Source organism: Excalfactoria chinensis, chromosome 2 (genome assembly GCF_039878825.1).
Source record: "Excalfactoria chinensis isolate bCotChi1 chromosome 2, bCotChi1.hap2, whole genome shotgun sequence".
Classification (NCBI taxonomy): domain Eukaryota; kingdom Metazoa; phylum Chordata; class Aves; order Galliformes; family Phasianidae; genus Excalfactoria; species Excalfactoria chinensis.
In genome coordinates this window covers 116,426,162-116,660,279 of record NC_092826.1, presented here as the reverse complement: position 1 = coordinate 116,660,279, position 234,118 = coordinate 116,426,162, and the positions used below count along the sequence as shown (strand labels likewise).

Sequence of the window (234,118 nt, the reverse complement as noted above, 5' to 3'; positions counted from 1 at the left end):
GAGCCGAGCGCCGAGAGAAAATTCAGCTGTTAAATCTGGAGCAGACTCAGTGGAAACCATGGAAAATCACAGCAATGTTTTAGGCCTCTGAAGGCGTAGATCCAGCCTTAAAGACACGTCTGAGTTGACGCTTTAAAGGAAGCATTAGTTATGTGGCTGTGCCTGGATTTTCCAGCTTTATGCAGAACTGCAAAAACATGCTGCTGTGCAGAGTTTGTAGTCAGCTGCAAACGCGTTGCATTAGCTGATATGGCTGAGACCGTTGCAGTGCAATGTGTTGGAGCCATTAAAATAATAAATAAAGGACATTATTGCTGTTCTTTTCCTCTCAAATTCAGTGATCCTCAGTCCTTGAGCAGAGGACATTTGGCTGAAGAATGGCTCGCAGGCACAGACTAGCAGAAGTAATGTTTGCAAAGCAAGGACTTTATCCAGAACTCCTCGCTGCAGTGACAGGAACATAGAATCATAGAATCATAGAATCATAGAATTACCCAGGTTGGAAAAGACCTTGAAGATCATCAAGTCCAACCGCAGCCTAACCAGTACCCCATCTCTAAAAACACCTCTGCTAAATCATATCCCTGAGTACCACATCCAAACGGCTCTTAAACACATCCAGGGATGGCGATTCAACCACCTCCTTGGGGAGCCCATTCCAGTACCTAACTACCCTTTCTGTAAAGAAGTTCTTCCTAATATCCAACCTGAACTTGCCCTGGCGCAACTTGAGGCCATTTCCCCTCGTGCTGTCACTTGTCACTAGTGAGAAGAGACCTGCCCCACTCTCACTGTAAGAACCTTTCAGGTACTGGAAGACGGCAATAAGGTCTCCCCTCAGCCTCCTCTTCCTCAGACTAAACAGCCCCAGCTTCCTTAAACATGAACTCAGCAGACAGGTTCCTACTGCATGATACACCACTGACCTGTGCAACCAACCCATGGTAAGATGCAGTGTTCTGAGTGCCTCTGCTTGGGTACAGATCTGCTGGGAGGACTTTGTCTCTTTTCTCCCCCATGTTAGTGTGCAGTGCAGTGTGCTTGCCATGGAATACTGCCATGCCTGCGCATCTCTTGCCTCTGTCCCGTGGTTATGATGTTTCTTGCCAGGACACTATTCCCTGTGTACCACAATGCATTTTTTGTACACCAAGGAATGAAGCACGTTGCAGAAGTGCTGCAGTAGTCACTATTGCATGTGGAGAAGCTGCAGAAAGGGAAAACAAAGGGAATTGTGGGTGACGATGCAAAACCTGGGAAAGAGTTAGGAACAGCCTTCCACTCCCAGCCATTTCAGATATTGTCTTATCCTGACTTATCTGTACCTGGCTTATTTTATCTCCATCCTGTGAAATGAAGGTGAGAGCACCTCAAACTGCTTTGACATTTGCAGATCACAAGCAGAACATAAACTGCTTAAGATGCCTGCTTAAGGAAATTGGAGAGGGTGCCTTTAGGAAAGAGCAGCTGCCAAGCAGAGCAACTTGCAGAAGGGTCCTGGTTTAGTCACTGCCACAGCAAAGCTGGTTAACAACAACCCAAGGATCTGTGTCATTGCATCTCACGTACAGCTCTTTATGGCTATTTTCTATCATCACCGCTGCTCTTGATGGTTTCTCAGCTCAGATTTGGAAGAAAGTTTGATCACTGCTCTGAGGAGCCTACTTTCTGTAAGAGAAAAAAGGGGTTTGCCATCATTTCTCTGACAGTTTGACAGTCGTGTGCTGATTCCTCTTATTCGCTGGTGTGAATGGATCGAGTGTAGTGCATTTGCAGTGGATGTGGAACTGTCATTAAAAATGAAATAGTTCTGCTAGCTAATGTTTCAACTAAAAACTGAAATACCTTCAGCCTGTCGCAGATGCTGTATGCCATGTGCTCTTGCATATGCCATTTCTAAGTAGTCTTTGAGCCCACTTCATAAACCCTCTTATCTCTAAGTGTCTGTGTCGTGAAATCCTGATCCAACAGAGTGGATAAATAAAAAGATGTGACCTAGGCTGCAAATAAAGCTACTGTTGCTCTCCTTCACCTTCTGCTTTTGCAAAAGTTTAGTCTAGAGTCAAAAAGTATTTACCAAGTACTGTTGGGATGCTTGCATTAGTGCTCTTGCTAGCTTATGTATTGCAGAGTTAATTGCATCAAGATAATGTAACGGTTGAACTGCTTGGGCCTCATTTTATCTACATTTCACTCTAATGAGCTGCTGGTCTTGTAACACAGAGTACTTGCCACTTGTGCTGTTTGCATAGTGCAGGAATAGTCCAGTCTTAATGTATTTGTACTAACACCAAGAACTAGTTGACATGGTGGGAAGTAGAGGCACTGTGCTGCTAATGTAATGTAGTCCCCCTCAGCTAACACAAAAAATACTGAAAGAAAAAGTCAAACAGAAAAACTCTGATATTCTTTATTTTTATTATAATTTTAACAACATGAGTAAGCAAAGCAATTACATGAAGAGGGTCTAATAAAGTTGTTCAAGCTACAACCTACTTTGATTGTTGAATCAAACTGAATAAAGCAGGCTGCTTTGATGGGCATTTAGCTTCCAAGAACATACTTAGCGGTGACATCTTCTTTTGCTTTGAATGGCAATGATCTTCTATAGGATGGGAATTTCATGATCAACTGAAAGTTAAAGAAAGAAGACTGATCATTACTACAAACAAGACAATTACTGAACCAGGTGCTATCTTCAGTTCAGCTGGTGAGATCTCATCAGCTTTGTCATGACCTGACTATGCAGCAGAAAACAAATCTGATACACTTCTTGTTTTATTTCAGGGTGAGTAAAAATTTCTCCCTGAGCTGAGCAGAAGAGCAGATCAAAAGCTGGGATTCAGGACCCAGCTTTAAGAAAACAGAACTGCTCTAGTCACATTCTCTTCCCTGAGTGCCCGTGTGTGTTTCAGATGAATGTACCTGCTTTGTTCTCCATCCAGAAGGCAGTGATATGCAGCAATGTCTTTCTCTAGCTGCTGCTTGTTGGTCAGCAGATTCTCACGATCCCGCTGCTGCTGCTCAGTTTCTGCTTTGATTTCTGCCATCTCTGACTCCAGCTTGGAAATGACAGAGCCCAGGTTCTGCAGTTCGATCTCGTGCCAGTGCTTGGCATCATATAGGGAATTCTCCAGACCCCTCTTCTATAAGGCCAAGACAGCAGACATTAAAATAGTTTCAATATGCTTCCCAGTAATTTTTTTTCAGGTTTGGCCAATATCTTCATTGCCTATGCTCACATGGCAATCTAATGTTTTCAGAATTCCTTTTGTTAAACAGTCTGAAAAATGTGTATTATCATTACAAAAGTTGAACCAGTTTGGTTCCAAGGTGCTGGGCTCCTCTTGAAAACAGGCAGAGGAGGGCAACAAAGCTTGTGACCGGGTTGGGAAGCATGTCCTGTAAGGAGGGGCTAAGAGTACTTGGATTACATTGCCTGGAGAAGGCCAAGAGGTGGTGTCATTGCTTCCTGCAGCTCCATGAGGGGGGAAGCAGAGGGATGTGCTGGCTCTACTCCTGAGAACCATTAGCAGGATGGGGTGGCTCAGACTGGACATGAAAAAAAAATGATTTACTATGAGGGTGGTCAAATACTGGAACAGGCTTCCTAGCAGGGTGGCTGGTGCCTCACGCCTGTCAGTGCTCAAGAGGCATTTGGACAATGCCCTCAGTAACACACCTTAGCTTTTGGTTACACCTAAGGAGGTCATGCAGCTGGTCTAGATGATCACTGGAAGTCTCTTCGAGCTGAACTATTTTACGCTATAGAATACAACCTACTCAGCAATCTTAGTGAAACTTACTATTAAGGTGAGTGTGGAGACACTGAAGCCACAACATGGGCATGCTCTCTTCAGAAAGCATGATGAAATCACACAGATGATAACCATTCAAAACAGGTGTTACTTACCAAGGTTCTCAAGGACTCAGTTTCAGCTTGCAAGCTCTGTATTTTGCAGGCAGTTTCATGGAACTCGGTTCTCAGGCCCTCTACCAGTTCTTCCTCTTGGCTTCGCACTGCAGCTGTCGCTTCAGCCTGTTGCTGGTGCAAGATTATGACTTCTTGTCATGGCATACTCAAACTGTGTTTTAGTTGCCTTACGTTCCAACATAACAGTTAATATATATTTTTGTTCAGGTTGTGGCAATTCTGATTTTGATTTTGATTGCTATGTATTACATTCCTTCAAGTAATGGTTTGGATAGTTATTAGTGTCTAGGCACTTACTGTAAAATGCCCTATACATGTAAGCATACATACTTGGTCTAAGTCAACAAAAGCTATTCAACATTCCTACTAGCATGTTCAAAATCACCGATGAAAAGAAAGCATTTCTGTAATTATTCCTTTTCTTCTTCTTGTGGCTGTATATAATACATATATATAATATGTATAACAACTTTCAAGTAAGTGTTTTCACTTGGCCCATTTGATTCCAGATGTATTCACACCATCTTTTTTCACATAGGATTCTATGAATCAGAGAAGAATTTATATCACAAAAGGCAGAAAAACAATTTCTGTTAATTAAGTTATGCAATTTAATGCTCTTCTTGCTTGCCGTTTTTTATATATGTTAAGTTCAGGGGCCTTTAATATTGCTGAAGGAAAATAGACCTTAGCCAAAAAAAAAAAGTTATATACTTCTAATGATCTGTAAATGCCTCTTTTTAAAGGGAGACATAGGTCAAGAAGGATGCCATTTCACCTGTATTTAGCTTATTCACGTTGCGTGATGCCTTCCATCTCTCAGTCATGTTCACCTTACTGGTGGCCCATATACTACCTGTAAATCCACCTTCCCTCACCACATGTGATGCTGGGGCTCTTGAGGCAGTTGCCCTAAGCTTTTAAGGCTTCCTAACACAAGTGATGTGAATGACACAACAGGCAGATGGAAGCGGCCCATCAGACCTTAAATATTGAGGATGGCATAGGAAGTGATGCACTGGATGAGCTGCAAAGGTTTTGATGCACACAGAGTTTCCGTGTCCTCTTTCCAGGATTACCAATGGAGTCATCCCACAGATGTCCATATGGAAGGTATTGCTGGGCATGAAATTTGGCTTCAGCTTTGGGATTCCTTCTACAGAGAAGTGCAGATATAATGTTCATAACCTCTTCACTAGGCAGATGGTATCTTCTGGGGCCTCTGCCCATCCTCTTCCTGAGACACTCCATAAAGAAAGGCTATACTGAATTGTGGTGCCCACAAACAGCTGGATAATAAAAGCAGAGAATGAAACCATCCTCTGAAATCTTTAGCTCTTTAGTGCTTGAACTTCTTAGGAACGTATGGATTTCAAAAACATCTGTGCTATTCTGAGTCAGGCATTCTGCAAGACCGTAGAATCTCTCATTAATGCCTTTTTAATGGAATCAAGATAATTAAAGTATGATTAGGACACCAACATCCAGGGTCTGAGCAGCATGATGTCTGTAGAGGGGTGTGGGCGTTGTTAATGTCTTCACTGGTCAGGGAGCATGTTAGCAAAGCAGTGAAGGAGGGAGAAACAACTGACATAATCCATGAGATTTTCAAAACCTTTTACGAGAGATAATGTGGGGGATGGCAGGGAAAGCTGTGCAATTGTGTGCGCAGGGCAAAGTACTGCCATGGATCAACAGCTGGTCAAGAGACAGGAAACACAGAGGAAGATTAAGGTCTAGGTTCATTATGCTAGAATTTTAACAGCATGGTGCATTAAGCCGTACTGCCTCGTGGATAAATCATTAACTGGAAAGACTTATGGGTGACAGAAAACAATGCAGGTTAGTAATGAGCAGAGGAAAATCTGCGGAATCAAACTTGGTGAATGAACAGCACCATTTCACTAAGTGGAGATCAGTGTTGAGTAATAGAAAGTAAAGACCCTTTCAGGGGAAAAACAAAAACAGAAACAAAACAAAAAAAGCCAAACAACATTAAAAAGCTTTCATGCCTTACAAAGGTTTAAATTACTGTGTCAATTCAGGGAAAGAATCTGTGCATTATGTGCAGAGCTCAAAGCAAAAGACTGCAGTTTTAAGGTTATTTATTCAACTAAAACATCCCACGTAAAACACCATTAGGTATAAACTGTTATGTTGTGGTGCATAAATACCCATGAAAATCAGCCCAAAATTGCAAGTCCAGCCAAAAGAAAAAGTAAATGAGGCAAGGAATTGGTTAGAAATTAAGGAGTTCTCGTTCTCTTTCAACGCTGCGTAAGTGCAAAGACAAATTTGTCACCACTTGGATGACAAAATGGTGTGACCCAGCAGCATAGGAAGGCATGAGCTGGAAAAAAGAATGGATATAATTAGCGTAGCTCCTGTTACCTGTATAAATAGTAACAGCGTGTATTTATCTGAGATACAAAGTGCATCATCTGAGTTTAATTTGGGGACAAAAAGAACTCAGGCTAGAATGTTGTACCAGAACCTGTTCAAAACCAGAACTGTTCTTCCCAGAAATCTCAGAGATATTCTGGTTCTTTCTTCCATTAGAGAAGCAAATCAAAACAAGTATCTGCAACAAATCTCTAAGCAAGAAGAGATCTGACTAAGGTGGTGAAGGAGGGGCTGGGCTTTGTCTGCCTGTCAGTTTCTCTGCCACATCTGGTGTTGGCTTTGATTGAAATCACAGCTGTAGGATCAAATGGTCATTTTGAGCTGGCTGTTTTCTCTCCAAATCGCATCTGAGGGCAGATGAAAGGTTGGAGGTATGAAGGAAATGGAGAGAATGAAGTTGCGACTGACTGTTTGCACATACAGAGGTATAATTAGGACAGGAAAGTGGGGACACCGAAGAATGTGGGTCCTCCAGGATGAAATCCTAGTTGGCCTCTTGTACATTCCCTGGCATCTGAGGTACCATTGTTGTCACAGGATTTGTTTTCTTCATTTTCAATGTAGACACCCGCTCAGAACTTGCATATATCTTTGCAAACTTATTTCTTGCTTTTCTTCTTTCTCTTCTTCCACACCACTGCCCCCTATCCCTCCCATAGTAACTCTGTATCAGAGGACAGCTGAGACTGTGCCTTTGCTAAATATCTCTGTAGCACAGCTGTAGTTGTGATTTGATGTGTCAGCACCAACTCAGAATTGGACAGCTGTTAAAACACAGGATCATGAACTTAATGCTTCAGTTCTGCAAAAATTCTTCAGCCGGGCAGGAAAAAATGAGAGTGATCCTTTGTGACAGAGGAAAAGCTGAGTTAAAAGCCTGGTTTAGATTCAGCATCAAGAGAGGAGACAACTTTCAAAGGGAATGTCTATTATCATCACTTTTCCAATTTTCCCACTGCTGCCAAAGGAAACAATTTCAAGGAGAAATGCGCAAGGAATGCATAGCTGTATAATTAGCATACAGTGATGTATTTTGCCCTTTTGATTTATGGGTCTCTGTACATTCTCCAGGGAAGGAATGGCTCCAGTAAGTAGGGTAATGATTGGTGCATCCTCTACAGGAGGTATCAAGTGATTACGTTCATTTTTCTTAGCCAGCGCTGCAGAGCCTTTAGAAGTCTCCCACAAATACCTGTGATATCAGTGGCGCCGTTTCCAAACAAAAACACCAAAACCAAAAACCAGCCCTTAAATTTACTGCAGAACGCTGGACAGATTTGAGGTTTGTTTTGAATCTCTAGATGTTGGAGTAACTTATGGAGACCGGTAACAGTGCTTACCTTGGTACGGAGCAGGGCACCTGCCTCAACACGATTCTTTTCAATGTCTCTCTCCCAGTGGATTCGGATTTTTTCCAGTATGTTGTCCAGGCCACTTCCCAGGGGAACATCAAGCTCTTCCAGCTGAGATCCAGCGAGCTGTTTGTACAACACTTTCACATCCTTGAACAACAATAACAGACATAAGAAAAAGTGAAATGGACCATTGAATGGTAGCATCAGAGGGGGCGTTGAGGAAGAGCTATTCTGTTGCCAAAGAAAAATTAAACATAGTCCCCAGTGGTGCCTCCGTGTTAGTGATTTAGTGCACTGGAGGGTTTCTTTTTCTGTGGCACTGGCTAAATGCAGAGGGAGAGGAGCTGCTGGGAAGCTGTTGTTTTCTTTGTGCCACATGCACAGGCAGAGAAGAGCATCAACACCAACTTTCTTTGTTTCATTATAAACACTGCAATAATACTTGGAAGTTTAAAGGGGATTTTGCACGTGTCTTCCCATTTTCCATGTTTTCCCTCTTATCTGAAACAACTTCCATCTTTCTTATGGATTGCTGTGGTACTGAAGCCACTGGTCACTGCTCAGTTTTGGGAACCGGGCACTGAGCTCAGCCACATCCTGAGCCATATGGAGTTAGCATGCAGTGTCAGCACAGCAGGACTGAAGCCAATGCCCTGTACAGGCATTTTCTCTTTACATCCCTGTGGCTGTGAATCTGACCTCTTGCTGCTGGGATTTCCACATTCAGATGTCCAACCTTGTGAATATCTTGTCTATCCAGCAAGAAATGGGGTATGGGCATCTGTTCTGTGCCATATTTATCAGACAGGGAAGAGTTAGAACTCACATCCCTGTAACCTTATGATGTCTCAAAAATTAGTGCTCTAAATTAACAGAGAGGAGAACAACAGGAAGTTTCCCCCATCAGGAGATGACAGGTGCAGTGCTGCAGTGCTTGCTCTGCCCAGTGCACGATGCCAGCCACATGAAGCAGGCACACATTAGCTCTGCAGCGCCCCAAGCCTGGACTTACTTCTTCATGGGTCTTTGACAGCAAAGTTAGCTCTTCCTTCATGCTTTCTATCTGGCTCTCCAGATCCATTTTAGTTAAATTAGCATCATCAATCACTTTGTAAAGGGAATTAATTTCATCTTCCACTGCCTTTCTGAATGGCTGTTCATTTTCGTACCTGTAGAGGAAAATAAAGTAGGCACAGCTCAGCAAGAAAAATGGGCATTCTTTTAATGACGCCATTTTGTTAATTAGCTCTTGTGCCCCTGACAGAGGCACAGAAACACGTGAGATGTGCTCTGCCCTCACCTTTGTCTCGATGTACCTCGTCATTAACTCTGGGCCTAATGAAAGAGGCCGGGCCAGCCGGCTGTGGTGCAGCAGCGTCAAGCTGACAGCACTCCTGATAAGCATGGCAAGCTGTCTTCTGCTAGGTCTGATGTTTGTATACCGTATGAATACGTGTGGATTTTTCTGTTTCTCAGTGTGACTGCTGCCTGCTCCTCCCTGCCACACTCTGGAATCATCGGGACATACAGTAGAACAACAGTGTGGTGTTTTTAACTCTCTCCACTGCACACACACTTTATTTATTAAACCACTTAAAATATGTGTGTAGCCTAGTGGATGTAAAGCAACAAACAATACAAAGACAACCCTACGAACGTGACTGATGCACATTTTGATGTAATGAAATAAAATAATACCTGAGGGGAGAATCAGAATTTGGAGGGATAGCAAAACTCATAGGAAATGGCTATTTGTAAATGTGCGAGTCCATTAGGAGTAAAAACTAGAAGGATCAGGCCCTGTGAGTAATACAGAGCTTCACATGCTCATGTAGCTAAACATTAGGCTTTGCAGATAGAAAGACTTTTTAAAAGGTGGCTGATCAGTACTTAGGATCTTCTTTCACCATTTCTTTCTCTCAGTGAAGACAAGGAAAATAAGAAAGACACTGATGTCCATATATCAAAGAATAACACTACATATGATGAGATTAATAAATATTAATCTTCAGAATGTGTTCCAAAATAATGTTAGAATTGCAATTATTTTGCTGCGTTACAACAACCCTCCCACGTTAGGTGGGCTAATAGTCACTAAGCCTTACACCCTCATCAAGTAAGCATTTGCCAAGGCAGAGTGTCAGGGAAGAGGGCCGGCCAGGTGCAGCCTCAGGTCTACCTGTCCTTAAAGTCTTCAGCAGAGGCCTGAATGTTCTCGGTGTGCAGCATGAGACGGGCGTTCTCAAGGACTGCTTCACCCACCTGGAAGGGAGAGACAACACAGCTCAAGCAATTAGCATCTCGCACAGGCGTTACCTGCACGGCCCATCTGTCTTAAGCAGATGAACAGTTCTGATTCTGAAAATAATCTTTTAGCCTGGGGCTGTTCACATGACTCATTGCAGGTAATTAAATCAATGACTTTTGTACATATCAATTCACAAATTGTCTGCAAATAGGCTGTGATTTTTCACCGACGTGTTCATTGCTCCTAAGGATTCATCTTCTTGTAGAAACACATTCATCCCGACTGTCAGCTGGTCACGAGGGGCAAAATTCATTACTGCACACAAGGTATGTTCAGCATTTAAGTCCCACTTAGAGTTTCTAGATAGAGTTTAAGGAGCACTTATGCAGCTCCTATTCTACTTCCCATATCAGCAGTCCTCCTCAGGGTCATCTTCTTCCGTGAACCAAGGAATATTTGATGCTCGTGCCTTGAGTGAGTGGTCCTCAGCTCCCAGAGTGCTGTTTTTCTTCTCTGATGGGACTGCATACGCTCTTGCTGTAGATACGAGACCTGGGAAGCAGTCAGTCTTCAAATATTATTACTCTGAACTTGAAGTGCTTTGGAGAGACTGTGCAAATAAAACTGTGGTATCATTGTTAAGATTTTTTGGTGTAGCTTTAATCCCCAGGAGGCGTTTGAGGGGCAATCAAACCTGAAAGGCTTGTGACACAGCGCCCTGTTGGGATTCAAGAGGGTTATACAAAATCGGAAATGGTAAGAAAAGGCCACAGCCTGCCCTAGAGTGTCACATGCACTGGCCAAAGAAAGGTCCAATTTGCTTCTAGGGTGACAGCAAACACTTAGACCAAGGGCTCCACAGGCCCTGCCTCTTGAGGCCGCTGCTGCACTTTGGAGGAGCTGAACCAAGTTTGAAGCCATAATGATGGCTGGAACAGCCACCTAGGATCAGCAGCAAGCTGGAGTTGGGTACCTACCTGGACATGCACTCAGTACAGACCCAGTCCCACTATCTGCACCTCAGTTTCTTGTCTCAGGGAGTGCCTGCCATCTGACAGGGTTGGTAGTGAAGGACCAAGAGTGGGAGGCTGCATGGTGCTACAGGAGCCTGTAGGGCTGTGGTGGGCTGAGCAAACAAACATCTCTTTGATCTGTTCCAGGAGATACGAACAGAAATTTGCGGTGGAAACCAAATCACCACAGCAATAGGAGCAGATTCTTGAGTGGGCCAGGAAATCTCTATATCTTACTTTGGATAATTAAGTCTGCAACTTTATGGGATGGCAAATCCCTTGAAGTGTTCTGTTCTCCCAAGGTGAAACACACTGTGCAACATGGGGCATCCAGGCTGTGTCCAGACAAGTCATCCTAAGTACTGCCAGTAGGATCAGCGCTGTACTGTGGTCCTCCTACCTGCTTGTACGCCTTCTGCTCACTAAAGGGGTGGAGGGGGAAATGCAATGCTGAAGCCTTGGTACGTGTAATTAACACCAATCATTACAAAAAGTGGCTCACTGCCATAAATTCTTACAAACTCAAGGACGAGGAAGGAGCTGGAGGAATAACCCATGCCCCACATTGAGGCATTGAGGTGTCCATGGTGGAAGTTAGTACAGCACTATACAATTTATAACTCTGAGGAGGTACTAGAGTAGAAGTAATGACTTGCTTACTTCTCACCTGGTGTTCTGAGCAACAGGAAAAGGTGGCCATGGCTGGAGGACCATTCCTACCAGCTTTGGCTTAGCCTGGCTTCCAGAGGAAACAGAACTCATGCCATTGCATGTTGAGCTGACAGTTTTTCTTTTATAACTCTGGGATTTCTTGGCTAGTTCCAAATGATGCGATAGAGGACTGGACCATATACGACCATATAAAAGACTGCAAGTTCCTACATGTGTCATGAAAATAATACCTAGACAGAGGGGCTGAACTCCACAAATGTCACCAAGGGCCAAAAAAAGCCTCACTTTAGGTCTGAGAAACCTTCAAAGCACAGAAGTCAGAGATGTTACAAAAGCTACAGGTGTGGGCAGAGAACATGCCTTGTGGCACAGCAGCCAGACCAGCCACAAGACCTTTATGTGCTCTCCAGCACACAGAGATGGTTCATCTTCAGCACTCAGATTCTTATTTCCTCCTCCCTGCTCCGTTGCAGCCTCCCTGGACAAGCACTGAGCCCCAGGTACTCTCTTCTGGGGCTGTGGGGCCATGCTGCTGGGTCCCTTTTTCCCCTTGCAGGATGGAGAAAGGACCATGTGGCAGCAGTATGAAGGTAGGAGTACTTCTTTGACCCACTACTTCTTTCTTCTCCTCATGTCTAGAAAATCTGATCCTGGAATCTGCTTTTTTCCCTTTAGTTTCTGCAGAAATCATTGCATTTTGTCCTCCTGCTGCCACTCATACATGAATGGATGAAGCTGATATTTTTCCCCTCACTCTACTCAGCATAAATAAACGCTGCCCTGCGATTTGCCCTGACCTGCCAAAACAAGTCCGTTTGCCTCCAGCAGTGAGCCCACGTAGTTGCAGTATCTGACCAAATGTCTATGGAAAATGAAAGCCTTCGAGGAAACCAGGAACATCTTGCCAGCAAATACGTACAGCTCAGTTCAGAGGGATGTAAATCACTAAGCGGAGAAGTTGAGTTCAGTGCAGAATGGCTTATGGTCTGCAATGGGAGCAGGAGCAGGCAATGCAGCAGTTTAAGGAACACCCTTGTTTGTGTCCGCGGGACACAAGAGGGCCCTGCTGGCTCCATTTGCGAAGCCCAGAGCAGGGCTGCACTGCCTTGTGGGGCTGCTGCAGGCTTCACTCTCTGCCAGGATGGCAAGTGTTGGAGCACGAATACAGATATAAGAAGCTCCTTTAAGCCCCATGTCGTCCTTCTGCATTCGGATCTGTGATGCACACATGCCTTCTGAAAGCGTGTTTTTTTCAGCTCAAGTTAACGCTGAATATTTGCCACACGAAGCCATTAGAATGCCTCAGCAGTTTTCTTCCACTTTCACAACTTGAACTTTTAGCAAAGATATCAGATTTGAATAGAAGCTACTGATTCACCAGGCTGCACCAACAGCCACACTCACTCACTGGGTTAAGTCTGGCAGCAAAGAAAACCAGGTGCTTTGAGGAGCTTGCAGACTCCATCCCTGCTGAAGTGTGATGGCACTTACAGGCCAAACATAGCCCTGGTGGCTGGCAGCTTCTCATTTTAGCAGAGACCTGACCAAGATCGGGACTGCACAATTTACCACACCTCCCAAATTCTTAGCTATGCTTTACAGATAGCTTTGCATAGTTCTGCTGCTCTTACCAGTGCCTGATGCCTTTCTGGATGCTGCTGAGTCCATGGTCTCAGGTGTGATAACGAGTCTCATGTGTTGCTTATTCATAGAACAGAAAATCATTCGGGCTTTTAACTTTACACAAGATGCATTTACAGGAGAACTTCGGAAGCCCATGGCTTAATCTTTCCTTCCACATGCTGAAATAAATGGTTTCTATCAGACCACTGTCTTCAACACAGTCCTATAGGCCAGACTAATGCTTTTGGCCAGCCTCTCATGGCTGGGCCTTCTTTCAGAGCCCAAAGGAGAAAAGTATGAAGGTAGCAAGAGTGGCCTTTTGCTGCATCGCCTTGGGAAAAGCAGCACCTGGATTGAGGCTGGGGAGATTGATATGTACTCTGTAAAACCTGAAATATTGCCTGTGCATGAGGTTAAAAGCTAACAACCCCACCTCACAGCTGAATGTGAAGGTGGTAGAGGTTTAGGCTGTCATAGAATTGATTATCCCACTGCACAAAGGGTTCAGACGGCATCTGAGGCATTCTGGGTGCAGCCCTAAAAGTGCAGCACACTAACAACACACCCTCTTTCCTAAGCCAGAGGTATAAGTCTGGCCATTCCCCAGAAGGGGAATGTGAAGCTGCCTTTCAAGCTTCCTGAAGACAATCCATCAGGGTACTAAAGGAATTGTCCCCTCTAAGACTGGTGTAAAACATCAAGAGGTTACGAATGGCAAGACTATGGGCTGGAGAGCTGAGGAGATGCAAAGTTCAAGGCACACTGAGGCCTCAGGAAGCAGAGCCTCATTCTCCCTGCAGCAGGACACCGGCAAGCACAGCCCGACCGCTTCCAGCTCCTTCACCCCCAGCAAAAGGAACCAGGAGGATGTGGTCCTTTGGGGCTTGTTGATGGTCCACGGCATAAATGTGACCAGCACTTGGCACCCCCAGGCAGTGTTTCCCTTTAGAGCCTCCCAGGACTGCATAGCCTGTGACCCGCAGAGTGGGAAGCGAAGGGATGGAGTTGCTCATTTGCACTCATGTAATGATTATTTTTCTATAAACAGAGCTTTTGGAAAATGTCATCAAGAAACAAGGGAAGAAAGTAAAAATCTGAATTGCTAATTAAAACAAACCAAAACCACCAACAGAACTAACACGCTCGTAATGATATCATGATGGAGGATAAACTAATTCAGTCCTAGCAGTTTCCTGTTAATAATTTTGATTCTCGGCTTAATAACCACAGCTAAGGAAGAAAAATATTAGAGAAATGGCCCATTTCCATGGGAGCAGAGTGTGGCACCTTGGGGTGCATTTCAATCACTCCCATGCACAGGATGCCTCAGGCGATTCTCTTCCTTAATATAAGCATTTTCCTCGGCACGCTGTGAAGCGATACGGCTGTAATTATCACAAGGGCGGACTTAACACCCTCCGCATGGGCTGCACGCATCAGGTTATGCCGCGTTTCTCCCCACCCCGCCGCGCCCCGCCGCTCACCTGGTGGTACACGGCCTCCCAGCTCTCCCGCAGCGCTCCCCAGCTGCCCACGCTGGAGGACTTCTTGTCCAGGTAGACTCGGATGTGCTCCTCCAGCTCCTGGTTGACCTGCTCGAGGGCCCGTACCTTCTCGATGTACTCCACCAGGCAGCCGTTCAGGCTCTCGTAGGAGAGCCCCCTGCCCTTCTCCAGCCCCGCGGCCAAGGGCACGGCGGAGCAGGAGCTGCGCAGACCTTGCAGGAAGACGCTGCTGATGCCCAGCGCTCGGCGGGACACGCGGGTGCCCAAGCTGCTCACTCCTCCGGTGGGCACGGCACCCACGTAGACGCCGGGAGGCCTCGACAGGCTGCCTACGCTCACCCGGCGCCCCGGGCCCCCCACGCTCTCGGCGGTGGAGGAAGGGGCTTGCTGCCCCAGGAAGGACGACCGGCGCCTGGGCAAGGGCATGCTGCCGCTGCGGCCCGCTCAGCCCCGCCGCCAGCCCCGCACTGGCGGGAGGGATGTGCCGAGCCCAGCAGGTCGGGGCTCGGTGGGGCTTTCGGCTTTGTGCGACGGCTTTCTGGAAGGCGGGCTTTGTGCATTGTCCCGGCGGCAGCTGGGTCAGCAATCCATTTGAGGGGAAATCTCCCTGCTGCTGCTGCTGCAAATGTGGCAGATGAACAGCACAATGGTGTTTACGGGCACAGCGGGGCAGGAATTCATGACAACGTACGTGTGAAAATGCCAGCGGTGTTTTCTGCGCTGACGCCTGGATGATCTGCCCTCATCCATCCACCCATGAATTACAAACACACTAACTGCTCGCTGACTCCAGACAGGCCCTCCTGCAGCAAGACATTACTTAAAGTTAAGTAAAACCAACCTCTGAGGTGCCTGCAGAGCCGTAGTCGTGCCCAGTCCGTGTTTTGCTGCTGCAGGGACTTGAATCCCTCCTCATTCTATGGACAGCCCTGGCCCAGCAGTCTCAGGTCAGGGACACGCACCCTCCACATCTCCACTTGACTTTGAAGTCTGAGCACAGTGGGATCGCCGGTGGTCAGGTTGGCATTGCTCCTTTGTGTGAAGCCTGCGGGCACAACAGCATCTCGCAGCTTTGCATGTGGCTTTGAGTACTTACTGGGTGGAAACACCCAGTATCTCTAACGTTTCAATTGCATTGCTTCAGCACAGAAAAACTGCATGTGTGGGACAGGGAGAAAGGAGGGGCGAAGGTGCCTTTTATGGCCCCCAGCCCCCTGGTGGGGAGCTGCATCTTGGTGCAGTTCCAGCCGGTAGTCATTCTGTCAGTGTGCTCTGGGGATCCACAGTCATTGGGACTCTGCTGGCTGGCAGGCAGTACAGCTGGACCAGATGTGTCACTGCTAGAACTCCCTTTTCTGCTGCCAGCTGTGGCACGCTTGAGTAAGGCATGTGGTTATCAGCGCTGCTCTGACCTTGCCTTGCCAAGGTACCTTTTTACTGATAACCTTGTGCAGCTGGTGGTGCAAAGCAGCCAACCAGAGCATGCTCACTCATAGCCACTGTCAGGGAAGTCAGAAGTGAAGGAAGAAAATAATCTACAAGGACTGATGACCAAAGGTAGAGAGGGGAAGGCTGAGGCATCAAAGGACAGAAGCCACTCCACTTGCTGAGCAAAGTGAGAAAGGCAATCTGCAGAGCTAAACCCAAAACTGATCCCTTGGTAACTGTTCAGGTTCACTCAAAGAGAGAACTTCAATTTAGCAAAGTCATTCCACACTCCATGTTACCCTCTGCCTGTAACGGCCCATTTCTAACCCACCATTTAAGGTTCATTTGCTTTTCCTATTCCCACACTACTATTACAGCTTGCAATCTGGCGCTTAACTGGGTAGGACTGAAATGCCTATTTGCTTCAAAACACTGCAGATTTCTGTTCCTACGAAGGGGACACTCACCTTCTTTGGAGGCTGTTTGCTCTGTGTGAAGTAATTTGGGACTCATTGGGCTGGAGAAGAGCAGTTGCATGTCCAAAGGGTAATTGTTAGGGCATTTATGCGGGAAAAAAGGCTATTCTGGTTTCTGCTCTTGTAAAACACTTTCAAAGCTAAAATTGGTCACATAACTTCACATTGCTCCGAAGCCATTGCAGGATGCTGTAGCAAACACACAGCCTGCATCAGAACCGGCTCTACCCAGGCCATGTAGATTTAGCAAGAGGTTGTAAAGGACAGGGAAGAAAGCAGTCAATCCGGCAGGTGTTTTGCTTAGAAATACCTTTATTTTATAAAGCCACAGTCTGTTCTGTAAAGTTTTACCACACTTATAAAAAAGGGGCTGACAATTCTGAGGGGAAAAAAAGAAAAAAAAGAAAAGCTGAAAACATTTCTTGTAATCCAGGGTTACACAAAGGTTATATTTATAATATATATATTTATTTATAATTTGGAGACAGTAGAGATGAAACTGCAGGAGGAGGGCAGCCGCGGGGTCATATCTCAGAGACTTGCTCGTGGCCCACGAACAGCGTTTCCTGACAGAAGGGGTTCACGAGGACCATCCCGCTGTCGCGGTAGTCGCCGTTGGCAGGGGAGCGTGGCTCGGAGAGGTGGTCCTAGGAGAAGGGCAGAGAGCAGCATGAGCGTGTGGCACCATCACCCTCCAGAGCACACAGGGCAGCATGAGATAAGGGCTGTTCCTTCTTTCTTGGGAGCAGTCGGACCCATCCCACAGAAAATGCCTGAATTGCGGGGGACTCCAAAAAGAGACCTAACCTCAGAGAGCCAGTTCTGCAGGCAGCGGGAGCCGTGCGTGAAGATAATCACTCACTGCTCTGATAATCCTCTTTTCTCTGATAATCCTCAATTCTGCTGATAATCGGGCTGATTTTTTCTCACTGAGGGGAGCCAGAAATCAGATGCACCAAACCAGTGTTTGACCTTCCGCTTTTCTTTTTTTCCCCCCACTTTCATGACGTATTGCAACAGTTTCCCACCTGACAGCATGGCTTACCCCATGAAAGATGCAATTTCACTACTTTCTGAAGATAGATGGCTTGAAGCTACCAGTCCAGTAGCATTCCAATCAGTTTTAAATGACTCACATGGCAGCTTCTGGAGGCCATGTGAATAGCCCTATCATGTGAAAGCTGCTTGCTTGCTAAGTCTAGACTAGAATCCTGGTTTAGGGGGAGCTACATGACTGCCAGCAAAGTGGCAGTGATGAAGTGATCATGAGTGCTTATCACGTCGCATCTCAGAGGTTTCTTTCTGGACACTTTTTTATTTCAGTTAGTCAGTGTCATGGTTAGCCAGCTGACCTCTTGAAAATCACTTCAGCATAAGCTCAAACTCTTCACTGGTTCTAAGTTTTAAATACCTTTGAACTAAGCTAAATTGTTCTTTTCCATCTCTGAGGCCAGCTAGTATTTCCATCAGTAGGATCACCTGCCCATACAGGAATACTACCGGTGAACCAGAGAGAGCCCTTCAGGAAAGGCTGAGGAGGGTGTGCCAGCCCTATACGCTCCCATATGCTGATGTTTGGATCACTAACGTACTGGAGGACTCACTTTCTGAACTGGTGCTTAAAAAACTATAGGCTTATTTATCATTATTATTGCACCTTACGATAGACTTGTTGGAGAGAGGCTGAAGCTTTTTGAAAAGCTGTTGCCCTGAATATGCATAGGGATTTCATAGAATTATAGGATGGCCTGGGTTGAAAAGGTCCACAATGATCATCTGTTTTCAACCCCCCTGCTATGTGCAGGGTTGCAAACCATCAGACCAGGCTGCCCAGAGCCACATCCAGCCTGGCCTTGAATGCCTCCAGGGATGGGGCATCCACAGCCTCCTTGGGCAACCTGTTCCAGTACATCACCACCCTCTGGGTGAAAAACTTCCTCCTAATATCTCACCTAAACCTCCCCTGTCTCAGTTTAAAACCATTCCCCCTTGTCCTATCACTGTCCACCCTTGTAAGCAGTAATTTTCAAGACTTTATTAACATGACTTCCTCTCCTTGTCTCCCAGTATAGCTTCAGTTACAGTTTTCATGCTCCTTATGCAAGTGAGGTACCTCTGATGTTTCCAGGGACTGGATCTCTCTCGGTAACTCCACAGCATGCCTGTTGAAGTAGTCCATGGTAATAGCATTATTCCAATAGCTCAGATTGTTTTCCGGGTTGGATGTCTTTTTCTTCCTCCTCATGCAGCAGACTGTCAGCAGAACCGCTGTCAACAGAAACATGTCAAGAAGTTGGTTATTTCCTTTCAAGAAGGACTCATCAGTAGTGGAGATTTGGCTTAAAGCTACTTAAGGAGCTGGTAACCTTCATTCATACAGTTCACTCGCAGTAGGTCCAGCTGCTGTCTAACAGAAACCACACAGTTAAGTCAGGATCTGACCCAACAAGATGAGGCTTTGGACTTGGCAACGTACATAGTTTTCACTTTCTTCTTGACATGAGTTTATAAACCTTCTGATGTGGCTGCCTGGCTAATGAAGAGCTCTGGCATCTAAACACCTAGCCAGGCACTGACAGACCCTCCTGGACAGAGAACACCCCCCAGAGACTGCAAGTGATACTTCTGCATAGATGTCTTCTGTTTCTGGCATGTTCAGACCCTGCAGTTGTGAGCAGACACCGGCCCAAGGCTCAAAAACCAAATTCACAAATGTTATGTAGTTGTATGTCTTCAATATCCAAAGCCCCTGCAGCTGATCCCTGCCCCAATACGTCACATACATAACATGGAGCATGTGGTCATGCTCCAAAACAGAGACCACCACGGGATTAGAGGAGATCCTGTGCAGGATGAGACAGCAACTGAGGAGGGCTGGGGATCCTTTCTGGCACCTGCCTTGTGTAGCTGATATTTCCAGGGTAGCACTTGCCCGAGCCAACCAGAGCTGGGTTTTTCCTGCCTGTCTACATCAGGATGGCGGCAGTGGTGCCAGACTCTGCTTTCTGGAACGGCTCTCATTTTGATCACCTCTGTTACAATTCAGTTTTGTAATCTCAGCGATTTCATGAGAGCTGGGCAAACCCACTGTAACAAACTTACTGCTCCCACTGGCCCTTGCTCAGGCAGAATTTAGGTGCATACAAGGGTTTATTCAGAGGAGTAATGCAAAGCTTGGTGTGCTTATTTTACACCCGTGGAACAAACTGAACATTTGGGCTTATAATCTACCTGATTTATACAGACAGACAGGTAGCTGGGTGCATACTCACATTGATTTGTATCTGAGAAATAGGGAATGCCCTGCTGTAAATTCACTCCATAATTTCTAAACCCCTCGTGATAGAAAAGAAGAAAATATTCACAAAGCAGGAAAATATATTATTTTCTCAGCTACAGCTAAAATTATTTATTAGAATTATAGCCTGGGGAAGAAAAAGACTGCAGAGAGGTCAAAACTGCCTTGTATGTTTTGACAAACATTGCAGCTACCCATATGCCATGGATCTAATTTAGACTCCCATCTATTCACATAAAATGGCAACGCGAAAGTGCAAGGCTAGAGCTCTATTTAACACACAAGAATAAGCTGCTAAGAAAAAAATGGTAATAGGTTTGAGTCAGGCAGTTTATGTCTCATTCAAAGGGAAAGGTGAGCTTATGCTATAAATCATTTTACAAGACTAATGGAAAAAATCTCCTGCACAATTTAAAAAGAAGGTGGTTGTTATCAAACTTAACTATTATCCAGTTTGGGTAATAGTCAGCAACTGGTGCTGCTGAGCCCCCGTGCAGGCAGCCCCCTCCTTGCCAGCAGCGCTGCTCTCTGCTTGGGGAAATGCTTGACCTCCCCAAGGGCTGCGTCTTCGCCCTTTGCTTTGCTGGGGCTCAGGAGGCTGCTCCGAATCCCAGCCCAGCCTGAAGGCTTGTTAGGGTGAGAAAGTGAAGTGGGAGGTACATTTCGTCCTCCCAGTGCTCTCTGAGGCACACCGCCTTTCTGAAGCTGCCTGAGGAGAAGAGAGCCCCAGGAAAGCACTCTCTGTGCAAGTATTTTGAAAACTCCAAGTTTTACAGCTTACAAAATGTTGTGGCTGCTGACAGGGAAGGACTGGATTTAGGTTTTAGGAGCTGCAAAGCCAGTGATGTTAAGTCTAGGGAGATCTCTGCTCCTTCCAGCAGGAAATGGCCTTGCCGTGTGAAGATGTGTTTGCCACATAGCAACCGTGCTCTCTCCCTTAATTATGCCCTCGGCCTCCAACCTCAGCGCACAAACAAGCAAATGGATGAAAGACTGTGGAAAATGAGTTCCTGAGCTTCCTCAAGTCTCACATATTTTAGCAGAAGGCTGCCTGCCTGAGCTGCTTCAAAGCAGTGGAGATTTGGTTTAAGAGGGGGAGAGAGGACAGCAGAACAGCAGGGCTCGAAGGGGAGTATTCCTCCTTCCCTCAAATTAACTAACCTTCTTACGGCTGGCTTTTGTGAAACTAATGTAGCTCTTAGAACAAAAATAGGAGTGGGGTACAGTTCACCTATATTCTTGGGTATCGATTCAGTCCCATGATGAGTATTGCATCTACTGTAGAGAACCTCTTTCCAGGCGGGTAGCTGTGATGGCCAGTGAGGACATGCTAAATGGATGACACACAGAGATGGTTTGCAATGGAAAAATGGCAGTAACGACAGCCTCCTTTTGCCTGTTTTGTTTCATTAAAAGCCTCCACTGTGCCATCGGCAGTGTCTCAAACACGTGGGCAACATCTCAAACCTGTGGACTTACTTAAGCCTTTGCCTGGGCTGTGTAATTTCACAGGTGGCGTTATGTTGAATTTCTCAGCTCCTGAATCATTCACGTGGCTCCTCTCTACACTTCAATTTTATTTTATTTTTTAAATCTAAACTAGGATTGTACACTGCATTCAATACTGGCTTCATAAAGACATCGTGAGGAAATCATACTAAGCTGGTAGCCTTGTGTCTATTTTTTCAACTCACGTAAACATGTTGCCATTCCTATATAGCTAGATACCCCCTCCACATACTCTCTGGCTCCACATTAAACACACTTGAATGCTGAAAGTTAAACTCAGACTGTGGGATGTTAGGGCTTTTTTTCTCCCCGTGTCTGTAGATCACCAGATAAACACAGCTTGTAGAGAACCCTCACCTTGATAGCTAAAATAGCATTTCATCCAGACTTCCTTCCTTTTTCCTCATTTACTGTGACCGTATCTTAACTGACCATCATTAAGCACCTCTGTAAAAGTGTGCCTGTCCCTTGGGCTGTCTACAGCAGTACACCCTCAGCTGTGTTGCAGGTATCCCAATGGGTTTTGTTACTGATCACCTGGAGACAGGGGCTGCTCTCAGGCTGGGTCAGAGCTCACCCTCGAGGAGGAGACTCAGTGCTTGGAATCGTTCTCCCTTCAGGCTGGGAAAGCAAACATTTGCAGTTTTTGTGACGGAGAAAGAGGGTGAGATGATTTTGGAAAGTGTCACAGTGTGTGAAATGTGACTGTACGGGGTTAGGTCCAAGGCACTTCTTCATCTATTCTTTGAGTTCTGCTGACGTTTCTATTTGAAGCTCAGCCTTTCCCTCCTGTTTTCTCACGTCAGCAGAACTGACGGACTGAATTGACTTCTGTGCATCTGATTTACAGGTTTCAGTTCTTCAATGTTTGATCGTGCCAGTCTGTAATTACAGAGCTCTAAGTTCTGGGAGCCGCGCCAGTGAGTTTTAAAACAAGTTCATATGGAGCTTCATTCTGCATTGCAGCCACATGTGAGACAGGGGCACAAACACGTGCAGAAGAACTGCAAAACCAACTGCGACTGTGACATGCAGAAATCGTTATATACCACTTTGCTTTTCTGGGAACATCATGATACTCTATCCTTCAGTTTTGCAGCCCTCATCTGGAGCAGGCAACATTACTCTCATTCATGACACAGAACTGAGGTACTGAAAGGTGAGATGATTTCCCCAGATTCACACAGTAGACATGGCACGTGCATTCCTCCTATTCAAGCCATTACTTATCTGCCTAGAATGTGAAGGCTTTTCAGTGGGACTCAGAAACCTATGCATCTTTATGAGGACCTGGAGGCTGCCTTATGGAGGCTGTTCCTGCTTAATGCAGCTCAGATATGCAGCAGCGCAGGACTGGACCTCAATGCCCTTTATACCTCCTCTGGGCAGCATCCCAAGGCAGGAGGACAGTGTTTTCTCAGCCCATGATCACCACAGGTGTGAGAACCTCTCACTCAAAACACATCTGTTCCTTGAAGAAGACACGAAACCCAAAGGGCTGTGCTCTTATCTGTCTCTTAGCATCCAGACCAGAAGTGAGAAGTGATCGCTGTATGGGTCCTTCTTTGGCTGTGAGCTCTGTGCCCTGGAGGTGGCGGCAGTCCCCTTCGTTGTGTACTGCTGCACACCGTGTGCCGAACACTATGCACTGTATGCTGTGTGTGCACTGTAGGACACAGAAAATGTTTACATGCCTGTCTAACACGCATTGTAGCTCTGAGTATCCCCAGACTTTAAAAGGTGAGTCCCACTGAACTTAATAGTGGTGTAGATAACTGACAAAATACCAATTAACTGTTCTAAACTATAGCTTTCAAATATTAGAAGCAGGATAGATGCAGCCAGACAGACACAGTGTTTATGATACGTATGATATGAAGTTCTCACCATACAATGAGCACTAGGTTAGAAATCATGCCAACAGAATCTTTAACATACTATTAATACCTAGCATGAGTTATTTGCTTATATATGGCACAATACAAGAAGGGACATACACCAATGGACACACTGGACACATCAGTCATGCCTCCTCTGCTTGTGCTGCATGGCATTACAGGTTGCATTTTGCATACGGATGCACTCTACTCAGATCAGCTTTCTTTTTCAATACTGGCCTCAAACATAGTGAAGGGAAGAATTTATCTATCCTCTATCTCTAGTGACTGATACACAAAGCAATGTTCATTAGGTCATCAAATATAGCTTCTTCTTTTCACACTGTGCTTTCTATAACCCACTTTCTCTTTTCCATCTTTCACAGAAGTATACATGCACACCTGTGCTTTTGTTTTACTTTGTTTTGATTGTCAATCTTTTAGACTGAAGCCTTGTTTTGTCCAGTGGTTTTAACCGCATCGGCAATAGCACGACTGATGGCCCCAAGGACACAAGCCTAACAGATATGCTGAGTCAATCCAATAATTCTCAGTTGCCTGGTCCTGCTTCCTTCCCAGGTGTGCATCCCTGCAGCTCGTCTGCTCCAGATCTTGTGCTTACTGACCTGCAGGGAGCTGACTCAGCCCACTGTGTGCACAAAGAGCAAAGTGAATATTTTTGACCACTTTAGCAACCTCAAAGTGGCTCAGAGAGGTGCCAGGTGAGGATAGCAATACCTCTTTGGGAAGGAGTATGCTCTGAATAAGACTGACTCAGTCAACACATCCAACCATGTCCTTGGCACCACTCAGAGCTGTAAATAGCAGGATTAATACTCTGTATTGCTGGCAGCTACCCTTTTATTTTTCCACAAGCAGTGAAAGCTGGGAAATGCTTGGTTTTGCTTCTCTCCAAACAGATCAGTGTGACCACATCCCACAGCACAATGAATGGCTTTTCCTTGGCTCCAAAGAGTGAATTATCAGAGAATATATTGTCCTACATTGCTGAAACAACTTTGCTAAGTAGGAGGCACAACAGCGTCCACTCAAGCTTTCACTTTATTTAACAACCTTTTATTTTGCAACTGAGTCAAATGATGGAACTGTAAGTCAGCTCTGGAAACTAACTGGTGCTGGACCCTCAGGTGTCTGATTCCTGAGGTCTGGAAGCCAACACTTCAAACTCTTCCTGCTGCTGAGGCAGCTCCAGGTCAGACAGAATTAAAATGGAGGGAAATAACAAACTGGTTATCAGAATGATGTGACTTTAAAACTGATGGTTTACAAACTGCTTGCAATTAAGTATTTCATTGCACTGGTAAAGCTGTAGTTCCCTAAGGTCACCGTAATTATCATTAATCTTTTGGGTTAGCAGTGGGCTTTTAAAAACCAGTTCCTGGGCAGAATACAGCACTCAATAAATTAAACTGTTGCATGACTTTGGTAGCCATCTTAAACGTTTTGAAGTAAAGCTGCTTTGCCTCCTACAAGTTGTTCAGCCTTTGTCTTATACACTCAACCAGAGAGCCCCCAAAGACTGTGTGATTCCTAACAGCAACACAGAAAGTATGCTTTGAGTGTAAGCATTATACTCCTGAACTTGGAGCTACTCTCCACATGCACTTTGCTCAGTGAACAAGTTAGTTACAAGACTGGTGACTTCTTCTCATTTGTCTCAGTCTATCCTGACACTGTTGGCTCTTCAACTACACCATGAATGGGTCAAAACCTCAGTTCTAAGGAATGCGAGAAAGGAAGAGAAATAAAGCAGCAATTAACTTACAACATGAGGATATCGGTACGCTGATGGCCAGAATGATCCAGGCAATGTCCATCTTGCTGAGACAGATGGTAGCTCTGTGCTGGGGCTTGTCTCCCTCAGTGACATGGGAGATATTTCCTTGCACCCCAGGTTTCCAGGTCCCGGCAGGAACCAGCCTGTTGAGGAAGTTTCCAGTCGCGGTGGAACCAGCAGTGGACATGGAGCTGGACAACCCCGTGGCAGGCATGGTGGAGACAGCACTGCCCAGTGAGGTTGTGTTCATCACCAGGCCCTGCTGTGTTGGAGCAGCGCCCTCCAGGTCCCCCACTGATGGGGAGGAGATGTTGATATCAAAGCTGGGCTGGACCGAGTGACCGGCTGCTGCTGGTGCAGTTCCAGGGCCAGCAAACAAGGGGACATTTGTACTGAGATTCAAGGTTACCCAAGAGTTGTTTTTGCTCAGCATATCCCATACGCCATAGTGGGTGGGTTTAAAAGGCACCGACACTGCTTCGGGATCAGTTGACGGTCCAGCAGTTGTGGTGGCAAAATCTGCTTTCTGCACAACTTGCTCGGCCCCGTTCCCTTGCTCTGCTTCCCTAAGGCTTCCCGAGGTGCCGGGGTGGGGAGAAGGGTCTGAGGGTGTAGTTCTGGCCAACCCCGTGCCATTGGGGTCACTGGAGGTTGCAGTCTGGGGCTGAAAGGGATGGTCTGTGAAAGGGCTCCTCAGGGTAGGGAAGGGAGAGTGCAGGGTTGTCTTTAGGTAAGGCTCTGAAGACTCTGTGAAGTTGCCTTTGAAAATCTGGAATATTTTCCCTTTGGGGCGAGTCTGTCCCGAGTACAAAGCACTCTGGTTATACAAATGATATGTTTCCTTTTCGCCAACACGAGGGCTGCTCGCCTGAGTTTGAGCAGTGGAAGCATTGCTCCCCGCCGGGCTGACAGGATGGGGGACGGCGCGAGCAGAGGTGGGGACGGGCACTGCCGTATGGCGGTCCTTGTGGCGAGGCGTCGTTCCCATGGCTGTGACAGTGGTAGTGTCCATCAGGAGGCCCTGAGAGGAGGATACAGCAGGAGACAGTACCTGAACAGAAAACACCAGCTCTTCCGTCAGTGCCAAGATCAGTAGAACACCTGGAGGAAGAAACAGAAAGGGTGAGACACTGGAGGGACAAGTAGACAGAGAACAGCACGGCTGTGTGCTTGTGCTTTGCTCCTCCCAAACAACAGCCACGTTGGCAGGAAACCTTCCACGTGCCCTGGAAAAGAGGAGTTAGTGCCTCTGGGAATTGGAAGAGAAATAGGATCTGCACTGGCTGCTTGGTAGTAGTGAGGTGGGAAGGAGAAGGCTGCACAGAATATCTGTGGTGAAGGGAGAAAGGAGCTTGCCATGTGGATATTTTAAATCATCATACGTAGCTGTAGGCGACCCCATGTAGAAGATACAAGGCATCCTATTCCTCAGTGGTAGGAACAAAATATTTTCATTTTTGTTTTGGCCAAAGGCCTCCCGATGAATGGCTATATCATGATGGGGAACCTTAGTCTGCTCATTATTTTGGCTGCAAAATCCTAAATTTGGCTGCCTCTAGTCTTGGATGCCACTAAGCAATCTGATTTTGAGAGAGCAGCTGCTTAGCCCTTACTGAAAATTAGGTCAAGAAGGGATGTGTGATGAGGGGACTTCCTAGCTTATGATGCATCCTTTACTTAGCCGCTTGGGAAATCTCCTCTCTCGTCTCAGAATATGAGATGTGGAAAATCCACAAATGTCAAAAATGAACAAGAAAATGTAACTATCAAAGACGTTTTAAAAAGCCACGTGGTCACTGAGGATGTAATTCCATCTAACACAACTGCCCCCTCTCATATAGTCACACACAAATTTTTGTTTGGGGCCTGTTCTGTACTTATAAGCGCTGTGAGATTTGATTCTGTGAGATTTGTTTCCTGCATCTCTCGATAGGGCACACTGTTTCATGAGGTGCCAGATTCACACCACTGGAAACATCAATTCTTACATTTATTCAGAGCCCAGTTAATGGACACGGGCAGCTGCAATAGCATAAGACTCTCCAGGATGCAGGGCTAATGTGCCCTGAGTTAGTGCAACCTGCAAGGACCAAATCAATCACACGTCACCATTTCCATATGTGGAAGCTGCCAAGTGTAATGTGGACCTCTGCCCACTAGGAAGCACAAGGGATGAGTCTGTTTTGCACAGTCCACTGAGCATCATCAGATGGCACCATTAGCACACTGCTAGCGTGAATTTCAGCTCAGGATCTCAAGGGTTACAACGTTGTCGCTGTCTTAAAAAAGCAGGGAGATAAGTTCATCAAAACTGCAGGACCCCAAACAGGGTAATGAGAGTGTGGAGTGCCTCCCTGCACGTTCCCTATCCTCTGTGCCTCCAGGTTTGCCAGCTCTCTCTGTCAGTGTTGATGTGCCATTTACTTCTGCCCTACAAGGGAATATCTGCGGTGGGCATCAGTGGAAAACTGGAAACCGGAATGGGACAGTCTCTCTGATTAGGTGCCCATGGAGTCTGAAAGCTTAGCCAGAGCCAAATGCCATGAAACGTGTTTATTCTGACTCAATACATGTATCAGAAACTCACCAGAGGAGCAGTACTTATCCCTCTCATCCAGCTAAGAGCAATGCTTTGATCACCAACCATCATTTTTGAAGCAGAACAGCACAGAGCTCTGCAACCACCAAAACTCACCTCACCCAGATGCCTCCCGCTCCTTTGCAGGGCATCCTGAAGATCTGAATGCTTCAGAAAATACTGACCACTGACTCAGTAATACAGTGAGAGTCGCTTACAAGCAGTGCATTTTCCCAATACCCGATGCTAAAATTAGCTCATATTTTTTTTCTTATTTCTGAAATAAATGCCTGTGGAATAAGCGATCCTTGGGGACACTGCTTCAAAATTCCTAGCCTGACACAGACAATATGCTCTTAGAAGAACACCTAGTCAAGGAGAAAAACATATCCTGTACATCAAAGTGCAACCAGAAGATCAGATCACGGTGTATTCATGGAGCATCACTCTTGGAAATGAAAGGCAGAAGTCGTCTTCACATTTTTGGCAGCGTTCACTCTGAGGTCAAGGTCAAAGCAGATATTCCTGTGTCCATATGGCTCATATTGCATGCCAAGACAAGTTGCTGCTACAGAGCAAATACAAAGAGGAAAGGGTGAAAAATCATTTTGAGTTTGGGGTGTGGAGAGAGTGTTTCAGGAAACTTTAGGCCTGCTGCTCTGGGCACCCATGACAACGGGCACAGGCAGATCTCAGGACACACAAGATTGCAATGATTACAGCAGTCTTTGTGCAGCTACTTTCTTTCACACCTCACACACAGAAAAACCTCCTTATTGGATTAATGCCTTTTCTTTTCTTATATATATATATATATATATATATTTTCCCTGCAGGATATTCCTTAAGTAATAAGGAAACTGTCACCTTTTCTGCATGCTGTGCCCTGAGGTCAGCAACCCTCATCTTTGGCTAAAAGCCTCATATCCATCCCTACCACTTGAAATGCTGATAAATCAGCAGCTTGCAGCTGCAAGTATTTATAACCTCTCAGGGGCAGTCTGTTGTGGTAGCAGGCCTGGGAAGCCACATAAACTTAGCAAGTACCTTTACATGACTTGTAAAATGCTAGTAACTATTCAAAGGAAATACTACTCTGTCATAAGCCACTTATTTGACAATAAAAAATAACACTGATAACATTTGGCTCTCTCAGGCTGTGACAGTCAGGTTTTGCTTGTCTGCTGGCCTCCCTTTAACAGTCCCTGCAGGACCACCATGGCCCCATCAGCTGCAGCTCTGCAGGACATTTTTATTCCTGGATTAGCAGGCAGCAGTAACTCTCTCAGAGACAACCAGAGCTAATGTGTATCCGTAACTACTTAAAACGCATTTGGCTTGGTAGACCATTGTAAAAATAGCTGGTGCTGTATATTTATGGAAAACCAGCTGGTAGTAATGACTTCACAGTGGGCTTTGCTGGCCCTTTTATGCAGAATTAATTGGCTTTCTAATTGATAAACAGCCAATTGGAAAGCAAAAGTAAAGTTGGAATCCGTATGTTCAGCACCATCCGTGCAGGGATGTCTAAGCATGGACTGCCTGGATTTGCAGTTGCCTGGTGCCCAGAGCTCTGGCTTGTGTTACTTGAGGGTACAAAGTAACATGCAAAGTGGAACTATTATTATAGTACCTGATATCAAACTACCCTGTTTGGTAACTTTGGCCTGAGCCCAGGAAAATGATATACAGAATTTCTCTACCAAGGCATTCATCACAGTAAGGGGCTTAACCAACCCCTCCAGACTTCTTCCCTTCCCCACCTTGCTCTGCATCTCAAATGGCCCTGCACTGAGGAACGGGCCACCAGCTTAGCCACTAGCAGATTACCACAGAAATGAAACCTATTGGTTGCTATTAAGTTATCATGGCCAAAGTGATGACATTCCAGATGATACAGTACATAGGCAGATGGTCTTGGTCAGATCAAAGCCCAGATCTGCAGTCTTTGCCAAAGTCTGGAGACTCCTTGGTCTGACCTTACTTAGGACATAAGCTCTTTGGGATAAGAACTGGCAGTCCTTTCTGTGTCCTGCCATCATTGTAATACAGACTGATACAAGTACATTATAGCAAAAAATAATTAATAATTATATTCTCAGAGGTCAATTCACACCATTCGTAGCTATTTTATTTTTTTTTCTCATAAAGAGCCATTTCTAAGTCATGGGAGCTCATGCTCAAAAGGGGTCATAGTGGTTTGACTTTTAAATGCTGCATGTCAAATTCCCACTTTTGGAGTCCAAATTTATGACTGCATTAAAACCATTCAACCCTAATGAGAAGGTTCAATGACCTAATGTCTCAGCAGCCTGAACTGCGCCATCCCATGTTCTTGCATACTGTACCAACGATTGAATGTTAAGTACAAAATGAATTGACTCAAGGATGAAGCACAGCAGAGTGACAGTAGAGCATACAGAGAGAGGATTGGTGTGTGTTTAGCCATAAAAATCCTTACTGACAGCTTCCATAACAGCAATTTCTAAAGACTGAAGTTGATGTCCGCAACAATATCAAGTAAGCTGATTGTCAGGAACATTTTGCTTTCCAAGGTGATGAAGTCAGAAAGGCATCTCTACCCAAAGTCTCACCTTTGAGAACCATTTGGAACTTCCTCACTATCCTTTTGAGAGCTGGGTGTCTCCAAATCAGAAAAATGAAGCAACTTGGGCCCCAGCATCTCAAGTTCTTTCACTCAGGGCCCAACAGTCCCTGACAGGATGGGGTCCTGGTTTCAGATAGGAGTTACTACCTCTCAGTGTTGCACTGGGTGCTCTGTGGGCACTCTGTGTGCCATTGTTCTGCATGGGATGGCAGCCGTGTGTGCAGCTGCTGGGTCAGCTCTTGCATTCAGCCTCCCTGGGGCACCACCGCTAAACAACGCAAACTTACATAACTCGTGATCTAAGCCCCATGGAAAAGTTCCCAATGGCTTTAGCAAGCTTTGGACCAGGCTCTAATTGCTGAAGACACAGTGGAAACTTTTGAGCTGTACATTCGCATTTTCTACAGCCAATGAATATGCACAAAGGGCTCAATCTGGTGTTTGACCCCCTCTGGCCTCTGTTACCGCAGGCCTCGCAGCAAGACAGATAGAGCCACCCTGAGCTGCACTTGGCAAACATTCTTCCTCTAGGAAGTCAGGAAGAGCTTTCTGTGCAGATACGTACTGCTCGAGTCATTATTTCACACTGCCATGGGCAAAAGAGGCACAGGGAGCAGCTTTACAAAGGACCCGTTATACACAGCCCATGGGGCTGGGATGCACGTGGGCAGTGTGCACGATGCTGGAGCTCCCTGTGCTTCTGACCATCTCACCGTACTTAGTGATGGTGAGTGTCATGCAAAGCCTGCTCAGAGCACCAGCAATGTTATTGTTGCAAAGAAAGCTTTCTTCCCAGCACAGTCAACATATCACGCAGCTCTCAGCAAACCCAAAGCATTACAGGCAGCAAAATGGATCTTTAATAGGAGGAAACTGTATAGAAAGTGTATATATTATTTTTGCTATGGTCATTTTTCTTTGCAGCCTCTCAAAGCAATGTGATTTTCACACACAGTGAAGCAGCCTCTGTACAAACAAAGAGTTAAGCAAATGTCATCCCTATGACTGGTGGAGGAACTGAGGGAAGAAAAGTAGGTTACTCTGCATAGAAAATTTCTCTGCCTATCAGTGGCTGTCATGCCAGCACTCCCAGGTATTAACTTACAAGTTATTGTCTGTTTTCCCTTGTAAGCATAAGACGGTGCAATCAAGCCTAACTTCAGTACCCCAAGTATTTGACAAAATGTACAGAATGAGGCACGTGGAGTAACAGCTCTATTGAATGTAGCGCAGCATCAGCAGAAGCTCTGGAAATCACACATATAAACACAAATTCAGCAGTGCTCCCTGTGAAACAACATTAATGGTAGCTATGGTTTTCATGTAGCAAGTATGTCACGGTCCTTTAAGAACACAAAAACACTGCTGAACACCATTATTATTCCTAAGGTGCATTTCCATCAGAGATTTCAAGAGACTGACTCCACAAATAAAAACTCATTTCTGGTCCTCCAGGCATCTCCACAATGAGTGATACAAACACTAGAGTCTCATGCAGTTAGAGCAGGCATCTCCCCGTTCATTTCCCTCCTGCACTAACGACTCGCGGACACTACGAGTATCAGTGTTTTAGGAATGCTTTTGATCTCCTGTTTATCTAAATACATACAGACACCCCAGCTGTTGATCCTCCTAAAAAGGCTCACTGACAACCCGGGACAATGATCATTACAGAGGGGAGGGTAATAGAAAGAAAGAGCATGACTCCAGCTGCTCAAGGTAATCACTTACCTGAAAATATCATTTGGACTTGTCAGCAGACATCCTCACCTGCTCACATCACACAGATTTGGAAGCTTCATCGCTCAGTAGAGAAAGGAAAAATACATCTTCTCCCTAACGAGGCAGCTGCAGGCAGGAGTTGCTGTTATTGTTGGAACTGGTTTGGAGGAATGAGGACAGAGACAGCCCAGGCAGGCGTGTCTTGCAGGGCTGTGCAGTGAGAGAGCTCGCTCCTTTATGAGTACCTTTGGAACTGCAAAGATCACTTACGGAGCCAGTCCCCCTCTCTGCGAGCAGATCGAAGGGCTGCTTGGTATTCCAGCTTGGTTCCCCATCAAGTCCAGATACAGTTTGTCTGACACGGGTCTATTCAGATGCCAGAGGATTGCTGGCAGTTCCCGTTCTCTGGGAACAAAACAGCAACAAGCACCCCAGCTGCACGTCCTTGTGAGGCTGCTCCTTCCCTCTTTCGAGGCAGAGTGCCCTCCCTCCAGCTTTTTGTGTCTGCCTGCATTTTACAGATCCACCTCCTGCTTCTGTACCCCCACCAGATTTTCCACTTCGTTCAATTATCTTTAATGGTATTAATAATCCTGTCAGAGGAAAAGACGTAGAATGAAATAGGGATCCTCTTCCCTCTTTCTTTGCCATCAAAATACACGCTCTATATTTTATGACATTTCCATTCCTCAGTGATGAATGGGTAGTTTCTACTTTGTACCCACCAAGTAAGCCCACAAATCCTGTGATTCTTAAAGCCATCATCCTGCCCCCCTTCTTCTGTTCTGGCACATCTGGGTGTCTGGAAGAACATACAGCCCAAAGGGCACAGAAATCTGCCCCATTCATCCAAATGGGCATGGGCAAATTGCATGGGCAAATGCTGAGTGCAACAAGTTGGGGGCAACTGGAGGTCCCCCAACAATCCCTGCCCCTCGGTCTTTGATTCAAAGTCCCCATCACACCCAAATAGCCCAATTTGTTACATGGGTCCTCATAGAATTTGTCCTAATATTTTGCTACTGAGCAAAGTCAGTTCCTCCTTCTCTTTTATCATACAGGATCACAGAGGGGTGACACTGCGATGACAGGTTTAAGGCTTGGCAGCACCAACAGCAACTGGACCTCAGAGTGTGAATCCAGTGGTGATTTTAGGAGCACACAGTCCCTGTCAGTAAGTCCAGGCAGGTGCATATCCCATATCACGAGTGTATTTTTCCCCTATTTACACATAGTGTTTTCACAGTCACAATCGTTTCACAGAGGATGTGTAATGATGGAGTACAAACATTAATCTCAGATCTGCTTTGCATTTCTGTGCTCTTGTGCTGATGTTCCTTTTCTCCCTGCCATTTGCAGTTCACTTTTCATCCCTAATGCTGCCATTCTGAAGGTTCCTCTAAATAAAGATACTCAGTGCATTATAGAAAAAAATTGCTCTTTACAAATCTCAGCTTGTTTAGCAGTTTCTGGAACTCGGGGTTATTAAGAGCTTGCTGCTGAAACAATGATTGAGCATGAGGCTGCAGCTGGTGTAACAAGAGAGCCGTGCCACGTATTTTAACCTTTGCTGGAGGATTTGCCACATCTGTAAGCAGTAACTCAGCACAGACTTCTTCCCTGTGTGCTGTCATGGATGGAAACATATGGCTCAAAACTGCAGAGATTGTCATTTGGAATTTCACATGAAAACTACTCACAAGGACAGGCACCCTGTGCATTCCCTTGTCCCAAACCACATGGAACAAACAAAAAATAATGTTAAAAGCACACAGGTCTTCCCCACTCTGACAGCTTCTCCTTCACACAAAGCTTGTCCAGCCCCAGCTTTGCAAATGCACATCCCTTCCTTTGCAGCCTTTGCTTGGCAGCAGTTTTTGTTGGCAGGATGCTGTTGCCAAGGGAGACAGAAAGGATGTGCAGCTGGCTTCTCTTTCACCTGCACTTAGTGCTGCTGATCCTATTTATGTTGCTGCAGAACCTCTGGCTTCTGAGAGACCTATCATCAATGTCACCGGACCTTCTGAAGAGTTTTGACAATGACACAAATAGCCGAGGCCTCTGATGGAAAGCTTAAAATAGAATCTTGCCAAAGAGAGGATGTAGTTGATGTCATGGATGCTGACTCAAGCAAGGGTATCTATTTCACAACTAGAAATAAAAAGGGGTAAAAGAGGATTTAAAGCCATCTTAGCAATGGCTTCCGACAACCTCCCAAAGCAGTGAATAAGCTCTGCTATGCTGAAGTTAGATGCCTGAGGTAGCCATGGCTCCTGCAGGAAATTCACCTCATCCTGAAGTATCTCTGAGTTGCTACAGGTTGACTTACACCCTAGAGAGGCTCTCTCTTGCCCTGAGGAAAAGGGGTCCCACAGGAGATGATGAGCCTTAACTAGATATCCACCTGCCAGATGGTGAAAGTCAGGTGAGACTAATCCCACCCATATCCTTCTAACTATTTAGATGGCATCATCGCAAAGAAAAAAGAGGATTTGTTCAGAAAGATACAGGGATTAATAAAAGTGGTGTCTGAAAAGGTAAAACAGTCTATGTATGGTGAAACTTTCCAGCAAAGGAAGTCTCACCACTTTGGACAATCATAACCAGCTTCTTTTCTACACAGGACACAACTCTAGAGAGCAGCACCTCATCAGCATGAAGCAGGGGCTGGAGCCTTATCATGGTGATGCTTTAGGAAGCACTTTTTCCCCTACTAGAGGGTAAGTGGGCAATGACAATGATCTGCACCTGATCCTGAGTGCACAGTTGGTGTCTGCTGACCCGGAGAGCAGTGGTAGCATGGCAGAGCTTCTTGGTGCGTGCTCCTTTCCAAGCCCTTGCAGTTCTAAGTAACCAAGTCAAAGACTTCTGATTCCAGCACCAGGTGACACGTCTTTTCCAAACCTAATTTCTTCAGGACTGAGCCACCAGCTCTTACTAATTTACACCAGCTTACCTATCAATCAAGGACATTCATTCTGGATTCAAGATAGTCTTTCATTACAGCGCAGTCATTTTTAGCCTGTCTATCTGAAGGAAAAGTGGTTTATTACCAGGTTCTCTCTCCTTTTTGTCCCTTTTCCTCAGTAACTTTGCTCCGTGGCTGATTTCAAACACTCTAACACTGGCAAGGCAGCAGAACAGAGAGCCCTACTTGTAGATTCCCTTGCTCTGATGCTGCAGACATTTATTTTCCCACTTGCAAAAGCTGTGCTCCAATTCTCCTGTTGCAGTTACAAAAACACTGGTGCTGCAGCCAGACGGAATGTTACAGCTATGCACAGCCTGACTGACTTCTACAACCCCTTAAGGTATTTCAATCCTTTCATCTGTTTACTGAAAGTAACGCGGGTGATTTATTACTTACGCCCCCTTCAAACTCATTATTACCTCCAAGTGCCTGGTTATCCCTGGGTTCAGTCTCAAATGAGAGCTTGTAATGAGGAGCCTGCATTGATTTGTAACGGGAACATGTAACATACAATTAGAAAACAACCTGGGCATAAACTACTATATTTACAGGCAAAAAATCTTTGCTTTGATTTTTGGCCGTTGCTCAGTTTGAGGAAAAGGGACACTGTGCTTCGGAGAGAGTAAATGACCTGCTAAGGACTTGTGCTGTTACTCACTACCTCTGTGAAAGCCTTCACCCTTTGGGCAAGTGAGAACCAAACCAAGTCAGGGTCAAGGGAGTCAGCACTTTCATTATGGGAGATGGCTTCTGGCTTTGGGAAAAAAATGCAATTGTGACTAATTCCCAGGGCTGACCTGGGCTACAAGTTGTAGGGAGGGTTTCCATAGTCAGATTTTCTCTTGCAAGCACAGCCCAAGGATATGAGGTTATACCTAAAGCAGCCAGAAAGGCTGCAATGTGAAAGCCTTGCTATCTGCTGGGTTCTACAGGGCTGGGAAAGCCTCTGGAGTGGGTATATGTAAGGCTGCTGGGGAAAAAGTGAGTTGTGATGCTCAGTGCTGCCCAAACCACGAGAGTGGCAGGGCTGTGTGTAGTGTGAGGATGTACCATGAGAAAAGGGTGGGATCAAGTTCCTTTCTTGAAAATAACAGCTGCTCACTGCAGAGATCAGGACGGTTTGTTTTGTTCTACGAGGTGATTTGAAAGATTAGACGGGTATTGAGATATGGATTTTTTCTGCCAACCTTTGAAGCTAGGTATTGGCCAGGAAGGAATGATGGTTCAAGGTGCTGCAGTAAATCACAGGTTCTTATAAGTAAGGTCACAGCAGCTGCTGGATATAATTTCTGCTAACAAGAGCAGACTCTGCTGCTCATATTTCAGTATCATCGCTCCTGAATGAGATTCAATAGCTGGAGATATGCAGTATCATACACAAAGAACACCAGGGTGAGAAGGTGATACAGTGTACTCAATTAGTCAGAAGATTAGTAATTCTACTAGAAATACACATGACGTTATGATAAGGACCTCACCTCACTTCAAAAAATATGCTCTCTTAACTCATTTGTGCAATCCATACTCCCTGTTCAGCACAAATGCTGTTACACAACGCAGTGCAATGTTTCACCCTTCCACGTGGATGGCACTTTTTACATGCACACTGGCCTTAGTAAAGAATTCCACTACCAATATCTCTGTGTGTTGTTTTGAGAATGCTTTGGTCTTGCCTTTCCATCAGAACACACTGTGTGTCTAAAACACTATTTGCAGTCAATGAGGGTTACAAAGACTTTACAGATCAGAGACAAGTAAAATCACTAAATTTCCAGCGATTGTCTGTTCTTACAGGGGCACTTGCATGAAGTATGTACTGAAGACATAATACATATGGATAAAACTTTAAACATGAAAACCTTTCCTTGTACCCTTGTTTAAGTGTTCACAATGAACTCGGGTCATTGGAGTTTCATCCTGCCTCAGATAGGACAGGCTGCTGCTGTCACATCTTTCTTTGAGTCAATCACTGTTTAGACAACACTACGAATAAACATATGCTCTATAGCAGCACTATTCACACAGTACTTCACAAGTTACCTATTTTATTTGTCTTTTCCCTTCTTTTTGGCTAACCCTGCCTCTGTATACAGAACAGAATCTACTCCATCCACTCCTGAAATGCCGTCACCTCTGCACCTGGTTTTATTTTGGAAGGAAATTGGACTGACAACCCTAAAACCTTCTGATTATTCACACGCCAGCCCTTGTGAAGAGATTACAGGCATCAGCTTTGCTCTCTCATCCTGTCAGCACATGGTCCCTTGGGGATTCTTTGGGAGCTCAGCCTGGCTGTTCATCCAGCCCTGACTCCTGTTTCCCTAATACCTGTTGTGTTGTTGGTGACAGGATGCAGACACCTTATCTCCCCTTCCTCTGTGATAACTGAGAGCTTTCTGTCCCCATCCTTTGAGGCCAAGATGGATGGGGCCCTGGACATTCTGATCCAATGGGTGGCAGCCCTTCCCATGGGCATCCCTTCTAACTCAAACTATTCTGTGATTCTATGGTTCTCTGATTCTATGATTTGCTGGGGCTGCAGCCAGGGGCAGAGCAGTGCCTGATGTCCTGGTAGAAGTACAGAAATGCCATGCAATGAGAAGCTTCAATTTTGAGTGGTTTTAGTGTCTGTCTCAGCAGCAGCAGCTGGCCTCACTGCATTGCCCTTTGTATGTACAACTGATGTGCTCCAAGGGGGGACTGGAGGTTTCCTGACACATCAGGAACAAATTTTAAACCCAACTGCATGTGGTTTCTTCCAAAATGATGCAAGTGCAATCGCACCAAGTAATGCATTTACAAAGACAAATTCATCCCTGCCAGAGCTAATAACATGTTTCTGCTGCTTATCCCTCTCTGAAGCAGGCTTTCCTTTGGTCTGGACTTAATTTATTAATACACAAAACATAACCTTGAAGCTGGGGCACAGCAGAAGTGTGACAAGTTGTGAACTTTATGTTGGAGCATTGTGGATGAGCTACAATTAAACAGTGTTCTGGGTTTTCTGCAGACACACAGACACATGCTGGAGGAGCTGAATGGCAGTCAGATGTTACCATGCCATGAAATGTAATGGTAATGCTGACACAAGTGCCTTGTTGTCACACTTTGTACTTATTACATTTTCCCTTTTCTCCCTCTTGTTTTAATCATCCTCTGCTGTCACTGCACCGGAGCAGTAAAATGATTCCCACAGTAAAGGGAAACACAGGGAAGCGATCCTGTTTGGAAACAGGGCATTTAGTGTGGTATATCTGCATGGAAGCTGCAGGAGAACATCAGTCTTTGCACTAATATTAACTACCGTGGCTAAGAGAATATATTAGCAACAGCTTCACTAAAGGTCAGGACACAGAGAGTAAGGAATATCAAGAAGCATTATACAGAGGGCATAATTTTAAGGTAAAGTGCTGAGTTTCAGCCCCATTTGATCCAAGTTGAAAGGACTAGATGGAAATAAATAAAGGCAGGCATGCTTGAGGGACCAATTACAGGGCCATTGGTAGCAGCGTCAGGAAACCCCTGTGGGAAAAATGGTGGCTTCTGCTACACTGGTGTAAATCAGGACAACCACGCTGCAATTAGTCACATTATTCAACATGTAAATGACTCTGAGAGGAGAAGACAGGAAAACTAAAAGAAACGGCAAAGATAAAATATGACTGGCAGCTGAAGACCAATGTCTCCAAATGGGAAACAGGAAACTGCAGGGACTAACAGCAATTAATGACTGGAATGTGCAGACAGAGGAGCAGAGAGGCTCAGGTTTTGTTCTCTCCCAGCTAAAGTGCTGGTGGCCACAGGCAGCAGTCCCAGCCATCTCAACAGTTCCAACCAGGAAGCCATCAGCACCACCACCATCTGGCAGCTTCATTGCTTCCTTCACGTGGTTTGTTGGAAATCCATGTTTCAGTCAAGCAAGATATTTAAACAGAACTCCAGCACTTTTCATACAGAAAAATCCAGAAAGAAGTAGCTTGGTCCAGGAATGTTAAAAAACAAGTTATTATCTGGTATGCAGCAAGGTCATGACACAAAGCTCGGGTGAGGTGTTGATCTGCCTGAGGGTAGGAAGGCCATACATAGAGTGATGGACAGGCTGGATAAATGGCCTGAGGCTAATTGTGTGGGCCTCAACAAGACAAAGTCCTGGGTCCTGCACTTTGGCCACAGCAGCCCCATGCATTGCTACAGGCTTGGGGCAGAGTGGTTGGAAAGCCGCAATGAGGAAAAGGATTTGGGGATTCTGATTGACAGACAGCTTCACATGAGCCAGCAGTGTACCCAGGTGGCCAAGAAGGCCAACAGCATCCTGACTTACTTACCAGAAATAACACAGCCAGCAGGAGCAGGGAGGTGATCCCTCTGTGCTCAGCAGTGGTGAGGCTGCACCTCAAGTGCTGTGTTCAGTTTTGGGCTCCTCACTGCAAGAACACTGAGGCCCTGGAGCATGTCCAGAGAAGGGAAATGGAGCTGTGAGTTCCACCGCTTTGCTTCATATGCTCTTCCATGTCATACTGCCCCTCTGCTGCCATCTGTCACATGGCAACAACATGTAACAGAATATTAGTGGGAAGGTTTCCAACCTCTACTGCCATACTACCAATATTGGCCTCTGATGTTGCAGGCCAACATAATAAAATAGCAGGCTTTACTTTTGGAGCAGCCTTTGTAAAACATAAAATACAGAGCAACAAAACCGCAAGACTATCAGGATGTTTGACCTTGTTTTTGTGAAACTCATGTGCCAGTCCGATTTGATGGCAGTGGCTGCAATTCATAGCAAGTTCTCAAGATGCCCATCACTTTTTATGAAGTTTTACTCTTCCTATGCTTCATCCGTGACAACAGTTGTTCAATAACGTGCATACAGCCAAAAGAAATGACGTGAATAAGGCGTGACTGTGAAGTGAGGGGTATTTTTCTCTTTGAAGAGAGGTCACATTAAAGTCCAGTAAAGAGACGTGATCTAATTTGGATTCCACTTGAAAATGTGCAGGTAATGTTGACTGAAAATGGAGTCAAAATATAAACTGATCATTTTTTGGGCAAACCTGAAGCCTATTCTCACATTCCTGTATCAAAACGGAGAGCACAGCTTCATATTTTTAACTGTTCACAGGACTGTGTTTAGCCAAAGTACCAAACTGCACGCAATCATTTGCCATCACTTCAGTTAGCTCCTGTGCTGCTACAGGCATAGAGGACCAATAGTTGAGGGGCCATACAGCATGCAATTCTTTATGCAGATACATTGCTCTGCCATTCTGCAGGGCTTATTTACTGTATATTTATTCAAAAGTGTCCCTGCCGGGAGCTGTTCCTGCATGCTCATTCACTGTCAATTACATTGCCAGAAACACGGCAGCATCTACAGCAATGTTTCCATTGCATTACAGCTATTTCCTTAAGATGACCTTGGGTCTGAGATGTTTATCAGTGGGGAAATAAAACAAAAAGTGGGGGGAAAAAAAGAGACACAGCAGCAGTTTGCAATGATTTGTGAAGGTGGTATGATCCAAGCTTGCAAACTGCAGGCAAACACATCGTGCCCGCTAAGGCAGCATAACGGATCTCTTCCTGAGAGCTCTGTGTCAAGTTATGCCTCTGCCCAAATTAATGCTCCCAATTAGTCCTGTTTTACTGTGCATCCATCACAGGAGATGCACTGTTAGGGCTCTGAACAATACAGATCCATATACTGGTAATTATGAAAAAAATACATTTAGCGAGATGCAAACGTTTCATATTTATCAGCAGTGCCTTGGGCCCTCTACCATTTTTTTCCTGACATATTTTTAATTTCCTCAGCCAAATTAATCTTTGCTTTTAGTAAGTAAGTGCATTCAAATACTCTTTGCACTGGGCTCAAGCTTGACTCCTGTTTTTGTTTCTTTTTTTTCAGTGCATCTGTAGAAAGAAGCTCTAGCTATACCATGTGTGTGTCAAAGGCACAGGCTGAAATTGCAAGCTACGTGGCACATACCATGTAGAGGAAAAAGACAATTCAGACTTATTCCTTGAATCTGCATCATATTACCTAACTCACTCAGTGCTGCTTCCAAACTTTCTCTTTTTTTATGTGTAAAATCTTTGGCGTGTGTTAAAAATGCATGTGGAATAGCTTAGAAAGAACTGAAGTGATGGTACAAGGATTGAATGTACTTAAGGCACAGACCAAAATTACGTTTCCAGAATAAGCCTGTGGTTTTTAAGAGACACATAACTGCCACAGTAATTATTTAATGGGGCTAAATCTTTCCAGGTTTGGAGTCGGTCCAGCTGTGATGTTTCCAGAAGACAGGAGGAGAAGGAGCAGTGCAAGACTCGGCCCTACACTGAAGCAGTGTGCTCACTGGGAGGATGGGAGCAGCAGAGCAAGAAGAGCCCTTCTGCATCGATCAACCACTCTCTGTAGAGCAGGACTGAAGGCTGGATATGATGACAACAGTTCCTGGGGGCTATTCTTAAAATGATCCCCAGAAACAAAACAAACATACGTATTTTAAAAAATGAAATATTACAAGGAATTGTTGGAAAACAAAACAAGTGATGCTAAGCTTTAACTTGAGCAAGGGCTTTCTCTAGTTTCTTACTGCTCTACAGAGAGGCTCCCTCCCTGAGACCCCTCTGATCCAAAGGCAGCACTGAACTGCCCTAACATCTATCTCATCACCTATCCCAGCCCTTGATGCCAGTGTGGACAGAGACATGGATGAAGGAGAAAGGGCGTAGCTGGAAAGCCATACTTCTGGGTTCCTGGAATGGCTGCAAGAAAGACGTGCCCAAGGAGAGACTGAGTCACTGTGGAGACAGCTGCTCTGTTTCATTTCTGCATGAAAGGGAAATGTTTTAAATCCCACTCCCTTGATGGGTCCAGAACAGTAACAGCCTGGGCAGGAAAAGGGTAGCTCAAGCTTTGGGGTACACACAACACACACAGGTTTTTCCTACTTGCTGCCATGCAGCCCAAAGAGCAGCCCAAGAGAAGAACCACACTGAGATCCTAGCAGGGATGAAACCAGCACACTACTGTAGAAATTAGTCTTTAAAATTCTTCACATTTTAATAAAGGTCAGTATCTTCTACAACATGCTAAAATTTGTCCTGTGTGACTCAACGGAGGCTTTTAACTCCATAATGCAATAGCTTTTCCACTAAAGATTGAAGTAAAGAGTAAATGGATCACTGCTCTCCAGTCACACATGGATGAACAGACGGACAGAAGAGCTCAAGTAAGTCAATTGACCCTATGAAACCCAAAATCACAGACAACATGGAGCCATCCTGGGGCTGGCTCTGTACCTGGAAAGTTGCAAGGCCAAGAGCACTTCATTGTTGGATGATATTTTTACAATTCACTTACTTAAAGCCAGAAGAGCAGAGCAACCTCTCCAGAGCTCCAGCCTAACAACTGCAGTTCAGTTCATTAACAGGATCACGTTAGAACATACTTTGTCCTACACTTCCCTCCTCAGAGTGAGCTGTTGAGCTACCAGCCTTAAACAAACACACTGATTGCAAGGATAGAGAGGGAATGGAGGAGAGAGGGGAAGGGAGATGCTGAATAATATTTTTAGGTGGTGGAACAAAATAACCAATTGTAATCTCCATTAAAGAAAAAAAAATGAACCACCCTTTTGTTCTCAGGAATGAATATGATCAAACTCAACCTCCACAGAATAAGTGTTGCTGATGGCGATTATGCAAATACCATTCTTAACAAATGCCTGACGGTGTACATTTACATTTCTCTCAGTGAGGTGGATCTGATTATGCTGAAGAGTCTTCCTGTCCAAAGAAGAAATCCCTGGATTGATAATTCATCCCTCCTGTGTACTCACAGGCACGGGCAGGAGACAGGAGCAGTTGTGGGGGAAAAGGCTGGGCACATCTGTATTCTGTTTATTAACATACACATTATATGTGATGCTTAACTTTTGTTAATGACAAACAGACTGGAAAAAAATGTTAACTTTCATAGTTTAGATCCAAGCCCCTCTTCCAGGAAACACATTAAGATTTTTAAATTGTCAGAAGTCAGAAGAAACTACTGATGCTGTCTACCCAAGAAAGACAGTCCCATGAATCAGATGGAGCACGCTGAGATGGTCCGAGATGTCCAAGCAGTGTGTACTCTCCATTGGAACAGCAGATATAAATCTGGATTTGCAAAACTACGTGTTAAGACCCTGTAAAAGACCCCAGGCCAAACTGTCTCAGGATGCAGCATGATCCAGACCTACAGCAAAATCTCATATTGAGTGTGGATGGCATACAGCTTATGAAGACTGAAGACATTTAAAAGGATGACTGCTCATGCAAAATGAAGCCACAGTCAGATTTACTCACCTCACAATGACTGAGGCTCAGCTCAGTCAAGTGCTCTGACTGGTTAACAAGAAGCAAAATAATCTGGAACTGAATGGATGAGACTACGTTGATGCACCAACTTGAGCTAAACCCTGCTCCTAGCTGAGCAGAGCACCACTGCAACGGATGGCAGGGAACGGTTGTAGGATGTCTCGACTTCCTAAGTTCATCTGATAAAGCACATGATAACAAGCAGGGACTGGAAAAATCCACTCTCTGTAAATATGCTACAGACGTAAAACGTTTTAGCATGTTTACTCCTTTTAACCATTTACAGCTTACCATCTCAAGATGAAGGGGCAGTTTACCAAAGGGTTCCATTGGTGAAATTTTGTGGCGTTTCATTTGAGGCCTCAGCTTGGCAGAAACAACATTTCCCTAATGGAAACCCCATACCAAAGGCTGGCTCAAACCCTCTCAATGGATTTGTGGCTGATCTCACAACATTTTTATTTGATCAGATACAATCCATGCATGTGTTCTGCGTTGCTTAAAAAAGGAAGATTTTCCCAAGTACATCTTTCTCCATGTCACTAACATGTAACATCAGAACCCCAAACTGACACTTAAACAACAGCATTAACTCTTTAGTTACTGCTCACTGGAATGGGGAGGACCATTAGAGAGATCTCTGCAGACTGCAGGTGGAGAGCATTGCTGTGGGGAAGGAAAGGAAGAAGGAAGGACAGAGGAGATGTTCTAGAACAAGGAGGAGGGAGGAAGATGGAGATAGGAATAAGGGGAACAGAGAAAAATGAGATGGTAGAGCATATATGCTTTCTAACAGTAATACTGGATATGAGAAATATGCATGGAATAAATAATATCATTTGCAATTATTTGCAATTGCTCTGTTTCTGGTCATTGTGCAAACCTCCCATTGATATGGCTGAGATATTTACTCTGAGCTGAGAGCACATTATTTATATATACTTCAACTCACTGATTGGCATCAGAGCTGGAGTTGGGCCTTTCATGCAGAATAAATCTGACCTTCTTCCTCTCCGTCCCTGTTTAGCATTTGAGGAAAAAGACAAACTTTTTAACAAATATGTACAGGATGTGCCAAGATGAATCTGCCCTCGGAATGGCGTTTCGGTGGGGCTGCACTGCTGTAATTCAAAGCAGAATTTGGCCTTCGACTCTAATTGTTTCCAACTCTAAACGTACTGAATTGATTTTCTTCAGACATGAACTGTTTTCTCCTTCATCACCGAGGTCTATAAAACAAGCCGAGTTCAAATTTCCTAGCGTCAGCTGTTCTTGAGTTATGAGGGCAGAGAAGCTGCAACCGGAACAAATAGGAAGAGCTGGTTTCTCTTCATGCTCACATATCACAAAAACAGCCAAGCTGACTTCGCTGAGAGTTCTCAAAAATATTCACCTCTAGGCCGGAGCCAAGCCTGAAAAGTACCTTGCCCCACCTGAGGAACATGCTTGAGAAAATTCGGAGCAGATAAGAAATGGAGGGGAGCCTGGAAACAGAAACTGAGCTGAAGCTATAACAGTGGCTTACTTTCACAAGACTAATAAACAATTCTCAATTTTTGGCCATAAATTAGCTTTGTAAGGATGCAACATGTTCCTGAGAGGGCCTGTGGCTTTCTCCTTTCCTAGAAGAGACATTATTGCTCTGAGCATCAGATAATCATAGGCTGTTTAGGGTGATTTTAATCTGTTTCATATGTCTGGCAGACGGGAACTCTGCCACGATGACCACTGGGAACATCTGGATGGCTTCACCCAGCTCCTCACTCCCCGCCAGCTTCAGCAGAGCTCTCTTTCAGGTTCAGCCTCACAGCCAGAACCACATGAGCTGCTGCAAAGCCTGTCCTGTGGTTTTATTGATCCCACTGTTCTGTCTTGATCCCACTGTTCTGTCAGGCACTGCAGGGACACTTGTGTTGTCACGACTTGCTAACCCATTCATTTTTCAAGAAACACTTGAGCCCACACTCATCTTTTGCAGCTTTGGAAAGAGCAACATAGATGTATTAAAATTTGAGCCTGTGGAAGCAGAAGTCCCAGGTCTATCTTCTCATAACAAAGGATGCTGCTTCAAATAGGATTTTAAGCTTGATGCCTAAAAACTGACCTCCTTTGTTGCACATGATGCACAGGATATCAGCAAAGACTGTTTTAGTTCTAGATGTCCCTGTTTGGCTCAGAAATATTCACACTTAAAAATGTTCTGAGCAGCACGGCATGCACATCCTTAGCCAAAGGCACTGATTTCAGAACACCATGTATGTTATCCTGCTTCACGTGTCACTCCCAGGACAGGGAGTCTCCAGTAGAGCGTGCAGTCACTGAAGACATCACATGGGGCCACCATGTGAAAACGTCATTACTCAGCTGTCACGCTGTCAAACGCTGCAAGCACTCGCTGCTCTAGTGAGCCATGAATGACTCGGTTTGCTCTTGATCCAGCCCTTTTAGCAGATACAGAAATACTGAGGCAGAAGGGGCAATGCCAAAGGATGCCGAGGTGCTGAAGCCTGGTTTGGGGGCAATCAAGGGCAAGCACTGTGGGCAGCAAACAGGACTTCCTCAAGGACCCAGCTATCTGTCCTGCTGTTTTTACTTCGTGCTGCTGAGACAAAAAGCTGGCACAGTCCCCTGATGCTACCAGGAATCCCCACTGAGTTCATCCCCACACTAACTCTCATAATGAGATGCAGGGGAGCAGGACCTGTCCTTCCACAAGGCGCCTGCGATGCACTGACACTACAGAGATTACAGGAGCAGAGCTGAGGGCAGATTCTGACACATGGTATTCTGTCTAATTTCAGAAGTTAACTGCAATAATGAAGCGTTCCTGTTTGGAAATGGGTTACAGGCTATGCATATTTATGGGGCTGTACTACCCCAGGTGCACACATGCAACTCCCATTTAGCTGACGTGGGAATGCTGAGAGGCAGAGAAACAAATTAGGAGGATGTTTACCACTCAGCAAAAATACAGCATTCTTATTTAAAAATAATACGATGATGCTATTTCTAAAGCATCTGCAACACAAGGTTTTGCTGTCCTTCACACCAAATGAGTTACATGGAGGTGACAGGTGACCCTGTGCTTCTCTCTGGCTTCCCTCTGAGAGTGGAGTCTAGTACAGTCTCAGCTGGCTGGGGTCTGCACGTGGAGCAGCTCTCAACAGACCTGGGGGTGCTCCTGCTGCTCGTAGTGCAGAACAGCAGCGCAGGAATGAATGATGCCCGCGGTGTAGGGAGCGCTGATGCATCACTCAGGGATAATTTGTTTTATGGATCCACTTCCCAAACACGTAGTTAATGAGTTCAGGATCTATAAACACCAAACCACAAGCATGCCCTGCTGTGTCAAACAACAAGTGACTGTGATGAGGTAGGATATCACGTGGCAGCTTCTTTCTTCGTAAGGCAGCACAGAGTGACATGTGAAGGAACAGGTGGGATTTGACGTCAGGACAAAGAGACTACAAAAGAAGCACACTGAAGCCCATGCACCAGCCACGCTGCCCTGCCTGCCCCTGCCTTCCCAGGAGCTACTGAATGAGCCTCCAGCAGATTCTGAGCAGATTATTTGGAGGAGAGAAGCAGGCAGCTTGCAGCTCCCTGCAGATGCCCTCACACACAGCACAGCTGCAGCACAGGAGGGCACAGCAGCATGGCAAAGCCACCCCCGTGTCCCTTGTGCTATTTCTGTTCTGCTGAAGGGTAGAAGTCCCAGCTGACTGGCTTGCTGGTGGGATTTCTGGGATGCATATTCAGAAGAGGGAACATTTGCCTGCATGTACAGAGGGGGGCAAATGGGCAGGGAGGGGGAAACAGTTGATTCACAGCAGTCACTGCAGAGCAGCAAACATTTGCATTAATGTTGCTCATCCCAACAGTACATTCATTATGCCTTTCCATATACCAAATCCATAAGTGTGTATGTGCTGAGCCAGTGGACTGCCATAGCAAGCAGCAAATAATGAATGATGTATTGCCTCTCTTATAATGGATTGGTTATTCCAGCTACACTTGCCTTGATGCGACGAAATAAATGACAGCAATTTTGCTAATACATGGCTTTTCTGCTCTCCCCCTCCTTTCCAACAGGGCAGGAAGGTGTCCTTTAGCATTTAAAGCCATGCAGGAACACAATACATGTGATGGAAAGTAACTATAATGTAAGTATGCCATAACTGTAAGTAGCGTCTGGTTAGAAAAGAAGCTGATATGAGGTATAAAGAAGATATTTCACACATGATAGAGGTAATAAATCTGCACCTTGCCAGAGGATTTAGATCCAACTGGAGATAAATTCATTGTGGATGTTTTTAAAGTATGGTACAGCTCCATTAAGAAAGGACTCAGAGTTGGAAGTGTTCCTGGTTCAGCTGGTGATATCATAGCTGTGTCATGGATGGATCACAGCAATCAGTTTGCTGGTTCAGATGAGAAGTGCATTAAATGAGCAGTGTTGCTACATCCTCCATTAAAATGCAGCCCCTGATTCAATGGCAAAGAGTGACAGAACCATGGCTGACTGCAGAGCGGTCCCTCAGTGCCAGTGGGAAATGCAGAGGTAAGATACTACGGTGACATCTCCATAATAAGATTATTTCAGGAAGGAAACTGTCATGCAAAAGAAAGACAGAGAGCATGCCAGGGCTGGGAATGCTGGCAAATGTCTAGGATGACTTTGAGTTCAATAAGATTCAGATTTCTTTAAGCTGCAGAGACTTGGAGTCTGATCCTGAGGCCACCAGCATCAGTGGAAGGTTCTTCAGCAATCTAAAGCCTTAGCTTAGGTCTCATTTTATACAAACACCTGTGCCCTGTTCTGTCTCTGCAAAAGAGCAGTGGCTCAGGCTGCCCTAATCCTTGTCAAAGGGACTAAACTGTGCCCAGAAGTTGGTAGCCCCACGTTGTGAGGCTTCAGTAGAGCTGGATGCTGAGCCAGATGCTAAGTGCTGCCTGCAGCCAGCTGCACTTCCTTCAGCTGCTGTATCTCTCATCTTCCCTCAGAGCAGCAGCACCAGCCCTGATGAGATGACAGCTCCTCCTCCTGCTTTCACTTGGTTACTCATTTTCCAGCTCTCCCAATGCTTACTGGGGTTCTCAGTCCTCAGAGGTGTATCAGTCCCAACTGACAGCATCCCACGGTGAAGGTAATCGCTCCTGATGCTTATCGTAATCACTAGTAGTACTGTTTTTGGCTACAGATGTTTTTTCCCTGATGAATGCTGACTTGCCTCTTTCCCTTCTGCCACTTTGCTTAAGTCACATGTGCCCTCAGAGGAAAACGTGGCAGCATCATGAACAGGAGCGGAGAGCTCTGTCATATGGAGAGGCTGGGATGCAACGTGATTATCATGTTAACCGCCTCACTGCCCTTTGGATGCTTGGCTCACATCCAGCAAAGTGACATCAATATGGTGCTCAGGGCAAGTGCTGCTAGGCATCACATTCAACAGAAATGTCAAGAGGAGCCCTGGAGGCTGGGGGACCCCGGGGGCTGGTCAGCAAAGTGCTGCAGAAAGTACTGGGAGAGCTGAGAATTGCCTGGGCTGAGCGCTGTGCCAGCCAGGTCCACACTCACTCAGTGACACATGCAGCATATTGCATGGGGACAGCATCGTGTGATCTGAAAGAGGGGAGATTTAGACTGGATGTAAGGAAGAACTTTATTATAAAGGCAGTGACGCACTGGCACAGGTTGCCCACATATGTGGTGAATGCCCCATCCCTGGAGACAACAAAGGTCAGGCTGGATGGGGCTCTGAGCACCTGATATAGTTGTAGGTGTCCCTGTTCATTGCAGGGTAGTGGGACTAAGTGACCTTTAAAGATCCCTTTCATCTCAAATGATTCTACAATTATATGGTTCTGGGATGAACCCAGGGAGGCAAGCAAACCAAAGGACACCATTAACAACTTTCTACAGCAAACATTAGGCAAAGCCAAAATATTAAACAGACTTCTGGCCTGGCCTTGCTAATAGCCTTTTAGACAAGACTATATATTTAGATAGAGACTAGACATTAGGAATAAATTCAGTACTGTGAGGGTTGTGAGACACTGGAGCAGGTTGCCCAGTGAGGCTGTGAATTCTCCCTGCCTGGAGGGATTCAAGGCCAGGCTGTGTGGGACTTTGAGCAACCTGGTCTAGTGGGAGGTCTAGTGGGTATAGAGGCCTCTAGCAGGGGAGTTGGAGCTAGATATCTTAAAGGTTCCTTCCAACCCAAACAATTTTATGATTCTATGATTCCTTTCTCGTGTCTTTGGCTTGGTAAATGAAGGGCTAAATTTGTACCTTGAAGGCCATTTCAGAAACTGTGGCGTCTGTTTGCTAGTAACCAAGAGGCATGGATGGAAACCTCTGTTCCAGCTCTACCTGTGAGTTGTACTCATATCCCATGCTGGACCTTAGCCACAGCAGACCAGGACTTTGCTGGAAATGGCTTCTTCAGGCCTGATAGCAGTAGAGCCATGGCCAGAATCTTGTCCCTTTAGCAAGCAGAAGTTCATTCCCTACACAGTCTATCTTTTGTCTACTCCCTAATCCATCAGCGAAGTTACAAAGTCCAATTTCCATGGCAACAGACTGTGAGGTCAGGGAGAAAGTATTATTCAGGATCGAGGATCTTAAGTGGATGTGAGGAAGAGAAAGGATAAAATTACTTTTAAAATTAACAGTCATAGCAAAGGGAATAATGAGGGGGAAAAAAAGACAGGTTAAGTAACCTGTTCCTGGTGGGAAGACTCCTGGCATTTTTCAAGAAAGCCAGTGTCAACAAAACACCCCTCTGCAGGATCCCAGTTTGAGTTTTTGCTCCCTTTGAAGTCAATGGCAACTCTGATGGGGAGATGTGAGTGTCTCAGGAACTGCAGAGGAATTCCCAACAAACAGGAACGTTTCTCAGCACCTGTCTTGCTTTGCTGAGCAGGGAACCTACACGTTGGCCCCAGCCTTCAGTGAAAGAAACCCATCAGCTCCACAGATGGCAGCACACAGAGATTTTGGACATTTTTATTTCTAGGGAAAGTGCCGATGTGTTTTTCCCTTAAATATCTGCTCACAGCAACTGGGACCACAGCCCGCAGCCATGTCTAATTAGCAATTAGTTTTTCACACCTAGCACAGCCCTAAAGCCAGCACCCACCTGGGTGCTGCTGGGAGCTCTGTACAACAACCAAGGGGAGAGGTAGGAATAGGCCTTTTCCTTGACGACATTCCCATTCATTTGCCGAAGCCTCGGGTTGAACAAATTGTCACACCATTTCTTTCTTTTTCTGCAGAAAAGCTGGCAGTTATCTCACATTTTAATAGGGTCTCCCGCTGTGCCTGGGACACACTGCAGGAGCGGCTCCATGTGATGCCCTCGCCGTGCCATCACATCTGTCATGCCGCAGCATCGCCAAGGGACTGCAGCCCCTGCACGTCATACCACCTTTGTTACCACCTTCCCTTTCCAGGGGATGATCCAGTACCTACAGTTCTCTGGAGACATGTAATTAAGCGTGTTGCCCCTCGTCGGATGAAAGCTGCCTGTTCATTATGCTAAGGGCTTGCTGCTTGTACCCCAGGACATGTATTCCCCCCCAGTAAGGCTGCCTTCCTCCTTCCTGCCTGCTCAGCAGATGTTCTACATCAGAGACTGAAGCTTGGGGGTCTCTGCTTGCCCCCAGAGGAGCTTTCTCTGTTGCTCAGGCAAACAGGGGAGGCAGGCAGTGTCAGTCCTAAAAGAATGGTGGTGCTGGGACCGGGGCTGGGGGAGCAGGCATGAGGAGAAACTTCCAGTGCACATCTAGGATTTATAATTGTGACTTAAAGTTTTGCTTTTTCCACTGCTTGATCTGAGAGCACGTTTGAGTTGACCTGAATATCAAAGAAATTCAGAAAGACAGGGAAATAGAAAAGCAGGGGAGGAGGCACCAAGATGGTAGTGCAGATAGCCCAGGTTAAGGATGAATAGAGGGGACGTGCCTGGCCAGGAGGCACAGCTGCTCAGAGATGGCTACTTTTTCCTGCTTGATTTTCTCTAATAGACATCTTATGGTCTATTCATAGACTACATGTACTGTTTTTTGATGAAAATGTTTTCTGATGTGGGGTGACAGTGCAGCTATGATACAGCTTTGCCCTGAAGTACTATGAAGTACTCTCTGCTGTAAGACAGTTCCTCCAAACCTCAGCTCCAGAACAAATTCAGAGCTTTATCTGGCTCCCCATGGATGCATGCTTATCACACCGAGCCAGATAAAAGCACAGACAAAACCTGTGGGATGAAAAGACACTACAAGCCTGCAAAGAGGAATGCATGTGCATGGTGGGACACAGCAGAGCTGTTGTGGTGCTCCTCAGCCTCTTCACAGTGCATGGCTGCAGGAGGGTGAATGTGCTCAAGTCCTTAACAGACAGGAGACAATATGTTCATAGATGCCCTGTAGAAGGAACATACAGAAGAGCTAATTGTGCCATATGGTCTGACAGACCAGGCCATCACTTCTTTTATTGGATTTCCCTCTTCCAGCAAAATACTCCTCCTCTACAATGCCAGAAGAGCCTGGGAGGTATCAGGAGAGTGAATGCCAGTTCCACAGCATGTTCCCCATCACTCTGGCTCTACATAAATCCTTCACTGGGTCACATACATGAACAAAAACTACAGCCTGCCCTCAGTATTCAAGGTATCCAGTTATGGATGACAGTGTTGTCACCAACAGGATGACTGGATTGCCAATGGCTTAAAGGGAGATGCAGCTATAAAATCTTATTCATATATATTGTATCTGTGTGTATAAATATCTATGTGCACACTGATGAGTGTATGCACACAGATATGAATGCATACATACACAGAAACCTACAGTTTGTATTTTCACACTCACAGGTTCTTAGAATGCTCCTACGATGTAATTAGCATTATTATTTTATTAATTCCATTTTCCTGCTGTCTTGAATTTAAACATAACACATACGGTATTGAAATATACAATAATGAGTCTTTGTTTAATTCCGAGCTACGATTCCTCGCACTTTTCCCCATATGTTGTTTTGTGAGTTAGCTCTGGTGTGATTTCCTTCCCTCCCTTACTGATATTGAAATATTCTTGCTTCTGATTCTTTCATTGCTCCTATTGGTTTCGCACATTTCCTTCACATGGTCACGGATACTTACTGTTTTCATGATTTGCACATTTTCACCCATCTATGAATTGGCTCTCATACAAGTCAGTCAAAATCACAGTCTGATTAAAAAAAGTCATTAACAAAGCCATTTATTTTTTTTCCCATCCAGCTTTCAGATCAGTTTTGCAATGAGTTAACAAAATCTTGACTTGTTTATCTGCAGTTTCCAGGTTGGATTATAGTTGCATTTGGGGTTCATTTTTTAGGATCTACTCCAAGCTTGGCAGCTCCTTTAAAGTTGCGTGCTCTTCTCACAACTTGTCATCTTCCATCTTTACACTGGCATTGCAGTTGGCTACCTTTGGAGGCTTAAAATTAGCATGTTATTATTGTTTCTGAAGACCCTTCAGACTTTGACTCCTACCTATTGGAGAAATTTTGATTTCTGTTTATGTACTTGCTCATAATTTGGGTTCTGTTTCCAATCTGTCACTTGCTAAACCATCTGTGCCATCTGGAATGTGCCTGGCCCCAATTTGGGGGGATTCTCTTCCTTATGAAATTCATGAGATTCAGCCTGCAGATGCTTTCACTGCTTCTCTGACAAATTTAGTTAATTTGGCAGCTTTGAGGTTTGCATTTTTCTCAGTTTCTAGGGCTGCATTTTGTCATTATGCTATAGGTGCTGGGGGTCTATGGAACACGTATACACTAGAAACCTTCAAGTTCCAACAGCTTTGACATAGAAGTTAACACAAAGATTTGGATATTCAAGATCCTTATGAGCCATTTTTTTCTCTTGTGTGTCATAAAATCAAGGGAATTTGAGAGTGCAGGCATAACATAAATGAAATTGACTGCTGAACAGAAGGTCATCATCAAGTTTACATTTCATATCAAGTAGCACTGCTGACACAGCATCCAGGAAGAGCTGGAATTGCCAATACTCTGCCTCAAATATTCCAGAGGGGTAAAATCATAACTTACCTATCAGTAAATTAAACCCTTAGAGGTTTTAGTAGATAAGATCTGTTGCTGCTGAGTAACAAAAATATACTGGGGATCTAAGGATTTGACTTTGATGCTTTTCAACCAACTTGGTGAACCCAGTAGACTGATGAAGGCTGATGAAGCTGGCCAGGCTTTTGGTGGATCTGCTGAATGACCCCCTGCTAATCAAAATATACTGGACCAATCATGGATAAAATGGAGGTAATCAGAGTCTTTGTGTTTCTAAATCTGTCATTAGAGAGGTTACTCACTTATCATCATCTAGGCTGAAAGATCTTACAGCAACTTATTGTCTATTTTTTTATTTGATGTCTCAACCCTTTTCTGGCTTGTATTCAGCTCCTATAAATTAATGCTTTGGTGTACAATGATAGAAAACTTGTTCCAAAGAGCACAGTGGTAACATGAGACAAACAGCCTTCTATTAGATTTCACTGAAAGCAAAAGGAATTTTTCCATTCAATTTCCCCCACTTTCCCAGACAGAAACTAATAAATGTGAACATATGAAGTTAAATATATGAACATATGTTCTAGCACCTTACAAAAGTCATTCCATGACCAGAAAGGTAATCCCTTTCAGTTGAAGGGATTTGAAAAAAATGAGAAAGCCCAGATAATGAAAAAAACTTCTGAAGCCAAAAGGCACATAAGTTACAGAATCACAGAATCCTTAAGAGTTGGAAGGGACCTTTAAAGGTCATCTAGTCCAGCTCCCCTGCAATAAACAGAGAAATCCACAGAGATAATAAAGGGGCTGGAGCATCTCCCCTGTGAGGAAAGGCTGAGTAACCTGTGTCTGTACAGCAAGGGGAAAAAAAGACTTGAGGAGGGATCTGATTAACATAAGTATCTAAAGGGAGATGGGAAGCAAATGGATGAGGTCTGGATCTTCTTGGTCATGTGCAGGGATGGCCTAAAATTTGAACACAAGAAGTTCCATACAAATGTGGAAGAACTTCTTTACAGTACAGATGTATAGTACATTGTGGAACATCCTTCTATGGAGATATTCGAGACCTGTCTGGATGCCTGCCTGTGCAACCTACTGTAGGAAACCTGCTTCAGCAGGGGGTTGGACTCGATGACCTCTTGTGGTTCCTTCCAACCCCTGCATTTCTGTGACTCTGTGATACGATGGCATTAAAAAAAAGGTTCTGATTATTGGCACTGCTGTCAGCCAGGTCACCACCAGAAAAAGTTCAAAGTGATCAGAAGGTCAGGAAGAAGCCACACTGAATCAAAAAGGTTTTCTTCTGCAGTGAGAGAGTACACAACTGACACCAACCTCCACTCAGTTGCTTCCTTACCATTGGAAACAACGCCTCTTGCTTTGGGTGGCAGTCATTTTGGAACAGACGATAGTAGGACCAAAGCAAACAGGGAAGGGGAAAATAAACAGGCATGGATGGCTATGTTTTCTTCTCCAGCATAGGGAGTCTTGGAGCTGTATTTTGCATTATTAACAGCAAAGTAACTGTCACAGCTTGAAGTTCTCACTAAGGTGGTTGAACCTGACACCAATCTGTGGATGTATACTGTATTTCTGTGTCCTATCATTTCCATCTCCTTCAGATATCTTAGCTGTTCTGGTGATTACAGTTGTGTTTAGTAATACTAAAACACACAAAGAAGCCATCTGAAGTTAAAAGGTTCTATCTGAATTTATATTTGTTGATGTCATTAATGTTAAAGTCTCCTTTGGAAGATGCAAAGTGCTGTGGCTTGAGTTGATGCCAATGGGAAGCATCCCAGCAGGAAGACTGATGTGTGCTTCATCACAATGCTGGAAGGAGTCTGTCTGCTGGCCAAAATCTCTCTCCTACTGTTTATAAAACACTATCTCACCCAGCTAGCCCCCTTTTTACAGTTCATTACTGCACAGTCTTTTAAAAGAGTTGGCTGCTATTCAACCTCATGGATTCAGAGTTGCAGAAAAGCACCTTTCAAGCCATGTAAGCTTCCCTCCGACCTCCTAGCTAGACGAAGCACTAGGTAATATTTCACTAGGTCTTGTGCTTAGACGTGCCCTGTTCTTTTCTCCCATGATAATCCCAAGTGAAGGGTAAATCCATCGATCCTGTGTATCATAAGTAATTAGAACTGGGGCTGCATATCATTCTGGTGAAGGAGTATGGGTCAGGATTTTAAACATGAAATGATTTTCAGTGGATTCAGCACCCTGTCTCAGGACAATGCAGCCTATAAATTGAAAGTGCCTTTAAAAGGTGGAGTTTTTATTCTTCATTGTCTTCAGTTAATGCTACTATGATTTAAAAGCCAAGCTGATATTTCTTCTGTTTGTTGGAAGCCAGAATTATGGTGAGAGATATCACCATTGTATGTGCAGTTACTTTTAACTCTCCGAACGATTTTTATGATTCCCTTCAAATAATTTGTCTCTCTTGTGTATTCATATTTTCACTTTTCATTGCAGGCATTTAATTTTTATTACCACGAGAAAGCATTCTGAAACCCTTTTATGATGAGTTTGTTTAATTTATCTAGTCATTAGCCTGTGATGAAAGTGATGCCACCAACAAATCAGTAAAAAACCTTCTACTGGCAATACATACAGATCTGTTGCGAGGGGTTAATCTTTTATTAGATTATGGTTACTCTAAAAGCTCGTATTCAGTAGTTTAATAGCTTTTCTTAATTCTAATCTTCTGCACTCTAAGAAATAGCTAGAAGTACATGCTAAAAGGTCTTTGAGCTTCAATGCAGTTGCATGGTTTCCTTTGGTAGTTATTTATATTTTTATAAATTAAAAATCCTTTTTTTTTTTTTTTCCCTTTCCAGCCAACTTTATCAACATTTTAATGAAATATTTAGGAGTAACTGAGAGATACAAACTGTTTCTTGTCCTTATGAGACAGAAATGTAAATTTCCTTTCAGAGCACACACGTCTCTTGGCAATGTGCAATGGTTTTGGTCTTGGAGGTCTCTGGTTGGGACCAGGAGTGTCTGAACCAAAACCCTTTGCTGGGGACTATTAGGAGTGTGCTTAAAGCTGCTGTGGCCTTGGTAGAGTTGTTGCAATAATAAATGTTTTTGCTTAGTGACATGATTACGAATTTTGATTAACAGTTTCATGTACAGCAGGAGGAACCTGCAATGAAACCAGCTTTGCAACTGTGAGAACCACACTAAAGAAAACCAAGGAAAACAGATTATATTTTCACGTAATTGGAATATGCTAAGGAGTGAAGAAATTGCTGATTCCTGAGGAATTTGCCAATTTTCTTTTCAAGCTTCTTTCTAATGCACTTACAAACGCATAAATTGTTCTAATGCTCTTTTGGTCGTGAAAAGCGAATCTGTAGGGAAGAACTGTTTTTCCTTGTCAAGTTGGGCACCCTGCCTCGTTACAGAAATGAAGACAGTCTGCTTCCTTCTCACCATGCCACCGTGATCAAAGGAGCAGGATGCAAAAAATTTCCTCGCTGGAACATGTTGTTATTCAGAGCCCTTTGTAGGCACCTCACAGCAAAACACAAGTGTGTGGTATAAGATAAAAAGGGCGTGCATGTACTTATTTATTCAGAATAGCATTTTGCATTCCAAAAAGAAACACACCTATGTATCTGTACATGTGTGCCTGTGTATGTGGTCACTAAAACTCTGCCTGTGGGGCCTTCTCCTTCCCCTGGGCCAAAGCTGAGCTCTGATGAAGAACTGCACTGGCTGCGCTGGCTGCTGGCAGGGCTCTGCCATCCCTTCTCTGTCACCAAGCAACGCTATCAGCCATGCTGCACATGTGCGCTGGACATTCATCACCACTTTGTATTTTCAGTTCTGTGTTTTACTTTAGAAATGTAAGGTATTCTTGAGCAAACAAGGTTTTCGCTGGATGCCAGTATGCATGAGCAGCCTGCACACTCCAGCCCTGCACCAGCCTCACTGGATACGCATCAGCCATTTGTTGCAGTGCACAATTAAACCCTGACTCCCCCAGATGAGAACTGCAATGGGATCTACGGCAATGTCTCCTGAACTGGGGACTTCACTACATGAATACACTGCCGTCCAGTTAGTTGCAGTGTAACCCTAACTGGTTTTGATGTCAGGATTTGGATGTGTGAAAAGGCAGGAGGTTGTTATAAGGTAACTTGGTGCATGTCAAGGTCAACATGTGGTGATCCATCTGTAGGGATGGACATGTTAACCGAGTTGAAAGTGTTCCAGAAGGGACAAGACATGATTTCAGAAAGGGAGAATTATTTATCTGTCATTCCCCTGCCTATGGCTTCACTTTATTACACAACACTTCCAGTCTCATACAAGAATCTCCAAGAAAGAATGTAGGGTATATGGCTCTTCTAATCCTCATAAATCTGGAATTAACCCAATTACAGAGAAGGGCCATCATTAAAAAGGAATGACTATGCAACCACCTTTTCAACGTCACTGTCACTACACTGACGCTTTAATTTAAACCGCAGTGCATTTAGTTATATGAGTTCCTACCGATACAGAAGATATAGAGGTTTTTTTAAATCACACAGTGTACTTTAGCACTGTTGTGTAAGGATTACACTAACAGATTTTATCAGTCCTAAAGATACATGACTACCTCAACATAAAATCCTCATCCTTGTACGAGATTTTCATGCCAGCATGTAAATGGAAATGACTGGGAACAATCACCTTAACCACAGAAACATGACTCTGAGTGTATGAAGATCATGTTCTTTATATCATATTCGACACTTCTGTCCCGTATTCTGCTGGCTGACAAAGGGAAAGAAAAAGAGTAAAGGAAAAAGGAAGAATGAAAGGAAAAAGGGAAAGGAAAAAGGAATGTGAGGGAATTACAAGGTAAGCAAATGAAAGATTAATTTTAAATCGATTGTACTTTTTTCTTTATTTTTTTGTCAGTGGAACTCCACTGTGATTCTCGTCTCGCACACTCAGGTGTAAACCCAGAGCAGCTATCTTGGTTCCTGTGGAGGAAGGAGGTACAGATGCACATCCAGTGAAAGCTGGTAGAGCTCTCCTTCAAGACTGAAAGTTCTCCTAAGTTTTTCAGTGATTCCTGACATCTTCTGTGGCTTTCTTTAAACACAGACGCAGCGAAGAGAAAAATCCTCTCTGAATTCAAGAAGAAACACTGAAGGGGCAGAGGTTGTCTTTGACTTCCAGCTCTTTTCTGATGTACCAGTCTCTCTGAAACATGAAATTCAGATTTGACCTCTGTCTTTTTTCCTGCCATGAACATGACTTGCAGTTCTTATCAGACAGAAGGAAGCAGCAGAGTAAGGCAGATTGAGTAGTTTGCATGCAATTAGCATAAAGAAACAGGTAATGCTTTATGTGTCAGCAGGTTGTGTTTGCTGGAGCAAAACCCAGCTCTCATGAACTACTGTCATGACACCTGAAAAAGAGCACATGCAACTTAAAAGCTGAATGTTGCACAAAAAGCCAGTGTTGGCTGGGAGGAGGATCTGGGAAAGAAAGCTGACTAGAAGGTTAAGCTGTTATCTGCCAGTGTAACCAGTGCCTTGTGCTTTAAATGATTATTGTTGTGCATGCAGAGCATGGCTGGGAGGTCCTGGCCACAGCCCCAAGCTGATGGATGCTGCTGCCTCAAAGCTATTGGACTACTATGAGTTGAACTTGATGATCCTTGTGGTCACCTTCCATCTCAGAATATTCTGATTCTATACTAGTGTTGCCTCTACTGCCAAAGGCAATGTGAAGATAAGGTGGATCTGGCACCACCAGATGGGATGACCTGCTATTCCAGATTAAAAGCCTTCTGTGTATCCAGACAGGGACACTTCAAGCAGCCGAAATACCAGATGAGTACGATCACCTTATGATGCAGAAACAACAAAGTTGCTTAGCTTCAAGAGCCAGATGAACAGCACAGGCAGAATAATTTGATTCGTACACCCTCTCAGTGCATCATTCCTCCCTTAATCATCTGGATTTTCGTTTAAATGCTATCTGATTAACTGCACACATCATCTGCAAGGTCACCCATTTGTTTCACATATGTAACTGAATGTCCCTTTCCGACCTTCCTCTCCCCAGTTCCCTCTCTGTTCCCTAGGTAAACAAGCAGAGCCCAAATCCAGTCGTGTTGGATGCATTTTGATCTCAGCTGGATATCCCACTGTGCACAGCCACACTGACTTGTTGCAGATTGGCGTTTATTATATTCATTCAGTCTTAGGAAAGTAAGTAAATAAACTATTCCACCCAGAATGTAACTCAACATCTCAAAACAATTATGGATTAATTATAAACTGATTCTGCATGTAGGACAATTGAATGCTTAGTGAAAGGGCAGTTACCACCCTGGAAATTACCACTCCGCATTTCTTATTAGCACCACAAACGAGATATCAGGCATGGTGAAAACATGCTGCTTTGCCAAAGACTGAGAAACACGCTTGGCTGCAGAAAGCTTGTGCAAGGCTGAACCTCTGGGGTACAGAGCTGGCACCAGGGCTCCTACACTACCTCGGATCTGTTTCATGAAAACAAGATGATCTTAATACAAGGTTACGCTGTGATGACTGCAGTTGGTGACAGAAAGACGGATAATCTTCTCTGGCTTTGGGGAGAGCATTGGTGAAACCTTCTGTCTGCAGGAAGATGGTTGGCAGCCCAGTGTGGATGGAGCGTGCTGATGAGTAGGAGCTGCAGGAGCCCCCGGAGCAACCTGCATAAGCCAGCACTAGCAGGAGCTCCATCTGCAACACCTTAATCCTGAACTGCCCAAGACGTACTCCTGGTTAGAACTTGGTAAATATTTGCTAAAAGATATGGGGGACCAGATTTTAACTGTCTTTGCATAACTTCTTTTTTCCTTTCCAATTTTGAAAAGGAGAGAAAGCAGCTAAGTTTTAAGAATAATGGAATATTAAATAATAATAATAATAATAAAGAAATGTCCCTTAGGCTTCTCTCTTGCTTCAAAACCTCAAGAAACTTCCATGTTTTCGGTTTTAAACAGGCTAGTACAAAATAATACTGACAAAATCAAAATTTTCACTGAAAAATGTGTTCCAAAAACTCGCTGTTATGAAAAATAGTATCTGAAAAATAGGTCCTTGCTTGAAAAGAACAGATTCTGCCTGGACATTCCATCATCCTGTGCTTGGGGAGAAAAAGAAATACTGTTTGAGTTTCTGGCCATTTAGAGTAACCAGCTCTCTAAGAGTTCTTATATGAACATTAGAGCTTCATTCAGACATACGTGCATGGCTCCCAGCAGTGGTGGTGAGTCACCCTGCTGCTCCGCTCTGGAAGGAGGACCAGGGAACACAAAGGAAGGTGGCACAGCTGCAGGCATTCAGACCAATCCTGGTCAGAGCTCTACTTGGCAGCATGACTGCATCTCTGAGCTGAGGAGGTCTGCTTTTGCTCTGTCTCCTCCACAGTTCACTAGCATTGCCAAGCCTTAAGAGGCAAAGTTCTTCCCTCTCTTTCACTGCAAAAAACCCAAATCAGTCTCCAGAATAGCTCCTGGGGTCTCCAGTGAGGTTAAGTCATGACATATAAATCACTGGTCACTATCGCAACTAAACTCAGTAATGGCAGTGAGCATAAAGTAGGTCATCCCATATTATTATTTTCTCTAGCTCAGTGCAAGCTCCTCAGCCATCACCCCTTCTCCCACTACTGATGTCCCCGCTTATGTTTTTGCCTTTTTCCAGTATCTCCTCAATACACACCGGCGGGCCTGTGAATCATGTAAGGCACAGGGTGGATCTACTTCGGCTTAATCAAGAGTCTTGGCAGTACAGGTTTTTTCATGTAAAGCATCTTTTCTCCTTCCTGCACTAATTCCTTAGGGCTGTGGAGGAGAGGTGTTCAGCATGCTTGGTTAATTTTTATTAATGTGATCTCTCCCTTTCCCCATACTGGCTACACGTGGGCGTGAAGTTGATCAGCGAAGGGAAAAGTCAAGTTACACTTCATTCGTCTTCTCTCACATTTCCATTGATCAATCCATACAACGTTATCCGTTTTCCATTCATTTTCTATTTGTAGCACACCTTATTTTTAGAGACACAGTTAGCATATTGATTTGCTGCTCTTAAGCAGCAGTTTCCATTTGCAGCCTGAGAAGCGGGATTAACACAGCGTACTTTGCCGTTTTGTCTCTGTCAGTGATACCTCACACAAAACAATTTTTCTCTTCAGTATGTTTGCTGATTGAGTTTTCCTTCTGGAAGAACAAGTGGTATGAGCATGCAGCCTACTCCTTGGGCTCGAGGCCAAGTCTACAGTGTAGGCACAGATTACAGCCTTTTCCAGCAGCACTGATAGGGTGCATAAAAACCTGAGGAAGCCAAAACATCTCCATTCAAATTCAAAGTGATGGTTACAACATTGTCTTCACTGCTGTCACCCTTGCTCCTCTACCAGGTTATAAACAGAACTCCATCAGAGACTCCGGGTGTCTGATGCTATCACTTGGTGTCATGAAGGCAGGAATTTTGTCAAAGCATCACAGAAGAGTGTTTCAATATATTAGAAGATAACCTGTTAATCCATTGGATTGTTCAGGCATAATGCGCACAAATGATAGTCAGCATAAGAAACGTTGCTGTTTTTCTATTAATGCTTTCACATAATGCTCTCTTCCCTCCCGAGAGTTGATTAAAATGTAATTTAAATTGCTCCTGTCTTAGAGCTTCATTGTCTATTATCTTGAATGGAGTCAGAGACTCCCTGTTGTGAGGATGTTTAACAGCAGAATATTAACTGATCTCACTTCTGGTTCATTGCAGCCAAATTCTTTATCTTTCTCATCTACCTGATCATGTTCATTGTCAGCAGACGATGAGCACAGGTGATAGCATCCAAAAGAGAGGAGCCAATAACCAACCGGCATTTTTGTTTTAGTCAGCAAAAACCAGAACCAGCTACTGTTACCATCTTTTTCAGTGGAACAGCACCGCAACACAACAGAACTGACTGCTGTTGCAATTCTTTTGCCCAAGTTAAATACATCTCAGTTGATGTATATTAACTTCAAACACGCTTTACTACAATACATCTTTGCAAAATATTAAGTCAGAACTTTCTGGTTCACTGCATATGTTTAATTACTGGAAACTATTCTAAAAATGCACTGTGTTAAAATAATTGGTTTGAAAGGGAGGAGAATTCAGAGTTATATTTAAAGATTTCTTTTCATTCCTTATTGAAAATAAGAAACATTTGACAACTAAACACCTTCATTAAGAAGGCTGCAAAGTAAGGCTTACACTTTCTTGGTTATCTCAGTGCAAACTCTCCATCCATGAGACAATACCTTTTGCACTGAGCTCTCTTCTTATATACTAATAATTTAATATCAAAGTAGATTGTAACACTGCAGTAGATAAACTGCAGTAAACAAAACTTTGTAACAGAAAGCAGTGAGATTTGCTATACGGCTGTTTTCTTTCCCCTTTCATTCTGGTACAAAGCCAGAAATCTTTCTCCATTTTTCACGCTAGGTCTCAACACAGTGCATTTCCACATCAATTTGGCACTGTAGCTTAGCTAGAAAAAAGTAAATCCACAGTCTTTCAACACCACACCTGCACCGATGCTGATCTCCGCAATTGAAGTATCCAGTTTTGGCCAGTGTTCGTGCTCCACAGAGCATCCATGCGAAATCTCATCTCACTTCTATGTACTTTACACCCCTATTGCTCTTGCTGCACGTCCACACAGCATGAAAAAATGATGTGAAATCTTACCAGCTCTGAGAAACGTAACGCTTGCATCACCAATTTGAGTTAGGGCCTTGTATTTATGTTCCTTGGAAAATATCCCACAGATGAGGAATAAAGCTACCTCTATCTCAGTCAATTAAGCAGTACCTGGGAAGATCCCCAGGTCATGGGTTACAGTCATTCATATTTTCCAGAAGCAAAAGCATTCTCAGGTGTGGGGCTGGCACTGCTTCAAAGGGCTGCTACACCAGCATGATAGGTTCCAGCCACACTGCAGCTTGGATGCAGCCCCTGCTCTGCCAAAGGGAAACTACCAAGCCCAGAGGTGTTAGAAAGGTCCACAGCCATTGCTCAAGATTGCTCCCAGGCATGTTTCATTCACTAGTGTACATACTGGCATAAATAGTATGAAGTGCTCATGAGAGACACAGAGTAAGATTAAGACCAGATGGAACCACTTCCAAGGGTGCAATGTTAAATGGATGCTGAGTGGGAAGAGGGCTAGGAAAAACAAAGCCTGCCTGAATGGAGGATTTCACACATTTACACTACTTGTGGACATGCAAAATATTAATTCTGTTTATTTATATCACCAAGAAAATCCTCAGTCAACTGGACACTGTTGTAATCTACATATTATACCTTCAGATAGTTTTGCTGCACATCCGATATGCATTTCCTGTGTAAAAAAGGGATTCTATACTCCCAGCAGCATGATCAGATGGATGCAAAAAACACATTTTGGAGAAGCCATGATCGAACTCTAAGCCATTATTTGTGAAAGAAGGCTTACAGAAGGGAGAGGTAACCACACAGCCACAAGCAGCAAAACAAACACGTGGAAGGGTAGAGCTGTGTTTATGGCTGACAGAGCTAGTAGAAATATGTTAAGTAGATTAAGTAGAAATATGCCATCAGACGGAGATAAATTATCTCACTTGGTATAGTATTAACTCTGCATTGTGGCTTAAAACATAGAAAGATGAAAAAATTCCAGGATTGCTTCAAGGGACGCTGAAAGAACTCTGCGTTTCACCACAATGAAAGGAGATTTTTTCCTGTTCCTTCCAGACCTGTTATGTAGCATTTCTATTTTAATCTCCCAATTTGAAACCATTTGCTTTGAACTTCTGTATTCTATATTCAAAGATGGATTTCATTCAATTATGTTAAGCATTTACCCAGTTAGCTGAAGTGCATTTCCTATCACAGGCAAAAGGATTTGAAGAACTGTGTCAAGAGGGATTTTGAAAATGTTGTGATTTGGTTCTGCTGACCAAGACTCCTGAACTAATTACACCTGACAACAGGGGACTCAAAATCAGATAGTGCATGAAAACTGAGAAAGAAGCAAATTAAGACAAACGTACACGAGCTAAATGGATAAGTTTTTCCCACTTGCTAGCAATTATGATTGTAACACAGGGAGGATGACTGCTGAATTATGTATCCAGTGTCAGTAAGAGCCGCACATTCATTCATTAAGTCTCCTGCCAACCTAATTCCCAGGAAAAGTTTCTATCTATCTTAACTTTGACTTGCATAAATCTGCAGCAATTCTTACAACAGGAGTGGTTTTTGGTTTGGAATTCAAAGGGGTTCAATGTGGCCGCAAGGCTGAAACGGTGACCTGTTTAGCGACACCTATCTATCTAAATCAGGAATGCTCAAGAAGGGTGGAGATCATGCACAACCCAACTCAAAGCACTAATGGACTCTGGAAGGAAGTGCCAGCATCTATAATGTCAAACAGTGTGGTGCAACAGGCGGGGAGCTGCAGAGTGGAGCAGCAAGTGCTGAGGACCCAACACCTACACTGCATGTGTTTTGGGGGTTAGATCTGATTTGCTCTGTTTTGGTTCTGCAAAGTGAGCACCTGTAGGTGGCTGAGATGCATCTGCATTCTCCCTGTCTGCTTCTTCCACTTTAGCTTCATCTGCAGGGACCCAATTGGTTCCTCACAGAGATTTCTCCTTGATGAAAACCAAAGTGCAGCACTGGGGCCAGGCAGGAGACACACTTTCTAAAAGCATCTTTCTAATCTGAACAAAAATGCTGATGTGGCTGACCTCACGTAAACTGCCTGGTCTATATGAGAACTCATCACCGAAGTCCAGTGTGCTATACCAGGATACAGAGTAGAATGCAATACTCTGAAGCCACTTTAAGGGCAGCTACTTACTCTTTGGGCACTTGAGGAATCAAGGAATTGATGATGCTACTTGTCTACAGTTGGAAGATTTTAAAGATGAGTTAATAGACAAAGGAAAAGATACTGAGTGAAACCAGAAAATTTTCGCAGAAGCTGTTACCTTTGCTTTCTACTTGGAAAGGTTCCTGCAGTAAAACACTATAAATTCTGACATTTTCCCATCTAAACATCTCAGCAGATGACGAACAAGATGTGGGATAAAAAACAACCTGAAAGCAGACAGCATTCATACCTAGAGTTTATACATTGCTTTATGCTCATATTACAAACTGCTTTGCATAGTTTTAAGCATGCAGCTCTCACTGAGTTCAAATGAGTTTCACATGATTGAGCCATCATGAGCTGCTTAAAAAATATCCCCCCTGGGTCTCAAGCAAAACCTCCTTGTTTAAGTGTTGATTATTATTTTTTCTCCACTGAGATTAATTAAGATATTTAAGGAGTACAAGGGGAAAGGGAAAATAGGACTTTCTCATCTGATGAGTTTTTCTATGTGTGTGGGTAATTTTCAGTTGTGGTTGAGATGTACTGGAAAGAGAAGTCAGCATGTATATGCACACCTCTGGTTACGGACCATAAGACGACAATGCTGGTTAGCTAACAGAGGAATTAGAGTTGACACAATGAGGGGCAGATCCACTTGCATGAATGCTGCTAGAAGCTAATGTTAGGCAGCCAGACACCAGAAAACACTTTGAAAGTGTGAAGTGTTTATGTTTTAACAGAAATACTGATATTCTGGGAGCTACAAACTACCTGTCGTTATTTGTAGACATACTTCCCCTGTAGAATGAAGGTCACTGAAAAAGAAACCAAAATGAAAAAAAAAAAAAACAACCACACCAATGTTCTTCCTTTCCTATAGCATAAATGGATGCAGATCTGAATTACTGTACTCCACTAGCTGCAAAAATCACACCAAGTTAGCCCAGTTTACAAGATTGTCCTCCAGGACAGCAAATCAGTCCTGGAAAAACACCATTTAAGCTCAACTGCAGGTGAGAAATCAGGATCTAACTAACCTTTTTTTCCTCCCGTGGGGCTGATTTGCATGACACTGATTTAAAACAGAATAATACAGGCAGTGCATGAGCAGTTTAAAAGTTTATAAAATATCCTAATGCTCTCAGTACTCAGACAGCTAATTTAGATTTTTGCTGTGGATTAACTCACAAGCGGTCCAAACTCATCCTTCCATTAACCCATCTTGATTAACAAGATCCTGACTGCCACATGAGGAGAGAGCTCAGATGTGCTCATATGGATTTTGAGGCTAAAGTGCCCCGATTACCATTTTCCTTTGTGACAGAGGGTCCTTTTAAATGGCTTCACTAATCAGACGTACGGGTTAGATGGGGAGGAAAATCTTCAGTCACATCAGCTTAAGAACTAACCTCCAGGATATGCATTAATTGAGGCAGTGCACACTCTGACAGAAGCCAAGGCATGGTCTCAGACAGACTTTGAAGGGTTAGATCTCCTCCCTCTTCCTTAGACACAAATGATCATGACATAGTAGAGCAATTAAAAAGACCCACCAAAGTACCCAATAGAGCAGAGACAAAACAACAAAATCCTATTGAAATGTCTTGCCTACTTATAGAGGCATTCAATTAATCAGTTCCTGTGCACGAGGTAACATTAAATATCATCCCAGCAGGCTATCCAGAAATTTTTTGAGTAATAATTACAGCTCCCAAACAGGACACAGCAGGAATACTGTTTATCCATCAGTGTGTGTCTCTTTGTACATGCCCATCAGATAAACTTCCTTGTGCGGAGGTGAAAATACTCAGGGTATTCAAAGCTTGCTCTGATACTAAGCCAGGGGTCTACAGTAGATCTGCCTTCATCCACTGCAAAAGACCATGATGTATCAATAGGCTTCACAATATTTTGATACAGGCCTGACCAGGATACGATGCTGAGTGGATCATTATTAGGACCTGTTAATGCTATTATATCTGATGATACAGCACAATCTACACAAGGAACATTCAGCTGGTGGCTGTTAACAACTTGTGAAGCAGAGGCTGATGCTCAGAAGCACCTCAAGACAGACCTGAGGCAGACCTTCCACCTCGGTGCTGGGAATGACTGTGGAGAGGGAGTGATGCCGCCTACAAGGCCTCCACCCTAATGGTCAGGAGAGGGCCTCCTTCTCCAGAGGTGACGAGCAAGCACCTTCATGAACACTGACATGTCCTGAGGAACTGGGCAGATACTGGAATCTAACCACTCTTTTTAGTTTGATTTTGTGTGTGTTACCCAGTGGTTCTGTCAAGGAATTTTACCCTATTCAAACTCCATTACAAAATACTTAAATAACATAACATTTATGTAAAAGCCGTAGATCATTTAAAATATGACGATTTGTGCAATTTGGGCACTATTGTTAATGCTGCTTGCTTGTCAAGAATTTTCTCCATTTTTTACTTCAATTTTCAGGGCTTCATTCCATGCTTCCATGGCTTCCATGTTACTGAACAGCCCAGGAAGATGAACAGGGTGGTTCATTTTTGGTCAAAGGCAGCATTTCAGGCTATTTGCAAATTTAGGCTGAGACAAAGCCTATTATACATACAGAAAGCGTAGCAGGCACTGAAGGCCACACATTCCCCCCTTTTCCCAGTGAATGACCATCTAGCTTGCACACAAAAAGGAGCTGTGGAGCACATCTGTGCTTCAGACCTAGACACGTGCACATTTTGTCTGCTGTATGTACAAACCAGTTTTCTTACCAGCTTTCTAAAGGTACCATGGAGTAGACTGGCTCAGGAGCCCCTTAAAAATAAGAGCTAGTTCCTGAAATGTGATGAACAGTGGATCCTAGCTCAGGTCTCCCTCCAAGAGAGCTCCAAATCAGCACAAGCACAGCCTCTGGTGCGAGATACTGCTCTGGAGCTGAACTGGTTTTCATTAAATGAGCTGTCTCACAGCCTCTGTTGACTTGGGAATTCAAAGACTGATGGATGCTGGGAACAGCTGCAGCTCCCAGAAGTGAGATCTTATTACGATGAGAAATAGAGACTTTTCGGTGAGAACAGCGAGCCAGGAAACCTTCCTGCAAAATCCAGCTAGCAAAATCCACACGTGGACGTGTCTCTGTTAGAAATCATCTGCCATCTGCATGAGCCGATGAGATAACATGGAGGGTCGGCGTGCAGATCAGGGCTGCTTCAAGCTGCCACAGAACAGGGCAGGAGACTGATTAGCCCAAAGGCTCATCTACAGCAAGGTGTCCTGTTACACAGAGGCCACATTCTTCAGCTTTCCCCACAATTTTTAAGGCTAGAAAGCATCTTGGAGACTTCAGCTGAGCCCCTGAAGGACAATTTTTGTATCTAAGTGTAAATGCAGCAGGTGCTGAATTTGCTCACAGAAATGCATGGTTAAGTCATATATAAATAAATTGCCTGTTCAGACATGTATATTCTGGGATATTATTTGGACAAAATCTCACAATCTTGCCCTTCGTCAGGCACCATCTGGTTTTTTGACATTTCCCACTAAAAACAAAATAAGAAAGAAATGACCTGACAGTGGGGAGCAAAATGCAATTAGTTTGCTGTAGGCTTAGCGAGAACAATCATTCCACAAGGTGCATCTGCTTAATGTATCAGGGCTGAAGAACTCACATGGCATGGGATGGAGTCATCTACCCACACCAGGCAGCGCTTTCATACAAATTTGTGCTTTAGTCCCACTGATGTTAACAAGGTGGAATTATAAATTTAGAATTTATTGCTGTAGAAGAGACATTTTGCTGAGGATTAAATTTATTTATGTATATATATAAATATATCCCAAAATGCATACTGGGCAATTCCAAAACAGCTCCGTTTTCAATATAGCCAGTAGCTAGCAGCACCTTCTCTTTTCAGAGCTCTGAAGGATTATGGTACATAATATGACAACAAGAGCAGGACCTTTTTAGCCGATATAGATGACTTTGCAGCAAGCATCAGCAGTAGCATTTACTTTCTCCAGAGATGAAAGCAGCTTAATAAACTACGTCTGCGTCAGTGCAGCATGATGCATGTGTACGGTATTAGAGAACAACAGACAGCACGGGAATTGATGAGTCAGGCAGCAGAATTATGGTTATGCTAAAGGAGCCGGACTACATTCTTCAAGCAGAGGTCATATCTCCCCAATTATTTCTAAGTTTCAGTTAAATTAGCTGATTGTTAAAATGCCACTTCTTGGGCTTACGATCTGTTTACATAATGATCAAGTTGCATTATAGCTTGTACCATTCTCCTCAGTTATATAGCCAATACTCTGCTAGATGTGTCAAAGCGGAAGTATAGACATATCAATCAGAAATAGATACAATCAGATAAAGAGTACTGTGTTGAACCAAAATTATCAATAGCTTGTGTTTACTGGCAGGAGGAAAAATAAGGGAGGCTTTTAGCTAAAAGAAGGAGTGATGAGAGCTTTCAATACACCAGTAATCAGAAAAGGAAAATGCAGTATTTGTGTTTATGCTGACTGGGAATTTAAGAACATCTAGACCTCCAAAACAGCAAGGTACGTGTAAATGGAGAGGCTGTAGAAATAAAACTGATTTAGCACTGAGTTCAGAACAGAACAGGATAGGGACAGAGAGGTGGCCACAACTACAGCCTGTGCTGCTGGTGTAGAAGGGAAATTTGATAGTGCTCTATCAAGAGATGAACTTCTCAGCAGGAAAAAACAAAAAACCAAAAACAAGGAAGGAAGGAAGGAAGGAAGGAAGGAAGGAAGGAAGGAAGGAAGGAAGGAAGGAAGGAAGGAAGGAAGGAAGGAAGGAAGGAAGGAAGGAAGGAAGGAAGGAAGGAAGGAAGGAAGGAAGGAAGGAAGGAAGGGAAAGGGAGAGAAAGGGAGAGAAAGGAAGGGAAAGGGAGAGAAAGGAAGGGAAAGGGAGAGAAAGAAAGGAACACATACTGTTAACCTAAATAGCATTAAATTGAACAAAAAACTCTTTTATTTCAGGGCAAAAGTCAATCGCTGAATGAAGTTAACAGCTGTCCCCCAGGGAATTTCCTATAGTCTCTTCGGCACCATCTACTGCATTGGGCTGTCTCAGTAAGATAGTATCAGGTTAGAAATACCCGTCTCTGGATATTAGCCATGCCAATTTGGATGAGCTGCTATGTTCCTTACTATATTAGAGTTTTTCCCTCATTAAAGAAAAATGAACTAAGAACAATTAGTTTCCAATCATGTAGTTTTCAAAGTGACATTAAAACTAATGAATAGAGCAATGGGAAAAAAATACCACCAGGATGGATGTTGTAATCTTAAGGGTCTGAGGGCAGTACATCAAACAAGGCTTGACTCTTTTCATTCAATACAATGTGGTTGTTAATGAGGAACAATCAATAAATGCTCTTCAAATAAAACACCAGAGAGCCACACATGAGATAAGCAAACAGGAATTTGCCAAGAGGGGATGCACCTTTCTTTGTTATTACAGCAATCACTAATGCCTTGATTTAGACTCGAGGGACTTGGGTAAACGCTGCTTCCTCAACGTGTTGCATACATCTATTCGAAAATTCTGTCCTAGGAATTCCTAGTTAAAGGAGATCCAAAATAATCCCAAAATCAATGTTTCAGTGAAAACAAGGATCAGGGTGGATTTTCTTGGGCAAGTAAATGCTCAAAATTCAAACCAATTAGTTGTCTGTCTTATAACTGTAGAGAGCTGCAGAAAATTCAAGTGTTTCCAAGAAATAACTTTCCCTGAAAGATTCTTTTCCTATTCCACATGGAAATTCTGAGGTTACATGGCCCACACCATCCATCAGTTCTTTTGTGAACTTCATATATTGAGCAATCTATATTTTATGAGAACAATGCAAGCTTGCAAATCCCCTGACTCAGAAGTAAGTTGCCCTTCTTTAAAATATGTAAGGATTATATTTAGATTTTTAGATAGATACAATCCTTTTCTATGCTTCCAGATTCTGGAATATTTAAGTGAAAGCCTACAGATAAATCTCCAGCTAAAAATTAAATGACTTTACCAGCTGTCCACAGCAGGGAAAGTCTGTAGCTAGTTTATTATCTCATCTGGTCTCCCAGCTAAGCGTGGTTTGGTCTGGTGAATTCCAAGATGACAGACCTCTTAAAAATTATAGGTTCTGGGTACTGCTGACAGCTGTATTTGTTATTTGTTGGGTGGCACACCTCCGCCTCTGTCAGTATAGGGCATGGTTTTGGATGATGCTGGGGATGCTGGGTTTTTTTCAATTGAAATGTAAGACAGGAGCATAAGCACTATTTGTAAGGGTGAGTCAGGGATTTTAAGTGAATTGTCATCACTGGTAATAACTAGCAATATATCTTTCTTGTAGTTCAGAATTTTTCTTGTTCTATTTCCCAGCACCCTAAGTCCCTCCAGACGAAGGTACAGTCATGTCAGGTAACTAAATATCTGAAGCCACTGCATTGTTCCAAAGACAAGAAAAACCCTGTTTGATGTAAGCATCAGATATTAGACAGGTATCAGATTTCTGAGAGGTTCTGGGTATTCTAACAAGGAAGAACCAGCTGAGAAACCAACTTATTCTTCCCTGTAATACAAGATTAAACATTTACCATAACATACAATTTTCAATGTGAGCATGCCCCCAGAGAGCATGCAGGAGATCAGTCACTGCAGCATGGCAATTATATGGCCAGGGTATAGATTAATCCACAATGACAGCTGATATAGGTCAGAGTTCCAAGATACCACTTCAAGCTCATGAGCAGCAGCAACTCTGCAGAAGGCTCTCCAGTGCATCTGCTGGAGCTCTGCTATTTGAGTCTGGAAGCTGCAGGCTCTCCCATCAGCCAGTCCTTCTGAAAGGGAGCTCAGCCCCATCACTGGAAAGGCCTTTCCCCACTCCTGTTGTCATTCACAGACTGTTTCTTTTACTGTTACATTAAACAGAAGTGATTGTAGGAAAGGGTGAGAAGCTAAGAAAATGCAGTGTCTTGGAATAAATGGTGCTAAAGCTAATCCTGCACACACACCCTGGTCAGCCCCACCAGTAAACAGAGCAAGAAAGTCAAAAAATGTCAGGAATCACAGATCACTTCTTGTTGGAAAAGAGGCAAAAACAAATGTTTGGGGGTTTTCAGAAAAAATAAAATCTCTAACTCATCTTTGACTGCCATTTAACCTGCAGGCAAAAGTGCCAAAACCCTGTAATTACAAGGACCTAAATTATTCTGCAGGTATTGATCTTCCCCTGTGCGGAAGAAGAGTGATGTGATGAGCCCACTACTCCTTTTCACAGAACAGCTGGAGTCTGACAACAACAGGGAATCGATGTCTGGGCAAACCTGGTTTTTGTTGTGTTACGGTTGGTTTTTTTCTTTTCTTTTTTTTCTCTCCAGTGATAATTCAATTTAGCAGCCACAAAGCAGAAGTTAATTCTTTGCCTGTTTGTATTTGGGTTTTCAGAGAGTTTTATTCCTACTGTTTCAGAAAGAAACTCTGCCTAAAATTGTCGGAACACTTTATTCAAAAGCACAGATACCCTCCCCTCAGCCTAGAGCGGGCCCCATTCTTATGAGTCTCTTTAGGATGTTTCAACTGAAAAATCGTATTTCGATTCCAGTTGTCACGGCACAGCCAGTCTTTCCTGGTGGAAAGAAGAGCTGGCATTATGTTCTGGAAAAAAAAAAAAAAGAAAGTCCCAGTAAATGTATTCTTTATTACTAATATCAAAAGCTTGATTCTGCCATATTGACACAAGCTGACTGGCTGATTTAATGGAAAGTCTTCTCCTGATTAAAGAGGAAAGAACTGGCACTAAATAAACAAATAGCAAATAATAATTAAATAAAAAAAAGTTCTAAGAACATTAGAGTTTCAAATTTAGGCTTATATCCTGCAATCTACTTTGAGTACGCTTCAATTTGGCTCAATGCAGAGCAGCTTGGATGACTGTTGTCATAAATTGGAACTAATTGCTGAGCTATCTGCACAGAGGAATCCGTCCATTTCTGATGCCCCGTTCCCTTGCCAAATTCCAAAATTAATTTCTTGAAACACCAGCTCAGACAGGAGGTGAAGGTACACGGATGGTGATACTGACTACTTCTCCCTGCAGAGTCAGTACCTGGTGCCAGGGTCCCCGCTCTTGCTTGGCTGGTAGGGACACCATAATGATTTTGGCAGACAAACATGGCACATTAGGCAGCAGCGAATCATTCAGAGGGAGATTGCAGTCTGAGAATTAAGAGTGCAAAGAAATAAAATAATCCAATTCCACTGAATATATGACTACAAAAAGATGGAAAGAGCCATAGGAATGTCTCGTTTTTAAAAGTTACAATTTGCTCCATGCCAGGCTGAAGCTTGATTTAAAGTTGTTGCTGCTTCTTGTACAGAAAAACCTCTCAAAAAAAAAAGCCACCCAACCAAAAAAACCTTCAGAATTTGATCAACACAATGCATACGCGGCAGACTCTGCTGTGGAAGTGAAATGCTCAGACTCGTTACAAAGCTGTCTTCCCTCAGAATAGTAACAATGACAAGCAAAGAGTCATCATTTTAAGATGCCCATCATCTTATCATCAGGAAGAAATTCTCTTCTGTTGGTGGTAGCCAGTTGTAATCAACATTATATGCATCAATGTATTTATTTGTTATCTGAAAACTCTCCTCAAACATACACTTCAAGCTACCTCCAGCTTTGTGCAATGAAAGAATGAAAGGGGAAACTCAAACAGGCTTTTAATTAATATCAGATAACACTTTCTGAAGTAATAGACGTCCCAAAAGATGTAGTCTAGTTATTGAAATCTCTAACTCGACAGTTTCTGCAGCACGCTAGGGTATCTGCACATTGTATTTTACATTAGCACAAGTACAGCCCACCAGGAGTGGAACCTGGGGGTCAATATGAAATCAGTGGAGCTGAATAACAAAAGCAAAGGTATATAGATGAGAAGAAATGTGGAAATTGGAGGTAGGGAAAAAACCTTGTTGTCTTTTTAATGTAATTCAGGCTTTGTGTCATATAACTTAGGCTTCATGTCCTACACAGTCATCAAGTACTGGGAGAGATAATAATAGACCTTACATTCTTATTCCTCAGTAACTCTTAAATTCAGAGGTGTGATTAAAGAGAGGAGTGGATCAGGGCTGGAAAATCTGATGTGGGAACATCTGGAGACAGTCTGCAGAGTGTAAAAATAGACTAAATGTTCTAATACATCTACACTTCTGCTTCCAGTGTCTGTGATTCTGTGCAAACAAGCAGTTTTATAAACTTCTATTAGCAGAATATCAAAATAATGAGCATGCACTTGCTCACGTGGTGCTTAATCCTTTGTAAGCATGAGATTAGAAGAAGTATCTCTTCTTTCACAGTTAGAGCATGTGCTCAGCCTCATTATAGTCAAATCTCTTACACATTGCCAATAAATTCCATGGCCTGAATAGGGCACTCTCACTGACACTAGGCTGATAAGCCGACCCTTGTCAGTCTCTCTGGATACATGAAAGGTCTTCATCATGCCCCTAATTCTTTGCACAAACAGCACACAGAAAACAAGTCTAAGGTTTGGTCTATAAGAATATGTGCAAAAGGTCAGCATGAAAGCATATTGAACCGCTATTCACAAGTCAAAACAAAACAGAGGGCTGAGTCTATTTAAGAGATGATCAGAATTGAAATCTTTACTTTCTCAGAAACATCAGCTGCTGTTTTCTTCAAATGTGCTCACTCTGAGAAGCCTCCATTTGCATCCATGATTCGTAATAGGATGAAAACAGACAAATCAGTGCAATCTCATCTCTCTCTCCCAAGGAAAGAGAGAAAGGAAGAGATGCACACAAACATTTCAGTATGTGCTCAGTTTACCTGCCGAGAGCTCTGGAATTACATTACATTATATGTTATGCTATGTTATATAAGTTTGGCCAGCTTCTAATAAAGATGGCAAGTGAAGAACAGGACTAAAGGTTTCAGCATACACTACAAAGAGAAACATACATACCTGCTTCACTGACCTGTGGCAAGCAATGTCATCCCACTAGTCACAAACATTTCACTGCAGCTTATCTACTTCAGTGATAAGTACAAAACGTCCCATTCTGAATAGAAACACGTGTTGCTTTTTTCCCTCATAAATTAGAAGTGATTATGAGGAAACAGCAGGGGACTTTCACATCACAGATAAACTTGCTATGGGAGTGGAGTTCTAAGCATTTACCCACCATCTTCAGGACCTGCATTTACTACAAAGTTCTGAGTGAAGCAGGAGTCAAGTCATTTATTCTTTGATTCTAGTTTATTAAGTCAATACAATTGAACCTGTCGATACAATAACTGAATAACTCACATGGATGCAATGGACGGGATGGAGTTCCGATCTACAAGATCTCCTTGTTAGCTTTGGAAGCCAATTCCTACATTGTTTCAATATTCTGAGTTTAGTGATAGAATTGTCTGGGTTGGAAGGACCTTAAAGATCATTTAGTTCCAATCCCCCACCACCTGCAGGGCTGCCACCAATCAGATCAGGCTGCCAAGGGCCCCATCCAACCTGGCCCTGAGCGCCTCCAGGGATGGGGCACCACAGCTCCTCTGGGCAGTTGTGCCAGTGCCTCACCATCCTTTGAGTAAAGACTTTCCTTCTAACATCTAACCTAAGCCTCCTCTCTTTTAGTTTAAAACCAGGACGGGTATTGCACATGTGTCCAGGGTTTGAAAAGTGAGCTCTTGTCCCACTTGAACACAACACACTGTTATTATCACCAAAAATAATCAACAACAGAAAGATTTTCTCAACTTCTGTGCTTCTGTCCCTGACGCTTGAGGATGGACGTACTCCTGAATATGCTCTGAGGCATACTCTTCTGGCTGTAGTAACTTCACCCTATTCATTCCATTTATCTAATCTATAATTATTCCCAGTTTCTCCTGAAAGGTCAGAGACTAATTGTTGCCTCTGGTTCACTGAAGGGAAGAAGCAGCTTCTTGAAGTTGAGGTTTCCATATATTATTCCATTGCTGTGGGCAAGACATGGAGATTGTACAGCTTCAGAGCAGTCAATGGGATCAGTCATACCAGAGATTTGGCTGTCACTGACTGTATCTTGACCGTACAGTTATTTTGCTAAATTTAGCAGCTTGCTTTATCTAGCCCTTAAGCTTCATACTATCTGGGGCCAAAAAAGGGAGAACTGGGACCTTTCCTATAAAACACTCCGTTCTTTCTGCCATGGAAGAAGAAAGACAAGAGCTGAAAAAAAGCCCAGATTCAATTCCCTTTCCATTTTTCATTATACTAAATGTTCTCAGTAGAGATTAATGTCTGTTCACGATCAGGCATTACTTCATCCAGGAAGGAAGGAGAACTACTCAGCCATCACTCTGAGAAATGAAAGTAACCTGAGATCAGGCCATCACTCTTCTGCTTTGATCAAGCTATCATCTAAACTATGTTCAGTCAAAGAGGAAAAAAAAAGGTGCTTGGAGGTAGAACTTCAAAGTTTGGGTCCATGTTCACCAAAATCAGACAACCAGAAATTGCACAGGAAAATACATTATTCAGATATTTCTACAGTAAGATTCCAACTGCCAGTTGTATCACACGTAGGCAACATTTCTGTGCTCAGGGCTGATGCTCATAAGCAATGAAGATTCCCATCTAGAAACAGATGCTTGAAGCACTGATGCTCAGAGCACTTCCAGGTCAGGGATGTCTACACCGCCATGCACATCAGGGCATGGCAGTGTCGTAGTGCTGCAGCCAGATTGCCCTCTGGGGTCGAGCAGGGTGTTTGAAACTAGCACCTCAATTTTGCTCTGCCAGTGATTTGCAGAAGGTCTTCAAGTAAGCCTCCAGCTGCTGCTTAGCATAATTTCGCTTCCCACCTGTGAAACTGTGCACTTGGTATCCATTTCTGAATCTCACCTATGAGGTACAAGTTACTCTGCACAGAACTCTGAGAGCTTCAGAAGGTGAAATAACACACAGCATCATCATTTTGTAATTTTTCACAACCATGCCTGTGTCTAAGTTACGACAGATGTTTGCATCTGTGGTACAGTGTACAGTAGAGAGGTTTTGCTGTGGTTTTTTTTTTTCCTTCCTTCTCCTCTGCTAAGAGAAACACATTGTACCATGCCACCGAAACTCAGCCTTTGTACACCTCACAGCCATGCTGAGGGGGCAAAGGTACATATAACCATATGGCCGGGCATTACCATGTCTGCCATCTGCTCCCCCTGCACCTGCAGGGAATTCAACCAGAGGCATCCATCTGTCACTCCACTCAAGGTTCCTCCTTGGGGCTGAGCAGCATGCTTCGGCTGCAAAATAGGTATATTTTAGGGGATCATTTTCTTATAAAGTATCCTGTCCTTACCAAACGCTCACTATTGATGTCTGTCTCCCGTGATATCAATCAGCTTGGAGAGCTGTTTAGTATTGAACATTCTACACAAAATCAGTGTGTTTGCAATACAGTATTGGCATTGTTAATTGTAGTAAAGCTGTGCCAAAAAGATGGGCTTTATCTGAGCAAGCCCTACCTTGAGTTAAAATCTGCTTTGCCTTTACTCTTGCCTGGATTGAAGCAACAAAACCAGGTTTTGTTTTGTTTTCTGCGCTGCAGATATGTCACAAGTTTATAACCACGACAGAAGAATAAAACAAGTACCTGGAAATCGTGGCTTACTGGATACACTCTGTACATTGAATATGATGAAAAAAATAAAGGGATTGAAACATTAATTCTTACATGAACCTCAACAGAAGGACACAAGAAAGGCAGTGACAACTGGCATAACTAATTAGTGCACATCTGCCATAATTGTCTGTATCATTTCTACACTTTACTAACATAATACATAATACAGCAGTGTGAATTTGGATTTACTCTACTAGAAATACAAGCAGAATTTAATCCTTTACCCCCCTGAAAGCATTTATAAAAATCTATTTTATTTGTTCCTCACAGCAATGAAACAATTTCATACTCAGCTGCTCATGCACTGAAAGGTAAAAGTTCAGAAAGAAACTCAAAGCATTAGATGGAGCACAGAGACCCCATGGTTTCCTTTTGGTGAGAACCAACCTTCTTGTTACAGACTAAATTCACTGTGTTTTGTGTTCTCACATCCTCTATTCACTTGTGTGAAATGCTCCCTAAGTAACACTAAAAAGTGATCATCGTTTCCTGTGCGTTCACATTCCCATTATACATATTGTTACTTCACCAGCTGACTTGTAATTACCGAGCTGCTTCTCTACCAAAGTGTGTTAATGATTCCTATTTCAGTTGTAATGACACTTTTCAGAGAAGAGAAGGGAACCCTCTTTTTCCTTACCTGAATATTCTGGATTTTCTCTTGAGCTTTCAGACTAAGCACTGAATTTAGTGAATGCAAGCACAGAGACTATGGTAGTAAGGGTAGGCTATGGTAGAAAGGGGCAGACATCTTTTTTTGAGGGAAGCTCCTTGGGCAGCCACAACTCTACCTAAATTTTGCAGCATCCCCTTTACAGTCTGATTAATTCTTGTTGAAATTCAATTAAATACAATTAAAGAATAAAAACTGCGGGTGCTTTATCATTGCCAGCAGCATTTTAGAGTATTCCAATCTTAACAGACTCTAAAAACAGCCCAAGGGTGCTCTTAGCGTACTGGCTTAGAACTTAGCAAAGCTCCTTTAAAAAAATAAATAACTAAAGAGATCCACTACTTCTCTCCATCATAAGAACTGGCTGTAGAGAGGAGCCATCACAAATACAGTTTGGTTCAAAGCAGAATAAATAGACAGAAGGCTTCTAATGGGAACACTGTAGATGCACGGCAGGCAGCCATACGTTTCCAAGGTCTCTTCTTTACATCAGCTCCCAGCAGTGCCATGGGCTGAAGACTAGCCTTCTACAACACTGGTTAGCCTCTGCTTCACTGGGAAGACTATAGGATACAGGAAACAGGGTCTCCTCACAAGGAGTTCTTGAGAACTTGAGAAGTTCTGTGGTGTTCTTGTCAAATTAGTCGCTGCAATACATTTTCTCCACAAGACGGTAGAATAGTGGAGAGTATAGTGCACTTGCAGATACCCAACAGCTTAATGCTTGTAGAACATCCACACAGTGGCTTCCAGGTCTTTGCTGAGTTCTGTAGAGGCTTCCAGGCTGGAAACAGGAATACTGAAATGCCACTGCTGTAATAAGAATGCTGTCCCAACTGCAGATTGACTGATGACTATTTCCATGTTTTGATCATCGCTGATGCTGAAGGGCATCTCCTGAATGGGCAAAGCTAGGCGCATCTCCCTTTTTCCAGTTGAAAAATCTTACCACATTCCAATGTTAAGCAGCAGAGCCAACGTCCTCTACACGTTAAAAATCGGATGGAGAAAGAGAACAAAGCACAAGATTGATGCAGTCCATGTGCAAACTTGCCCTAGGGGAAATACCTTAATAATCCACAGCACCTCATGAATGCACCATAGAGTAGTAAATGCACTTAACACATGGTATTTTCTTATGTTGAATAATGGACAAATGAATTAAGTAGTGGAATAACAACAAGTTGTTATTTTAAAATAGTGTCACAATCAGTAAACTGTGAGGTACTTGACTTTATCTGGATACGTACAATTCCCAATCTATAATCCTTACAGTTTAACATAAATGAAAAGCCTCAGATTTAGCATGAAAATACATGGAGTTGGGAGGCACTTTAAATGTAACCTAGTCCAACTCCCCTGCAACAAACAGGGATATCCACAGCTACATCAGGGTGCTCAGAGTCTGGTCCAGCCTGACCTTGAACATCTCTAGGGACAGGGCTTCCACCACACCTCTGGGCAAACTGTGCCAGTGCCTCACTGTAAGATACTTCTTACTTATATCCAACCTGAATTGCCCCTCTTCTAGTTTGAAATCATTTCCCCTTGTCCCGTCACAACAGACCCTACTGAAGAGCCTGTCCCCTTCTTTCCTGTAGCTCCTCTTTAGATACTGAAAGTTTGCTCTCAGGTTACCTCACAGCCTTCTCTTCTCCAGGCTGAACAGCCCCAGCTCTCTCAGCCGGTCCTCATGGGAGAGGTGTTCCATCCCTTGGATCATTTTTGACAGCTAGCTTTCTGGGCTGTGAGGGCACATCGCTGCCTCATGTCCAGCTTGCCATGCTCCAGTACCCCCATTTCCATTTTGGCAGGACAGTGCTCAATCCTTTCACCCCCCAGCTTATATTGGTAATAGAGATTGCCTCGACCCAGGTGCAACACCTTGCACTTAGATTTGTTGAAACTCATGAGGTTCACTTGGGTCCACTGCTCAAGCCTGTCTAGGCCCTCTGGATGGCATCCCATCCCTCAGGTGCATCAACCACACCCCCATATCTTGGCATCATTCACAGACTTCCTGAGGGTCCACTCCACAAGCACAGTTTCCAGGAGGACCTGTTCTATTAGCTTCCCTGGCACACAGGTGAGACTGACAGGCTGGTGGTTCACAGGGTCATCCTTTTTACCCTTCTTAAACATGGGCATGATGTTGCCTTTTTTCCAGTCACCAAGGATGTCACCTGACTGCCATGAATTTCCAGATATTACTGAGATTAGCACGACAATCAGCCAGAGAACTCGGGACTCTGGGATGTATCTCATCAGGACTCAAAGACTTATGGATAGACTAGACCCATAGACTTGCTCAGGTTCCTCAGGTGGTTATGAACCTGATCTTTGCTCACAGTGGAACAGATGATGCTTCCCCGGTCCTCTCCTTCCAAAACAATCATTCCTCAACAGTGAGGAAAAACAAGATGAATTGTATCAGGGAACCTCTAGAGTAGCTGGTGATTTACATATAAAAATTGCCTAGAGGTTCTTATGACTGGTGATTTATGTCTTTATTAAAATACTTGTCCTTCAAACCAAACTCTGTAATTTACTGAAATTAACGGTGTCTTAAAGCAGGAATACGCATTATAAATTAATGCATTTTTGAGCTTATATAATGTCAAGTATAATACTATTGGCATCCTACCTTTCTGCATAAAAATACTGCATGTTTCACTAATACATATTGGCTTACGCAGAAAAGCAAACCTAACAATGTAAATGAGCTTTAGAGATTTACCAGAGGCTCCCACAGTTTCACACCATAACTCAGTCCAGAATACTAAAATTTGACATTTTCCCAAACCTGAGAAGCTCCCACTTTATTGTCTAGTGCATTTCAGGGCTGTCAAACTGAAGCCATTGGAGCTAATAACTTTGTAAAGGGAAAACCTTCTCACTGCCAAAATCATGATTGTTTCCCACTCTCGCACAGATGCATTGTACAAAATATGCTCTGCTTTGTCGTGAATGAAAAAGCAGCCACAGATGACTAGTCTCGTGGAATGACTTCATTTTCTGTCTTACTGCAGACTAGACGTGCAGGGAATCACGCTGATCTGAGAGCAATCAAGTGGTAGGGTTTCAGAATGGCTTTCCAGCTGCAACAGATAGCTCTGCCAAACCCTTTCCCCCGCCCCTTTTGAAAATGTACCCAGACATGCTGCAATAAGAAATTCCAGGGTGGCTTTGACTTCCTTTGTTGGTTATGAAGGAGTTGCTTCTTTTTTTGACATATCTTGGGCCATAGAAGCCATGTAAGAAAAAACAAGGACCTGTAAGGCTGGTCAGGAATCAAGCATTAGCTGAAGAGTGCCTAAAGGAGGGCTATGAAGATGGGGAAGAGTCTGGAGGGCAAGGCACGTGAGGAGCAGCTGAAGTTCGTGGGTTTGCTCAGCCCAGGGCAGAGGTGGTGATGGAGGCCTGATGGTGGCTGCAGCTCTTCACAGGGAGCGGAGGGGCAGAGCTGAGCTCTGCTCTGTGTGACAGCGACAGGGCCCGAGGGAACGGCATGGAGCTGTGCCAGGGGAGGGGCAGCTGGGGGTCAGGGACAGGGGCTGCACCACAGGGCGGTGGGCATGGAACGGGCTGCACAGGGCTGTGGGCACAACCCCAGATGCTGAAGTTTAAGGAGCATTTGGATAGTGCTCTCAGGAAGAGCTGAAAAGGTGCCTGGCATTGTGAAGCTGAGGAGAACTATTCCTCACTGGCCCCATGACAGAAAAAAGAGGTAAAGGAGTTCTTGATTTGCCCTCTACCAACTAAGTTTTTGCTTTCCTCACTGCACAAGATCTGGTAGATCCAGGGGAAAAGCAGAGCACCTGAACACAAAGCAACACTGCCTCTGCTGCCTTTTCTAGCCTGCTTTTCCTTCATCTGTCTTTTCTACAAAGTACACCTATGATGGAAGTCTCCAGAATGAGAAGACAGTGCCACAGGCAAAAATCAAAATAGGCCATTTCCAACCTTGGTTTTTCAGAAGTCTCTTTTACAGAGGTTTCCCATTCTGTTTGCCAGGGACTCTCAGCAGCAGGAAGGCTGAGTGAGCTTTTTATGAAGTGTCATTTTTTGAAAGTCTTTTTATTAATATTTTTCCAGATTTGTTACAACAGCAAAAGATTTAGTACGCGTTTTAGAGTTATGTTTGCAGCGTTCATAATCCGTGAACATGAAGGATGCTGAAACTATGCAAAAAATGCATTGCTTTCCAAAGTAACATTAATAATACATTCGCAGCTTTTGAGACCTGCTCTATACTAGTTGAGTTAGAGTATGGGTGTGATGTATTCACAAGCACTGTGGATAAATCACCTCAATAAATTCTTCATGCTATACCGTAGCCTCCAAAAGCTCTCTGCCTGGTAATAAATAAATAAATAAAAAGTAATAATAAAAAAAACCACCAACAACAAAAATACCTGGCCTGGATGAACAGTCTGTGATCCTTCTCACTACCTTATTATTCATCTTTCCTACTTGTCACAGCACTCAGCAGTCAATGTGTTCCATTATTTCTTACTTGGTCATCTTAGTTACAAAAATATCTGGTATAAAAACCAGATATATGTTTCCATTTATATTAATGCTCACATCTTCCTGGAAGTAAATCTAAGCATATGATCATAATATAATACTTGAAACATCTCTGAATAATTTCTTCCAAAACCGTATATCAAATGGACATACCATATAATAGTCCTTTCTTAACAGTGATAAGCATCCTACTCCATTCACAACTAACCTTTGCAGAGACATACTTCCGTAAGCTAACAAATTACTTTAAAATTCAACTGTAAATACCACTGCTGAGATTTAAGCAACTAACTGAGCCAAATGCCTGGGCTGAGTTTCATTCCTTTGTGAATAATGCTGCCCAGAGCAAACACAGAAGCACATCCTTACCACTAGACCATGAGCTAGGTAACACACCATTCCTATCAACACAGCCACTGAACAGGAACAGAAAGCTCTGTCACAGCCAGTGACAATAAGCCTTCAGTCCAAAAAGCGGGACATACATACGATGTGCGGTTTGGAGATATGGGAGGACTGTGTGTGATCTCCTTTTCTCCATGGATCTAAGCTTGAATCCCTTCAATCCACAGAACAAAAGAGGCTTTACGCTTGTCCATGCCATGCTGAAAAGCATCACCTCTGCTAGACTGTGAAACACCGAGTTCTCAGACTTCCCAGTCCCTAAAAGTGACAGTGAGTATAAGAGGGACTGTCACAACTTTGCTGCTGCATTGTCTGAGATGTAGAGTATGACTTGCGAATTCATACATCTCTACTCCATTTATCTCACATTTACGGTTACAATGTGTTATGAGAGGTGTTGGTAACATCACAAACACTATCCGATTTCCAAATGAGTATTTAGATTCATGAATTCATTTGGATTCACCACCCATCCTCTGACAGCAGACACCTGAGGGTGCAGAGACAAATCCCTGTGAGGACTAAGCACTGGATCACCCAACCAGCAAATTTAATTTTAAAAGACAAATACTAGGAGACAGATTTCTTCATTCATTTTTCACACTTTCTGTAATAATCTGAATACTTCTAAAAATAAAACCAGAAGGATGGCATAATCAATGTCTCATAATGGAAAAATAATTGGCTTAAATGAGGCTCATGCTCCAAAGCACAAAGAATAAATGACCAACAAGTCTTTTGAGTGTTACAATATTTTTAGCCACATGGTATTTCCGATTAATTGCTATAATTACTAACTAAAAGCCAACTACATGGTTGGTGCTGTACAACACATCCAAATACTCTCAAGCCCTAACCCAACATGCTCACAGTTCAAATGGTGAGATGGGCAGAAAGAGGAAATACCAAGAAATGTAGCAACAAAAACAACAGTCCAGGTGCTCCTTAGTATTAAGAGGCAAACCAGGCCCTGCTCTTTGCAGCTGCACAAGGAACATTACTCCTCTGAGAATTAAAAAGTAGACTCTAAGCCTTTTCTCAGCAAAGGGAAAGAAGAAAAAGGGAGCATATTTTGAGGCTTAAAAACACACACCAGTTCTACAACATATTTTGAGCCTTTGGCGATTTATGGTAATTGAAAATAACCCTCAAGCTGTTCTCCTTTGTGTGATGAGGCTGCTCTGGAGCACAGCCAGCTCTTAGTCCAGAGAAGCACAAGCTTCCATGCAGCACTGGGTCACAGCAGAGCCTATGAAACAGGGGAAAAATGCTGAAAATTTTGGTAAACCACCGAAAACCACTGTGGGAAAGGCATTTTGCACTGGTAGCAGTGAAGCATATCTAACTGGGTGTCCTGGTTTGAGCTTGGTGCTACGGCATGCCCATAGCTCTCTCTGCTGTCTCTCTTATATGAGGCCATGTGCAGAAGCCAGTGATGCTCTCAAAGCTGCAAAGAACCATATGGAACCACCAAATGGCAATATCATCTTTCACAAGAGAGAAGGATATTTTCCATACTGGAAAACATCAATGAAGACCAGGTGTCTGGTATTCTATAGAAGGCCAACGGCCAGGAAGGTTGAGAAATGATCCCAATAGTGACTCAGACCAAGAGTTCTGTTTCAGAAAACCCTTATTTACTAAAACATTTTGAAGCCAGAGCAAGCCAGGTCCATATACACTGTGTACTACTCACTTCAAGCTCTCACAGACTGTGTAAGCTACAATGGGAAAAGACTTTCCTTTTTCTGTGGTAGCCCTTCCTTGGAAGGCACATGCTAAGCACTCAGTCTTGTCTCTTGTCTGTCAGTCTCTATTGCAGAAGCCAGGGGATCTACATCTGATTCTTTATCAGCCTCATTTGTGCTTTGTAGTGATTTTGCCAGTAATAGCCCCAGGCATAGGTGTCCCAGGGGTCAAGAAAGATGCACTGGAACATGCACAGCTGAGGTCCAGTGTCTGTTACCCTATCTTGTAGATGATCTCTCTTTACGAGATTGCTCTGGCTGAAAAAAGCTGCTAGTGTCCATTCCTATTAAGCCACAGCTACTCCATTCCTGGGCACCCTCCTTGTCCACTCCAGGGAATCAGTCTCAGCATGCTCTCCATCCCTAAGCATCAAGTGTTATTCTGTGTTCTATCTGGCAGAGCTAACCCCATCTCTCTCTAGCACAGGCTTCATCCTCAATAACTGTCAGCGCACTTCTGCACAGAACAGACTGTAATGTGATTAACTTTATGCTTCACAACCTTAGTGTGAGAAGCAGGTCCCGGGGTAGAGATTTGATGTGAGGCTCTCGAGCATGTACAGGGCCTCAATCAGAAAAACAGCTCTTCCAGAAATGGCAGAATAAAATAGCTATGAACCACACAAAATGGCCATTTGCTGTAAGAAAACAGTATTGCCACTACTGAAGGAAAAGACATAAAATGGGAGATAATTGCTCCATCCTCTCCAAGACAAGGCCAAAAGATCATGGGGTTTTAAAATCAGTTTCCTTCTCTCTGTGCTGTGCTTTAAGGCTCTGAATTAACTCTATACAAACAGAAGTGCTTTGCCCTGCAAAGCATATGCTTACTGCTGTCCATTTACCAGGTAAATGGTACACTGTTTGCTATCTTCACTTTTTTCTCTGTTCCCTGACATCTTAACTGTAGTGTCTGTATGCTGTTAGTGCCATCAGCAATGGGAAGCTGTGATATCACAATGAATTTGTAGCCTCTACAGGAGAGAGTGATAGCTAACACTTCAGACCATACTGCAAAATCATCATTCTCTTTCTCATGAGTCGCTAACTTCAAGAAGCTGTGTCTTTTTCAAGTGGTCAAAGAATTAGAAACTAGTACTTAGTACTTAAGTACTAAGAGATTATCACAGGCTGGCTGCAAAGGAATTCCAGCAGCAGCAAAGCCCTGTGACTTACAGAATGGACTTACACTGCTTTCCCTGCAGTTTACACAGAGGTACTATCATTAATACACCATGGTTGACTCTGAAAGCAACAACAGGCAATGTGAGGCCTTATAGAAGTGCTCACATTTTCATCTCCTTTAAAGTCCTGCTTCAATATCTCATAACTACTGATGACTCTGTTTATCAAGCTATTCAAACCAACGGCCCCAGGTATGAGAGGTTGCTTGCTCCCTTTCTAATCAGTAGACTAAAATCACAATCTGTTATGTTGTCTGAACACTTCCATCTAAACAATACTTTGGTTTCCTATGCAGAGCATGCTTATGTCTCTGACAAGACTGAATGATGGCAGTTGCTTGAAAGGTATCTACATGCACCATCAACACAGAGTAAGAATAAATGTGTAGCAAATATAGAATATGCTCCCAGTAAATTAGATCATAAACAAATGTTTTAATATATAAGATAAACTTATCTGGACAAAACATTTCTCCCAGAGCATGACTCATATCAAGTCATTAGCTGTAACACTTCAATCTGGAGGCTTAATTCCATATTTTCACTGGAATCTAAATTAATATCTGCACAGTGCTGTGGCTTTTAAAAATACCAGGCAAAAAGTATTAATTACCTCTACAACAAACTGTAAATGAGCACTTGATTCAGTGTCCCTTTCTTTCATTTTTAAATCTTGGTTTTTGCAAAACCCCCAATTATTATTTATCAGCTCTGAAGGAATAACACATGTCAAGTTCTGAATGGTATTATACAGCTTCAAAACAAAACCTACTCCTTTACATTAGAAGGAAAGGGATCAGATTTTCCAAAGTATCTTGGTGCTCCATGTCAAAATGATACGTCTACTGCATTTTTAAATGTGCCTGCAGAAGTTTCAGATTAACTACCATTAGATAACAAGCTCAGGTACTCAGCAAAACTCACTGATTGCTCTGCTGAGTTACTAAGCATTTGCTGATTTGACAAGCCTGGCCCTGGAATCTTGCCCTTATCACTGGATACAAGAGGGACTCCATTTCAGGTGAAAAAATTATCTTGGAGAATTCAGGTAATCACTGCAGCATAGAAGAAAAGCTCAACAACAGCAAAGCTGGAGGAATCATACAGTGCTATTCCTTCAAAAACTGGGGCAGTGCTGTGGGTTTCTCTCTCAGTGCTGGTATCCAGGCACACATTGCATTGACACAACAAACAACACATGCACCAGGTACCTCTACCCCTAGGAAACCTGGCCTTAGGGCAGAAGTTCCCTTGCCTTCTCTAGGAAAAGGAATGTGAGGTGCTATACACTTTATCTCAAATTCCAGAAGTCTATGGGAACCTAAAAGAGAAGTAGTTTTAAAGTCAGTTTAAGAAGGCGTAAGGCAATGAAAAATAACAAGATAGTAAAGCAGCAAAGTCTTAGGCTCCAGTAAGTGAGAATTCAGCTTAGACAAGGTAGCAATAGGAACAGAAATAAGAGACAAAAACTGCTTCCCTTTGGAAGACCTGTAAGATCCCCAAGTACACAGGAACCTTCAGATGAGCTGACCTTGCTCCCACTGCTAACCCTTAAATGAGGTCTGGGAAGGGATGGATCCTGGCTCCAACCCTTCCAGGCACTCAGGTACATTGTTTGCACCTGAGCTCCCTTGGGTTGGCTCTGCCTTCCTACCAGATGCGCAAGCACTGGTTCAAGCCATGACTTAACATTTCCCCTGCAGAAGGGTAGAGTACTTTTCTTTCCAAGGTTACTTTTCAAATATCTTTTCTGAGACATATAACAAATATATATTTATTTTTTATTCCAAGAATAATGTGAGGCTCCAGGGTCATGTGAAATGGTGCTCTGTGCTTTTCCCTTAATTTAGGAGCAAGTCCTGCCCCTGAAACTTCAGACTTTAGAAGATATGTGTAGTTTACAGTGACAGTGTACACAAAAAAATACTTTCATACCAGTTACATATAGGTCTTGATTTGTCAGAGAAGTTTTGCAGATATCTCCCTTCAAAATAATGACCAGCCACATTGGCTGCTTTGAGAATCAAATGGCTTTAGTCCAAAGACTAACTTAGATGATATTTCTGCAAGTGTTTATTTGTTTGTTTGTCTCTTTTTTGCAGGGAGAATTCTGAAGTCTTTCACTGAGTTGAATGTGCTTAAATTTTGAAATAGAACCATAGAAGCATAGAGTGTTTTGGGTTGGAAGGGACCTTTAAGATCATCTAGTTTCACCATCCCCCTGCTATAGGCAGGAACACCTCCCTCTAGACAAGGACATGGGCTCAAGTTCTTTGGGGATCTACCATAGAATTGGAGATTTGTATGTATGGTGCTTAGAAATGTGTCAAGGAAAATGCCCATTACGTGATGCTCTTTGGATGTTGGGTTTATATATATTTCTTCTAAATTATTTGCACAGCTTGCAATAAGCTACCATGGGCTTCAATAAGTGATCAAAACTAGCATAACCTTTAGAGTTAGAACTTCCTTGTTCAAAAAGTGCCAAGGGGTAGGTAGAAGGGGAAGCATATAAAGACTCTGCAAAAAGTCAAAGCCATTTCTAACAGAGCATTTCTAAACACAGTGGTATATATATCACAGTATTACTGATGTCAGTAATACATGGCAGTTCACACATAGGGGAATATCAGATGGCAGTGTTTATTAAGTACCTAACAGTTAGTCATTTCTTGTCCTTCTTGCAGGAACGCTGTCACAAGCATTGGATTATTCATGGACATTAGACAGCAGTGTGTGTGCTACCATGCAAATTTTTGTATGTCAAATTATTGGAACACAGTCCAACAGAGATACAAGCGTATGGCTTGTGCTACTGTAGGAGTAGCCTGCCCGGTGCTAAGAGCACTAATTACATATTCAGCTGCATTTGATGGATTACAGCTTGACTGCAGTGTTGTCAAAAACATACCAATGTCTCCTAGACAGACAGCAAGAAAAAAAGGCTTTGTGGAAGGAGATGTCTGACAGGATGGTTTTGGTTTATAATGCAACATTAAGCTAAGCTGGTGACATGAAAGCCAGGAATAAAATCCCAACCCTGCTAAAGTCAGAGGGAGTTTTGCCAGTGAACTCAATAGGACCACTATTTCATGGTCACTAGGCAGCTGTCTGCATATCAGTAACATTTCTTTCCCAACTGACTTGATGCTGAGTCTCAGGGACATGCACACGAAGTTGCACAAGCTGCTAAGTCTTTGTTCCTGAAATTTAATTTCTCTTAGAGACAGATGAACAGAATTTTGTAAGGGAAAAAAGGGAAAAGGCAAATTTGTACTCCTGTCTATTCACTCTCCCTTTAAAGCCTCCCTCTAAGCTTCAGGCAAACAATAATGAATCTAAAACAGAAGCTTAGACAGATATGTTGTGTTATAATGGAGATAGCTCCAGGTCCAAAGCACAAATAATTCACAACAAAGGATGTAAAGAGTATTACAGATGCATTTTTGATCTATCAAATAATTTCTTTAACAAGGGTGAAGGGAATCTTAAAACCAAATCCTTGCAGCCTTTTACAGTTTGGATAAACAACCACATTATGCATACACATTTCATATCTCGTGGTCTTCAAGCATAATGGTCATGGACACTGTTACTATCAAGCAACATGCGTTCAAAAATCTACAGGGTTCTAACACAAGCAGTGCTAGTATAAGCATATAAATGAAGGTACTTAATGCCAAGAACATTATCAACCAATCAAATGGTATGTGCAAAAGCATGAATCCCTTGGCTGCCCATAGAGTGAGCAAACATAATAACTGTCTGTTGGCTTTTTATCCGAAATTCAGTGTGAAGGACTCAAGCCACGACCTGAAATTCTATAGCCCCAGGCCTTTTCCACATGGTTGTGACGAACTGATGGTTGGACTTGGTGATCTTATTGGTCTTTTCCAACCTTACTGATTCTACGCTCTTTCTGTGTTTCACCAAATTTGCAAGAGCAGTGCAGAAGTTTTCAGTGTGCCAGTTGCTCGGGATGGCCCATTCTCCTCAATCTGTACCTGCTTTCAGCAGAACAAGGAAGAACATCCCTTATACATGTGCATCAGACTCTTCAATGCCTTTGCGTGCTCTGTGAAACGTGACCCAAATGTTATGTATTTAAGGACAAGACAGTTCATAGAACCAGCAAATGTAAAACAAACATTGCAGATTGTTCTTGGGAACAATCTCAGGTTTAGAATCACAAGAGCCATCTAATTCAGAGAGCCGTTCTTACGCAGCTGGTGAGCAGGGACATGCTGCCTCTTGTGTGTGCACCTGAAATCCCACCAAGGGGCACAATAAGGGTGCTGGAGCCTGTATTTGATAAAAAGACATATATTTGATTTACTTTCTTTTATAAGGTGTGTTAGTTTGCCTTCAGAGCTCTCTTTAAAAGGTCTGTTTCCCAGGAAAGGATTTGAGAAAGGAAATGGAAAGCAGCAGCTTCTTTCAAGAAGGCTGAAGTTTTGTTAAGGAAAGGAAGCAGCAACCTTTAATTGAACAGTGGAAAAAGAATGTGTAGATGTACTGCTTGCTGTGTGCTGCCCGATGGGCAGCCTGTTACCAAGCCACGTGACTCACAGATACAAATGCTGCAACCCAGTGAGCATCCCAAAAAGCTCTGTACACAAAACACTGCATACCCAGAGGCTGTTTACCTTTCTAATTTTTAAGCAAAACAGATGGACTCTCTTGCTAGATAACCACTCCCCCGCTGCTCTCTTTGCTTAAGCTATCACCTACCAGTCTAGCAGAGCACTACAAAATGCTACTTTCTTTTCTCTCTGCAAATCCCCATGAATGACAGAAAGTGAGTCTCTCCCAGTCTGCATCAAGTGATCCCCGGTATCTTTAAGCATACGTCAGCCATATGTTCCTATCACATGGATTAATTATACATGGCTTGTGCAAACTGAGATAGCTCTGCTGAAGCAAGCAGGCTCATTTACACTGAGGACACGGTACGTGGAATATCCATGTGGTCACAGGGTCAGAGGATGATGGGAGCTTTTCAAATAATCTAGATAACCCCCATCTCCCCTGAGAGATGTTTTTTTCCATTAGGTGCTTTGGCAGAAGAGCCTCTAACACCCTCCTGACCAGCCTGCTCCAGCCTCTCAGTGTCCTACCTGCCGCAGCACTTCAGCCTGATGCCTAATGATAAGTTCCCTGCTGCTTTATAAATCCATTTCTTCATGCCTTATCTACTATAGGCATAGAAAAGGTTATTCCTCGGCTTCTGGCCATAGTCTTTTTGTGCTGTTACCATGCCATCCCACCCGCTTACAAGCATCAGTGTGTGCCACCTTATTAAAGCCACACAATTATTCACAGACACTACTCAGCAACAGAGCAGGAGTGATGCTGCTGGCTCCTGTAAGAGGCAATAGTCACCGGGGGACAATGGTGCCCAGCACCTTTCAGAAGGCACGGTGAATTGGGTGTCCACATCCAGGAATTTGACATACTCACACTGCTTCTTAAATATCAGTGCCCCTGGACTGGAGTCAGCCTTTGTGCAAACCCTTGCTGCAGGGTAAACTTCCCTGCAAGAGATTTAACAGAATGGCAGCCAGGCTGCCGGGTATGAGGGAGGAAGGCGAGCTGCATCCACAGCAAAGTGATGCAGGGTTTGTGACAGCCTGTGTTACAAGGCACAGCCTCTCACTGCCATTTTTGCTCAGCTTGCTACCGAGAGTTGTGAGTCTGCACACAGGCGGCTCTCCCTATTGATATTGCTGGGCACAGTGCCAGGCCTCGGTGATGAAAGAGTGATGCTTGGGAACGTGCAAAGTGATAATGGCATGAAGAAACACTCAGGCTGGCATTTATTTCCAGATGCTATGGTGACAGGTCCTCATACAGACATCGGTGCTGTAAGTAAATAGAAAATAAAAGTCCTTCCATTTCTCGGGAAAACAAATGTCTGAAGAAGGAAGTCTGACACACAGTGTGTGTGCCAGGGGCTTCACCAGTTACCTTCTTCCACATTTTCTTTAGTTTATATGCAACTTGGATCCTCTCCGTGAACACTGCATGCATGGTAAATTATAATGTGCATGTTTTATTACAGAAAATGCAGACATATTGTGGCTCATGCTGTAGGGCTTAAATCATCACATTAGGTCTTTATAAAAAATGGAGATCGCTCAGCCTCATGGGAAAGGCATTTGCATCTCCATCATTATAAAGGCAACAAACTTCATCCATAAAGATGTGCCTAGAACAAATGGCAGCAAATTGTGGACACATGTTTTGCTTTAATTGGTCCTCATCAACGCAATCCAGCTACTAACTTCAAAGAACTCTCACTAAGAAACCTCTTCCAAAATTTTTGGTTTAATCTTTTCATGTTTTGTTTTGTTTTGCTTTTTTTTTTTTTTTTTTTTTTTTTTTTTTTAATATCTCAGAGATTTCCGATTAAATAACATCTTTGAAGATACAGTCGGAAAGCAACACTTCCTTCAAGTTCTATCACATGTTTAATTACTGGTTCATAAATAATGAATGACAAGAGGTAAACAGTATTGCCCAGAGCCCCTGTCCTGGGCCAAATGCGGCGCTGCCATTCTCACAAAGTCTATCTCTTGACAACTGGGATCAGATTCAAGCCCGTCATAACCACATTCAAAAGAGCAGCTGCTGCTAGTGCCATTTTCACATACTATTCTTGATCAGCGTTAAATAGATAGAATATGCTCTTTTTGGAAAGCGCAGCAGGGGAATACGGATGGCAGTAGACTGATTACATAACTCACCCAGAATTCGCTAAATGGATGGATGCTACATTTAGTGCCTTCAAGTCTTATTTACATATGGGCCTGAATTAAAAAAAAGTGCATATATATATATATATACATATATATACTTGATTTATAGATCTACTGGTCTATAAATGGAGATGTTATATATATATATATAGACCAGTAGGTCTATAAATCAAGTAAAATCTTCTCTTTGAACCCCAAAGCAACAGTCCTCATGCATATGAGGGTCCTGCTGTCTCACTGTGTAGACACACAGCTCAATACAGTACAAATGAACAGAGGTGGAAATGAATACACAGAAGGGCATAGCTACTGCTGGCCCAGTGGCACAGCTGGGACTCGACACACATGTGGCAAGTCTCATAGCATTGCACTAGTTTGGGGATGAGACTACTTCTTCCCATAAAACCCAAACCACCAACACATGTGTGCCCCCAGTGGCACAGTGGTATAAGCTGCTGCTTGCGGCACCGGAGGACCCGGGTTCGAATCCCCCCTGTGGCGCAGGGGTAGAAGTGCCGCTTGGCTACACAGGGGGCTCAAAACCTGGGAGTTGGACTTGATGATCTTTAAGGTCCCTCCCAACTCGCATGATACTATGATACTATGATATGATACTTTATTCAAGCCATATCAGCTTCTGATGTATAAGAACACATGCATCATGCATGCCTCTCTATAAGCCTAAGTCTCCATCAGATGCTCACACCATACCAGACAAGATGAAAACGCAATATCAGAGAGTCAGCATCACAGACCCACTTGTTGTAGTTGGAGGTGAGGAAGAAAGGCACAGGCCATCAGCATATCAGGCCAAGGTAAAATATGATCTTCTGACCCTTTTTCAGAAGTGTTTTTTTTTTCCCCCTTCTGCATAGTAGTATTTTGTGCAGATAAGAGAGATAAGACCAGGCTGCAGGCACTCCATTTAGCATAAATACGTGTTACAGGAAATATTTCTTTTGCTGCAAAATGCACACCCTTGAGATTGTTTTTAAGTATTGTGGTGAAACTGGGGAAAAGGTAAGCTTAAATCACACACCCACAGGGGAACTAAGAAAAAAAACACCTGATTTAATAAGAATTAAACAACCTGATGGAGCTTGCCACAGGCTTCTTACAAATCAGCCAATAAACCAATCAGAGAGGAAACTCATTCCAAATGCCCAAAATATAAGCTACAGAGCTATAACCGTTACATCTTTTTATGATAGCTACACTTAGCACACATCTTTGCTGCACTCAGAGAAAAAATGCAGCTTGTTTATGTATCGATAGCAATAATCCATCCTTTCAAATGAAGTCACAGAGTCCACAATATCGTGATCAAAATCATTTATATTTAGTCTGCTCAGTCTTTCCCTCTTCATTCTAAGCATTCCTTGGTTTTATGACTATATCTTCACTTTATTACCCTGAAAATATAGTTTAAAGCAGTAGGGATAGCAATGGGCAGTGCCATCAAACAGGGAAGCATGATATAAAAAACCCAATAACAAACAATCTCAGAAAGACCCAATACTATGGTAGGTTCAATGTGGAGTATGCTTATTAGAGCAGAATGATCTTGGGTGCACCTTTGGAGTCTTCCTTTCAACGTCATGAAAACAGAACTGATTATCTCCTACATCACAGGAAATATTGTATATTAGAACTGCAAAAGAAGCCAATCTAGCAAAACAAATCTCTCACTTTGTACCCTAACAGCAGTGAGTGAAACAAATATATGACATTAACTGCATTCCTGTAGAAGTCTACAAAATACCTGTTAGATTAATTGTCATGCATAGCCAGAAAAGCAGTATTTCTTGCATTGTTCATCCTATGTAGACAAAGCATGTTTTTCTGGTTTCTGCTTTGCTTGGAACGGAATAAGAGAAATCCATAAAGAATGTGTAATAAGAGACATACACTGAAGTCAGAAGTTCTGCTGAATTGAAAAGACACCATAAAAAACTGTTTATAATTCCTCCTGTAAAGTAGCAATTTTCTTTGCAAAGCATACTGATGAAATGGTTACACTTTTATTTTGTCTTTTCTCACTTTATTTATCCTCTAAACTTTTGAACGAAATGTAATTGCTTATGATGTTGACGCTGAAAGTTGTCCATCTACAGAAATGTCCTAACAGCGTTGATACCATCTAACACTGAAAATCTTGCTTTGTGCCTCTGGATGTGAGATACAGCCTTTATCTGCACAATCTGAGTTTCATCTTTTTGAGAGTATTTTCACCGAACCTTCACGCTACATGAACTCTTCTAAAAATCAGAACAACAAAACAAGTCATCTCAGGAACTGACACAGCATTTAGGGCTACGTGAGCCTGGGGCTCTATTCCCTCACTCTTAGATCTCTTTGAAAGAACACCACCAGATGTGTTTGGTCAGATGGACCCCATTTTTCCATAGAGAACAATACAAAAGCCACGATTACAATAAGGTTGCTGCATTATTTTAACAATCACCATCCTGTGCTCCTACTTCTCATTCTTCTGAGAGTGTTCACAGTGTCAAGGCACAGCAGATCTCACTTACCTTTGTAATACAGTCTGTAGAATCACCTGCCACTACAATTTCTCTTTTAATACATCTCCAGATATCTCAAGTAAACAAGAGAATTTAACTTCCTAATGGTTCCTCCAGGTACAAGGCACAGGGTAGTGTGCCTTCCTGAATTGTGTGCACCATAAATACTTTCTTATTTAAAAACCTGAATGGTTGACTTCTTATAAATATATATGTATATATTTACTTACTAAACAGTTGGCAATAGAGGACCTGTAAGCTTCTCTTCATGGTATCATGTGGTCCTGCTGGTCTGCCAGTTTATTCATGATTCTGTCAAGGAAAACAAGAGAACAGGATGTGTGATTTGGTACAAGACTCATGCTTTAATGTTACACTTGTTGATTACAAAGTCAGATGAAGCTTCACAGGAAAACTGTATTGATTAGCAAAGGGAAATTGCCTAACTGTGCTTCAGCCTTTTTAGCCACGCTCTCTAACAGCTTGGCAGTGAAGGGTATTACCACAGACAGAAAAGGGAAGACATCTCAAGAATATATGTACACCAACAGTCAGTTTGGTGCAGGGCCTGCGACTTGGTAAAATGTTTCCCAGCCATCTCAGAACCACTCAAGAATTCCTCAGACAATATTTTCAAATACATGTAAGTATTTTGAACCTCAGTTCAAAAAACATTTAAAAAAAAATAAGCCCCAATCACACTGATATTAATTATTCACACTGAGAGGAAAAGCAATGCATAAATCAGAAATGAAAAGCCAGTATAGTCCCAAGACACTACTGTGAGTAACGTCTCACTCAGGACCCAAAGACAACACAGTATTTAAGCTCTCCATTCCACAAAAGAGCATTTGTTGAAGATTCATAAGCAACTTCAAAAGACGGGACACTGAGATCATCCTCTTAAAACTCCTCTTGTGCATATTAAATAGAACGTGCTATCCTCTAGTATCCAGTCCAGCATAATTTCTTCTTCCAGACTACATGGAACATTCCTGAGTCATTTTAACACGTCCTCATGAAAACCTTTCAAAACTTACTAGAAATGCTGTCTTAGAGAAAAGATAAAAGAAGTCAGACCAATGAATAACACACTGGAATTGAACATACGCTGACAAGTTTGTGAAAACAGAATTGTATTTGATATTTGGGTGGAAGCCTTATAAAGATTGTCACTTTTCCTGCCTGTTCCGTAACAAAAAAATGCTTAGTGTTATGTCATTAGACACAGCAATTTTTAGGTACACAAGCACAATGTTCTCGGATTCTGCTATGCTTTCATTTCTCATAAAGAGACCTTAAAACACTGCAGGATCTCACAGAAATTTCAATATTTGTAAGGTGTTTTCTCCTAAACGAAAGCAATTCTTTTTGTGAATTGATTTCCTGTTTTTTAAACAGAGTTAGACTCATAATGATGTCTCATCTTGAAAACTTGCTGAGGGACTCCTGTTATTCCCCTTAAGATTTATCTAACAGAAAGGCAGGCAGAATAAAAAATAACAGTCTTCTGCAAAAACAGACACCATATCGTTTATTACAGCCCATTTCAAAAAGAAATACACCAAAAGTCTGTGGATGTAGGGTTGCAATTTCGAATTCTTTTTCTTTAACAAAATCGTATTTATATAACTCCAGGTCATTCAGTGCTTGTAAAACCTCTTCTGACATACACTTAAAATCAGAGCACTTGGGGATATGGAATCTACATTATCAGTGAATTCTATGCATATATTTTTATTAATGTCTTAATGGTGAAGACATGTTAAACAGACTTTTTGAGCTAGGCAACTGGACTGTGAATTACAATTCATTCACATTTCCCTTCCATCTCCATGTTAATGCTACCCAGAGTGTTTTGCTTATAAATTCTGGCATTGTGGTTAAAATGAATGGGATGCTGCTGAATATTTATTTATTTAGATAGGACTCTCAGGGTAATTTACCCCATTCTAAGATGTAGGAAGTAGTATGCATATGGGGAAAGAAACAAAGACTAGCACTCAAAAACTTTCACAATGCACTTCTATTGTCTTCTGTTAGTAAATATCTCCTTGACTATATGGCCACAAGATTCTACTTAGAGAACTCAATAAATTTGTATAAACTAAATGCTTTGAGGTTCTGGGCATCACTCATGGCTAAAATGTGAATGTGTTGAAAACAGAGCAAACAAACGTTCTATAATATTGAATACCTCATTTCCTGTGTAAAGGAGATACATGCAAAACAAGGATTTATCTGACAGATACTGTAAGTTAACAGAGATTTAATAAGGCTTAACTGTATACATTTGGAAGCCAAATCACACAAGTGACTGTTTTCCAAAGTCAGAATCTGCCTTCATTCAGTAACACTGCACAGAGTTCAGGCAGATGAACCTCACATTACAAGCCTGAATCACCAGCTGACATAAGACCAGGGGACTTGGCATCTCTGTTTCAAACTGAGAAATTTGAGTCTGTTCCATTTCCCCTGCACAGAAGACACATTCTATGCTTGATATACATTGTACCTTGAGGTGTATGTCCCTCTTCTAATTCTGAATTCAAGAGAACAAAACTGCATGTAGTCACCATCACGTGGGTATGCAATAGATTTTCACATTGCACAGTAAAGTTGCCTCTTTCTTCTCTATTCCCAACTCCATCTATAATTCTATTTCATTTACAACTGCTGCTGAGCTTTACACTAGTTCTGAAAAGCTGTCTAATACAAATCTGTGAGTGATACTAGCTAATCTGGATCCCCTCCTCAGGTGTACCTTTGTATGCACCTTTGCAATTAGCAGCACTGAATGTCACCTGCTGTTTTTCCACCTGATATAGCAATTGAGAGCAGAATTATTATTAGAAAACAAACACACATATATTATAGATAGCTTCTGAAGTCACCACAGTATCAACACTAATATCAATTTCTGCAAATTCCAGTCATAGTTAAATCACGGAAAATCTTCTGTAGCTCTGAGAAAACAAAAATTCATGGTCAGATGTTTGAAAAACTGCTCATGTCCAGCCATCACAGTATTACCTCATGTCCATGAAGCTTACCTAAGCCAAAACATATTCTCCTACTCTCCTGGAACTACCTGTTTTTTGTTGTCTTTAGCTTAGGAAAAATCTTTTGCAGGCCTTTTGTGATAAATACATTTGCCTGTATTCTGTATTACCTGTAATCCTTATTACCTGCTGGAGGGATGGGGTGCCGTTCAGAGGGACAATCTCAGGTGGGACCCAGTGAACATCACAAAATCCAGCAAGGCCAAGCACAAGGCCCTGCACCGGGGCTGGAGCATTCCCAAGCGCAAATACAGGCTGAGAGGAGAGAGGATTGAGAGCATCCCTGAGGAGAAGGGAGCTGGTATATGAGAAGCTCAACATGAGCTGGTGATGTACACTTGCAGACCATGTCCTGGCCTATACCAAATACAGTGACCATCTGACCAGTGACAGGGTGAGGGAGGTTTTTCTCTCCAAATGCTCTGCATTCTTAAGGCTTCACCTGCAACACTCTGTTCAGCTCTGAGCCCCCACACAAGAAGGATACAGATTTGTTGGGGGGGTGGTCCAGAGGAAGCCACCAGGATGCTCAGAGGAATTGAGCATCTCTACTAAGAAGATGAGCTGAGATAGATGGAGATGGTCATCCTGGAGAAGAGAAGGCTCTGGGGAGATCTCACTGTTCACTGGAACTGACTGCCCAAAGAAACTACAGATATCTGACAGTGTGGATGTGGAAGTGTTCAAGGCCAGGCTGGATGAGGCTCTGGGAAACCCAATCTGGTGGAAGATGTCCCTGTTCATAGCAGGGGGTTGTAACCAGATGATCTTTAAAGTCCCTTCCAGCACAAATCATTCTGTGATTCTATGATCCATCGTGGACAAGAGAGGCTACATACTAAGTGGTAGCTGAAGGGGCTCTGGCTCACAAACCCACAGTTACCCTAAAGTAACTGAGTGCAGTTTTAGGCACTAAGAGAACTTAGTGGAGTTTTTTGCACATGCCAATGGAAAATGTGGGCACACAGTCAGTTCCTGACCTTGGGCTGATTAATGTATAACCAGAGTATTGCCACCTGTTTTAAATAAGCCAGCTGTAACTAACTAGGGAAAAATGTACAAGCTGTGAGCAGAAACAAAAATGATACAGGCAAAAAATACGTCTCAAAACAAGCATTAAGCTTTAATAATCCAAAACCTATTCTGAGTATATGAGTTTTGTACCCATTTTAGCTTTACTTTATTCTCTACCTATCCCCTTAGTTTTCTCAAGGGTACTCTTCACCAAAATAATAATAACTTTAAGACATATTGTGCTTCAATATTTGATGAGCCATTTGCAATATTTGAAGGGATCTGTTACAAATGGGTCAGATCTTTGATTAAGATTTAAAAAAAAAAGAAAAATCAGAACTCAACTTTGAACTTCATTTCCTAGATTCATAGTTAGGTATCTAAGTCTGTGGGTATATTCCCAGTTACTGTTAAGACTCACTGGCTCTCCTCTGAAGACTAGGAAATGCTGAAAAAATTGTAATGGAAAGAGGAGAAAGGTGAAGGACACACCAGTTACATCCCATGAAGCACACAAGCTTGTTTCTTTTTTTCTGGCTGATTTTTCTACTTTCTGGATTGTTCTGGAAAGAAGAAAAAGCTGCATCACTGACAATTTTCAGCTGAACTCTTCCTGGTTCTGCAGAAAATAAAAGAGGAAAACAAGACACACTCAGTGTACCTTCATTTCTAATTACTGTTGATGAATCCTCAAGCAACAAAACTCAGCCTTGACACTTTTAGTACTGTCCTATGGGGTTTTACAAGTGCCTTACAACATAGCAATGGCTCTTTACTTAAAACTCACAGAGGTGTGATTTCCCCGTGAGTTAACTACCTCTTGCAAAGGGGACTTTAATGGCGACCAGATGTCTCCCAGTAGAAAGGAAAAACTAATTTCTCCACCTCTCTTCTCAGATGAAGTGTTCTTGTTGCATCACACTCTGAATTCACAACAGCCTGTCAAGGCCTGTGATCCTGATCATGGGGTGGACTTTCACAACCAATGGGAAACTGCACAAATTCTCACTGAATGCTGTCTCAGGGTCAGATTGACACAGCTTTAATTCTAACACCCACTGTTTCCCCCAGGTCATCCACTCTGAGAGTATTCAAGCATGTCCCTTAACAGGAAGCAGGTGTACTTTTCTTGACTACACAAGGCTGATACAGAGCTTTCTGTTTTCATGTTTGTGTGAATTGTTTCTTAATTCAATGGCCTATTTCTACAGTCCAGCTGTTATTTTGCAAAATTTATGTCCCCAAAACCTTCAAGGCATGCTAATAAAAAGATGATTAACTTGCAACACTAAGATTCCTTCGAGCGAGAATTCTATGTTCTTGTTCAGCATGTGCCATATTGTCCAGTGTGATTTATTTCTCCCAGCTTGGAACACGCAAACCATAGTTACCATCTTTCTTCATAACATTCTCAGTGCAGTTACTTTGATATTTATGTTCACTCTATACTTAGATCTTTAGCACTCTCTGGAATGGATTCCTCTTTGCAGAGTAAAGAACAAATCACATCCTCTTCCACAATTATCCTCAAAGGTGCACACCACCCTTTGCTTTCCTAAGACTCCAAAGAGTCAAATCTACCCTCAGGACACCTCAGCTACACAGAATCAGCCTTGTTGACGTTGCATAGACCTGTCATACTTGCATAAGGATTAGTCATGTAGATGCTGAAAAAAATTACTATCATGAAAAATACACAGAGGAAGCACAGAAGAAAATCTGACAGTAACAGTTCCCTCATCCCCAGTTTCCCTACTTCTCCATTAACTTTTGAAATCCCAGTCCTTCCTCTGCTGTCTGAACAGTAGTTCAAATAGCTGCATCCTTCCATGTCTCCTCCAAGCTCCCTCCATGAACAAAGGAACACAAAGAAGTCCTGGGCTAGATAGCTTGCAAGCTACTGTCATTAGCATGGTGAGAGGAGGACATCGGCAGTTAATTCACCTATCTTTATCAACATCCCTTATTCACGTGTCAGAGCTGGCACAGGTCAATGACAGGGAGAGCCAGAAAAGGCTTTGTATTCCTTGTCCCAAAAATAGAGGCATAAAACACTTCATGTCTGGGGGACCATGGCCAAGGGAAGAACTTATTCTGAAGAGGGCAGGTAACATTGCTTTTGCCTTTGGCTGTCTAGTGCCTTGGTATCTGTGGTCACATTATGAGCTGTCCCTGGAATAGCCAAGGGTGAGTGTTGAAAGGGTCGGGAAAAAAAAAAAACCCAGATGAAAAATAACAGAGTGTAAATGAAAAGTCATTTGATGTGAGACTTCCTGGCTTTGAAGTGTGCATGCCCTCCAGTAATGTCAAGCCCTATGACCTTTTTGGAAAAGCTGTGACAGACAGGGCTTCTCTACAGGCTGATTATCACTGACATAAGTTCTGAAGGACATCAGAAGAACTACAAAGCACTAACTCTTGAATGTCCTTTACACTCCATCCGTTGTGTGAGGGACTCAATTTCTTCATTTGGCTCTTTATTAGCTACTGTTAGCAAATAATTTTGAAAGCAGCTCCAGTGGGAGAGAAGCCTGACCAGCAATCGTTCTGGTTGCTTCCTTTTCCAATGGGTACACAGATGTGTGTCTGTCTGTCTGATCACTTGAAGAATGAGAAGCTTAAGAATAAGCCTTTCCCATCCAGCACTCATCTCTGTGGAGCTCTGAGAAGAAGCTAGCATATTTATAAGGATCAATCTGCCTTAGCAGCTACAAGAATGATTAGAATTTGATCATTAATACACATCAGGAATGGAGAGAAGACCCTTGCATGAATTCTAATGATTTCATATGGTTGGAATTGGATGCAGTAGCATTTATAAAGTAGAACTTCCTTTGCTACATTTTCTCCTACAGTATTACTTAAGCCATATACACTTATGAGTTAGATGTTATTTTACTACAGTTACACCATACACAAACCTCCTTTCCCACTGTTGTCAATTAGCTCTAAATGGATTAAACATCTGGTTACTGTTATCAAGTCCCAGAGGACACTGCCAATTTTCTGCATCAACTTAACATTAGATTGTGACACTGAGGTCATTTAAAGGAATTACAGCATGCCCTTAGATACACTGATTTTACAACAAATATGCCACAGATGGCTTTCTGCTTGCCTACTGTACTTCCACTGTTTACAAAGGATAAATATATATATATATTTTCCAGTCATAGTATCACAGTGCTATTTTCCAGATGCAGGAAGTGACTTCTGCCACTTGAGTCACATGAAAATCTCTATTACCTGATGATGGGATACATAAGTGAGCCACTCAAGGCTCTTTCAGGAAACCCTGCATATACAAGTATGTGCTCTGTGCATTTACTTCCACCGGAAAGCTAATAGTGGTAAGTCGAGGTCTAGCTACATAAATATTTCTCTTATAGTATTTTCTTTCTAGTTACTAACAGCCATTTGAAACTAGTCTTTGATGTTGACATTTTATGGAACAGCTTGAAACATGCTATTTTTGCCAGCCGTTTGAAGGAAAAGAGTCCAACTTCTCTGAGTTTGGAGGAGGAGCATCTTTCATACTGCATTAAAAAAAAAGAAGTGAAACAGCTGGGTCAAGAGAGTTATACCAAAATAGCCCTTCGTGAAAAGAGCCCTCCACTGTCCTCTTGAAAAGAATTTTTTCCCCTAATGAAATATGATGGATTTAAGTCTCAGTTCTGTAAGCTTCTTTCCTTATGGATCTTACGAGACCCAAAACAACAAAAAATATTTTAATGTTATTTCAAGTTCTAAACAAAAGTATCACATGCAGCACTACGCCTAGGAAGAACTCAGCAGTGTAAACTATCTGCCCTTTAATATGAAAATTGTATAACCATTGCAATCTCTGCTGCTAGAAGTTTTTCTCTGCACACAATGCTACCCCAGTATAGCGCCTCCTAATCTACCCCCTGCAACTTTGTGAGATATCTCTGTAACTTCTAGGAAAAGAAAGAAAATTTATCTCCTTTTCTTCCTTCTCAACAGAAACAGGTAAAAAGCAGAAACCGGTTCCATTTCCAGACTGATCTTGTGCTGGTATACTTTCCCAGGAGGATCTTCCACAGCATCTCACCTGCCTTGGGCTGTCCTCAATGTGGATGTTGACATCTGACTTACTCATCCCAGTTCCCTGGCTTCCCTGAAGTCCAGCTCCTGTGGCCTGGTTTAAATGCCTGTGTCGGAGAGAGACTAACTCATCCTTTACACAGTGCTGCTTCTATTCATTGAGTTTCAAAGGTGTGAAGGTCCACTCTTGATTCCAGCTTGAGACATTGAAAATGATAATTTCAACATCTAGAATCGCAGAATCACCATGGTTGGAAAAGACTTCCAAGACCATTCAGTGCAACATCCACCTACCACCACTATAACCCCACTAAACCATGTCCCTTTGTACCACACCTAAACATTTCTTGAACACAGAGGAGTCACTAAGAGCTCTCACTAGCTGCAGGAATCTCAAGGTTTATGGGTTAACTTCTCTGCAGTGGTGTTAAACTGTTCCCTTGTTCCTATTGTGTAGGATACACAATAAAAAAGACTTAACTACAGAACAAGCAAGCAAATAGCTCTGAGTGCTCTGTAATAAACACTGGAGGGAAAGTGTATTCCTTTGTGAAGCTGCTGAAATCAGGCCTTTCACATTATTCTGCTTGATTAAATGTAAATATTTCAAGTAGGAAAAGGTAAAAGGGTGCAAAAAATATATTATTTTACAACACGGTGCTGTATTACAGAGATTTGTTGGTTGTGTCCAATTTTCAGGAAAGGAGATCACCAACTTTACATAAACAGAAGCATGCATGCCCTGCACGTCTGATGTCTAGGCCACATTCAGAAAGGTACCTGAGCATTAAGGATGCAAGCAGGCGTCTTGCTCTCAAAACCACCTGTACTGTAGCACTGAAAGCACTGATGTTACATCAGCAGTAGACGACTTTGAAGAAAATCAGATGGGGACAGCTCAGTCCAGCATTCTAAATGCAAGATCATCCATTCCTCTGGTAAAGAACACTATTATCCAGCGAATCAAACAGTCCCTAATAAACCATCACAAAGGGGGCTGAATATTCAGCACCACCATTACCTGTTTTACAGTAACACTGAGGCAGGAAAGTGCCTATAACTATTTTTATAAAGATCTCATACTATGCTTTGGCTGTGAATACTTTTATTCAGGGTTCCTCTCTTTTACTAACATTCATCAGACAATGGAAAGATTGAGAGGGCTTCAGGATACAGAACAGGGAGAAGTTCACGATTGACTAGTTAAGTTCTGGCCCATCTCTAGGGAAATTTCATCTGACCTGGTGTAGAATAAGTCCAGATGAGCCCAGCCCAAGACCCACACATTCTGAATTGTCACCAGCCTTCTCGTCTAAATCTGTAAAGCACGGAGGAAATAACCAACTCTGAAGGACATCAATACAGTACTCCTTCTGACTCGACCCCACCAGCTGGTGAACCCAATTCACAAAAACAGGGTTTTGAAAACTGAAGATGGGTGAGGATATATATTCAGCGTATTATTTTGTATCAAACATGATCGCATAATTAAGACATACATAAACACATAATACATAAATAGATCAAAAGCAATTGCAATTTTGAATTGCAGGTTTATGTTAGGTTTTCTGTATATATGGCTAATGGTGGCTATGTTTTCTGCTTCTTTCCTTTTTCCCTTATTTATACCAGTATGCCCATTCACTGACAAAAGAGGAAAGAAAAAGGAAAAAATGAATAAATACATATGTGGTATTTTCTCTCCTCTCTCTTTTTTTCCTTTTTTCTTTTTCTTTTTTTTATTCATGTGAAAATTAAATTTCCCATCAAAACACGTATTTAAAAATAAGAATACTTCCATACCAGCTTCACATGGAATGTTTTGTACCATTTCTAATCATAATTTCTAAGTATGGCACAAGGATCTAATTTCACAATGACAGGTTATAATAGACACGTACAAGTACCTAAGATTGAAAGAAACATTTGATTATATTTGAAAAAGAAAAACCAACCCACAACCCCGTGGTGGGAAAGCATAACTACCTTTTGAATTCCTAACAGTTCGTTTTCAAAAGCGCATTAATACATCTAACAGTAACCCACACTGTTGATTTTTTTAACCAACACAGAGCATAAATTTGTAACAAAACCAGCACAGCCTGTAATGAATTTCTAGTAAAAATATTGATACAATAAACAAATATGAAAGGTGCATTTTTGAGGATGTGTGTGTGTTTCTTGCCAGATCTTTTTGTCCCCACGACCTGATTGCAAAACTGAAATGTTTGCTGGTTTCTTTTGAACAGCCATTTTAGAGCACGCATTCATCTTGGGATAATGTCTATCACTTCAAAGTCTGCCTGAAGAAGCTTCTTGTACGAAATTACAACAACTCATGGTCTAAGGATAGAGAAATCTCTAGAAAATTTGGATGGATGGATGGATACAGAAATGCAGATGCACAATCATGTCCCATGCAAAGTAAGCTTATGTCTTGACCTCCGTCTCCCTGGTTAAACTGCCTTTTAACAGAGCCATTTACTACCTCTCCTATGATCAGACATTCAATATGGTAAGAAGAGAAAGCAGATAAAGTGAGCTCTGAAATATGACTGCTCTGCTTTGGGGAGCTGATCAGCATAGAGCAGAAAGTAGAAGAGAGCACTAGCTTAGACTTGACATTACATCTGAGAGTTTATTATGACTGTGTTTAGTTCAAGGGACATCGCTTATTTATCCTCAACCTTCAGCCCCAGGGTTTGATGTCAAAGGAAAAAGAAAGAATGGGGCACTACCAACCAGTGACCCAGTCATAAATAGCAGCCCCTCTAAAAGAGGAATATTTTGCATGCCATTTTGACACTGGAGGGGAACATAAAATACATGAAAATTTAACATGGCATCAAGCAGAAATACAGCCCATACAAATTTTAGACAGGGAGGGAGGTGGCAGGAAATAGGCTTACGGTAACTTCCAAATTATTCGTTTTCATCTATGCGAGGTTATTGTGCTGCAAACCCTGCATTTCATTTGGAAATGCATGTAGTCCTGCCTGGTTCAATAGGAAGAGTTTACAGGAAAATTAAATGTCAGAGCTGTGCGGCTTATTGGTTTTGCTCAATGTAAATTCACTTTTTATGCAACTCTGAATAATAATGCCCTGCTCTGTGTCAACATGATGAATTAACTTCAGTGGCTTTGGAGGGGAGAGTGAAGGAAAGAGAAGGAGAGATAGGGGCACTTCCAGTGCTAACCTGGCACTGATAATGGCACTGTCTAGGATTTAGCTCTACATGACAGGTCTGGAGCTTTAGAGAGGATTTAGCACACTGATCATTACGTGTCTTATTTTCTTCCCTTTTGCGTTATCCAGATAGCAAGACTGCTATTGGCTAAACAGCTCACTTTCCTTCCTTCGCTGGGTTTGAACACTGGCATAGACAGACATGCAGGTAAGCCAGAAGGAAATACATATAAAAGAATATGGGAAATCTCAAATAGCAGCATCTGAAAGCATGTCATACTGTCAAGTAAGATTACGTTCAGATGCACTTTTTATTTTAGTAGCTTAGTAAAAACTCTCATTTACTGTCCAGAAATGTGATGTTTTTCCTTAGGCAAAACCCACTGACCCTATTGGAAGCTTTTCTTCAATACACCCCAGCACTTGTCCCAGGATTTGTAAAGCAGTACAAGTAAAGAGCACTGCTTTAAAAAGGCTGGTTTGTCATTTTGGGGTTGTTTTGGGGTTTTTGGGTGTTTTTCTTTGTTTGTTTGTTTTTTCTTGTTTTGTTTTGTTCTTTTTTGAATGCAGGTAAGAAACAGCATGAGTAGGAAAAGAATAAGAATCGCTGTGACTGCACATTTGAGAGGTGAATTTAATAAAGATTTAGCTGAATGATTCAGCTCAGCTAAAATACATTCAGCTCAGCTAAAATACAGTAAGAACAGTTTCAGGCATATCAAATATTATTCTCTTATATCATAACTAAGATGACCTAAGCCATGTTCAGAGTGGCCAAACCGGAGTAATTCCAGAGACACTGCCATAGTGCAATGTGATTAAACTGGCCTTTGAATATGACAATAAACTGATCAAGGAAAAAAGGAAAGGACAGCCTTACGAAAAGCAGAGAGAAGCACAGAAGAAGATCTCATGGACACTGGATTCTTACAGCGGGATTTTTGTGGGTACAAGATTGAGTGAGACTGGCCATTAATACTGAAAGGTAATGGAGCCTAACACACATTCATGCATATGAAAACTGTCTCTATCTTCCTGTCTCTGTTTTCCTATTAAAGAAAAGCGTGCTGAGCTGTGAGCTCAGCCCTGCAGGAAGGGAGGATGGGAGGTGCCCAGCCACAGGTTCATTGTACAGCATGGATCCACCCAACACACCCGGCTCTGCTCTGAGGCAGCCCAGGGATGCAATGAAGGATTCTTTTCAAAGAAAACTGCAGCTTCCCTCTGGCTGCAGGAGTCCTTGCTCCAGCACTAAAATTGCCTTGGCAGCTAGAAAAGATGAGAATCAATAAGAAGCAGTGAGAGCCCTTTTAGTCCATCTGTCCCCACAGAGAAAAAGTCAGCACTGGCTCTGGTCTGTCCATGCAGATACACGCTATACAATTAACTCATGCACTTTGGGTTTTGTCAACAGTATTCCAGCCTCACTTAGTGTAAGAACAGGGACCGGCCATGCATGTTCACTGAGTCAAAGACAGAAGGAACCTGCTGCATGCTGCATCCCTGCCTTGCCATTAGCAGACAGCCCAAAGAGCGAGGTAATGGCTGAGAGGGTAAATGCATCTTATGTTGAAAGTTGCCCTGGGGAACTGCATTCCCTGCCTCAACACACAATGCCAGGGAAGAACAACTACCTAACTCTGCGTGCTGGCAGTCAATAATTGTGCCTTCCTTGTTTGCTAAGTGCAGGGAACACCTGCGCCCTGTTCTGCGCAATCACAGAGCAATTCCTACTGACTCCAGAACAAAGGAAATGCAACCAAATGCTATTCTTGGGAAATCGAGGCACAAACATCTCAAGTTGGGTGCCTGAATTAAATGTCCCTTATTGACACTGCATTGCTGTGTTGCGTTTTCCCCAGTGTATAATGTCATTTCATCTTATCAGTACCATTGTGAAGATAAATTCATTAATGTTTGCAAAGTACTCAGATGCTGCAATAATGAGAGTTGGAGAAATGCTCCCCAGGAAATTAATAACTCCAGCTTCAGAGCAAGATGTGAGTGATGTGCAGTTATGGGAGGAAGGGGTAATGTAATGAACTACTAAGATAAAATAAAATATTGATTCATCTGAGCAGTGTTGACTGAAATCTTTCCTTATTTAAGACAGATTTGCTTTTCACTCTTAATAGGCTTTTAAATGTTAACTTTCACAGTTATAAAAAAAGCTAAATGAGAACAAAAGATCCCAGCTCAGGAACTGTACCACAGAAGCTTATGGACATGCACCAAATCCTCTAGAGAACTGTGAGCAAATAGTGCAGAAAGATTAGCAAGAGCTTGATGTTCTCTTTGTGGGACAGGCACAAGGGAGAGGCAGGCAAAAGCTCAGTCAGCACAGATCATGGGGTTTTCTTCAGATGGGGAACGCTCAGGTGTGGAAACCTGTTTTCTCCTTTAAGTACCAGGGGAGATAAAGTCTAATGGTGAGAGTCTGGAGAAGATCTCTAAGATCACCTTGTCCAGCCACTAACCCACCCCCACCATGCTCACCGACCATGTCCCTCAGTGCCACATCCACACAGGTCTTGAACACCTCCAGGGACGGTGACTGCACCACCTCCCTGGGCAGCCTGTGCCACTGCAGCACCACTCCCTCTGAGAAGAAATGTTTCCTAATATCCAACCTGAACCTCCCCTGGAGCAACTTGAGGCCATTCCCCTTCATCCTATCGCTGTTATCTGGGAGAAGAGGCCGACTCCCACCTCACCACAGCCTCCTTTCAGGTAGTTGTGGATACCAATCAGGTCTCCCCTGAGGTTCTTCCAGACTGAACAATCCCAGCTCCCTCAGCCGCTCCCCATAAGATTTGTACTCCCGACCTGTCACAGCTCTGTTGCCCTTTTCTGGACACACTCTGGGGTCACAATATCTTTCCAGCAGTGAGGAGCCCAAAACTGAATACAGCACTCGAGGTGCAAATCCAGACTCTTCTGCCTGAGCCCTGCCAACCTCCTTTTCTCCTGCACAGTGCCATAACCCTTATTCCCAGTCCCACCCACTCCCCTTAGCGTTTCCTCTCTGTGCCTCACCATTTTACTGCCACTCGTTCACCACTTTGCCCCACTCCCCGTGTCTCTTACATGGGGTCCATATCCCAGCCCTGTCCTTTCTTCCATCCTTATGTCAGTACCTGAGTCAGCCGCCTGGATCATGTTCTCAACTTTCGTATTCTGGTCTGCTGACAAAATCCTAGGAGAGCTGAGCTGCAAAACTTAAAAAAGAAACTGTATGTGGACAGGGACTTTTCAGGCCAAAATGCAGACCAATCTGGCAAAATTCCATTAAAATGCAAAGACCTTTAACCTTGACTTTTCTCAATAAATGCCTCCAGTCCTTGTCTTACACTCTTAACTCTCCATGAAAAATTTCAGTTTCCTAATCTGTGATATGGAAGGCCCACACAATAATGATAGGCACCATAACTTCATGATTGTCTTTTTTTTCCTTGCATTCTTTCTTTCTTCAGAACTGAAGCTGAACTATTTTTGCCAAACTGAAATAAATAAATACAGAAATTGGAATGGAAGCATTGTGGGTAGGAAAATTTCAGTTTGAATGGTACCAATGAGCTTTTACTGAGCTCAGCATCATGTGAACTTTACCAGCCTCAAGATCAACAGCACCCTTCTCTACATCGTTCTGCATTCAGGGAGACTCCAAACCATCCAATCATACCAGAAATTTGAATCTATCCACAGAAGCAACCAAACCATCTAATAGGGAATGTCCCGTAGAGAGATGTGCGTGATTCTTCATATACTTCCCTCCTAATTATGCAAGTGAAACTTCTGTTTTTGGTTTAACCATACACACGGAGGTGTATTATGATTGACAGAACGTGTCATCACAGACTTCTTCAACTTCATTCATACTGAAAGATGTGAAAGCAAGTCTTTAACTAAAATTATTTGAAGGGATTAGCTACAAGAGACTCAATAGCTTATGGGATACTTTCGCAACAAATGCATTAATTGTATGCAAACTGAATTAAGTCTTTTATTAGCATGTAATTGGAGGAAACATTAATACATTATTTTAATTTGAAAAAATCATAAGTTAGAAGCTCTGAAACAGAAAGCCGCATAATCAGAGTCTTAACATTAAGACTTCATTGTAAAAATGAATGCATATAATGAACTCAGAAAAATAGAAATGTAAGTGTCTGATCCTTTCCTTGTTTCTTGTACATCTGCATTGGAGTTTGCCTATTGTCAGTCAACTAGCTAATCATAAGCTTTTGTTTGGTGTGCTTGTGTTTTTACCCAGAGAGGCTGATCTGTGAAGACATCTGTTATTTGATGGATGATGGGCCATCCCAAGCTTCAAAGCCCTGCAAGGCATTTCTGAAGAAGCAGCAGCAGATACATCTGTTCTCACCAGGTAGGACAGCAACTGAGTTTACTGTGACACTGCAGAAAAAACTCCTTCCCTCGTTTTTCACCAGAATGCTAAAGTGGGCATGCGATGATGCAAACAAAGAGCAATTCCAGTATAGTTTTTTAGGGCTGGGATGGTGACTGACTTTCTCTAAACTATTTAAGATTTCTTGAGAAAACAGAACATCTCATGCCAAAGAACACTGGGATTTGTCATCATGATCACAATCCGTTGGATCTGTAAGCCAGGCACACTCACAAAAAGCAGGAAGCCACTGACTCTGGTGATAGTACAAGTCTATAGTTGATATTAGAGGACATCACAAATATAATTCGCATATAAAGAAAAATTCATGTTGCTGCTTCTTAATAACTTACCCAACCAACCCAGTTCTCAATACAATCCACTTAAAATGCCACTTCTGCATTACCCATGGATTAATCACAATACTGAGTAATCCTCATCACTATGAATTCTGGGAGGAAAAAAACCAACAACACCAGGCCATACCTTTATCTTCAGCTTGCCTAAGTAACTTTGCACAAAGTAGCTGCGCTCTGCAAGCCTTCATTTTGTAATTAGACACTGGAAAGGCATTAGCAAAAAACTGCAAGTTCACAGAGTTAGGTGATTTCTTACTACAGTACCAACTACTCATCTATTTTAGTGAGGCACTGGAATAGGCTGCACAGGTATCCAGGTGGTGAAGTCACTATCCCTGGAGTTGTTCAAGAACCACGTGGATGTGGCACTGAAAGACATGGTCACTGGGCATGGTGGGGGTGGGCTGGTGTTTGGACTAGATTTTAGTGGTCTTTTCTAACCTGAAGATTTTGTGATTCTATGATGATTCTATTCAGAATTATAGCCTAAGCACAAGGGCTGTTGGTTTCTTTTGGCTTGTATTGTACAACCAACTTTTTTCACTGCCCTGCTAGAGCTATTCCATTCTGTATAAATAATGAACACATCGATACAGCAAGGGCTTGAACCTGAGTCTCCTGCATGTAATGTGAGTGCTCAGTCCAGTAGGTGACAGGGCCAGCTTCTCTGACTCTCTCTGGCTAATGAACATTGAATTATTTATCTGAGATAAAACAGTTCTAGCAAGAGAAATTGAGAGGCACAGACTTATTCTGTAGCCTATAATTTAGGTGAAAATAATAAACCAACAGACATAGCTTTAAAACTTCAGCAGTTATTTCCTCATTCTCTTTCTCAACTCAGGGAAATATTTATGCTCTGAAACCTCCAGATGATATTAAACTAAAATTATCCATTAAAAATTGATGCACATTTTGTCAAGGAGAGTTGCCATAGGCCCCAACATACAAAGCAGTTGAACTAATTACAGGACTTTTGTATGGACAGTAGGTGGTCTTCGGTAAGGGTAAAGAAAGTTTGTGGTTGCTGTAGGTGACTGGCAGGTGCCTCCAAAGCATCCACAGTGGAGAGACCAGGGAATGCCACAGCATGCTCTGATCTTAGCACACACATTGTAAGAGCATCTCAAATGGATGTGGAGTCCCAGTTTCAACACATGCATGGCAGGGTTTCCAACAGCTGAATGACAGAAACTACTATTCCTAGATATTATCTACACATAAAGAAGTATCTCCCCAAGGAGCCCAAACCTTGCAATTTCCAGCAAGACAGACACACTAAATATTAGTGTTACATCTACATGGTCTTTTGCAGATAAAAGCAAACACATTCTGCTGAAGAAGAGAGACAGCTAAAGGCAAAAGCCACACAGCATGATACCGTGCTCCAGGGAATAAATCTAGTTTTTTATCAGAGCTTACTGGATCAAGCATAGCTGAGACAGCCACATGGCTTCCCAGACAAGGATGTATTTTTGGGGAAGTCAGAAGTGACTTCAGGTGGGTCTGCAACAGGCCATCAAAGGATAATCACTAGGCAGGAGTTCCTACTCCAGGCAAAGAATACTTCTCTCTATAATACGAAATAATAGATCTTTGTGAAAAAAGACAGAACCTAGAAGAAATGCATTGTACTGTATGACATGAAAAGCTCGACAGATGAAGAAGAAAATACTGGCAATTAAATAGTAACAAAACAGTAACAGCAGACAATACAGTACATCACACATTAGCTTTCAAGGAAAGCTGCAAATATTTTTGACTTCAGCAATGGATTTCTTCTCTGCCAAAGCAGGAACCAAGCACATTAGTTCTTGCTTCACAGAATACTGGGGTGTCTGCAGGAATTATTATCAAGCTTAACAGTGGAGCTGAGGCAAAGCTCATCTCTCCTTATTTTAGTTACATAAAAATTTGGAATCTCATCTGAGCTTGTTGCATAAGCTTCTATTTAATCAATGCAAAAAGACAGGGCACACTAGGCAATAGCTGATCCTGTCTTAACACAGTTGGGATGAAGTGCTATCTGAAAATAGGGTGTCTGCCACTCTGTGGGTGCCCATCTCCCCGTGATGATTACATGGAACGTCTATGGGCCTTGCTCTAAGTGAACAGGCCTTTCTTAGAGAACAGACTTCATGAAATACATTTCAGCCCAATTTGTTCCAAATCAGATCTAGGGACTTCCGTAGGATCAGAATTCAAATTCAGATCAAGTCTTCCAGAGCTTCTGAACTCCTACTCTTGAGTGAGTGTTGAAGGGGAACATAAAGATGAGACTCCTCCACAGAGCAACTGTATGTAGAATATGATACTGATGCCATGATACAGCATTACCAAAGAGATGCTGGCATGGCAGTAAGTTCAAAGCCAAAGGTAATGAAACAGCTGGGGAGATTATGAGGAATAATTTTAATAACAGTGGATAAACACAGTATATGAAGTATAGAGATGGTAGAAATAGGAGTATCAAGATAAATTAGGAGAAATAAAATACAGGGAGAATAACATAAAGGGTTTCATGGTACTCAGACACATTTTGTTAAAGAACAGTCTTTCAGGAGAAGTGGAGGAAGCAAATCCTGAACTTTATAAATCAGATAGGTAGAACATTTGGAAATACATGATCAGACTGAGTAATTTCATAGGAATTTTGTGCTTGAATAGACTATATCTCTCACTACCCACAGCTCTATTTTACCATAGCCAGTTCAGTATGGCATTTGATTTTCAACCCACAGAAAATATTAAAAAGAAATCCATTGACACAACATGAAATCACAAACAACGACCAATTAGAATATCTCACCATACAATTTATTACCCTTCTTTTTCATGGCCTTTGCCATGCCCTTTAGTGCCACACTGATTTACCACACTGTTCTACTTAATCATCTCTAGTGTTTTATTTCAGAAGTGATGCTATTCTTAGCAGTTACTTTATTGTTAGCATAGCTTTCAGAGAGATCATGCTATTGCCTGTTTTGAAGTTATAATTTAAACAAAAAACAAACAAACAAAAAGGATAGATTTCAAGTCTTTGGGGAACAAGATACAGGTGTACAATACAATAAGCTAACTCCAAGATCTGTTTACACCAACAGGTCTGGGTAGAAAAAATAAAGCTAGCAAACAGCTCGTTCCTCTTTGGAAGGCACCAAGATTAATGTGACAGTGAGGCAAGACAAGATTTGGGTTCTTGAGAAATTAATTACTGCTCAGAGTCTTTAACTCAACTACAACGTAGAGCAAGGATGCTCTCACCTATCTCATCTGAGAACACAGTAACACAAGTTGGCACAGGTAAGGATATGGTGTGAACTGATTTTGAACATACCCAGTGTGGAAATCAGAAGACAGTCACTAATCAGCATAGATTTCAGCCTGCAGTGATAGGATTAAAAAATCCTTAGTTCTTAAAATGGAGCTCAGTGGGTCTACAAAGGGGTCACTGATGCAGCAGCTGAGACAGAAGGGAACTGGATTCTGGGCCTGCGTTCCTCTGGCCATGGGAGGGCTATTCTCTTAAATCCAATCCAAATAAGAATAACAATGATCTGCAGTCTTGTTATTTGAGTTCTTACGTAATGATGCCCCACAGCACGAGTGAAATCCAAGCAGGAAAACCACAAGAATTAAAATGAATTGAAAAGATACCTGGAAAAGCTGTATCTAAAGAACAGAATAAAGTACTTAACACTTATTAATAAAATCCATTTGTACCTCCAAATGAGACTGAGATTCCTGCAACCCAAAGTGACTGCTGACAACAGGATGTAGGCTCCTGTGATGTTTGCTTTCAAGTATCCCACCCATAACTGAAATCAAAGTCTCAGTCCCGATATAATACTTGAATAGCCTCCCCAGCAGGTACACTGTTCATGCTTAAAAGCCAGCATTTGCCAAAAGACAACAAAACACCTCTATGAGAATGATGAGGATTTGTTCTAACTTGAATACTGGGCATGTGCTGACAACTGAACAAAAGCTGCTTGTTTACCACTGGACAATGGACAAGGAAGGGCACCCAAGGTAAGGGCATGCATGTTTTGTGCATGAGAGAGAACAGTTTAGGTTGCTAACAACAAAACCACTTTGAGGAACAACTTATTTTTGCCTCTTTCATTCATGGAAATTCAAAATCCATGGGAAATTCAGTGCCATTTCTTATCACTTTCTCTTCTATGTTATTTTTTTATGCCAATTGCTGCTCCTATCTCTAACAGGAAAGTGCCAGTGTCAACAATGAGAGACATGGTGTAACTGCAAATAAAAGTTAATTACTGTGGAAATTCAACTCCAGCACTTTAATTAAAGCCTGACAAATGTATCATGGACCCCAGGCACCAGTGTGAAGTACACCCATTAGAGAGATTACTCCCCTTTCTATGGCCTCCCATGCTAACACAAAGGAAGTATCAATCATGCTGGAAAATGGCTTTTCCAAATCAAAGATGCCTGGAATTATTCTATTACCTTCCTTGCAGAGAATTTTCAGAGTTGTTGAGAGGGATTTTTATGCAAGAAGACAGCATGTTAGCGTAAATTTTTGCTTAATTGCTAGGTTAATGTTAAATTGCAGCTTTTCTTTAAGGAAAAATGGCAGCTGGCAAGCCTCTTCTATAAAGCTGCGTTTCCTCCATAACTTTATGATATGTAAATAGGTATGCAGAGACAAACAGCTTCAAAATGACACGCGATGAAAAGTAGTGAAGGACACGGAGATGCTTGAAGCCATCTTCTCTTAGGGAAAATTGCAGTGGAGTGTGTCTCTATTCTCAACAAGCCCACGTAATTTTTACTGCGCTCCAAAACCAGTTTGCTGAGATGAAGCATTTCCATTGGAATCCCCACTAAGAGCAGTCAGGGCTGAGTCATTCTGTGTCATCACGTGGGCAGCACTGCTTTCCCTTTGGGTCTATCCCTGCTGTCAATTCATGCTAGGACACTGCTAGGAGAGAGAAAGTTCTTTCAAAAATAAACTTTGGTGACCCAAATGCAATATTTCCTCATCCGCTGGGCACTTGGAAGTAACGAGCAATGCTGACAGCTAATACAGCGAGACAGAACAGAATGGTTTTGCTTACATTTGCCTGATATTTAAAATTCTGTTTTGCAGGGTTTGTGAGCGAATGAGAAATAAAATGAAAATATGCTCAGATCTTGAGAGTCATTTTGTCACTCCTTTTGCAGCTAAGATATTTAAATAAAGAATTGTCGCTTTCACAGCCTGGGCTCTCCCCCCACCCCCTTTGATCCTGAAGCAATAATCTCATATTTATGAGATTATTTTTGTTGCCATGGAAATTAATGATGTAAAAAATTCAGCATTATAGTTTCCATGTAAGTAGGTAAGATGTAGCCCCCTTTGAAGACAAAGGTTTCCCCAGCACCTCTGCCTACTCCTGTACATGTGGCAGACCACAGTACGAGCACCAGTACACACATCATGTACAGTACAGCACATTATTGCATACGGCCGAAGAGGTGATGGGTATCCCATCCCAGGAGATATACATGGTCAGGCTGGATGGTGCTCTGAACAACCTGATCTCACTATAGCAGTCCCTGTTCAATGCAGGAGAGTTGGACTATATGACCTTTAAAGATCCCTTCCAACACAAAAAATCCTGAGAATCCCCTACAGCTCAGACCTCCATTCTGTTTTAACCTTATGGATCTATTTTTTAGGACTGTGAGGAAGGGTCCATCCCTACATGTTTCCCACTAAACTTCACCTGTACTACCATGCTAGTCCTATGGTGATTCATCACTTAATAGTGACTGGCTGCAGGCTTTCCATTCAGTAAATCAGCAAACCAACCAGGAACAAAACACCCCAAAGCATCCTGCTCTTACATTGCATATACTGGCGGCTGAAGAGTTGCATTGCCCACAGCGAATTTTAAGTTGTGCCATGTTAAAGTATGGGTCTCAACACTTTGTTTTCCCATACTTTTACTCGCGGCTTTTGGAATCATTGCTGTTATTCAGAACAAGGATGGAAAGACAGGATTCAGAAATGCCAGTTTTGTGCAATCTTAAAAATATATAACAAGATCCCAAGCGCATCCAATGAGCCTGACTTACGTGCTCAGAGATGTCGGTGAGTTTGCACAAAGCTCCACCAAAGTGTAAAAATATGCCCCAGAAGCGCTCGTGCTATGAGCTATGACTGCTCCTTCAGAGGGATCCCATGCTCCTCTCAGGCTGTTAGTAACACAGAACTCCTTCTCCTGCTCCCTTTGCACTAAACCTAAACTGAGATGGCACGTTTGTTTCCTTACAGATAAAAGGGCTGAAAGAAGAAGCTAGATTTTAATAATCTCTATAGATTTACTCACAGGAAAAATAAAAATCTACATTTTGGTATATCTTATAATTTTCATTCTACAAAAAGCATTGTTTTAGCTGAAGGCAATTTCAGGTAGGAAATAGTTTGCTGACTGACTAATTTTGTAGAACATCTCCAAAGGCAAATACCAGGGAGCTACTGTTGAGCAATAACTAAGGAAACTAAATTTGGCAAGTTCTTTATAAACTCTTCCCAAGCAGCACGGCCTTCACAGAGCATCGATAGCATCAGCCCTGAAACCTGTCTGCTTCTGAAGCTTCAGGAATGTTGCCATCCACCAGCAACAACCGCAAACTCACCTCATCCCTGTGCTGCCACAACAGGAACTACTAGCTGGGTTTTAAAAGGGTGCTGTACAGTCTGCTCATACGGATAAATGCAGACATTCGTGCAAACTCTGCACTGCTGCTGTATCTCTTTGGTTTACTTCCTGTTGTTTTCCAGGTGCCAACCATCACGCAGCAGAAAGATAACATCCCTGGAGGTACTCAAGGCCAGGTTGGATGGGGCCCTGGGCAGCTTGATTCAGTGTGTGGCAGCCTTGCCCATGGCAGGGTTTGGAACCAGGTGGGTTTTGAGGTCCCTTCCAACCAAAACCATTCTACAATAAGGATTCTATGTAACATCTCTCCCCGTTTCCACAATAAATTCTGTTCAGTATAGCAAGTTCCACATACCTGGGGTTGCTAAGGCACAGACATTCCTGAGTGCTGAATTCACAAGAACTATTCCAAGTAGCCCAATTGCTTTCCTGAAATGAAAAGACCCCTAACGTTCATTGAAGACACATTTGTCTGTGTTTACAAATGTTCTCTCAGCCAAGCAATGATACCTGAACATGAATACACTGCAATTCTGACAAGAAGTGGAAAGATTAACGTACTTGTAAGTCCAGAGGGAAATCCCTCAAGACATTGTTTTTGAAAAGCTCAGGAATCAGGGTGTTTTGGTTTTTTTTTGCAAGTGTGTGGTTGCTGTTATTCCTTAGCAACAAAGCCAGTCTGAGTACAGCTCTGCTGTAACACATTCCAGAAATAACTAGTGGGGCTGGCATTATTTTGGCTAACAGGGAAAACCAATCAGGTCATTTGTTATGTGTTAGTGCTCTCCATCTGCTAACCACCTGCATGTCCCAGGGACAATCCAAGAAACACCCACATACTCTAATGCAAATGTGTGTGCGCACACCTAAACATACACAGATATATTTAAAGATTGTGTATAAGGGAAGATTCCTTATGTGAGGGATGGAGTTGAAAGGTGGAGGATGAGAAAATAGAGGCTTTGTTCTGTCTCTAACTGCAGGTAATGGGTCTCACTGATGCCCTTCCCACAGGCTACATGACCAGGAAGAACTGATGCTGTGTACCTCAGGCAGCACAAAAGCTGCCCTCTCTCCTAAATAAAATGCAAACTCCACTTCCCTTAAGCAGGGACACCACAGTATGGAGCCTACACTGCATTCCTTCATTTCTCCATCCTTATGAAAACATGCAAGGAACAGCTCCAAAGATCAGTATGCCAGTGTAGAAGCTCCCTTGTCACAGCATAGAGCACTTGGAGGCCTTCTTCCTTGCCTTCCAGAGCACACTGGAGAGACAGGGTGTCCATAGGACGCAGCAGGCCACGTCCTTTAGATCTGAGCTCATCCATCATGCTTTCCTTCTGATGGAGACATCAGTTAAAACAAGGATTTATATTTCCCCCCCCCACACACACACTGTAGTATTAATTCAGGATTTCTTTTTCTGTTCGGTAAATTGCCAGCATTTCAAACATGTTTCTGATCCACGCTGGGATAAGGGATTTATGCTTAAAATTTTCATGAAAAACAAAATAAAACAACAACAGAACAAACCTACAGAAAAAAAATCACAAAGAATCTAGGGGAAAAAAAGAAAATGGAGGGGGGAATCTCAAAGAGTTGCTTGGTCTGTCAGAACTAAAGTGGGGACTTGCATTTGTACCTCCACTTTTTCACGTGAACACCTAAATCACAGTATGGTTTGTTCTGGAGAGGAATAGTCTGCGAATAGAAACTCTTGAGAAACAGAGAACTTGAGAAAAGGAGCTGAGATGAAATAGTTGCATCTTGGAAAATTAATGATTTCCTTTCAGTGCAACGGTATCTTCTGATAAAGCCTTCTGAATGTCCAGGCTTGATCAAATTTCTACCTAAAAGGTCAAATCCCAAAGTACTGTGCCAACAGAAGTGTGAAAAACTTCATCTGAAACTTCACATGCAGACAAAACTTGGCCATTGGCCACAATGGATGTAAAGTGTAAGGCCACAATAACAAAGTGTGAACAGGTATATGAAGTCAAAGAGAACCAGGATACAGATGAACAGCATTTCATCAGTTCCAGCTAATATCACTGTCTGAAGATTTTTCCCTCCACTCCTCATATGCTTTTGCGCTGCTGATCATGTGCTATCACAAAACGGCATCATGCTACAGTGAATTCAAGGTCATAACTAGGCAGAGTTTTAATCGCAGCATCACTGAGGTTGGAAAAGACCTCTGAGACCATCAGGTCCAACTGCTAACCCATCACCACCATGCCCACTGATTGTGTCCCTCAGTGTCACACCACCTTTGCGCTTCCTGAAAAAGGGGCAGATTTCAATCTCTTTCTATACTGTGGAAAGAATCTAATAACTTCAGCTCAACGGAAGTGTGTGGAAAGCAAAGAGGACACAAATCACACATGTGAAAAGCTCAGTGCGCTGCTACTGCAAACCAGAGAGTTGCTTTCTGTCCTAACACACACTGTGCCTTAAGGTGCAGTCTGGCCTGCTGTGTATAAGGATCATTTATGATTTTACATTTGCCTCTTCATAAAAGGCCTTTGTACACGAGTACCAATGCAGGGCATGGATTAAGGCACCACTGGAGCACATTCAGCCCTTCCTACTGTGCTTCTCAAGACACCTCGAGCACGTTTGATGGGCTGTGATGGATGCTGAGTATCTGAACAGCTCCATGCTGCTATATATTCTCCACACCTCACGATTCTTCAGTACCACAGCACTCTTCTGAATGCCAGCTCAGTCTGGTAGCATGGGGCTTGGTGGGAGAGGCATGTGGCTAAAACCCGATTGCTGTGGGGTGCATGCAGCCTCAGGTGTGCTGCAACCTGTGGCAGCTGTGAATCAGTGCACAAGTGAATCACCTTGTAAATTAACAGCTAGCTGCTAAAGTCACTTCTTTTGACAACCTTCAATTACAGAGATTTGCTCTATTCACACCCAAATTAAGTGTAAAAATCTGACTTTCAACTGCTAATTAGCTATGGAGGATATAGTCACATTTCTGTTATGGCAGATTATACTTTCTGTTAATTGTTATTTACCCCCACAGTCTTGAAACTATCACTTCATATCTAGCAACGTTAATGCATTTCTTTGATAAGACTTCAAAAAAGAGTTAATGTTTAAATGTCTCTTTGGAAAAAAAAAGATACTGTAAAAGGAAAAGATCAGGCCCTTGGTAGAATTTGACGTATTATCTACTGAAATCAGAGGAGCCACATTGATTTTTATAGGTACTAGAAATGTGCCCAAGCATTTCTTACAGACAAAGCAAGCAGACCCAAGAGTTCATAGGAGATACTACCAATGACAGAAGGAGACAGAAAATGGGAAGAAAAAGGGAAAAAATCCCCTAAGAAATGTAACCTTTCGATGACCTTTTCTCCTTGATTGAGGCTTTGGCAGTTAATTAACAAAGCAGCAAAAGTAAAAGCTGTTTATGTACTTCATTGTGTCACACAGAAAGTTATTAACGTAAGTAGCATCGGTGTCTCTTAAATGCTACTTTTCTACCCTGACAAGGTTTGTTGCTTGTTTTGTGTATTTAGCTAAGCTTGTGCTCAGAATTCCCTTCCTGTAAATCAAAGCTCAGTAAACAAGCCTGTCTGCTGTCTTAATCTGTGCTTAATCTAATGCTAATTATAGAAATAAAACATGAATTTCAAGGAAGTATAAAGAATGTCACTTCATCAATTTCTATCACTGTTAGCATACAATCTGTATGGATTTTAATTCGTTTCTACTGCATTATAGTTTCGTGAGACAAACATTAAGCTCTTCCATAACTAACAGTTTAAGCAGTGAGAAATTTCTGTATGGCAGTTTCACAATGAAAGAAACAGTGTTTCGCTTAAAACCAAAGTCTATCCTTTCTAATACCATCAGACTGTTGCATACACTAATATTTGACCTTAGAAGACTTGATAGTATCACACTGGTGAGTACATACAATGCTGGAAGGGCACTGAGAGAGGAAAATGATCCTTAAGGTTTTATTTTCTTCTTCATGTCACTGAACTGCAGTAATTCTCCAATTTATTTTCCAAAGTCTACATGTATATTCAGAGGAGCCTGAGGTTAAATTTTGTCCCCTTTGAAGTCTCTAGTGTAATTGCTTCTGACTTTGGAAGAGTCAGATTTTGGCCTTACATAATTTTGGAATATAAAATACAATTTCTGTTTCCATTGAAATCAATACCAAATCATCTTACAAGGTGGGCTCAGGCTTCAAATATGAACCAGACTATTAAATATACATCATAACAAGGAATACAAGATTATGCCTCTTTTTCCCCATGTTATGAGTTATAACAGTTGAGGTCATGAAAATCTGACCTGAAATACTGCATTTAAACATGGTTTCAATGAAGAAAGGATTACTGCAACCACTCTCTTTCTTTCATTCCTTAAGTTAATAATTACAAGTCAATTAGAATCTTTGCTTTCTGCTTAAATGATGGCTACTAAAATTCCAAATCTATTTATTAAAAATGGAAAGCTAGCATCTGTTAATGAGAAAACAGTTCAAGTGCCTAAGAGGTTACGTTTAACCTGCAATACAACGATCATGAAGATAATATTGCTCTAGAGTGCTCCAGTATCTTCCACCCCAAAAGTTCAATTTTCTCCCACAAAGTTTTGATGTATATGTTCATTGCTAACTAGTTCCATGTACTGAAGCACTAGTGACTATGTACTATGTTCTCTCTTGCCTAACTCTGCATGCCTCTTCTAAACAAATCAAACATTATCTGTCTAACAAATGGCATCAAGGTTATCTGGAACACTTAATTAGGTGTTTTTTTAGCAATTAAGTAGTATTTTCAGTTCTAGCATTATAAAAGTGGAAATAAAGATGTACAGTTTGAGCGCAGAGAGTTTTCTGGTACAGAATGAGAGGATAAAATCCCACCCAGCATTCATACAACATGCTTTTTGTTGATCGTTTATCAACTATATAACTAGAACAACTCATTCTGTTTCATTCAAATTCTATCTGTAATAGATACTGCTACTCAGAAAATACATGTCCCACACTGCCTTCTGCATTTTTTTTTTACACAGAAGTAGATTACTTTTTAGATTCAATCTCCCACAGGCTGAACAAGCAGTTGAATAAGTTAGATGAATCTTCTGGTTAAATCTCATCCCAGGTGAATGCAGCTGATGAGCAACTGCTGTGAACTGAACTCACAGAATCACAAGGGTTGGAAGGGACCTCAGGAGGTCATTGATACCAATGCGGGCCACTCCCCAGCTAAAATAAGTTCCATGCAATAGGTTACACAGGTAGACATCCAGACAGGTGTTGAGTATCTCTACCAAAAAAAAACCCAACAAAACAACACCACAAAAACTCTGCAGCCTCTCTGGGCAGTCTGTTCTTGTGTTCCATTACCCTTACTGTAAAGAAGTTCTTCCATGCATTCATATGGAACTTTTTATGTTCAAGTTTTAGACCACTGCTCCTAGTCCTAATGCTACACACCACTGAGAAGAACCTGGCCTCATCCATTTGCCTCCTATCTCCCCTTAGATATTTATAAACATTAATCAGATCCCCCCCCCCCCCCCCAGTCTTCTTCTCCCCAGACTGAGCAAACCCAGGTTACTCAACCTTTCCTCATAGGGGAGATACTCCAGGCCCTTTATCATCTCTGTGTCTCTCTGTTCGACTCCTTCTAGAAGTCTTTTTTTGAACTGGGGAGCCCAGAACTAGACACAGTAGTCTAAATGTGGTCTACCCAGAGCAGAGTAGAGGGGAAGGATCACCTCCCTTGACCACGCTCTTTTTAACATGCCCCAGGATACCACTGACCTTCTTGGCCAAAAGTGCACACTACTGGCTCATGGCCAATCTGCTGTTCACCAAGACACCCAGCTCCTTCTCTGCAGAACTCTGCTGGAACATGTTGTGCAGACCAGTGGAGTTCAAAAGCACATTCTCATCCCCAAATTAGATGCTGATGCAGGCCTACTTCTCTTGGCCACTTTACCTTGTCAGGGGGCTGAACTGAGAAGCAAAAGAAAAGGGTTTGCAATAGGGCTGGGACATGCAGCATTTAACCTTCTGCATCAATAGAAGTATGGTGGCTCTAAGTCTGTGCAAGGACTGGCACTTCTAGGTACACCAGGAAAATGGGAATTTCTCCTTAGATAACTCCATAACCATTAAAAAAAGGAAAGTAGTTGTGCCAGCTACTAAGCAGGAAAGTATGGAGCACATGGAGCCTCAGATGTGTCACTGGTTAAGACTCAGCCACGACTGTCTCTACTCTGTCAGCAACGGCCAAGGGATATACACCACACTCACCTCCTGTCAAACACTAAGAATGCAAAGCAGAAAGCATGAGAACTATAAATAGTTGAAAGAGCTATTTCAACAGTCTTTGGATTTCTTACGCTGATGCAGTGTGCTTCATCCTGTAGCTCCTGCTTTCCTTGCTAACCCATGAACATGAGGATAGGATGACTGGGCCAGGACAGATATACAATTAAATATAAGCTCTCAAAACCATTTTTGTAGAGGAAGCTAGGAGGAACAGTTAATAGCACAGCAGATCCAGGGAGATGATGCAAATAATGTATCTATTTAACTGCTTATCATAACCTGCTGTGGCATGAAGCTGCTACTAAAAGGCCCATGTTTCCTGAGCCAGCTGCTCTGTGCAGCAGTTCCCCTTGACCTCTACTTGCTATTTACTGGCTTCCCCAGTGTCAGCTTCAAAGCCCTCAGAAAGAGAAAACTCCTTGCTGAGGAAGGCAGATTTTCCCATTGGAAAATGCTCACTTCTCACTAAGGGACATTTCAGTTGCAGAAATACCACACTGACCTCACACCAGTGCTTCCTGAGCAGAAATGCTGCAGATCTCATGAGGCGTTGCTTGTCTGTGGTATACTGCAAAAAAAAGAAGTACCCCTCTTGTATTGAAAAAGCTGCTCCATATCATTGTGTCAGCTATGACTTTCTGAGTAGCAGCTTGTAAATCTGGGTGCTGGTGGACATTGCTTTTCACCCCACTGAGACAGGATTTTGTTTTGTAGCTTTTCATGATGGCACCAGTGTTTCAGTCTTTCAGCTACAATAGAAATGACTGCCGCCACTTTGTTCCTGCTCTCCCAGACACGTCCTCCCTTATTAGGAGACCTCTCAGAGCTGGGCCACCTCATGTCAGCCAAAGGAAGACACACAGTGAATGTGAACTCATTGTCCCACTGAAGCTTTCTCCTGTTGATTGCTGATGCCATTCAACATGGCTTGATCAGACTACTAATGCTGCAAGGCACTTCACTGGAATCCCATCATGGGTGCCACTGCTTTGCTGAAATCACATGGAACACATTTAAGCCTACCAGTATGAATGAGGTTGAAGAATCCCAGCATTGACTTCCACATCACTAGAATCATAACACCGGCACACTCTCGTCCCTATTCTTCCCAGAAATCAAGTATTTTATACCTGCAGGGTCATTCTGATGCCACATGTGAAGCAAGGATGAAGAAAAAGAATAGTACTGTGCCACTGAACAGAGGATTGGCAGAACAGTTCAACATTCCAAACCCTTCTTCCTGACTTGCATTGATTTGTGTCACAAATTAAATACTGTGCACACACACAAAAAATCCCCTGAAACCATGATTTTAATCTTTCAGCATTGATTAGAAGAGCATGAGGAATGAAAATGAAAAAACATTTTCTTTAATACCACTGCAGCTGATTACAATACATAACGCAAGCTCTTTAGGGACAGCTCCATTGCTTCTTTGCCGCTCTGAATTATTGGGGAGTGTTTTTTCTTAGATGAGTGCTCATCTCTCAGAAAAACACAGCAATCTGCAAATTACTTGGTCTTGTTCTATGACTGTCTGGTTAAGCTGTAATTAGATCCCCTCTTTTCAGATACACATGCACAACTTTTAACAAGGGAAGCAATGTCAGGTTTTCTGAGCCAGTAATGCTACTGGAAAATGTGGCTGAAGCCACCAGAACAATGCATGTCCTGTTTCACCATCCATCTCCTAGGACTTCAGAATGAGGAGCACAGGAAGTCACCCAACCATGTTCTGCTAGTGGGAGGGTTTGCTGGAAGCAGTTGATGGCTTCATACTCAGAGCATGACTGCCGCCAAGGTGGCAACACCATTTGATGCTTCCTGGTCACTACTGGATTACAAGAAACCATATGAACAATTGATTCATTCAGAATCAATAATGGCAACTCAGCTCTTCGGGTATTGGAATAATCAAGTTACCCACACCTTACAGCTTCATGGTGCTGATTTAGAATGGCTGTTCTTTGCTGGTACTGCCCATGATACCCAAGTATTACGTAAGGGAATGCTTACCTCATTCATTCCCCTGGCAGACCATCTGACACTGACAAATACAGCTTTCAGTACCAATTACCAACACATGCATATGAGCTAGCAGAATAAATCTAATCACTCCAGCTACTATTCCAGCACATTTTACTACATAAAACACCATTTACAGACAGATCCCAAATTTAAAAGCTTAAATCTTCTTCTTCTAAGAATAATTTCAGTGTTCTCTCAGTGCAGTAGGTTGAGTCCTCCCAACTCCCAATTACAGAGTCGAAGGAGCTCCCAGAAAGCCAAAACATTCAAATGAAAGATCATTATTTCAAATGTTTGCAGTAGAACAGAAATCTACTCATTCATACAGTTTTATTTAATGAAATACTTTTAAAAGACAGCTCTTTCTGGTACTCACATGATACTTTATTCAGCTTCTTACTTCTTAATACAAAACAAACAAACAAACAAAAAAAAAAAAAAAACAGAAAAGGGTAAAAATTATATATATTCTGTCATTTCTACGTGAGTATTTCATGTCATCTCCAAGCCTGACAGTCTGATGGCAAGCAAAATTAGCAAGAATGTTAATCACTCACAACTGCTGATGGCAACCAGCCTTGCAAATTTGATGGGAAAAGTCAAAAAGGAGACAAGAGGTTCAATTATGTCATTTAAAGGTCCTAGCCAGACAGTGTAACATCTATTAAAAATTATCTTACTGATGCATGAACACAGAAGAAAAGAACTGGCTGACAGTTTGTTTCAATGCCACGTGGCTAGGAGACAAGACTCATGGGGATTATTCCAGCTTGAGGAAAATACTCCTTTTCTTAAGACACACATATACATAATTTCAATAAAATACATAAGCAGCTAAAACAAGGTCTTTACCAGGTCTGTGCAGCAGGTGATCTGAGGTCCTCTAGGTTACTTTTAGGTTGGCTGTAGCTTCAGCCCCAAGCTGTAACACTAGCTCAAGATGCTCCGTCTTGTAATTAAAGGCTTAATCTCCTCCTACTCATCTGGGCGGTTGTAATGAAATACGCCAGTTACTCCCTACTCTTGTTTTGGAAAAATGCCCAGCAGATTACAACAGCAACAAAATTAAATTACCTATTCTGTATGTCCACTTCACAGCATAATCATACTGCCCTTTACCAGACTTGTCTTAAAGCAAGAGATATTAAAAAAGCTTTCTATATTTTCAGCAAGTTCCAACAGTTCGGTACCCTGCAGTAAAAACGAAGTCTTGGTCCTGTGCTACCTACTTGCAATAGCACTGTTGGTTCCTTCTCCTCTCCCTTCTTTTGCTTCCTTGCAGCTCAACATGCTGCAGGTGTCAGTTTTAAAGCTGAGTCACATTTGGGTGGAAACAACGGTGAAGAAAAATACATGAAACAGGTCACAACTGACAAGTGAATGAGGAGAACGTAAACAGCAGCTGTCTGCTGGCTCTTGAAAACTGTTCAACAGCTCAGCTGAATTCAGAGGACTCCCATATTGCATACAAATATACACAATTTTACTGGTCTAAACTGAAAAATTTCAGTCACATCCTGCTGAGGTATCTTTGGCCATGGAAATAAACGAAACAGCAATCCTGCAAATCTGGTCCTTCAGAAATTACCTGAAGCTATGCCTCTGTAAACTTCCATTGCTGTAATGCTCCTCTCAGGCCTTTTTTCTGCAGCCTTGGTGAGTTGGCCATGGCTACGAATCCCTAAAGTTGAAATACCTTACTATTCTAACGTCAGGGCTGCTAAAACAAAGCATTCTAAGCAAGTTTCTGAAGAGAAAATTCCCCTCTTTTTACAAATGCCAGATTATGTGTGTTTTGGTAGCACTGAAAATCTCCAAACAGAAGAGAAGAAAATCTGGGTGTTCTCAGAGTAGGGAGTGCACAGATCAGGCCAAAAATTGGAAAGATTATTGAAAACTAATCCTGCACATACACAACACCTAATTGTTACGGGCTTTCTTACAATAACTTCACCAGGAGAATAAGTGAGCTGTACTCTGGCTGGTTTTAACAAAAACTGAAAGACAATCGGTTGAATGCAATCTAATAAAAAAAAGCTAAAAACAAAATAGAATAGTTAAGCATAAATGCAATAAAAAACTAAGTATTAGTGGTATGTTTGAGTCTATTTATAGATCAAGCAATAATCTTGACATTCACTCCATTCTTATATGCTTTAATAAAGACTAAATTATATTCTCAATTAGCTTGAGAAAAGTCTGAAATAAAACTGTTTCAGTTGTTTTGGATTTGTAAAGAGTCAGAAGCCAGGCTCATCCATGTTTTGTTACCACATCCACCTGTGATAGAATGAATGCAATGAAAATGGGCTTCAACAAAGCCTTTGCTTCCAGTACATCATGTTTGGGGGTGGAGGAGAAGGGGCATGTAGCATTTGTGCTCTATTACAGAACTGCTGCTGTGTCACAGCCCATCTTTGACATTACTACAAGGTGTCAGAAGTGCAGGAATGAGAATAAAATAAAAAAAGCTGTATCTCTGTATCCAATACCTCTATTAACAAAGAGCCTTCATCCACATACACCATCCCAAGAGCATCAGTATGGGTCAAATAAGGAGATGAAGCTCTGGAACAACTTCTTAACAAGTGACTGCTTTCAAGTGACATCCTAAATCTTTCTTTCCTGCTTTTCACGAAGCCCTTACAAGGCATCTTTAGGTAGTACATCTCTTACAGAGCTGAGTCTCACAACTTTTACCAGCAAACCATGAATCTCATCTTTACGCTTATATCTTCGCAGATGCTTTTAGACAGTAAGTGTGCCTGACTTAAATGACTTATTTCTTATAAAACCACAAAGATGTGAATACTCTTGAGAGCACCAAGGAGACAACAGCTGATAACTTGCAAGATACAGAGATCAGAATAACAAAAGAATGGGAACTGCCTTTCCTTTTGTTGGTTTTTATTCCTCTTCAGCCTCCAACAAAACAATTTTTGATGATGTTATTAAAATAAATAAATAAATAAAAATCACAGGTTCTTCTGAAAAACAGGCTCCGAATGTCTCCAGGCAGCTATTCAAGCTCCAAGGCTAAATTATCTTGTTGCAAAATGGTTGCTACTGCAACCAATAAAAGTGATGGTGGGGCTGATGCAACAAACAGCAGTTCTGGAAAATCTCCCAAGCAATTCATGTTTAATTTAAGAATTTGGACAGCAAGTTTGACATTTGATTAAATCTGAATTTCCAAATTAAACAATATAAAGAGTATTGAATTAATAACACTACTATATCTTGCTGGTGACATAACAACTCCCAGTGCCTCTCAGGGTGTTGTTAGGCACCAGCAGTTAAACAGAAGCACTGATAAAGCTCAGAGTCAACTGTCCCCAGACTGATTAAATTCAGGTGCTTCCTGCATCTTGTTTTCAGATTCTGCACAAATCTAGCATGCAGCACAGCTGAGACTCATTTCACTTCTGTTCTGCAGCTCAAGCTCTTTCTAAATTAGCTCACTGATCACTCCAGAAGCAAAGGTGTTCACCTTCAGTTTTGCTTCCTGACATGCTACTCCAGCTGAATTTTGCATTTATCTCATGAGTAACTATTTGGAAGTTCAGGAAAGTGCTCATCCGTTCCCTACAAGAGTAATGTCTAGGAGCAGATGTCCAGCATCTCAGATGATGATGTGCTCAAGCCAGAGCTGGGGAAGCCAACAGACAGGTGGTCCTGCTCCTTTCTGCTGCCAAGTCTGCCCCATTAAGGCAACAGGGCTGAAGGCCATCAGTGCAACAGTCAGAGTTTCATCTCCAAATGCGTCTCTGTTCTAAATACATCTCACCAGATGGTTACTATTCATCCTTCTGATGGTGTCTGGGCACGTTCCCTCCAAAAAGGCAATAAACCTCTTCTGATGTGGTGGGAAAGGCCAGCTCTATTCCTTCCTCAATCTACAGGCACACAATCCACTTATAAAAAATTCAGTGTGCCAGAAAGAATTGCTCAGCAAACCATTCTTCCATGCTGGGCTAGGAAAAGCTCCACCAGAAGCAATGCTGACATTTTGCTTTTGTTATCAGGCAAAAAAAGATCTTTCTAGTGCAAGAAAATTAACATTGCTGTCTTCATCTGATCCCCGTAGCTGCCAAAACACACCTGACTAAATTGTTCTCTACAGGGAAGAGAGTCAGTGGAGAATGCAAACCAAGGTGGGGCTTCTCACAGTTCTACCAGTGCTTCTGCATGTATTGCTCAACTGGTACCTAAAGGATGGGTTAGGAATAGACAAGGCATATCTTCAAAAACACAAAGGGATTTTACTAAAGGGAACTTGCTTTTATAACTGTTGGACTTCCTGCTGGATTCCTTGTCTTGGTGTGGAAAAATACCTGGACAGGGGCTTAACTTGGGTTTGTTTACTTTCTGAGGGACTTCCCAGAAAACATTAATTCTGGATTTCTGGAATAGTAATGGCCAGCATAGGAATGCAGATAAGCAATCCAGGAGTGTTAGCACTGAATGTGGGCCACACGCACTTCTTTTGTCACCAAACATTCAAATACTTGATTGTGCCTGTTCCTACTTATCCAAACAAGGATTGAGGGTTTCTGCATGGCTGCAGCCATCCACTTTGTATTTGCATCCTAGTAACAGGTAAAATACTGCCCTAAGTTACCTTGTGAGCCTGCAACAACAAAACTTAAGTGCTAGAAAGATATTCCAAGTATGAGGAGATGCACTGGGTCAAAAATAGAAACAACTCTCGTTTTTAGCTGTTTTGCTAAAATATCTGTAAATTTTGAAGAGTGTAAAAAGACAAATTAATTCATTTTTTCTTCGTTTACTTCTTGCACATTACCTACTCAGTTGTTCCTCATCTATAAGAACAATGCTATTCATACCCACCTTACTAGAGGTATGCTTAAACTTTACTTAGAAAACACAAAGAGTAGCTGCCTTTCAATCAGAGCAGTGTATTGGGACTCAAATCTAAGCTCACTCCCAGCTCTGGTAAGAGACTTTGTTTTTGACATTTGGCACTTTATTTCTCCACACTTCTGAAAATAGCATTACAGTTCTATTATCCCACGTGCATAGTGATACCCCATCTGAAAAACAGAGATATAATATCCTTTTTGCTATACATTGTCTTGCCTGTTTATCCTGCTGTCTGCAGGACTGAGACTTTCCCCCACTGTGGGTTTATGTAGTGTGTGTGATACAATAGGACTCCAAGATATCTCAGGATTTTCAGATGCTACTGGAATATTAATATTAGTTCAGCACCCACCACTAACAAGTCTAAATTACAGGGGAAAAGTAATGTGATAGGTCTAAATCCAAGTCCTGCTGCTACCAATAAAACTCCTGCTATTAAGATACTAGGATTTAACCATAAATAAGACTGGCATTATTTTAACAGTCAAGCCTGCAATGCCTTCTCAGTAACAAATGTAGAGGTAGAACCTAGTTCTGCAAAACATCTTTAAGACTAAAGAGGCCTAAAACCTTACATGAACAACAAATTCGTGTTTTCCATTACTCAAATCAGAGAACAGTGTGAAGGCAACAGCAAAGGAGAGACCTTAATTTACCCAACATTAAGATTCAAATTGTTTGGAGTTTGACTGTCACTGTTTTTATTCCATTCTACAGGATAGCATGGCCTGTGCTTTAATTGGCCAATTAATTACTTCTGATGAGACACTGTTGAAAATGCCATGCCTTACATATGAAGCAGTGGTTATGGTAAGGGACCAAGGGTGTAAGTTTGAATCAGAGCATTATATCAAACATTTGCAAATCTGGCAGTTTTAATGGGCTTGGAATGATGAATATATTGGCATTCTATTATTTGTCACAAGCTAATAGAAAGACCTATTAAAGTTATATCAATTATTTGTCCAGCATAAACAAATGGAGATCCGTATACATTTTTCCCTCCAGCTCCTGATGGTCATCATCATTCTCTGGGTGCCCAGCACATTGAGACAAGGTCACTGATGTCTGAATAAAAAACCTCAAGGATGACTGGTGAACACAGAAACAGAGGTTTGTCAAGGAAGGAAAAGGCACATTTCAGTTTTGATGTCATTTCTCTCAGTCCTACCCCACAAGAGACAGTTACTCTACATGTATTTCTGTTGCCCCACAGGCCTAATACAAGCCCAGTGAATATGGTCAGGCTGCAGGAAGCTCACGCTTACCATAACATGGCCAAGAAAAGCAAGTGACAGGAAAATGAACAGAAATAACATGCTCTTATGTGTCCATGCATAAACAGTGGTATGGTTCATCATATTCTTCTGAGCAACGTATTCACCCAGCATGCTGATATTCTTCAAGGCAAAATGCATCTTTTGATCCAGTGCCTCTAAATCCTTTTATTCTCATTTCTGTCCCATTCGGTTCATCTCCTTAACAGAGATAAGGACATTTCCTTGTTTTTTATTGCACATTACCCTGGCTGAACATTTCAGGCTCCATTAGGAGTTCACTGCTCACACAGTTTCAGGGGAAATGACATAACAGGCTCCTAGTGCAGAGCAAAGCAAGCCCTCTTTCTTCGTGCCACAGACTGAGTTGCAGACAGTGGTATTCCCACTGCACAGCATTTGTTATCCTTTTTTCTTTTTCTGTTGCCTTCTGACAGTGATGGGTTATCTCATACACGCTGCCTGAATAGGAATACATTATCCTTTCTAAATTCAATGGGGGAAGGATCTGCAAAAGAAAGCAATTTTGCTGCTTTATCACCAAAGGGAAATACACCATGCATTAGGGGTCCACAACTGAAACTTAAATGGTATCACTGCTTATCTCCATCGGGCAGGGCATGACTTTTAGGACCTTGGATGAAAGAGGAGATATTCCAAGGAAAACCGTAGAAGAGGAAAAGTAGTAGAGGAGCACAAGGGAGACACTGAGCTCGCTTGACAGATTTACAAGCAATACCAAGTGAAATGAGGTTTCTAACCGGGCACCTTCAGTTTGCTCAGTGCATGGAGGAAGAAGGCTTGAAAACTCCACACATGGTAGCTGAGAGCACAATTAGCCAGCTGCCTTGCCAGCTGCCAACACATGTCCTCATTCACTGTACAGGACAAGTATCTTGAGCCTAACAAAGAATGCTTTTGCAAACATGTTCATGGCTCCTTGTCCTTGCTTTAACAGCTCATGCTGACTCTGCTTCACAGCCATCCAGGAAAAAGCATTGAGCTACACAGGTTCAGATGAACTTGGGTTGTGGTTTCTTCTGAATTAAAGCCCACTGTATTCAGTAGAACAGTTCAGCAGGACAGAGAGCAGGCTCTTCATCATAAAACATATCTTGAGACTCAAAGGAATATATGCCAAGTATTTCACTGATGGGATTTCCACACTATCAAACTATTAAGGTGAAGTGGTGTCTAGGGAGGTGGCATTGGAAAATTGCATATTGGTAGTGCTTTTAAACATTTGTGCTGCTGCTGTGCAGGGTATGAATCTTATTATGCTAGATAGTATTTCTGCATATAAATGAAAGTAGAAAGAAAGCACTGAGAGGAATCAATGAGCTAAATGGAAGGGGTTTTTCCCTTCTTAATTACAGTCCAATGGGATATTTTCTGAAAGTTATTCTTGCCTTTTTTTCTCACCACTATCCTCAAGAACATGAAATTCCCTTTGATGGAAGATAGCTGCAACCTACTCCATTGACTAGCCCTGGAAAAATGTATCTGACAACCAAACCCTGGGAAGATGCATCTGTAACATCTTTTTTTCAGTGCAAAAGAAATCAATGCAGCAAGGAATGAGCTCTCACTCAGCAGCCACTTTGTGACGCTTTAAGGGCTACTTGCAAAGTGACTCAGCCTGCAGGCACGTCAGAGAGGACTCCACTCTTGTCAGGTCTTGTAAACAAAACAGGACTGGAATTGGTCAGTATGTGGATGGAAAGCTAGATTTTGCAGGAGATGATGCTGGGTATTCAATAGGTGGCAGTCTTACCTCAGAGTCAGTACTGAGCTGACAGACCAGTGTGATACCAAGGGCAGTTTGCTGCTGGAAGTGCTGTATAGCTTACAGGATGTGCAAAAGGAAGGCACCAGGCTGAGAAAGCCCTGTAGTGCTATTTGGAAGATCAGGAGCAACTGTTCATGTTTAACTGAGAAATGGCATTTTGCCAGTTTCAAAGGCATACTCTTATGAAACCACAGCATGCTCTTTCAACACCATATCTCCACTCTAGAGACTGCTCAGATTACTGATCTTTTAAAATATCTGTGTAAGACCAGACTCTTACTCTACCAGACTCTGTATAATATGCTGTATACAGTGTCAGATGGGCACCTGTCTAGTGGAACAAGGACGGAGCAGGATGAGCTTTAAGGCCCCTTCCAATCCAAATCATTCTGCAATACTATGATTCTACATCACAAGACTGACTGAGAACTATGCAATACTAGAAATCAGAAATCCACGGAACACATTGCTTAGCTAAGAGACAGTTAAGCTGTGACTCTAACCACGTAATCAGAGTGGGGAGAGGCAGAAGAATTTCACTTACATCCCTGTAAGATTAATCCTATTCTCCAGACTGGAAAAAAGTATATATTCCTGAACAGCTGGGAGATAAAAAGCTTCATCTTCTGCTGCACCATGCACAGTTCAGCCAGCTAGCGGAGCTGAACTGGTGTTAGCCAGGAGCTGTCTGGACTGGCAGCAGTATTCTATAGTCGGCTTTTAATGCAAGAAGAGTTATTTTGAGGACAAGTGAAGAGACAAGATCCTATCTTCATCGACCAAACTGTGTTTAATTAAGTGTTCAAGGCACCTGCCCATGCAGGCGATACACTAATTTCAGTCACCCATTCCTGAACATGAGCTGTTGTCTCACTGAAGCTACTAAAATCAGAGGGGCTTTCATTATTTAAAATATTTTATGCAAAAGAAAAAATAAAAAGCAACAAAAAAACAACCCACACAACCAACCACCCACATAACAAATAGATCATAGAATGGCTTGGATTGGAAGGGACCTCAAGGATCATTTTGCTCCAGCCCCCCTGCCACAGGCAAGGCTAGCAACCTCTACATTTAATACCAGACCAGGTTGCCCAAGGCCCCACCCAACCTGGCCTTGAACACCTCCATGGATGGGGCATCCACAACCTCTCTGAGCAGCTGTGTCAGCACCTCACCACTCTCATAGAACAGAACTTAAAAAAAAGAAGTCATTATTAAGAGTGAGCTCCCCACATGGAGCTATCATTGGGCCAAATGATCACAATGCAATGCTGAAGTATCTCATGGGCAATAATCACAAGTGTAACAGAGGTCCAAAGAAGGTGTTACACACAGGTCTATGAAATACAGTAAGGTCATTCACTTTCCTGCACTGAGCACATAATAATCACCCCTTTCTTTCTGGATTACACAATGGCAGTGTCATCTTACACCACTTTTTCCCCTCTGAAGCAGGAAGAAATCAGTTGTTGATGCATGTAGTCAACACATTCATAAACACTCTTGTGAACAATTAAGATGCATCTAGAGCACTTGGGGAAAAGTGTGTATGAATACATCATAGTTACTTATTCTGCACATATATTTGTATGCTTATATACATGCACAGCATTTTACTTTTTAAAAAACTACGTTTAATTAGATCATCTTCCATGTTTTTCTCAACACAGAAAGGTAATATTCCACACTGCTCTGTATGCACAAATTATTTTGCCTCATTTGTGGAAAACAAGGTGATTGTTAAATAGCAAAACAGAAAAGGAAAACAAGCAATGAGCAGTGATCAATGGAAGCAATCTGAAGAGAGGTAAACAAATATATTTAAGAACAACCCTATCAAGAAAAGCAAATTACTATGTCAATCCTTTGAAAAATTGCGTTACGCATTCCATCACAGGCCTGATTTAGCGTACAAAGCAATCAGCTACTCTTTAGTACTTGACAGAGAAAGAGCTGTACCCACTGGAGAAAAGGTCTCAGGAAAGAGTTTTGTGAAGTTGTCTCCTGCTCTTTTGTTATCAGGTTACAACATTCTCAGTAAGTCAGGAGTGCAGAATTCAGAAAACCTGGAAAAAATGTGAAATACTAATAAAATAATGTGAAAGATACTAGCAAACAGTGCTGTTCAATAGATAGTTTATGACTGGTGGGGGAAACAGTCAAGATGTACAGAAAACAGTGTTCTTGTTCACCTGTGTAGCTATACATGCCAATCGCATGCGCAGATTACTGGGTAAGGACACAGCAGCACTGACACTTAGAACATGCTTCAGTGAGCATTACGAACTTGTAAGTTACAGCTTTTTTTCCTCTGGCAGTGATTCTGTGTTGCTTTTGACAGGTCACTTTATGGCTTTGCTGTAGTTTAACAGGCTGTACATCTTTCTTACCTATCTAAGGGGAAGCTTAGGATCCTAACTACATAATGGAACTCAACTGTTGCCATCAAAAAAAACCCTTTAACTGAAAATAAATAAATAAATAAAAATCTGACATGACATTTCATGGAGTTTCAACCATTTGTATTGATTAACTTCTTACAAAATGTTTAACCATTAGAGTGAGAAAAAGAGAGGCAGAAAGTAACACACGCTTCTCAATCGTTCCTTTTCAGTGTAACGTACTAATAAGACTACTCCAGTATGGAGTACATGAAAGGGCCACTGCTAATACCAACACTATTCTGTGACTTGAAATATCTATGGCTGTACATGCAATCCAGTATGCTTCCCATTCAGGATACGAACAAAAAGCCATCTACCTAGGTTTTCTCACAAAACAGAAAGCTTCTATCCTGTGCCGATTCAGATTTCCTACTTGTGAATGAGCTACTGTTCACACTCTCCTGCTTTCAGCTAAGAATACAGATTCAGTGATATTTCTCTCCAGTCTTCACTATAAACCAACCTTGGTGACCTAGCTGCCTTCAACAAGAAACCTGACTAACAAAGAAGCTGTTTCTCATCCATTTCACATAATGGAGCACAAATGAGAGACCTAGACATGTTTTGTTCCTCCATATTGCTTGTCACAATGCAGCTTTTCAGCAGCACTTCATTTTCCCTCTTACCCATTCCTGCAGTTACTTTGTCATCAGCCAGCCCTGGAGGGGCAGGAACTCCTGGTTACTGAAATGAAGGAATGAGAAGTCAGTATCTGAATGCATTGACTGCTCTGTTCAGGATGAGGTCTCTCACAGGCATGAAGGCTCCTGACAACCAAATACAAAATTGCGCTGTCTTGTAGTAAAAAATAATATACAGTTATGGAATATATCTGCAAATGTAAGTTGTATCTCAAAACATCTGTTCATTTTGAGATTAAAAAACACCAGCAAATTTGTTTGGAAACAGCACTTGGATTTCCAGTGGTAATTAACTGGAAAGAATTTGATGAGCTTCCATGCACAACAAAAGCATATCTCAAAAGGTTTCTGTATACTTAGTCCAATTTCTAGCCAAAATTGGGAATTATTTCCAAAGGGAATAACTTGATCACGCTTGTCTCAGACAGGTTTTTGTTGGGCTCGTCCTGACTTTAATACAGATTCAAACCAACTACTGTGGTATCTTAGTCAAGTCTGACTTTGTTCTCATCCTTTATTTTTACTTAACTCCATCATATTTATCACTCCGTTTCCATAGCCCTAATATTAAGAAACAGCTTTGCACAGCTAACTACAAGAGATGCTCACCTCAGTGCAACATTACACAGTTTCCAATTTATTCTGCAGTTTACATATTTGGGAAAAATCCATCTTACAAGCCAGTGAGAAGGGTTTACAAGCAGATTAAAGGATAAAACTGCTGACCACTAAACTAAAATATGTGGTCAATACACTGTTAACCACAAATCTATAACTGTTTTGCTGATAAAACACTGCTTAAGCTCCAGTTCATTCTGACTGCTGATTTCAGATTCTTAGTTACATGAGCAGCAAAACAAGGAAAAGAAATTCAGCTGTTTTCAGAGGAGTGGTGCTGGCTCACAGTCAAACCTGTATAATTGATTTTCAGATTCCTCTGCTCATTTTCTAAGCAACTAAAAGAAACTGGAATGGAATCTCCCCTTCAAGTTTCCTTCAGCACAACCACTCATGGAAAGTATTTTAACTGGGCTCCATAGTACTTGCATTTTAAGAGACTGATTCACCCTTTTGCCTACAAGTGGGTGCTCATGAGACTCCTGCCAATGACCAGCTGAAGCTCAGGCCCAAAGCCAAATAACTGCTGAAAAGCTAATCTACTTACAGAGGCTGCAGAATCTCCATCTGCAGAGGGTTGGCTGCAAGACACAGCAGGTTAAAGCCACAGTTACCTCGACCCCATGCTGTCTGTAATCCCCACTGAGCACAAGGCTGGATGAGTCCCCTTCCAACCACAGCTTATGTGTTCTTACATTTAGCAGATGACTAAAACACAGAAGGAACTTCTTGTGAAACTGCTTTCTAGAGCACTACTCACCCAAAGGAGATTCTTCAGGGAAAAACTGAAGTGAGAGAATTTGTTTTACGATGGTATGTTGGAATTGACTACCAGCTTGCACCTTCAGAAGGATCTGATCTTGTGAAAATAGATGAAGGTACATTAAAACAATAAAAAAAATAAAAATCACAGGTACCTCCCTCATCACCAGCTCTTTCTCTGGCCAAAGGTAACTGAATGAAGAAATAGGTTAACTTGCAAAAAGCCTTCTGACTCTTAGCTCACATATGCCTATAGAACAAGCCTACCTCAATACTATAGTAACATACCTTTTTCTCCTTTCAGGGAACACTTAGAGAAGTCTGGACTCGTGAGTACCTTTCATTCAATATCAGGGTCAAATAAGAATAGGAAAAATAACACAGTAAAATTTTCCTGTAACAATATACTAAATGTATATGCTTAAAAACAACAAGCATCTCAAATGCATGGAAACAAGGATTAAACTAATTATTCAGCATCCTTGTATCTCCAAAAAGATCTAGACAAGTAATGCTTTCTAACCTAGCTTTATAGAACCAAACACTCATTAGGAAAACATTGAAAAATGTGATCACTTCAATCTCTAGACAAAAGCATACATCTGTATCTAAACATCAGTTCATATCTGAAATCTCCTCCAGTTGCACACATAGTTTGAGAAAGCATCAGCTTTGTACCAGCCAACCCCATCACCTGAAACTTGGTCTTTGTTGTTAGTTATCACACAACATGGGAGCAAAAGCAAATGAAAATGACTAAAAAAGCTGCATTTAGAAATGGTTATCATTGAGTATGCAAATATTATTGTTGAAGATATGTACAACACCAAGCGTAAATCAAGCTAACAGCAGATAGAGACTTTGATTTGTCCCTGGAGTACAATCCACTTAAAGAGTCATTGCTAGAAGGTAACAGTTGTGCCAAGTAGTGTTTGATATCTAAATAATTGATTTAAAGTCTTGTTAGTTGATGGCTGACCATAAAAGCACTCTGCCTGCTAGAACAGTACAAAACAAAGCAGACTTGCAAGACAGGTCTCGTGAGCAATCAGATTTTTACCCCGCAAGTCAAAACCTGATGCCTAAGTGCTCTTCATTTCAAGAAACAAGAATAAAAACCATTTTGTTTTCCAATTTATACTGGAAGCCACTTGCCAAAATAACCCACCTTGGGAGCTTTTGTCTTTGTTTAATCAGCTCCTGTTTATAAACACATACATCATCGCAGAGACCAGCAGTTTTCATTTTTTCTCCATTTGCTTAGTCTTCCTTCGGTATTTTCCAGCAGACATGAGACTACCTTGAAAAACAAATTTAAGCCTCCTGACAGTAAACTTACTCGACTTTGATTTCTGCTGTAGAACCATATAGAATAAGAACTACTCCAAGACAGATCATAGATAACTTCCAAGCTGAGGACTCTTCTTTTAATGCTCTATCCCCAAGAACTGCAAGTACTGAATTATGGTGACAGCACTAAGAATTACGTTTCCATCTCTGCTCCTGGCATTACAGCAGATGCATTCTTTGCATTTCAAATTTGATTTCAGGCTGTGAATGCCACAGAGCTGCTGGGGCACTTTGCTAAGTCAGCTCAAAGAAGGAAGGTGGCCTTAGGAAGGATTTTAACACTCCTGGCAAAGAGCAGTCTAAATTTTATGTATTAAATATATTTAAAGCACAGTCCAGAGGGGACAAAATTTGATAGGCCTGAAAACAGACTACATTCTATCTTCAGCCATATTCATATAAGTCTAGTTTTTCTAGTTTCAGTGAAGATGAAATAGCAGCCTCAATCAGCAATGCTGCCTGAAAGATGAAGTTTTCACAAGCATGTCTAACACACACCTTCAGAAACATTCATGCATTGGTTACAACAAAAATTCATACACAAAAAAAACAGTTCAGCTGCACATGCTGTGCTCTCCATTCATAGACACTCTGATATGGTGTACTTATTCAATTGGGAGTTTTTGCTTTCATGCAGACAGGATTGCATTTTGTCCAACAAATGAGCTATTTTTGCTACCTGGATACTTGTGCTCCCAGGCTATGAGACCCATATATACTGCCTCATCTTTTGAGGGAGGGCTGTAATGACAAATTCTCCATTTAAAGTTTTGGCTTAACCTAAGAAGCAGCATTGGCTGCAGTCAGGTTACTCACTCCTTCTCATGAACCACACTGCTATGTAGTCATATAAGAGGTTCTCGCAGCTTGCTGTTTTCACAAGCTTCCTCCTAACCTTCCCTGTTTGTAAGGTGTTTCATTAAAATACGATATTTGACTTAAAATCAAGCTTGGCTTTAACTCTGCACAATTTTTTTACCCCATTATTTACTTAAGTAGAATTTCCAGGCTCTTCCATTTTTTGCTGTTCACATCTCTCCCACTACAGACGAGTGTTCTGATTACTATCACTGCAGCCCTCCAAACCAACAATCTTATATAAACAAGGCATTGTGCTGACAAGCGATAGTTTAAGAAGTTTATTATAAGGATCAGAAACAGGCTCATGACCATCAAAAGAAGACTTAGTACCATGCAGAACAATTTCTAATAGAAGACTTGGATGCCACCATGTAGTCATTTAACCTTAAAGTTGCTCCATAAGTCTGAGATTTCGGCACAAAAAACCTTTAAAATTCCCATTAGATTTCAGGGGATCGCTCATAATTTACTGAAAGTGTATAGGAGGAAAACTACTGAAGGGTAAAGTTCTGCATCCAAGACCCACTTTCACTGATTTTCTCAACAGCACATGCTTTCCAACTTCAGCTGACGTTTTGCACAATATATATACACTAATTGACTTCTCATGCCACAACTGTTGTCCTTTGGACTTCATTCATAGTTGCCCCTTTTCTTGTAATCAATGCAACTAAAGCTAGCGTCATATTTACTCTTGCCATCTTAGTTCATACAGTCCATGCTTGCTGCTTTTCTTCCCTCCCCTCACCCCCAGTCCCCTGCAAAAAAATGGATTTCATTTCTAGGCCATCCACAAAGTTGAATTGAAACTTGTTGTCTAGATCTCTCATGATTGTTTACTGTGCATTAAAACAAAAAGTGACCTAGCTCTACACTGCCTTGGTGCAGCCACACCTGGAGGTATCAAGTACAGTTTTGGGTGTCACAGTACAAATAAGGCATATAAAGTTATTAGAGAGTGTACAAAGGAGGGCTACAAAGATGGAGAAGGGTCCGGAGGACAAGGTGTGTGAGGAATGGCTGAGGTCCCTTGGTTTGCTCAGCCCAGAGAAGAGGAGCTGAGGGGAGGCATTATGGAGGCTGCAGCTTCTTACAGAGAGAGATAGTGGGTTTGTGTTTTGGGCTGAGCTGTGTGGAGTCAGGATTGGACTCTATGGTCCACGTGGATCCCTTCCAACACAGGATATTCTGTGATCCCAAGATAAAAGTCAGGTTACTCAAGAAGTCTGCTTTTCTCAAGCAAGTAACAAACTTCCTATAACTGGCTGTGATTTAGTATCACCATAGAGCATTTCCTGACAGTTTTAACAGGCAGAAAGCATCTCAGTTTCCCCATGTATGTGTACAAAAATGTGCTTACATTCCACAGGTGTCTCTTCCCTTCCCTTTCCCATCCTCAATCCAAAACAACAGCATTAAATGCTAAGCTTTGGAGCAAACCCACTTGGAGTGTGTAGTTCTCAGCACTGAACAAAAGCTGTCATAAACATCACTGCGCTGGGGCTCCTGGACTCCAGTAAATAATTGTAATGAGTTGACTATCAATCAAACATGCCCCCCTTGTCAGAAATAAAGCCTGCTTTTTGACTTTTAAGAATAGCTATTAACGTCAATCATGATTTTAAGTCAATCGCACCAGGAGGGCCGAGGCTGAATCTTGAAAATTATAAGTATGACATGACAGATGGTAATAGGATGCCTTTGTTATTCATGCAGCAGCAACAACAGCTACTCTACTGCTAGGGTATACAAGCAGAAACATAAGCAAGGCTTTAGGTCAACACTTCATACAGAGATGAGACAAACATAGTAGTGAAGGGCTCTTTGTTGTACAGGCTTTAATCCTGGCATTTGCACAAAAATGTGCCCTGCATTTCAGATAACCATCACATGCATGTTACTAAAAAACAATTTTTTACATGCTCTGTATGTATATTCCCAAAATAGCCATAATAGAAAATAACTACTCCCTGCTAAAAATCCGTTTACACGGGCAATCAGCACTAGCTGTGTCAGCATAAAATGCACTGTGCACAAGTAACAGCAGCCTTGTTATCATGACATCCCCAGTCATTACTATCAGCAGCAGCTGGAACAGAATTACAGAGATTGCTCCAAGAGTAACATCTATTTATTTCCATGCAACCTACAACAGATATAAAGACCACAATAACACTATTTGATAGAGCAAATTATCAGCTACAAAACACTGGTTTTCAACATAGTTACCACCATTAACTATGCATTTTTGCCTGTGATAACAAGAGTCTGCATGTCATGCTCAAAAATCTGCACAGCCATCCAGAATGCAGCTTGCCTTTCACACTGCTGTTACCACCACTGAAAGGCACCACCTGCTGCTTCACTGAGTTGATATCTACGATTTGGTCTCCATAAGCAGTCAGTATGCATCAGTAAATGACAACAGGTGCCACTTTTTCCACAGGGAGGAATTCGATCCCACTTCTTTGCTTCATATACACTATTCTGTCAGAATGCCCCTCTGCTGTCATGTGGCAACAAAACGTAATGGAATATTGGTGGAGAGGTTCAACCTCTACTGTCATACCACTAACATCCATCTCTGATGTTGTGGGCCAACAAAATAAAATAAGAGGCAGCCCTTGCATATACGGTATGTCACAACATGCCTGTTCTGCACGTATGCATTTTGCCCCACACCCTTTACCTTGGCTGATGACTGGGCTTCCAGTGCTGCTTCGCGTTTCACCTTTGAAGACTTTGCAGATCACTCCATACCCAGAAGGTCACACTGTCACCACACAGCTCTCTTAAGTCTCCTGTGCTGAAGGAGCAAGAAGCCAAAAAAACCCACATTTTTTCCTTCTGCCTACGGTACTTTATCTAGAAAGCTTATCTCTGTACTGAATATGCTTCTTTAAAGGGTCAAGAATCAGAGGTTTCCCAGCTTTAGGCACAAAAACAAACATGTTTCAGAAGCAGCAACACAGTATCCAAACAGGATACTGGGCAGTGTATTCTTAAGTCATGAAGCTTGTAAAGCATTCAAGAGAAGAAACACACACCTAAGAAAATCACTCCAGCTGCATTAGGAAAACATTGAACAGATTTCTGGCACACAGCAACAGGCACAGGGTAATTGTATATATTTGTTCTGTCACAGACTACTGTATGTCTACAAAGGAAAAGATCGGGAGGGCCAACGGCTCCTTTCAAGTGGATACAGAGCAAACACACGATCTTGCCACTGGACTGTCTACTGAAGATCACTAGAAGTCATCAAGATGCAGCATCCCCTTCTCTGCTGTGAGCCAACAGCTACCCCTAAGAACAGCCCAGAGGTCAAGCAGCACTGCTAAGGAGAACAGCACGCATTACTGCATCTATCCTCACAAAGACAATGTGTCTTGTGATAGACAAAGTGACATTTCCTCTCGTTCCCCATCTCACATGGTGTGAACGTACTCCAAAATAAAGCTTCATTTCACTCCTGAAAACCCCCCTCTCAGCCTTACAGCTCCAAACAGGAAAAGGAAATATTTAATAACCTTTGTCACTAAGCCACTAGCAACTGAGTTGCCCTGCACTGAGGTAACTTTTTTTTCCCCACTGTTTGTGCTTTTGGTATTTGGTGCTTTCAGTCTGCACATCAATCGTGGGTACTGTTGTTTGCACAGATCATGGCTACCTACAAAAATTACTAGTGGCGCAGTCTCTGCATTGGTCCACAGATGAAAAAGAAAACAAATCAGCCTTCTCAGGCCTTTACATATAGTTCTTTTTACAGTTCAAAGACTCGCAGCACTGACAATGCACAGCCAAGAGTTTCCCATCCACCTGTCACAGCCCTTTCCCCCCGATTAAGCAGACACAGCTATGAAGTACTTCCACCCCCATTCACTGAGTTGCCCCCAGGGCTGCCTAAAAGGAGTTGAGACTCTCAAAGTCCTTCCTAGCTCTCAGTGAGGCTCTTTGCCTCAATCTCACAGATCTTGTGCAGAACACAGCACAGAGTTATAATTCCAGGCAGGCATTGCTCAGTTGTCTGAACTTCGCAATTAGTGTCCATCATATGCTCTTCTCATCTTCAAAGGCTGCATGACAACACTGTAGCTGCTTACATGATAAATAAAGAGCACTGCAGCATCCATGTGTGCGCAATAATGCTCACTAGTGATAGGTACCAGCAAGCAGAGCTTCCCAGAATGAGAGGTGGAACACAGAACTCATTAAAGCAAGAAGCATTCAGTAAACAACTTGCTCCGCCTCAGGCAAAATGGGTAACAACACATGCAATTTGACTTCCCACCTGTTTATTGCCTTCAGCTTTCCAAGTAAGCCCATACCAGGCAGGCACAGAAGTCAGCAAGAGACAGTATGTTGCATTTAGGAACTGCAAAGCCCCTGGGGGAGGATGTACAAGAGGATAAAGAATGGGTTTTTCCTATACACAGCCAAACTGTCTGGAGAATTCCCTGCAGTCAAGGATCTCAAACTTCAAGCTGATCAGCCATATTTCAAAGATCAAAGCCTGCAACAACAGAAAACACCACTATGGTAACTCCATGTCCAAGTTCCTGTCTTTGTGTCTTTTAATACTTGAAAAGTTGCATGGACAGAAAAAAAAAAAGATAAGTTCCACCCATTTGTCTGGAAACTTTCTAAAGTTGAATAGCTGGATCAGAAAGGATTAGCTGATATCAGAACACAAATGGCAACCACAGCTGCCCAGAACAACAGCCTAAGACCTTCTCCATGGAGCATACATACTAAAGTTCACTATGTTCAACCTCCCTAGAAACAAGTTTTCCTTGTTACATCAAATTCAAATGCTTAAAATTTCCTTCCCATGAAGGTCTGACTCAGCTCCTCTCCCTCAAGACTGCCCATAAGAAGTGTTATAATTTGACCTGATAGCTTTAATCCACTAGTTATTCTTTTATTATTTTTACTATCTAAAGATAAACACCTAACAATACAGTGTTTAATGTTGCTTTGGATGCAGGGAAGGAAAAGAGTAGGAAGTGGGGGAGGGGGGTGACACAAGCTTGGTAGCGCAGTCACTGTGTGTTTGATATGAGCAGTAAGGGTCATCAATAAAAGCTGCAGCCATCATGAAACACTCTAACATTATAAATGTGACAGCCATGCTGAGATAGGGCTGGTGGGGTTTTAACTGCAGAATGAAATATGACATTTCCCAGTGTTTTATGTCAGTTAACAGCGGCAGGGCCATGTTCAGCATGTGCTGATTTGTTTGGTTGCAATAAAAAAAACACTTTAGATCTTCATTATTTAAATTTTACAATGGAATCAGAGTTGCAGTAGCAGTTAAAATGTGCAGCTGGGCTATGACTGTCATTGTGGGATTTTCCATTTCCCTTTGGAAAATGCTGTGTGAGGACACGGCTGAATTACACTCAGCTTTCAGCTGGTCTTCAGACAGACTCATCTTAATTTATTTGTCATGCATCCATCAACAAATAAATAAATGAAATAAGTATTAGAGATGAAGGGGAAAAGGAAAAACTTGTCTATTTGAAATGTAGTGTATAGACCAAGCAGTATTAACAGTTTAATAGGGAGTCAAGTAGATATCTAATTGGTATCCAGAATTAATGGACAGAAGTCAATGTATCAAATTTCCTGACTCACAGCCATATACAACCACAGTTGCAACTCAGGGCACATCCTAGGTAGTGTTTATCAGGAAACTCTGAGAATCTGAAATTCCTTACCTGAATTAGGAAGGAGACCAAGGATATTAAGTTTCTTTTTCCATGAGCCAAGGAAGATAACATTTTAACCAGATACTAATCTATTCTAGACTTCAGTAAGGTCTTTGACTTGGTCCCACACAACATCTATCTGTCCTTTCTGTTGATGGACTGTTTGATAGACAAGGAAGTTGTTGTGAGACCATACACAGAGAGTGGTGGTCAACGGCTCCATGTCTGGATAGAGATCAGTGATGCGTGGTGTCCCTCAGGGTCAGTACTGGGACCAATGCTTTTTAAGATCTTCATCAGTGATATCAACAGTTGAATCAAGCTCACCCACTTCAAGTTTATGGATGACATCGTGCTGTGAGGTACAGCTGACACACTTGAGGGACAGGATACCATTCAGAGAGCTGTAGACAGTCTGGGGTGTTGGCCCAGAAGAATCTCTCATGAGATTCAACAAAGTCAAGTGCAAGGTCTTGCACCTGGGTCATGGTCTTCCAATATTTAATGGGGGAGTCTATAAGAAGGAAGAGGACAGACTCTTTATCAAGGTCCACTGTGAAAGGACAAGGGAAATAGTTTGAAACCAAGAGAGAGGAGATTTTAACTGGATAATTTTTTTATGATAAAGACAGCAAAGTACTGCAACAGACTGCCTGGAGAGGTGGTGGAAGCCTCATCCTTGGGGATGCTCAAGGTCAGACTGGACTAGGCTCTGAGCAATCTATTTAGCTGGAGGTGACTCCATTCACTGCACAGGAGTTAGACTAGATGACCTTTAAAAGGTCCCTTCCAATTCAAATGGTACTTATATTTCTATGAAAGCAGCTGAACATTTTCTCAGTGATGAAACATGAAAGGCAGATGAGAATTCTTTCTTCAAAAGTTACTTAGACATCAAAGCAAAAACTGAAATAGGATCTCTCTCCTCTTGGGCAATCAGTTTTCAAAACCTTCACAATATTTCCACAGACAAAGCATTAAAAAGAAATCTCAGTCACAAATTGTATCTATTAAATTCACAGAAAGCAGAAAGACATTCATCTCATGGTTGGACAAATGAGGATACATAAATGACTTTCATTGTACAGAGAATAAAAAAAAGGATTGGACCACTATGGAAAAGAAAGTCTCAAAAGACATACAAGAATAGCCCAATATATATATATAAATAGTTTAAAAAAGTCTGGTAACCTTACTTTAAAAAGCATTCATTTCACTGGTAGCCTGTTTCCTAAACAGAAACTCTCTCTCTCTCTCCTCAATAAACTCTGTGAGGCCTTCCCACAATTGTAATCTCCTCCTTCCCAGGAAAGGTGATGGAGAAGGCTGCATGGTGATTTCAGCAGACAGGCTGGCTTCAGTCAGGTAGTGGCTGAAGCAGCACAACTTTGCCTGTACATCTCTCCACAGACGATATGGATTCACACTTTCCCTTCAGCCCAAGGTATTTGTTACATTCTTTTTCTTTCAGTGACTTTTGGGGGAAGAAAAGTAAACACTGGTAAGAACAACTCATTATGCTTAAGCATAGTAGAGCCATATGTATGAATGCTTTAAATATCCCTGAGCATGCAGCTTATTTCTAACACATCCTGACCAGCCATCATATCACCATGCCAAACAATACTAGGTCATGCCAAAGAGATGGGGATTGGCTGATACTTTTGGAGAGAGGATTTACTGCTCCTTAGCGTGTGGGTTTTGGGAGCCTCATAAGCACTGAGAGTCTGACAAACAGATCCAAAGGTTTTGGGTTACATGAATTCCCAAAACAACAGGTCAGTTCACTTGTTGAAAGTCTATCAGGGAAGCACTGCACATTCTAATGAAAAAAAACATAGAATACAAGAAAAAAGAAAGTATTTTCACCAGTGGATCTCCATTTGTTTTCCACCTCCACAGCACTACAGATGTTTAACAAGGACAGAATGAGCCCTTGGGGAGTATGAGCAAGTGCCTACCACTCTGCGGTACAAAAATCTGTGAGAAACTACATCCAGCCCCAACATCACCGCACCACTCTGCATCACCTCCCTTCAGTACCCTGGCAAAAAGGTTGCAATGTTCTCTGCTGAGGTCTAAATGCTTCCTTACACAGCACTGTGCCCGAGAGCCACAAAGATAACTTCAAGCTGTGTTTGATCACTTTCTCCTCAAACAGCACTTCAGCATGGTTCCATTGCCTGGGCTGTGAGTTTGGAAATAAAGCAAACCATGCTCTGGCAGTCCCATGCCTGTCCACTGGAAGAACGCCTGTGGTTTCCCCTTCTGGACGTAAGCACCTGTCTTGACAGCCAGACATACCTAGTGGATGCTAAAAGCCTGGGCTTGAAAAATGCTAGACAGAAGCTTTTCCTTCTGCATTTTAAACTAGAGTATTAAGCCTAGACAACAAAAAGTATTTTAAATACTGGCTATTTGATGTTTTCAGCTTGTCTTCAATTTTTTATTTACAAAATAAGTTGCTAAGGCCACAAGGAAGCAACACCTCAATTCCTGTGCTCAGGAATCATTCAGCCCTTCTCATTTATAGCAGTTCACCCTCTGGGCTGTGCCTTCTCAAGGCAAAAAGGACCAGAGCATGTAAAGGGTCTGCCTGCTGCATATCTTATATCTTACAGTAAGATTTGTGCTACTTCAACTCAGTAGAATTATCTTAGCATGAGACTGGCATAACAGTGTCTAATCAGCTTTATTATCCTAAATTTTCAATTGTTTCCCGGTAAGCTGCAGTTATGTCTTAGCTGATTATCCACTTAAACTATCAAGTACCAATTATAAAATGCAGTAACATTAACATCACAGATGCTTGAATTCAGAAAGAAGAAATCCCATATCATTCTTTTGAGTAACGAGCAGTACAGCAGAGGCAGCAGACCTCAGTATAAAATGCCTTTTCTCCATGATTTAAAATGAATAAATAATCATTCTGGTGTATGAATGAGTTATCTTCCTAAATAACACATCAATTAGCTAGAAACAACCCATGGTATAACTTTGCTTACAGTACTACTGTGAATAAGAATGAGCATCACATTCAGACAATGGCAGTGGCAAAGTGCAATGCCTTGTGCAGTCAACAAAAAGTACCCCCATTAAACATTGTCTCATGGCTGATCCTCATGGAATAAAATCCCATGGATCTTGTTTTCCATTAGCAGAGAGGGCTGAAAAACAGAAGAAGTGCTGCTAAAGCAGACTTGGCCACCTGCCCCTGCTCTTTTTGCCAACTGAGCTCCTCAAACCCAACTGAGCTGCAGAAACTCATAAGCAAAAAGCATTCCTGATGATGGGGTAACTAAAGGCAACCCAAGGTACCATATCAGTGTGTCTCATTACCCCCAGTGCTCACAGATGACCTTAAGTTCTTAATGCCACACCAGCTCCCAACCCTCCTTGCAATGCAGAAAAGGCCATCTGGTTACACCCCAATTCACATTTGGAAGTTTCTCTTTGCAAAGAGCATCCACAGGTGCTGGAAATAAGTCAATCTGTGAAATTGCTCAAACGGCCTACAAACATGGAACTTCCAGCACATCACGTGCAGAAGGTTCATATCCAGTACCACAATGGGCTCTTCAACAGGGAGGATGCTTAGGCTGGGCAAGCTGCTGCTTAGTCCACTTTTAAGTTGTCTAGTTTTACCTTAGGGCCTAGCTGTGTCTTCCTCTCCCTGCACATTACTTGCAGACAACACTGCTCATCTTTCTTGAAGAAATGCTGCTCCCCTGCATCTTCATGGCTTCTTAGCTCTCCTTTCACGCTACCTGTTACCTCTTTTCCTTCCTCACACAATAACAGGCTTCTCTCTGGATTACAAAGATAAAAGTGTATGAAGGGAACTACTTCCCTTCGTGCTTTCTACTCCATCTGAACACCACTGTCATCAGGAGAGATGAAATTAAGGAATGAAGGGTGAAAGGGTGAAAAAGAAAAGTATACAGAAGGTACAATGCAAGGGGAAAGAACACAATGATGCTATGGAAGGTCAGGTTAGTGTTAGTTTCAGAAGACCATCATAAGTTGAGTTGTTTTCAAGGCAGTCATTAAACTGCTTAAAAATTGAGTAAATCACAAATAGAATGGATGAGCATTAGAAGCGAGTGTCCCAAGAAAACTGCTATAATTGCTTAATAGGCACCACCCTGGAGCTGGCCAGCCATCCCTTACCAGTATTCTGTCTTTAATGACAGCATATGCAAAGACTACTTATTTCCCTTTGTAAGGTAATCCTTGGCAACTGAAAATCTTTCATATTAAAATGCAAGTGACATAACAGAGTAAACAGCTGGGGCTTTAGAAGAGAGAAGGAGTGCTCCTTCTTCCCCACATTCCTCCCTCTTCCCTCTAGTACTCATGCATTAAGCTAAATGTTTCCACATACTCACTGCCAAGCCAAAGCAACAAGTAATGTGTCTAAAAAAACAAACCTTGTGAATTACTTAGCAGTTCCTGATAGGTTTCTTCCAGTTCTTCTATGGTGGCAGCAGTTCTGAGCTCCACAACTGCACCAGGCTGAGATGTATGCCAATATTTCTGCATCTGTCTTTACATCCACATATAATCATTTCTATTCAAAGTTCCCAGAGCTCATAAACAAACACCAGGACCTCTTACTGACTCAGGTAAGATGAATGGCCTTTCAGCAGACAGGCATACAGACAAGTAAAGGTGCTTTGTGTCATAGAGCAAGTCACTTAAACAGCCAGCTGTGAAGTCAGTAATTCTTCCCATCTCTACTCAGTTTGCTAAGCCACATTCAGTTTCCTCCATCCTATCTAATTTTGTCACCCCTCTTTCCATGGCTGACATGCTTTTGCCAGCAGAATTCCACAATGATGAGAATAAATACAAGTGAGCATTTAATATCTCTTCGTAAAGCCAAGCACACAGATCATTCGCACCCCCAGCCCTTCTTTCTTTGGTAACTCTAAAGATAATTACCTGGACAAACTTGAAATGATTGGGCAGTTTCATTTCCACAGTCAGGAAGAATAAAACTCACTGGATGGATCTAATACTCAAATGGGGTAAATCCTGGATTTAACATACCTCAGTAAACACTTCTGCTATCTGGTTTAAGTGACTAAATGAGAGCTATGGTGGCTCAAGTTTTACACTTCCTTCATACATTAACAAATAAGAGTGCGAAAAACTTTCCACTCAGAAGTAGCTCATCTGAAGCACTCCTACACTGGCAGTCAATTCTGGAAGGGATTATAAAAGTAATCTGAGGGAAAAAATAAACAATAACAGTAATCTGGATAAATCTTATGCAATTAAAGGATTAGTGCATGGGTGTCCAACCTTCTGGCTTGTCTGGATTGCAGTGAAGAAGAATTGTCTTGGGAGACAAAAAATACACTCGTTTACTCAAATTATGCAACTAACAAAAAAAAAAAAATTTACAAATTTGGTGGTGAGTAGATTTTCAGCCAAACAGCAATGCCACGAATAAGGCACGATTGTGAAGCGAGGGGTGTTTCTGGTAAGATAGGGCTTATAAAGGTCTGGTAAAGAAACCTGATCAGATTTTACTTTGAACTGAATGTCTGATTGTGGCTTTATTTTATTGGAGGGCTGCAGTATGAGCTATGCCATGTTGCATGTGGCCCCCAGGCCACAGGTTGGACATGGCTGGATTAATTAAAAACTGCAGTTTGATGGACTGCTGGAAAGAAGAAAAAAAGTTTTACCTGAATTACAAAGTCTTCATAGGACTAGACTGGATTGGCAATTTGTCTATGTACTTATGAGTTATAAAAAGGAGGAGGGCTCATACTAGAGATCATTTCTTAGGTAATCTGCCTGCCTCTCTGCATTACAATGAGTTTAGTAATTATGGTTTGGAACACTGCCACCTCCCTAACAAGAGATTGAATCCACAACTTCTGGCAGAAAATCTACTCACCACCAAATTTGTCATATTTACTGTCAAATCCTAAATACAACTGCATAAATAAAGCACCTAAAAATACTCCATATAGCCATAAAGGGGGGAAAGCAATATCAGTTTGAAAAGGGAAGTCTTCATAATTTCAGGCAGGAGTCTTCCAGTCAAGCAAATGTTTTCCCTTTGCAAGTAAAGCTCTGTTAGTCTTTAAATAACACAAAGCATGCATTTACCCATTTGGCAGGTTCTACTCTCCTGCTGCAAGACACGGGTCGTGTCATCGCATGGTTACTGATCAAGGAGGAATGCCTATGCTTTTTCTGACACTTGTAAGACAATGAGTTGTGCTTTCTCTTCCAGTTGCACCATCTAGCCATGAAAGTTTATAGACTGTTTCATCATTATAAGAAATACATAGATTCATCTTGGTCAGTCCAATTCACTCTACACTGATGATCTGCTGAAAGAATGAACCTGTACCAAAACTCATTGAAGAATCTGATCCGTAACTAGAAGGAAATTATGAGCTGTCTTTCAAGTAACTCAAAGGTATACTGAGAAAAGCAAGGGAAAATATTACACCACGAACAATCCTGCTTCAGCACTGCAATCAGCCATCTATGATCTTTTTCATCACCTGCTGTTGAATTACATGAATTGAAAGTATAAATGAACTGCAATCATTAATTAAAAGGAGAAGACCTGAAATGACTGGTATTTCATTTAATAGATCAGAACAATGAACTCATTTGAGACCAGATCCAGATACTCCTGTTCACACCAAAGAGTAAGTTGGCCCATATTCACCTGGCGTAATACCCTAAGAAACTGAAAGGACACTGCCTTAAGTACATAGCTGTGAAATGGCATGATCCCAACACAAGAATATCAGAAAGTTGCCCATGGTTTTGAAGGTAGTTTATTATCTTACTAGACTTTCCTGAAACCCTGAAGTTAGTGTTCTATATGCAATAGATACCTTAATTCAGGAGAAAAAGGGGAAAAAAAAAAAAAAAGAAAAAAAAAGAAAAAAAAAAAAAAGAAAAAGAAAAAGAAAAAGAAAAAGAGAATGAAAACATTAATAGCTGAATTTTCCCTTCCATGAAGGCAGGACTAGAGGGAAAATAAGCTGTGGAGAAGAATAACATTCACAATTCATCCCTAATGTTATTAGTGTTCTTCCTCCCCTTTTAAAACCATAGACCATACCATATCAGCCTTTTAAATACAAAGGTGAAACTAGAATCAGTGGCTAGTACTCCTCACAAGACTTAAAGTTTTGTAACATAACAACACTCCTGTACTGCAGAATGACAGAAGAAACTCCATGTTTGGGTGAAGAATAATTCTCAGATGTGTTAAACAATGTATAGTACAGAAAATAACACTACAATTACTGAGAGATTATTTATAACCAGAGAAGCTGCACTAAAAATTGTAATTAAAACTATGATCACTAATAACACAGTGCCAAAAACTGTCACAATGGCTCATAAGAAAATAGGAGAGGGCGGATCTGTCCCAATTTACTCAAGTAGTTCCAAAAGTGAAACAAGAAATCTGCTTTACTTTGACAACTAATATCTGTAGCAGACCCTATTTTACAGGGACCTCACCCATAGTTACAGGTATCAGTATTTTGGAGCAAAGAACTGATAGTAAGTCTGACAAAAGTCTTATTTACCTAAGAGTTCTGTAGGGTCACTACAAGACCGTAATGTCTCTAACTGCTTTCTTGCCATCTAATCTTTGTCGCATTAATGAGGCCAGCCCTGTCCAAAACACTGAAAATAATTACACATTTCAACCACTAAGTCAATGGGAAGATTACTGTTGGTTTCATAGAAGGTCCTGTATGCTTTTTGAAAACAGTGATGTAGTCTGTTTCCTGCAGTCAAGACAGAGGCCTCAATTACTCAACATTTCCTTGTACTAAGTACCAGATCATCAGCCCAGCAGAAAAAGCTCCATAAATGGGATAAAGTGCCTGTAAGAATTTCTCTAAGCTGATACCTCCACACCACTCAAAAAATAAAAAAATAAAAGTTTGAAATACAAAAGGGGAAATAAATTCAGCCAAAGGACACACCAGAAATAAGCAGGCATTTGTGCAAAGATTCCATATCTTTGTAATAGTTCTTGCCCACATCCATCCACTAGCATGGCATCAAATCAGTTTTCTGTTACTAAATGATATATGTGGTCAGCACATTATTTCAGATGTTCGAAAGGTTGCAGCAAAGCAGTGAGTATCCATCTATTTGGTAACAGTTATCAGGCAACTCCTCCTGAGGTATAAAGGGCAGTGTTGCTGCGCTGTTTTCCTTAGTTATTTTCCTCCTCCTACTGCATACAAGACCCAAACAGTCCCCACCTACGCAGCTTGTCACTATACTTGGAAAGGGCCAGTATGTAAAGCAGTATATTAACTCTGACCTTTACCTGTTTACACAATTACTCAGCTGTCAGCCATGGGCAGTAAGCGCCAGTGATTAGATGAGCTTCAGCAGTCCTTCGGTGATTGTATTTCACATTCTTAGGTGCACTTATAACACAGTATCATAAAACCTCAATGCCTGTATTAGACTTTACATGATAGCCCCACAGATTTTAGACTGGTGTTGGGGGAGGATCTCTGAAGAATGAGAACCTTAGCTTTTAGCATTTATGCAAATAGAGAGGGGTAAATAAAAGCAGCTATGTTTTTGATGAAGATTTCCAATCATGCAAAAATGAACTTGCCTTGCAGACTGGTAATGGCTTTCTATTTAAAGAAAAGAGAAAAGTGCTTAAATGTCACCGTTTCTTGCCATAGAGTCACTATGGACTCTATGGCAAGAAACAGTTCCATATGATTCCTGCAGTATCTAACTTTGAAAAACAAACAAATAAACCCACACCAACATCAGCCCCCACTAAAGAGATTTGATTGCAATTGCCTTTCATTTAAAGACTAATTTACTGTGAAACTGTTTCTCTGCTAAAAAGGTAGGGAGGAAAAAAAAAGAAGTGGGTTAAGCCAGATAGAAGCTGCTAAGGGAAGAAATCTGCCCAGGGATGAAGTCATGCTCCCAGGAACTGAGACTCCCAATTTCTATTCCTGGCGCTACTGCTGTCATAGTGCTAAGGCCTTGGGAGTTGGGTATGAGACTGGGCTCACTTCCATCCTTTTCAGATACCACACTTCTGCTCATGAACAGCCACACTAATTGCAGCGTAACAGCTCTTGGAGTACTACCTTGCATGCATAAGATGCTGCCTCAGGTGGGCACTATGAAGGTTCATTAACACAGAATACACAGAGAGCCCCTGACGGGTTTGTTGCATCACTGCAAGGCAGCATAGTACAGCTGCAGAGCACTAGCACTGGTACTTTGAACAAAAATAGCAAGTAAACCCTTTATTACAAGGGAGTTCAGTACTTGCCTTAACTCAGATATTTCATATGAGAAGGCAATTCAGTACAACTGAAGATAAAAACATTGAAAAATATCTGTGGAAGTGTTTCCCAGCTACCCTCTCTGCAATGTTTCATTGAGTTATCCTCTCCATATATATATATATATATATATATATATATATATATATATATATATATATATAAACTTAATTACAGTTTTCGACTATCCCCTCAGGATAGTTTTCTGTGTCAGATTTCAGGACTTGAGATTACATGAAGAGTCTGTGCCACTTGTGCTGAGTGGGAGAACATGCCTCCCAGTTGGTTCTCCTGTCCTCACGGCTTTCCTCATCCCTTTCACCAGCTGCAGCCTCACCCCAGACTGCAGGTACTGAGCTATGAACAGTGATAGTGCTGTTGTGCTTCCACACTATAACAAGCTGATGACCTCTAGAGAACATCCATTTCTTCTAAGAAAAGAAATAAGTCACCACTGGCAGTCATGTATCAAAGCCTAAATCTAGGGAGTCCTGTACATTGCATTCTCTGATTCTTGAAAGCTAAACACATTCCTTGGGAAGAAGGCAATGAGGTATCTTAGATACAAACCCTTACCCCTTCTATATTCCAACCCTTTGTGCTCTTCACACATAAGATCTTCTACCTAGAAATGTTATACGCTTCCTAAACATACCTGTATGGAGAAACAAGCCTTCCATGTGTGAGAAGCCATTACAGTCACGGCGCTAACAGCTTGTTGTATGTGATATTGAGGTGGGTAGGCCCTTCAAACCACTCAAGGATGCTGCCTTGCCCTTCCGATAATTCCACTGAAGAATCTTTTCTTTTTTTGGTAAAGTTCTTTAAAGCTTCTCAAAATCATGCATTTACTAGGCTATTACACAGGCAACTTGACAGAAGCAGTAGTACCAGGTCTCACCTGCATTCAGTTATTCCTTTCATCATGAAGAATTACAAGAGCTTAAACACAGATGTCTGATAAGAACACATTTCTTGTGGGGAACTGCATTGATTTTGAATACTTTTCTCTATGTTCCTCTTTGCTCCACTGAACAGACACACCCTCAATATGACAGTGCCTGTGATACTGCAATGGGTAGCAATGCAGTTCTTCAGAAGATCTACAGGAGAATGGGCAGAAAGGCTTCCTCTACTTCTACTGAAGAGTGTGGAAAGTCTTCATACTCAGAAGTCAGTGCTCCAGGGGATCCTTCAAGTAAGGTGCCCCTAACAGCTTTCATCACATCATTTTCCTGTACTTTTTCCACTCATGCAGTGAATAACCACAACACTTGTTTCCAGAAGTGCAGTTTACATGAAGAGAAAAACAACAGCTACTGCATTAGGACTGCTTTGCTCCCAGCTGCCATTCTTACAGTACCTGCCTCAGGTCACTATTTAGGGCTTTGATTCCTACAGGTTTGTTAAATTAAGTGGTGATAAGTGGTGCCACCTCCATCATAGACCAATCTGACATTAGGATTTCTCAGCTAAAATTTCTTCAAGTTCTAAATTCATAGAATCAGTAAGGTTGGAAAAGACCTCCAAGATCATCCAGTCCAACTGTACACCTATCACCAACATTTCACACTAAACCACAGCCCACAACCCAACATCTAAACAATTCCTTAACACTTCCAGGGATAATGACTTCACCAGCTCCCTGGGCAGCCTGTTCCAGTACCTCATCACACTTTTGAAGAAATTTTAACTGGAGTCCAACCTGAACCTTCCAGTACAAAACTGAGGCCATTCCCTCTCACCGTGACTCTCTCTCTTATCTGGAAGAAGAGACTGACTTCCACCTTGCCATAACCTCCTTTCATGCAGTTGTAGAGAACAATAAGGTCTACAGTGAGCCTCCTTTTCTTGAGACTAAATAACCCTGGTCCCCTTAGCTGCTCCAAACCCCTCACAGCTTCATTACCCATCCTAGGCACACACCAGGGCCTTGATGTCTTTCTTGCAGTGACGGGACCAAAACTGAACACAATACTCAAGATGCAGCCTCAGCAGTGAATTCCCTTCACTCCCCAAGACCTGGAAGTTATATGACATGTTACTTGAATCACAAATGAAATAATGCTAAATTAGAAAAGTGGCTGGTTGAAACAGGCTAGAAACTCTTAAGAGATACCCTGCAAAAAAATGCTGGGAAACCACACAGAAATGCAGTTGCAGAACACAAAGCAATATTTCCATATATATGCATAGAAGTGAAGCTGTGAGACAGCACATATATGTCTAGTAAGCCAGGAGAAGAGAACAGGAATGTAAACTTAATTTCCTTATAGATTAAGAGACATCTAGTGAATCTATTTGATCTGAAATGAGCTGAAACAAAACGCTAACTACTAACACAAAATAAGTTCGATCTGAGTGTGTATGTGACTGAGAAGCAGAGTAGCTCTCCACAGAACTTAAGTTCAAGGGATGGCAATGTCCCAGGAGAGAGAGAGAGAGCAGATTCCACTTAGCACAAAGCTGGATAAAAGCAGATTGATCATTAGTAAGCAGACAGCCAAAATTAACCTCGAAAGGTGCACTAAGATGAAGGAAGAATTTCAACAGCCTAAGGGGAGGAGAGAAAGACACCAAATCCCTCAAAACTAGAAATTTAAGGCATGTGGACTTTGAAAAATGCAGAAAAAAAGGCAAGTTACTACTGAGAAACTGAATACACTAACAGACTGCCAAAGAAGGACCAAAGTAAGAGGTGTGAGGTGGTTCCTGCTAATTGGTACTGACAACCACCACTCTGAAAGCCAAGAAGCTGTGTGGCAGAATCAGGAAGTAAAGTTGACAGTGCAGGATAATCAGTACCTAAGATAGCACCACTTGAAGAGGGATTCCATGCAAGGAGATGAAGATCACAACTGAAGAGGAAGCATCAACTGCAAATTAATAAAGCTTAGTGTGATCCAAAAGAGCATCCTTCAGTTCACAGAACAGCTCTGAGAATAAATTTTTATGTGTAATATTTTTTTGGTAAAATGTGACCTCAACTATCAAAACAACACATTAAAAGCTAGTGGAGCAAGTCACAGAATTATACATGGTGACCATCTAAAGTCAATCTTATTTACTGATTTTTCATAGTTAAGAGATTAAAAAGTAAACAAAAAACAACCAAAACACCTACGCAGCATAGAAGAAAGTTACCAAACAACTTGAAGTTGAAAGATAATATAGCACATGCATAACATTTGACAAAGCTTTGCAGGGAAAGCTAGCAGTGCATGCAGCTTAACAAACAAGGAGTACAACCCTTTGAAAAACTCAGTTTCTTTGGGCTTCCACTTCTCCTATCACTTTCAGAAAGGCACCAGATAACATCTTGTTTGAACAGTTATCCAAGAAAGTGAGAATTAAGACAGTGATTTAACAAAAAGAACCTCAATAGAAGAAAAAGTATTTGTTCAGCAGTTCACTTGGATGCCTGAAAAGAGTGGCCAGCAAACTGTATTGTTCATACTTGACTAAAGTCCTGTAATAAAAGTACTTTGCATTTTTAGCAACATAGATCTTAGATAACTACATGCATTTCCCCTCATTTCCATCCCAAAGGAAAACTGAAGCTAGTGCTATTATTCCATTTAACCAAATGAAAGACTGGTAACTTAAGTATCATAGTATCATAGTATCGTGCGAGTTGGAAGGGACCTTAGAGATCATCGAGTCCAACTCCCGGGATTCGAGCCCTCTGTGTAGCAAAGCGGCACTTCTACCACTTGTGCAACAGGGGGGTGATTCAGCTACACCCACAAATAAACAAAACAATCAATTCTTAACTCAGATCTTGTCAGTAAGACCATACACAGACTATCTTTATTTGACTAGAATGTGAGACAAACAGTAACCGCCATTCTCTTTTCTTACGTAGCAAACTGTCTTCCCTATGCCCTTTAATACTCATTTTGAAAGATGCCATCAGCTTAAATCAAGATCTCACACTGAAGTGCATAAACACATGCTTTTAAAGAACATTAAGAAGATAAATTATCTCCCCACTTCTTAAAAACTTGGATTTAGCATTCAGCTGACTCTCTGCAGCTCCCAGCTTCTCCAAACTATGTGCAAAGAGCACACTGGCTTCACTTGTGAAAGTGTGAATAATAGCGCTTCTGCTATCCTATTAGTGAGCAGTCATGACTTTTTAGCATGGCTGCTTCCACACTAAACGCTGGAGGAAAACATCTATTAAAAAAAACAAAACAAATGCATTTGCTCATTTGCTTTTACAAAAGCTGTTTTTTAGGCAATTATATATAACTTAAATCATTCATTGATACATGAACAGATGAATAAAGGTCAAATTAAATTACAAAAACAGCAACAAAAGAGAAGCTTACACCACAAAAAGAACTTCTAAAAAACGCGCTTGAAGGAATCTCACTGCACAGATACAGAAATAAATACACAAGTCATGCTGTAAACATTTGTAACATTTTCTGTACTAACTTCATTCCAGTAAGAGTATCCTTATTCACAAGGACCTCTTTAGCAAAGCAAAGTGATGCTATCACAGCATCACTGCAACTACACCTTTACAGACCACTGGAGTTGAAAAGTTCACTTTGTCCTATTTCTTGCAAGCTGATCTCTCTCTAAGGCTGAGTCTCCCCTGAATTTCACAAGTTTCCTGTACTCCACTTGCTATTTTCAGTTCCCTTCCTGAGCAGCAAATAATTGAAACAGAGCACAACCTTTTCATGCTTTAGATCTGACCTAGAAACACACAGTTATAATTCAGCAGACTGATCCCTTAGTCTGTTTGACAGTAGGGGTAGTATGGCATATTCCTTCTGCAGAAAGCTCAGTCCAGTGGACTAAGAGGACAAAGTGAACAGTCAAGCCTGATGCTTAGATTTAGAAGTGGAATTTAGTTCTCTGCTTTGCGTGATCCGAGGGTGAACCCTGTGACCATCTATGTAAGGGAATGGGAGAAGGGCATTTCCCTACCTCACACCGTTTATATGAAGTTGTTCTCAAGGCTGTGATTCATTACAGGCTGTGAGGAGCTTGAGAACAAACAAATAGACATCTAAAAGTAGCTGACATCCCCAGCTTTTGTTTCTGTATTTGGCAAGAAAATAAAGGCAGCTCTACACATCCTGTATACTCAAGTATCCGCTTCTTTCTTTTCCCTAGATCTTACTGACCACCCTCTTAGGTTAACATTACAGAAAATGTACCTTCTGTAATGTGATGCACAGCAATAGCAGCAGAGCAGCAAGGTTCTAGGCTGCAGCAAGTGACGATTTGCTCAAATGCAACAGCCATGAGCACAGAAATAAAGGAAAGAAGCTGCTTACCTTCAGAAGACCTCAGGTACGCAGGGATATGATATCCCCTTACCTTCACTACCAGCCCTTAAACAAGGTCTGGAAAGGGGTGGATCAGGATTCTAGTCACTCAGGTGCACTGATTGCACCCCAGCTCCCCTGGGTTGGCCCCACCTTCCTACCAGGTGCTCAATCAGTGGTTCAAACCACAACTTGCATTTCCACTACACTTCCACACCACATTTTTATGTCTGGTCCTTCTAAGCATACCAGTTTACTTTCATACCAGCTACCAAACAAGGAGTCATATCGCCAAACTTCTGCTTATTTTTAACCCCACTGTAATGTATTTAACTGCACCCAAAAGTCTTCTACCTATCCATATGTAGCAGCGCACTACCATCCCAATGCAGACATTAATGCTTACTGTTAGGAATGGTAATGAAGAGGGGCAAATCGTCCACTGGATGGAATTTTGTATAGTTGGTAGTATCAGCACGAACAGAATGTTATCAAACAAGCCTAGAGGTCCTGAGGACCAGATAGAAAAACCACTGTAGTGCATCATATGCTACTTGAGTGGATGACTAAGCAGCAACAAGTGTTTAAGCATATCTTTAGTGAAGAGACAGAGGCTCCTTGAAGAAAAGCTAGAAAGAAAGGTTTTAAAAATCCCCACTCAGTGACCCACATTAAAACAAGAAAACATTTGCTTTGATTGTGAAAACTCTGAACCAACTCCACAGCATTTTCATTTTGATGGATTTTTATATCTTATTACTAGAGTTCAATGTCAGTGTAATTAATGGTTTTATGTACAAAAACTCCCAATTGCAAGCTGGCTCTCTTGTTAATTCGGTATTAAAATGCCTGCTTTGCTAGAGTTAATTTCTGAAGCACAGTCCTTCAGGATTTAGAAGATGAACCTATGACTTCCAGAATGCTTCTATGTAGCAATAGTTAAAAAAAAAAAGCAACCTCATGGGAATTACTAGGTGCTATCTCATCTTTTTACTTTAGGAAGCACAGGGAAACATTAAAAAGCAGAACTTACCACTGGGGAAAAGGATCACAAGGGTTAAAATTAGAGAAGACAGTTTGACAACTTTCAATTAATGCTGAAGTATTACTAAAGTTGAGTTATGTCGCACAGGGAAAGAATCACTGCAGTTACTGAGAACTTACTGTGCCAGCAAGTGTCAGGACAAGTCACACTGCAGAACAAACACACTGTATGTCACCCACACTTCCAAAAGGCAAAGCTTCCGCCCACTGCCAAGAAGCAGCTTCCATTTCCATGTCAGTGTATACCTAATTGCTCTTCTTCAAATGAAAACAGTACATGGCAAATACTACAGTAACATTATTGACAACTTTAGGATCCCTCCCTAGATAGAGGGACAAAATGCTTTGATTGTCCAGCACCTTAAAATACAACCACTTCACGTCTCTAGACTCACATACATAAACAAGTGCTTTGAAACCACTTGAAGCCATTGCTCACCATGCTAATGAAAAGTGTCTCTGTGTCTCTTATACTCCTGGGTCTGCCTGTATTCTTCCAGTCTTTGTCATCTCCCAGATCAGATACTCTTGGTAGAAAGGAGAATTTGCAAATAATGCTGAGCCTGGAACAGCAACTGGTACAACTGATGGCTTGTCAGTGCTTGGGGTCCCTCAGTACTAACATTAAAAGTGAAGTACGGGAACATGAAAGTTATAGCACCAGAAAGGAGAAAGATAGGGCTAAGTCATGTAAGAACTATAAAACATTTCATGAACTGAAGGAAATTTTTATTCAGTTTGAACTCTCATATGGTTTCCTGTAAGTTTTCAGGTGCTCTCCCAAAGAGGTTTTAATTTAATAATTTGCTGAAACAAATTAACTGAAAACTGGATAATCTGTTATTATTAAAATAACTGAGTTGAGTATAAAGCAGAAGGAAATCCATTCCCATACTTCCTCAAAGTTATGTTTCAGTATTTTTCATCCAAAACCAACACAAACCCACCACCAAAACAAACAAGCACCTAAAAGCTAGAATTATTCACAAATGAATGGCAATATGAAAGTTTGAGGACTCAAGGTCCAACTTCAATTGAAGACACTGTTACCTCCAGCTATTTATTCTATCCCACAGCCTATGATCCAAAAAAACACAGCTACTATAGTAGACTATCTCAGTTGCTTTGAAGCAGAGAGCAGACAGCAGTGAAAGAGCTATGAAGTTCTAAATGAAGGTGCAGTCTGCACACAGAAGTGTGGATCACGAGCTTGCACTCCAGCTACAACTACCACAAGAATGATGGCCTCCAGCAAATGAAAGCTAACAAAGCAACTCAGGGGCTGTAACAACACTTTTTGCTGTGAATAAGTGCCAATAAATCCATGTTAACTAAGACACTGCAAGACATTCCGACCCTGTACTTTTTTCTGAGCCGCTAGAACCAGCTCTTTTCAGAAAGGAGTCAATTTATGTGCAGCTCTGTCTGTCACTGGCTTGTGTTCTGAATGGCTGAACTTGAGCTATGTCTGTGTAAGCTGAATTCCACTCCCCGCATTCATTCTCCATTCCCAGAATGGCCGCTGCAGGAATGCAAATCCTATTTGGAAGGATTACATGTCACACAACTGCCAGAGGCCCCATCTAAGACTGGGCTCCTTCCCATGCCAGAAGCCATAAAACTTTAGAGGTCCTATTCAGAAAATGCATGGTTAAAGTGGACAAGGTAGGAACACAAAACAGTACCACCATATTGTGTATGCAGAATCAAAGCCATCACTCTCCCTCCCTTGATTGCCATTATACTAGGGGTTTGGGCTAAAGCTGGGGATTTCATTACGTTCAGGTGTGAAGGTGCACAGAACAAGAAAACATAGGCCAGATCAGGATGCACAACTGTTGAGCCAAACAACAGTTGGTAGCAAGAGGGATTCTACTTAACACTTGTATGTGAACAGCAGGTGTCACACAAGTTGATGGAAGGGAAAATTAAACAGAAAATGATCTGCTGTCTAGAGCAGTGCATGCAAGTTTTTATGGTCTCTTACATTCCTCCATAACAACAGTTATGGAAACTTACTGGAATGTCCCAAGCACTCAAGAGCTTAAATGTGTTTTTTCCTTGCAAGTTTTATTTGCTGATGCTTATCTTCACATTTTCTAAATACTTCACACATTCTGTCCCTGCTACTTCAGTATATAAGAGATCATTTCCTACTTTGTAGCACGTCATGACATAGCCTGTTTCCCTCTCCATCTTAAGAAGAGGAACTCCATAATTTAGTTTTTCCAGAAGAGCGGAAAGAAGAGCACACATCACACTTGTGATAAATAGCAGGGCCACCAGTTTCCTGCGTTACATTATTTCTGTACAAAGGAGAAGCAATAGCAGTGCACTCCGCCAGCAGAAATTGTTCCTTTATTATTAAACACAAGCGGGTGAAAATGGAATACCATGCAGACTTTGGCTGGCAATCCTCCCTGCAAAGCAGACACCAGCTAGTATCAGTTGTAACTGCTCTTTTTCGTGCAAGTGCACAGCTGCCTGATTTCAGCTCATCATTATTGTAGAGCTAGAGCTGCAGTTCTGCATTTGCTCCGCACTAATCTTCTGTTGACTGGAACAGCTAGAACCTGAAGTCCTATAATAACCATTCCACAGCCACACAAGACTACACTTTCTTCAGAATAAGTTTTATTTTAATAGATCATCTTGTCCAGTATCTTTCTGAAGAGTTTCTACTATTTGAATCTTTTATTTTTAAATCTGTTCTGAGCTTTCCCTGAAATTGACTCATTAAAATAAGCATTCAGAATAACAGATAGTATATCCAACCATCAAGCAAAAAATAACAGAAAAACGTATGGAGCTCCCCAAAGCTATCAACTTAAAGACATCATTAATACTTTTGATTGAAGACATAGAAAAGCTGTATCAGAGTAAACGTGGCAGACAATCCTAGAAGTGAAAGAACACTAAGACAATAAAGAAGAAAATGACATAATTTATGCCTCTAGCAGCACTGAGCTTAGATAGACTTTCCAGTTAGGATTCAGCACTAAGAGAGACAGGTTTCAAGTCTACGTCAATCCACATCACTGGGCAGTTAATAAGCACTCAGATGATAAACCACATGGAAAAAAAAAAAAAAGTGAAGAGGGGAAAGGCTTATTAGCACTGCCTAAAGCCAGACAACCTGTAGAGTATCCTTAGCAGACACTTCACAATATAGCTTGAATTATAAAAGCTCTGAGAACTCACATTTTTCACTGATTCTTGAAAATTTACATCTCCCCTAGTTTGATTATTGTCCAGCCATGCACTTATTGCAGACCAATAGATGGAACACAATGAAAAGTGCAGCAGTGACAACAGATCAGCAAGGGCCTAGGCTGCAGCAAACAAATGTTTGCTCAAGTACAACAGCCATAGGCACAGAAATAAAAGAAAGAAACTGCTTACCTTCAAAAGATCTCAATATGTGAGAATTTCCAATGAGATACCCTCACCACCACTGCCAGCCCTCAAATGAGGTCCAGGAAGGGATGGATCCTGGCTCCACCCCTTCTGGTCACTCACATACATTGTATGCACCTGAGCTCCCCTGTGTTGGCTCTGCTTTTCCACCAGGTTCTCAATCACTGGTTCAAGCCATGGCTTAGAATTTCCACTGCAATAGTCATTAGCAGTGAGCCTCTAGACTGAATAAGCTTCTGAGAGCACCTCATCTGCCATCTTGGGAAAAGCCACCAAAGACATAGCTGCGCTACACTGAAGGGAAACTGGAAGAAAAAAACTTTATTGCTTTACCTTGTAATGAGAAGTGCAGATGCCTTCAAACATAGTTATATCCATACAGTCCATTGGTTCTGACCTTTCTGATAACAGCAGCTCTTCCAGCTTCCTGTTTTTTTTTTACTTTTAACGTGTCAGCTGGCACAACCTGTAAATTTAAAGAAGTGGATAAGTTATTCCAAGACTTTTATCCATCTCATTCTATGCGGCACACAACTTTAAAACATATGGTACTATGCCATGTGTCTTCTACTGTTCTCAAGAGCTTTCAGCACAATGGCTTACAGACCACTGTTTCAATACATCACTGATTGATTTATTTATTAGGAAGATAAATAAAGAGATTGTTTCATTGGATTTCTTTTTCAGGAAGACATGTGCCATGTGTGCACACCTTGTGTTTGAGGACATGCTTTTACTTATTAATTTCTTATTTCTTACTTATTAATTTCTTACTTATTAATTTCAAACACTCGTGATGCTGAACTGCCAATTTACTACTGAATTTATCTGTTAAAGGCTGGTTCTTATGAAAGAGAAAAGTTAAATCTAAATCCTAGCTCAGGAGTAGGAATGCTACTAGTTTAGAAACTCCTTCAAAAAATGACTTTGAACACTGCTCAACATTTTTCAGCAACGGGGAATTTCTTTTATAGAAGTACTTAGGGAATCGCAGGGAGATTCCTTAAATGCATCTGCAGCTGCACAGCATGTATTTAAATTTGAGCATCCAACCAAAAGGAGCTCTGAAAACCAGGGAATGGCTTTTCTGATCAAACACAGCAGCTGCAGTGGGACCTGTGAAGGCATCACATATGCTTAAGCCATGGGCCAGATCATTTGGCTTATGAGGAAGGGGCAGTAGAATAAGAAATGCAAAAAATGTACACCTTGATACATGCTTGGATGCAGGCAGAGATTGCTCTGAGGGCATACCACTGCACAACACTACTAACAAACTGACTGAAGTTAAAAAAAAGTCAGGGGATTGTCACATGGCAAATTCCTATAACACAAAGACCTCACGTGTGCAAACATGCCAATTGTGTGACTGTAGGGAGAGAGATGAGATAGCCTACACACTGCAGAAGGAAGAAGAATGAGCCAACAGCAGCTGACATGATAAAGAGTTTGTGAAAAGACATCTAGAATGTCTTTTTTCTTGGTTGTTCCGGAAGATTAATTATCCTAAAGCATAGATTCTGCTCATCAGCATTTGCTGATGGAAAAAGAAAAATGAATAGATTTTAGTCTGCCACTATAAAAAGAATGCTATAATATTATTTGGATTCAAAACTTGGGTGTGTTGTTTGTATATAATACTGTGTTAATACTTTATAGTTTGTCCCTGTAATGATAAACTTTACACGAAGTAATGCCCAGGTTGACTAACAAGATGCCTCGAGTGTCTTCAGGCATCTTGCTACATGACATGCCTTTAGCTATTTGCTCAGAAACTGAAGCAGAAGGGACTGTTAGAGAAAAATTTCATCTTGGTGTGTTCCTGTGTGCACAAATATTCTATCTAAAACTCTCTAATTTGAAAATTATTGCAGAACATGCTAAAAAACATTGCTTTAACAACCTGACGCATATAATATTGGTCACCTCTCTGAAGTCTTCAAATAGGAACACCACTGGTCAGGCAAAGCCTCTGTTTTGTGTGTCTTGGGAGTGTTTTCACTTCCAGAAGGTAGAAAGTGAATGGGCAAGGTACATAAAGGACACACAAGTCCCACTCCACTGTTTTTAACTGATTTGTTCGCAGTCAATGTTGGTCTGGGCCAGTGATGACAAAGTTGCAACTACTTCCCAGATACAAAGAACTCCCAAAATAGCTGTGTACTTTCAATCTTGAAAGAATTATACGCAAAAATGTGCACAAATGAATGTATTATTAAATCCCACAATCAGTCATACTGTATTACTGCCACTTTTGGACCATAACAAAGGACTCATAAACATAGTTCTGATTCACCCTGGGCAGAGGACTACCTCTAGATTGCAGACTGAATGCCAGTGATCCTTTAGGTGACTGTTACATTCACCATTTCTCCCATGTCTTCCACAACAAACACTATAGTTGGGCTTTGTCACAAAATGCTTCTTGCTGCTTGGAATCACTGTGATAATTTACTTGAAGGTAACTCTCGGTAAAGCTTCCCTTAGCAGAGAAAGCTTAATAAAGCAACACAAGCTGCTCAGCCAAGCTTCTTAATTAAAAGTATAATAAACCTGCTGTCATTATGACAATGCAAATACTGATGAAAAGTAGTGTTTTGAGTGCCACAGAAGTGTATGTAACCAATTCAGAATTAACCTCACACATCCTTTCTAATTCACAGAATCATTAAGGCTGGAAAAGACCTCCAAGATCACCCAGTCCAACCACCAACCCATCCCCATCACACCACTGACCATGTCCTTCAGTGCCACATTCACACATTTCTTGTACACCTCCAGGGATGGTGACTCCACCACCTCCATGGGCAGCCTGTGCCACTGCCTTACTGCTGTTTCTGAGAAGAAATATTTCCTAATATCCAACCTCAACCTCTCCTGGAGCAAACTGAGGCCATTCCCTCTTGTCCTCTCACTGCTACCTGGGAAAAGAGGCTGACCCTTACATAGCCACAGCCTCCTTTCAGGCAGCTGTAGAGAGCAATCAGGTCTCCTTTGAGCCTCTTCTTCTCCAGAATGAACAAAACCAGCTCCCTCAGTTGCTCCCCACAAGACTTGTGCTCCAGACCCCTCAGAGCTTTGTTGCCCATCTCTGAACACACTCCAGGACCTCAATGTCCTTCTTGTGGTGAGGGGCCCAAAACTGAACACAACACTCAGGGTGTGGGCTCACCAGTGCCAAGTATCTATGTCAATGCTCACAGTTTCAGAACAAACTAAATCCCTTCAGCATTACCATGCATAAGAACACCTACAGATTTATGACTGCGGTCATCTTCCAACAGCACTGTAACAAGGCTGAAGGAATCCAGCCTGCTGCAGGCAGCATACTGGCTCCAGCTGCTTTCATTTCTCTGTGTACTTTCCACCTTTTCTGCTCCCCTTTTATTTCCCTCACCTTTGGCACCAGGGCAGAGTTAAAGACAAACTAACTGGGGAATAGCTTTGTGGAGAAAAACCTATGAGGCCTGGTGGACAAGTAGATCATAAGCCTTGTCACAAAGAGAGAGTAAAGAAGATGGAACCAGACTCTTCTCAGTCATGCCCAGTGAAAGAACAAGAGGAAAGAGACAAACTAAATACAGGGACCTACATTTAAACATGGGAAATTCTCACTGTGAGGCTGTTTCAGCACTGGCAGAGGTCCCCCCAAACAGGCTGTAAAGTCTCCATTGCAGTAGAGCAGAACTATTCAGCACCCGACTGGACCCAGGCCCCCTGAGGGCTCCTGAGCCCCTGTCAGCCTCAGCCACCCCACCAGTCTGTAAACAGAGCCTTGTTTCCTAATCTCCTATTTATTTATTTTATTTATTTATTTATAAACAAGTGTGTCACTGACACGGCCAAGTTGAAAATTCAAGTTGTAGGACAAGAATTTTATTTGAAGTCTCCACACTACGGGTGGAACAGACTGAAGAAACAATGAATTTGAAAATCAAACTGGATGTTGCAGATGTTACTTACTCTAATGAGCATACAACTTTTCTGGGCTTTTCTGGATTACACATATTGCCAGCTAGGAGCAAGGACTTCCCAGCAAGCAGAGCTGCACAGTTCTATTGCCAAAAAGGTGGCTTAAAGTGCTGCACAGTTCCTCAGTCAGCCAGGAGAAGGAAGCAGATCAGAACTTCCCCATCACCACTGTGGAGTACCATATTCCTAACACTACATCACTAATTATCTCAGCATCTTCAGTTCTAGAACTTCAAACTCAAATTGGAAGAGCTGTATGTACAACACGCTACAGAGCAGGACAAAATTTGCAGTCTGGTCTCACTCCTATCACTGGTGAGTAATTACTATTACTATTAGTCTTCAGTCAGGAGATTCAGCTACAAAACTTTTTTGGGGGTGGATTTTAACTTTAAAACATAACTGCAACTTCAAAAACTTAATTTGTACATTTACTGTACATTTACATTGTGCCCCCAGCTGAATTATTTGTAGCCAGACCATGGTAATTATGTTGTCTCATGATTTCCTGCAGTGCAATTCAGGTAATGACAAAGATAGTTTTTGGTTCACTTCAACTTGTACTTAGTAAACTAACTGTGAAGTATTGCAGCCAAATTCCCACCCTCTAAGTCAGTGGAGAGATGTTGCCAACACCACGTTGTCTTCAGTGATGCTTTACCACAGGATAAGCCTTGATAGCAAAAACTACAATATTAATACATTTCATGTTTACTAATTCATTTAATTGTTTAGTAAATTTAGCCAGATGTACCAGTTAATGTATTTCATAAACAAGGATGTCATGATGAAACAATTGAGTAGAAGATTTTTTACATGGATCTGACCAGAATAAGTAATTTCCAAGTAGCTACAATGGAATTTATGTATATATTAGTTGCCTCTATTTACCTGGCAAATGACACATGCATTTTATAGCATGGTGAAAAACCCTAATCTAAGTTAATCTTCACAGAAGAACTTTTTTGCCTGCAATGAGATGGTCTGGAGAATAAGTTTGTTAAGTCTTTGTTGATGCAGCTGAGGCCTGTTGCATGCCACCAAGGGACCTGGCTTAACTCAACTCTTGCCATGGGCAGCTGCAGGCTGTGAGGCAATGTGTTGCCTGCTGATTCAGCTTATCTGTTAAGGCAAAATTCAGCCCTGGCACAGTCTCCAAGGGAAGGCAGCACCAGAGCAGACGCTACAGCACAGGCACTTAGCAATATTGCCTCCTGCTGCCAGCAGAGGAAAGATTGCCCAGTGTTTTCAAACTTCTTGAGGCATGCTGTGTCAATACATAAAATGTCTTTAATATATGCATGTTATTGCAGCTATTTTAGCATAATATTGGCACGTCAGTCTTATTAGCAGAAAGAAAAGGCTTTGTCACTAATAAGCTTGAGTTGTATTTTATTCTGCAGTATGCCATTCTACCTGCAGATCCTACATACAGCTGTATAATGGCATCTCTCCCATTGTAACACTTACAACTGCCTTCTTTTCTCGTTCATCTCTCCAGTGAAAGACTCATGATCAACCTATTCCATATCTGGCATTCATTAAGTGAACATCAGTTTACAAGGGTAGAGGAAATTCCATCAGTCTTAATAGGATTAAGGGTATTTCTACTGTTTTGCTGTTTCCAGTTCCTCAGAAATAAAGAATATCTTTAAACAAATAGTTGGTGGTCACACAGCTCATTAGCATGATCCACCACAATCAGAACTGGTAGTATAAACTTGTAATTATTTAATTGCCCCTGCAGAGGTTACTTCATTAGGACCTACAATAAACCAGAAAGTAGACACACAAAGTCACAGTGGGACTACAGCAAAGTAGGCAACACCCAATAGCTTGCATGTGCTGATTTTGTTCTGGTTAACACAGTGTTTAAGGACAGTTTTACATTGTCTTCAGACCCAGGTGGTATCCCTGTTCCCATATTGCTTTCTGTTCCTGCAGCTGATCTGGTTCTGTCACTTTACAAATGCAAGGGTTGGAACTTTACATAGCTTTGAACAGTTGCATCTGCTTTCCAGAAGCACTGCTACAGAGCACTAGGAAAACATTACAGTATGATTCGTTTTGCTTTGCTTTTTGAACTGCATTCCTCAAGCTCACTCTTCCCCCTGTCCTCCCCCCAGGAGAAGCCGGCTGTGACATGACAGAATCATTCAGCAGCAGCACATTCCCATCACCGATTTAGCGCCTGAAGCAGCAGAAGGAGCATTTTTAAACATTAAATTACCAATAGGATAAAGGCAGACTGATCCTATTTGCTCTGATTAGTGGCTTTTTCCACAGAAAGAACTCCCGCCATAGAGACGGAAGCTTTCTGTAGTTACAAACGGGATTTTCTGTTAGATCATCTGTCTCGTAGTTGAGCTGCACAAGCACAGCCATTTGTTCACAGCGCGGTTCAATCCCCTTCCCATTTTTTCCCCCGGTGAAGTCTGTTCAATCCTTAACGCACAGCTGTCCTTACCTCTCCTCTGACCCTTCCGCTCTATGCAAGCTTTAACACATTATCCTGAAGCAGACCGTGGGCCCCTCCTACAATTCGAATGAAACAGACGGAGGCTCTCGCTTGCAAAGCGCCGGCTGCAAGGTGCCGCCTAGCACAGCACCACACACAGCCTTTCCTACGGCCGTGTTCCCGAGCTGTGTAAGAAAGGATGCCGTCCTTCATGCAGCCTTCTTTAAACACAGCATGCACAGCACAGACTCCGCTCCTCACGCCTTGGAGCAGTCCGTGCCTTTGGCTCCGTATCACCGATATGTATCCCAGCACAAGCACTGGGGCTCTGCAAGCACCTTGCAGCTCCTGTTTTACCATACCCTGTTTTCTCACAGCGATGCACGGCTTTTCCTGCACCGATCGATGCGAATGTCACCTCTCCTCCCCGCTCCCGCCCAGCCACGAAGAGTGGAAACCACCGCTGGCGATTCCCGGTGCGCGCCTACCTGCGAAACCGCTTATTCACGTACGCCGGAGGGATGCAGAAGGACATCTAAAACGCAGTGTCTTTAAGCCAGCAGGGAGACCCGCCGGGCAGCTGCCACTTCAGACAGCATTTCATCCGGAGAAAGGGAGAGCCGAGGGAACGGAGCTCCTTCCCCTACTGCTCCAACCGGGAGCCGCCGGCTGCTGGCCTCCGCCGTGGGCACGGAGCGGAGCGGCGGGCACACAGCGCCGCGCTCTGCCGCCGCCCGGCCCCGCCGCCGCCGCAGGCGGAGCTCCCGCGGGCCGCGCACAAAGCGGGGGGCGGCTGGCCGGGAGGGGCCCGGCTGCGGCAGCGAGCGTGTGTCTGTCAGCGAGGGGCTGCGGCGGAGGGAGGTGGGAGGCAGGGCTTCGGCACGGCCCCGCTGGGGCACGGAAAGGAGTGGTCCGGGGTTTAGGGAGGCAGTTTGAAAAGGCTGAGCGAACTGCTGAAGCAGCGCGGAAATAGAATCAATCACAGAATCACTGAATACCCCAGATCAGGAGGGACCCATGAGAATCACAGGATACGGTTGGCCTTCTTGGCTGCTGGCTCATGTTGAATCTTTCATCAACCAGCACTCCCAAATCGTTCTCAGGTCTGCCCTCAAGCCATTTGCTGCCCTGTAGCTACCTGTATCTGCGCTTGGGATTGCCCCAACCCAGGTGCAGGATCTTGCAATTGGCCTTGTACTTCATGAGGTTGGCATGGGCCCACCTCTCAAGCCTGTCTACGTCCCTGTGGATGTCATCCCTTCTCTCTAGTGTGTCAAATGCGCCACTCAACTTGGCGTTGTCTGCAAACTTGCTGAGGGTGCACTCAATCCCACTGTCCATATCACCTACAAAGATGTTAAATAACACTGGTCCCAACACCAATCCCAGAGGAAGACCACTCATCACTGGTCTCCACTTGGACACTGAGCTGCTGACTGCAACTCTCTGAGTGCGACCATCCAGCCAGTTCCTTATCCAACAAGTGATCCATCCATCAAATCAATTTTTATCCTATTTGGCAACCAGGACGTCATGTAGGACAGTGTCAAATGCTTCACAAAAGTCCAGGCAGATTATGTCAGTTGCTCTTCCTTTCTTCACTGGGGCTGTAACTTCATCATAAAAGGCCACCAAGTTTGTCAGGCATGACTTGCCCTTGGTGAAGCCATGTTGGTTACCACCAATCACCTTTTCTCTGTTTTCCATGCGCCTTAGTAGGGCCTTCAGGAGGATCTTCCACATGATCTTACCAGGCACAGAAGGGAGACTGACTGGCCTATAGCTCCCTGGATCTTCCTTTTTTTCCATTCTTGAAAATGTGTGCTATGTTTCTCCTTTTCCAATCAGTGGGAACTTCACCAGATGCCATGACCTTTCAAATGATGGATAGCAGCTTGGCAGCTTCATCTGCCAGTTCTCTCAGAACTTGTGGATGGATCTCATCGGATCCCACTGACTTGTGCACTGTCAGGTTCTCTATATGGTCTTGAACCTGATCTTCACTTACAGCAGGCAGATCTGCCTTCTCCAAGTTCTTACCACTGCTTACCACTTACCTACTGGCCTACTCCCTCTGTGCTTTGCTTCAGGGGCTTTGCAAACTTCCCTCCCATTAAAGGAGGAGTTGCTGGTAAAACATTACCTACATTGAAAATACAGGATATTCAATGAGACTGTTCAGAGGAGGAGCACCAACCACCGCACTGTTTTTATGGCTTTTCATTCGCTTTTCTTCTTTTGCCCAGTATTTGAGTTGCTTCGTGCCAATAAAAATGTGAATGGCTGCATCCATGTCACACTGCAGAAGCATCTGCACTTAGTTATGTTGTGTCTGCCTGCTTGTGGATACTCAGTTTATAATGTGCAAAGGAAACCAATTGGCAGCTTATAGACTATAACATGTCAACAGCCTTTGTAGTTATAGAGGGTGAGACAGAATCTGACAAGAAAGGGTTTGCATATGTAAAATAAATGTATCCATCTATACAGAGTGTCTAGCTAGGAGGAACTGTACATGTGCAGTTCAGCTTTACAATATGCAATGCTTTTTAGCAGTCTGTGGAATCACCCCCCACAAAGTCTTTAAAAGTTATTTTTCCAGGCTTTATGCAATAAACATACCTTAGCACTGTACTTGGTAGTAGCTGGAATATCACCAGAACTAGATAACAGCTTTATATCCTCTTCTGGTAGACATTAGAAATGGAGTAATTGCTGAAGAACAAGTCTCTTCTTTGTAGACATGAATCCAGATCAAGAGAAAAGGTGAGCCAATTGATTTTCCTCCTTGGCTGTAGAGATTGAGGTAACAGTCTGAAGTTAAAAGCACTCCAATGTCCTACACAGAAGTTTGGCAGAATGTCCATCAACTCTAGTAACTTTTTAGATAATTTTGTTTCATGAAAGCTTTTTCTTCTACAGTTGCTTAGAGGAATTCAGTCTCAGCTGTTGAGGAAACATTAACTTAGTGTTCACATCTATCACATATGAAAGCCACATCATATCAGACAAATCCCTTCTTTCTTTGTTTTACATACCTGAGGTTTGGTAGTTTGTTTTTAGCAGAGGATAAAGTCTGAAGAAGACTAGGGTTCAACCTCTTCAGAGATCTCTAATTTAAGGAAAGGCTATGTCTTGTCTCTGATCGAAAGCCAACAAGCATGGCTCCTCTGAGGCACTAGAATTCAGAAGTAATTATACAGAACAAATGAAAAGACTTGGAATTTCTTCCTCGTTGGAATAAAATTCATTTTTATGTTATAACTATGGCTATAAGAGATTTTCAAAATCATCTTGGGATTTATAACAGCACAAGACATTATTCATACTTGTAACTAATGAAAAATAGGAAGGAAGTTCTGAACCAAAGTAAATGGCAATTTTTGGTGCAATAGGGAACCCAGATTGAACATTTTCATACACAAAGTAAAATGTGTCTTTATGAAATGAGGATGAGGTATAAGGTAGAATGAATGAGACTGTGAATATAAATTCAACAGAAAAATGCTTTTGTCCATGAGGGACTCCTTATCCCTCATGACAACTGAAGCCTGATGGATCTCCATCAGCTTCAAAGGATCTGGATGAGTTGCACAAACAACACTGACTCCGTGTGAATAAAACATTCACAGAAGAGCCAGGGAAAGTTTGGTTACACCTCCCAGGCCTGCCACCAAGCTAGTGCATCCTTCTGACACATCAACTCATTTCTTCAGATCTTCTTTTCTTTCATATCATTGGCCAATGTGACTTCAAGCTATCTGTGACAGACACAATCTTTAAATACAGCAGATGGATAAAAAGATTCCCTTTTTCAGCTAAGTAAATGTCATATTAAAACAACAACAACAACACAAAAATGCCCCACAAAATCACAGAGCCTGAGCCAGTAAACTAAATTAATACTGATTTTGTTGCCATGTGCGCCCATGGTTCAAATCCCCCTTGCCCCAGGTTAACGCCTACAACAGATTTTTTTAGCGTCCTACCAAAAAATGTACCCCCCAAGAGCTGTTCTCTTGACCGTGCACAAGCAATTTTATTGCCAGCTCTCCACACTGACCATGAGATGTCAGAGATGAGCCAAACAGGTTGGGGTGGGCCTACACAGCTGCAACCATTCACTCTCTCTGCAGACCAGTTTCATGGTAGGTAACACTCATTCACCTAAAGCTTATAAATATGCAGTTTTAAAGCAGAATCATTTTGTCACTGGGAGGAAAAAGTATACAGAACTTATTACACAGTATTTTTCCACCCCCTTCTTATTCTAGAAGGGCTGTAATTATTCCCTGCTGCAGGAGCTGTACAGTAGTAATCTCTCTCCTCCTACATGCTTCATTTACAACTTGAGAGCTAGCAGACTATTAAGTTTTTAATAAATTATACTAAAATATTGTGTCACTGTTCTAAAAGTACAACTTGGAAATGAAGTATAATGGCTATGTTCCCGATACGTATAGAAATATCCATTAAACACTTAACTTTTTTTTTTTTTTTTTTTACAAAAAATGTGTTGGCTTATAAACATTGGTGATCATAAATATTTCTCAGAGAAGAGCTGGCAGTGACTGTGAGTATTAGAGTCACTTTTTTTTAAAGCAGAAAGCTTCTTCCTGTTCACTATTAATCTCTTTTCCTTTCATCTCAGATTTAATTCATCTCTAGGTTTTTACAAAGTCATAAAATTATTCATGTGCTAAGAAGAATAGGTAATGTGAGAACAGGAAAGACTTCACAAAGATAGGATACAATTAACAATAAAGATACTCGGAAGAGTAAGGGAAATATTAGACCTTTGGTCTTTCAAGATTACAACATTGGCCTCAGCCATTTGAGGAAGTTTGAAAAATAATGCTTCTCATTTTACATTCAGAGATGTATTTTTGATGGGGGGTTCAGTCGTGCTGTGATAACGGCAATCAGTGGAGACTTCTGTTACTGCCACCTTTTGTGTTCAGACTTATGCTTAACAATGGCCCCCCAAATCCATGATTGAAATATTTGACTGAAGTAGGCTGGTTTTCAGGCAAATAGAACATTCACCTACTTCACTGACATGGAAGTCATGAGTGCATGAATACAAAGGAACTTTCAGAATGAATGTTTTCTCTGGAAGTCTATCATCAAGCCTGTAAACTTCAGAAATGTTACACTTCATATCTGGGGTTCTTCTATCCCATTCTGTCTCTCGCCATCACCTTATATCACCCCGGAGTTTGTAAAGAAGTAAAGAGAGCTGAGGAGTCAAAAGATCATTAGATACAAACGCCAAACTCATAGGACAAGTGTACATATTGAATGGCTCGAGGAAAGTGCTTGCAGTTTTGGTTTTGATTGCTATTAATCAAGACAGGGTCTCAAAATGAGACCCAATAGGGGAAATTTGTTCTTGTGCTGGTTTCATGAGCATATCAGAAGTTTCAGAAAAATACCAGCTTCCTAAGCATTTCATTAAGCAACAAATGCCTTATAGATGTAAATACAGCAATCTATTTAAAATAAAAAATGATAAAAAAAAACAAAAAACAAAAAACAAAAACAAAGAAAATTGCCGAATCTTTCCAAATTCTCAGATAGGAGAAGAAAAACCCTTAAGCCTTACTGAGAAATTCAAAGCATTCTTCAAGTAAGACTGCAGCTTTTTTTCACATTCTGGTGAAGAACATGTAGTATTCCACCAAAAAGTCTGTACTGGAGTATAAAAATTCCATGCCGTAACAACTGTTTCAGTTCAGTCCTCTAAGTATTATCTTTCAGGCTTCAAAGCATGGATGATTTTCTTAGGTACTAAAGAGACTATTCCAAACAAGAGGTTCTGAGCATATATGCACCTCACCCATATCTTAATGAAACATGTTTCTGAGGATGTTCGCTGGTGTCTGAAAGTAAAAAAATACGGGATATTTTTGTTCAGCACAGCCATCTGAGAGAAGTTTGCATGGAGAAAAGCATTTCTTATGATATGCCAACAATGGAACGTAGTTTAAAGAAGCTTTCAGCCATTAAAAAAACAAACAAAAACCTGTTACTAGTACTGGATCAATCACAGCTGGCAGTAGTTGTCTTCTGAAAGGGCATCACACCACCCCAAAATGGAAGAGGACTCAGTTATAATTTCCCCATGTGACTATCAGAGTCAAGAATAACAAAAGTAGTACAGCAGGGAAGACGCTGAGGCACTGGACACGAACTGAGACCTCCTGTCATGGCATGATAGACCTTTTCAACAAACCACGCACCTTCACGTGTCCCATAAACTCCAGCATTATTTGTTGTTGCCTTTTCCTTCATCGTAGATGTTCCCCTTGTTTATGCCTGTGTAGCTGATAGAAATGAGCCATGATCTTATTTACACTGAGGTTTCATGCATGCTTTCCAGAAGTCAGAGATCCCTGGTGGTGAGCTGGTAAGTTGCTTTGCAGTAGGAACTGTGTGGAGCTGTGCAGATTTTCCATTTTGCCCCGTACCACAGCACATGTATTTCTCATCCAGCCTTCCTTCAGCAGGAGAATTCTCCACAAGCAGGCTTCCTTTTTGCTTGAGATATGGCTTTCGTTAACAGGATTTGCAGACCTAAAAACAATTATTTCTTAATCATGAAAATATTTCCTTGCTGCAGGAACTTCTTCAAATATTATGCAGCTAAAATAGATGAAATGTACTAAGACTGCTCTGAAAGTAATGTCATCTATTTTATTATGTTGGCTCATTATGTCAAAGGTGGATGCTGGTGGTACAGTAGTAGGGTTTGATCCTTCCCACCAATATTCAGTTACATGTTGATGCTATGCAATAGATGGCAGCAGAGGGGCAGTCTGACAGAATGATACCTAACATGGAAATGCATATAAAGCGCAAAGGCAGGATTAAATTCCTTCAAGCAGAAGCAATTGCACCCACTGACATTAATTGACGCTTGTTGGATGCTTACAGAGACCAAACTGTGAATGTGAGTGCAACGAGGCAGTGGGTGATGCATTTCAGCAGTGGTGACAGCGATTCGAAAGACAAGCCAAGTTCTGGATGGCCATGCACAGCTGTCACACCATGAAACAGTGAATACCTCTATCAGCTCGTCTGTGCAAATTGGCAGATTATGACCAATGTGAGGCTGAAGGTGACGGTTTTCTGGATCATTTCATTACTGGTGACAAGATGTAGTGTCAATATGAGCTGAAGATAAAACAGAAGTCCATGGAGTGACGGTGTGAGTTCTTCATTGAGGAAAACATTCAAGATGCAGAATTTTGCAGGTAAAGTGATGAGCAGTGTCTTTTGGGATAGGGTAGGAGTGATCCTTCATTTCCTGGAACCCAGACATCAACAATGACCCCTACATCATGGCGCCGACTAAACTGAAGGCTCAATCTTCCAGAGTTAGACCAGAGACGAAGAAAAACTTCCTTGCAACACAATAATGCCAAGCTCCGTACCAGTATGAAGACTGTGGAGCACATTGCCAATCTTGGATGGACTCTCCTCCTACACCCACTGTACAATCTAGATCTGTCACTTTCTAACTTCCATCTTTTCAGGCCAGTAAAAGATGGACTGTGTAGGCAACATTTTCCTAGCAATAACACCATCCCAGCAGGACTTACAGTTTCACTTTCAGATTCACTCCTTGTAGTATCAAATAGAATAATTCTTGGAAGTACCTTATGGCCAGTGAAAATGGGGGAGAATGACTGTAACAGTATGAATAATTGATTAAAAATAATAAAAAGAACAGCAGGAAAAGTTTTGGTTAACACTAAAAAAATACGAGTAGCAAGATCTCCAATTATTTTCCTATCTGTTTCTAAATGTTCTTAGCTAAGTACTTAATGCTATAGTTGTGTTTTAATAAGCTGGCATTAGGACAGCTGTTATTGTGTCAGCATCATGATAAAAATCCAGGGGGCCTCACCAGAGATCATCATCCTGACAGCAAAAAGGTTTTTGCTACTTTCTTAATAAACAACAGATAGGGTACAAACTTGCCCTGTATTTAGAACCTCCCTCCTGTCCAGAAACCAAACTCACTGCTTCATTATAATTAGTACCCTCACAGATTTCTTTATAATTGCTAATTACTTTTTAATCTCTCTGGCAATAAATAGCTTTTCTAAACTTAATTGATTTCACTCATGAGAACTAACAGATTACCCAGGATTCTGCTCACCATCTGTCATGTAAACACAGGTAAAGAAAAATGTTGTTTGTTTTTTTCCTTCTAAATTACCTCTCTTTTCCATTTGAGTTGTTCTGGCCAGATTTAGACTAACACACAGGTACTTTTGATTGGAATCATTTATTTGTAATGGATTTTCTTTTTTTTTTTTTTTTCAGAAACAGAAATGAAACATACTGTGAACGTTGGAAGCTTTCTGTGAGTTGCAGAGGGTTATACTAAAGCTCAAGATTTCCCTGCAAAGACTGTGCTATTCTTAATCCTAAATGCAAAAATCCCTACAGCTATAAGGTCCAAAAATAGCAAGCAACTGGATTAGTTCATTATTGTATTTCTCCAATGAAAGAAGACTAAACTAAGTGATGTAATTTGTCATCTTATCATTCTGCACTTTAGGGAGTGAAGGAAAAGAAAACCTTGTTCTTCCAGTCTTAAAGGTCTGGACTGCTTTTTAGTGAAAACAAATTGTCCCATAACTTACAGCTCTGGGAAGTGGCATTTTAAAAACAACTTTCTGATGAGAAATGGATTGCACTGTTCCCATTCCTATGAGGAAATCATCTCCTTACTGTTGTAGCACTGTATTTTTGTTTTTATGAAAATGCACCAAATAGAGACTATGGAATCTCTTCTTTATAGCTCAGCTATGTTCTAGAGATTTGTTAAAGGCATTTGTTTGCAAATCACACGGTGGGATTCTGATTCACTCACACATTACTTTTTTTTTGCTGTTGTGGCTCTACTGAAAATGTCCCAGTCACAGCACCTTCTGGTAAGTATTCCACAACAGCTCGGATGTCCTGAGTAGTTTTTCCTCACTTTGCTCAAGGAAATGTAAAAGAAGGTCTTTTTCTTAACCTAACTAGCAGTAGCACTGTGGAAGTGTTTCAGCTGGCCAACATACCGGCTATTCATTATCATCTACAAATGCGGGGTGTCGATGAATAAGTAGAATATGTTTTGTTCTGAAACCTGGCATATCAACTCTAAGTTAACTGATTTATTTTGATCATTTTTGTTTGCAAGTAAGAGCGTTGGACATTCATTTGCCAAGTAGGTCGAGGGAAAAAGATCGTTCTTAGAAACAAAAGATACTTTATTTTCTTTTGGTATCTCCACAGGACAGGGTGGGATGGATTTTGTTTTCCATCCATTTTTTGTCCTTCTCTGCTTTCATCCCTGCTTGCAAGATGTTCACAACCATTTTTACAGAGCGCAACTCCTAAACAACTTCTGCCTGTCATTAGCTTTAGGTGCAGGTTTCTGACTTCCTCATTTGACTCTTCCAGATTCTGGAAAGACCAGCCCATAGCTCTGTGAGGTAAATCTCCATCAAATCCCAGATTTGCCTCACTGATCCTCATGTACTGTAATTCAATTTGGAGGCAACCCAGACTGCACTGTATTTTGTGCTGCGTTTTCTGCAAGAAGCTTCTGATCAGTCAAGGCCAGATTTTATTCATCTATTTCTATTATATGTCAATAAAATGAACAAACAAAACCCTTTTAAGCACTGTGCAAATTATGCTGTCTGAGATTGTTAATATTACGGAAAACAGGAATTGTTAATGGCTGGCATTTGGAGACAGTGTTTGTCAAAGTAAAGGGTGGCTGAGCAGCAAGGGAGAGGGCTGATAAAAGCTAAACAGTAGAAGTTTTAAGCATTTTATGGATAATCCCAGGTCAGTAACAACTGTAAGACATCAGCAGCTGATATATGTAACATTAATAAAAGAGGATGGTGAAAGCAGCTGCACTTCTGGTGGATATTTATCTTTATCCTTAATGAGTATGAATTAGCTATGTTAACTAACTCTGACATTAATTGTGAGACACAATGTGATGACACTGTGATCAGAGTCCAAAAGGCTGCTGTTCCCTGGCTTCCTACTGGGGTGACCCAAGCACCTTCCTCTTAGCCCAGTACAGGCTGGAGGGACTGCTTCACACATGGCTGTGCCCACTGGTGGGCTCGATCACCTCCAGAAACCTCACCCATCCTCCACCTTCATCTCAACAGCTTCTTGTTCACATCCAGTAAAAAGGGAGGTCCTAAATTCTGGTGATTTTGTTAACATGCATAACGTTTTGGGGAGGCTGGTTGAACACTGGTCACTCCCTGAGCCCATCATGCCCCATCACACTGGGGTGGCAGCTTGCCAGTCCGTAGAAAGAAAAAAAGACGTGCTCTGGCTGTTAAGCCTGGACTAATGATTTGCCCAGCCACATGGTAGGAGTGTAGAGAGTCACACAGGGTGGATATGGAGCCTGGACTTCAAGGACCCCTTCTCTTGAAACAAGCAGCCCCAAGTGGGACTTCAGAATTGGGGTGTAATGCGATGCCTTGAGTTTGCAAAAGACACAGGAAATGCATGTATGCAGATGTATACACACGCAATATTAAACAAATGTTGCAACATGCAGCTCAAGTTCAACGAAGTGTCTGCATTGTCTGCATCCACTTTTGTCGCTGTGCGAGTCAACTATTTTTTCAGCATCGCCAGCAAGCTTCTCAATTCAAAAGCAAGGAATTTCTTCTCTGGTCAGCTGAGAGTTACAGCGCTCCCATCAGTCCCATAACACCTTCTCTGCCCATGGAATATGTAGGTTTCCAATCTACTAGCCTGATTCTGTTTAGAATGCTATTGACAACCATCTAGCAATTCACAATGCCATAATGTATCAACTGAGATGAACCTGATGATTTTTCATGCTCATGGCAACATCATGAGACTTTGAAGTTAATAATATTGCTTGAATAGCATCTTCAGAAATGCTAAAGTGTTTGGTTAAGAACTAATCAGAAACAAAAAATACAATGACCCTACATGCCCCTTGTTCTCTTCAAGACAAAGTGGAAATATCTGCCTCATTCTTTTCCTGTTCAAACGTCTCTGGTTTCCTGAGATTTACATTATTAAAAAGTATACTCTGAGGCAAAAGATGTAGAGCCAGCTGAATGCTGCTCATTTTCAAGTCACGAGCTTCTATTTGTACAGTCAAGACATACAAGTTTAGAGGGTGGAATAAGAAAGTAATAATCTAGTAATAAGGAAGTGGGAAGAGGTTTGAGTGCTTCCAAAGCCTCACTCCCTCAGGTCTGCACAATTATAGCTGAGTTTCTAAATATCTTGGGCTCCAACTAATACCATGAGCATGTAGTGGAAGGTAAAATTGGCAGATTCACAAATTAACAGTTCACTGAATTTTGCATCTTGATGACTACTAAGTCAGAATATCATTTATTTTTCATAAGCTGCCATTCAAAAATAAAATCAATTAAGGAAATCTAATGCAGAGCTGTATTCAGTGCAGAAGAATGCGTGTGGTTTAGTGTTGTTTTTTATTAATTAGCATTGTCTTAAAAAAGACCATCAGAAGGTTTTCAGAACTGCAGTTAATGTTGGAAGGATTGAAGGAAATAGTGAATGAATGAGCAGAAAACAAAGGGAATTCATAAAAGACCAACTAATATATTTTGTCCATGGAAATTCACTGCTTGTGCAAAACATGTTTGTATTCAAAAGTTTGGACTTCTTCTTCTCTTTCTGAGTTAATGTCAGGATATACTGACCACATTTCAGCTTTGTTGCTACAACTTTCCACCTAACCAGCTGCCAGCTTTAATTATTTAGTACCGCTGTGTCAGAGAGCTGAATCTTTGAACATTGTCCTCTGTTATTTCTTCAACCAGACATCTCTAAATTGTTTCTTCCACTGCCCTTCCTGCCTCCGGTGGGTCTCACCTCAACCTCATGACAGTCTAAATTCAATCTCTAGACAACTCATAACCAACTGCTTCTAAGCAGTGATTTTGTTTGTTCAGTGCCTTTTGATTTATAATGCCATTCAGTGTGGCCCCTGTCTCATGTCAGCCTCATCCAACCTTCACCAATGGCTAGTTAGGAGCTTGTTTATTCATTCCCTCCAAGAAATGCTTCACCTACTAGAGAGCTGCAATTCTCCATTTCTTAAAGGAGTGAAGAAACCCACTCTTCTTTTTCAGCTGCATATTCATTCACATATATTTTTTTCATCATTACTCACTACAGGATTTTTCAATCACAAAAACTACTTTGTCTAGCTGTAAGGAATATTCCGTGTACTCTCATTTCCCATATTAAAGTTAGCTTTTTCTCAGTAACTGTTAGCACAATCTAGAACTGATTGTCCTGTTTCCTCCTGGTTTTAATTCCTATTTTCCAAGCCAAGGCAAGTGAGAATATACAGGGACCAGAGTCCATGAAAGCAAAATAAAATTCAGACAGGTTTGGTCCAGTGTATTCTGACTTCTTCACAAACAACAACAACAAAAAGTAATTAAAAATGAACATGCAGTATTGCTTTATATTATGCTAACCTACTAGTATTTTCCACTTCCATTGCTGTTCACCCATTCCTTTTCATTCTGCATAAATGTGCAGGATGTTCCTATAGAATATATAACTACAACAGTGTATTTTTCAAGTCTCTGAAAAGAATTCTACTCTGTTACACAAGGTAAGTTCTGGAACAGCCTCTCCCAGATCTGCTACTGAAATCTGTGCCTAAGTTCAGATTGCTATAGAGAGGGCTTGGAGTGCAACCCCGTCAACTCTATAGTCAGGAACCTTCAAATCAAATGTAATCTTTGAGGCTTGATTTCATTTTGATTTAAAAAAACCAAAAACTTTCCTTCTATGTGGATCCTTCACTTAGGAAGAACAGAGCAAGGAGAAAGAAGATTTCTTCTGCACATATAGCTTACTGCTGTGTTGTAAGTATGTCTTCCCTTGCTCTGGGTTTGCTCCTGCCCTGGGAAGTCCCAGCAGTCATGATGGCTGACAACACAGAAGGGAAAGAATATCGTGTTGTTAATTCCAAGGGTATCCCTGCAGCCTCCCTGAGCACTATGCTCATCACAAGATGTTTGGCACTGTAATGTCCAGTTGCCTTAAATGTAAGCCCTGCTGTTGACACCAAGGATCAGAAGCTGTATTATAGACACAAATCAAAACTTTGTTTTTATACAAGTGTTTCCTGCTCGCTTCCAAAGTGTTTTTATCTTCTCTTGAACTGTTGCCTATTTCCTGTTGCCTTCAGTAGAAAGAATGACTAAAAATCTTTACCTGGTTATAAATAACTATTGCCTCTGAATACAGGGGGAAATTAAATTAAAACTGAGATATCTTTTGCATTAGATTCAAACATGTTAGTCACAGTTTCCTTAGGGGTGTGAGGGTAGTTGGCCAACTTAGTGGCATAGGACAAATATTTAAGAAATAAAAGGATTATCAGGGAGGAATCAGGGAGGGAATCAGCCTACTACAAATTTTACAGCTAATTTTGAAATTATGTCTGTTTGCATGACATAAACAGTCTGTCCCAGCTGTTTCTTTCCTATATAAATAGAGCTAGATTCAGGAAACTGGAATGAAAACACCAACTTGGTAAATCAATTTATAGCAGATATACTATAGTCAGGTTTGTTGTCCATATTGTGACAAAACAACAACAACAAAAACACAGCAGAGAATCTAGCAATGAATATTTATGGAAACGTAGGGGAAAAAAGCACATGGAGATACTGCAGTCAGTCATGGGACCAACAACAGTGCCAAGTGTTGTACAGAAAGAGTACAAAATCCTTCAGAAAATGCAAATCCCCAGAAGTATTGTAAAAAATCAGACTCGGACTGGAAAGACATTATGCTCTTGCAAATAATGTGTGTTTACTGTGGGACTGTCTTTGAAACAGCTTCCTTTTGCAGAATTAGTTTCCCTTCCATTTCCTTGCTCAAAATCAAATTTTATTTTTGAGACTGTTTTTCAAGCCAACAAATGTTTGTAAAATGTTATTCTGTATGGAAAATAATATGTATGGGCAATAATAGTGATAAAAAGTATCTTCTTAAGAAAGAGTATACTCTAGCAATCAGTACCTAGTCATTTTCTTCAGGTACCTTGATGACAGAAGTAAATAAAGGAGGCACAGATCACATTGAGTTTCCAGGTCTTACCACCTCTCCTTTTAACACAGTGGATGATAAGGTTCTGTAGCAGGGTCTGTTGTGATAGGACAAGGGGAAATGGTTTCAAACTGAAAGAAGGGAGATTTAGATTTGATACAGGGAAGTATTTTTTTTACAATAAGGGTGGTGAGACACTGGCACAGGTTGCCTAGACAAGGTAGTGGATGCCCCATCCCTGGGGACACTCGGTCAGGCTGGATGGAGCTCTGAGCACCTGCTGTAGCCGTAGGTGCCCCTGTTCATTGCAGGGAACTTGGATTTGATGGTCTTTAAGGGTCCCTTCCAACTCAAACAATTCTATGATGATCCCAAAGGGATTTCCTGCTCAATAAGCTTCAGTTTCTGCTAGAAAAATTCTCCCAACTTAAAGGCCTGATCAAGAACAGTAAAATATAAATGAGTACACTTGCACAATTAAAAAGAAGCACAGGATTTCTTAAAACTTGGCCAGATTTACAAACCTTGATATGAATGGTGGTATATTTTATAGGTTGTAGCACAGCACGAGGGCATGAGAGAATCCAGAAGTTCAGAATTTCATTGTGAAGTTCTGCTTAATTAAATGTACAGAATGTGTCACTGCAAGCAACTGCAACATGCTGATAAAACGATGCAGTTTATATGCATGTCTTCAGCAGAAAAATAAAGGTGAGTTGACATTTGTGTTACTAGCCAGAAGGAGCTGAACTCCATCTCTCTCATTTTAGCACCATCATCCTCTATATTCTAGTCGTAAAAACAATTCTACCATCACATTTTACCTTGTTTATGGGGCTTTAAAAAATGTTCCTTGGTAAATATCTGCAGGGACTGAAACATTTCCATTACTCACGTGCTTCTGAGAACACTATTTGGCTTATCTTTGAAAGATTCTGGGCAAAATATTAGAGGTATTAAAGAGAAAGATATGAATCTCCCATGAAAATGGAAACTTTTTGAAGACTTCTGTGTTCAAAAAAGAAAGATAGTTATATCATCATTGTTTGTGTTAATAATTTGGAATTATTTCCCTCACTCGGAATGCTGTTATGAATTTGTTGGATATCCAACATGACAGTGGAAGTAGTGGATTTCAACACACTGAATTATATAACCCTACTTTGCATTTACATAAGCTTGTACCGAAACAAAAGGAACTGTGATAGACTCCCAACTGCACAAAGCATCTTATATGAAATGAGGCTGCTGAAATCTCTGATTTTTACACACTTTCCTAAAAATGAGTCTGAACTCTGACACATTTATTCACTTTGCAAGAACCTTGCTGCATGAGTCTGTCTGCTAACTAGAACTGAATGACACCATCTTAAGTGAAGATGTGTTTCTGTAGTGGACATCTGATTACAGGAGAATTCTCATCAAATTTGCAGTACAGTTATAAATAGATACTGTTCAGCATCAGTCAAGGGTATAGGTTTTGACACATCAGGTACAAAAAGAGTCATGGCTTCATGGTCTCCACCTTTGCTTGGATAACCAACTTGTTATACAGGCAGCTAGAAATCCATTGCATTTTTTCTTGTATTCTTGTCCATGTCAGTCCTAGTAAAAGGGAGTTGGGTTTTGTTTTTAATTTGGATCACTGGTGAAACACATTTATTCACTGCTGTCTCAGCATCAAGCAGGTAAATTCTTAAATCTCCATTTAGTTTTCAGTGAAACATGCAGATACTCCTGAGTTGAGTCTTTCACATCCACTCCTTCATGTCATTCAGATTTTCACTGTGCTGACAGGACTGTAGTGCCAAATTAATTGCTGCACATGAATTTGCTTCACTAGGAAGTCATGAGTTGAGGAAACTATGATCCATAAAATAGTATTGTTACAGCTCTGATAATGTAGGAGAGCTATGCCTCTTTACTAGATCAAATAAAACATTTGGAGGAAATGGACAAGTTTCCTGCCATTAGCGGCCTTCGTTAAGACCTGAACCCTAATTGTTTATCTCAGCTGTATTGTCTGACGTAACGCTGTTCTCCAAAAGCCTTGTCTGTCTCTTTCTACTATATACAAACACACAATGCCATTCTCCCTACCTGGCACACTTATTTCCAAAGAGGATTTGTTGGCCCAGTTTTTTCAGGTCTTTATTTAGAAAATAGAAGGAAGCAAAAAGCAAGTAAGAAAAATGATCAAGAAGTTGCACTGAATTTTCTTGAATCTGAACAGTTGCTGAGATGTTATAAAGTAAGTATTGGTGCTCAAAACTGACTGCAGATTTTGTAGGGAAATGGCTGTGATCAAGGCCCGCATCCACAGTCCTTTGGGTTTCATAACCTGGGATCATGACAGACTACAAGCAGCACTATGCAGATTTACATTCTGTCAGGTTAGTCTGTTCGAGACTTTTACTGCATGAATCTGTCAGCATGGTGTAACAGCAAAAGTAAAATAAATGGGAAATACTGGAACTGCTAAGGATATAGTCTGAGAAAAGAAAAGATATGCAAAAGGAACATAGTTATTAAAAAGGTCTTTCTGAAGAAAAGAAGTGATGGGCTGGAGAAAGCAAGCCAAGAAACAAGCACTTGCCATAGAGTATTAGACATAATACTCTAGGCAGGAGATGGAATCTAAGTCAGTTGTAATAGACATACTCTGCCATTTCACAGCTTCTTGCTCTACATGTGCTGTCCTTACAGCTAGATAACGACAGTACAAACAGAATGGTAGGAAGGCTGTTTGCTTACCAGACTTAGAAGTGTTTTCACAGTTTTGGGGAGAAGATCCATGAGTATCTGAACTTCTTTCTGAGGAAGTTAGACTGTGAACCACGGGTTGAAGAATGCAAAAAGAAACAAACAAAGAATGACAAAACAAACAAACAAACAAACAAAAACACCATGCATGCAACCAACCAAAGACCAAAATAACAGAGGAAACTCTGCCAAGGCAAAATTAAGTGCAGCTTATGGCATCTGAATGAAATCACACATCCACCCTATTTTGTAATGCACTGTGAAAATAAATGTTACTAATGTCCTCTGCAGACATCTCTCCACATTTTGTGTCCCTGAATAAGAACTGGTTTCCCATGGGTAGCATTGTCCCTTCATCCCCATTCATCCTTCTCTAGTTATTATTGTTTCCTTATTAAAAAAAATGACTTGATGAATTGTTGGAAAACCCTTCTGGACTGGAGGAACCTCCGTTTGTCATAATGTATCATCTGGGGGTAAAGATCATTTTAAAGAAAAATACACTAAAAATACTGTTTCTGGGTCTGGCTAATGTATGGTGACCCTCACACTAACAGAAAAATCTTATCCATGTAGATGACAGGCCTGTGAAGATTCACTGTGTTCCTAAACCAATCATTACATTTACCATAGTGATTAAAATGGAGGTCTTATCAAAGGAAAAAGGTACTTAATATAAAAAACAGTAGAGTGATGGTTCCGAGGTACATCCCAGGTTGATAGCATTACAGGACAAAGAGAGGTACTTGTGATGCTAATGAGAAAACCACTTAGCTGGCATAATCATAGAAACAGGAAAGATTATCAAATGGAAAAAAAGTAGTATCAATAACCCTTGATCCTGAAGAAACCAGTCTGGATTAAGTGCTGCCTTTGCCCAAAGGAAATGCCTCATCTCAGAAAATGAATACTTTTTGTAATCAAGATTGACATTGGCAAGGTTTATACTATCCCACAATAATGCAGTCAGCATAGCCAAGATTAAAAGACTTTGTAAATCAATATTTATGCGGAAGGACAACAGCAAATGCTATTTACTACTTATCCTTCTGGCCCTGTTATTCATCGCAGTAACAATGCCATGTGATGTTTCCTCTGAAGTTGGGAGGAAGAAGAAAGACTTAGAAAGATTTCATCTAATTGTGAATTCTCTGTCTCTGTTTGTTGCTTTCTGATCACTTCTGCAAGGCTCCAAGCACACCCTGAAAAGTGTTTTTTCCCTCCTCCCCAAACCATACTCAAACTTTGACTTTCTTCATTTGCCTCAGATTTTTCAGTGCCATTCTCCATTACTAAGACAGAAGAGGTATAGTCTAACAAAATGATGTGAAAGAGCACACCATAGAAAAGTATGGAACTGGATTCCTCCATGTGGAAAAAAATGGCATCCACTGCCATTCACTGGCATGTGCTGAGTCTTGTGCACTGTCTTTTGGAATAGGAAAGTGGTGATACTTCTGGGTTACTTGGAAACCAGAGAAACTATTGACTTTGACTGCTACATTACAACATGGACTATTGATCTTGGTTAGACTGTCCTACCACACACCATTTAGTCTGGATTTGATGCCTTCTGATTCTCATCTGTTAGGTTCAAAGAAAGATGGTCTGTGTGGGCAACCCTTTCCTAGCAATGACACAATCATAACAGCTGTGTGACAATGGGTCGCCTCTACTAGTGCAGGTGTTCACAAGTGCAGCATACAGGTTGGTGTTTGTCTCTGATGAAAATACATAGCTAATGGAGGTGACTATGAAAAAAGAAAAAGAGTGTTTTATATCTGAGAAATTGCCCTGTTAAACAGCGTTATTGTGCTCTTTGTATCTGTTCTAGTTTCCACAGAAATAAATTGATTGCTCTGAAAGTGAGGACTCCTATGTGAAAGTCCCCCTATTAATGTAATGTCCACACTTACAGACATTATATGCACATGCTACTACACGTGTATACCTTTTTGATGTGCTTTGAGGTGAAAAGCAGTATATTAATGTGCGATTACTATCATTTCTTCAATAAGAAATCAAAGGGAAAGAAGATCAAAAGGTAGTGATTTCATATAAAAACACAATGAGAGGACTCCGTCTTCCTGCTTTGTCGACCATGTTATTTATTACCCATGATTATTGCTGCCCTTTCCATGATATAACCAGGTTGCATGTTGTAGATTATTAGAGCGATTATTCAGTATTGGTAAAACCTTACAGTTTAATTAATTCCTAGTGCAAGTGAAATGATTAAAGTCAGCCACAGATTTATCTATGAACGGAGTAAAACCAGACTGTTTTTCTAGCACCTGGCCTGCTGCTTTATTTCATTGTTCCATTATAATCTTTATCTTTACTGCCAAAAACCCACATACAGAATTTCCACTGGCTCTGCATGAGACTCAGACAAACAGTGACATGTAGCTCTGCCAGGAACAACTAAGGAAGAGCACAGACTAGCACTGCCTTTTGGTACCGCACACTGTTCCTTTATCCAAAAGACCTATTTATTAAGCACTGCTTAAATTCTTATTTCACACTGATTTCAAGAGTAGTTTTCCAAAGTAAGGAAGAGAAATAAGAACTGATCTCAAGTTCTGATCCATCCTTCAGCAACTACCAATATTTAAGGAGTAATCTGAGAGATATCCTCATTAGTAAAATGCACTGAAGTGAGACTACGCAACTCCCCATGCTTTAAATTCAGTGTCTCAGTAGCGACAGACTAGTTTATCCCTACACTAAGAATCTAGTCTCTGTTTGCATTGCAGATTTAGTGAAAACATGATGGGAGAAAAACATGAAAAAAATGGAAAGCATCTGGCACAGCACAGAATACCTACCTTCTGAACTGAAAGTTGGAAGGGAGTTTGACCTGAACCAAAAAGTGATATTTATCCAGAATCCCTGATTCCAATGATCATTACATGTCCTTTGACCACATGTTGGACATGAAACCAAGTTTTATTTTTAAACACAGATGAACTCACAGTGTGTCCTGGTAGAAAATTTCTTTTCATTTACCTCTATTTTAAACATCTAAACTGATCAAAAATTAGATGCGTTAAAAGTAAAATTTAAAAGGAAAATGTATGTACAAGTAAACTAAATCTTGGAATTGTACACTTTCACAGAAATGACTTGAAAAATTAATTTTCCATCTGCAGAATAGCAGAGAAAATATGAATTTTTATTTTGGAAATTTTATTTTATTTTATACTTTTTATGCAGATGCCAACTGTCTAATGTACTGCTTATAAGCTGACATCTTTCCCTTCCTTAATCTACATGCTAAGTGGAATATGATCACCTTAAACATCAAAACATATCACAGGACAAAAATAAAAGATGTAAAACAGGACAAATATCGTTCTGATAAAGTGATGTGAAATTTCATGCATCTCCTCTCATGGTCATACTCTTAAAAAAGTTGCAATGACCTCTACTTCTGTACCCAGTAACGTGTAGTTAATTCTGTGTAACACCAAGAGCTGTTTCCAGAAGATGAATATGTATCAGTCCTTTCTCATTCCTTGTATCAATGCACAGACATCACTAGCATTTTACTGAAAATACTGGCTTATTCTAGATTTTCGTAATAATTACTGTATGTTTTGGAGAAAGGAGCAATGCCTATTCTGAGCAATTGGAACCCACTGATACAACTGGTTGAAACCATGACTTTAACGATATCATTTTCATATATTGATTAAAAGAGATCAGTAGAGAAGCAGAGTAATATCTTAGTGCGTTATACATGGAGAAGAAAGAATACATGATAAGCAGTGTGATAAGAAGCAATAGGATTAGGAGAACAACTAGTTATCCTGAAGAGCTAAAACAATGAGTATTATCCCATAATGAACTACTTGACATCTATGCTGCACTGTATAACGTGTTAGCCATAGATCCTGTAGACAACATCTTTATATATGTGTTGCATTACTTAGAAATCTTTTCTTCTATCTAGATGCATCAGTAGCTATAAGGATAATGATTTAGAGCTCAGGCCTTGTTCTCCAGTAAACTGCAGTATTTGTTATGTTCTTAAAAGTATTGTATAATTAAAATCTGTTGCCTCTATCAAAGGTGAGTATTTAAAGAATGCAGTTGTGCAGCTGGTCAGAAAATCAGGATGCCTGAAATATTCTCAGATTTTGGTGTTTGATTGCTCTTTTTATAGTGAGAAAAATGAAAGCTGTGCTGGGCATAAATTATTTAAGCCTTGCAGGTGAAAGAAGCAGTTCCATTGTCCTGCTTTTCCTAATTTGAATAGCAATTTGTGTCTCCCTTATTCTAAACAAGATATAAATCTATCCATCAACAAAAGACATTAGTTAATCTGATGTCATGAGCATTGGAGTTCATGCACAATGCATAGTGAGCCCAAGAGGCTATTGCTCCAGAAAGACCATCACTTCAGTGTAAGGCACACAAATGACAGGCCAGTGCTTTCTTGCGTTCTTGCTCTGTATTCATTATACTGAAGACTTAATGAGATCTTTTCCTACCCTAAGAAAATGCCTTAATGAGTGGCTCTTAGCTGCTATGGGATCTTTCTTCTCATTGCTTCTTTTGCAGAAGACCATGTACTGATAAGATTGCTAAGTGTCTGTTCATAAAAACTGGCATATTTCTATTTCACTTTTCTTTCTCAGGAAATCTGGAACTAGAGAAAGCAGTTTAAAAAAAAACAAAACTTTGGTGATGTATACAGGGATGGTATGTGAATAATTTTTGCAGCCCCCAGTTTAAATCTGGTAAGATTGATAGAGATCTGGCCTTTTGACAACTGCAACGTTTTTAAGAAGAGGAAGAGCATGATCTGCAAGTTTAGAATCCTGCTTATCTTCGGCTTTACCCAGATGTACCTCTTTCTTAGCAGTAACAACAGAGGGTATAAAATCTGAAGACTTATTTGTGCTGCAGTAATATTTACCTTACCAAACAGTTTGAAATAGTACCACAAACATAAAGGAGGTACAGTAAGGAGGGATGATAGATTTGGCACTCTCAGGCCAGCAGCAACTGTATTTCTTGCCTAGAGTTGAGATTTGCTATGTAGACAAGTAATCCTTGCAAACTTTCAAATGTACTGGGGTACAATTAACAAAGACCACCCTCACCTTCAGAACTGGCATTACATACCTCCAGTAGGAGCCAGAGGTCGCTCTTTAATAGATACAAATCCTAAATATATGCATGGTAGTATCACAAAAGTTAGAAAGAGATCTATGAGCACCCATAATACATTCCCTTGACGAGGATTCATTTCTTAGTGCTAATTAATCTGATATGTTCAGGTGTTCTGATTTTGAGAAACAAAATATTAAGAATAATTTAAGACACTGACTTGCTTTTGCAATGATGAGCCATGTAGGATGTATTTTTCCTCAGAACAATTTATCTCACCAATCTGTTCCTGTATTTGGAAATCATTTACCTACCACCTGGGATCATACAAACTGACATACGGTACTGTTATCATCTGTCTCCTGGCAGCTACCGTATCTTCATGAGAGGAAAGCTTGGCCCAGTTAGCAGTAAAGAGCTATTAGGAAGAGATGAATGATATTTTTTTCCAAGCCGAAATTACACTTGAATAATTCTTAAAATATTGAAGCAATAATTAAAGACCAGGAGGGATCCACCTTGCCACACTACTATTTTTAAATCTAGGGACTTTAATGAGAAACAAAAGAGAAGAACAATTTAACACAATAAATAATTCAGCAGTGAAACTCATGGCCACCAGAGAAGACATTTATGAAGAGTTTCAAAAAATGATTCGATAAAATTATGATGGAAAAATCCTTAAATGAAAATCAGATCTTACAACAGGAGCAAACTCCAGTGCAAGAGGTGCCTCCAATATGTTAAATTGACAGAAGTTACAAAGATGTAAGTTACTGAATTACCAGCCATCATGTAAGCTCTAAAGGAATATCAAGTCACACTCCATTATTTACATGTAATCACGTATTTTTATTTATGTTAGAACACAGATGTAGATCATAGAATCATAGAATGGTTTGGGTTGGAAGGGACCTTAAAAATCACCTGGTTCCCTGCCATTGGCACAGACGCCTCTTCCTAGATAAGATTGCTCAAAGCCCCATCCAGACTGGCTTTGAAAACTTCCACATCCACACTGTCAGGCATCCACAGTTTCCCTGGGCAGTCTGTTCCTGTGACTCACCACTACCTGAATGAAGAACTTCTTCCTAATATCTAATCTAAATCTACTCTCTTTCAGTTTAAAGTTGTTACTCCTTGTTCTCTTACTACACTCTCTAATAAAAACTCCCTCCCCAGCTTTCCTGTAGGCCCCGTTAGGTCCATGAAAGCTTCTATAAGATCTCCCCACAGACTTCTCCAAAATAAGAAAGCCCAGCTCTCTCCCTTGCCCTGCTGGTCACACTACTTTTTATGCAGCCCAGTACCCAGCTGGCACAGACAACAGATTGTATGCATGCACTTTCCAAATGTTTAGCTAAAGGACTTTTTCAGTTTGAATCATAAGCTACCTGTGGAAAAGTGGATATATGGCAAAATACATATGTGACATTTTTGACATCATAATTTTATTCAGGCTCCAAATGTTATTTTGAGATCCTTTAACATCCTTCAGTCTGCCTTTCATGTTAATCACCCCACATCTGTTCTGGCTGCAATAAAAGACACTTAAAAGGAGAGGGACATTTTCAGAAAATACTTGGTAAGCAGTAAATATAACCAAGAGTTCAGCTGATATCCTGTGCATCGTCATCTGCAGATCTGTGATAGTCACACATAACCTGTTTTCTGTTATTAAATTCATGGAACTAGTTAAGTAAGCTGCATACACCTAGAGAAGTAATGAGGCTGACTGACACACAGGCTTGAAGTCAAAGAGCACGCTGAAGGTTGGTAGCCCCATAGACAGTCCAAAATTATGTAGATTACAAACTTTCTGATATTTCTAACACAACTGTTTTATTGATTCTGAAAGACTAGATAAAAGACAAATCTGGTGATTTTGCTCCTGAAATGTAAGTGATATTGCTGGCGAACTTACAAGCGGTGAGGCAAAAAGCCAAACCAAACCAAAACAACGCGCTAGGACAGAATCTAGCATATCTTTTTGATGAGAAAGTGACTGAAGGAAATCTTCTACATGACAACCCTAGCTGACTATAGAGATCAGAATCCTATGGGGGTGCAAAAAATCTCAGTCCAAAGTAATCTACATGGTTTTTATTTTTATTTTATTATTATTTTTTTATTTATTTAATATTTATTTATTTATTTATTTATTATTATTTTATTTTTATTTTATTATTATTATCCTTGGGCTCTGGACTGTTAGAAGGTTCAAGCATTTGAGGGGAGTTTTATATGAAGTTTGCCTGAAAAACATCTTGGCCACTATTTTTCATTGCTTTTTCACAGCAGCAATAAGACAGCAACACAAGAAGTATAATACATATGTAAGTCAGCCATGTAATCCTTACTTTCACTGCTCCCCACAACAGCTCTAAATGAGCTGATAGTACCCATGGAAAGCACAGTGAGACATGGAGTACGTAATTTTTCTTCACAGGTAACTTGTTTCCATCCCTTTTGGTTGTTTTCTAATCTTGTGCTTCTGTGTAGACAGTGATCCATAGGAGAGAAGACACAAAAGTAGTGGTGAAATGGAAATGCCAACTTGTTCTTTTAGGGTTAATAATCTCCAACAGACTAAAAAGATCTTTCTGAATTCTAACTGTGCACCATTTAATATAGAGTGGTTGGCGACGAGGAAAGTAGCCAGGAGAACAGTTAATGGAAGTTGTCCTTATTTCTTTGAAAAAGGATTAATCTTCCTACTATCACTCAGGAAACAAAGCTTTAAAAGTGACACTGGGGGGAAGGAGGCAACCAAAGCAACCAAAAACAACATGAAGGAGCAGGCAGGAAAAGAATATCTCTTCTTATTAAAAAAGAACACCTAAAAATTCGCCAATAGCAAACAAGAACTTTACTGTCACAATTTATTTTCTCCTTTATATCAAAGCACTAGATTTGCAATGGCAGCCACTAATATGATCTAACATTTAGATGTTGGCAAAGGATAATCATGTTCTGCCACTGCACAAAGTGAGCAACAGATCTATCAGACGTCTTTCACTTTAGTAGATTCTCAATATACTGCTGAGAGCTGCCAGCAGGTCTTACACCAGGGAAATGTCATTGATTCCAATTAAATTGTTCCTTTATTGGTGCAATCAAAAAGAGGCTTAGAGCCTTTAGTTTTCTTTTTCCATCTTAGTCACATACCCAAGTTTTACTTAGGTTTCTTACAAAACAAGTGAGAATAAATGCATTAACATGTAAGGTCAAAGAGGGAGGTAATCAAAGAGAATGCAGGAAACAAAACCATTTCTAGGCTTTTGGAATCTGATGTGTTAAACTCTGAGAGCATTAAGATTTATTTCTCTGTGTCATATCATTCCAAAACAGCATCTCTCTCTCTGAATTTGCAATTTAATGCTAAAAAGATTATTTATTTTCCACCCTTCCTCATAAATAATGGACAAGGTCTAATTTCCTGCTCAGATTGCTGATGTTAAGATTAACAGCAGTTTACTTGCTTTAGTATGTGGATGGGGAAACACCAAAGGACTGTTTTTATACACAGAAACTGTACAATCTTTTCACTCTCGCTGTTACGGCTGCAATTATAGCCTTGCCTACAGCCCTGAAAATTGTTATTTTTTAGTTATTTAACAGCTGTAAATGTTCAAATGGATGTGAGATCAGATTGAGCATTGACTGTTACGGATAAGGCAGGGAAGCAGGAATTCTGCTATATGCACATCTGTGCAGAAATCCATTGCACACAGTGGCTTTGTCACCCGGCGTGTGCACGACTAATGCTTATTCTGGACTCTAAAAGGTGCAAGGGGTTTGAATGGTTTGCACTAAATGACTTGTTCTCACCTAGAAAACAATTCACTGCCAGGGGAACAAAGTGCTTGAATTCTTATTTTCCACAGAAGAGAATGGGTTCCTTAAACTCTCCTGTTTTTCATGACCATGGAAAAGCACAAGCACTGGAGATCCAACGCAGAGCTGATTGTGACCTGCTTTCTGCACAGAAATGGCTGAAAGATCATGTTATTTAACTACTATGTTTGATGACAACCTTATTGACAGCACTGCCAACATCAAATACTAGAAGAGACAACAGAAAAGAAATCCTCAAGATTTCCCTAAATCAGTAAGCAAGTCAGAGCCCTGATTCATGTTACTTTCACAAAAAGCTATTACTTTGTACAGATTTATTTAAATATATGTGTACAGTACCAGTACTGATTTGCAGAACCTGAACATAATATTAATTCCAATTGAAACTATTTCATTTTTCCAATTATAAAGGATTAAAACTGGATATATGCACGTGTTGTTACTTATGTTCTTATGGAACATTTCCCTTCAAGGTCAGAAAGTGTATTTGCAAGTCATCTCCTCAGAAGAACAGAAATTACTTCAAATGGGGCTGAGTGGAACTTGAAATTTCTCAAACCTTGACTTTAGAAGTATAAATAACCTAAGATTGTTCTAACAACAGAAAAAGAGAAAGGGAAATGGAAAAGGAAGGAGAAAGGGAGAGAGTGAGGAAGAGGAAGAGAGGAAAAGGGAGAAGAAAGGGGAAAGAAAGAGGAAGAGAAAAAAGAAAAGGAATCAAGAAAAAGAGAAAGAAGAAAAGAATAAAAGGAAAAAAAAACAGAAAAGGATAAAAAATGAAAAAGAAAATAAGAAAAGAAAAAACAACAAGAAAAAAAAAAGCAAGGAGGCAGGTGGAATATGTGTTCTTTGCAGATATGGTTTTCCAAACTTATTGCACCACTGAAATTAATTACTTTGCAAGGATATCATAGAATATTACATTGTAGATTGCAGGTATTTCTAAATAATTGTGTTCTTTTTCAAACTTAAAAAGAATGATTGTTTTTCTTCACTGGAATTTATTCTTTACTTCTCTGTTTTCCTTCATCTCGACAAAGATAAAGTGAACTCGTAACTCTCACTAGGGCTGAAATTGATTCAGTGCTGAGTAGATGAAGTTCAAAAGAATTGCACAGACATAACTAACCTTATGCAGAGAACAATGAAGAAAATCCATCTGCACATTTTTGTCACATGCACTAGATCAATAAACTGATTATCTCAAGAGTCCTTATCAGCTGTGTGTTCTGAATCTACTCTCCTTCAATCCATACAAATTTCATTATGCCAAAATTTAGGCATGGACCTGGACCTCTTGGAAGTCCTTGGTCCATACAGTAATCAAAATGCTTTAATCACATACTTTTCCATTACAGGATCTTTATGTTTGACTGCTCTTTAATAATGCTGGGTGCTATAAATAAGAAATAGAGTGGTGTTAAGTGGGCATTGCTCTGGGTCTTACAGTGCCAACTATCTGATGAGATCTGGAGACCAAAGCAGGCCCTAAAGCTCACAGAATTAGTTACTGAAGGAGTTGCTCACATGGCAAAATATATTCAAACAAAGTATCACAAATGCAACAAAATTAGACAAATTTACAACTGCAATATTGAAAAGGTAAAATTAAGTTGTGTCTTATAATGAGTTATTTGTAAACGGGACAACACAAGCCCAGCAAAACTTTACCACTTTCATTTGTCTACTAGAGCTGATGGCTACACCTGCTATGAAGAGAAACTGCAAAAAATTGAGGTGTTTTGAGATATCTGATATAGGTTTCTTTATGCCTATCTAACTGTAGCCCTTCCCTTACAAACATTTTTGAATTCAGAACAAAATTTATGTTTACATGTATTTTGATTTGTTGACTTTCTGCCTGTATCTATGTGTTCTGTTACAGTTAACGTTCCCAGCTGTAGTTGAACTGACCTCCCGAATGCTCTTCTCCAATCTAAAAACTTATTATAATATTGCTATGCCTTGTTATGTCCACACAGAGGACAGAAATTTGTATTTCAGAGGCCACTGAGTTAGAAAACCTTGATGCCATTGCAGCAAGTTGTAAATCCCATGTAAAATGGGAGCAGTCCTTGTTTAAATATGAGCAGCTTCTCTGGTTCTCTCATAACAATGGTGTTTCTTTTTTCAATTATATCTCTCAGTTATATAGTCTCAATATAATTTACAGCGGTTGTACATAAGATGTTCACCAAATAGGTGAGGGAGGACATAATGAAGGTGAATTGCTGTTAGTTGGTATGAATTACAGGCCCTTTTACATCTTCTGTGAGCAGTACACATAGAACAGCAGAGTGTACTGACTCAGAAAGTGTTTGGCCCTTCATTTTCTTCTATTATGTATGCGGCATTATTGCAAACTCACCATATCTAGGATTGCATGTATGATATAAAAATATATCAATTGTAATATATATTTAAATATTAAAATTCTCTGTACACCACTCAGTGAAAGGATAGTATTAGCTAGCTTTTTTTATGGAGAAAAAAAAGTTCAGTCCAACACAAAATGCATGTATTCATTCAGGCCAGGATACAACATCTATAAATCTGAGAGCCCATGTTACTTGCAGGGCCACTCCTGCTTTGCAATACAATCTTTTTTAAGTTCTTTCTTTCAAAATCCAACGTCACTGTGTTTAAATCTTTTCTATTTAAGTTCTGTAATTATGAGATGAATATTTTATCCTTTACTATATAACTCTGGGATGTTTAATTTTAGATCATGAACCATATTTTAACTAACTCATTAAAATGCAAGATAATATCCAAAATGACTTGGGTTTTCAAATGCACTGATACATGAGTTGTGAACCTTACAAGGCACTTTCATCGTACCTACATTTAGTGTGAAATTTCTGTTATCTGCAGGCTTATCCCCATAAATATGTGACAAATTGTATCACAAATACATTATCATGGAGAAAACTTGTAGATTTAAAGGGGGTTAATCACTCAGAAGATGCATGCCTGAGTGCAAACGCTGTCTACTTCTGTTTTGTGTCTCCCAGTGTTGCTAAAATCCATGTGTTTCTTTGGCAGTTCCCACAATCTGAGGAAGAAAAGATGTTATGGAGTTGGTGCTCTTGCATTAAGATATTAAAGTCTTTCAGAACACCCCTTATTGCTCAGTTTTCTTCCACTCAATGTCTCTTTCATTTCATTAACTGTTACTTCTGTTAGCTGTTTTTCCATTGAAGTAGCTAGAAGGGTTTGAGCCTAATTGCTTATGCAAACTATGGCTTGGAATGTGGCATTCTTGTATATATATTCGAGTTGGTGTAGACAGACAGGTTAAAACACTGTCCTTGATACCAGCAATTGTTTACTGCACCATACTAAACTGTTTAAATGGAATATGACACATGATCAATACAAATTTATACACCAGTGACTGGCAGGCCATAGCAGAATTATAAATCATAGAATCATGGAATACCCCAAGTTGAAAGGGACCCACAAGGACCATTAAATACAGCCCCTCGCTACACACAGACCACCCCCAAATTCAAACCTGATGTCTGAGAGCACTGTCCAAAAGTTCCTTGAACTTCAACACTAGCAGCCATGCCCACTGCCCTGTGCAGCCCATTCCATGCTCACCACCCGCTGGTGCAGACCCTGCCCCTGGTCCCCAGCTGCTCATCCCCTGACAGCTCCACGCTGTTCCCTTGGGCCTTGTCGCTGTCACAGAGTTCTGAGCACAGCTCTGCCCCTCCTCTCTCCTCATAGATAAACTCCTGCTATTACTCCTGGAAAACTCTTCAGTGCAATAGCCCCAAGAGATTCTTTGTAACTCCTGCCTCTACTATGTTATTGCCAGCAATACTATCTTGTAAAGTAGGTATCTGTGCTGTGTAACACATCTGAAGAGAGACATCTGTTTCACAGCTTTCAGCTTTATACATCTAGTTGCCAGGGAGGAACGAACTCGCATGGAACGGCCAAAAGTATGTTCCCCCTCAAACCAGTCAATATAAAACTCACATGGAACGGCCAAAGGTATGTTCCCCCTCAAACCAGTCAATATAAAACTCAATAGAATGCTAATCAGAACAACTGCACAGGTGCTAAATTCCTCATACTGTTGAGAAAAATACTTCTCCTAGACTCGCACTAGAGGTGTCTCTCTTCAGCACAAATTACTGCCCAAGTCTAAAAGCATAAACAGGCAGAGTAATTTCCCGGGAGCTCTCAGAGCAATGCTGCAGGCTGCTGGCCTGGTGATTTCTCTTGGAGAAGTATTCTTTGTGAGATCTCCTAATGGATTCCCAGAGCTGCTAAGTGCTGTAAAACACCAATGTTGCTGCTAGCCCTTGGTCCCCAGGAGAGAACACATCAGCTTATTTTGGGGGGGCACTTACTGGGCAAGTGCAGTCATGCTTGGGCATTCCCTGCTGAGCAGAACATGATATGGAAACCTGTGTAAGCAGGTTACACTTGTCTCTGGGTCATCTCTGCAGTTAATTAATATCCCATATCTAATACTGAATGGGTACTAGTTGCTCTAAGCGCACTGTACAGTTCTCAACCCCCAGGTATGATGCAAGACTGTTATTTTAGGATAAACTTCCCTAATTTTAGCTATATGGCTCTGGCACTGTGCAGCTTCCTATGGTGCTGGTTAGTGTAATGCCCCTGCACATTATGCTGGACATGAATGACATGAGCATTCATCAAAGATTCAGACTTACATAACATTTAAGAGGTTTCTTTTTCTTTGGGCTCAAAACACTGTCTATTTTTCTGCTTGTACAGTTGCTTGATTAAGAAGAACTGTGTGGAAGCTGAGGCAGTAGCAGTCATATCTAATGAGTCTCATACCCCCATAGGTAACAGACTGATGGCTCAGCCTGGATTTTCAACCAGAATTTTTTTTAAAGGCAAAGGACAGGAGAGATGTCTTCTTGTTGGGGAGAAGTTGTTGCAACAGGAACACTTGCTTGAGGCAGCAATGAATTTCAGCACATAATACTATTCATTACATGGATTTAATAAGTAATAAATCAGAGGAGAGAGATGTGAGGTGAAAGTTGCACATTTGATGCTTTGCTACAATAATGGAATAATGCTATGTAACAGAATAGTGAATTGGTACCCAGGGTCCAATTCTTCTATTTGCAGCTCAATGCACAAACAATGGCACTATTTGGTGCAAGATACTTCGCTCTACATATAATAGCAATTGTGTGTATCAGTTTTATTTTGTATTGTGTATCGTAACTTCAAAACCTTTGGCCATTCTTTGTGAGTAGGTTGCTCCCCGACAACCAAATGGACAAGAAGTGCCTGTATAGGATATGGGATATAGGGCATAGCACTTATGATTACAGTGACAGGAATATGTATAAAATGTTTGTCTGAGATGGGAAATGGTATTCATATATAATGGGAATGTAAAATTAAAAAGTATTTCTAATGTAGTATTCTGAGAAGGTTGCAGTTATTTTGGAAACAGTGCTATCAGCCATTCTAACACTGGATATGCTGCACTCTCGGTCCAAATTAATTCTTTGGAGGTTACTTATGCTAACTTTTTAATCACTTAGTTCAATGTTGGGGTCATTCACATATTTGGTGACATGAAAGCAGATTTCATTATGGGAGAATGTACCCACATTCATGAAGAATCACCTTCTCTACACATAGCTGTACATAATTCCTGTGTCTCTCTTCACTGAAGTACAAAGGAATATGGTGGTTTTTCTCACTTATGTGAATCAGTAGAAAGTAATGTTCTTTCTAGCAACTAATTATTTTATTCCATTTTGTGGGCTGATGGATTGGTGGGTTTTTTGGTTGGTTGTTTTTTTTTCTCTGCAAATCACAATCTCTTTGATCAAAATGGGAAGATATTGACTTGTAGTAGACCTCTCCTTCAAAGTTTTTACAAGACTATTACTCTGGCATGAATCTAAAGCATAATGCACATTTTGCTTGGTTTTGTTACCATACATTTTTAAAGATATTCTTTATTGTATGATGACAATTTATTTAAAACCGAATTCTTAAAATTAGTATTAATATTTGCATCTTTAATGCAATTCAAGATAAAATCTACTTGCAGAAAAAATAAATCTAGTAGATTTTTGTCTAGATTTGTGGGTTCACTTCAGCCCACTCTGAGGCTGGACTGTTTTCTATACTCCTTGCTTTTTTTATAGTATGAGATCCAACTTCCTTTCAGCGTGGGTATTTGTGAATGGTTGTCTTCTGTGCTCTTCTTTTGGCACATTTACCCAGAATATCTCATGTGTCTTTAGAGCCACTGCAGTGAGGCAATTTCACTGTGAAATATGTTTCTCAACCTTACATCTGTGTTATACGATATGGGGTACTGGATGCAGCAATTCACAAATTGTAAAATAAAAAATAATAAAATTCTTAGAACTGTGTTGGCTTTATGTGAGAGAGTAGGAGTCTATTTTTCTTCAAGGGAACAAAGAATTACTGGTGAGATTCAGCCCTCTTCCTGCAAATTAAACTCTAGGTGAAACGAAATAGCAACTGATATACTGTTGTGGTGCTGTGGTTCTGCTACAGTTTCTACAGAGAATTATTGGGTGTTAGACTACCAAAATAAACACTGCATCTATTCAATATCCATCCTTGGAAATATAGAAAAAAAACAACACCAGAATAGGCTTAATATGACTTAATATAAAGACAATCTCAGATTAACAAACAAAGATATCTATGTTGCTCCAAAAGTTGTTTCTGCAAAGCACTATTTTTCAACAGAGCCACCACCATAAGCCATACTTTTTCACCACCAATGAACAAATTGCTGCATGCTGCACTCATCAAAATCTGAACCAGTGGAACTGACCCACTATCACTACTGCTACTGCTGACATGCACCACCCACCACCTCACTGTTCTTACATCCACTGGATGGACTCCATAAACATCCAGTAAACATTAAGGAATGCCAGTGTCTGACACATGGAGGAATTCAGTCCAACCCCTTTGCTTCATAAGCAATTCCATGACTGACAGCATTCTATCAGACTGTCCCTCTACTGCCATCTGTCACATAGCAATGAAATGTAGCAGAATATTGGTGGGAAGCTTCAATCTCTACTGCCATCCCACCAACACCTGCCTCTGATGTTGTGAGCCAACACAATAACATAGGAGGTATTACTTTCAGGGTAGCATTCATATGAAGAAGAGTCTTTAAATGCCTGTGATGTAGTTAGTGTTGCTGAAATAATAAATGGAGAAGAGTATCCATGCATGCTCCATTAGTCTACTCAAAATCCAGTAGTGTATCATAGGCTTAGTAGCAGTAGCGTGCACGTTATCATAAAAAAATACTTCTTCAGGAAAGATGTTTTGGCATCAAACTTGTCATCTGGAAGTACTTTGTTATGTGCTAAACATACATTATGGAAAAAATAATATATGGTTTCAGATTTACCTCTTTTTTCAGGAATTTCCTTAGAGGTCATCCTTAAAGCCATGTCCCAAAAACTCAATGGCAATTTCCTCTCAGGGTCTGATAAAGCCTAAGTTATTTTAACTCTGTGTTTTATATTGAAATTAATGGACCTTTTGCAAGAAATGACACAATTTATTGGGTTTGTGTTTGCCCAGATAGTATTATTAACAATTGTCACCAACATACACTTTAAAAAGTCAATAATCTGAAATAAAATTTGACAGTGCATAATTGGTATTGCAGATAGCAATACAATCACTTTACAGAAAATGTGTCGCTTCCATAAGAAACAGATAATATAAGATTTAGATTCCTTAATTCAGTTGTATCAGTTAAATTGTTGACTTTGTAATCTCTGTTCACAATGGAAAATTACATTGCCTTGGAAAAACTAATTACCATGTCTGGCCATTTCTCTGTAGCTCCTTGGACTTATATCAACTCTAACAAAGGATGGAATTGCCATAGCAACTGCCAATCTGCTTGCTTTTGCTGTTTTTGTTTCCTCACTCAGAAGCCCACATGATTAACTAGTTTCATCAGATGACCACCCATGAGAGACTGACGCCAATGCTTTTAGAGAAGACAATGCTTCTCTATCAGACCAAGACGTTGGAAGTAGAGAAAACAACACATGAATGCAGGTGATAATTACAGCCCAGATGTACTTTGAAGGTTTCAACAGGGAGATACTTCATAACAGTCACTGAAGTTTCCAACAACACACTTCTACAGCAAATAAGAAAATAAGGAAACTTATTCCCAATAGCAGAGCAATTTCTCTTCACCATAACCAAACACAACTCAATGGCTAAAATCATCAAAACATGACAATATGTTTGGAGAAAAAAAACTTGAAAGACGTATGGTTCCAGGTCTGACTGGAAAGTGACAGCTTTGTCTTGACAACTGTGAAAACTGTTCACAGATCATTTCAAGTTCAAAAGAAAACCATTCACAACTCAGAAATGAAACAAATAATTCAATACCAAGAAAGTCATTGTCTTGATTTTCTTAAAGTCTGTATATATATATATTTTTTAACATAATGTTTGGCATATAGATATCCAGAGCCTGGGTGACAAAGTTCAAAGGGACAAAGGATACTGTGGATGTCATTTAATCATGAAGAGATTTATCACATTCTTCACAGAGCTAACATCTACCAAGGTACTCAGTCATGCCTGTGCAGGACCTGGAGGAACAGCTTCTGGCTTTTAGTGATGCATGGAAATCATAAGTTCTTGACAACAGGGCAAGCGTGAGACTGCAGAAAAATATTTCAATAACATCAGCTGTATCTGGCATGCTATGATTTAACTGGCCATATCAAACATCCCTGCAATTTAGATGAAGTACAGGTCTCAGTTCAGCTGACCCATGTAAAAAGTTGCTGTGACCTGATCCAGAGGTTCTGAGTTGTGGTAGAATGAGGACTGAGAAGCAACATGCCAGGCAGCATATTCAGCCCCTAACTGGAGTCAAGGTTACTCAGCACCACCCACACACTTGGACTTCTTTTTGGATCTATCTAAAGCAAAGCTGTCCAACCAAGCTTTTGCTATTACAGTTCTTAAGCTCCTTGTAGTGGTGATACAATTTCTGATTTAAAAAATAATTTTTAGTGTCTATGGTGTTCCAGACAACTCCTCTTTTTACAAGTAGGGAAGAAGGACAAAACCACCACCATTTGCCTAACCCATCACTTCGGTAATATATGGAGGAGAAACTACTTCCTTATCTATTGAAAAACTTCCTGAAGTACAAACAACGTGATAAACGTGTGATACACAAAAATCCCAAATTTTGTTTATATTGTAGCTTCTGGAAATAGCAGAAATCGTCTTAAGGATTTGGGGTGACACTCTTTGGTGGATAATCTTTTCTGTTAGGAAAAACAAACACCACAGCACAATCTTTTTATCTCCAGACTAGTCTCAGCTTTATAGAATCACAGATTTATCTGAGTTGGAAGGAACCCTCAAAGGTCATCTAATCCAGTCCCCCTGCAATGAAGAGGGACAGTACAACTACATCACATTGTGCAGAGCCCCATCCAGCCTGATCCTGCATGTCTCCAGAGATGGGGCATCCACCACTTCTCTGAGCAACCCGTGCCAGTGCTTCACTACCCTTATCATAAAATAGAATAGAATTACCTAGGTTGGAAAAATTTTATCATAAAATAAAATTCCTTTTCTGCAGTCTTAATCTCCCCTTCACACTTGAGTTATTCTGATCCTAAAACCACACACATTGCAATTACACAGAAGTGGATTGAAACAAACTTTTTCATCATCCCTCCATTTATTTATGTATTTATTTATTTATTTTGTGGAAAGAAGGAAAAGCAGTCTCTTAATCTATCTTGTTCCAGAAAACAAGTTCTTATGAAAAAAAACAGAGCTTTCAGAAAACTTCCTTTGAGGTTTCTGGAATTATCTGGCCAACAAATTAGCCCCAGAAGCTCTATTGGTTTCCTCCTACCCTTCCTTTTTTGAATGCTTTGTGTTCTGTTCACTGGCTGTTGTCTCATGGGTCTGGAATCCAAAAGCTTTCATTTTGAGCCATATCTTACACTGCCTGGGATCCAGACTGAGAAAGAAAGCTTGGATTATGAGATAACAGGCCCTGTCACCAATTAGAGACATTCATTCTCTGTGAACGCAGGAAAAGAATATTTCAAAAGCTCCTAGAAATAAACATGGAAGCCCATTATCTCTTTTTAATATATACTTTGTATACTTCTTAGGCGTCTGCATATTGATTAAAAATAGCTTTGCAGTTTATAGTGCAACTACTATAGAACAAATACTTTTATAATATGTAACATATTCTATGATTTTATTTTTTTATTTATTTTTGCCATAGAGAAGGTATTCCAGCCTTTAGTGGAGAGTAAAGAACTGTAGTAAAGTTTGCATTTAAAAACTAAATACCCTAATTCTGTAGTTCTTCAACCAGGGAATACATGTAGAATTTATTTCTCCAGGATCAAACATTTTTCACTGAATCACCATATTAGGAAGTCTGCATGTTCAGTTGGTAGTTATTCATTTTTTTAAGAAATAAGCACCATTCACCCTATCCTTCCGTAAATCACACAGCTGTACTTCAGTTAGGAACTGTAAATATTTTAGATCAGAGTTGAATAATCGCATTATACTTCATTCCTAATTTACATGTAAGAGTACCTCCTAGCTATTGAAGTATATTTATAGCATCGAATAGCATATATACTACTACCAAATAATACAGATTCTATTTTGGAACCCAATTTGCTCTTTACTTAAATGGATGGCAAAATCTGATGTGCTTCAATAAATGCAGAAACAAGATCAGAATCCTTTCCTGTTACATGCTATAGAAAAGCGCCAAAAATCTGCAACAAACAGTGGAAAGGAAACTACATAGTATGCCTTATATAGTTGAAGAGTAGTATAATCATTTGCCATGTGTAAAGAAACAATACAAATTCCCTTTATTCAGTAACCTTTAAAAACATATTTTTTTTTGCAGCACAGAGATCCAATAGCCCACGATTTGGAGTGGTGTCTCTGTAAAACACACCTGCCTCTGCAGGCTGCTGGTGACAGCTCCCAATTCCCAAGAAGCCAACTGTCTTGCACCTTGTTCCCAGTGAACAAGCATTGCTATTCTGGACTGGCACTACTGAATTAAATTTGTCCCATGTGTTTTCCACAGAGTCTTTAATGAGTGTGAGCTGCCTGGAAGCAAAGCCTTTGGGAGCACAAAGCAAACAGAGGAACCAACTTTTAATCAAAGAATCTAAGTATGCTCAGAGCTTGATTGTGTGAAAGATGGGGGGGAACTGAGGGTTCCCAGCATCCCACAGGAATCAGTAAGCAAGGTAGAAGGTGAAAAGCTTGCAGCCAGAAAGTCAAAATCACCTATTCTTCCAAGTCAGGCTTTGTAAAGCATTCTGTGTAGTGAGTGATTCACTAATATAGACAGATTCACAAGAATTAATGTGTATTTTGAAATAAAATCCCCAAGAGAAACTGTATTATATTTTGAGATGTACATAGAGCTGAAAGTTCACAAAGCTATTTAATGGCTTTCTGATATCATCCCCTTAAAATGGTTCTTACAATCTCCACTTCATGTCAAGACTTTAGAAGATATTATATTTTGCAAATTCAGACAGAAAATGTATTCAGGTAAGGACAACTTTGGAATTCCTCTTTCTTTTAATTCTTTCTGTGAATTAATCATAAAAAACCTACAGTCAAACACACTTTGAATCCCTGTTGCTTAATAAATATTTTGTGGTTATACCCTATGGCTTCAATTACTTGCGTTAAAACATGTTTCATACAACCAAAAAGCAGTTTACAACAGCTTTTGCTGAGGAGAAAAGGAAAGCGTCATTTCTTTCTTATCAGTGTATGTTATGGAAGGGTTGCACGCAATATTGAAAACCTCATAAGCCACATAGCATAGAATGTAAGATCTCCATGTGATTTTCAGATATGAAAACCGTACTTAAAGGTAAGATTGCTGTATCTTTACAGAAGGCTCCCACAGTAACACACTGCTGGATAAGATCTATTCATTGCCAAATTAATAGATCATTGCCAAATACAGGTCCAAGAAAGGGAACCACTGCACTGCATGTCAGAAGTCATAAGTACCCCTGAAATCAAAGGCACATGCTCAGCTCTGCAAGAGCAGCTTGGGTGGATGTCTAAACAGTACTTTAATCGGTTAGCTAACTAATTTTAAGCTAGGTAGAAAATTTCCAGATGTGTAGCAATGGTAACATGGGGCATTTGGTCTTTGACAAATAAAAGGACTCCATAAATAAAATAAATACACAAACTGTTATTCTGCACTAAGCCTGGAGGCAATAGCCAAAGTAGCTAATTTGTAACTAATTTCATTGTATTCAGAACATCCATGCTGCAATGCAGCAGTATCTGCATAAGAAATGCCCACTCAGAAATGAAGTATGTCCTGGCAAACAGTGTGGTACAGTGGCTGCAAATGAAATGTGCATTCAGCAAAACCCTTATACTGGTAACAGCCCCCTGAGCATCTTCTCTGAGCATCTGTGAGATGGAATCCCTACCATTCCCTTCCAGAAGGACAGATCAGTCATACAACCAAGATTTTACTTCTGACGTAGATATTCAAGCTATCCCAAGATTCATTAAGGGTGTAGAGGGGAAGTAGCTTTATATTTGGCTGCCAAAATTAAGACAAAATCTCCAGAGTAAGAAAAGACCTTCCACATAAACAGGTTTATGGTTTTTAATCAGCTCTTTCTTTTCCAGTCCTATAGATAATGCAGTGGTTAGGACTGCCCATTCTGCTCATGCCGCTAATCATACAGTATAATCTTTATATTCATTGTTCTGAACTTCTTGCTTTGAAAAATTATTGTGATTTCCTAATATGCAGAAATGGAAACAGGAGACCAGGTTTTACCTGACTTCCATGAAATAAACATTTCTAAAAATGAAAGGCATATTTACTGAACTGATAACAAAACATAGACATCATATTGAGAATTAGCGCTGCACAATGACAGTTTCTTCACCTGGGATCACTTTAGTGAGCGTATCAAAGGAAGAGAACATAGTAGCTAATATATATATATTTTATTCTTGATAATAGTTCTTCTACAATTCAGCATTTTATTTCACTCATAGTTCCAAAACTTGCAGATATAATATTTTTTAAATATACCATGCATGGTTAAAGTACCGCTGAACCCTTTCATGCATGCTATCAAGACAGATCTGTCCACCAGACTTACTAGTTTATTCTTAATAACACTAACTTGAAACCAGGCCCCATCTATAGCTGGGAAATAAATAATGAAATTCTGAATGTGAGTAAAGTCACATTCTTGAGATACTGTTAACAAGTTCAATCAAAACAGTTCTTTTTTCCAGTAACAGTTCTCAACATAATGCAATAAGATGCTGAGCATTTTCCTTTCTTGAAGGCTGTATTCAAAATGCTTTTCCCCAAAATGAGTGAGTAAACTGTTTTCCACAGAAGTTCTTTCTGCTAGAAGATACTCCTGCTATAAGAACGTTGTTATCATTGTGAGGTGTTGGACCACTAACAGTGCACCTGATTGGTGACAAGTCTCAGCCCTAGAAATGATCTCTATTTCAGAGCTCAGACACAGATACAGAGTTCCTAAGTCTCAGCAACTGAAAATGTGTGTGTTTGGGGTTCAATTGTACACATTAAAATTCAGAATTATATAATTACTTGGAAAAAACCCTATATGTCATGTCACAACAAATCCATCTAAAACTTTTGTTTTGCATTTATTTTCTGTTGGGATTTGGGGCCCAAATTCACTTAGTTTTCATTTCTTTTTGGTGTGTACTGTGTGACTGAGGCTTAGAACATCAATTATCACATCATAGTGCTCTGCATTGCTGGTGATTACAAGAGACCCAAAGGATAAAGAAAAAGTCCCCCATAGGCTTCTGCATTGTGCGGATTACAGATGACAGATCTGCCTCTGGTTGCTGCTTGAAAAAATGTAAATTTAGAAAAACAAAGGGCCTGGCTCTAAGCCTATTATAATCAATAGGTCTGAGTCTATTAATTGAAGTGCCTTAAAATACTCAGAGATGTCAGTGGGAAACTGTATCCAACTCTGCAATAACCACACAAAAGAATAGCATAATAATCATGAGATGGACATAATGTAAAAGTGAGGAGCCCTGAGCTGCAACCCAGATTGTCCAGATACTTAGTTGCTTCGATGGCATATTTCCTAGACTGCTTTATGTCTGAGCTTTGCTCCATCTGGAACATCTAATTCTACTCTCGTGAAGAATGTCACTATAAATCTTCTAACTGGAAGTGAATTCATAGCACAGGGTGCAGACCATTTTCACCTGCTTTGAGGTAGCTCACTGCCTGAGCAGCTTTTCACTAAAAGACCTTACCTTTAAATATGATACATACTACAGAAACAAGTAACTTACCAGCATATACACGACTTTCTAATCAGTTAATCCCCATACTTTCTTCTTTCTGGTATCTGAATGGGAATTTCTTACAAAGGTTATTTGTTAGTTTGCAAATTTTTATCCCTTGAGAATAAAACAAACCATCTGCATGTCTTTAGTTTGGTCTAAGTTTAATTTCATGTCTTCATTCTTAAATTAGAAATTAGTTAAGAGTAAGGAAGCTGTTCTGTAGTTAAGCTGTCACAGGGAAGATGCTGAAGTCTAGGAAACACTTTTATGGAGTCATTTCTCTTAATGGTGTCTACATTTTATAATGGGAGTGTTCCTGTTTCAGGAGGATTTTGGAATTCAGAGACTTTAAAAATGTGATATTCTTGCCAATAAATGTAGTTGTGCAACAAAATAGCATTTTAAAAATTAAGTGTTCGATACTCTTTTGCATTGGACAGCTGTGCCAGTGGAACACCTCTCATCACAACAGTGCTTGCTGACTTCATGTGGAGTAAAACAGACCTATTTATAATCATTCAATGCCTGCCTTGAAGGAACTGCAGAGTTTTAATTCTTAATTATGAACAGCGTCATTTCTGTTGTTTTGAGCTTTCTATTATCTCTCCAGCTCATCTCAGCCTCTGTCTGCTTTCAGAATGAAAGGTTTTCACACAAAAAGCATCCTTTTAAGCTTTTGCTTTTATTTCCATTTACTATGTTTTTGGGGACCATGTTTTCTGCAGCTTCGTACCAACTGCTGAGGAATATTCTGAACCTTTGAACACTGAGCGGCAGGGTTCCATCCTAAGCTCAAAGGATGCAATACTAAAGAGCACCATGAAACTTGTTATACATTTTAAAATTCAGCTTGGGTTTTTATTTTGCATTTACCGAGTCCTAGAAGTTTCTTGTGTTTAATGACATCCTTTTCCTAATTTCTTTGTGTATGTTCATTTCTGAGCTCCAGATATTAACCATTTCAATATCTTGTTTAAAAGCCTTTCACTTAAATGTCTTCCTTTATTCTTTCTCCTGTTTTTTTTGTCACCTTTTAGTCTCCTCTTTTCCCTTCTTTTCCTGTCCTTTTTCTTCTTCACTGTCATGAGTAAGTAACTCCATTCAGTTCAGTGAATTTTAATTGCTCTAGATTCAGCTCCAAATCATGCTTTCACAAATTTTAGTGTGATGCATCTTAAGATAAATGAGTATCCTGGTTTGAAGAACTCACAGATGGACATAAAGAAGTGCACCGTTTCAAAAGAGAGATCAAGAAGGGAAGGTATGGTGACAGTCCCTAACTGTGAGAAGTTAAAAGGTACTTTTCCATGATGATTGCACCTTGGATAATGAATAGTGTGAGACTGAGAAAATAAGCATTTTTATTGAATATCAGTCCATGTCTGTATTGGTGGGTGGAAGCTGTCCCAGTGCCCCTGTGGCTGAGCACAAGCAAGGCATTTGTTTTCAACAACCTCGTGTCCTGGAGCAGAGGTCTGTCTGCCCCTATAGTGCACACCCACACCATCATTCAGTCTCCTAAAAGAGAGGAACAGCTCTGAGGAAATGAAAGCCATTTACAATTCAAATTACTAAAACACTGATACTTATATGGTAGGGATGAATTAACTCATCCACTGAGTCTGGAAAGGGGTGAATTAACTCATCTAAAAGGATATTCCCACTCCTGATTTACACCAACAGTTTTCCAACCTAATTATTCTTTTCTGAAGGATTATTAACATTATTTTTTCAAAACAAGATCTAAATCATTCTACTACTACTCCAAGGCTTTTGCTAATGGAAAAAAAACAAAGAAGTACTCTAGAAGGCAAACAAACAGTGCTATAAATAGGAATAGCTAGGAAATACTGACATGAAAAGTATGATTTGAATGGCAAGCATTGATGTTTGGAAAAAGATCTCTATTATTTTTCAGTTTGCCTAACGTGTTGTCTTCTGCAAAAAAAAAAAAAACAGATTGCCAATTTGTATAATTATGATAAGTTCTAGGAATTTACCAGTAAGAGCTGAAGGGGACCTCTAATTGCTAATGGCAGGTTCTTGACTGGGTTAATTTTACAGGAGTTTGTATTGACATTTTTATTGGTGTCATGTGATAGACATGTTTTCTGGGTCTCAGCAATGGTAATTAGCACAGCTCTTTCTTGAGATGCATGTAACTATTTAATTCCCAGTCCCTGATCTAATGCAGATACCCCCATACTCTGCTACATTGTGCTGGGACCATGCAGCCCTCTGGCCTCCAAACTAATCATGAACAAATACTGGATCTTTTTATCGAACACTGCATTTTTCAGGTATCTCTGAAATTTACTGCTTATAGAAAACTTTAATAAGGATAAAAGCATCCAGTACATAGGATACTAACAGAAAAGTAGCTCCTGTGTGGAGAGTCATTGAGATATATTAAACAAGATAAATAAAATTGTTATGTATGACTTAATAATGGTTGATCATATATTCTCTTACATACTCCCCTACAAAGACATGCACACACAAATTAACCTTTTCAAAAAGACTTTTGCAGAGATTTTCCTGACAGCATACTAAAAATAAAAGCAAACAATTAAATATAGGTTAGCCACTCCGAGAGATAAAGCAAAAGTGTTTCATCCTTCTTGTTGAGGCATTGGCAATCTTAAGGTCTAATAGAGTGTGCACTAGTTGTTAATAACATTAACATAAAATAAAATAAAATAAAATAAAATAAAATAAAATAAAATAAAATAAAATAAAATAAAATAAAATAAAATAAAATAAAATAATTTATGTGAAACACAGACACAGTTTTTCTTCCTACTGTCTATATGATTCTCATTTCCTTTAGGAGTTATTAATGGTTCCTAAACTAAATGACAGTGGGAGATTTTAGAGCAATAGCCTAAAACGTAAATAAGAAAGCAATGCAGCACCTGCTTGAACAAGGCAGCTGTACTAAGACACTTAAGGATGGTGTACTAACTATACATTAACTATATTGTCTTCTTTAGTACCTTAAGCAATATCAGGGCAGCACTAAGCCTGCACTAGCTCCACGTAGACAACTACCTACCATTGGAAAATCACTTATTATATCTGACAGATTTCACAGTCACACTGGGACTTGAACTAAAGTACATTACAAGAGGTGAACAGCAATCGCTCCTACCCTGTATTGCCTCAGGGCAGAAAGGATTTTTTTCTTCCAGTTCTTTTCTTCTCTGGGCTGTAATGTCACAGTATGCTGAAACAACCACATGAGAAACTGTCCAGTGCAATCCCCTTCTTTCCTTTCCTTTCCTTTCCTTTCCTTTCCTTTCCTTTCCTTTCCTTTCCTTTCCTTTCCTTTCCTTTCCTTTCCTTTCCTTTCCTTTCCTTTCCTTTCCTTTCCTTTCCTTTCCTTTCCTTTCCTTTCCTTTCCTTTCCTTTCCTTTCCTTTCCTTTCCTTTCCTTTCCTTTCCTTTCCTTTTCCTTTCCTTTCCTTTTCCTTTCCTTTCCTTTCCTTTCCTTTCCTTTCCTTTCCTTTCCTTTCCTTTCCTTTCCTTTCCTTTCCTTTCCTTTCCTTTCCTTTCCTTTCCTTTCCTTTCCTTTCCTTTCCTTTCCTTTCCTTTCCTTTCCTTTCCTTTCCTTTCCTTTCCTTTCCTCCTTCCCTTTCTCCTTCTCCTTCTGTTTATTCTTCTAGTAAAATGCAAAATAAAAATGTAGGTATCTTCCTATTTTGTTATGTTAGCAAATTTCATCACTTTCCCCTGGTAAATGCGGGCTTCTTGCCCAGTGGGTCATAGGTCCACATTTGACCTTTTGTTTCGGGGCAATCAAATGCAAATTAAAGCACAGTTTTATCTCCTTTTCCCTTTAGATATTTTACATTGTTCAGTCGCTGTATCTTCCAGCAAAATTACTGTTAACCAGATGACAGCTTTGAATTCCTCTCCATAAAATACCAGCAAAGCCAATCATCACATCTCCATAGGTTTTAAATGATTTGGAGTTTACAGTCAAAACTGCATTTTCCAGTTCAGTGAGTCCTTTCGCTGACTGTTGCTCTAACATCCTTGTTGTTTCCCATCATTAAACAGAAAGTCACCATATGACTCATAATAATTTGGATTTAATTGCAAAGATATGACTTCGGTCCAAGTAGATAATATGTGAGGGAGGGGTGGAAGGATTATTCCCTTTCTCTAAAGTGATGATAAAATTTCTTTGAATTATTTTCAAATCTCTAGCACCATTTTTTCCCCCTCTTTCCAAAGGTCATTATTAAATTTCTTCTAATCTAAAACATTCCTGGGGTTTCTCTCTTGTGAAATTGACTAATAAATGGTGTGGAAACTTGGAATCTTACATAAAAGCTCCAACAACATGAAAATAGTTTCCATAATGAATAGATTTGGATCTCTAACTCCCTCCATAGAAATGTTTTAATCATGAAAGACAGAATGGAGTTCTCAGGGGGATGTAATTTAAAATAGTACAGGAAAATATTTCCATCTACTACACAATTGTGAAATACGGCTTGCTGCTCTGTTTAGAATGAGCAAAGACAGTTATTCTGTTGCAAGAAATAACTGGCATGTTGCATGGATTTTTTGTGATGAAGCGCATTTTTGCTCCTTGAAATTCTCATATTTCTGTCAGTCTGAAAAATGATACAGTCTCAGTCTACATCCTGATAATCTGTAGGAGGATATCCAGCATTTGGGTTAAGAAAGCACCTTTACATAGATTTTTCACATGCATTGGAAGCAAATGAATAGCTCATATGAACAGCAAGATGCTGTCAAAGGCAGTGTTCTTCCATGGCTTCATGCTATGGCTCTCTCAAGAATGATGATAGAGAGAATAGGGCATAAATCTAGATTTCTCACTTCCCACCTCCAAATTTTGAAGTGCCGAAAATGGAAGAAATACAGAAAGACAACCAAGTTTGCAGATGCTGTTAAACCTCTAAATAACATGAATCTTAGCTCTACCTACAAACAGAACAGCAACAACAAATTTTCATCCCAGCTGCACATCCTGCATTTATTAGCAATTAACACCATTTTGATTTAATTTCTAGCTGCTTCTATTCCTTTTTACATATGCAGCATGTTCCACACCAGCATTTGAGCTTAATCTTCTAGTGTGACTGATAAATATGGATGTGATGGGAGGTTCATGGCTCCATAGGAAAAGAAAAATAACTCTGGGATTTGATTTTATGTATAATTAAGTAATGAAAATATTAATAATATAGTTTATATAATTTTGCTACTAATCTAGCATTGGATGCGTAAGTAGAGAAAGAGTGACAATAGCTTTCCTTACACAAAAAGCTTCTTGTGACTGCAAACACCCAGAAGAGTAAGCTAATTCTGAGCAGTTCAATGGATGGTAACTTATTCAACTGTAGATAGGCTTGCCTGGGAATAGGGAAATTGCAAAGAATCTTTACTTAAAATCAGAATTCAATCAAACCTTGAATTCTATTTTACATGTTATAATTATTTGCCCTTGATATAGAAACACACTTATATTTAACTAAATTGTTAACAATCTATTCCAGATCCTGTCAAATCAGACAACAAAATATTGGAAGATGAGAAAAGCAACAACACCAAGATCATATTTAGTGTATAAAGGAGATCAATTTTACCATGCGGATAATAAACAACTTGAAATAGTTGCATTCAGAGATTCAAAATAGAACATTCTTCCCACTGTTAAGTAAAATCTTAGTGAGAACAGAAGCATTGCTGAAGAAACACAAGCAAGACAAAATAAAAATTAAAATAAATTAAAAAAAATAAAAGAGCATATTTTTTTAATCAAAACTAGAAAATCACCAAGAATTAAGAGCGTTAAGGGATCTGGTATGGTACAAAAATTGTTTCAAATGTAAGAGTACACATATATTCAAAATGACCAAAGATTAAGACAGCATCTAATAAGCCAGGTATCATTCAGCACTGCCATCTTATAGAAATGTTTTGTATCCTTTTGTCTCCATTCTAAAATTTATAAACATTTTCCTTTAGCTCTTCTCAATGAAGATACGTGTTTGCTGTTCGAACTCTTTAACATGTTTTTGTGACAATACTCATATGGAAGGTATTCATGCAATGCCACTTGGAAAGGCTTAAATTTGTCTTATTCTTTTGAATTGTCAACTGAAAGTCACCCAAAAATTAAGAGTTCTGTTAGGCATAACTTAAAAATCGAGCAAAAGCAGATCATAATTTGATGTTTTTCAATAATAATAACATATGCAGAGGCGTAGTGTTTTTATTTCTATTAATTTGCCTAGGACTTATTTCATTAAGGTGGCATAGTGATCTCATAGCTCTTGTTACAATGTTTCATGTTAATATTTTGACAGAAACAACAACAACAACAACTACAACAAAAAGCAGCAGGATTAAATGCTCAGGAACTTTCCATCTAACATCTCTGAAGAGCTCCACAAGGACCTATTATAACAAAGGAATTGGATGATGTGATGACCAAATTAAATTGAATGTAGAAAATTGCAAGGTAGGGCATATTGGAAGGAACAATTTAAACCACTCATATGCGTTGATAACTTCTAAATTACTTGAACGATGCCAAGGGGAAAGCAAACAAACAAACAAAACCCATGAGTCATCAAGGAGAACTGAATAAATACATTTGTTCAGGGTGCAGCTGGTACCTAAAAGTCAAGAAAAGACATGACATTGTATTATAGAGGAAATGAGTTATACTATTGGAGTTAAAATGTTAATATCCATATCACTGCTCCATCCTCACTTTGAATAGTGCATTTCTTGTCAAGCAATATTTTCATGATCACCTGAAGAGGGCTACCAAATAAAAAACCTACTTTACCACTGAATTATAACAGATCAAAGCAGTACAGTCTTTAATGAAAGTGAAGTTTTCAAAAGAAAAATGGCTCGGCAGCCTGGCACCTTCACTATGGTTCTGTCTTCCTTTTACTGAGCAGTTTTGGAAATTTGTGTTGGAAGTGACAGTATTGCGTGATGTTTGGGGCCGAATGGAAGAATTTGAGTGCCTTGACTTTAATTCCCTTCTGGAATTTATTTGCGTTGACTGCTGACCAAACTGGATAAATCTTAACATTAAAAAGACAGGAATTAGTCACTGTCTTTTTTTTTCTGCGTCTGTTTCAATTCCAGACATCTCTGCAAACACTGAAGATGAACAGGCATGCTCATCTTCCTGTCTGGATGCAGGCGCACAGTTTGTGCAGTATTTGTTTCTTATGTAGACATATGGTTAGCTGATCTGTTTCATGAGGAAAAGGAAGCAGCAAATGCCAAACTCATGCCAGTTTTAACAATACTGGATTTAAAACAACAACAACAAACATAAAAGAAAACCTTGCTAGAAAATGTATGACCAGACTCTGTTGCAGCTATGCATTTGAATCAATGAATTTCTGACAATTTACAGAAGACTCTCATCACTTCTATACTACATTTGTACATCTTTATAATTCTTTTTCAGGGATTCTCAGTTCTCTCATTTTCTTTGTTTGCAGGTTTCATGCTCACAAAAGAACTTTCTCCATCATCTGACATGAGCAAAAGAGTCTGTCAATGAATTCAATACTAAATGAAATGGAACTCATGAATTATTCTTACACTGTTGTTAAGAAACACTTATGGGAAGCCACCCCTGAAAGAACTGGATGCCAGACAGGTAACATTTGTTGACTTATTCCTTTACAAGCTGATTTGCAACTAGGCATTTTTTTGTCAAGTTCCTTTGTTTTAAGTATTTCTGATTGGTAATAAGGAGAGATGAAAAAAGTGAAGAAATAGTTTAGGAAGATCTGAAAATACTGCACCAGTGATGTACAGTTTGAAGTCTTACAATGGAAAAGCTCGACCCTCTAATGAAGCTCCATATCTTAAGTAAGTCTGTATAAAGGAGGTAAAATACTGAAGTACTTAGGTAAAAGAAGGTAAAGCTTTACAAATAGCTGATAGAAGCAACTGAGTAATTTTACATACAGTATTTCTTGGCATAAGCAAAATCTGGTTTTATTACTTGATTACAGATCCCCATTTATTTTGACAAATCGGCCTCTTGGTCTTCAATATAAAAGATTTATTTATTTCAAAAAATACACTTTAATTCCTATCTCCTTTACTGGCAACCTGGCAAGCAAGAGTGTTTGCACTTTCGTCTAGGCTGGTGTAGTGCGGACAGAGAATGCACTCTTCAATTCTTATAGTGTTGGCACTTATGGATTTAGACTTGATCACAGTGATGTCAAGAATAAAGCTTTCTGTAGGTATGTTACTTTGTTGACCAGGGAAGAAATGTTAGGATTAGCTCAGGAAGAAGATGGGTTATCTGTGTTGATGTCAGGAAGGCTGACTTGAAAGGTTGATCTGGAATATGTTCTCAGAAATTCTCCCCTTTGTTTCTGTGAGAAACTGATATTATTGCAATCATTGTTTCTACCATATCTGGGACCTTCTCTCAGTCTTCTTCAATAAAGTAATATTTTTCAATGCATTTAATTCTTAAGTATTGACTAGCAGAGGATTAAAATTAAAGAAGACTTTACTTCCATTTAGCTCATTTTGAAATAAAGTTTCCCCAGGACAATAAACTGTCACCTCATCCATTCAAATATTTTTATAGACAGATTCAAATGAAATTACAGGAATGAGGGACAAAGAGATGAAACAAATGCAATAAAATTGATTGTTTACATGAACCCAAAGGTAAGTTCTCATTTCCAAATATGGCCCCAAAACCTTAACCATGTACTAGTACTTACAGGCAATTTCAATGTCATTGTATTAATTTCAGTGGAATTGTACTCATTTACAAGAACAGAAAATTTGATCCATCCATTTATCCTGTCAACATTCTTCCGACTAGAAGGGAAAGTCATAACTAGTTCTGACAGATGAAAAATGAGGCTAGAAAATTGAGACTGGGTTGTTTATCCCATTCCTCACTGAAGCTGATTAGGTGCAGATCAGCCTAGAGAGTGTGGAATGTTCCCTGCTGTTACAACTTTTAAATACAAAATAGATGGGCTCCTAAATGGACCTAATGAATGAAATACTAATTGCAGATTCATTTTCTTTACTCCGTAGTGGGAATTGTGAGGTATCCAAATGCTCATTTTGACTCAACACCCTAAGCAGCTAAACCTGGAAACAAGCCAGCAAGTAGATACATACATTTCCAGCTCATCCTTGAATGTCATATTTGAATGATCTCTTGCAGTTTGCTATTCTTGATGACCAGGCCATCTGAGCTACTTGTAGAATATCTGGAAACACCTGGTCACTGGTTGCTCAGGCTCTGACTCAGGTTAGTTTTGCCCACTTCTTGGATGAAAATGAGTCAAATTTGGCGGATTTCAGTGTAGTTCCTTGGAGAAGAAATACTGATGATGGATGCACAAATGTTTTTAATGTAACCCCATCTGCACACAAAAGAAGGATAAACTCCTACTTCCCTGATCCCCATCAGGAGTCCTACACCTTACAGCAGTCAGCACTTATTCCTAGTCTCTTCCTACCTTTAGTTCTCAAGGGTTGGTGTGACTTTGTGGCTTCTTCAATTATCATTCTACTGTATTTCCTTTTGCTTCTTCCTTTTCTCCTGTTTGTCCTAGTTCTGCATTTGTTTTGTAATTTCCTAGGAAAAGACTTTAGCCTTAATGCTTTCTGTTTCAGGCTTACCAAAAAGCCTGTGTTCTAACTGCAGCCTTTACTATTCTTGCTATGGTTGAACAATAAGGAATTCTCCCTCATTTAACCTGTGTGGAAGAACAATTACTTAATACAAGAGTTTCTAAAAACCACTTTTGCATATCTTTTGCATGTACTAGGTTCAGGAACAGACTGGTGACTGATGGAAGTGATATTGCCACTACTGTACTCCCTGTTGGAGTTTAAGAAATGCTTGTACTAACAATGCCAAACAATAAAGTAAAAGTAGAGGAAGCACGTGCCTTCTACTTTCTAAGTAAGAAGAAGGCAAAGCTAGGAAAAGCCAGTGTATAGAGGAATATGTAAGTATGAAGTCACAGGAAGAGATCCATTCTGTACAACATAGATTTTACTCAAGACCAACTAAACATGGCAGAAGAGCCAAGATGGATGAAAAGACTGAACATCAGAATGACTAAAGAGTGTTTTATAAAGCTGAATTAGAAAATAATCACCTTAGCCATGTGTGTGTTTTTTTTTTTTTGTTTTGTTTTTTTTTTTCTCCCAAAACCCTGTGCAAATGCTGCTGCAAAAATGACTCTGAGATGACTTGTCCATGAAGATGGGAAAACTATTTTGTTGGTTGTTAATTTAATTCAAGTACAGTATGCATCATTGTTAGATGTTGTTCAAACCAAAAACCCTTTGAACTTTTTCAAAGCTTGGCAAATTAATCATCTAAATGCATCCACCAACAAAGAATGTAAGACATTTATAATGCATTCATTGTTATATGCCAATTAACAACACCACTCAATAGCATGTAGCCTTTCGATACACTCTGATGTTGATCAGCTGAATAGCTTTTGCCAAAATAATCACAATCTTCAAAACATTTTCCCCTTACCCAATAATATGTGAGGGGAAGCTGCTGCTATTTCAGATATATAGACTGTAATCTTCTCATTACAAAAATACTCACATAAAACTACAAACCTAATTCTAAGTTTATGCTAATGATTAGTATATTTTCTTTTCATTCCACTATTAGAAAACAGAAATCAAGTGTACACAATCAAAAACACCATAAGCACAACACCTTAAAGTTAGTATAACATCAGAAAATGAAAAATTATGCTCTCACACAGCTTATTTTGCAGATATCAACCAACAACTGCACAAGGAAAAAAACAAAACAAAACAAAACAAAATTGTAAACAAGCAAACAAACAAACAAACAAAAACTGGTTTAGAAGTAAATAGTGTTGGAAAGGAGAAAAGCTCAAGCAAGCTTCAATGTCATGTCCTTTAAGAAATCTCAACTAGATCTAACTGGGCAGTCATTAACACGTCGAATGTGACCATACTTGTACAAGGGCTAAATAAAAAGCCCCAAGAGTCATTTCACTGGTGATGTTCTTCAGCAGATCTTTGAATAAAATGCTTGTGAACAGCTGAAAAAGAATTATGGAGATATTCACACGAAAATAAAATGACACTTTCAGGTTTGTGCAAATATAGAGGACAAAATGATGCATAAAGTATTTTAGGTGTCTGACTCTATGGAATGAACATTGAAGAAAATAAGGATTACTGGGGTTTTCCAACAAAATAATTGCTTGACAAAACATAATATGAAAATGTGAGCAGAAATGAATTCCATTATAGGAACATATTCTTGCCAGCTTTCCTCCCGAATGCTTGAGAGATAATGAGCAACTAGCAATCTATGGTTCATCCTACCAATTGTAATTATTTATTAGTACCTAGGCATGTGTTTTACTTACTTATCAAATGTTTAGACAGGAATCTCTCTGGAATCTGCAAGACTTCTATATTTCATATGCCGTGTTTTGCATTCATCACAAACAAGCCTTTACGAGAAACTAGATCTTTAGACAAACTGGAGTAAAAACTTTCAAGGATAAACATTTTTGCACCAATCTCTCTTTGAAATTCATGTCATAGGTGACCAAATTTTCAGTTAGTAAGTACTAGAGAAGGGAAAAACAGCTGTTCTAAGAGCTGGAGTATAATGTGACAAATCTAAGAGTACGAAGAAACTCTTATAAGAAGGAAGGGAAAATTGCACATACCACATAAAGCTGTGGTAACTGAAGTCTGCAAACATTTGCAAAATCTTTTTTATATTGACAAATATACTGTAAAAGCTGAAAACAAATTATTTGTGTATTTAAAAGTGCATTAAATTTGTGAATGTTTTAGGGATGATGATTAAAACACAAGAACAAAGAATTCTCTGCTAAATTGTATGTTTTAAACAGAGATTTCCAGCTCCATACATCTCAGCAGAAGGAAGGGCCATCATATTCAGTATTGGGCAGGTAATTTGGTATATTCTATGGAAAAAAAAAAACACCTTAATCTGATATTCTTCCTCGGAAGATTGTTCAAAAATCAAAACAAACAAACAAAAAACACAAAACAATCACACAAAAACTCAACAGCCAAAGCAAGTCTCCAAGACAGACAAACCATACACAGGATTTCTGCATAATTCTTCTACTATTTACATTGATTTTATCAGATCAGTTTCTCCAGAACACATGCAAACAGACTCTGATCTTACATAAGTGTGTTGATTGTAAAAGCACTATTTCAGCAGGATCATGATAAATCTGAAGAGTGGGCACGCTAAGCGTCAAATGGATTTGTTTTCTCCCAGCCCATATTTTTCTCCTTTTCATCAATAGCTTTTGAAGAAGCAGTAAGAAAATGAAGATGCACTTATAAGAAGTGTTTTGTAAAAGCTTGGATTGTATTTCTTAATCCACCATACAATGTGCCATGAGCACTCAGTGGATGTCTGCAGATGGATTAAAAACAAACAAATAAACAAACACACAAAAATACTAGAAGAATAACAAAGACTTATTCTGCATTCATTCTACATACATAGTACAGCTTTTCTATTCTTGCTGAGATTACCTGCTGTCAAGCTGGGTTAAATGTGCCTTTTGAAGAGAATTTCCACCTTGAACCACCATGTATGTAAGATACCAGACCCTTCAAGATCTTTCTAGATCAATTGCTAAATGTATCTGGAGCTGATGTAGTTTATCATAGCATTTGTAATACATTACATGCCATTTTACTTGCATTCCACTATGAAATAGAGCTACCACCAATATAAAGAAATTATTACAATTAATGAAAACAAAGATGTATGTAGTCCTGGTCCTGAAGTTGGAGAATGGAGAGAAAACACAGAAACCGCTTCTCTGCAAAGTACAGAAACACAGATGCTGTGTTGGGGATTCTGGCATTGTCTCAGACTTCTGCCTTGCTTATATCCACACAAACCTAATCTTCCACAAACTTGTTTATTATGGTCTCCTCGGGAAAAAAGCTTTCACTTCATGAAAGAAAGAAATATATATGCAAGTTCAAAAATAACTTTCATGAATTATATAGCAATAAAAATTCCAAAGTCCTGAAAAATATCCATGGCTGTATCCATTTTGTTCTTTAAAAATACTCAGACAACATAAAAGAGCATAGTCAGGGCCTTGAAGATGCCATGATTCCTGCAGAGCTGAAGACCAGCTTCCTGTAGAGCTAACAGCCTTGAATCAAAGTGACTAATTAATGACATCAGCTCCTTGGCAAGCTAGGTGCCTTTTTTTACTGTAAGCAGTAACAAAATAGCTGAAAACTGGAGGCAGTGAACACACGGAACCTTTGCTGCCTCACACTCAACATGCATCCAAAACACTTTCACTGTACATTTCACACATGGGAACCAGCTCACACACTGATGGCAGCACAAAGTGACTTCATGGGCAGTGTTTGGTGAGGAGCTGGGTGCAGTCATCAGTGAATCACTGCCATGGTTGTGAAGCATTCAGGTGCAACAAATAAAATACTCTTCTCTGCCTTCTACCTATTCCCAGTATTTTCAGACAGTGAGAGGATTCAGAGAGTTGAACACCCTTTCTGATGCACTGCCTGCAAAATCCAAGGAAGGAGGATAAAATGAGGAGGAAAGAGATGAAAAGTATGTTTTAGAAGCTGTAGTTTCAATTTCTGCTCATGGAAATTATCAGCATATGTACAGCAAACTGTATGAATAGTGATACAACTAGTAACAGCAAACTGGACGTTCTCACACACAGAATCCTCTATTACTTGAGATAAAAGAATTAGGTCTGAGAAAGTAAGCAAAGCTCTGTGAAACACTGGCTGCACAACTCTCCAACCAGTAATAAACTCTTCTTTCTAGCAAATAGGTAACAACTGTCTTCTAGGAATGATAATGTCTCATTACTTTGTTAAAAACAAATAAGTGATGAAAAAGTGCATCACCTTCTGAAGTTTGCCAGTAGCAAAATAGATCTGGTTTCTTTCAGTCCTTTCTTCCTTAACTTGATATTTCTCGCTTCATGGGCAAGAAAGACATTACCTTAAAACACAATATTAGAAAAGCAAAAAGGAAATGAAGTGGGAAGCAGTTATATGTGGAGAACACTGAGGTGCATTTTCAGAGCTCTAGATCTTCCATCAAGGGAAGGAAAAAGAGAAAACCAGAAATACAATCTTATGTTCACTGCTGAATAAAAATACCTACTGGCAATTGGTGCTTGTCTTCTTGCTTCTAATCCCAAATTGCTATTCCTTTAAGTCTGTGTAAGTAAGAGCAAGTCTCTTACTAATTGGAGTGCACATTAAAACCTGAAAAGCTCCAATAAATTCCGAATTCCTGTACAGCATCAAGTAGCTGTTGAAATGTTCCTTCCTTCCTTCCTTCCTTCCTTCCTTCCTTCCTTCCTTCCTTCCTTCCTTCCTTCCTTCCTTCCTTCCTTCCTTCCTTCCTTCCTTCCTTCCTTCCTTCCTTCCTTCCTTCCTTCCTTCCTTCCTTCCTTCCTTCCTTCCTTCCTTCCTTCCTTCCTTCCTTCCTTCCTTCCTTCCTTCCTTCCTTCCTTCCTTCCTTCCTTCCTTCCTTCCTTCCTCCCTCCCTCCCTCCCTCCCTCCCTCCCTCCCTCCCTCCCTCCCTCCCTCCCTCCCTCCCTCCCTCCCTTCCTTCCTTCCTTCCTTCCTTCCTTCCTTCCTTCCTTCCTTCCTTCCTTCCTTCCTTCCTTCCTTCCTTCCTTCCTTCCTTCCTTCCTTCCTTCCTTCCTTCCTTCCTTCCTTCCTTCCTTCCTTCCTTCCTTCCTTCCTTCCTTCCTTCCTTCCTTCCTTCCTTCCTTCCTTCCTTCCTTTCTCTTCAGGGAACAGCTGAACAGTTTTGAGAGTTGGAAGAAAAGTAAAAAGCCCCATATGATCAGATAAAAAAACTCACTGAAAATACCAGAAAACAAAAGAAAGCCTCTACAACTTTCAGAGCACCACTTTAGTTGGACTCAAATACATCACTATGCATCAAAATGAGTTTGTGCCACAAGCAAAATTTTCTGCATCTAAGAATCTGCACATGTATACAAAGATACGTCTAAATACAAATTGGGAACCTCAGTTCTTGGCAGTAAAAACATTGCTCAGTCAAGGCTGATAAAGCCTAGGGCTGATTTAAAGCCCTACTGTGTGTAGCTTTGTACAACATGGATATTGATATCAGATATTGATAACTAGTCTGCTTACCAAGCACTGGAGAATAAGCAGCTAGGGGGACATAGAAGGTCTTTTTTTTTTCTTTTTGTTTTGTTTTGTTTTGTTTTTTTTTAAACTCTTTTTGCCAGAAGTTCAGTACAGTTCTTTGAATGCAAGTGCTTATATCTACACTGACTTCACACAAAAGATTCCACTAAGTTTTGCAAGTGCAGGTACACATCAGTTAGCTTTCCTGAGGCTAACTCATGTACTGATTCAGTGATATGGACATAACTGTGAGTCACACTGCCAATTGCCCATGTTAAACAAAGACTAATTAGATAATGTTTTTTAATTGAAAATCTGGAAGAGAATTTAAAGAAACATTCTGCTTTTAATCTTAAATTGCATCAGAAGTCTTTAACTACTGCTCTATTTTCTGAAACTGCAACGTTTTCCCTTTACTCATTGTCATATAATATTTATAAGGTACCTACACCTCCGCCCCTGGGGTGCTTCATAAGCAATTAAAATGCAATCATCATAATAAAGAAATAAATAACCTTAATTAAAACATTGCACAGGAACCTTCCTCAGATGCAGAGCCAGTGGGGAGCTGTCTATCTCTGAGAAATTTTACATATCCATCAGACTGAGATCCAGATACAACACTGGGTTTCATGCACATCATCTGGGTTTATTACATTCCCTGAAGGACAAGGATTCATACCCCTCCAAATAGATGATAGCCACATGTAGATTACTTCTTTGTTTGGTATGATTTCTTAATTGCTTCATTTAATTAAATTTTAAGAAGTGTTCTGGATGCTTGGACCACACACAATCATCTCCCCCACTCCCCTGCTACTCCTCTTGACCTCTTTCTTTCAAAAACAAACAACACATCTTCAGTTATGTCTCTTCTCAGTCCTTTTACATTTTATTTTTCCTCACTGGGTTGTTACATTATAACCTTTGGCACCTCCTTCTCTTTTTTCTGTTCAGTGTTACGTTTACCAATCCCTCATCATTTTGGACAAGGGAGAGATCTGCAAAACAATCTCTTATTCCCTGTTCCCCATCAGCAGGCCTAGATTTTTCTCAGCTCAGAAGACTACAGGAAAAGAACACTATTAGTTTGAAACATGGCCACTTTCAAAAGCACTACACAGACTACTTATGGGTACTAAAACTTCAGAATTGAAGGAGATGAAGCACGAAGAATTGATTTATTTTAACTGATAGGGCATAGAGTAGCAATTCTTCCTAAGTCTAAACTCTGTGACAAAATAATTTATTCTTCAACTATGAAGCGATCTTTTTTTTCTTTACTTGGCATTGTGTTTAAATTTTTTTATACAAAGCAATCCATTCCTTTAATATATTTTTATACACTTTACAGTAATTCTGATCAATTTCTGATTCATAGAGTCAAGTCTGTGACTTCCAGATTTAGTACGGATGCTTATCTGGCCCTGAACATCTATCACGGGTGTCCAAACTCTTGTCTCACCCAGGTCACAGAGTGAAGAGGAATAGTCTTGGACCACATGTAGAATATATTGTAGAGTTAATATAGATAAGTAACAGAACTTAGGTTTTTATAATTTTTATTAAAGCATAAAGAAAGAAGGGCAACAAAATCATAAAACTAGTAAGATGGACACATTTGGCAAATCGTTTCTTCTGGTTAAACAGTAGAACATCCAAATTTTTTGCCAGTTTTGAAGAGCGTGATGGAAATAGTCTTGAATCTGAAGCCTCTGCCAGAGATATTTTCCATCACAATTCATGAAGCCCCCATGCCCTTAAAGATGCTTGGTTATGGGCATAGTAATGGCAATGGAAGTTTTCAAAGTAATCAGAGCAGACCTTCCACCCAGGATCTTTTCTCTTACAGCCGCAAGTTCAGTATTAATGGACAACAAAGTTCTCATGAAGCCTCACAACTAAAGATGCTACTGAAAGAAAGTTATTTTTGCTCTAAGAAAAAGACATAGAAATGAGCACAGGCATTATTTGCTTCACCCAAGTAGATGCTTTCCACAGTCACACAGGAAGAGATGCAGCTTACCTTCTTCACCCCAGCCTGCCATATGATTGATGAGCTATATGTATTAGCTATATGTGATCCTTTCCACACATTTTGAAGACAAAGTCCTCAAAATCTGTACCTACCAATATTCACTATTAATTTCAATATTAAATTCAGGAGATGTCTCAGGTTCTAGGTGGGCTTCAGTTGAGTGAAACAGAATGAGATAACAACAATTATTTCTTCTATGGAAGGACTTCAGGACCTTTCCTTGCATAAGGCATTTACCACTTATTTCCAATTAGTTACTGAAGGGGAGTTTATACACCAGGCTTGTCCTGTTATAACTGTGTTCAGAACATATTCTCATTTTCTGAGCTGTCTTTTTGTATTTCAGTTCCAGACTGAGTGAAAATGAACTGAACTGCAGAGGGCTAAGTAGTAGCAACATACATAAGAGATCTAAGGGACACAGTTTAGTAGGAAGTTACTGGTGATAGGTGGATGGTTGGACTGGATGACCTTGGAGGTCCTTTCCAACCTCGGTGATTCCATGATTCTATGATTTTATTCTATTACTTTGAAACAAAGCATTGTCGTATGTAGTCATCCAATAAATTCAGTATAAAAACAACTATTCTTGTCACAGGTCTTCTAACCAGATACTTTTGAACCACCATTGTGCACATACATGTATAGCTAAGAAAGATAAGCTGTTTTCTGACTGACATCTGCATTTGGCAACTCCTGACATTGTTCTTAGGTTAGTTTCACAAATTACAATAGTGTGCTTGATTAATGTGTGGCATAATAGTCTCAAGAGGGTGTCACATACCTCTGCATTTTATTTCTGATATTCATGAGCACATATGGCACACACCGTCTCAGCATGGACTCTCTGCATCCCCACTGAAACTGCAATCCAAAAACCCACCATGCCTCACGTCACAATCATTATTCTGCAGGCTCGCCTGTCACATCAGCCTTCAGTAGCTGCAAAGGCTGAAAGTAGCAGCCAATCCTTCTTTCTTTGTCTTTGTTACATCCTCCTCTCAAATCAAAACAAACAAACAAAAATGTTATCTTGACTTTTGTCCTTTCTTTCTGAAGTCATTATTATTTCGCCCTTTCTTTCTGGGCACTATCTTTATGCTCTAAAAATAGTCTCAGTAGAAGAAAGAGCTTAGGACATAGAATTCATCCAACAATTATTCCATGTGAATTAGAGAAGATAGACATACCATTTTTCTATTTCCAAATTAATAAAGATTTCTGGGAGAAAAATATTTTCAGGACTACTAAAAAATGTAACTCAGATTACATTAGAACTGAGACTGAAGACTGTGATAGAATATCAAACTGACAGACTTTACTACAGAGTATTCTACTATTCATTTCTACTATTCATTTACTACAGAGTATTCTACTATTTTTTTGTAAGAGAACGGAAGACAACCAGAGATAATTTTGGATTTAAAACACAACTAGAATTCTGTAATTGATAAGTATGCTTGTATTCTGTATGGATTTGAATCTCAGGAGAAAATTTATTTTAACAGCTCCAGATTCAGGAGGAGACGTGCTGTAACTTTATTTTTTATATTCTTGGTGCAGACAATGTCTTAGGTACATAAAAAAGAATAAATTTGTGTAGATCTCTCTCTAGATATATTAAGATATCTTAGGTACATATACATATGCTTCTATACTACAGGTATGGTAGAGGCATATTTGGCATCATCTATGTGTGTATCTATACACATGCATATGTATGTAAATGTGGTGATGTTTGGAATTCTGATAATATTTTTATTTGTAATAATTTGATAATATTTTTTATTATTTGCATGAATAGTTTGGTTAAATGTGAGTATCAATTGTTGCTGTCTTTAATTCTATGATAGCTCTTGGAGTTACAGAGAGGAGATGTGTGCTTGTTTTAATATGTAAATTCTATTTTAAAATGCACGTGAATGTGGGTGCTTTGTTCATCTATAGCCTTGTTTAGATGAGGAAGCTACCAGGCAAATTTGAAATTCAATAGGTAATACATGCTCATTTCCTTTATTAACACTATTTCCTGTATTAACACTAAGTGTTACAGAGTAAGTAGAATAAACACACAGAATAATTTCTCATGCAAAGAAAATAGACGTCCATAATATATGACAGAGTGGAATTACAATTTCAGATTATGGTTATAGGTATATTCAAATGGGATAAAAAATAAAATAATCTTCTGTGCACTGAATGGTATTTAAGCAAGCTGCAACACAAAGTAGGTGAAAGGTTGACATCAGAAAGGGATTTATCTCATGGTAGACTGGAAAAGAGAGTTTAACAGTAAGAGAAACTAAAAGCTATCATCTTGTGAGATCTATCATCATTTTCATGGATGTGCTCTTAAATACCTAAATATTTTTGTGCGGGTCTATATTACAAAGATTATAACAAAGTCTTTATGGCTGATTTTAAAGTAATTCCATGATGACTGATTGTGCGTGCAAAACTCAGAGTTCTTTTTAACCATCATTACCCAGTAAAAAATACTGTAACATTTCTAAATCCAAATCTAACACTTTTCTCTGTTAAGGTCTAGTGGAAGTAAGAATTTCTACATTCTCCACTTTTTTTTTTTTAAATTTATTTATTTATTTATTTTACTGTGGAAGCCCTCAGGTGTAACATCTGATTTGAAAATACTAAATCCTTTCTAATACAGTAAATGCACTAATAAACCATTTCATTTTACTCATGACTTCCATCAGTATTCCTTCAATAAAAAAAAAAAAAAAAAAAAAGTGTCTTACAGTTCATATTAAATTAATGTAAGTAGCAAATATTTGCTTTGCAGGCTCATACACATCTAGGAGCTTTTAATTTCCATATCAAAAACCACTCTAGCTAAAATATTATTGAAAATGATATTGTCTGATGGTCTATTGTCTGATGCCACACTAGCATTAACATATACAAGAGAACTCCGAAGGATGGATGCAACGTCCCTTTCACATTTCACAAGTCTCATTTTTCTTCCAGACAGAACATAAAAAACATCTTACATTTCATCCTACAATTCATCATAACTAATTTATTTCCATACATTGGGAGAATTGCAAAGATTCACCTAAAGGCTGTTAGACAGATTACAGGTTTAATAGATGCTGTAATTGGATTACTGCAGCTATAAAGTATATTATTATATTAGAAACAAAATAAGAATTCTCAATGTAAGTTTCAATTCATCTTAAAATGTTAAATCTGCAGTGTGATACTTGAGATGTTGCTAAAGTTTTTTTTCAGAAAACTATATTGCTAAGGTCACCTGCAATAAATGCACAGTCGTTTGTCTCATGTCACCTGCCAAGGACACAGATTTAGAATTTGTTTTCCTGAACTTGCATCCAATGCCTAGAAATTAGCACTGACTTTCAAACTATATTCTTCCTTAAATAATAGCATGTTTATTCATAGTATGACCAAGTGCTTTTGTTTTGTTCCTCACAAATAAAGTCTTCTTGGAACAACTTATCGTAGGAAAACATTAATGAAGTTTTCCTTATCTGTTTTTCATGTGAGATCTTTGAGTTTCAAATCTAGAAGTGATGAAATGATAAAGTCACAAGAATCTGGAAAATTACTTTTGTGCCTTCTTGATTCCAAGAAGATAAATGGTGAAATACATCATATCCCAAAGTGACACTGGCT

At 40.9% G+C, this 234,118-nt stretch overlaps 2 protein-coding genes across 4 annotated transcripts; both read right to left on the bottom strand.

The window, feature by feature from the left end:
* Positions 1-2,394: 2,394 nt before the first annotated feature.
* Positions 2,395-15,248, bottom strand: BFSP2 (beaded filament structural protein 2). Its single transcript, XM_072329888.1, has 7 exons — positions 14,733-15,248; positions 9,872-9,954; positions 8,705-8,861; positions 7,678-7,839; positions 3,914-4,045; positions 2,926-3,146; positions 2,395-2,631 (listed from the first exon to the last, which is right to left on the bottom strand). Exons 1-7 carry the CDS (start codon positions 15,177-15,179, stop codon positions 2,628-2,630), a joined length of 1,206 nt encoding a protein of 401 aa, XP_072185989.1. The 5' UTR covers positions 15,180-15,248; the 3' UTR covers positions 2,395-2,627.
* A 1,707-nt stretch (positions 15,249-16,955) lies between these two features.
* TMEM108 (transmembrane protein 108) lies at positions 16,956-173,596 on the bottom strand. Of its 3 annotated transcripts, XM_072329339.1 has the most exons (6): positions 173,380-173,596; positions 166,795-166,927; positions 96,148-96,229; positions 25,128-26,240; positions 18,771-18,925; positions 16,956-17,304 (listed from the first exon to the last, which is right to left on the bottom strand). In XM_072329339.1, the coding sequence occupies exons 3-6, from the start codon at positions 96,185-96,187 to the stop codon at positions 17,182-17,184; spliced, it is 1,431 nt and encodes a 476-aa protein (XP_072185440.1). In that variant the 5' UTR covers positions 96,188-96,229; positions 166,795-166,927; positions 173,380-173,596; the 3' UTR covers positions 16,956-17,181. The 3 variants fall into 3 exon arrangements, with proteins under 3 accessions (XP_072185440.1, XP_072185441.1, XP_072185442.1); XM_072329340.1 differs by lacking the exon at positions 166,795-166,927 and having other exon boundaries at positions 173,380-173,400; XM_072329341.1 differs by lacking the exons at positions 96,148-96,229; positions 166,795-166,927; positions 173,380-173,596 and adding an exon at positions 32,057-32,518.
* Between the last annotated feature and the right edge of the window lie 60,522 nt (positions 173,597-234,118).

Excerpts from the sequence above, each read along its gene's own strand:
- BFSP2 (XM_072329888.1), bottom strand. The coding sequence starts at position 15,179 with ATGCCCTTGCCCAGGCGCCGGTCGTCCTTCCTGGGGCAGCAAGCCCCT. Across the intron at positions 9,955-14,732 it reads GGGAGGCCGTGTACCACCAG|GTGGGTGAAGCAGTCCTTGA; the intron begins GTGAGCGGCGGG and ends TCTCCCTTCCAG. Across the intron at positions 4,046-7,677 it reads GTGCCCTGCTCCGTACCAAG|CAACAGGCTGAAGCGACAGC; the intron begins GTAAGCACTGTT and ends ATCTTGCACCAG.
- TMEM108 (XM_072329339.1), bottom strand. The coding sequence starts at position 96,187 with ATGAAGAGAAGCTTACAGGTCCTCTATTGCCAACTGTTTA. Across the intron at positions 26,241-96,147 it reads CCTCTATTGCCAACTGTTTA|GTGTTCTACTGATCTTGGCA; the intron begins GTAAGTAAATAT and ends TTCTTCCTCCAG. Across the intron at positions 18,926-25,127 it reads CGTACCGATATCCTCATGTT|CGGTTCTGCTGACAGTCTGC; the intron begins GTAAGTTAATTG and ends TTCTGTTGACAG.